This window comes from Neofelis nebulosa, chromosome 3 (genome assembly GCF_028018385.1).
Source record: "Neofelis nebulosa isolate mNeoNeb1 chromosome 3, mNeoNeb1.pri, whole genome shotgun sequence".
In the NCBI taxonomy this organism is placed as follows: domain Eukaryota; kingdom Metazoa; phylum Chordata; class Mammalia; order Carnivora; family Felidae; genus Neofelis; species Neofelis nebulosa.
In genome coordinates this window covers 28,921,711-29,166,361 of record NC_080784.1, presented here as the reverse complement: position 1 = coordinate 29,166,361, position 244,651 = coordinate 28,921,711, and the positions used below count along the sequence as shown (strand labels likewise).

The 244,651-nt window shown below is 42.5% G+C and overlaps 1 protein-coding gene, 3 long non-coding RNA genes and 1 pseudogene across 17 annotated transcripts; 3 read left to right on the top strand and 2 right to left on the bottom strand.

The window, feature by feature from the left end:
* Positions 1-8,738: 8,738 nt before the first annotated feature.
* On the bottom strand, positions 8,739-193,739 carry RBPMS (RNA binding protein, mRNA processing factor). Of its 11 annotated transcripts, XR_009258989.1 has the most exons (10): positions 192,504-192,840; positions 113,882-113,959; positions 110,866-110,904; positions 109,552-109,614; positions 81,815-81,965; positions 35,600-35,730; positions 22,688-22,757; positions 15,424-15,527; positions 12,628-12,704; positions 8,868-9,088 (listed from the first exon to the last, which is right to left on the bottom strand). XR_009258989.1 is itself a non-coding variant. In XM_058720176.1 (8 exons), the coding sequence occupies exons 1-7, from the start codon at positions 192,567-192,569 to the stop codon at positions 22,695-22,697; spliced, it is 591 nt and encodes a 196-aa protein (XP_058576159.1). In that variant the 5' UTR covers positions 192,570-192,840; the 3' UTR covers positions 8,968-9,088; positions 22,688-22,694. The 11 variants fall into 11 exon arrangements, 6 of the variants coding, with proteins under 6 accessions (XP_058576160.1, XP_058576159.1, XP_058576162.1 ...); XR_009258988.1 differs by lacking the exon at positions 12,628-12,704 and having other exon boundaries at positions 8,968-9,088; XR_009258990.1 differs by lacking the exons at positions 12,628-12,704; positions 35,600-35,730.
* On the bottom strand, positions 48,690-51,280 carry LOC131506517 (uncharacterized). Its single transcript, XR_009258998.1, has 2 exons — positions 50,048-51,280; positions 48,690-49,939 (listed from the first exon to the last, which is right to left on the bottom strand). It is a non-coding gene; the product is annotated as an uncharacterized LOC131506517 (long non-coding RNA).
* LOC131506514 (hypoxanthine-guanine phosphoribosyltransferase-like) lies at positions 135,785-136,540 on the top strand (annotated as a pseudogene).
* LOC131506516 (uncharacterized) lies at positions 163,228-168,889 on the top strand. The gene is made up of 3 exons (XR_009258997.1): positions 163,228-164,599; positions 166,475-166,548; positions 167,762-168,889. It is a non-coding gene; the product is annotated as an uncharacterized LOC131506516 (long non-coding RNA).
* On the top strand, positions 193,214-207,593 carry LOC131506515 (uncharacterized). Of its 4 annotated transcripts, none has more exons than XR_009258994.1 (4): positions 193,214-193,365; positions 193,625-194,241; positions 204,035-204,192; positions 206,571-207,593. It is a non-coding gene; the product is annotated as an uncharacterized LOC131506515 (long non-coding RNA). The 4 variants fall into 4 exon arrangements; XR_009258996.1 differs by having other exon boundaries at positions 204,035-204,196; XR_009258995.1 differs by lacking the exons at positions 204,035-204,192; positions 206,571-207,593 and adding an exon at positions 196,953-197,242.
* The last annotated feature ends 37,058 nt before the right edge of the window (positions 207,594-244,651 follow it).

Here is a 244,651-nt window from a genome sequence, read left to right as displayed (position 1 = left end):
TTTATTTTGTTAAATTTTTATTTATCTTGAAAGAGAGCACGGGAAGGGGACAGAGGGAGAGAGAGAATCCCAAGCACGCTCTGCACTAATAGCCACAACCAGCACGATGGGGCTTGATCTCACAAACTGGGAGATCATGACCTGAGCCAAAGTCAAGAGTTGGCCACTTAACCGACCGAGCCACTTAGGTGCTCCTGTTTTTTTTTTTTTTTTTTTTGATGTCTTTTGGTATCAATGTGCTTTGACTTGTTTATCATGCTCCTTTGTGTAATTACTATAGGTTTTTCCCTGTGATTGCCATAAAGTTTATATAAAATATCTTAAAATTGTAACACCTTATTTTTTTAAATTTTTTTGTAGCGTTTATTTAATTAATTTATTTTTTTAATTTTTTTTTAACGTTTATTTTTAAGACAGAGACAGAGCATGAATGGGGGAGGGTCAGAGAGAGAGAGGGAGACACAGAATCTGAAACAGGCTCCAGGCTCTGAGCAGTCAGCACAGAGCCCGACGCGGGGCTTGAACTCACAGACCGCGAGATCATGACCTGAGCTGAAGTCGGACGCTTAACCGACTGAGCCACCCAGGCGCCCCGCGTTTATTTTATTTTTGAGAGACAGCATGAGCGGGAGAGGTCAGAGAGAGAGAGAGAGAGAGGGAGACCCAGAATCTGAAGCAGGCTCCAGGCTCTGAGCTGTCAGCCCAGAGACCGACACGGGGCTTGAACTCATAGACCGCAAGATCATGACCTGAGCTGAAGTCGGACGCTTAACCGACTGAGCCACCCAGGCGCCCCTGTAACACCTTATTTTAACCTGATAACTTCAATAGATTTCTCAACCTTACCTTTTACTTTTCCTCCTGCTCACACTTTGTTACTGATATTAAAGTTTATGTATTTTTAATACTGTGTAACTAATAACAGATTGTTGTTCTTTTTCCTGTTTATTTTTTAACTTTTAAACTAGAGTTGTAAGTGAACTGTGCACTGTTATTATCATGTTACAGAATCTGACCTTGACTATATTACCATTACAAGTGAGTTTTACTCTTTCTGTGGTTTTTCAATGTTAATTAGTGTCTTTTTACTTCCAAGAACTCCCTTTAGCATTTCTTGTAAGGCAGGTCTAGTGGTGTTGACTTCCCTCAGCTTTTGTTTTTTGGGGAAAGTCTTTATTTCACCATTTCTAAAGGCCAGCTTTTCCAAGTATAGAATTCTTGGTTGACAGGTTTATTTTTCTTTTGACATTTTGAATAGGTCATCCTATTCTCCCCTGGCTTGAAATGTTTCTGATTAGAAATCCTCCGGTGGTCTTATGTGGGTTCTTTGTAAATCATTTCCTTTTCTCTTGCTTTCAAAATTCTGTCTTTGACTTTTGACAATTTTTTTTAACGTGTCTTGGTGTATCCCTATTCAGGTTCAACCTATTTGGGGTCCTCTGGGCCTCGGGGTCTGGATGTATCTCTCTCCTAGGTTTGGGAAGTCTTTTGCCATTATTGCTTTAAATACACTCTCTCTTCTCCTTCTGGAATTCCCATAATGTGAATATTGTTTCTTTTGATTGTGTCCAGTAAATCCTGTAGGTTTTCTAACTCCTTTTCATTCTTTTTTTCTTTTTGCCCCCCTGACTGGATAATTTCTAGTGTCCTTTCCCCCAGTTTGCTGATTCTTCTACATCGGTGAGTGCTTTTCAAACTTAAGTTCTTCAGTGGGGTCACTTTATTTTCAGTTCTAGGATTTTTTTAACGCTTTCTATTTCACTATTGAACTTACAGTTTTGTTCTTTGATTGTTTTTTGACGTTGTCTGTGTGTTCTTGTAATTCACTACATCTCAAAAGGAATATCTGGAATTCTTTGGCAGTTCATAGATCTCCATTTGTCTCAAGACTGTACATGTTTACTTTGGCACAGTTTGGTTTTCTGGACGTGTTTGCTGGTAATGTCATTGGGCAGGTAGGGCTTGCTGTCAGGTCTATTTCTTGATGAAGTCACTTCCCAGGCTCTGAGCTCGGGTGCTGGGGGTGTTACTGGCTGAGATCAGTCGGGTAGGACTGCTGGCTCAGTTCCCTGGCAGTGAGTCTATAGGATGGGCTCCACGGTTGCCTGGGTTCTGTGGTCAGGCTTTCTAGATGGTCAGGACTGGGTACAGTACTCAGTAGGCGGGGCTATGAATTAGCTTCTCTGCACTGGGAGGGCAGCAGGACAGGCCCCAGGGCCTGCCTGCACAGCTCAGTTTGTGTCCCCAAATCAGGCATGGCTGAACATTGAATTAGTTGGGGCCCATGGTTCTGCTCTGCAGATGGGGATCACGCTCTGTGCTCTCTGTTCAAGTGCTACTGTAAGCGGGTCTGTTGGATGGTCCATACAGCCCCCTGTGTGCTCTGGTGAGGTTCCCTGGCTGGGTGGGCCGAATGCTGTATTCAGCAATGGCTGAGGCTATGACTTAGTTTCCCTGTGCAGGCTTAGCAGGAGAACTAGCCGGTAAGACTTTTTTTAAAGTGTATTTATTTACTTAGAGTGCACGTGAGCGGGGGAGAAGCAGGGAGAGAATCCCAAGCAGGCTCCGTGCTGTCAGCCCAGAGCCCAGCATGGGCCTCGAAGTCCTGAACAGTAAGATCATGACCTGAGCAGAAATAAAGAATTAGCCGCTTAACCAACTGAGCCACCCAGGTACCCCAAGACTCTGTTGTTTTGACTCAAGCCAACCCACATGCCATGTTCTCTGGCTGAACAGGGCTACTGGCTTTGCTCTGCAAACTACTGAGGTCTGCCTGCCAGACTGAGTGCTGTGGGCTACGTGGCTTTCTAGCTATTCTGGCCAGGCTCTCTGGTCTGGCAGGGCCGAGAGCTACACTCACCATTGGCTAGGCTTATGACTCCACTCCCTCTAGGGCTGTAAAGTCTCTTCGTTTGAGGACCCAAATCAGGCAGATCTGCACCCCACTGACTTCCCTGGTCATACTGTGTCACTGACTTTTGCAGATGAACAACAAAGCCGCCGCTAGAACTCCTTGGGCGCTACAAGTGGGAATGTGGGCTGCTGAGATCCAAGTGCTGGTTGTTGCAAGCCCTTCCTCCCTGCTCTGTCATCATCAGAGTCTCCTGGTCAAGCTCCATAGATTCCCCTGAAATCTCTGTGTAGCCAGACCGGCATTGGGTCTCCTAAGAAGTGACCCATGACTGGGGAGCTTGATGGCCACCCTGGGCTGTTTTTCCCCTGGAGGAACCACAGGTCTAGGGGAGGGCAGTGCAGTCTGTGGGTAGCCGCTCCTTTATTCTTCTGGTATGGTCTGTCTTGGTCTCCGGGGTACAGGAGGGTGCTTCAGCCTTGCCTTTGTTGTGTTCCAGAATTCTCTGTGGTATTTTGTCCTCGTGTAGTTCTCGTGAGGGGAAGCAAAGTCAGGAATGACCTATGTCGCCATCTTGGTGATATGGCCTGGAAATGCATTTTGGACCTCTCAAGCACTTCAGCTTGTTTGGCAAGGAGACAGACACGAAGGCCCTCATCCCGGATTCTCAAGGTAAGATATTTTATTGCCAGGTATGTATTGCTAGTACTTTCTAGCCAAGCCTGTGCTCACCAGTATTGTAAACCAGGTTGATAACTGATTTCTGTTCTCTTGTCTAAATTCATTTCAGAACTGAGGAAATTGAGGTCTAGAGAAATGCAGTGTTTTGCTAAATTGTCACATGTGCAAATTCTGTAGCTTTACCTCATTGACTTGCATTTTGTGTGTGTGTGTCAAGCCTTGATCCGCTTTGCCTGCTGTGCAGCAGAGAATTTTCTCCATATACCCCTTCTTGTGGTACAGGGATCAGGTCACAGCCTTTGTGGGAAATTGTGACAGGGTCCCAGTTGTGTCTCACTAAGAAGAAATATTTTACATGGGCATCTGGGCGTCTAAAACCATATCCACCAGAAATTCAAGTTAGAGTTGAAGTCCCATTCTTCCCTCTGCCCATTTCTGTGGCAGCTGCTGGGCATTTAGAAGCAACTGGGAAGAGGAAAAAAAAAAAAAAAAAAAAGCAACTGGGAAGGGGTGTGGCTGGGTGAGTGAAATGGTGAAGATCATATTGATCTCCAACAGATGACAGTCACCGGAGCTCTTAGGGGATAGCTAAGACAGATGCAGCCGTGCCTGGACAAGACATAAACCTTGAACCTGTGGCTGTCACCATCACAGCCTGGAAGCATGGCCAGATGCTGGTGGGAGCTGGGACCCCTGGAGCAGGGTATCGACAAGAAGGCGGTGTGGGGCCTCCCACTGTTTCCAGTCAGTGTTCGTAGGGAGGGCGCAGCGAATGTGCAGTCCTTGACCCGTTTTGTGAGCCGTTTGAAATCACAAGCAGAGAAGACATGTTCTGGACATGGGATTATGGCATTTGGATTTATAAACTCCCCCTTTCCTACCAGCTAATGACTTTCCGAGGCAAAGGGGGTGAGGCTCCACCTCCCTTCTTCCCTGTAGCCACTGTTGTTATAGGTTTCATTTGTCAGGAAGATTTTGGGTTTCCTAAGCCTTCTTTGGATTGTTCTTAGCAAGCCGACCAGCACTGTCCCGGTGCGGCAAGGCTGGTGTGTGGACAGCGGCAATGGCTGGTCATCAATGCATTGCTGTCCTTGGGTGGGACGTTCCGTTCTTTCCGTGTGTGTTTTGGGAGCCTGTCCTGAGCTTGTCCTGCTAGGTGTTCTGTGGGCAGAGGGGGGACAGGTTCAAGGGCCTCTAAGTCACTTCTTACACTAATGGGATCCCTGCCCTGTTGCGGTGGTGTCGTGGTGGGGGAGTGCACCCTACGTGGGGCTCAAACTCGTGACCCCGAGATCAAGAGTCACCTGCTCCACCGACTCAGCCAGCCAGGTGCCCCGAGTGAGTGCACTTTGGAAACACAGAGCCAGAATAGGCCCTGGCATTGCCTGTTGACCTACATTCTGGCTATAGTGAAGAAGAAGAAAGAAGAGCATTTCACAGAAGGACTTCAATTAGAAATAAATGTGGCTGGTGCCTGGCAAGAGTGAGCGGGCTGCTGCCACAGGCTCCGCGGGGAGGGGGCTGGGCCTGCGTGCTCCCTCGGACTCGGACCATGTGGTTTCAAGCAAGACCTTGTGAGAACCCAGTGACTTTCAACCACCTGGAACTGTGCAGCACTCATACTTCAAAAGATATCCAATGCAAAGACTTAAGCAGTTTTTAAAAGTAAAAATACAGGATGCCAAGGATAGCCTGAATTTGGCAAGACCAGCTCCGGAAACACCAACAGCAGGTTTACCTTGCACTTGACTTTTGTCAGGTTTGGCTTTCTTGCTGAGCCCCTCCCTCCCAAGGCCTGTGTTCTAGTTTTAGGGGAAAGCGGTCCTTGTTCAGGTAATTGTTGTAACGTGAGCATTTCTCCAAGTTTGGATTGAGTTTAAGCATCTGCCCTGGTGCCAAGTCTGCTGTGGATTCTGTCTCCTCTCCCTGCCACTCCCCTCCCCTCTCAGAAATAAACATTAAAAAAGAAAAATCTGCCCTAATTTTCTAATTTAGTGCTACTTAGCCTGGTCAGAGCTTCAGGTGGATTTTAAGCAAGAGAGACGTGTGAGCAATGGAGGATGGAAAGCTCACTGTCATGTTTATGGGCAAAGTAAATTCTCATTTGCGGGGACGGGGCCACTTTCCTTCCTTACAGAGCGAGAGGCAGTGTGGTTTTGACTCTGGAAGTAGCGGGAAAATAGCACCTGTGCGTGGTGCTGTGGAAAAGGACAAAGGAAGAGGAGGAATTCTTGTGGCATTGCTGGTATCTTTGGGGACTTGGGGCAGTTACAGATCCTGGCCAGTTTAGGGAGGCATGACTGCCACTTCAGTACTTCTAGAAGGTTCCGCAGCAGAGCTTAATCGTGGCAGGGTTCAATTTTTCCTAATTTGGGGCCTTAAGCAGTTAGCCACCTGCATATGGTTTTTCAACATCACAGCATTTTAGTGTAGGTGTCTTGACTACAGTTTCAGGTAACACTTCACCAGTGGCCAGTATTCTTGTGCCTTCTAAGAATGTTGGAGTGTGTGATGTCAAGAGAAGGTGTGGGACTTAGAGTTGAAGGTTAAGAGGAAACCGAGTAGGAAAGCTCCTTTTACCCAAAATCTGCATGTCCCTGTTGGTATGGGACACAGGGAATCCGAACGTGTTCCTCCTGCTACATGCACCGAGCCCAGAGCCCTCAGAGATAGCTAGTGGATTCCTGTTGCCCTGATACCGGCTGTGAAGAGAGACAGAATTCAAAGATGTCAGACATGCCTGCCTCATTCTCCAGAAGGTTCCATATGCCACACAACTCAGGACCCAAAGATGCCCAGATTTGTGGGGAACTCACAGGTGACGGTGGTGATTGCCAGCTGGTCTAACATCTATGCGAGCACTGGGTCCGGTGAATATGAAGCCCAGAGATGATTACCTGGAAAATATGCCTGTCATTTTGTAAGTTTTAAGGTTCTTGTTCAAATTTCTCTGAATTTGCAGTTTTACCACAGAGGCAGAGGCCTAGTATTTAATTTCAGGTGTCAGTTTGATAGCTAGTCTTGTGCTCACAAGTGGTACAAGTGAATACTTGTTTGGGAGCACTTGTTTGGGGAACAAAACAAACAGATGGCTGGCCGAGTTCTAGGAGCCTGCAGCCTGGGACGCTATGCACACGCACCAGAGGGAACAGACGTTTTTCTTCTCCCAAGTTCCCAACTCCGAAAGAATGATGGGATTCCTGCTCACCAGGTGACAGAAAAGGCAGTTTTTCAGACTGTCACTGGTCAGTGGGTATGTATCCGGCGCTCACGTTAGATCGGGAAATACCCTCCATTCTTGTTGCTTGCACGTCACTTGCGGCCATCAGCACAGTGCTGACTGGGGCGCTGGTCCACCCATCCTAAGGCCCCTTGTGAAAAAGCGGCAGACGTGGTGGTGGCGTCCAGGGCAGGGTGGCCCGAGGCAGGCTGCAGAGGGACTCTCCTTCGGGGCGAGCCGCCCTCTGTTCCTAGGCTGCCTGGCTGATGTGGTGGTCGAGGGTGGTCCTACTGGGGCTCTGGGACATTGGGGGGCGTGCCTGGCCCCTGCTTCTGGTGGACAGTCCCTCTGCAAAAGGGAGGCAATCAGCGCCCACCGAGACTACCAAATAGTTACTGTTCGCTGTCGCCGTTACTCAGAATTGAGCACTGCGGATTTTCCCCTCCCTTTGGCGGGGGGGGGGGGGGGGGGGGGGGGCGGCGGGTGATGCAAATCACTTCATTGTCATCGCTGTCGATTCCTGGCTCATCACTTAGTATATTTAAGTTGGCAGAAAACCAACCAGACCCTTCATCGGCTTCAGATCCTCTTGAGCTAAAGCTCTGCAGGCGGAGGTGGATGCGGAGGCTGCTGGGTGCAGCAACAGGCACGGGAAGGGTGGGATCTACCGGGAGCCTTCCTGCCGGCTCGGGAGGGCGGCCGCAAGGGGCAGGGGTCTCAGGCGTCAGCGTGTCACCACATGCCCCCAGTCGTCGTCTCCGGCTGTCCCATCCCTAGACTCTTCCTTAGTCCGTTCTCCGCTTTCTCGGCACCGAGAACGAGAAAGGAATCCGCTGGGCCGCAGCGGGGCGACGCGCTTGAGCTTGCAGAAAGGAATTTGCCAAGCAATGGTGCGACAGCTGGGAGAAGCACTTCATTTTTAAAAATGACGCTGGTGAGGTACCTTTAAACAGTGTATGAAAGTATAGTGGACTGTGTTGAATTTGTCTTCCTTAGAAACAAGCGTATGTCCGTCTCCCCCAAGGGCCAGGCGGTGCTGAAGGCCTAGCAGGGCTTGAACCACCTCAACCCTGGCTCTTCTTGTCCACTGATTTTGTAATGACCTTTAAAAGCTTCTTGGTATCTTTATTTCTGATGGAAAAGAAATGACCCCACACATCCCAGAACCAACCACATAATCATTAAAACATTTAAGGCTTCATGTTGTGAGCAAGCAGGCTTGTGTGATGTTTAGCTGTATTAGCAGAGGATTTATTTTTACACATGGCTCTTTGGCCACAAGGGGGAGAGACCGAGTGGTCACAGGCTCTGCACCAGACTGGTTTTGAGGCTGCGAAGCTAGCTCCAAGGTGTTCACTGCAGACGCCCACCGGCCGCGCCCTCTCTCCGTGGGCACAGGGGCAGCTGGCGTCACAGTGAGCACACAGGCTTTGGGAGAACGTTCTAAGTGCTTCATCCGGCACGGTGCTGCCCAGACTCAGGAACGCCAGCTCAGTTCAACCAATGTTTTGCAAAATCACTTGGGAGATCAGAGCTGCCGCTGGCAGCCAGGCAGGTTGGGCAAGGCCACCTCCCTTCCCCCATGCCTGCTGGGGGAGGTGCGCGCCAGTGGGGGTCACACCCGGGGGAGCAGGATCAATGTAAGGAAACAGCAGAACCCAAACCTGGGCCCCCCGTTTGCGTGGGCTCCTCCGGAGCTGCTGGGGCTGATGGCCCGCTCAGATCAGGAGTGCGGACCAAAGCCAGGCCTCTTTGTCCAGCTGTCGGCATGCCATCATGTAGAAGCTCCTGGACGCTTCTGACCGTCCTGGGGAAGGGTCCTACTACAATGGGGGAGTTGCGCCTAGGGCTGCAGGATGCAGCTCTGTCCCTCACACCACGGTCCTAACGTCCCCTGGACTCGAGCCAGGCAAGCAGATGGCTATACATTCACAATACGATTCCGGAAATTTTGTAACGTTTAAAAACATGCCTCAAACATGCGGCTTGGAAGAAAAAAATAGATATTTTTAATAACAAGCATTCAAAAGTCAAGCACAAAAAACTGATCCAACCCAGTGTATGATCACCCGTCCTCTCATACTTAAAATGTTTAGTATAAAAATACTCACTCTCTTGGTTTTATTGACATCTTTTATGTTTCGTTTGAAAATATCTCCAAACTGTACAGAAAGGTCAGACCATGCGTTCACAAATAACACACTATTTCTTAAAATTATACAGTGTAAAAGAGTAAAACATTTTTATTATATTTTTTTCTTCGAGAAAAACAGATGTGTGATAGAGGCTGTGGCAAAGTCTTGAAGGGATCAAAACTGGGCAAGGTTTGTTCAAGCCTGAAACAGAAAGAACACGTGTGAGGGGAGACCTCACCCTCCTCCAAGCTTGTGGGACCGCGCAGGGGAGAGTACTCAGGGCGGAGACCCCCGGGACATTCGTGGGGGCGTCTCTGCAGCAGCCTGTGTGCACACATTTCCTGGCCCTCCAAAGATCCCTCACGAAAGCAGCGACGTTCTCACCTTAGATACACGGGCAACGTATTTATCTCTTACCAGAAAACTTTCAAGACCTTCTTCCCCTGCACTTGCAAGGAAATGCTCACATGTGGTTTGCTTTGTGGCAAAAAAAAAAAAAAAAGGGGGGGGGGGAGGGGACAGTCTTGGATCATCACTGAGACTTTGCTGAGTCCCATCGCAGTCCTGTGTTTGCTTCACCTAGGTGAAGACTGCAGAACCTCTAACTCTGTCCAACTCCATTTTCTCGCCATTCTACAAACACGTCAAGACTCCTAAATTTATGGTTGTGGAAAAGGTACGTAAAGGGGCACCTGGGTGGTTCAGTCAGTTAAGCATCCAGCTTCAGCTCAGGTCATGATCTCAGTTTGTGAGTTTGAGCCCTGTGTCAGGCTCCATGCTGACACTGAGGAGCCTGCGTGGAATTTTCTCTCTCAAAAATAAATACAAAGGCACACAAAGGTCTATGCAGAAGTAGCTCTGCATACACTAGAATTTTGAACAGGGAAATGCTTCTGTGTGTGTGGGGAGGAAGCTATAAAGAAAATGGCATTAGTAACCACCCATCTAACTATCTGAAGTTAAACTGATTTAAGAGGATGTGTGTATTTAGCAGTAAATCCTGAAGTGAGAAGCATTCTGTGAACAAACATCACTAACCGGACGAGCTAATACTCCTATGCAGACCAGACCCGCCCAGTGCTGGCTGCACGTGCACTGCGACCCGGCAAACCCTGGCACGGCCTGGTTTGTAGATGATGGCAGAAGCAATGGGCCGCAAGTCAGAAGATTTAGCATAATTACCACAGACCTATGGATCACAGTAAAATCCCCCCAGAGAGAAATCGGGTGCAGCTTTCGAGGGCAGGGATCTGGACACTCGGAGCCTCAACTGTAATATGCGGGTGACACTCACCAGTCTCTCGAGCCCGCTGCTACTATTCAGCTGGTGCCAGTACATCAGTTAACTGTGCTTTTCACAGGCCCAGCCAGACAGCCCTGGGGTTGGAGATGCTCCCAGGTCAAGCTCTGCAAGGCTTGACCTCCATGACCCTCCACCCTTGCCTCATCTTCTCAGCACAGCTCTCTGAAATGGCAGGAGTGCAGGAGATAGACTCCTTCTGGAAATCTCACTTTGACCGCTCTGCCTTCCCCGAGGGCCCAGCACAGGCAGGGGGATCACCGGTCACTCGGCAGATGGTCAGTGACGGAGAAAGCAGAGTGGGCCGGGACTATGCACACCCCATCTTAGGTACACGTCACAAGACCTGTGACACTTGGCAGGGGCCGCTCTTGAGAGCTACATCCCATTGCCACACTCTGACTTGAACCCGGCTGGGGCACCAGGGTTCCACACTCCAGGCGTGTGCGGCACGGAGCAGCCCCAGGCGGGTGGCAGGGGCCATGGCGCCAAGCATGATCTCTGGGGCTGGAGCAGCTGACCTTCCCAATGACCCCGTGACCTCACAGTCCCTCAAATGCCTGACCTGCTGCCCTTGAACTACACTGAAGGAGCCTCCCCACCAGACTGGGAGGAGGCAGTGCCCCCTTGCGTCCCCGGGTCTGGGCGGCCACAGAAGCGGAAACCTGCTTCGAGGAAGTGGACACGAGATGCTCTCTCCCCTGCCCTCCCGCGGCTTGTCAGGTCTGGAATGACAAGTTCCACGTCATCCCAAACTTGATCATGGGCCAGCAGTCTGAGCTGTGTGTTGATTCCAGGAAGCCGTTTCTTAGGAACAGCAGTCACCCTATGGCTGTTCCTACTTTGGAACAATTCACAGGGGACGGCGCTTGGCAGCCCCTGGATGCTGGGAACCTGAGGGGCCTGCATGTGGGGCTTGCAGAGCGCCATCTTGGGAAGGCAGCCCAGACCCCACGTGGGGATGCGGCAAAAAAAAAAAAAAAGGGGGGGGGGGACGGTCTTGAATCATTACTGAGACTTTGCTGAAACCCAAGCTGCCACACTGCCTTCAGGGAAAGAGAGGAAGGACTGAACGGACAGGCAGAGGAGCACAGGCCATGTTCCATGTGTGTGCACACCTGCCCGCGGGCTTAGGCTGGAACAGGTGCCCACGGTGTCCTCCAGCCCTAGGCAGGGGCCCAGCGGGTCTGCCTTCTCTGCTCAACAACCATCCTTGGGTAAGTGCACGTTGCTACTGCTGGCCTTTCTGGTTCCACAGCCAGTTCCCAGACAATTGTCCCCATCGCTGTCAGCTGTGCCTTGGACATTGCTGCTGTGACCTCAAAGGCACCACCTCTGAACCCAGACTCACCATAACACGGCTCCCGCCCCCGCCACTTGTGTCACTGTCCCTCCACCCGGCCCCTGGTGACACGGACGACTGCTAATTCCCGACACCACCATCACCGTCTTGGGTTTGCCTCTCCCGGTATGTGTTTCTTTTTTTTTTTTTTTTAATTTTTTTTTTTTTTTTTTTTTTTTTTTGGGACAGAGAGACAGAGCATGAACGGGGGAGGGGCAGAGAGAGAGAGAGAGACACAGAATCGGAAACAGGCTCCAGGCTCCGGGCCATCAGCCCAGAGCCCGACGCGGGGCTCGAACTCACGGACCGCGAGATCGTGACCTGGCTGAAGTCGGACGCTTAACCGACTGCGCCACCCAGGCGCCCCCCGGTATGTGTTTCTAACTTGACTCTTGCCCTCAAAGCTTGGTCAGAACCCACTTTTGACAAGAACCTGTGGGACATATGCTTACATCCCCCTTCTTCTGTCCTCACAAACTCCTCTCAGAACTCGGAGGGAGTGCCACCTCTCCGGCCTTCCCTGGGCACTTCAGCCTGCAGGCCTTTCTCCTCGGCATCCTCACGAGGAGTCCTCCCTGTCCAGGCCATTGGTTTGGCCTCCTGAAGGATAATTTTCCTAAGACTATGTCCTTGTTTCTCCACCCCAGACATCATTACCTGCGTGTAGCAAAACTTCCGACACTTGCACTCTGGGGCAGCAAAGGAGACAAGAACTATGGGTAATAAATGGCATGTGACCCTAAGACTTGATCACACCCCCCTCTGAGAAGCCTGTGCCTGGGGTGCCTGAGAAGCACCCTCAGCACCTGCATGGGGCAGCTCTGGCCCTGACGGGGGGCTGCCCCAGGAAGCATTTTGGGGGGCGGAGGGTGCTTCTGGCTTCCCCAGACAATAAGCAGCCCACCCTGACCTCCCATCACTCTGTCCCCTTCCTCCTGCACAGGAAGCAAGGTGTGTGGGGCTGGGTAATTTTGGCTGATTAGAAAGGCTTTGAGGTGAAAACCCATGGAAGGGAGGAGGGAAGAGAGAAGAGAGGGGAGGAGAGCTGATAGTTTCCCGAGCTTTTCCATAACTGTGCCGTGTAGATGTAATTCTCACATGGGAAAAGAATGCGTCCACATTGCCATAGATGTTCCCAGACTGAACAGAAGGTCAGAATGTGGCTATTTCAGTCCCTGTAAACAAGGAAGGGGTTTAGCTAAGAACGGAGTTCAAACCTTGGAATGTATTAACAAGGACATTTTAAACAGAACACAGAGACATCCGGGAACACAGCGCACCACGGAGGGGTGGGGGCTGGGTGGGGGGGGGGGGGGTCAGGCTCCGTTTGCAGGGCGGCCTCTCCCCACAGAGCCTTTCCTGAAGGGGTGGGGGCTGAACCACGCCGTGCCGCGCACGTGACAGGACACACAGGGAGGAAAATGCACGTAGACAATCTAGTCTGGGGTCAGGCACAACAGTCTCCATTGAAGAGCACGGAAAATGCTGCTCTCTGAAAGAATATTCTACAATTCGGAAACATTTCGTGTCAGTTGTCCTCAATCAAAAACGTCGGCCTGTGGCCCTCGGTGCAGGGGTTGCTGCTGGGTTTGGGGCCAAGGCACTTGCCGGCAGCTCAGGAGCGACGCCAGCCCTGGCCGTGGCTGCTCCTCCCGGACTCAACTGGAGCTCTTTCTCCTGACAGTGAGACTGTTTCCCCCATCCTTCTACATGCACTTGACCTATTTACTGGTGATTCTTCCCCAAGAGTCTCTCCAGCATGTATTCATTTCTCCCCAAAGTCAGGTAAGGAATATCCCCCCCAACCCAACTCCCAATGAACATGGGACACAGTTTTCAATTTATACCTGTTGGCCTAAAAAAATCAATTACCAATATTAATTTGTAATAAAAAGCCTAGCTACTAACATTTAAAAAGGCTCATAGTCTCGAGTCTCCAGAACAGTCTTCTGGAGTTGGAAACTCCTCCCCAACATTCTACATACACACCCCCAGCCACCTCTCCCCATGTGCACCCGTCAGCCCCAGAAACCAGCACAAAGCATGGACCAGTAAGCTGCTTCCCCGTGTGGGTTCCAGCTCCACACTTGGCCAGAGAAGGCTCAGCCTCCTCACGGTCCAGGCCCTCCGAGGGCTCATGAGGGCAGGCCAGAAGCAGTGCTAATGTCAGGCCTCCTCCAAACTCGATCTTCCACGGACAGCCCCAGAACTGGCAAGCCCCAAGGTGAACATGGCTAGTGCCGACGACACCTTGCACCCTGTCTAGCCCATGCTGGCCAGCGGCCCGCAACCCAACTCGGCTCCTTCCCGAGTCCCGGATCCACCCCCACTTGTCTGCTCTGGGTCACCCCCACCTCTTGTCTGTTCTGGGTCACCAGGCCCTTCCGCTGTCTAAATGAAGTCACCCTGTGCTCCAGCTGCCGCTTCCTGATGGGGCTGATCCGCATTTGCCCTGAATTGCTGATGTTTGGGTCAATTTATTGCATTTAAAAAAAAATCATTCTAACTTGCTTCCAAAAAATTGTATGGGTCCTTAAAGTTTGCCAGAGCAGAGGGAGAAAAGACCCCAACAAAACTTGACTTTTAAGAAAGTTTTACCAGGTGATAATATCGGTAAGAACAGCATGGGCGTTGCTATTAAAAGAACCATGGCAAAAGGAGAATCTAATGTGTTAGAAAGCTCTGGAATTAGTGGGATAAATATTAGCCACCCTACATGACATGGAAAACGTTTACCTGTTGTAAGTTTGGTCAGTGGGAGAAACCCATCAGTGGGGGGAAAAGACCCCAAGTACAGGTTGCTGGGTTCCTGTCCAGGCAGGAGGAGGTAGGATCCGAAACCTGGCACCCGAGGTGTGTCTGCCAATGGACGGGCGCTATTCTGAGCAAGAAATTACCTAAGTCCCAAAAATGTGCTAACGACCTCCTTGGCTTGATCTGCTTGGTTCTCTGTCCTTAGCAGGAATCTTGCCCTCTTTCTGACTCATCTTTTCTTGACAGGCCCCTTTTAGGGATGAAATTTGCTGCCTTATTTGGGCCGAGACATACCGCTGTTGGCCTGCCCTTGGCATGGCTGTTGTTCAAGGCCAAGTTTTCCAGAGAGACTAGAAGCCCCTCGTGTCGCACCCGGCAGGCCGGTCACCTCTGGGAACGCTACGTTATTGTTTTAAGACAACACATGCTGCTAGAAGCTGACGAATTAAGGAACAGCTGATATCAACTGAAGAGATGAACAGATCACCAAATCACCAAAATCACCCTCATCACCCAGAAGGAAAGTCCAGAGTCAGGAGGAATTCAGTAAGAATCCTACCTCAGTTGTGCCCAAGGGCAACCACTTCGTTCCAAAGAGGGTCACAAGAATGTCTGAGTCATCGGGAAAGGGTTGCACTATGTTCAGTGTAATTGGATTCATAAGTCAGAAGGAATATATACATACTACATCTAAAAAAGAGTCTCACCAAAATGGTTAATTTCCAAAAACGGTTTAAGGGCTTGAAGGGCAAAGTGTCGTTGATCTGTAAACCCCCTCAGGTGGAAAAGCTCCTTCCACAGGCTGTGGGCCAAGGCGGTGTGGACAGCCTTGCCAGGCATCGGCCCCACGAGGGAAGGGTGAGGTGCTGCGAGAGCCTGCTCTCCCGGGGTGCCCTTCCCTACGCAGGCTGGGGCTGGAGGAGCTAATGGAGAGCAAAGCCCTTACTCCAGCGCTCCCCACCAGCATGTCTCCGCCCAGAGCACCCATCAGAACCATCTGGGGGTGGGAACACCCAGACCGCTGGGCCCCGTCACCCAGGGCCTGGAACTACCTCCCACCCTGGTCCGACACCACCGTGCCCTGCCCGGGACATGCCACTTCCCCAGAGGGCCTGTTCGGCCTCTGACCGTGGAACTCACCAGCACGCTCCAGTTTCGTAGAACAGCTCGAGTACGGTCGCCACCGCCGAAGATGGCATTAACACCCACAAGACAGATCGCAGCCACCATCACACACCTGGAACCTGCGATGGGGGAAGAGATCAGTCATTCACAGGGTGCAGTGACCTCCAGCCCGGGGCCGGCCCACTCTTCGGGTTCCCTGAGGCCTGACGGCCAGCCTGTTCTGAGGGCAAAGAGCAGAGAGCCAATGCCAAAGGGACCAAAGGCCTCCGATGCGGAGCTGGGGACAGGTACCACGTGAGAACGGCCTTACGCCAGCGGCACGGAAGCTCTCGGCTCGAAGTCTCAGGACGTGGTCAGAGGGGAAGGACTCTGGCAGTTGAGTGTGGCTCCCAGGGGGAAGGGCACCTGGAGAGAAGCGTGCCATGGGGGACGTGGTCTTCACACGCTCACTCAAGGGCACGAGTGTGTCCACCATGTGGCGGGGCAGAGCAAAGCTGCACACACAGTCCCGAGACCCGGGTCCCCGGGACCGCTCAGAAGCCCCATCGGGGAGAGGGCTCAGGACCTGAAGGCCCTCCCCCAGCCCGCAAAGAAAGGAAGCGCCCCAAACCCAAACAACTCCAGGAGCTGCCTCAGACCACAACTTTGGTCAGCCCAAGGCCATAAAAGCAATTCTCCAGGAGGATCCTGTGCGGTCACATGCACGAATGAGCTCGATTTTGCTCTAAGCAAAAACACAAACTAAAACGAAACATTTGTGACTATATCCCATTCCCTAGGGTTTGAGAATTTTGAAATATGAAGGTGCTGAGATCCAGCAAATCATAAATTCTTAATATTCTTCTGCAGGCATGACTGCCTCTGAGCCAGCTGGTTTTCACGAGAATTCCAGGGCCGATGCTGGAAGCTGACTCCCGGCACAAGGACGCCAGAGGCCGTGTTCCCCGTAACAGGCCTGAATGTCGGGCCCCGGGCGGTGCTACTCCTCTCCTTCCTGCAGAGGGACCGATTCAGACACGCAGCGCTTCGTGAACAGGGGCGCACAGGGTGCTGCTGCAAACCTCAGGTTCCCCTTATGGTCTCGCTGGTTTGCCGGCACGGGATGCAGCTCCCCCACACCCCACCAGGGTTCGGATGGAGACTGGACCGGGGCTGAACTGTCCTCTGGGATCACAAGTGAGGCTGATGGAAAGCCTGCCTTCCCAGGACAGCTCTCTTCACAGAACTAAGGAAAAAAGAAAGTTTTCCCCAGAATTTCACTTTAAAAACATTAAAAGAGAAGTAAATGAAATTCCAGTTTCCTAGGAAAGGTTGGGTCACTTGAGGACAGGAAAATAAATATGCGTCTTTGCAAACAAAACCCATCAGCGCACCGCACGTCCTCCATCTGATCCGCACGTGCCAAGAACTTTCGAGGGAGGGCGCCTCCGGTGCCTCCCAGGAAGGCCAGACCAGCACTGCACTTTTCAGGAGGTCCCACCGCCAGCCACATCCCCCCAGGGTCTGGCAGCACAGGGCAGCACCACAGCAGCACCTGTTGGCGCGCCAGCTCCCCCATCCGCCATGGGCAGGGACAGTGCACGCGCCTGTCTGTTCTACAGGGACCCTGTGAGAGGGCGCCCCGAAGCATAAAACACCAGAGGCAAGTCCAAATTGTATTCATTTTCAACTTTACAGTGAACACGCAGGCCTTCTGAACTTCCCCTTCCAGCTGAGAAGGAGGGAAGGTTGGGTGGGGGGTGGGGCAAGGCCCTCGTAGGTGGCCCTGACCTTTTCTGTGAAGGCACCAGGACCCTATATCCTGGTCTTCAGACACAGCTGCCCTCTTTTGACTTCTCCCGGGGACCGTCAGGCAATTCTCCCGAAGCACATGCTCAGGGGTGTTGAAGCTCTCCCCGCCAAACTCACAGAAAATAGGTAACGGGCAAAAGCAGGGAGATCACAGCTTTGGCCACACTTCCTGACAGGGGTGCTTCGTAGATGAGCTCAGTGGGTGCTTCTGTGGCTAGCAGATGTCTGTGGTGCCGTACCTTAGGGCACTTTCGAATGCATGGCAGTGGCTGGAAGGAGTGCCCCGCACACAGTCCCGGACCTGGTACAGGATTTCAGGCCCGGCCCTGCCTTTACAACTCACGCAGGAACCTACCAGACCCCGGGCTCAGGAAATCAGAACCAGGGCACGTGGCTCCTCACTGGGAAAACGGAGACGCCGCTCAGGGAAAGCAAATCGGCACCCAGGGCTAAACTGCAAGCTGCCTGGGCACATTCTCTGCTCCAGCTAAGCCCGCTGCAGCACAGGCCTGGGTGGCTGGGCAAAGGGGAAGGCAACAAGACTGGAGAAGTTAAATTCTTCTCTAAACTTGAGTTAAGTGAGTCTGTTCTGAAAAGGGCACCCACATAGCTCTGGGGAAGCTCTGGGTCTCCGCTTGAATGCTAAGTGCCAGGCTGACCCTGGCCCCTCTGCTCTCCTGTGACATACGGCGCCTGCCAGCCCATAACATTTACCTTCCTCCCTCGCTTGGCTTGTTTTCCCCTTAGCACTTCTTACCGCCTGATGACTTATGTTTAATTGTAGTGTATCAGCCATCTTGGCCCTGTTACAGAAAGCGAGCTCCACGCAGGCAAGGATTTTGTCTGCTTTCGTTGCTCCTGTAACCTCAGCAGCCAGAATACTACCTTGCTTGCTGCAGATGTTCACTGGATAAGTTACTGCATTAATGAATTTAAGTGAGACAGGAGACGCAGTTAACAGGAGGAAGGGGAGAGGCAACTCAGGCACAAGCACCGCCCTGGTTCCTGGGCATGTGTGCTGTGGCAGAAAGCATGGCACCTGGGACTCTTCTAGGGAGAAGGCAGGGGTCCCTGCAGGAGCCACAGTGCTGAGTTCCAAGCTCTGTCGTGACCTCCAGTGCCTGGGGCTCCCTGGACAATGGCAGCATCCCCAAGACCCTTGTGCTCATGGCCAGAGACAAACTAGCCCATTCCTCCCAAAACAAAACATAAGGAATACATACACACAGCTTTACATTCCAGTCTTATCTCTTGCCATGTCCTTCGCTCCTTTGTTGGTGCTGTAACTAACTACATGTGCTTATAATTTCTGTGCTATGGTCTTGGTCCATGGCCAGGGAAATTATAGGAGTTCTTAAAGAGCACCCTCCCATATCCACCCCAGCTCCTAATTTATTATTATTATTATTATTATTATTATTATTATTATTTAACTATATTTGGATACCCAACAAGAAAAGCTGTGTAGCTTGCATTCTCTGTAAAAAGTTACTAAAAACCTCCTCATGCTGGGGGTGACTGGCTGGCTCAGTCAGAAGAGCATGCGACTCTTGATCTCAGGGTTGTGAGCTCGAGCCCCACGTTTTGTGTAGAGATTACTAAAAAAAAAAAAACAACCCAAATTTTAAAATAAACAGGGGCGCCTGGGTGGCTCAGTCGGTTGGGCGTCCGACTACAGCTCAGGTCATGATCTCACTGTTCGTGGGTTCGAGCCCTGCATCGGGCTCTGTGCCCACAGCTCAGAGCCTAGAGCCTGCTTCGGATTCTGTGTCTCCCTCTCTCTCTGTCCCTCCCCCACTCTTTCTCTCTCAAAAATAAAAAAAACTTGCCCATGCTTTCCTGTTCTCAACATATCTGGAAAATGGATCATTTTCAATGATTAGCACATAATCTGGGGTTGTCCACTTCATGGCTGGACCATTAGCAGAACTCTAGTGCTGTGCAGACATAGCTTGTAGCCAGACTAAACACCATCAAGCAAGATGATGAACAAACCAAAACACCAATTACACTTACACCTCTGATGGCCTTATTTATGCCACCAATGACAGTAAACACACGCACACCCACACGTGCCTCTGGGACCTTCCTAACAGGTTCATCCTGGAGCAGCCTGAGTGCTAACTCTCTTTAAAACGTGTATCCATGACGCCCAGCCGTTAGAACTGGAGTTCCTTAGGGGCACAGGCCTTGTTTACGTTTTTATATTTAGTACATAGCAGACACATAATATATGTTTATTTATAACATAAATAAATAAAGCTTGCTTACTTTTCTCATCTAGTCACTGATTTCCCTTTAGAAATAGGTCAAAGTGAGTAAATGAAAACTCCTTGGGGGGCCCCTACGAAACAGGCCCTGACTGTTGAGGATCTGGAAGTGCGGCATCCCAGTGCTCCACACATTGGACGTGACGGCCATCTGAGTCTGCTTACTGGTCGTCCTATCTGACACCAGACGTCACTCCTGCTCTAGTTTTCTATTCGGGTGCCATCTCTCCACAGAGGAAGGAAGTCTCCTCTGATGAACGGAGGAAGGCCACGTGGCCTAGTGGTGCCTCTGGTGGCACCTATCCCACATTTGGCCTTTTTGAAAGATTCATTTTATACTAAAACGTTTATTATTTCATCAGAACCATGGTTTTCAATTCTAATTTACATTTCCCTAAAATTACATGGCCTGGATTATTAGCGGTCTTGGAAAGGACTTGATCCAAGAGACTAGAAGGAACCTGAGTAATGGATCCACCCTGAACTGGTCTAACTTCAGGCAGGATGGGAGATTGGAGTCCTGACCCCCAAGCGTGGTGGTAATGAGTACAATTATCCATCCTCTTTGCTAATACCTCTCCTCTGCTCCCTCTAGACCCCGAGGAAGGAGTCAGGCCCATGGCCCAAGTTTAGCTCAGAACAAACCATGCATCCACAGGAGACGTCCCATCTGCACACAGACCCGACAGTTTCACCAGCCACACATCTGAAGGGGGAAACTGCTAGCTCGCCCTTCTTCGGCAGCCGCTGCTGCCTCTAGATCTCTGGTAAGATAGGTCTGTGGGGAAGGATGGTCTGGAACTTGGTGGGTGGGTATAAACAAAGTGCAGATCTTATTGGCTGGAACCATGCAACTGTTTAATGATCGTTCTTCCCTTGGCCTATATAAATGCTTAAAAAAATCCTTCCTCAGGCCAAATGCCACCACTATACTTTGCCAACTGAAACCGCCAAATTCAAGGGTATTCTCCTCTCTTACTCAACTTTCCTACACCATTCGATACTGCTCACCGAGCAGCTCCCTGCTGCCAAACTTCCGGGCTCCAGCCCTCCTCTGCAACTCTGGTCACTTCATTCTCGATGAGCTGCTCATCCTCTGCTGACCTTCTACATCTTGGTGAGCCTCGAGGTTCCGTCCTGCCCACCTCTCTTCCAGTTTCCACAACTTCTTCAACCAGCCACTTACGCTGAATGCCAGACCTGTTTCAACCCATCAACTCTTTCGTGAGCTTCAGAATCTCCAGTTACCTAACCCACGCCACCTCCAGGTGGACACCTACCAGCCTCTGAAAACTGAGAGAGGAGACAGTCGTGGGACACAGAGGTGCACACAAGCAGTGCCTTCTGGAGCCACATGACGGCGCTGTACCAGCATCGTCCTGGGAATGGAGGGAAGGTCCCTCATGATGAAATGACTGAGGCTTTTCTAAGTGAAGAAGCAAGTGCTGGGGACACGCCATTTAAAAAATTAATTATGGGTATACGGATGTGGAACATGGACTCGGGAAGTCCTGGATGTAATGGACCCTAGAATACACCTCAAAGCTTAAAAATGGTTTTTTCAGGAAGACAAAGTCTTCCCTAAACACTAAGTTTTTAGATCTCAAAAAACAGTAACACGTTTAAATTCTTTTTTAAATTTTTAAATGGACTGCTGACTTTTTTCTAAGAAACTACATTTAAAATATAATTGCCATTCACTGACATTACCATTTCATATAAAACAGATAACAGACCATAATTTCAGAATAAGGGACAAATACAAGTAGTTTTAGAAAAGGAATCTAGGGGTGGCTGGGTGGCTCAGTTGGTTAAGCATCTGACTCTTGATTTTGGCTCAGGTCATAATCTGACAGTTTCTTTCTTTCTTTCTTTCTTTTTTTTTTTTTTAAGTTTATCTTGAGACACAGAATGTGAGTGGGGGAGGGGCAAAGAGAGAGGAAGACAGAATCCCAAGCAGGCTCCATACTGTCAGAGCAGAGCCCGATGCAGGGCTCAAACCCATAAAACTGTGAGATCATGACCTGAGCTGAAACCAAGAGTTGGATACTTAATCGACTGAGGCAGCCAGGCACCCTTCATCATCTATTTCTTAGAGTTCAAGCCCCAGGTCGGGCTCTGTGCTGACCCTGCATTAGGTAGAGGTATGTACATAATTTTACAAGAACTCTTAAGCATTTCTAAATGGCTGAAGGTCTAGTTCATGAAAAGTTTCATGAAAGTTTTTCTTCTGTTTTGTGAAGATATGATATAAACTAAGAGAACCGTAGACCATACAACTGTAACATTACATAGACTTTCCTCAATTTAAGGCAGACTCCCCAAATGTACACACCATATTAGAGTTCAGAATAATGGTGCTTTGTATTTAACTGAAATTCAGTCAAGATACTGAATTAAAGAAGGCATCTGGAATTTTATACAAATGATATGTTTACAGGAAAAGAATTTATTTGGGGGCGCCTGGCTGCCTCAGTCAGTGGAGCATGCAACTCTTGACCTACGGGTTGTGAGCTTGAGCCCTATGTTGAGCATACGGTTTACTTAAAATCTTAAAAAAAAAAAAAAAAAAAAAAAAAAAAAAGAAACCCCTCATTTGGTGGTTCTCGGAAAAGGCCTAAAATAAAATGGCACGAAGATGCCATTTTAGCATAGTACTTCCTTCAGGATAAGAAACTTTAAGGAAAGCCTACTGGAAACAGCACACTGTTGGCCTTCAGTCAAAAGATTAGGTATTACAGAAAGATTAGAACTTACTCAAAGTTCTACTGTGCATGCATGCAGGGAAAGGTAATTCTGATAAATCGCTAAGACTCCCACGACACAGTACTACATGCACGGGGGGATGAGGCGCGCCTGTAACCGGACGAAGGTGGCTGTTCAATGCCAGCAGCAGGTGAACCGCTGTTTCCTAGCCAGACGTGCGGACACCTGACGGGAACACTAGCACCGGCTGCTGATTTATGAAGTGGAAGGCCAGGCCTCGGTGTCTTAAGCTAGAGTACCACCTGTCCCTCTCCCTCGATCCCAGGAGAAATCTCCCAGAGAGACGCGGCACCACAGAGGAGCTCCGCCGCGAGTTTACAGATGGCAGGCGGATGGCGGGCAGACGGCGGGCGAGCGCAGGTAGTGAAGCGGCTGTGGGCACAGGGCAGTGTCTGCTTTGTACGGAGTGCGTTTAGGCGCCTGACGGGCTGTTACTCAAGCCAAGTACTTACATAGTATTCAGCAGAACTGACGGGACTTCCAGCCCTGAGAAGTAGCCTCGGAGGGAGGGAGCCAGCGCATCTGGAAAGACATGTGGGGAGAAGGCAGTGAACCGGGGCTCCCCGTGGACATTCTCGTTCCTCACAGGGCATCCTGTCGGATGGCCACCCCTTCACTGTTCAAAGATGGTGCCCTTTTACATTTACCAGTGGGCAGGACCCCCCCCCCCCCCCCCCCCAGGGGCTGAAAAGTATCAGAACAGGGCCCTGAGAAACCTTCCACATCCCCTGATGAACACAGGGGCCGAGCTCTCAGCGAAGATCCAGCTCTGGAGCACGCTGGGTCCAGCAGCTCCCATGCTCCCACTGCTGGTCTAAAGTCTGGCCAGTGAGTCCGTTTCTGCACTCACTCAGCAAGGCCTGGGCTAGGAGGCAGGCTGCCTAATGGTTTTCTAGGCAGGATGTGGAAACATCTACCTGCTTTGACAAGGAAGGGGTGGTTCACGACCCATCCATGCCAGTTGTCTGGCCAAGACATTTTTGAGATTCTGCTCCTGGTTCTTTTAGAAAAGGGGTTCTGGCCTCTCGGTACTGTGGGGTACCTGGTACCCCATGCCCTCTGCTCACTCTGCTGAGAAGGACCTGTAGCCCTTTCTCTTCCATTAGGTTTCTAAAGTGGAAGGCCAAAAACGAAACAAATGGATCAAGTGACGCTCTGTCCACTTAGCAGAATGTTCCCGGTCTTATGCTGAGGAAAATGTGAAGAAACAAACAGAAGGGCAAGTGCACTTTTGCTTTAACAGATATCCATCTGTTGGCAACGTCCGTTTTGCACCTGAGCCTTTGGACAGAGGCAAAAAAAGCCCATTCACCATGGCTCCTCTGTCCTGGAGGAGAGAGAACAAATCACACCAAAGAGATACTCAGGAGGGCTAGGTGGCTCCCTCCCAGTGTGACAGGAGGCGAAAGATGGATCTATGACCTGGGTCTGGCCCATGTTTCTAGAGTAGAATGCAATGCTGGAAGGAACTTCGCCGTGACAAACCTACTTCAATGGTTTAATAAAACAGACTTTGCTGGAGAACCCTCTTTTCACATGGCATCTTACATCTCCAAAGCATAAACAATAAAGCAGCATTCTGGGAGAGGTGGATAAATCAATTGATATCTGGGTATTCTGAAGGACATCCCCATGTGCACAGAACCCAGTGGGGTCAGGATCTGGGTTCAGGCTCCACTAGCTCTCATAACTTGATTCTAAAGGCTGGGCTGTGCAGGAGTGGGCCCCAGACAAAGCTGACACAGGATCCCTGGCCTTCTGTCCTGGCACACATGCGCAAGTCCTTAGTGTTTCCTTCTACCCCAGGACCTCTTCACAGGGTGGCTCTCTCCTCTCTGGTTCTGAGTCAGGGCGAGGGGCCATACCGGGAGACTCCATCCCAACCTGGGGCAGCAGCATCTGGCCTCACTTATTCAGGAAATGGGAACCTAAAAGGACCACAGATGCATTTTGAGCTTCTGCCGATACCAGGAATCATTCTGGGGATCTCCTGAGGGACTGTATCAGACATTCCCAGAAATCAGGTTGCCAGCTCCAGAGGCCCCCCCCCCCCCCCCCGCTCTCACTGTGAGGGGGCAAAGCTGTGTTCCCTGGGAGGCACCAGCAGGCACTAAAGCTCATTAAGGCAGGGCCAGGGTTGTCCAACACTCAGTAACAATTAAGAGAAGGGACCGGAAACTCTTTGCACGCAGGTACGCTAAAAAAGAGGTCACTTTAGGAATTTAGGAGCACATGGAGGATAAAGGAGAGAGAAATAAAGAAGGGAAGTGCAGAAGGACGGGAAAGAAGGGGGAGGGAGGAGTATAGGGGTGCAGGGGAAAAGGCAGAAGGGAGGAAAGGAAGACAGAAAGACAAAGACAAATTTCATACCTACCCATGGCTTATGGCTTTGTGCATCTGAATCCACTTGCTCACTAAGCAAAGGGCAGAGTTGGAGCTGCCTTCCTGAGACAGGTGGCAAAGGACAGGACTGGGACACAGCCCCGGGGCAGGTGGGGGGCTGGGAACCTAAACACACAGCGGGAGGGGATGGGTCTGTGCACGCTGGAGCCGGAGGGAGCACAGTGGTGGCGACTGGTGCTGCCTGGGTGTGGGGCTGGGGCTCTGAGCCCCATGAGGCCAAGACATGTTGGTGTTTCAGAGACACAGGAAGAGGGAGGTCTGACCAGGGGGTGGGGGCGCAGTGGATGGCATGACTGTTGGTGACAGTGACTGCAAGAAGGAAGCCCTTCATCTCCCACACACCCACCCAGCTTCAGCTAACCTGTCACGCATGCTGGGCCTTCTCCACCCACACAAGCCTCCCACGTGAGCACCGTAGTCAGCCTGGCCTAGAACCCCCAAGTACTCCAGGGTGATAAGCAGGCGGACTCTGGGCTGTGGGGTCCAGGATAGACGGTACTCAGCTCAGCTCAGTCCATTGGCTGATTCTCAGGGAGGATGTGGTGGTGATGGAGTCAGCAGAGGCCCTGAAATTCATGACTCCCGTGCACCATGGCTTGGACACCACTGCCCTTGCCAACAAGGTGGGCCCTTCTCACTGCACTACTTACTCCACAGACATCCAAGCCTGCCCCTCTTTCAGGTCCGAGGTGCAGAGGCACCCATTTGCCCGCAGAGGGCAGTGTCCCCCCCCCCCCAAACCCAGGCAAGGATGAGTTTCTCCCCAACATTCCTGGGCAGCAGGGCAGGTAGGGAAGTTCAGGAGCAAACTGAGCAAATGGAGTTCCCAGCAGGCAGCTGGTCCAGGTGAAAAAGCTGTTTTGTGCTAACCACTGCTGTCCTCCAGGGCTGGGGAGGACACCCACTCGAGCTCCTTGTTCTGCTGTGGCTTTTGGCCCCAGATCACTAGTTGCCACTCCTGCCCATCGCCTAGCGGCTGCTTTCGTACATCATAAACGCTGGGGAAACTCGTGGTTCCCTGGACTCCCTCTCCATGGGCAATTCAGCAGGAATGAGTCTATGCAGTTGACCTTCCACGTAAGACAACGATCCTGTCGTGTGCGCACATGCTTGTGCACACACAGCCCACTCACAATCCTGCCTACAATCCCAGCAGCTTCTCAAGTCCCTGTAAGAACCTCTAATGACATATATGATCCAAACTAACACTGACTCTGTGCCAGAAACTGCTAAACACGCCATTAGATTATGACCTGTAAGTCAAGAAGCAACAAGACCCTGGGACGCTTCTCCACGAGAATTTAGCGATTACCACGAGTTCATTACCCAGTAAAGTTAAGGGATTACCACTAGAATTTACTATTGGGGGGGGGCACTGTTTGGGGTTCTACCATCACTCTTCTTTAGGCAGGCTTTTCTGAAACACGGTGCCCCCGTAGGATAACACTGAAGTCCCTGACACCTCAGCACGGCACCAGCTCCTGTGACTACTGAGAGGTTGGACAGGAGAGGAGAGCACCAGACACAGAAATAACTCAGAGCAAAAATAAAATGGAATGCTAGAAAAAGTAGTGAGTATCCATAAAAGTAATTTCTATCCTCTTCCACTTACAGATGAGGAAACTAAGGCCCAGACAATTAAAACATATACAGAATTACCATTTCCAATCATGTTGCCAAGGACAGGAGGACCTGGACTGGTCTCTACAGACCAGTCTTTCTGCAGTGATTTGCAAACAGCACAGTGTAATTATTTGCGCTGTACTACCTCCTTCTGGTGACTGCCTGCCATCCTCACACTTGCCTTTAGAAACAGTTGTGAGCAGTGCTTGCCAAGGTGCCTGGCTCAATTAAGGGTAGTGACCATTAGTAAATACTCCTTGGTTTAGCTGTTTCTTTCTCCGTGAAAGAAAGGGGTAAGTCTACAACCAGTGTTTCCGAGTGTGGTCCCTGGCCCGCCAGCATCACCTGGGAACTTGTCAGAAATGCAGAAACCCTAGGAGAGAAACCAAAGCACCTGCATGTACCAAGCCCTTCAGGAGATGATGACGCGCACACCCAAGTTGAGACTCACACTGTTCCTGAGTGAGGTTTCCAAAGTGTGGCTGGAAGCAGGCCGCCTAGAGATGCTCTGTGGTCAAGTAAGTTTGAGAGAAATGCAGTCTCTGCCCCTTCGGCAGATTTGAGATACACATTAAGCACATTACAGACTCTGAGAAGTTCCACAATGAAGAAACTTATTAAACTTGATTTAACCCTGGGTTTCCCAAATTTATCTGGCCACAGAATCTTTTTATTACGTAGCACCCGCAAGTGCTGAGAAGGCCCCTTCCAGTGGTGACTTTTGGTGGATCAAGGAGCTGAGGCATGCCGATATGGCATCCAAGTTTCTAGCTCTTAACACAGCTCATTACAGCGGGAAGACCACCAGCCCAGCTGGTGTTCTGGATGTCTAACCTAGTCTGTAAAACACAGCGAAGACTTTCTCGCCTTTCCTGATGGAGATGCTGTATGTGAATACAGGTTTCCCTAGCACCGTATATTCAGAGCCAGGCTCTCCTTCTGAAGGCATGGAAATTCACGTTTCTACACTGTCTGCAAGATGGACCCTGTCTACCCTGCTGGGGCTTTCCCCACACTGAACCAACTGCAGCCAGACACTCACATTCTTTAGTTCTAACCAACCCTGGCCCGCTCGCTCTAGGCCTAAGGATCCACTCTGAGCAGCATCACCAAATAAAGCAGGTCAGATCCTACAGCACACTGTGCTGAAGGCTTCCAGGCTAAGGAGAGGCAGCCAAGCCAGAAGCACGCGTGGTCCAAGAAACTACAAATCCATCAAAGAGACTGGATTGATCTGCTATACAAAAAAAAAACGATCATTTTTATGGAATTATAGGGTTCTTTAAAACTGCACTCCTGCCCCCTGCCATACCTAATAAAGTGTTCACCAAAATTGGAAAAACACTTTTCAGGAATTTCTGCTTCATGAAATGAGGCCCACTGAGGATCACTCTGAAGGAACATCCTTCCCCCATTCCACCCCACCCCACCGCCCTCCCCCCACACCAAACTGCCAGCCCATCCTCTTTCTCAGCAGACATAGAGGGCAAAAAACGCACTCACCATTCTTTACTACTTGTCTGGCATCTAATATTCTTTGCCTAGGGCCACTGGACAAGTTGCCATTATCTAGGCAAAGTGTCAACATCTACGGTGAATTGGTCCAGAGGTGAAGTCGGCCGTCTGACCTACCCTGACCTCCAGAAAGGAAGTGAGCAAATAAGCTCTGGCTGGAGAAGGTCACGATGCTCCAGCCCAGCCCAGAGCCCTGTAAGATCTCCCCATCTGAATGGGGGGACATTGCTGGGGCTTGGACCCAGGCAGCGACGAGGTCTAGACCTCCTGCCAAGACCAGTCAAGGCTGGGCTTAATTAAACGTAAGGCTTCAGAGATAATTTTCCCTCCTGAGCTTTTAGACTCTTTCCCCGTGTGTCCTAAGCACAAGCCAGGTTCTTGCTTCCAAAGAGGCATGTGAAATGTGCTCAGACATCCCAGAAGTTCACTCAAGACGCCACTCGGGTCGAGGGCACCCAAGCATGTAACATCCTGTGTCAGATTAAGTCCACAGCGGCTGCTTGTCATCCATATTTAATTCTGTCAGTCTGTTAATTTTTAACTATGTTTGCTATCGAGGGCCATTAGAGGTCCCAGGAGCCGAGCCCGGTGAAGCGAGAAGTACTTCATGGCAGAGTGGATGAGGCTTGAAGTTGGGGTGTCCCACTTTCCCATCCTGTCACGGAGTTCTGGCCTTCCCCCACTGGCAGCACAAATCCTAAATAAAACATGATCCCATTTGGAGTAGATTTTCTTTTTTCCCCCTGTCAGAATTGGTTTTCTTCAAGGAAAAGTTCACTTTCTTTTTACAAAGGCTACATTTTATATTTCCAAAGTTTCTTCGTAGCCCTGGTTTTGTTTCCAAAGCAGTTAGAATTCCCGTACTTCTGGATGGTACATGGGTGCCCTTTCCTAGGAAAGGAGGCCAAAAATCAGCACCTGCCTCCCTCAGTGCCACAGCCACAGGCTGCCATTCTTGCTCTGGTAGCGAACAAAGCCCGGGCCCTTAGGGTTCTCTTGCTAGGGTGCTCGTCTTGAGTCTCGATATCCTAACTGCTTCTAATGCTACAAAGGGAGGGCTCAGGAGCCTCTGGGCCATGGCAGATCAAGTTCTGACAAAAAGAAGGAAATAGAAGAGCTATCTTAATAATTACAACTCCATGCCAAGCATTTTACTCTTTCCCTTAAAATGACCCCATGAAGTAGGTACTTACTGATTCTTCCCACTTAAAGATGAGGAAGCTGAGGTTCAGTGAGGTTAAAATGAGCTTGCTTAAAATCCCAAAGTTAGCAGAGTGGGTGGAAATTATCATTAAAATCAGCCTGTCAGAGCCTCTGCACCATGGTACTGCGGTGGTCAGACCACATTATTTGTGAAGGGGCTCTCGCTGCTGATGAGGTTGGGGAAGAAGACGCAGGCTCTAGAAAGCTGAGCCTTAACAAAGGACAAAATGAAACATGCTTTGTAAGAAACCCGTAAAACAGTGCACCAAATGAAGGTAACCCTGCTGCCCCCTAGCCAAGAAGAGGCCCACTTTGAGCCACACTCTCAACCATAGCCATGGTGAATTCGAGGACTCTTGTTGGGATCCACAACCATGGCCAGGGCCATAGAGCACTAGGGGACTGATTCAGGTTTCTGAACAGCTGCTTGCAGTGTGGTGAGGTTTGGGTCTCAGTAGCAACAGCTCTGGCTAAAGGAACATCTACCCCATTAACTCTGGCAAACTGACTTTGGCCTGCTTCTGAAGAGGCTGGTGAGGACAGGCCAGATGTTTATGTCTCTCACTGCTTTGGTGAGGTGAGGGCTCCCGAGTTCTCCAAATACCAGACAGCAGAGGGGATGAGATGGACAGAAAAGGTAAGGAAGGAGAGGGAACCTGCTTGGTCAGGGTGGGATCCCCTGGGGGTTCAGCAACAGGCCATGGTTCAGCCAAGGCACGAGAGGTAACTAACTCTGCCACCTGGAAATGAGGCTGGGTAGAATCCTACCGGATGGACTGTGGGAAGAATGAGCCAGAGAATCCGGGAGGAATGGGCAGGATGAGCTGTGGGTCTTTCTCTTCTCCGATAGGAAAGCAAGATAAGACAACAGCTGGAAAGTTCAGGGACAACAGGTCTGAGTAAAGCCACATACAGGAACCATTTGGTCTCTCTGGGAGTTCAGCTGTTTCCCACTCTTGATCTATTTCCTGTCAGGGAGAGGTTTTCTCCCAGCAGGCGTGTCCGGACCCAGCTTCGGGGGGAGACTTCCTATGGGGACAAGTCCTCCCGGTGCTGACACAAGCTCCAGGACTCCACTGCTGGATGGAGGGCAGGTGTGGTCACTCTGGTGGCTGTCCCTCGAGGTCTCGTTTATTCTTTCCGACCTCTGGCCTTCCGTTTGGCTGAAGCCATGAGGACTCTGCAGCATCAAGTGTTGTCAAGACACGCTAGATGCCCTTCGTGCTTGAACTATCACAGCTTCATGAGTAGCCAGTCCTGGGATTCATTCTCCTTGTTGAAATTCTCCTTGTTGAAATTTCCTTGAAAGACTAACCTTTATGAAGCCCTTCCCATGTGCCAGGCACTCTTGTTCTACATGAGGGATTACTAGCCCTACTTTACTGAAGCCCAGAGAGGTTAAGGAACTTGTTCAGTCAAAGTCACGCAGCTCGTAAATGGCAGAGCCAGTGTCTGACCATGAAGCTCCATAGCCTTCACTTCCAACCCTTCCAAGGCCAGGCCCAGAAACAGTCCAGAAGCAGTGCTGGCCAAAGAAAGGGGGCTCTGTGCTCCTAAGTGGGAGACACATTCCCGGAGCTCACAGCAGGCCAGCCTGCCTGCCCTAGCCCGGCCTCTGGGGGGAGTTAAGCCAGGTGCTCCTAGACCAGAAAACTAACCAAATCAAGAAGCAGACAAGGCTAGCACACTCAGGAGACAGAGCACTCAGGGGCAGTTTCTCCTCACAGTGTGGCCTTCGTGGAGCTGTAGGTTGAAAGGGAAATGTCAGAGGATTAATAGTTTCATTGATGTCTACAAACAATTTAAAGCCTTGGGCTGATCAGCCCCCAAAAGCAATCTCTGCAGTCCTTCAAAGCTGTGGTCTCCCAGACACTCACAAGCCCTGGACTGCAGGGAGACAGTAGCTGTTGGAGAAAGCCAGGCCTCGAGGGACCAGGGTCTCAGGTGAGAAGTGCTGATGCCATCCGGGAGGCACAGAAGCAAACGCCCCGAATCTCCCGACTCTTCCCTTACCTTTGGGAGGTTGGCCAGCCGGGTACGGTGCTGCAGGCCCTCCCATGGGTTTTGCTCACCAGTCCCACTACAGGACCAACCACCGTTCCGGCACTGGCTACTGCCTTCTGAGCAGGAGGGCAGAGGCTGAAAAATAAAGTGCCCTTCCTGTGGGAGTCCCGCCACGTGCCTGGGCAGGGCACGCCGCCGCCATGCTGCTGGGGCTGTGTGCTCACCGGAGTGCACACTCACACCTGCCCGGCTTCCTAGCTCCCTCAAGACGCTCCCTCTCTCACGGGCCACGCATTTTAAATCATACCCCATGCCACACCAGATGCCCTGGTGTCATCTCCACAGGGCACAGTGACAGAGGAGGTGCCTAACAAAATTTGTCTTCATTAAAAAGTTTCAAGATTCAGTTCTCAGAAGCGGCCTGTTGCTGCGGAGTCAATGCCTGGATACGGCGTTGGGCGGGCAGCTCTGGAGTTAGTGCCCGCACACCATCCTTGGCTCCCGTCTCCGCCCGTGATCTTTCTTCTGTTTGCCTGGGTCACTTTCCCACGGTCCATTTTTACATTGATTTTGGGTCTAAAGTATTTCCAGTGTGTCGCAAGGCACCTCCCTAGGGGCGTGTCTTACCCTGGGAGGTCTGTGTTGGGATGTTAAAACCTTTTGTTTACGTGCAGGTGACGGGTTCCAGTCTAAGCCCTATAAGATCTGCCTGTTAGGGCGAATGAGGCCTCTGAAGGAGAAACAGGTAACCGGGACCTGCTCTCTCAGCCCTACTTACCTGTAGAAGTTTCTGGCCCAACAACGTGGCTCTGGTCAAGGGTAAATGGTATTGTTTCTAGAATGTAATGAGAACAGTGCACTTTATTGGCTTCCTCTCTGCCCTGTCAGCAACAAGACCCAATGATTGCTAACAAGCAAAACCGAACCCAGACTGATAAAGTGGAGATGTGTGAGTATGATGTGACAGGAACCACTATGTTCTTTTGAGAGTCTAACTTTCCTAAAAGCCATGGATGAAACCTCCCCTCCTGTTCACAGTGACTTACATAATATATTTAATACATTTCAAATACCAAGGACAGGGTGATCATGTCTAAAAATGTTAATGATCTTAGAAATCACTTGTTGGCTGCATCATCTCTACAATTAATAAGGCAGTACTGCAGCTTACAGTCCCATTGCCTTATGCAATAATGCTTCAAAACTGGGATTTGGTGTCAAATAAGCATCTTCAATTTAGACCCGGAGGCACCAGACCACAGATGGAAGCTGGAGTAGAACTAGAAGGCGCAACTCGTTTTCAATGACACTTTCTGTCCCCTGGGTCCTCCTTCCTCTGGATCAGGGCGGACAGACTGGAAAGCACATCTATTTGCTTCAAACAGGCTTCCGATAGCCAACACACCATCCCCGTTGAAGCAAGATCTCCAGGTAGAGGCGACCCACAGATGCTAAAAAGAGAATCTTCCAATGCGCAGCTCTTGATGGTTCGGGAACCCAAGAAGAGACTGGCTGCGGCAGCAAGCCCTCGACTCTGGGCCAAGTCTCCCTGGGTGCTCTGAGGCCCTCTCCCACGAAGTATGTGATCAGTGCCACGGCGGCCCAATTCTCCCACCATCTCAGAGATAACATCTTAGCTCCAAACTCGCATCATCATGAAAACAAAACGCTGCAGTCTACGTGAGATAATTTTTGCTCGGATTAAAATTTTTATTGAAATCTCTCAAATGTTACCAAGAAATAATTTTTGCAAAATGGGGAAAAGTAGCTAACAAGCAAATTCAACATGGGAGCTCCCTCTGCTGGTCTGCAGTAGGTTGGTATGTTACAAACACATTCCCAGAGACAAATCTAATTTGCTGGAGAAGTGGACAAAAGACAGGTGTGTTGGGCTTTGCCTCAGGAGAGAAACACTAGAAGAAAAAAAAAATCCAAGTCTCAAAACAGAGCACAACATTGCTAAGAAAAACAAAATAATATAAAAGCTTCTCCAAAGACATACAAGTAAGGTCTCCAAACAAAACCAGAATCATCCACTAAGGGCATTGCTCCATTTGGTCTTCCCCACTGCTCTACCTCCAGTTAATAAAAATTCTCTCAGACCCTTTGGGTGAAGGTTAAGTTCTGATTCCCTTGTCTTTGCCTCCAAGTCTCTTCTTACAGGCTTCTCATCTACTGAGAGAAGAAAGATCCAAGGAGTCACTGGAGTGAGGCCTTTCCAAAATTGCATCAAAGAGTTAAGCTTTTGGTGAGCCAGCACTGAGGCGTGGAAAGAGCAAGGCCTGGGAGTCAGGTGACCTGGCTCCAGTCATGGCAGAGCCATTCGCAACTCTGGAGAACTCTCTCCATCTTCTCCAGTCTGTTTCCTCAACTGTAAAACAGGCCAGACCTGCTCGTCGGTAAAGCCCCTACCGGTTCATTCCATGATTCTCATATTGGACAAAGAAACTTAAATAACCACATCTGTTCACGAGCCTTTAGGATACAGAACCCAAGCATCACTGGGAATGACTCCAAACAAGTTGTGGGGTTGAGCACAAGGATCTCACTGATATCAGATGAGAGTTCCACCAACTCTAGGACCGATGTGGCAGAGCCAAGTGGATTCCAGGTTGGGAAAATCTTGAGATCGAGGAAGAACTCACAGGGGAGGGTGCCACCATGGGCAACACATCCCGTTTAGTCAAATGGTCGAGTCACTGAATCTTAGCACTGTCTCTCCCTAACCTTTGTCACAACGGCATGGGCTTTCTAATCTCTTAAGACTCTTTAGTTCCTTCTCCCACAACCCCAGATATACTTTGGATTTCATCCGTTACATAAAGGGCAAGTTACCCAGATGTTAGGGCCCCCAAACTACCATTCCCAGTCCTTTCTGGCCAATGTCAATTCTTGCCTTTCCAAGGTAACGGTGAAAGGCTTTGTTGCTGATTAACCAAAGCCATCAATATTCAGATGACTCCACAAACTTGGCACCATTTCATAGTATTAACATTTGCCTCAACTGTCCACCTGTATTTAAGCACTCTAGCAAGAGGAACGAAGACTTATCCATGGATGATGGGGGCGGGCCCACAAACAGAGGGGCCTCTTTGAGTTGCTCCCAGTCATCGACAAAGTTATCCCTGAGGCCACTACGAACATTTCGAGGACTCAGCAGAAGATGTGTCCACTGGCTTAAGTTTTATCCGTTCTCGCTCCCCTGCTACCTGCCAGGAGACCAAGCACTGACACAGACAAAGGTGGAAGCAATGGCAGGAAGGGAAGAGAAGGGAAGGGGAAGCAGAGAGCACAGCTGATCTGGATGGAACCTGGGTCATCAGTCTTAGGAGTGCTGCTACCAGAAGGGACGCTCTGTGCCCGGTGCTCTCACCACCACCATCTACTTTTCCCTCACTACTGGTACTGCTTTCTACCTCCCCTTCCCACACCGAGGGTCACCACACCGGGTGGTGCCTGGGTCCTCTCTCCGCAGTCTGCTTGTACGGGCCTGGGCAGCTGGGTCGTCAGCATGTGCACAAAGCACTGGTAACCCTGCTGGAAGAGAATGGGAGCATAGGCAGCCACCAACACTCCTGACCCCGTGGCCTGTGAGGATGTCAGCTGGGGGACCGCCCGTGCGTGTTTTATACAACACGGTGAATTCTGTACAACATGAAAGAGCTGTAAGTCAGAAGGAAGAGTATTCTGGGAAGCTGTGTATTTCATCCAGCCTTGTAAATAAACACAAAACAAAAAAACCCCACCTGTCTGTCTAGGCCAAAGCTTTTCAGAAACCAGGCTTTCCTGCTTTTAGAAAGAGTTCCACGTGCGCTAAGACAAATGAAATCTATATTCTCTCTTGCTGTTGATCGTCACTCTGAACCCGAACATTCATTACTATTCCTTGCACTAGAAGCAAAACTACGAGCAACATTTTTTTTCCAGGGGAAGAGGAAGGTTGGTATGTAGATAGTAATCTTTGTGAAGAAACAAGGGAGTTTATAAAACTCAGGCTACTCTTCACTGAGAAGGAGTGGGTCAGATCAGAGACCTTCACCTTGACTTGTAATTACATTCTCAAAACTACACTGGTACCTCCTTTTATACAGGGTTTCCTAAAAGTGGAAAGAGGAACCCTTAATCTTTCCTGTAACACATGTAAGACAGCACGCGGTCTTCCTGGAAGCTCCCAACTTTCCCCTTTGGTCACTAGATCTGAGGGAACACGACAGCAGCGATCTCTCAATACACAGGTTCACACACAGACACGTAAGTCCTGCGACAAGTGGACACCTCCCTCTGCAGCCCTTCCGCGCAACCAGGCACACACGACTATGGTCTGGTGACGCCCTCTAGCTGGCTGGGCCCCGTCTCTCGTGTGTGATAGGAGGGTGAGATCATTAAGGAAGAGAGAGGTGTCATTTGGGGCAAACATCAGGCAGTGGGTGATATCATTGCTGTCAGACGATCCCCAAGTCCTGGAGTGTCAGCTTGATTGAGAGGGAATCATTAATCTCCTGCAGGTGGGTCTGTTAGCTTGGATAGGTGTTAGTTGTACGGTGTGCTCTGGGGAACCGGGTTTGAAAGGACCAGTGGTGGAGTGAGTGAAGTCGTGGCCGATGGGTATAAATTACCTGGGCATGCAGTGAAGCGGGATAGGTGAAAGCAGGAGGAGGTAGAGCAGGCGCTAGCTCCGCTGGGTACAGAGGGTACGGGGCCCACACTTCAGGGCTACTGGGGTAAAGTGCAGGCACTGTGAGCTCATCTGCAAGAAAAGAATAAGGGAAGAGTTAGTGGTTACCAAACAGCTGCTTTCAAATCAGAAACAAAACACCAAACAACCCCGAGCCCCAATCGATGTCAGGAGTCAAATTACTCTCATTCCTTTAATAACCTGCTGGTTTTGGTCCCCAAACTCTAAGCAAGGGAATGGTAAATACAAAGTGAAAAAAGGCAACAGGCATCTGCTGCCTGTCTGGCCTGCTGAGATGTCGGGCCTGGGCTCTGCCCCGGACACTCTGATGTCTTTCCAACTGGAGCTGGGGGAACACAAGAACAGTGGGGATTTCCTGCACAAAACTGCACACGTGGCCCTCCGAGGAAAAGAGGAAGAAAGACAACTGGTAGGAGATATCCCATGAAAACCCACTGCAGAGTCTCTGAGAGAATAATGGCTTACTGGCAGGACCCAAACAGACCTGAACTGTAGAACTTCTCTGCTTAGAAGTGTAATTACTACTAACTGATAAGTCATGATCACCAAGCATTACCCATTTAACACTCAGAAGCACAGAGCCAGACGTTGTGCCTACAAGACATTTAAAATGTTAAAAATTCAGAGAATAGAAGTGAAAAAGGCTGGAGTATCCTGATTAAAGTTAAGCTCCACAAAGATGCAAATTAGAACATTCATAGTCACTGCTTACACAAACTATATTTTCTAGGAAAAAAAAGTGAGTCATGTTGCCAACTGACGGGTCTCAATCTGATTCCATTCAGGTCAAGCTGCAGTTTGCCAGATTGAAGGGCAAGTGCCCGGGGCTCAGAATGTATCAGGAAGCAATCCATTAAAGTAACAGCAAACACATGAGGGAGCGTCTCAGCAAAGGCAAAAATAACATCAGTCAATAGTTATGAATCTGGACTCTGTAAAGCAGCAATCTCAGTATGTGCTTTTATCACCTGTCAAAATCTGAAATCAAGTAGGCCAAGGATGCTACCCAGGACTGCTGAAGGAGTCAGGAAAAGGTGACTTATAAAGCCATTAGAGACTCTGCCATTCAGGACTTTCCAGAAGTCTAGAGTGCACGTGACCCAAGGTCAATCAAGTCATTTCACTCCTTCCCACATGGAAGAAGTCACCTTAGGCCTGCTTATTCCAGGTCTCACTCATTCTCGCCATCTGCCAAAACTCTGGCTCTGGGCAGGGTTTTTAGTGTGGGAAGGGGGCTGGAAACAGAACTTCCCTGAATGTGATGTGGGAACTGCTGTACGGAGCAACCGGAAAGCAGCAGAGCCTGTAGGTGCATGTGAAGCTGGGGAGTTTTTCCACAGCTGGCCAGCATGGCAAGAACTTCTGAAAAGATGGAGATTCCAGAGCTTACTAGGGACTATCCATTCAGAAGGCAGCCTGTGGATCTCGACAATGTGGAGTGCTGTAACCATGGCTGGCCGGACTCCCCGAATCCCTTTCTCAACAAGGCAGTTTAAAAAAAAAAAAAAAAAAAAAAAAAAAAGGTCCTCCTCAGGACTTAGTGATGGGAATACAGACTGTTTGCATATCCAGGCTGGAAAGCCTAGCTCAAAGAGTAGACTGATATTATTTGACGGGGATAACAGTAGCATCATAAGCCTCTTTAAAATGATCAGGTCTACACCACCTATTTCCAGTTCTAGGGTATGTAGGTGTCTGAAGCTTCTGTAAGAAAATTCCTAACAGAGGGATTGGGAGAATGCTTAACAGACCTCTGTGTTTCCGGTCATGATGAGACCATATGATTTCCATTAGAGCAACTCTTGTGGGAGCCCCGCTTGTGGAAACTGTTGCCAGAACCCATGCCTCGGATTTCAAACAAACAACCATTCTCAGGAATGGCAAGCTATTATTGTTGTTGTTGTTACTGTTATTTCAGCTACCATGCTATTTTAAGACATTCTGAGCCTTTAAAAAAAGAAAAAGAAAAAAAAAGTCAAGAAAGTCTCAGGACCCAGCACACTAATGTCTTAGCCCATGCTTGCTCAGTCCTACTGTGACAGCAGGAGACTCTAAATGCCAGCGGAGAGGACTACGCAGGGCCTGCAGCCTGATGGCAGCCCTTCCTCATCCTGTTGCCTAATAGGAACTGGCCAAGTTGGGGGTGAAAGTTTTAAAAATGAAATGTCTTTTATGATATCTGATCCTAGAAATGGGGCATAAATTCAAGCACTCCCACGGAATTAAATAAAACTTTTTTGGCAAAAGCTATCTGATCCTAGAGAGAGAGATAGTGGAGATAGGGGGAGTCAGGGTTTCAATCTCAGCCTTGACAAATGGAATTTATGATTTCCAGACATTTCTACATTTTTATCCTACAGCATTACTTCCCACTGGGTCTAGACTGATGCTCGGAGACTATTCACTGACCTGCATCTGCACTAAACCTAGCCCAGAATGGGACATTTGGAAACAAAGTCCCCAACCCAAAGCTGCTGACGGTACAAGTCAGGTAGTGGAGTGAAGGCCTAAGAGAGACTGGAGCGAACTCACATTGGATAAATCCCGTCACACATCTCACCACCCTTCCCTTCTCCCCTTGTGACGCAATCTGGAGTTACCATAAATGTCAAGAGATGTGCAGCAGAGTGGGCTGGTCGGGAGGAAGATGAGCTCAAAACGTGCCAGTGGAAACGCTCTGAGCTGGAGGGCACTGGGGAGAGGAGGAGTCCTCAAAACCAAGTGCCCACCGGTTGGCCAGTGAGAGCTCAGGAAGGCAGGATCCAGCCTGCACCCCTGGCGCCAGCTCTGAGACTAGCACTTAGTGTGTAATAATGCTTGGTAGACTTAATGGGGCCTGGTGGAAAACTTTAAAAGCTGCTTAAAGATACACCACTGTTTTCTTTATTAAAGGAAAACTTAGGAAATATCCATAGGAACTAGATCTAAAATTCCCCAATCCTTCCAGTATTTGCCACACTAAAACAAAAACCATGAGCAAAAAGGAGACTTGAACCGGAACACATGTTACAGAACAGTAATTTTCAAAGTTCAAAATAAAAGCAGTTGGAACCCTTTCTTCAAACTAACTTTCCCCAGAATCCCTTTTTAAATAAAGTGTAGTGAATTTTGGTTGCCTTGATGGTGGGGTAGCTGGAGGACTTCAACCCCCATGTTTGTCTCCCAGGTACACCAGGGTTCCAGAGAACAATGAAAACTGCTGTTATAGCTGTGCTCACCCATGGACCGGTTTTTAATGCAAGTTCCTCTTGGGGCACCTGGGTGGCTTAGTCAGTTAATCATCCAACTTTGGCTCAGGGCATGATCTCGTGATTTGTGAGTTCGAGCCCCACATTGGGCTCTGTGTTGACAGCTCGGAGCCTGGAGCCTGCTTTGGATTCTGTGTCTCCCTCTCTCTCTGCCCCTTCCCTGCTCACACTCTGTCTCTTGCATTCTCTCAAAAATAAACTTTAAAAAAAAAAAGACAATGTAAGCTCCTCTTCCAAGTCTGAAGACTGAACTCATTCCTGCAGCTCCTGAAAAAAACCCACTGGAGGGAGGGAGGGCCATGAGCAGCCAGAGCAGGGGAAGAAACAAAGAACACTGGGATGACTTTGGGAATGACTGGGACAGAACCAAACAGGCTCTCCTAACACAGACTTCAGTGCCTGAAGTACTTTGGAATGCTGAGGGAGTCCTCAAGTGAGCGTTTAGGGCCTCACAAAGTGCAGAAAAATCTGACCCAGGAAGTACAGGTGAAATGAAAGGAAGAAAGGTGAATAAGCCAAGTCAAACTATTTACTCCTTCCTCTGCGCTCCCAAACTTTATCTTCATAGCTGCACTATGGCACCCACAGTGCACCCAGTCTTGTGAGTCAGTACTTCTCAAAGTATGGTGGCATCACCTGGGAGCTTGGCAGAAATGCAAATTCTTGGCTCCAGTACAGACCTACTGAATCAGAATTCTGCCCCCCCAGGTGAATCTGATGGATGCCTAAATTTGAGAACCACTGATACAAGTTGCCTTCTTGTCTTTCTTAATGGATCAAGATGCTTGAGCCAAGTGTTATGCATGTTGCTCTCAAAGAGCTTAGCACAGTACCTGCTACACAGCAGTTTGTTTAATGAATGGATGAAATACGTGGAGAGAGAAAATGCAAATGAGAGCAATGATTGTGGACTTGTTCTGTGAGAGAAACTGGAGGGTCAAAGCAGATCCAGCCTGACAGCACCTGCTTGGCCCAGAGCCACTAGTGACAGAGCAATATAGGCACGGTGGGGACAGCTGGACCAGGCTACGGTCACACCTGTGGCAAAGCAAGCCCTCACAGACACGTACATTTCACTAGGATGCTGAGGAATCTCTGAAAATCCACATACTCTCTCTTGGCAGAAGAGGGTAGTAAGCTGAATTTTGTATATTCTTTTTGGTTGCTAATGTGTGGTATTGAGAAAATTAAAACAACTGAAGAGACAGGTTTTCCATAGCACAAGCCCTTCACACACACAGATGAACCAACAAAGGTGCGGGCAGCAGCAGGGGAGCAGATGGGCTGGCTCCAGTGGGTTTCACCTTCCTGAGTCACTGCTGATCCTGTTCAACTTAATAGGATGGGAAGGCTGAAAAAAAGAGAAGATTTGCTGCCCTGAGCCCATTAGGATGACCACAGTTTGGCTTGGGAGGGGGGTGGGGGGGAGAGACTCCCCTTGACTACATAGGCTCTTGACCCCCCAGTGAGGGGAGAGATCAGGGCCAGGGCTTTGTGTCTGGGCCTAATCCGACCCTCTGCTGAGAGGGTGATGGGTCAGTCCTCTCCCATTACTCCAGATCCAGCAACATCCTTTCTCCTTTCGCACCTCTGAAGGATACAGTTGTTGAGGGCTCACAATATACATCTGAATAAGCCTTTTTTTTTAGCATAAGAATATACAACCGGAAAAGCTCAAACTGTATTCTGGCAAACAAGGACTAGAAACTTCCCCAACTCCATCTTCCAATCCCTTTGAAAAGAAAAAAAGAGCAGTGTCTGACAGAGGTTTAAACAAAAACAGCTAATGAAGATCATCTTGTCTGCCTTTTCATTTTGGATGCGGAAACAAACACGCAGAAGGGCGAAGCTTCCGGTGTGAAGTCACACTGAAACAGATAAAGATGAACTGACTCTCAAAAACAACAGAGAGCAAGAGGGACACGGATAATCTTTAATGGACTTAACCTGAATGCAGTTGAGAACACAAGGTCCAGGAACTTTAGGTCAGTATTTACTCTGCCTCTTGGATATTTTTACTTGGAAATATTCCACGGCAATCTCATACTCAACACGTCTGAAACTAAACACAGTCCCTCCCTCCCACTGCCTGTCCCCTTCGGTTCCAGATTTCAGTGAAAGATGCCAGTCAGATGCCCAAGCCATGGTGACCTGGTGGTCTTTCACCAAGGCCCCACTGAACCCGTCCCATCAGCCACTCTCATCTTAACTACCACCACCGGGTTACCGAAAAGGCCTCCTCACAGTCCTCCTGGCAGTCACGCTGCAGCCAGGACAACTTTGAAAACACAATTCTGCAATGTCACTCTCCTGATTAAAACCTTTCTGTGCTTTCTCCTTGCTCCCAGGACAGTGTCTGATCTCCAGATACCACGGCCTAGAAGACTGCATATGATCTTGCCATCATCTGCCTTAGCAGACCCGGCTCTCACCTGCCTCCTCATCACGGTCTAGGATCATTCTCATTGCTGGACCATGCCCGTTCCCCCCCCACCTCCAGGCCTCGTACACACTAGCTCCCTCTGCCAGGGCATTCTCTCCTTTCAACTGCCTTAACCTGTATTCTTTCTTCAAAGGACTCTACTAAGATGTCACTTCCTTGGGTGGCAGGGAAGGAGCACCTTGTCTGTGTTCTGCTGCATCCTCTGTCTCCCAGGCACAGCACTTACCTCTAGGACTGCATGTTCTCACTCCCTGCTCACCCAGAGCCTAGCACAGTGGATCACAAAGTATCAAGAAGTCAACCACTTGCTCTATGCTCGATAAAAACAACAGAGAAAAGAGGATAGAACTTCTACCTTGCCCTTCAGAAGAGGCAACGATCAAACTGTAGGTTAATTCAATTCTATGTGGGAGACAAATATACACAGAAGAGAGACACGAGAGGATATAAATGTGACTTCTTAAATAAGATTCTATTTCAACCCTGTTTTAATAACATGTTGTATTTGCATACATTTTCATACACAGCTAAGAGGGTGTATATCCATTATCATTCTGGATACTCATCCAAAGCTCTGGAGAAAAGGGCAGGAACTCTATTCAAGGTCTTACAGCTAACTCATAGTGTCTGAACTGGGACCAGAATCCCAGTCTCTTTGTCTTATGGTTCAGGCTCCCTTCCATACAGCATCCTGCCCACATCCCCCCACATACCACCAGTGGTGGTGGTGACAGGCCTTAGAGCAGGGGTGGTCCTCATCTCTAGTTTTTGGCATACTCCGTTTACTAGAATAAACCTAAGCAGAGTCCTTAAGGAGAGCTTGCCTGATAAATGAAGCCTTGACCAGAAAAAACCAAAGGCTAAATATAATGACAAATTCCATTTTTGATGAAAAAAAATCAAATTTGAAAGAAAAAATAGATCAAGGACTCCCATTCACACGTATCTCACAAGTAGTTGGTCCATGTCTGTTAAGTAAACCCCTCAAAAATCAGTCTTCCAAGGCTGACTCTTTTGTAGACTATCCTATCAGGACACACTCTTCTCGTGTCAGGGTTAAGAATGCAGCATATGCCAGCTTCGGTGGCCCGGCACACTAACTAGCTCTGGCAGTGGGTTGAACAGTGTCCTCCCAAAATTAGCATTTACCTGGAAACTTTTTTGAAAACAGGAATTTTGCAGGTGTAGTTATTTAAGGACCTTGAGATGAAATCATACTGGATTTGGGGAGGGTGCTAAATCCAACGACTGATGTTCCTATTAGAGGAGAGGACACAGAGAAGATGGTGATGTGAAGCCGGAGACAGAGACTGGAATTACGTGTCTACAAGGCAAGGAATGCCGAGGACTGCCAGCAGCCACCACAGTTAGGAGAGGCATGAGAGGGTCTGTCACTTAGAGCCCTCCAGGAGGAATCAGCACTGCTGACACCTTGATTGCAGACTTCTGTCCTCCTAAACTGCAAGAGAATTTGTTTTCAGCCACCCACTGGTGGTAACTTACTGTGGTAGCCCTAGGAAACAGACAGTTCCCAGAAAAGGTCACATACTTTCACTGGCTCCCTAAGAATTGCAGAAGTGTAAAGGAGGAATCAAAAGATTTGGTGAGAAGCTGAAAGGATGTCTTCAGCACCACCCAGCACAAATCACAACTGTAATTCTTCTGTTCTGCACACGGAGCTAACTGTACTAAATGCCCGAGACACCAAGAGTAATCAAGTGTGTGCTCAGGTCTCTTCTATTTCTATCTACTCTCTATCATGGCCCTTGGCAACTTCCATTGTTTCAATTGTGAGTTCTGTTTAGGATAACCCATTAATCGGCAGCTTTGATGCCCACTCCAATGTAAACATTCCAAAGTCATCTAGCTCAACTCATCCAAAGGTGAACTGTCACTCACAACCAATTTCTCTTCTCACCTCCCCACATTTTCCTTTATCCCATTTATTCAGCTTCAAGGTCTCCTTCATTTCCATGTCCAGACAACTGCTGAGTCCTAATAACAGTAAAGATGACAAAGATACCAGCAACAGCGACAACAGTAGTAACAGAGTAGTAGCTAATGCTCACCAAGCACATTTCGTGCCACACACCGTGCTCCTTGTGGAAGGTAGGAATATTCGCCCGTTTTACATGGCAAGGAAGCAGAGGTACACAGAGGTTAAAGAACCACCACGTGACTCATAGCAGGTGACAGACCCAGGATGTGAATCGTGAATCAGTCATCTTTGTCCAGAATCCAACCCTTCACTTCCCGCCTCTCTATGTTGATTGCATTTCCACTACGCTTTTTTTTTTTTTTTTTAAGTTTATTTTGAGAGAGCAAGAGAGCGTGAGCACGCGCAGAGAAGGGGCAGAGAGAAAGGGAGAGAGAATCTCAAGCAGGCTCCAATTCTGAGGCTGAGCTCTGATGCGGGGCTAGATCTCAGGAACCATGAAATCATGACTTGAGCACAGATCAAGAGTCAGCCGCTCAACTGACCGAGCCACCCTGGAGCTGCTACCATCTCGCCTCTCCCCTTCCACCCCTGCTTCTACTACCGAACTGCAGGTTCTCACCTACACTGATTTAGTAGCCTTTTGACTTTTAAACTGGCTTCCTGCTAACCTCCAGTCTCCCCACTCCACTTTTTTCTCTCGTAACACATATTCCTGCAGCAACTCTTCAAACCTGCAGGAAGGCCAACCTAGACCCACAAAATAAGGATGCCAAGGAAATTCCAAAATCAAGTTGGTCTTGATTCAGCTGGCCCAGCGTCCCTTCTCCTCCACTTAATGATTTTCTGTCATGCCTCTGAGCGGTCACTGCTCTCAACAGTCCTGTTCTTTTATTACTGCCCAGCTGTTCTACGCCAAAAAACTATCCAATATAATCCGTGGCTTTAAAAAGATGTGATGCCTGATCTGAGAGGTGGAGGGAACCCAGAGCAGAAGCAGGAAGAAAAACTGTTCCTCTGGAGACTTGCTTTAAGTCACTATTGTTATCTACTCCCGTTCACCACCGCTGGATACTTTCATTCGTCTTCCTTCTTGAGCGGTGCAACTGCAGGGATGAGGGTGCCCCAGCTCTTCCCCAGGCAATTCCCTTCCCAGACACGGGCAACTGAACTTGGAGGGTATTTTGCCAGCCTCTCTGAGACCATGGATTTCTTAACAACTGCAATCAAATCTAGAGTGTAACAGGAGCTGCACTTCCAGAAAGTGTTGGTTTTATACTAACAATACAAAAACATTTGCCCAGCTCCACTCTGCTAGAGACTTCGCTAAGCTCCACGAGGCTGGACCACTGCAGCTGTACTCGCTAGTGTACCCTTTCAGTGTCTGACACAAAGTAGCCATTCAATGAACACTTGCTGAATGAATATACTCTCCCTTTTGCATAACAACATACCCACTCCCCCTCTTTCTGTACTGTCAGTTGAAGTGAGTCTGCTCCCTCTTTTGTTGCTGAAACAAGAGCCTCTTCCATCTATGGCAGATAATTTAGATTATAAAGGGATTTCAGTATCGTACACATGAGTGGTAGTGTGGCTAGTCAATGGGGTTGTTTGCATATCAAACAGGAATAAGGATATTTATACAGCACGTACTTTGTGCAAAATAATTCACAGACTTGAACCTACTTCTTCTCCACAACATCCTTCTGAGGTAGGTACTGCTATTATTATCTCCATGTCACAAATGGAGGATGCTAAGTGATTAAGTGACAGGCCCAATGCCACGCAGCTGGGAGTGAAGCCATAATTTGAATACAGACCATGTGGCTCCAGAGCTCCTGCTCTTAACCACTGTGCTAAAATGGTATGGGGCCCCTGGGTGGCTCAGTCGGTTGAGCGCCAGACTTCGGCTCAGGTCACGATCTCACCTCACGGTTCGTGGGTTCGAGTCCCGCATCGGGCTCTGTGCTGACGGCTCGGAGCCTGGAGCCTGCTTCGGATTCTGTGTCTCCCCTCTCTCTGCCCCTTCTCGGCTCACTCTCTTTTTCTCTCTCTCAAAAATAAGTAAATGTTTAAAAAAAAAAAAAAAGAAAAAAAGAAAAAAAGAAAAAAAAAAAGATGGTGGTTTTGCCTGGCCAAACACCTTCCCCCAAAACCATAAAGCTTAAACTCTTAACCAAGTTAGAAAAGACAGGTCACTACCCTGAAAAACAAAAGAGAAAATATTACTTCAGGGTGGATGAATATCTTAAGAGGTTAATTTTGAAAACATGGTAATTCTGATCTGCTTTTCTGGGCCATGACAATTATGTAATTAATACTTAAATTTATAAGAAAAGCATACCCCTGAGGTGATTTTCACTTGTTTTTACAAAAACTAGCTTAGAGACATGTGTATATGTCTATGTGTACATGAGTACCGAGTAAAGGAGAAAGAAGCCAGGAGAAACTGCAGGTCTGGATCACAGAGAGGGTGTATGAGAACCATCAACAACCTGTGCTGTACGGAGAATCCTGGAGGGCGTAAGAAGGAAGAAAAAGAAACTTCTTCCTTCATCTAAACAACAGCTAGCCTTTTACTAAAACTTCCAGTTGCTACTCACCATTTTTGGTAAGGGAAGAAAGTTGAAAAGGGAGAAGTATTTTCTTTTTTTTTTTTTTTTTTTTTTTTTCAACGTTTTTTTTTTTTTTTTTTAAATTTATTTTTGGGACAGAGAGAGACAGAGCATGAACGGGGAAGGGGCAGAGAGAGAGGGAGACACACAGAATTGGAAACAGGCTCCAGGCTCCGAGCCATCGGCCCAGAGTCCGACGCGGGGCTCGAACTCACAGACCGCGAGATCGTGACCTGGCTGAAGTCGGACGCTTAACCGACTGCGCCACCCAGGCGCCCCAAAAAGGGAGAAGTATTTTCAAGAACATGGGGAGGGACAGGTGTTTTTTTTTTTTTTTTTTTTTAATTTTTTTAATTTTTTTTTTTCAACGTTTTTTATTTATTTTTGGGACAGAGAGAGACAGAGCATGAACGGGGGAGGGGCAGAGAGAGAGGGAGACACAGAATCGGAAACAGGCTCCAGGCTCCGAGCCATCAGCCCAGAGCCTGACGCGGGGCTCAAACTCACGGACCGCGAGATCGTGACCTGGCTGAAGTCGGACGCTTAACCGACTGCGCCACCCAGGCGCCCCAAGGTGTTTTTTTAATGAAACAGCTACTTGGACAGAGGTCCACTTAGTCTGTGAAAACAGACCACCTACAAAACTATCTTACTAAACCATAATAAGCTCCTTGAGTGCAGGGCCTGGGTCTGTGCTGCTCACCACTGTATCCCCAGTGCCTAGCACAGTACATGTTCTAGAGCAGACGTTCAGTTTTTAATTAGTGCTGTTAGGCGTAAATCTTTGAGATAATTCTTAGAAAAACTAGGTCTAGGGGCACCTGGGTGGCTACGTGTCTGTGTGTTAAGCGTCCATGTCTGCTCTCAGCACAGAGCCTGCTTCAGGTCCTCTGTCTCCCTTTCTCTCTGCCCCCCTCCAGCTTATGCTTGCTCTCTCTAAAGAAAGAAAAAAAACCAAAAAACAAAAAACCCCAAAAAGAACCTATGTCTAAGGTGATAAGCATTTTTAAGAACCTTGATAAATCTTACTCTGCTGGACTGTTTCCATATTATCTTCCCAATAAAAACAGATACATTTATACCAACTTTTAATATGACAACATTGGGAATTATCATTAAATACAAAACTAAACAAAACCCAACAATTTTATAAGCAAAACATCTCTCCATTATTTTGATGTGTATTTCTTTGACAGTTAACAAAGCCGAACTGATTCTCAGCTGGAACAGGTGCTGCCTAAAGAAGTCTTCATTAAGGCATGTCGCACTCTTGAAAACCCAGGATGGACCACATATCCTTCCGATAGCTCCCTCAATAGTACGTGTGTACCTTGATCACTGCCCTCTATCACTCACACTGAAAATGAACTTTCTGTACCTTTCTTATTCCCCAAATTGTAATCTCCTACCCCCAGCACCTAGGTTTAGCACACAAAAGATATTCAATGACGTTTCTTAAATTTAACTGATATTACCAAGTGGCTGCAACTTCTTACACTATTCAGGAGCATGTAAAATTGAGAAACGTATAATCAACCCAATGATTTCTAGTTTAGCGGCACTGACTTTTAAGAAAACATCAGTTTATATCTGTACAGGTTCCAGTCTAGATAAAAAGGCAGAAACTTGAATAACTTGTCACAGCTATCGGTCTTAAAGAGACTGAAATTGACTTAGGGAATGGAGTCAGAACTTCAAAACCTACCTTGGGGTACAAATAACACAAATCCAGACACACAGAAGCATTGTGGCCCATGGGCCGTGTGAGGGATTTCTCAATGGAATGTGTGTCTGAACTGAGCTCCTGCTCTATGAGCCAAGCAACTCTTTTGGTTCCCGCCATCTGTGTTCGCTGGCTGGCCTCAGCTATTTACCCTTGATTTATGCACAGCGAATGTCGACAATATTCACAAACCATTGGTAGAGCACAATGTACTGGGCTGCAGAGACTGCATAGATATGGGTGGGCCACACTAGCAAACCTGTCATCCCTGCTTCCACCTTCTTGGTTTCCTCATGTCAGAGCAATCTTGCTCTACAGCCTGTTCTGAAAAGAACTGTGAGTTAAATAGTGGTGGCTATGTCAAAAAATTCCAAGCATAAATTTTACAACACATGAAAATGTACCCATCTTTATGGGAACGACAACAAAAAATGGGCACTAGCTTATGCTAACATTCTGTATTCCCAAGAGGCCTTTCCAATCACCAAAAAGAGTGAGCCCATAGACTAAAAGGTGTCAGTCCTACGTGGATGATAAAGACCCACTGAGGTAAAATGCCATCATCTCTAGATATGGATAGCTGAAAAGTTCTACTGCTCCTCCTAGCTTCTCATGTGGTACTAAAATTTTGACTCCTAGAAATTCAAACTGAAATTACAAGTATAAAATCAAACAAATCAATTAACATAGAGAAGCTATGTATATCATTTATCATCTTCCTGACTGTGGTGGTAGGAGCACTCTACTATAATCACCACCAGCACGGCCACCCTAGCCATCCCACTGTCCTGGCTGTCAGTGCACTGAGAATTATGCAGCCAGAGAATCCGACATGGCCACAAGCCAGGCCCATCGAAGCCAAGAGGAGTATCGTAGCCAAACTGCATGTGTACCAAATGTAAAAAGTCCAAGGCATAAACATGTTTTCCCAAACTATTCCTGCCCCAGCCTCTAAATGGTATTTGGAGGATATAAGGAAGACACAAAATAACGAGGACACCTATTGCTCATGGCATCATAGTGATTGCTATTTGAAAGATTTTAAAAGTGACCTGAATGCCCAATCATCACCACCATTCTAAAGTAAGTCTCCCTTACTCAGTATCAGATGCCTGAGCACACAATGCTGATGGCTATGGCAGAGGCTGCTAAGTATTGCTCTGTGCCATGGTGTTTTAAACATCTCTTTCAGGGAGGCTAAAAATCCATCACTTAAATCTAAAAAGTCACATATTGCCAATTACTGTGAACTATGAAAAGCCTATAGGAACAAAGCCATCAGTAGACCTAGAACTTCCTGCCTACAGGTAACAACACTGCTAGCACACAGAAAACTCAGAAATGTGTCCTTTTCCATCTTCTCCAAAATCCTCCCTTCCTTTATTCTTGGTTTTATAATCTGGTGCGTCAGATCAAATCCTGAGTACAAAGCAAAACTTCACTTGTAGAAACATCTGTTGCTGTCTAAGAACTGCTTCTCTTCATCCCCTAGGCTTTCCGAGGTGACACGGGTTCCAGGGAGGACAATTCAACCTGACACTCTGTGATAGAAATGAACGATGTTTCCTGACAGTACTGAACCATGAGCCCATGGATGGATGAAGAAACTGGTCATTACTTAAAAAACAACAAAGAGAGACTAAGCAGGGCGCCTGGGTAGCTCAGTGGGTTGAGCATTGGACTTTGGCTCAGGTCATGATCTCACAGTTGATGAGTTCGAGACCTGTGTTGGACTCTGTGCTAACAGCTCAGAGCCTGGAGCCTGCTTTGGATTCTGTGTATGTCTCTCTCTCTGCACCCCCACCCCCGCTCATGCTCTGTCTCAAAAATATATAAACATTAAAAACAAAGACAGACTAAACTAGTTCTTAAACGCAGTTCAGGGCCAGCATGGATGAATAAAGTCCACTCTATCCAAAAATTTAGTCAGGGCTACTTTCTCTCAAATTATACCACACCTCTTTGCAAAGAGTATTTACTAATAAGTACCTACTGTGGGTCAGATGCTGGATGAATACCATCATCTTTTATTTCTCCAGCCCAAATTCGAGGCATTGATGCTGAGCCACAGAAGGACCTCATTCTCTACAAACCTGAAACGTAATTCTTACTTAATTGAATATATCCAGTGATCGCAGGGCAGGGTGGGGTGGGGAGCAGAAGTTATACTTGAGGAACACTATGTAGAGATGGAACTCCTTATTAATTTCATAGTGCAGGCTATTAGGAAGATGTGATTTGTCATGCAGAAAGTGCTGGAAGAGCTGTAAACTTCAGGGAGTCAGCAGATGGTCACTGAAAAGAAAATTTGACAAGAGAAGAACAAATGACCTTTTTGTGTCAGAATGTGTCACATGAGGTAATTCCGGAAACGTGGTGAGTAGTGACTCAGTAAAGTCTCACCTGAAAGTCAAACCAGTGTTTCTCCTCTTTAAGGAAGTCTTTTAGTTGTAAATGTTGCTGGCTGCACAACTTTGAGCAATTTACCTAATTCCTCTGATAAAAATACAGACCATCACAAAGGTTCATCATAAAAAGTCACTGAGAACCTGAGAGGCACAGAGTAAGTGCACAGTATCATACAGTGTTTGTTAGCAAATAGCAGTGGCAGTAATCAACACGAACATAGGAAAGGAGGGGAGGACACATTCTGGGGGTGTAAATAATGTTATCTATGCAATAGGTAATCTATCGTTATTACAAGAAAATTCCTTGGTTCATCAAATTGTCTGGGGCCATACCTGCAGGAGGAGGCAGCAGGGAGTGGTGCTTTGGAATGTGTGCCCTCAGCCACTTCTGTTTAACTCTGTTTTCTTCCTCATTCTTTGTGCCTCGTATTTACTGTTCAGCTCATTTTACTAGGAATGAGTTGATGACCACTGGAACCTAAAGGTTTAACTATAAGGCATTTCCTTTTTAATTTTTTAAATAACAAGTGCTCTTTTTTCAAGAGCAGAAGGCTTCTTTTAAAAAGAAGTCTCATTGTCCTTCAGCTTCTCTAAAGAAATCTCATCTGTTCAAAAGACCCACTTAACCTGGTAAGTAAAAGCAAACGCAGCCAGGCCAAGTACCTTTGCAGACCGATCTAGACTTCCCTGACCACTCAATGCCACTGGCTGCCAGACTTGCAAGTTCCAACAGCAGCTCCAGGTGTTGATCCCTCTCAGCCCCCTGAATGGCCAGATTTTCCCTTTTTCTCCCCATCTCTCTCTGCCTCATAAAAATCAGATTTAGCGACATGTTTAAGAACAACATAACAAAAAGCCTACATCTTAATTGTGCAGGAGGTTAATAGTCACACTGTTGACTTTCCAGTAAGATAAACAGTGCAAACTTGGCCAGCACTAATGTATACAACCCACCCTCTCATTCCTGAAGGCCGTACTCATTCTTGAGATGTGAATGACAGCAAGAGTTCACTGGGGAGAACGGAGCATCCTAACCTGTCAGAAGCACTGAAATACCAAAAGAAAACTGGAGGAGTTTAGGCTGAGCTTCTTTATTTCGGGGAGTAAGTAATTCTATGTCATGAGGATCTTGAGTCTGTGATAAACAAATTACCCTCAAACTCTAAAAGGCTGCCTGTCAGTGTTAAGTCTTTTTCCAGTTCTACTCTGCCATAAAACTCAGGGAGATCTGGGGCGCCTGGGTGGCTCAGTCGGTTAAGCGTCCGACTTCAGCCAGGTCACGATCTCGCGGTCCGTGAGTTCGAGCCCCGCGTCGGGCTCTGGGCTGATGGCTCGGAGCCTGGAGCCTGTTTCCGATTCTGTGTCTCCCTCTCTCTCTGCCCCTCCCCCGCTCATGCTCTGTCTCTCTCTGTCCCAAAAATAAATAAATAAATAAATAAATAAATAAATAAATAAATAAATAAAAAACGTTGGAAAAAAAAAAACAAAACAGGGAGATCTGGTGTGAGGCTCAGTAGGAAGGCTGGCTGGCTCTGGCCTGACTTCTGAGCCTTGGTGGATGATCTGCATAGGAGCTAAGGGGTTCATGGGGGTGCTTCACCTCCCCAGAGCCAGAAACCAGAACATCTTAGAGTGGAAAAGACATGCCCAAGCCATCCTGGTGCCTGCAAGATCTCTGGCAAATCTAGAAGTGGCAGCTGGTCAAGCATTAAGAGGATGGTCATACAAGGTTTTTAAAAAAGAATCAAGGAGGAGAATCTTATAGTTCAACTCTAGAGGCTGGTTAAATAACTATAAAATGGCATGAATTACAGCCACCAAAAGGGATGATGTGAGAGACCTGTATTTACAAATATGGACACATGTTAACAAAATACTCAGTGACAAAGTAAATAGGTTACTGAACATTATGTATAATACAATCCCAATAATAGGAAGACACACACACACACACACACACACACACACACACACACACACACACACACACATAAATGCTTTGCATGAGGGATGGGCATAATGCTTTGGTATGTGGCCCTAGGTTTAAGCCAATTATCAGCTTTGTGACCTGGGGTAAGTTAGCAACTTAAGGACAAGTTTCTTCATCTGGGAACTATTAAAGAGGAAGAAGGGGAAGGGAGGGGAGGGAGGGAAGTACCTGTTCTCATAGGCTGTCAAGAAAATTAAATGATATGTAAAAGATTTCAACAGCTCTTTGTGATAGAATACATTTAATAGTATCACTATGATTTATCTCTGGATGGTAGATTCTGTGGATAAATAGATGCTTGAGTTCTTTTTTGCTCATTATGCTTCCTGAGTTTCTACTACGACCACGTATTTTTACCACATAGTGTTTTGTTCTTGTTTCTTAAAGGCTTTGTAAAAATACAAAGAGACACAAGGACCATTTGGGGCGTGAAAAAAAGAGAACACTTATGGTTCCGATGTTACAAGAACACACTGGAAACGAAGTATGAAAACTGATTTCCTTCATGTGATAGTTGTTAAATGTCAGTAAAAGCACACAGAAGAAAAAATGTATAAACCCAGCACGAGCCATTAAAAAACCCCAACACGTTATACAACATGGGTCAATTCTGAAAATATAAAGAGAAAAAACCTAGACATTAAAGGACACATATATGGTTCTACTTAAATGAAATATCTAGAAGACACAAATTCACAGAGACAAAACCAATTAAAGACTACGGGGGAGCATAGCAGAGAGGGAACAGGGAGCCTAATGGTTAGTGTCTTCGAAGCAATGAAAAAGTTTTGGGAATAGATAGATAGTGGTAATGGCTGCAAAACATCACAGATATAATTAGTGCCACTGAACTGCACAACTCAAAATGGTTAAAATGTCAAGATTTATGTCACATACATTTTACAACAGACTGATGTAAGAGAGACTGATAATGTAATATAGGAAACCACACTGAACTGTGCACTTTAAATTGGTGAATTGTGGGGCGCCTCGGTGGCGCAGTTGGTTGAGCATCCGACTTGGGCTCAGGTCATGATCTCACAGTTTGTAAGTTCGAGCCCCGCATCGGGCTCTGTGCTGACAGCTCAGAGCCTAGAGCCTGCTTCGGATTCTATGTCTCCCCCTCTCTGTACCCCTCCCCCTGCTCACGCTCTGTGTCTGTCTCTCAATAATAAATAAATGTTAAAAAAAAAAAAATTAAATTGGTGAATTGTAAAAAATGTAAATTATTTTTTAAAATTATACTTTAATAAAGTTGTTAAAAACCCAAAACGACCTTAGGCTCTGGGGCCAGAGAGACCAACCTAGCTTTTGAACCCCAGATAGGCAACTTACCAACTGTGACCCTGAACATATTTTTAAAACTCTCTGAGCCTGACCCCTCATTTGTAAAATGAGGATAATAACTGTACCTTCACAACAGACTGTTTTGAGGAGTAAGGAGATAATATAAAGAGTTTAGTCAAGTGCCCTGGGAGCACCTGGGTGGCTTATAAGTGTCTGACTTTGGCTCAGGTTTTGATCTCCTGATTTGTGAGCTCGAGTCCCGCATCAGGCTCTGCACTGACTGTGCAGATCTTCTGTCCTCCCCCACTCTCTGCCCCTCCCTTGCTCACGTGCCTATTCTCCCTCTCAAAAATAAACACATACCAAAAAAACAGCCCTGAATGAATAGCTGCTAATTATCATAATTATTTTTAAACTTCTCATACCCGAAGATTCCCAAGGGTCAAACGTGCTCTACTTACTGACTCCAGGTTTTACCAGCTCTCAGAACTACCAACATGGTAACGAGAAAGAATCCATACACACATCCTGGTTCCCCATTCGGGGACCATTAGGCAAACAAACTTGCAGAAGCTCCACCGTCCTCATCGTACATGTCCCCATGCAATGCCAGCTACCCCTCTTCACAATCAAAATCTCACAGCAAATCAGAGGAGGGTCAGAAAACACACAGAGCAATACCTTACTCCAGGGCCTGAGCACCTCGGACAACCTGTCCTAAGCACTGGAACATCTTGCACAAGGACGGTCCATCACTAGACAAGGATTAAAAAAATTACAAGTATCTTTAGGGGTGCCTGGGTGGCTCAGTCAGTTGAGCATCCGACTTTGGTTCAGGTCAGGATTTCACGGCTCATGAGTTCGAGCCCTGCCTTGGGCTCTGTGCTGACAGCTTGGAGCCTGGAGCCTACTTTGGATTCTGTGTCTCCCTCTCTCTCTCTGCCCTTACCCCACTCATGCTGTCTCTCTCTCTCAAAAATAAACAAAAAAAATTCTTTTTTTTTTTTTTTCCAACATATCTTATTATCTCTCACTGTTCCCTCTCTTCCCAGAGCTAAACCTACCCTGTTCCTTTATCCTTTTCTCATAGCAACGCCTCTTTCTGATCTTTCAATCATTTTCCTCATGCTGGATCCCATCCAAGTTTTTCTTTTCTCACACAGTGCTGAGGCCCAGCATGGGATGCAGGGCTGGGAACAGTCTGGTAAGCGGGTCATAGAGCCCACAGTACATCCCGTGTGGGGCTTGGATGGTAAATTCTGAAAAGATCAGGCTGTGTGTGTAACCAGTGGCTGTAGACCAGTTGGTGGGTAATGTGACAGTAGTTTACAAACATCCCAGAGGGAAGAGAAACTGTTTGAAGAGCTGCCTCTGGGCCTTTCCTGAGAACTGATGAAAAAGACAAGCACAGAAGTTTGTTCGGAGACCTGGAGAGCTGGTGGTTGGGGTGAAGAACAAATCTCATCCAGAATGAGGCAGGGAGCCCCCAAAAAGGTGTCTCAGGGCAGCTGTGAGATCACGGCTGGGGCCAGGCTTCCATGGTGTGGAGACTCCACACTGGCTCCCAGGGCTGTTCCTTATGTTAATTCCTCTGTCCTGGATACAAGAACAGAATGAGAAGCCTGCCTGAGGGCTTACAGAAACTTATCTCAAGGTTTGTCGGAGAAGTTACTTTTCCCACACTCACTCACTCTTGAGAGGAGAATCAGGTTCAAAGGGGCAAATGGAGCTGGAAATAAATAAGAGAATAGAGATGGGGGTAGTACTGGGCAAGTTTTTTGGGAGAATGTGTCAGAAAGACAGGCTAACGTGTCCCTTTTAGGGTGGAGCCGCACAGCACTATCTGAATCATCACCCTGGCACTTTGGGTGATGCATCTGTAATCAGTCATTTAATTTTTACAGGATGAGAAAATACCTAAAAGCCACATCTCCTTCAAAACCCACGGCTAAGTTCTTTCTGATAATTCCTCTTCTTATAAATCTCTAATAGCTCCCAATTCGTTCTGAATCAAGGACAGCATAACTGATGAGGGTTTCCATTTATACCTTCCTTCCTTCTTCTCATACCTACCACACACCATCATTTCTCTGCCGCTTATCATTTCATGAACGAAGTTAATTCTTTAAGACTCATTCTTCCACTAGCCTGGAATGCAATTCGCCTAAATAGAGGGACAGCCATACAGCTCAGAACAGTTTCCCCAAGGCTGTGTGTGCTTAAGAGCCAACTTCACAGTTTCCCAGCCTTCAAAGTCATTAACACAAAATCAAGCCCAAAACTCTGATCTCTGCAGAATGTCTTCACTTTAAGGACATCTTACACTCACCAACGCACCTGGGAAGCTCAGCTGGTTGAGTGTCCGACTCTGTATTTTGGCTCAGGTCACGATTCCAGGGTTGTGGGATCGAGCCTCATGTTGTGTTCATGTATAAGAACTCACTCATTCTGGAACAGTCTCATTCTTTCTGAGAACTATCCCCCAGAAATCTAGATTCTGAAGGGCTATCATATAAAAATGGGATTAGACTTGTTCCATGAGGTCCAGGGAGTAAAAATAGGTGAGTGGAAGTTTCAGGGTATACAGATTTGGGCCAGTTAGTAGCAGAACTGGAGCAGGACTTTAGCAAGTACTTATCAAACACCATGTACCTAACATTATGCAAAGCTCAGTCTTATTATTCAAGAAGCTGAGAGACTACAGAGGGAGAAGGAGAGGTAACCGGAAATTTCTATACCGTGTGGCAAGGAAAAAAACACAGTTTTCTACAGCAGCTACCAGCCCAGAAGGGCAATTAATCCACCTCTGGAGAGTCAGACAAGCTTTCTAAAGGATGAGACAGCTAAGGTGACTTCTGAAGGACAAGCAGCTAATTTGCACAAAGACTGAATTTACAGCCAGGGAATGGGCACTAGGAGTGGGAAGGTCAGAGGCAGAGAGGACACAAGTGGCAGCATAGACTCCCGGCGGCGGAGTACTGCCACAGCACAGCTGTGAGGGGACCAGTGTCTGGAGAAGAGGCTCGCGAAGGGCCTGTACAACACGCTAGGGAAGGGAGACTCTATCCAGAGGGCAGTGGAGCTCTTCTCATCACTAAAGCCATCTGCATCCATTAAAGACATCCTTTTGTCAAAAGGTCTGTTATCATAACTGCTACTAACCTGGGATTTAAACGCATCAAATATTTTAAAATATCAGTACATTTTGCACAACTGGTAAGGAACTCTTTCACAGAAGTGTATGATGGTATTTGGGAGAGGACTCGAGAGCCAGAGGCTGGGAAGCCCTAGGCAGGGTTGTGAGGACCAGCTGGAGGGGCTGTCCCCAGTGGCAGAGGTGGGAGCTCTCCGTGGGTTGGTCCTGAACTAGCAACCAAGCTGGCCTTAGGGTCTGTGCCCCATCAAACACCTTTCTCTCTATATGCCAGGATTCACCTCCACACAGTCCCCTCAAGGAGTTTCCATTCTCCTAAACTAAAATCTTGTTAACAGATCCACTTAAGGGAGTAACACAATTCTTTCTAGAAACTGGGGGAAAAAATGCTCTTCTGGTTCCACTTAATCATTTTAAGTCACTTAATGTTTCTCAAGTAGAAAGTCTCACACTTTATCTGATGGTTTGTATTATGGCTCCAGAATTTTAGATGACTTCAGAGAGGAAGCCAGTGAACTTTGAAAGGACATCATTTACATTTGTTTGCCGTATCAGGTAGCACTTAAAATATATAAATGGGAAGATGTGGGCAAGAAAAACAAAAAGATTTCTAAAGTTTCCACAGGATTACTGTAGATCTTTTTATTTGTGTGTGTGTGGGGGGGGGGGAGGGCTAAATGGAAAAATGATTATAGGACTTACAACATTTTAAAAAGAGTCACAGAGTTTCCTGTTTGCACATCTCTTTTGGCATTTGTTAATATCAGAGTCTAGGTCTTGGGAGAGGCCAATATATTTTAGACTTTTAAAAGTTCACTTGGACTTAAACTAGAAGTGGGAGATGGCTAATAGCTAAATTTAGCTTCTATGCAAAGTTACTACATTCAAAACTTAGCTCAACCTTTGAGGGTAACTATTTGCCAGAAGTCAAATTAAACTGCTATTTTAGGAAAAGAACTTAAATGAAACAAGCTTGAGAAACATTGACTATATAATAAAATGGCTTTTGAAATACCTTTTAATGACAAGATTTATCAAACACATCTAGATTGAATTTCTTCAGAAATATAGCTACTGATAAATGAAGAGAGAAGTGTTAGGAAAAAATGTTTAGGTGAATGATGGACTAAACTTGGAATGTTCCCACAGGTTCCCAGCTTTGGTACTTTTTACAGCGTTAAATAAAAGGTCTTTAAAGGGCATGGATGAAGGTGCTACGAAAAAGTCTTTGTGGCAAAGTCTGAAATTAGGATTCTAAGGCCATTGATGTTTTTGGTCAGTGTATTTTGAAAAACACATAAGATCATGCAATGCCCTAAGTAATGATAATCAATGGTGGATCATTATAAGCATCAGGGACTCAAAATGAGAGGAGAAACTGGGAAATATCCTGGAAGTCATTTTTGCATCTTTAAGTCTCTGAACTGTTCACTTTCTTTCTTTAATCTCTCACCTTGTCTTTATTTCTTCCCTTCTACCATTTATAAGTGGAGATGAGAAACTACCTAGGGCTGCGAAAGAGAAGGAAGCTGATGTCCTGTATAAGATTGAGAAATGACTCCTATACTCAACTCTAGCTACTCTATATGACCTTAGGGGAAACTAGGACTCTCAAGTCCCAGATGCCATGTGTATAAACTAAGAGAATTGTGGTACTCCAGTACACGGCTGTTGGCTACATAAGTTGGTATAATCTTTATACGAGCTCTTTGGCAAATGTATGGGGGGGTTTTTTGTTTTTGGTTTTAAATTTCATGAAGGGGCGCCTGAGTGGCTCAGTCAGTTAAGCGTCTGACTCTTGATTTCGGTTCAAGTCATGATCTCACGGTTCCTGAGTTGGAGCCCTGCGTTAAGCCCTGCATCGGGGCCCCGCACTCTTGGCCTGGAGCCTGCTTGGGATTCTCTCTCTCCCTCACTTGTGGGCTCTCTCTCAAATAAATTAAAAAATAAATAAATTTCATGAAATACAATTAAAGGGAGTAAATAACTACACACAAAAAGGGCTGGCAATTAACCAGCAGATGTAGGTAGAGATCTTCGACGGCTGTTACCATTACATAGGGGGAGACAACTAATCACTGTGTGCCTTCTGATGGAAGTGCATATTGCCCTCGACCCCCAATCCTAACCTGAATCTGATCAAGCCTCTGTAACTACTAACTTAAAGAAAATGCAGAAAACAGGACCATGCTAAACACCACCACAGAGATGCAGTGAGCATCATTCACACTGTAAGAAATTAAAGGATAAACAGTCTGGGTTCCTCAGCAAACATACTGTAAGGGAAAAAAAAAAAAAAAAAAAAAAAGATTTTTATAAGGGACCGGCCCAATGTCAAAATGGTATAGATTTGGACCTTGATTCAATAAACTGTTAAAAACAACAAAACATCAGGCTAAGAATCTACTTTTGTATGTTTGAAATTTTCTGTAAAAGTTAAAAATAAAAAATTAGGAGATTATTAAAAATGGTTAACACTGAAAGCAAGATAACAATCAACTTGTAAATGTGAACTCTCTCTTGTCTATCCTCTTGGTTATTGGTTGTTCCTCCACTCACCAGAACGTAACAGACCAAGACACGGTTATGATACCACAATTTGTGTCTCTATTAAGTGTTAACACAATTTCTGGACTTTATAAGAGCCCAGGAACCAAGAAAAGAAAAAGGTATTTCTGGAGGAACCACATTCCAAATGACAATCCAAATGATGCTATGCTTAAGCCTTGAGATTCATGCCCTCCTGGTGTAGCAATGTGCCATTATGAAGCACTTAATATATTTCAAAGCACATTATCTCATTTTATTCCCACTATAGCTCAGTGAGGTCAAGCAGAACACAAATTCATCATTATTTTAAAGAGAAACCACCAGCTGTGAGGGATGCTCACATTATTAATTTTGAGGGGGAGGGGAAAAAAGAAAACACAGAGCTACCTACCATCTTCTCCTTCAACCAAATGACAAAGAAAAAATTATCCACTGAAAATTAACTACAGTAGTCAAGGAAGCACTGCTCTTCTTACATAGACAACCAATAAAGAAAATTAGAAATAGACAAATGAGGGGCACCTAGCTGGCTCAATCGGTAGAGCATGAGACTCGATCTCAGGGTTGTAAGTTCGCTCCCCACTGTGGGTACAGAGGATACTTAAAAATAAAATCTTAAAAAAAAAAAAAAAAAAAGAGGAATAGACGAATGGAAAAACACCTCTCTCAAATTAAATGACCATTCAGTATCTGACAAGAAACTAATTTTATTAATAAACCATTAAAACGCCATGCCATTTTGCCTATCAGACAGAATGAATTCATTTATTTATGATAATATCCCCAGCTGAGGGGGGGACAGGAAAATAGGCATTGTCATATAAAGTGCCTACTAAGTTTCCATCTCTGTGCTAGGCACCATACTTACTGATGCAAGCAGTCCACTCTTCACAAACATAAGATGAAAAACTCAAGTAAGCTCAGCCTCAGACTCAAGTGTGTAGCCTTTGTGGGGAAAAAGTCAGTGAACCCAAATAGATCATAATGGAATCATAGATCCATACTGTCTTGATTCTAGAAAGCCACCCCATTTTCAGTGGTATTAAAGAGACTGCAAAGAAACAACTAAAGGGCTTATACAAACAAAGAAAAAATGTCAAACCCTCCCATATCACTGTGTATCTTCCCATCTATACATTTCATCCCAGGGACCAAGGTCAGGTGTTAAAACAAGCATAGGAGACATGTTCCAGGACTATTCCCATCAATGACACACAGCTACAAAACTAACATTTCACACTAATCTAAATATTTAACTTTCTGTCCCCTGAGCTTATTTTTAAGGCGTCTAGTCAAAAACACTGGTCAGTCTGTTTTATGTTTATATGCATAATTCAAAAACACTTCTTATGAAATAAATTTCATTTCTTTTTGATGAACATTCTATTATATGTCCCACCTTTCCATTTTTAGTTTAATTTAATGGGGGGAAATTATTGGGCATGTAGAACTTTTTTTCATTACTCTTCTGTCCACATATTTTTTAAAATTAAGAAGGAAATTCCCAATCCTATCTAACTACTAGTAATCTCAGTGTTCTACTGCAGTTCTTAATTAAGGAATCTGAATTTAAAACAATACAAAACAACATCAATCTATTTTCTAAAAATCTTAACCTCAACAAAGTTGTAATAGTGGCCATTTCTGTAGACAGAAAAGTTGCTTTGATCCAATAGCCAAAGAAACTCATTATAATCCAAGAATGATAGGTCCTACTCAAGCACTTGGAAAACACACAAAGGTGCAATGCGTCAGTCCTGAATCACCAGCCAGAAAGACTCTATCATTCATAATGATGATGGAGATTACAAAGCCCCGCCTGAGGCGGAATTTCCTTCCTTCAAAAAGATGCTATGATTCCTTGCCCCCATGCAGAAGTAATGAATGCAATCCACTGAAACACCCTGAAAATACAGAAACCCAGGTTCATTAAGATACTCAAAAACAGGGAAAGTGAAAGAAAAAGAAAAGTCATACACCCCCCCCCCCAACAGATAAATGGGCACCAATCCCTTATGTTCAAAACTGGCAATAAAAGGAAAGAATTAAGCATTTATTTTGCTCCTCAACTTTTTTTCTGATGAACAAACTAACTTTATTTCAGGGAAAATGAACATAATTAGGAAAATCACTCTTTTCAACCCCTAATCAAGTAACGCAGTAAAGATCAATGGATAAAGCCATGAAAATGAAGTTGACAGTCACTTTTACAATGAAGGCATCATCCGATTACTACTTGAACACAGGCCCATTTTGACATCACCACAGAATGACCCAAACACTGGTTACTTCATAATGTAGTACCACATGAATGAAAGCACACAGAACCACCTAGGACTCCTTAACCAAACCTTTCAAATCTAATCAAGACTTTCAATTTGCAGTAAATAAAGGGGACACAGACACCTAAAGGAAGCAAACAGAAAAACCCAGGACTTTTTTTCTCAATATGGCTGATACTTTTTTCAACAAAACAATGGCATAAGAAAGGGGGAGGTGGGGGAAGGGAACTACTCTAGATGAAAAGACCTTTAAGAGACATAACTAAATGCAACATATGAATATACTTTGAACAATTCAACTAGAAAGACTGAGGAGGAGGAGAAAGAGAGAAGGGATATAAAAAGCAAGTTGTGGTGTAATCTTGATAAAGCTTAAATATGAATGTAGATGGGTTTCTGGGGTTGATTCTCTCTACATTTTGGTATGTTGAAAACAAGAGAAATAAACAGAAATACATCTACAAGACCCCAATCTCCTCTGTATTGTGGCCCAAAAAACAAGCTTCTTCTGTAAAGTAGCCAAGGAGACACGAGAAGGGTCCTAAGCTGTAGGTGATTCAAGTCACCAGGGAATGTTTTCATCAGTCCTGTTATGCAAACACGCACACCCCTGTACTTAAGTCACAGGGTAATGAGACTTTTTAATAAAGGTTTTCCTTTCCAAGTAAATTCAGCCTCCTAGGTGAGGAACAATAGGCATGCAGAACCACCACAGAATCTTTCTCTGCCCATGAGGAAAGGAAAAAACCAAACCAAAAGAGCATTCCACTTACTCTCTGCAGGCTTTTCTCCATCTGTCAAATAGAGACAATACTGCCTTACAGTTTTTATGAAGGATTAGCACTAATATGTGTATGTGCCTGTAACTGGCCCCTGGCAGTGGCTCAAGTAAATGACAGCTTATAAAAAAATCACTTGTAGCCAGTTACCTACAATCTCAAGATCCTGAAATTTGCAACCACGTGGGCACAGAAGATGACACTGCCCAGCCCAACACATTTATTTCAGCTTTGTGAGACTATGACCAGAGGACCCATCCAGTAAACCTGTGCCTGGAATTCTAACCTACAGAATCGGTGAGACAATAGATGTCATTTTAACCCTCACCCCCAATCCAGCCTCCTTTATCAGCTTGCTTAGTCCATAAATGCTTATCAGAGATGACTAAAGCACTGTGCTGGTGCGACGTGCTCTGTGAAGGAATAAAATACCTGAAAGGGTCCCGTGCTATTCTTCTGGTATCTACGGATGCCCTGGATTCGGCACCACCTTCCAATCCAGCGTGGTCACCCTCTATTTCCTTCTGTGCATCTCTCCAGCCTCACTAGACCACAAGCTCTTCTTTGATCCTTTCCTTCCTACACTTTCACACAAGCCACCCCCTCAAGTCTGTAGATCACTTCTGCATATTCTCTGCTTACTGAAATGTTTCTCACCTTCAGATACTAGGTCTAGAGACCTCCAGGAGATCTTTTCCCATTCTCCCTAATTACCAGCATTATCATCTGCACACGGCATTATCTACGATTTCACTTTAGCACTTGCTCTGCCTTCTACTGCAGCCATCTACAGGCTGGTTTCCCCTACGCAAGCGTAAAACACCTCAAGAACAGAGCTGTACCTCACTCAGCTTTTTATCTCTCACCTCCCCTCAAATGTTTGCTAAACTCAAGTGAGAAAACTTAACTGGGAACTCAGCATAATTTCCTGCACAGAGCTGTTAATGTTTGACCAGGTTGATCTCCTTGACCTCGAGACAGATATTTAATTAATTAATTAACTAACGTTCCTTCACCCTCAGCCACTAATTAGATTATTCTGTTCAAACCAAGATGGTGCTTCTGGCTCCAACTCCACCGTTTCTCAGGACAGCTAAAACCCTAGCAGCTAGTGAAGAGGAGGATGATGAAGAACCCGTATTTGCACCAGCTACACGCATTACACCAGGAGCTTGAGATTTTCAGTTCACTTAACTCTCCAAGCAACCATCACTTTTGCTAGGCTTTTCCCCAAGGAAAAGAGCCTTGATTACATGATATTCTATTGTTACAAATCACCTATATATTTACGATATGTAAAATGAGGCCTAGAGCAGAGAATGAAAACAGGCATCAGAGCAGCATGTAATAATATATAATCCCACTCAAATATAAAGGTGTGTATCTTTGTATGGCTATTCATCACAAACATTAAAACGGTTATCTCTGGATGGGAGTGGGGATAATTTTCTGCATTCAGTTATAAAATACAGATATTACATGACAAAGATGTTATACTATTAGAAAACCAGTGACTTTCAAGATGCCTCAAACCTCTGTATTTAAAAGTATAGCTCATTTGTAAAATTGTATGTTAAAAAATACAAAGTAAATACAACAGAATTTAATAGCATGTGTCTTTAGGTTTAGGAACTTAAAAACATTAATCCCCCCCCTTTAATCTTTTCCAAGGTTCTTCGGTGAACCTGTATTACATCAGGTAATGGGGGTGTGGTGGGGGTGATTAAATAGTTTGGAAAGGTACTCAGTCCAGATCCATTCCCCCCAAGGAAGTTCTCCCAGAATGAATGGGAAACATATTATCCAGCTCTTAAAACCACCACATATGCAGCTATTCTTGGGAGGGTCTCTAGAGAGTAAGTGGCATAAATAGAAGCCCCTAGTCAAATGGGAGGCTGGCATGTGAGCCTGCAGACCTCCAGGCACTGGAGGGGCACTGTTTTCCTCCAGTCTAGCTCTGCAGGGCTTATGCTGCTGCAAACTTTTTTTTTTTTTTTTAAATCAATCAACATTTAGCACTTGCTGGTTGTTTTTTTTTTTCTTTAAAGTTCACTTATTTTGAAAGAGAGAAGGGGAGGGTAAGAGAGGGACAAAGAGAGGGGTTGAACAGGGGAGGGAGAGAGAGGGAGAGAGAGTCACAGAGAGAATGAATTCTAAGCAGCCTCCACACACTGTCAGTGCAGAGCCTGATGTGGGGCTCAATCTCATGAAACTCAAGACGCGAGATCATGACCTGTGTTGAAATCAAGGGTTGGAAACTTAACCAACTGAGTCACCCGGGTCCCCAGCTGCTACAAACTTAATCACCTGCCCCAAATCTGTAATAGCTATCTGGTAAATGTAGGTTTCCATGCCCCCAAACTATGGTTCTATCATATTAAAAATTAAAACTTAAATTTTAAAAACATTTATCAACTCATTTAAAAAACCAAGCCCATTACATATTAAGATAATATGTTTTACGAAAAACAACTACATATACCAAAACAAGTAAGGATAAAACTTCAATATCTGGTGCAACAGAAGACAACTTATTATCTGCTTATTATTATTATCTGCTTTTAATTCAATCTATTGCAATCTATTGCAATGTACTGATTGCAGTATATGAAAAAGAAAACATAGCCTCACCGGTGAAATCAGTGATTATTAATGAAATTCTTTTAATGAATAAAACAAGTTGACATTTGGAAGATCAGTATAATTCAGTGACCCAGTATTTTCCAAAAGATCAATGTGTCATCATAAAATCATGCATGAAATGGAATTTAACAACATAAAAAGCTCATGGATAAAGTCTGATTCCACAATGCAACAAATCTTTTGGTGTAATATAAACAAGGAATATCCACAATTACCTGCAAAAGATACTGAAATACTTCTTCCTTCACAAGCTACCTATCTCTGGGAGGCCATATTTTTAAATGGATTAAAATTTTTTTAATTTCAAATTTCTTTAAAAAATAATTTTTTTTAATGTTTTATTTTTGAGAGAGACAGAGACAGAGTATGAGAGGGGGAGGGGCAGAGAGAAAGGGAGACACAATCCAGAGCAGGCTCCAGGCTCTGAGCAAGCTGTCAGCACAGAGCATGATGCAGGGCTTGAACTCAGAAAACGCGAGATCATGACCTGAGCCAAAGTCAGGCGCTTAACTGACTGAGCCACTCAGGCGCCCCTAAAAAAATTTTTTTGAGAGAGTAACCAGGCAGCAAGCAAGCACAAGTAGGGGAGAGGGTCAAAGGGAGGGAGTGGAAGGTAGGGGTGTGTGTGGGGGATCCCAAGCAGGCTCCACACTCAGTGCAGAACCGGAGGAAGAGCCTGGAATCATGACCTGAACTGAAATCAAGAGTCAGATGCTCAACCCACTGAGCCAGGCACCCGTTTTAATTTTTAATATGGTAATATGTACCTTCCCCATTTTGTCAAAAATATTGTCAAGTGACGTGTAATCAAGAATGGAGATGGAATAAAAATATTTTTTACTTCTTCATCAAGGACATTCTTAGATGAAACTGGTTTCTTTTTTTAAACAAAGCATGGGACAGTACAGAATACAATGATGACTAGTGCAGTTTGGTGCCACTGTCTTGACATGTACTAAGGTGCCAGTAATTACGCCCACTGCTACACAGGGAGAAAAACAAACCACTCTCATGAAAATAGTTTAGACTTCGGGGACTCCTTGAAAGGGTCTTGGAGACCAACCTGGGGTTGGCAGAAAAATACTTTGAGAACTGCTGTACAAGAAAAGGCACCTCTTTCTTTAAGGATTTACAAGTGTGTGAAAAGGAAGAAGGGAAGAAAGAAACAGGGAGACTGAATCAAACTTTAACTGAGAAATGCTCTCTTTTTAATGAGTGAGGAGAGTACATGGCCTTAAAAGAATTAAGTCTATGTTAGCTGTTCCTTCTGGAATGTCCCACTAAATTAACTCCTTTATTCTTTCATTTCTCTGCAGATATAATGAATAATTTAAGTTTACAAAACATGAAAGTTGGGGCAGTTATTTGCATTATAAAAGAATCCTGTGATTTCCAAGGAGATTTGACTTCCTGAGTTCTTAAGGCCTTTGTTTATAGCTAATCAATGATTAAACAAGAAACAAATTCAAAGCATAATGTTAACAGCCATTGCTAATCAAAGATAGGCTACTCATTAAATTGTATCATAAGTAAATTGGATCAGATTTGCTGATCTACACAGTGCTGCAATAACTCACCTCCCACATAAAACAAGATATATATGGAAACCACTTATCACATCCATTACCTAATATTACTTTAATATTGTTAAACTTAGTTATTAAAATTTACACACATTAAGCAAAAACTAGGAATGTGTGCAGGTTTGAGATGACAGAGGCAGAGACGGGCTGTAAACACTGGTGTGGTGTTGTGAATTTGGTTTTTTTTAACGCAAACAGTATTTCTGATTTGTCAAAGTGGGACATACGTGGAAATAAGCATTAATTAGGATATCTTGGTTTCTAAGAGTATTTTGCTGTCCTCACTGACTGCAGTTTTGTTTCATGTTTTTATTTTTCAGAATGTCCAGGGGCCTAAGCACCTGGTGCCCTCACACATATCCTGAGTGCCAAATCCATGTCCTGCCTGATTCTTGACAATGGGCCTTTCTCTGTGATGTGAGAATCGGGCCCACAAATACCTGGCATTACTGGGGGTGAGAGGCTCAGCGGGTCAATCATTATAAAGTCTCAATACCCAGAATGGAAATCATTGGCATGTTTCTGTGAACATCACTTCTGGTAGCTTCAAACTGGTCCACAACAAGGACAGAATTCCTAGACACTCCCACTGTGGAGTTGCTTTGTAGGGAACGGGGGGCACATGATCCAAGTAAGCACAATCCTGCAAGCTCACCTTCCATACTTTGATGTCCTGGTCTCCTTTCCACCAGGAAGCCAGCTGCCTCCTGTCTCCTCCTGGTGTCCATCTCCTGGCCCCTCTCCTATATCACTGCCCAAAGACTCCCCATTACTGCTGTTGTCCACAACTTCCGCATCACATCCGGGCTCCCCCTCCCATCAAAACCCTTATCAGCAAGGACAGAGGTAAGAAAAACGGGTGAAAGAATAATCTGTGGTCTCACCACCACCAATTTCTTTTCCCAAAACTTAGTGAAAGTGGGGTGGAGGTCTGGGGAGGAGGGAAGCTTCCTTCCTAGGAGCACCACCTCCCCAGCAGGGTATTTCCTAGTGGCATTTCAAGGCATATTAAGAAAAAAATTCAGATCGGTTCCGGAAGATGGCGGCGTAGGAGGACGCTGGGCTCACCGCGCGTCCTGCTGATCACTTAGATTCCATCTACACCTGCCTAAAGAACCCAGAAAACCGCCAGAGGATTAGCAGAACGGAGTCTCCAGAGCCAAGCGCAGACGAGAGGCCCAAGGAAGAGGGTAGGAAGGGCGGCGAGGCGGTGCGCTCCACGGACTGGCGGGAGGGAGCCGGGGCGGAGGGGCGGCTCGCCGGCCAAGCAGAGCCCCCGAGTCTGGCTGGCAAAAGCGGAGGGGCCGGGACTGTGTTCCGACAGCAAGCGCAGCAAGCGCGACTTAGCGTCTGGGAGGTCATAAGTTAACAGCTCTGCTCAGAAAGCGGGAAGGCTGGAGGACAAAGGGAGGGAGAGCTGCTGAGCCCCCCCGGACGGCAGAGCTCAGCTTGGCAGGGAACAAAGGCGCTCCCCAGCGCCATCTCCCCCGCCCATCCCCCAGCCAAAATCCCAAAGGGAACCAGTTCCTGCCAGGGAACTTGCTTGCTCCGCGCAAACACCCAACTCTGTGCTTCTGCGGAGCCAAACCTCCGGCAGCGGATCTGACTCCCTCCCGCTGCCACAGGGCCCCTCCTGAAGTGGATCACCTAAGGAGAGGTGAGCTAAGCCTGCCCCTCCCGCCCCCGTGCACCTTGCCTACCCACCCCAGCTAATACGCCAGATCCCCAGCACCACAAGCCTGGCAGTGTGCAAGTAGCCCAGACAGGCCACGCCACCCCACAGTGAATCCCGCCCCTAGGAGAGGGGAAGAGAAGGCACACACCAGTCTGACTGTGGCCCCAGCGGTGGGCTGGGGGCAGACATCAGGTCGGACTGCGGCCCCGCCCACCAACTCCAGTTATACACCACAGCACAGGGGAAGTGCCCTGCAGGTCCTCACCACTCCAGGGACCATCCAAAATGACCAAACAGAAGAATTCCCCTCAGAAGAATCTCCAGGAAATAACAACAGCTAATGAACTGATCAAAAAGGATTTAAATAATATAACAGAAAGTGAATTTAGAATAATAGTCATAAAATTAATCGCTGGGCTTGAAAACAGTATACAGGACAGCAGAGAATCTCTTGCCACACAGATCAAGGGACTAAGGAACAGTCACGAGGAGCTGAAAAACGCTTTAAACGAAATGCAAAACAAAATGGAAACCACGACGGCTCGGATTGAAGAGGCAGAGGAGAGAATAGGTGAACTAGAAGATAAAGTTATGGAGAAAGAGGAAGCTGAAAGAAAGAGAGAGAAAAAAATCCAGGAGTATGAGGGGAAAATTAGAGAACTAAGTGATACACTAAAAAGAAATAATATACGCATAATTGGTATCCCAGAGGAGGAAGAGAGAGGGAAAGGTGCTGAAGGGGTACTTGAAGAAATTATAGCTGAGAACTTCCCTGAACTGGGGAAGGAAAAAGGCATTGAAATCCAAGAGGCACAGAGAACTCCCTTCAGACGTAACTTGAATCGATCTTCTGCACGACATATCATAGTGAAACTGGCAAAATACAAGGATAAAGAGAAAATTCTGAAAGCAGCAAGGGATAAACGTGCCCTCACATATAAAGGGAGACCTATAAGACTCGTGACTGATCTCTCCTTTGAAACTTGGCAGGCCAGAAAGGCTTGGCACGATATCTTCAGTGTGCTAAACAGAAAAAATATGCAGCCGAGAATCCTTTATCCAGCAAGTCTGTCATTTAGAATAGAAGGAGAGATAAAGGTCTTCCCAAAGAAACAAAAACTGAAGGAATTTGTCACCACAAAACCAGCCCTACAAGAGATCCTAAGGGGGATCCTGTGAGACAAAGTACCAGAGACATCACTACAAGCATAAAACATACAGACATCACAATGACTCTAAACCCATATCTTTCTATAATAACACTGAATGTAAATGGATTAAATGCACCAACCAAAAGACATAGGGTATCAGAATGGACAAAAAAACAAGACCCATCTATTTGCGGTCTACAAGAGACTCATTTTAGATCTGAGGACACCTTTAGATTGAGAGTGAGGGGATGGAGAACTATTTATCATGCTACTGGAAGCCAAAAGAAAGCTGGAGTAGCCATACTTGTATCAGACAAACTAGACTTTAAATTAAAGGCTGTAACAAGAGATGAAGAAGGGCATTATATAATAATTACAGGGTCTATCCATCAGGAAGAGCTAACAATTATAAATGTCTATGCGCCAAATACTGGAGCCCCCCGATATATAAAACAATTACTCATAAACATAAGCAACCTTATTGATAAGAATGTGGTCATTGCAGGGGACTTTAACACCCCACTTACAGAAATGGATAGATCATCTAGACACACAGTCAATAAAGAAACAAGGGCCCTGAATGATACATTGGACCAGATGGACTTGACAGATATATTTAGAACTCTGCATCCCAGAGCAACAGAATATACTTTCTTCTCGAGTGCACATGGAACATTCTCCAAGATAGATCATATACTGGGTCACAAAACAGCCCTTCATAAGTTTACAAGAATTGAAATTATACCATGCATACTTTCAGACCACAATGCTATGAAGCTTGAAATCAACCACAGGAAAAAGTCTGGAAAACCTCCAAAAGCATGGAGGTTAAAGAACACCCTACTAACGAATGAGTGGGTCAACCAGGCAATTAGAGAAGAAATTAAAAAATATATGGATACAAACGAAAATGAAAATACAACAATCCAAACGCTTTGGGATGCAGCGAAGGCAGTCCTGAGAGGAAAATACATTGCAATCCAGGCCTATCTCAAGAAACAAGAAAAATCCCAAATACAAAATCTAACAGCACACCTAAAGGAAATAGAAGCAGAATAGCAAAGGCAGCCTAAACCCAGCAGAAGAAGAGAAATCATAAAGATCAGAGCAGAAATAAACAATATAGAATCTAAAAAAACTGTAGAGCAGATCAATGAAACCAAGAGTTGGTTTTTTGAAAAAATAAACAAAATTGACAAACCTCTAGCCAGGCTTCTCAAAAAGAAAAGGGAGATGACCCAAATAGATAAAATCATGAATGAAAATGGAATTATTACAACCAATCCCTCAGAGATACAAACAATTATCAGGGAATACTATGAAAAATTATATGCCAACAAATTGGACAACCTGGAAGAAATGGACAAATTCCTAAACACCCACACTCTTCCAAAACTCAATCAGGAGGAAATAGAAAGCTTGAACAGACCCATAACCAGCGAAGAAATTGAATCGGTTATCAAAAATCTCCCAACAAATAAGAGTCCAGGACCAGATGGCTTCCCAGGGGAGTTCTACCAGACGTTTAAAGCAGAGATAATACCTATCCTTCTCAAGCTATTCCAAGAAATAGAAAGGGAAGGAAAACTTCCAGACTCATTCTATGAAGCCAGTATTACTTTGATTCCTAAACCAGACAGAGACCCAGTAAAAAAAGAGAACTACAGGCCAATATCTCTGATGAATATGGATGCAAAAATTCTCAATAAGATACTAGCAAATCGAATTCAACAGCATATAAAAAGAATTATTCACCATGATCAAGTGGGATTCATTCCTGGGATGCAGGGCTGGTTCAACGTTCGCAAATCGATCAACGTGATACATCACATTAACAAAAAAAAAAAAGAGAAGAACCATATGATCCTGTCAATCGATGCAGAAAAGGCCTTTGACAAAATCCAGCACCCTTTCTTAATAAAAACCCTTGAGAAAGTTGGGATAGAAGGAACATACTTAAAGATCATAAAAGCCATTTATGAAAAGCCCACAGCTAACATCATCCTCAACGGGGAAAAACTGAAAGCTTTTTCCCTGAGATCAAGAACACGACAGGGATGCCCACTCTCACCACTGTTGTTTAATATAGTGCTGGAAGTTCTAGCATCAGCAATCAGACAACAAAAGGAAATCAAAGGCATCAAAATTGGCAAAGATGAAGTCAAGCTTTCGCTTTTTGCAGATGACATGATATTATACATGGAAAATCCGATAGACTCCACCAAAAGTCTGCTAGAACTGATACATGAATTCAGCAAAGTTGCAGGATACAAAATCAATGTACAGAAATCAGTTGCATTCTTATACACTAACAATGAAGCAACAGAAAGACAAATAAAGAAACTGATCCCATTCACAATTGCACCAAGAAGCATAAAATACCTAGGAATAAATCTAACCAAAGATGTAAAAGATCTGTATGCTGAAAACTATAGAAAGCTTATGCAGGTAATTGAAGAAGACATAAAGAAATGGAAAGACATTCCCTGCTCATGGATTGGAAGAATAAATATTGTCAAAATGTCAATACTACCCAAAGCTATCTACACATTCAATGCAATCCCAATCAAAATTGCACCAGCATTCTTCTCGAAACTAGAGCAAGCCATCCTAAAATTCATATGGAACCACAAAAGGCCCCGAATAGCCAAAGTAATTTTGAAGAAGAAGACCAAAGCAGGAGGCATCACAATCCCAGACTTTAGCCTCTACTACAAAGCTGTCATCATCAAGACAGCATGGTATTGGCATAAAAACAGACACACAGACCAATGGAATAGAATAGAAACCCCAGAACTAGACGCACAAACGTATGGCCAACTCATCTTTGACAAAGCAGGAAAGAACATCCAATGGAAAAAAGACAGTCTCTTTAACAAATGGTGCTGGGAGAACTGGACAGCAACATGCAGAAGGTTGAAACTAGACCGCTTTCTCACACCATTCACAAAAATAAACTCAAAATGGATAAAGGACCTGAATGTGAGACAGGAAACCATCAAAACCTTAGAGGAGAAAGCAGGAAAAGACCTCTCTGACCTCAGCCGTAGCAATCTCTTACTCGACACATCCCCAAAGGCAAGGGAATTAAAAGCAAAAGTGAATTACTGGGACCTTATGAAGATAAAAAGCTTCTGCACAGCAAAGGAAACAACCAACAAAACTAAAAGGCAACCAACGGAATGGGAAAAGATATTTGCAAATGACACATCGGACAAAGGGCTAGTATCCAAAATCTATGAAGAGCTCATCAAACTCCACACCCGAAAAACAAATAACCAAGTGAATAAATGGGCAGAAAACATGAATAGACACTTCTCTAAAGAAGACATCCGGATGGCCAACAGGCACATGAAAAGACGTTCAACGTTGCTCCTTATCAGGGAAATACAAATCAAAACCACACTCAGATACCACCTCACGCCAGTCAGAGTGGCCAAAATGAAGAAATCAGGAGACTATAGATGCTGGAGAGGATGTGGAGAAACGGGAACCCTCTTGCACTGTTGGTGGGAATGCAAATTGGTGCAGCCGCTCTGGAAAGCAGTGTGGAGGTTCCTCAGAAAATTAAAAATAGACCTACCCTATGACCCAGCAATAGCACGGCTAGGAATTTATCCAAGGGATACAGGAGTACTGATGCATAGGGGCACTTGTACCCCAATGTTGATAGCAGCACTCTCAACAATAGCCAAATTATGGAAAGAGCCTAAATGTCCATCAACTGATGAATGGATAAAGAAATTGTGGTTTATATACACAATGGAATACTACGTGGCAATGAGAAAAAATGAAATATGGCCCTTTGTAGCAACGTGGATGGAACTGGAGAGTGTGATGCTAAGTGAAATAAGCCATACAGAGAAAGACAGATACCATATGGTTTCACTCTTATGTGGATCCTGAGAAACGTAACAGAAACCCATGGGGGAGGGGAAGGAAAAAAAAAAAAAGAGGTTAGAGTGGGAGAGAGCCAAAGCATAAGAGACTGTTAAAAACTGAGAACAAACTGAGGGTTGATGGGGGGTGGGAGGGAGGGCAGGGTGGGTGATGGATATTGAGGAGGGCACCTTTTGGGATGAGCACTGGGTGTTGTATGGAAACCAATTTGACAGTAAATTTCATATATTAAAATAAATAAATAAATAAGAAAGAAAGAAAGAAAGAAAGAAAGAAAGAAAGAAAGAAAGAAAGAAAGAAAGAAAGAAAGAAAAAAATTCAGGCAAGGGCCCTCCTCACCACCACTGAATTTCTTCCTCTATGTTAAGACATTTTATGGTGTCCTTCCATTCCTGTCTCCCCAGTGCAGCTTCCAACAGCTTAAGGAAGGAGAGTGTCTTCCTTAAAACATGAGGCTGCCATGCTCAACAATGTCCATTCTCTCCCCACCAATTATTTAGAAAAAATTTCTCGCCGGGGGGGCGCCTGGGTAGCTCAGTTGGTTAAGCCGGCAACTTCAGCTCAGGTCATGATCTTGCAGTCTGTGGGTTCGAGCCCCGCGTTGGGCTCTTCGCTAGCAGCTCAGAGCCTGGAGCCTGCTTCTGATTCTATGTCTCCCTCTCTCTCTGCCCCTCCCCTGCTTGCTCTCTGTCCCTCTCTCTCTCAAATGATAAACATTTTTTAAATGAAAGAAAAAATTTCTCGCCAGGCACTGAAGACCTTCACCACCACCTCCACACCTTCAACATGAAAAGCCCTTAAAAATAATGCTTTGGGTACACAGTCCTGGATGGAAAACTGGTCACGAGTAAGTAAGAAGTGAGGACGCTGGGATTATATGCTATAACCAAACAAAACCAGAAAACCTGACACACCATTTTTTATACATATATGCATAAAATGTACGTAGAAACGTATACAACGTAACGTTAACAGTGGTTATTCCTGGATGGTAGGGAAACGTATTTTTAACCTTTTAAATTTCATTTATGGTTTCTTTCTCTAACAATAAAATGAATCAGGCATGGCCATTTTACAAAATGAAACTTAACTATTATTTTATAAAGAGAAGAATTAAGAAAAAAAATATATTGGGGCTTATTTCTCAAATGCAGAAGAGCCCAGATTGTGATCATGTGGTTAACATACCTATCTCCAACTCAAATCTTTTATCTCCCTAAATAACAGACCCAATATCCAGTTAAACAACTCCTCCTATTTCTGTGTTATTTTTATTTTCAAACAATTGCAGGACTAGGTCTCTCAAACCCTTCCTTTATGTCAGGAGCAGGCAAGGTTTTCAATCTCCTTGAAAAGTAATATTGAAGGGGTGCCTGGGTGGCTCAATTGGTCAAGCGTCTGATTCTCAATTCTGACCCAGGTTATGATTTCACAGTTCATGAGTCTGAGCCCCACATCAGGCTCCATGCCGATGGTGCAGAGCCTGCTTATGATTCTCTCTGCCCCTTCAGCACTCACTGTCTCTCAAAATAAACTCAAAAAAGAAAAAGTAATAGTGAAAAATTTTCTGCAGATTGCTCATCAATCAGCCTTTTGGGACTTTACAAACAGGGATCACCTAGAGATCACGGAGTCTGCTTAACTAAATTGGTGAGTATTTATGCTGTTTTCATACTATCATGATTCCAAGAGGAGTGTACAGATGAAGTCTAAGGATCTGAAACTATCAATGTAAAACAGAGCTGTAGTATTGCCTCTTGCCATTCATGCTCATTTCCATTTCCATCTGAATGATGGGAAACACTTAAGTAAACTGCCTGCATATCCTCCAGTATAAATCAAAGAAGTCAAATACCCTCCTCTTTGCTGATGATGCCATTATTCATTGAATTAAAATACTTAAACTGTTGAAAGGAGTCACTCTTATTTTCTGAAATAACTCAGAATGAAGTACACCAAAACTAAATAAAAACCCTATGGTTCAATTTGGTCAACTATATAAGAAAACATTTTACAGTTAATGCATCCTGATCATCAAAATCTGATGCTTTATAGAATTATACGGAAGCCTGACTTTCACTGAGCAGTGACCTGCCCTGCAATCTCCTTAGATGCAGGCATCTGGGGTCTCTAATAAGATCATATTTACGAGCACCTGGGTGGCTTAGTTGAGCATCTGACTCTTGATTTTGCTTCAGGTCATGATCCCAGGGTCTTGGGATCAGACCCTGTGTTGGACTCTGAGCTGAGTGTGGAGCCTGCTTAAGATTCATATTCTCTTTCTCTCTTCCCGCCCCCCACCTCCCTCTCTCTAAATTTAAGAGATTAAAAAAAAAAAATCATCTTTAAAGGCTTAAATGAGTTTAAAGCACCCCTAAGGAATACCTTAAAAACAACTCAAGCCAAAGCTCCTGGTGGGCTGTAAGTTAGGAGTGTGACACAGTGAGGCCTAAAATGAGCTGTGAGACTCCGGGCCAGTTACTCGGCTTTCTTAGGTGGAAAAGAGGTATTTTGGCCACACTGTTCCGAAGGATTAGAATAGTAGGTCAGTAAATGGCTGCTTGCTTTCTTCCCTATCCGTTTAATAAGAGGCTGCAGATCATTCCGTCAACAACCTGAATTCCAGCAGCAGGCTGTGCTCACTTGGGACACCAGGCCTTCCACCAGGGTCTCCCACCACTCCTCCTGCTCTAATTCTAGCGAGGGATCTGTGTCACTATCAACTAGTACCCTACAGCAACGGCAACACAGAGGCTGTGGCAAAGGATTATGAGAGCCCAGATGTCATTTTTGGCCCTACAGGCCATTTAATCTCCCTGGGCATCAGAATTTTACCTTAAAGGTAAAAGGGGAAGTTGAAGGATGCTGAAATTCAAAAACTGGATAGAGATACTATACACCAAAATGTTAATGGTGGTTATCTCCGGTGGACCTGGATGACTTTTATTTTCTTCTTTATATTTTCCTGGACTGCTGGAATTTCTTTTCCTCTGAGAAGCAGAGGAAACCGAAACTTTCCTCTTATCAGAGTAAACTGGAACTATTTGTTTTTATGAAATATAAAACACAAAAATCTAAGGAAGTTTTTTTTTTTTTTTAATTAATTTATTTTGAGAGATGCAGAGACAGAGCAAGTAGGGGAGGGGCACAGACAGGGAGAGAATCCCAAGCAGGCTCCTCAGTGTCAGGGTGGAGTCCAATGCAGTGCTTGAACCCATAAAACAGTGAGATCACGATCTGACCCCGAAACCAAGAGTCAGATGCTTAACAGACTGAGACACCCAATGCCCCTACGGAAGTTGCTTTTCATAGCAAAACAGTCTTGCCCTTATCCCTACAGAACACCTGCAACTTTGTCTTTGCCTTCCCTCCCTCTAAACGGCTTGATTAGGTCTTCCTTAGGCATAGTCACTGGCTTTCTAAATGACCCCACTTGTGGAGAGCAGTGTGGGATACACAGCACCTTGTACTTGGAGGCACCTGCATATTTTCAGAGCAGAGCTGGGAAGTGGACAACACTTTCAAGCAGCACATGCTGTGTATGCTGCCTTGGAAAATGCAGGTACCCTGGCTCTGTTCCATGGGCACATGGAGCTTCAGATCAAGCCCTGGATGGCCCCATCCCACAGAGGCAAAAATTAACAGATTTTAGGCTTGTGGAGTGTTGTCCCCAGAAGCAGAAGGGCATTTGCTAGGCATTTTAGAAGTTTTCTGAACTTTCCTAGGATCTTTTCAGACATGAAACAGAAAATTCACTTCCACACAGCCAGGGTCAGTATTGGATAAATGGGAAATTCCAGTGGTATGGCAGAAATCAAGGAAGTGGTCTGATTATTCACCGAGGGATTATGTGCTTACCAGGTATTTAACAAGAGTATCGGTTCAATAGAGCATTTTTCTTTTTTTTTGGCGGGGAGGGGGGTGTGGAGGAGAGGGAAACAGAGGAGTGAGCGGTAGAATTTAACTTTACAATTCCTTGCTCTGCTGGGGATTCTCAAATCTGTGCATCAGAATCACCCAAAGGGTTTTTAAAAATGCACAGCATAAGTCCTAGACCAGACCCATAGAATCAGAATCCCTGGGGTTGGACTATGGGAATCTGAATTATTGCAAAGTTCTAGAGCCTTTTGATACTTACTCCCTAAAATTAAAGTTGAATGGGTAAAATCTGAGCAAATGCTCTGTACGTATTGGCTGCCTCCACCTTTAAAGCCACTATGATAATACGGTATGCCACAAGCAGTGCAAACAGACCAAGAGCATGGAGTCAACTATATTCCCTATGTATTGTGACAAAACTTATCAAAATAGAATTTAAATATGTGCATTTTATTGTTTCCCTGTCATGCCTCAATAACACCATAATTTTTTAAGGTTCCAAATGAAAAAGCACAAAATAAAAAATCTGTAGCATCTTGATTTTACATGTATTCCTAGGTGCTAGATGCAGAGTATACAAATGCAGAAAAACTACAGTCTCAACTATGAGGAACAGAAGGCACAACATATATGTTCTTACACGCACATATTAAACAGTCACGGAGTAGTCACTCTTGTGAATGGGGCCCTCTTATGTTAATTAATCCTCACAACCCTATGGGTAGGTATAACTATTACTGCCATTTTAGAGATGACACAACAGAGAGAGGTTAAGTAACTAGACCAAAGGTACAAAACTAAAAAGTAACAGGTCAGAATTTAAATCCAGGCTCTATCACTTGATGTGCTAGCCTGTTCGAGCTGCCGTAACACAATACCACAGACTGGGTGGTATGGATTTTCTCACAGTTCTAGAGACGACGAATTCTAAGACTAAGGTGGGGACACATTTGGCTTCTCCTGAGGCCTCTGTAACTTGGCTTGCAGATGGCCTCTTTCTTACTATGTCCTCACCGGCCTTTTCCTCTGTGTGAACACATCCCCAGCGTCTCTTTTTCTTCAAGGAACCTAGTCATATTGAATTAGGGCCCACCCTAATGGCCCCATTTAATCAGGTCTTTAAAGACTTTATCTCCAAGTACACTTGCATCTAGAGCCACTGAGGGTTGGAGTTTCAACATAGGAATTTTGGCAGAACGCAATTCAACCCATAATGCCTGATGACGGTGTAACCTCAAAATTACTGGATCTCCCTAAGGCCTGTTTCTTCAAGTGTCCAATAGTGCTAATGAGAATCCAAGGAGATAATTCATGTGAAATGCTTAGCAGTGTCTGGCACATCATTTTACAGATGAGAACAACACTCAAGAGACGGTGATTTGCCCTGTTTTCGGCTCTAAAGTGGAGTTCTTACCCTATAGAACCCTACTTTCCTGTACAAGCAAATGCATAATCCAGCAGAATTTTATATAATTTATAAAATTTTTGTATCTCTTACTTCTTGCTTTCTCACGGTACTTTTCTTACTTTATTATAAACAAGGGAAGAAGTTAAAACTTCATTAGGGAATTATTTCGTTAGTAAAGTATACTACACTTTCCTGGAACCGTATAGGACTTTCATTCATCGTCTCTCCTAATTTACAAAGACAGTTAGCTATAGTCACAGTGATGATGCCTCAGAAGATCAATATTTATTTTTAACTATTAAGAAAGAAAAGCAACTCAATGCTTTTTTTTAAAAAAATTAAGATTGTACTTTATGTTTGCCTGGTACTCTACATATTATATCCATTTAATCTTCAACACAATCTTAGGATCTTGTTTTATTGAGCTCTCCTAACAAGCACGTGAGGAAGGTATTATTCCCATTTTATAGCCGAGGGAACAGGAGGAGCACAGCAAGGTTCAATGTTTTTCTTTAAGGTCACAGAGCTTCACAACGACAGGCAGAACCAGAACTCTTACTGACATCTTTGAGTCTAAGACCAAGGTTCTCCATTTCAGGCCACTATCTGCCTTGGCAAGTACAGTAGCTAGTTTTCTCATTTCCCATTCTCTACACAAACAGAGCAGATGCTCAGCAAATAAGGCAGTCTGATTTGGGGCAATCTAGACTAAGCTGTAAAAAATCTTTGACGTCCTTTATATGGGCCAAGTTCCCTGACAACTTTGACCACCACCAATCCCTTGGACTAATAGCTCTTTTAAGGAACCAACCAGTCTCCTTCTTCCCCAATATTCAGCACACTGAGTGCTCATTAAAGTTCAACAGGTATCTGAGAAATGAGAATTCAAGTAAACTGTTGTGTAATTGAATCTTGCACGTTCTTCCTTTAGTGATGACAAAGGGCACTTTTCAGCCACAACTATATAAAAACATCAACAAAAAGAAACATTAAAAAACCTCTCTGTTGGGGCACCTGGATGACTCGGTTAAGCGTCTGACTCTTGATTTCAGCTCAGGTCATGATCTCATGCTTCATGAGCTTGAGCCCCAGGTTGAGCTCCACGCTGACAGTGCAAAACCTTCTTGGGATTCTCTCTTGCGCTCGCCCTCCCTCCCACCCCCCCTCGAAAAATAAGTAAACAAACAAAAAACCTCTCTCACAGTCTATAACAGAGAAGCCGACAGGGTTTTTCTAGGCCCGCAATTCAAAGATTCCACTGCAGTCTACTCCTAACAGTGGTTGAACTGACCACCACACCTTGAACACCAATTACAGGCACAGTGCAATTGGAATCACCAGTGAAGAACCACACCATGGTGTTTTTAGTCTACAGCATGCTCTCAGGGAAAACAATTTGGCATATGTGACAGGGAAGTTCACGATTCCCAGAGGGAATTGCAATGGATGATAAGGTCAGTCTGAGTCAGAGTGGAATTGCTGTTCATCAAGCCCCCTATGCTGTAAAAGGAAGCTATATTAAGAGGTATCATGACAACTTTTATTTTCTCAAGAATATACTGGTGTGTGGATTTTTTTTTTTTTTTTTTTTTAGCTTCAAGTTTGTTTTGCCATGGCAGCCCAGGCAAGTTTTGCCTGTGCCATGGAAACTATCTGACCACTTCTGAGCTGTTCTGGATACAGGGAAGGGAGGTGGGCAGAGCTGGCCAGAGTGGTGTCCTGAACTCCACTTCAAGCTCTCTTTCAACTTCAGAGACTTGTGGATGTCCACTTTTTCACCTCTGTTGCTTCTGTGTACCCTGTCGTGAACTATCACCTCCCTTGGCTACCAATTTCACAGAGCTTTTATAAGCAGATTAAAAAAAAAACTGAGGTCCCAGAACAAAAGCATTCAATGAAGAATTGAAAGGGTAAGTATTGCCAGCATTACATTTGCTGTCTGAAATCATCTTTTCAAAGCAGTCTTAGATCTGAGGCAGCAAATTTACTAGAAAACTAAAGAGGTACTCCAGGTTTTCTCTTCTAAATCAAGGTATCTCACAAATACTTTTCCCTGACATCTAAGGAGAGAAGAAATCTCAGAGGGAAATGAAGAGGCATACAAATAGAAAACTCTATAAATGGCCAAACTAAAATACTAATCTATCCACTTATAACTGCAATTAACATTTACTAAATACATGCAATATACAAAAGGTACTGAACTAAATGCTGTAAGGACACAGAATCATTTAAGAAATGTCTGCTCATCTTCCTGTAGTGCATCTGTGCCATAAGATGAAACTTGTTTAGAAAAGGTTTCAGGTTTCCCTAGGACATGGAAGAACAAAACTTTTTCTCTATTATGACTTCTGGCCTCACAGAAAAATTTTAGAACACACTAGGGGGAGAAAACTCTTACCTGTTAGTTTCCACTGACAAGCGGCAGCACTCAAGAGTTACATGGCTACAGAATGACTATAACTTCCATAATAACCTAATTAAATCTGACACACACATGACATGGGGGGGGGGGGGGGGGAGAAAGAAACTCACGTGCCCTTCAATTTCAGTAAGAAAATTTGAAACGTACCGACAAGGAAAGCAGGAGGAAGATCAAGATCATGTGGTTTGGAAAGAAGATCAAGAACGATAGGGCAAAAATATTCCAAATAACAGCAAGTCACTTGGGATTGCTTGAATGCCCTGCCATATTAAATCACATATGGCTACAAAATGAAAGGAAAAGTTAAGGCCTATCTCACGCCTCACTTATGCTACTGATTGAGTTTGAGAAAGAAAATTAAGACAATCTTTTCAAGTTACTCAATCAAAGGCAAAACTGTAGGCTGGCCATTTAAGGGAATAAGCTCATTAGGTGGGGTGAAACACTTGTTTAGCAATTAGTGTCCTTACCCAATTAATTTACAACAGGAAGCCCTAAATTTCCTTAAATTTATCAGTATTGGTTTGCCAGAACTAACTGTTCCAATATATAAATTCTTTGTGTTTACTTTTCCCTCTGGATTTATGGGCTCAACTGTTCTCAAAAACAGAACTTTTTAATATCTGCTTCTTTCACTTTTAATATTCTACTTTCCCAAGCCACAGAAGTGATGTTCGTCAACAAATGAAGTAAAATGCCGAGAACCAACTCTCATATCCAGGGATGGGGGAATAAAGAAGGGTTTATACCCTCAGGCAAACAGAAACACCCTTACAATAAGGTCGAGATGACATTAAGGAAATATACAGCACATCAAATGAAATTTTGTAGTAGTTACAGTTCTCATCCAGCTGAACCACCTTTTAGGGCAGCCAATCATGAACAAGATTCCTGTATTTGGAATTAAGACAGCAAGAATAGACAGCCTCTCCACAGAATTAGAAAATGACACTCAGCCAGCTCTATGTCCTGTGGTGTAATTTCACATGCAGCACACCAACAATTCTTGGTTATTCTTTTTTCTTTTTTTTTTTAATGAAAAGTAGATTGACTTACATGGCTCTCTGGCAATGAACTGAGGTACAGTGTTGGGCAGAGGAGTACTGGGGTTTGGAGTCCCTACTAGTTTGTTCTTGGCCATCTTCGTGTTTGCCTTAGCAAACTCTAGTCGTAGTGTTTGCGGAATTTCAGGATCGAAGCGGATGCCCTTTGGAAATAAAGAACAAATGGAAGATATTTTCATTTCCTTAGAGTCAAACCGGAATGGTGACAAAATAAACACACCAGTAAACCCTGGCCTATCAGGAAAAAAAGGTCAGCAAGAACTCATTCTCACTACTTACACATAATATGTGAAAATCTGTAATACAACATGTCTAGAAAGTCAGGGGAGATTTTGTTTACTTAATTCAAAAATTTAGTTACATGTTTTTTCAACTATTTCTTCTTGAACAAAAACCTTCAGGATCAAGTTTTTGGTTTTTTTTCTTCTCCTTAAAGTTTGTTTATTTTTGAGAGAGAGAGAGACAGACAGACAGACAGACAGACAGACAACGAACACAAGCGGGGGAGAACCAGAGAGAGGGAGACAGAGGATCCAAAGCAGGGTCTGCACTGCCAGCACAGAGCTCAACGCGAGGCTCGAACTCACGAACTATGAGATCATGACCTGAGCTGAAGTCAGATGCTTAACTGACTGAGCCACCCAGGTGCCCCAGGTTCGAGTTCTAAATATGGACCAGCAAATTCCTAGTAGAGTTAAAAACCTCAATTAATGGCTACCAATAAGAATAATTAACGTAAAGCTCTGTACAATACTGGAAATCATGGAGACCCAGGCCCTGACAAGTGTTCTGATACTGATGTAAAACAGTATTATCCTTCAATGCCTTAGTTTAATCACCTATAAATAAAGAAAATTCCCCTCCCTTTCTAACTAGAGGGCTTTCATAATGGTGATACATGTAGTACTGAGTTATTAAAACAGAAACTGAGATTAAAGATTTCAATGTAACTAGTATCATTTAATTCCAATTAGCTAATAAATTTATATAAAGCCTTACTGTCTTGAGGTGGTAACATCCCAGTTTTGATTATAGCTGGCTTACTAGCTACATGGCTAGAGACAACAGATTATATGGGCCAAAGAGAGGGTAGTAATTTCAATTACCCTTGACCCTATTATTACAGTTAACCTAAAACAAAACATTCAATAAATCATAAACATTATAAAACACAAGATTTACGGCAAGATAAATCTCTTTTGAAACCCTCCTACTATTCAAGAATGCCTCTGTTACTAATCATAACAAATAATCTCCTATTTTCCAGTGCTATGCACTCTGGATCCCAACAACAGTAACAAAAAGATATCCCAGTATAATATATAAATGTGCATCCAAAACAGGCTCAGGTCCCACATCTGTCTGCATGGTATGCCCTGGAAAGGGGGTGGATTTCTGAAAATGAGTATCCTAAGAACACAGGTTTTCCGTTTAGTGTACATGTGAGCTTGTGGGTCCCAAAGGCCCCTTTCTACATAATTAGCTTGACAAAAGAGCAATTTCCACAAGAAATTAGTAAGAATCTTTGACTCTGTAGACCAGGATGAACAACTCTGAGCTTTACAGGTTCAGCTCCAAAGATGAGACGAAGAGCCTGTGACTGGACAGTTAACTGCAGTAAGAGAAATAAGGGGGGAGGAAGAAAGAGAGCTCCTCAGGGAGATACAACAAAAGCCACAGAGCCCTGACCTACAGACATCCTGGAGTGGGTGGAATTTCTTTGTGAGCCTGATTTGTCCATTCTCTGAGAAGAAACCAACTAAAGGTAGCAACAGGGGTGGGCGGGAAGAGAAGGAATCCACTCTGTACAGCCCTAACCAACAACAAAAAGCAAAAAGGGGGGGTGCCAGTTGTAAGAAAGGTAAAAAGAAATTCTTTCCCTAACAGTTCTGTTTTTATTTCATTTTAACTTAGGAAACCTCAGTATTATCTTGCCAAACACATAAATGAGGAAAAAGAGTAAGGCCACATTCTGAAGCAGAGTTTGCTTTCATCCGCTTCCACATAAGAGCATTTCACTCTATCAAAGCTAGTATCACAACAGAATAAATATTTCCAAATATGGACCCAAAGAGCTGTGGTCTTTGCTGAGACAAGTGCAGTCCCTGGCTAACGGTATGCTGTGCCTATTTACACAACACCCCATCAGCTACACATAGTAGCAATCTGCCAATCTGCCATCAATTTCAGGGTGTCCTCCCTGGCACTCCACTCCACCAACCTTCCCGTGAAGAAGGATTTTTTTTTTTTTTTTTAAGCCAACTTTTATTGTACTTGCTGCTTCCCGAAGAAGGAACTTTCCTAAACCTGAGCACTGTGGTCCAGGCCATTGTAGCACGAGAAGAGCATCCTGGGACCTCTCAGCGGTCCTGTGGAACTTCTAGCCTCAGATAATGAGGCTGCACATCTGAATTCCATGCCTCAGCTCTTCCACTGGTGCTCCAGAGTCAACAGAGGCTCTGCACAACATGCTTGCCTTTTACACCGCTTGGACTGATGGCTCGTGTCCTAAAACATGCTGAATTAAGCCTCCCCAACTCCCTCTTCATACCCCTCCTCTCTGCGAGCTAAAATAACACCACCATCATGTTCCAAATCAAAGTTCCAACTCCTTATTTAAAAAAAAAAAAAAAAAAAAAAAAAAAAAAAAAAAAAAAAAGGCAAGCTCAGAAGTTAAAATGACCTAATTTGTTTGGCAGCTTATTCAGAGGCCGGAGGCTTAGAATACAAGCTACATTCCTCTAACATCTTTAGCAGCAATACCATATTTGGTAATCAATATCCTGCTCGGCTCAGTTTCTATCCAGAGGGATCAGCCAAGCCAAAAACATTTTAAATGTTAAAGGGTGATGGGGGGTTGTGGGGGTGGGCAGGGGTAGGGAGAGCATGGAAATGGAAGGAAACAGGGGAGAAAGATAAAAAAAGAAGAAGATAGATAAGGAGACCTGAAAAAATAAAAACACCTTGTGCTTTTAATTAAAGCCTAATAAGATTATTCTCTGGCCAGAGTGATTTCACATTAAATGCTGTAGGTGAAGATTACTGCCAAGTCAAGAGGGGACTCGGTGCCTTTCAAAATCAACTTTTTCCTTTCTTGCCTATAATCTGCCAAAACTCTTCTCATAACGAGAAATCTTCTTCTTACACCTGTAAATGGTATCTTATTTACATGGTCACCAGAAGAGAGAGTTTCTGGATATCAATATGATATCAATTTGAGAATAAAGCTACTCAGAAGCCACCCAATCTGATGGACTACACGGACAGCCAAAAATCTCTTCAAGGACAGTGACCAAACCAACACAGGTTCACCATGAACTACAAAGGTTGAAATCCCTACCTAGGAGGTACAAAGACAGTGCTGACAAATAACATATCCTTAATAGTCTCGTATTCTTAAGAGTCTACCAGGGCAGTTTCAAATCCTATACTTTGGTGTCCCAGACCGAATGTTGAGGTCCTGCCAGGATTCATATATTGAGGCCCTAACCCCCAATGTGATGGTATTGGGAAATAGGGTCTTGGGAGGTAATTAAGTTTAGAGAAGATCTTAAGAGTGGGCACCTAAGATGGGGTCAGTAGTATACCCTTAGAAGAGGAGGAAGATACACCAGAGATCTGTCTCCAAAAGCACACACCAAATAAAGGCCACACAAGTACACACACAGTGAGGACTATAACCAAGGAAGAGGATTCTCACCAGATACAGAATCTGCTGGTTAACATGATCTTGGATATTCTAGCCTCCAGAACTGAGAGAATTAAATGTCTGTTGTTTAAACCATCCCAGTCTATGGTATTTTGTTATGGCAGCCCCAGCTAGTCTTGCTAACATGCTAACAGTTTTCTTTCCTGTGCCATAGTTTCTAAAATATTTCACAGTATTGTTTCTGAACATTCTGTGGCCTCATATAGATAAATTTCCCATCAGCCAATCTCCAATTCCACCTTTTCCATCATCACAGGTGATTCAACCCACAGGAACAGTCTTCTTCAACTGGTGTAAGGCCTGGTATTTGATCACTAGAAGTCCTAAGAATTCAATCTCAAAAGCTACAGAGAGCAATTAGCAACTCCTAAAGAAAATTCAGATTCTGCATTTACACACTGTAATGCTTTAAATTCAAACTCAGTTATTGCATTCAGGACTATGTTGAAGGAATTATTTTAAAATACCCTTTTCCTCTTTCTCTTAAATGTAAATAAAACTTAACTATTTGTAAACAAAAGTTAAAAGGTTTTTCTGAATTGTGGGCTTAAAGCTCCCAATGCAAATTTGTGTTTCCTATTTAAATTGGATTAAGATTATAAGCAAATCAGAGAGCTTAAAAATGCCATTTATTGCTCAAAAACTCTATCAAAGCCCATAATCCTAAAAGGATAAGGAAAAGGCTAGTATATAATACACAGAAGGAAATGGGCAAGGTGAAGTTACCAAACCCTGAAGACTCAAGCCTCTAGGGATAAAGAGAGTCACTATTAAATGAATTTCTAGGTCTTCCAGTGACTTGAAGACAAAATGGAGAAAATATTAATTGAATATGCACAAAGCCCACATCCTAAGTAGCTCCCCTATTTCTCTAGCTATTGTGATACTGGCTTCTTGTGTATACTGCCTGGTACTGGAATGATTTATTGGCTGCAAATCATGGATTTGGGACCATATAGGTACAACATCTTCCAACTCCTTAGTACTGCCACTGGTCTTGGACTAATGTTATCCCACATGAGTGAGGATAAAGGTTAGGAGTTTAGGGGCGTGTGGGTGGCTCAGTCAGGTAAGTGTCTTACTCTTGGTTTCAGCTCAGATCATGATCTCACAGTTCGTGAGTTCAAGCACTGCGGCGGGCTCTGTGCTAACAGTACAGAGCCTGCTTGGGATTCTCTCTCTCCTCTCTCTGCCCTCCACCTCTCAAATTAATAAACTTTAATTTAAAAAAGAAAAGGTAGGATGTATTCACTAAATAATGGGAAGAAAGAGGAAAAGAGCGATTCTAGAATGATTAGGCTATCCTTAGAGAGACCTTCCTTCATATATGCAATGTGTGGTCCTTGATAGAACGAAACAGATGTAAAAGACCTTTTGTGGAAAAATGGAGAAAACCAAATACAGAATGGGCATAGGTGGTATTTAGGAATTGTCAATATGTGATATTATAGTAACTTAGGAAAATGTCTCTAGCTTTTAGTACTAAAATACAAAGACTATAATGACAAAATGTAATGATCCAACATGCATTTACTTAGAAACACTTAGGAAAACAAGATGAAGGAAATGTGGCAAAATGGTAAGTTGGTAAATTCTGGTGATGGGTTAAGAGATGTTCATTACTATATTCTTTACCTTTTGGTATGCTTAAAGTTTCATGATAAAGAGTAAAAAACAAAACAAAACAAAATCTGACCAAGCACATAAACCTTGTTATGTGTGAGACAAAAGAATAAATGAAATTAAGTTTCTACCTTGAGGGAGTTCAGAGGTCACACTCTGGTGGTGGAGCTGTATAGGTAAACTAATGGTTAAACAGATAAACACAATGTCTACGGCCTTGTGAGAAACACAGCCAAGGCAGAAAGTGACTGGGGAACAGGGGAGGCAAAGGCATCATAGAGGAAGTGATGGAAGAGCAGAAATTTACCAGGTGGCAGTCCAGGAAAGGGCTCAGCAAAGTTGTGTGTGACAGGATGTAGAGAAGGGTTGAGTATGTGCATGTACATGCATGCGGGGCAGGGAGATAAATGACTGTACAAGCAGGCTAGGGTGAGACCACAGGACCTTTTGTGCCATGAGGAAGAACTCTGGAATATGAGCATAGCGGAGATGCTAAAATTTTTTAAACTGAGTAACTAATACAATGAGATTTAGTAGATCCATGATTCTCAAATGTTAGCATGACTCAGAATCATCTAGTTGACTTCCTAACAACAGAGTTCCACACCTCCAGAGTTTGATTCAATAGGTTTAGGATGGGACCTGAGAATCTGCATTTCTAACAAGTTCCCAAGCTGATGCTAATGCTGCTTGTATAGGACTATTTGAGAATCACTGTAGTGGAGGGTAACTCCAGTAGTGAAAGGGCAGCTGAAGTGAAAGCAGACACTGGAACAGACCAGACATGAAGCAGTTAGAACAGACCTGGAAAGAGAGGGTCTCTGGGATGGCTGCTTGGCTTGCTGGTCCTTCTCTGGGAGGGCACCCAGAGGCCAATGTCTGCTGAGCCCTTACATCCTTAGCAACAGCTCTGACTATTCAAGGGACAGATGCTGTCCAAAGTGACCACATGTGTTTTTTTCTTCTGAGGATTTCAACCTTACATATTAGAAACATAGAAAATGGAGGTGGGCTGGCGTTAAGTCACCATAACGGTCTCTTCCTCCAGAAAAAGTCTCCAAATTCCCGTCACTGAGTGAGGTCTTCAGAGCCCTCCTGATGCCTGACGGAGTCTTATTTGGTACAACCTTCAAATCTGTAAGCTACCAGCTATCCCAGTATCTTTACAAATAGTACTATTAAAGTAAGTCAGTTTGTCAGTTCTTGACGAAGAGTTTAAGGGACAATGAAAACACTCATTATTTAGAAAAAATACTGGTAAATAATGAGGCAAATCTGTATGTGCATGTATACACACACACACACACACACACACACACACACACACACACACACAGATGTCCAGAGCAACAGAAGGTTAAAAAAAATAAATAAATAAAATAAAAAGATTGTCAACAATGTTTAATGGATCTGGGGGTGGGGAGAGGAGATTATATATTTGTATGTGAACACTTTATCTGTGTAAGCCCATGAATGTTCATGGTGAAACCAACTAACCTGTTAATAGTGGTAACTCTGGTGGTGACAGCGGGAAGAAAACATCTGTTTTGTACTGTTTAAGTTTCTTACAAATACGTTTAAAGTTATACATCTGATAGATTAAAAAGAAGAAAGGGAGAGAGTTCACAGAAGGGATTTTCCAGGGAGTGCTACAAGAGGCAGAGCAGAACCAATACAAGACATCCTAGCACACAGCAATCAACCAGCTATATTAGTGTGTTATTTTTTTAAAAATATTTTCAAGTAACTTCAGATTTATAGAAAAGTTGCAGATGTAGTACAAAGAATTCCCATATGCTCTTTGCCTAGATTTCCTCCACATAATTTTGTTTCCTCCCTGAACTGTAGAAGAGTAAACTGAAGCACGATGCCCCTTTACCCTTTACAGTTAGATTTCCCAAAAGCAAAGATTATCTGTTTTCCTGATCCAGGATCTAGTCCAGAATCATACACAGCATTTAGCAGTCATCTCTTTAACTCTCCTGGAATATCTTCCTCTGTCCTTGTCTTCTGAGACCTTGACTTTTTTTTTTTTTTTTTTTTTAAGGAGTACAAGCTATTTTGTTGAATGTCCCTCAATTTGGGCTTATCTGATTTGTTTCTTGATTAGATTCAGGTTATGCATTTTTGGCAGGAATATCACAGAAGAGATGTGTCATTCTCAGTGCACCATATCAGGAGGTACATGATGTCATTTTTGTCCCATTACTAGTGATAACTCTGATCACTTGCCAAGTTTCTCCACTAGTAAGGTTACTTTTTTTTTTTATAAAGATCTCATAGGGAGATACTTGAGACTATATAAATATCAGGTTTCTATTAAACTTTCACCTACTAGTTTTAACATCTATTGAAAACTCTTACCTGGGGCAATCATTACTACTGCAGCTGCCAAATGGTGATTTGCTAATCTCATCATTCCTTCAATATTTATTTTCTACTCTAAGGAAAAGCTCTTATGCTCCATTTATTATTCATTCATTTATTTGTTCACTCATATCAGTACTGATTCATAGCTTATTTGATTTTATAATTTATAATTACTATTTGTTTTGGTACTCAGATTGTCCCAGATTTGTATGTACGTACACACACTCACACACACAATTTTCACATCTGTATCTATTTCTCTACATCTATTCAGATATATTAAAAAGACAAGTTTGTACTGATAGCACCAATCCCAACCTAACACCACTGGGTTAATTCTAGTCTTCCCTTTCCATATTTCTAACTCCTCCACTGCATCCTAGAGAGATTATCCACTATACATTTACTTATTTGCTCAATACAGGAAGGCACACTAAGCATTGTCAGAATTGCTATAATAGTATTAACATAAAAACAAACCTGTTATAACTAAAGTTCTATATTTACAGTTCTTTTTGACCTTTAGTCTAAAAGTATATGGCCAGTACGTATATTCAAGAATTATTTGGGTAAGTTCTCTCCATTCCCTCCCACCTTCAGTGTGATTATATTACTCATCTGAAATACAGTCAGATTCACTTATTTTGGTATTTTATTTTATCTATGTATTCATAGCAGGTTAACTGTTTTTACCACTTAAGTTAAAGTTGATTCAACAACCCATTCATCAATTTTATATATGCAGGCCAAAAAGCAGAGGACCTAGCATTTTAACATCCTCCTGCCACCTGTTATGACTTCCTGATATACTGAACCTTTAAAAGAAAGCATTTAAATAACCAAACATTTCTAATCAAATTTATTGTAGTTAATTTTTAGTTTTCAACTTCTAACTGAAATATGTTGAATGTTTTTATTTTTTTCAACATTTTTTATTTATTTTTGGGACAGAGAGAGACAGCATGAACGGGGGAGGGGCAGAGAGAGGGAGACACAGAATTGGAAACAGGCTCCAGGCTCCAAGCCATCAGCCCAGAGCCTGACGCAGGGCTCGAACTCACGGACCGCGAGATCGTGACCTGGCTGAAGTCGGACGCTTAACCGACTGCGCCACCCAGGCGCCCCTGTTGAATGTTTTTAAAAGGGGGCAAGAGAAAGGAAGGGTAAAGATAACTGGAGCTAAAATTGCTGTAATCAACACCGCTGCTTTTATAAAAGGTCGGTGAAGTTCATGGCCTGAAGCCGGGGGAGGGAACATTCTCAAGGCTGAACTGTGTTCAATGCCTGGTTTCTCCTGGTGAGTCGCAGCCTGAAAGCCTTTACAAAGTCCCAATACAGACAAATTCAAGTGTTTTAAGATTATTCCATTCAGTGAATGATATGAAAACCACTGGCAAGTAACGGGCCCCCTCTTCCACTCATTCCATGGTCAGTGGATGCTGCTCTCCTCTGGAGGACAGTCACAAGTAACCCAGTTATTTAAAAAAAAAAAAAGGTCATTTCCTATCAGAATCTCCTAGGCATTTCACATATACCCCTTTCAGACCAAGTAATCCAGTGGATTGGATCGGATCTGTATTGGATGTATTAGATCAGATAAAATGTCTTTGTGTTTTTGTTTTTTTTGGTCAAAGACAAGTAATAAAGTAGCAGCAATTTAGTAAGATTCAACTTCATATGCTCAAAAGAGATTCCTGGTTGATTCTAGTAAGTTTTTTACTGCTCCTTTCTCCACACCCAACTCCAAATGAAGACCCACTTCTGCTCTAAAGGAATGTGGGGCATCAAGAAAACCCTGCCCAGCCAGGCGTCTGTGCGGAAAAGGAGAAACAAATGCCTGTTAAGTTGCAGGTTTTAACCAATTCATTCAGACTTGCTAATACAGAAGGAGAATAATCTGTCACCAGAAACTATACATACAATAAAACCTCAGTGCCTAAAAATCCATTTTCTTTTGTAACAATCTGCTCAGTTCTTCCTTAGCCTTGAGAAACTTCTGACCTTCACAAACGAAGTCAGTGAAACCCCCATCTTGTGTCCAGGAAATAAGAAACCAGAGGAAAGGAGCTCAAATTAAGGTCAAACTTAGTAGTTACCACTCTCTGACCTCATAATCTAATCTCAGTACCTGGATCTTGTCGTCTTCTCCCCACTCCACACCTCCCTCCTTATCTTGGTTTCTGGTACCAAACCACAGATCTGAGAGCTGGAGTTCTGATGTTCCTCTTCAGGTTTACCCAAGCAGTGACCCCAATAAATCTTCAGAGCTACGTCATAACCTGCTGTAATAAACTCTGAGACTCAGAGCTCCACCAGGTGGTAGCTGATCTACCTGGTCTCCACTGCTGGCCATCCTCACTGAGCCTCAGTTATACCTCTTTATGCTTTCATTTCTCTTTTTGAAGGTAGTGATTATTATACCACAAGCCAGAGGAAATCAGTATGGTGGGACCAGGGCATGGGGTGGTGGGGATGGCGGGGGGCATGGGGAGGGGGGGATTGAGTTCCTTCGAAATTTTCAAGATCAAACAGAGAAGCTGAAGATTGCTCATGTCTGTAAACAGCAGTACATTAAACAGTATCTATGGAGAAGAAGAACCAATTTAATTCTCAGGAGTAACTAGAGACTGGCATACACCATAATAGAGATGAGGTATAAGCTTTGTAAAGCATTCATATTCTAATTTATTGAGATCACAGATGTGGTAGAGTATTAGTAACTATCCATTTTCTCAGCAATCTTTTGGCTTCTTCCAAAATTTAGTGCTCCAAAACCAGTTTCCACTGCTACAAGAACAAGCTGATAAAGAAGCTAATAAGTAGGACAAGCTGATAAATAAATGAGAGAATGATTCTTATTACCTAAACGTTGTACTCCAAAGATTTCCAGTCATCATGGTATGTGGGGGAAGATATGGCCAAGAGATGGACAAGCTGGAAGTGGCTTAATTATACTATACTACATTAGAACGATTTTTCATCCCACCACAAAATGTATTCGAGTCCTTTCTTTCTAAATAACCCAATATTGGAATCTATTTTATTTATGACTTCGGTTTCTATTTAATGTTAATTTAACTAAAAATTAAATGCTATTCTGAAACTTACTAGAATATCATATGCTATTCTTAATAGCTTTATGAAATATAATTTACAACCCTAAATTCACCCTCTTGGGTACAATTCAATGGGTTTTCATATAGTCACAGACTTGGACAACCATCATCACTACAGAGCTTAGTACATTTTCATAGCCCCCAAAAGAAACTCTGTATCCATCATCAGTCACTCATTCCTCTCTCCCCTCAACCCTCCAACCAGGAATCTACTTTCAGTATCTGAATGTGCCTACATTCAGAGTATTTCATATAAATGGAACCGCACAATACATGGTCCTTTGGGACTGGCTTCTTTCACACAGAATAACGTTTTCCAAAGTTCATCCATATTATACCACGTGAGGTATATTATACCACATGAAGGAGAACTTCATTTTTACTGTTTCATAATAATCTATCGTACGAATAAACTGTATTTTGTTTATCCTTTTATCGGTTGATGCACACTGGGTTGTTTCCACTTTTTTGGCTGCTATAAACACTTGTGTATAAGTTTTTGTGTGGATACAATTCTTTAAGAGTAGAATTGCTGAATCATGTGGTAACTCTATGTTAACATTTTTGAAGAACTGTGGAGCTGTTTTTCGAAGTGGCTATACCATTTCAACCCCATGACCAATGATGGAGTGGCCCAACTTTCTCACACCTTCCTCTACACTGGTTATTGCCTTTTTATTTTAGGCATCCTAATAGATGTGAAGTGGTATCTCACTGCATTTATCCATGCTGTTACATTTTAAAACATTTTATAAAGAGGGCTAAGAATAAAAGCCTCCTATTTTCAAAGAGCATTTGGCTACAGGAAATAATCTTAGGACCACAAATCTTTCAACATAAAAAAAAAAAAATGAAGTTGAAAGAATTAACTTTTACCTTTTAGAAGTTAAAAACAAAAGTTAGAAATACAAACTGTTTTCTAAAAATTGACAGGTCATTCCTGCCAGATAGGAGGAGGTAAATACATACTTTAAAGATATTCTGAAGTCTGAGGGGACCAAAATATATTTACAGTTTTCTGAGTATTGTCAGTTTTCTCTTCTACAAGCAGCATAAAATACTCAGATTAGAAACAGACTTGAGGCAAGGGACATGCAAAAGTTTCCCTAGGAGTCGGAAAACAATACATTCAGCTGGAGCCTTAAAATGACTTAAGATAAGCCAAAAAGAAACATTCATCTATCTAGGTAATCTGTTCTGGGGACGAAGATCAGAAAAAAAGTGTGGAGGGAAGTTCAAGAGTTGCATGTAATAAATATAAATAGAAAAGATGACTGGAAAAAAGGAAATAGGAGTGTGGGGGAAAAATGAATGTCACAATTTCAAAAATTTCTTCCAACGTATCATTTCTGAAAACTACGAATTTTTTTTTTTTTTACCATTTATAAAATGTAATTACCATTTATAAAATGTAATTACCATTTATAAAATGTAAAAAGACCACAATTGTCTGAGTAAAGATCACAGGAAGCAGGTTGCTAGAAGAGGTCTGGGTCAGGTTCTCTGATGCTTAGTGGAGAGCTATCTACAGAAAGCATGAAATTCATAGAATTTTATGACTTAATTTTTGGGACCACCTAATCTAGTAGTTTTCAATCATGGGTAATGCTCCTCACTGCCCCTGTCCCCCACCCACTCCCCAGCTCTTTAGGGAGACTTGGTAACATGTGAGAGTGTTTTGGGGCTGTTACGAGACTTAAGACCATACTGGAATTCAGTGGGAAGGAGGCAAGGATGTTAGAATTCTACTACAAGGGGGGCGCCTGGGTGGCGCAGTCGGTTAAGCGTCCGACTTCAGCCAGGTCACGATCTCGCGGTCCGTGAGTTCGAGCCCCGCGTCAGGCTCTGGGCTGATGGCTCGGAGCCTGGAGCCTGTTTCCGATTCTGTGTCTCCCTCTCTCTCTGCCCCTCCCCCGTTCATGCTCTGTCTCTCTCTGTCCCAAAAATAAATAAAAAACGTTGAAAAAAAAAAAATTAAAAAAAAAAAAAAAAAGAATTCTACTACAAGGGCAGTCTGATACAATATAAATACAGTCTCACCCAAAATGCCAGTATCTTCCCCAACACAGATGAAGAAATTAAGATCCAGAAAGGTCATATAATCCACCTAAATTCATAGCTGACTGGGAGAATCCAGAATTCAATTTTCTGATCCCCATGATTGTGTACACGTGTACATTACAGTTCTGTGAAGTTCTTTATCTTACAAAGACTGCATTATTTTCTGAAAATAATGGAGGTTGTTGTTCAGTTTCCACTGTGTTGAAATTTAGGTAGATGTGGGATCCCACAAGGAATGAACAAGTGAGGAGAAGAATCTATCACATGTGAACCATATTTCATACTTTCCCTAAATAGGGCATTGCTTGCAGAAACATCAGGACTGTTAACACAACAGCCCATGCTGCTGGGTCACTGCCTATTGAGAAACTGAGCAATTATGCCTTGTTCTTTTTCTTAATCCAACTACCTCAAAATCTTTGCTGTGGATTTACCTTAGAATACACTGACTTATTACTCACTGTCCTCCTTGCCTAAACACTCACTTGAAAAGAAGGGGTCCCTCTCCATTGGCAATATATCTGGATCATACCTGAATAAAGCGACCCCTCTCCCAGGGCTCTCTGTAGGTATATGTGGCCCTTGGGTTGAAGCTGAGCTATGCATCCAGGTACAGACAATTCCCTGCTCCATGCCTACTAGAACAGTCTTCCAAGTGAATATGAGGTTTTTAGAGGCCATTTATCCTTGTTTTTAGCGCCTTGGGAAAAAAAATTTTTTTTGTATAATTTTGTTTCTAAACCAGATGTTCCATAAAACACAATGACACTAACCTGTTTTGAAAGTCTTAGTGACAAAGGAATACGTGTCCACACCCAGTCTGGAATGTCTCTAGAGGTTTACCCTTGATTTTTAGCCTATGTAATTTCTCCCCAGATAACATGTGACAAGCTCAGTTCTCGGTGTTCTAACAGAATCAGTCAGCCTGGCCACAGGAGAGAAACCCAGTATCATCCTTCAGTAGGCATCCTGGGTCTGGAATAAAAGGATTTTAATAGTATTTCCTAGTTGACTAGGCCACTTCCTAGAATACAGGTTTTATTGTTGGCATCATTTTTATTCATTTCAATAAAGTGCAGCATGCAAACTCACACTCTCTCACTAAGCCAGACTCCTATGGCAAAATGCACAAAGTAAAGGATGGACATGCCCCAACAACAAAAGGAGGAAAACCTTGTTTCTATTCCCTCAAATCCAGGACTAGGTAAGAACTAGGAGAAGATGGTCCTGGTGGGCCCCCTTCCCTTTACTGGTGAAGGAAGCCAAGAAAAAAAAAAAAAAAAAAAAAAAAAAGGTTCCCAGAAATATCAGCTATAGTTATAGTGACGAATACAGAAGAGCACCCCAAATGAAGGTCATAACCAATTTTGGGTTATCTCCTCCCAAGTAAGAGGCTTAAATTGCTACAGTTAGGAGTATGCTTTGGAGTCGGCCTGCATTCAAATCTACCTCCATTGCTGATCTTGGTTATGTTGCTGAACCCTTCTGTACCTCAGTTTCCTCAGCTATCACAACTGGAAATGAAAACTGTCCTCATCTCATAGAGTTGCTTTTAAGAAAATAGCTGTGTTGGCGCGCCTGGGTGGGTCCGTCAGTTAAGCATCTGACTTTGGTTCAGGTCATGATCTCAGGTTTGTGAATTCAAGCCCTGCATTGGGCTCTGTGTTGACAGCCTGGAGCCTGCTTCAGATTCTGTCTCTGCTCGCTCTTTCTCAAAAATAAACATTTAAAAGAGAAAAAAAGAAAAAAGTTGTGTCAATGGTTAAGGTTTAGCATATGATAAACACTCCCGTGGCCCAGTGCTCACCAGCTACGGAGCTACCACTATGGATTGATAAGGATTTCTTCTCCTTTGTTATTTCTGGAAAGGTGCTTCCCCCACTCTTAAAAGAGGAGATTCATACACAACTGTGGGATTCTCATGACTGGACAAAACAGGATTATCTGAGCTCTTGTCCAAGCTAGTACTATGTAATTTTGAATTATTCTTTTATTCCACCTGGTTTCATTTCCCCCAACCACCCTTCCCCCCCTCCCGCCCCCAGCAGGGAGCTGATGCCTGTCCTCTTCCTCTTGCCCATTTCTGTTAGTTCACATAATGCGAGTACCTTTTGGGGGACTGACTGCTAACTGCAGAGACTGGATCTACTTTCTGAGAGAAGCAGGTAGAAGTACTTCAGAAGTATCTGGGACTCCATCTGGACCATCCACCCCAGCTAAATTTATTTCTTTTCCACTAATGCACACTTTTTGTTAGCCAGCCACCCCCTGTGTACATAACCATGCCCTAGGAGAATCTGCTTTGTATAGGATGACTGTAAAGTCATGACAGGGTCTTTGAAGAAGCTATAAACTCCATCTTAAATATTTCAACAGAATCAGAGTCAAACAGAGTTTATTTTCCAAAGGGTTGAGAGGGCATGATTGTTTGAACTTTTGCCACTATGTTCTCAAACTGTCCTAAAAAGGATGATCGAAAGACCTGGGCCCTGACAATGTTAGGAAGGGGAGGTCTCCACTTCAAGCACAGTTACCCACTAAAGCAGTATTTTACAGTGATGCTTTGAAATAGATAATGTTATGTGGAAAGAAACATAGGCCAGAGTGCAGAAGGTATCCTTTCCTTCAGGAATCCTGACATTAATATTTTCACTCTGAGGACTTTGAAGGTAAACAGAGGTCAACTGCTCTGGTAGAGAAAAAGGCACTTTTTAGAACCCTCCACACACAAACACCAGATGTGGCTGGTGCTGCTAGCCGTCCCCGTCACCGTATAGTCCTAATACCACCGCCCCAAGTTCTCATGATCGGGATGACTACACCGGTAAACCATCCCCTCTCCTCCCTTTGCAGGGGGAAAGGCAGCCGCTACAGGACCATCTTTTACTCTCACTACCTGCTGAACGAAGCCATTTGTTGAATGACACCACCAGTGAAAGCTTGAAAGGAAGCAGATCCTAGGTAGTATCTTCATCTAGTTAAGGGTTTGACCCTGACAGTATCTTGAAAGAATATCAAAACAAACTTGTGATGGTCCACATCTGCTTCACGTTGGCCTGTTACAATCCAGTCTGATGTTTGTTGCTCCACTCCTCAGATTTTTAATGGTTAGCTTCACTCATTTGGGAAATAAAGACGTTCTGCCTCAACCAAGTCCGTCCCACAAGCACTTCCCACAAGTACTTGTCCAGAGCCTTATGGCTATCATAGCAAAAACTTCTGAGTCATAAAACATAATGTGCGTCAGTGTACAGGATTTCTAGGTAATATGGTTTCTGTAAAGTCCAGATCATAGGCTTCAATCAGTGAGTTTGGCATGGAGGAAAAAACCTCAACAATAAAGCCAATAAAAGAAATCACAACCCTATTCTTAGCCATAGTTTGTATTACTAAACCAGGTCAGTTTAGGAAAAGGCAATCATACTAATTACAAACTAATCTTCTAATCATTGAAAAGAAGGAGACCACCCTGCTTCTCTAACACATATTAGGCACATGCCAGGCAAAATGAGACAATAGATGTGTGTGGGTTTGTATCAAAATACCTTATGAACTCTTAGATGATTAACACTGTGCAATATAATGAACCTTAGAGTTCTAAAAACCAAGTATTCTTTGTCTATATACAAAAGCATATGAAGAGTAAGTCCTACTTGTAAGGTAGGCAGACTAAGAAAATACATTTAACACATTCTTCTTTTAGGTTGACCTGAAGTGCTTGTTGGATCATTTGAAGAGCCAGCTTAACATTCTGTATCTTCTTTAAGGATCATTCTGCAAAGTTTACTTTGAACCTTTATTAGTGGCTGATGCAGAAGAAACAAAAGAGATGGAGGGAGGAGAGGAGAAACAAGTGCCGATATATAAACAAACTCTACAACTGAAAGGACCATTGCCTCAACTTTCCAAAACCATTTTGGAAAGACTTCCATTTAAAGATCAGACACAACAGCCCACAGCAGGCCTCCAAGTATATTTTTATAGCCTTGTTCCTACTTTCCAGTTTTTCATCAATGAACACTCCTCCCGTCAACAAGATCCAGGGGCATCTCCTACATGATGTATGCATAACCTATGCACAACCAAGTTTAGGTCATCTTAAAACTAAATACCAATAGGAAGTAGAAAACGTGTACATAGGTGTTACTGATTTTTAAGCTGCATAACAGGATAACGGCAATTCTTTAGGAAGGTTGTATTACATTTAAAAATAAGTATTTTTGGAAATCAACTTTACTGGGGGCAAAAATGAGTGCCATCTATACTAATAAATTATTTGGTTCTCAAAGTCACATATTAATACCACTACAGAGGCACCTGGGTGGCTCAGTTGGGGAAGCGTCCAACTTCGGCTCAGGTCATGATCTCACAGTCCGTGAGTTTGAGTCCCACGTCGGGCCTGGAGCCTGCTTCAGATTCGGTGTCTCCCTCTCTCTCTGCCCCTCCCCACTCCGTCTCTCTCAAAAATAAACATTAAAAAAAAGTTAAAAAAAAAAAACAAACCACTACAGATAAATCAATTCATGGGTGGGAAAAAAATCTGTTTTCTGATGAATACAGTAAAAATATAGAAATAAGAAAAGAGAGAAGCATTTGCTCCTTAAACTGGTTTTTGAAAAAACTATCTAGCACAGACCTTCCTTGCAAGCTCTCTTTCCAACCAAGAGTTTGGGGCTTAGGCACAAGTTAGTAAGAAAGAATGTAAACAAGTCCAAACTTCAGAAGTTCATTGCAAAGTACTTCCTGCGCTGCACTGAGAACAGAACTAAAATAGGTCAAAACTGATCTCACCTCTGAGCAACTTAAATCAGTGCTCTGCCACTGTTCTAACGCACTACCTCAGGCCATTTACTGGTGATCTAACAAGGCTGAGGCTAAACCTCTCTGCAAAAAGGCTTGTCTGACAATTAACTAAGGAATCTCACTGGCTGCTAAATAAAGAATTTATATGGAATGGATGTGGGGTCTTTGGTTTTAAACAGATTCAACTGGAACCTGAAATGGACAAAAGAAGGGGGGGGGGGGGGCGTTGGTTGGGCTTGCAATATTTTGAAGGCTTGAGAATATTAAGGACCATATTGCAACTCTGTTTCCCAAAAAAGCTCCAAGAAAGGACTGATAATCAATTTACTGTTAATTATAATACAAATAAGTCTTCAGAACTACTCTGAATCTAGTGGAATTTGGGATTCTACAGACATTATTTTAAAATCAGACTGTAGCAAAGGGGGCTTAAGGAATAAAAACCAGTCCTTTGTGAAGATCATCATCCACATTAATTACCAGAATTCTTACTATTATTGAGTGCGAGTGGCTTTAAAATTATCTATCGCATTTACTTTGATCCTTATGCCCTTTGAGATAAGTACTATCAACAGAATATTAATGGGAGGAAAACTGCGGTCCAGAGGAGGGTCTTGAATCAGTAAGTGGCAGAATCTGGATTTGAACCAGGTCAGCTTGACTGACACTTTTATTACACTGCCTTTGACTAGAAAGTCTCTCAGACATGATAACTGGTTACCAAGAAGCAACTTTCTGTTCTCCTCTCTCAGTCTCAATTTAGAGATTTAGGCACCTTTTCACAGGTACCAACACAGTAACACTTAATGTTCTACAGAAATACACAGAACTACCCTACCAAATACACAGTAGGTTTTTAGTATTTTGGTGAACACCCCTACAGATAAACTAAGATGACATGGTAAAGTGCTGGAAAAGTCAACATCTTCCTACTAGTTAGGTAGGACCTTTCTAAACCTAAAAAGGTTTCCTCCATTAGGGTTTTCATTTATTTAGCATTCTAAGATGTGTAAACAGCCTGATTCTTTCATAACCTTGTTGTTTGCTTTTTTTCATTGAGGTGTAGCCAGGACCTGTAACCCTCAACAGTTTCTTCTGCCTTCTGTTCAATGTTCATTTGCACAATTACATTGGCCTTCTATATGAATATTAAAATTCTATGAAAAATTATACTGTAATATTGTGTGAATTCTGATTTTTATTCATGCTTTTGAAAGTACAGTAACACTTTATATTATACTCTGCCTGTTTTTGCTCCTTTATTATAAACTACCCTGCTTGAGAACATGAATTCCTTTCCATTTAAACTTATTTTCATTTCCCATAATATGTTTCCAAATTTATTCTTTAAGTCCTGTGTATTTATTCATCCATTTACTTTTGAGCGATGGTTTACGTAAGGCAAATAAAGGACAAAATGGATTAAAAATGATTCAAAATACAAGAGAACCAATGGTTACTAGTTTACACTAGAAATTTTCTACACAACTGCATTCTCTAGGGGAATTATTTAGATCTTTTAATTTTAAATTTTAAAACATTAATCTTTAAAATTAACTTGCCCCACAATGGCTAGAAAACAAAAACTTAGATCCTTCTATTCAATGTCCAGGTAACTCTAGGTACCACTTAATTTTTCAATAATTCTCTATTGAAATTTACTACATTTTTAGAAATTTTAGTCCTAAAAGTATCTTTCATGGTTTATTTTTGTATAAATATTAGCATTTTGAGACAGTATTATTTTTAAGATTGTAGATTAGTCCGTATAATCATGTTCATTAGAACTATTTCTTATTTCTCCTAATCCCATATTTACAATGCAGGTTATATAGCTATCTATCTTCATATTCCAGAAGCATTTACTCTATTTCTCCTCCCCTTTATTTTTATGTACATAAAAGTCCTTGACTATTATGGTTCTGTAATTTTAAAGTTTTTAATGTTCCTATATAATAATTATTAAATACCCATTAAAATGGCATGAAAAGGTTACACTAATTATAAAGAAAGAAAATAACTCATAATGTATGTACTTGTGAGGAAATAAGAATATAGCCATTGACAAATGTCTTGTCAAAACACTCTATTCCACTTTAAGGTGGGGGGCGGGGGGGTTAGCCCCATCCCTACTCCCCAAGTCTTTAAAATGTTCTGAAGCATTCCAGTTATACAGTAAGACAAAAGCTTTGTGGGCCAAAAGTTAAAATCTGTGCAGAATTTCAGAAACAGTAAGCCAGTGTGGAAGCTCTGTAACCCCTAGTCATTAGGATGGTATGATCATTCACTAAAAAATAAAAAGTGATTTTACAATAAAGAGTGATTTCAGGGGCCAAAATGTGCCGCACTGCAGAAAAATCAGCAATGTGAATGGCCTAGAGAGCTTTCACTCTAAAACTGGCCCAGCTTCTTAGCAAGAGTCCTAGCAAATAACTCATTCTTTGCACTTCGTGTTCCATAAACACTAACTTTATTTTCTACTTACATTTACAAAAGAGGCAAATAGATTCTCAACATTTCTGAATCACCTAAAGAACCATGGAGATAGGTCAAATACGAAATAGCTATTTAAAAGGGAGTTTAAGTTTAAACAAGTTAGGTCCTCAGAAAAGGCTGCAATGCAAAGTCTGAGGGCTGTTTCACATAGCCATGTGATAGCTGATGAACTTGAGATTTCCACACATACTTATCACTGGAATATAAATCAGTTTATATGTGAGAATCAGTGGCTCTTCCTGCTTATTTCCTTTGGGGGTGATGTTAACATTTCTTAGCATTTTTTAAAAAACATTTTTTAAAGAGCAGGGGAGGGGGCAGAGAGAAAGGGAGACACAGAATCTGAAGCAGGCTCCATGCTCCGAGCTGTCAGCCCGGAGCCCGGAGGTGGGGCTTGAACCCACGAACCGTGAGATCATGACCTGAGCCAAAGTCGACTGCTTAACTGACTGAGCCACCCAGGTGGCCCTACATTTCTTAGGATTTCTTTTAGTAGCATTGTATTGTCCAGTTTCTTATGTGAATGCTTAATAGATTTAAATAACCTACTTTTCTTCAGGCAAAGACTCTAATTAGAAATTTAACAAATTCCTTGCATTCATCTTCATTAGTTGTTTTTCAGAACAATTTTTAAATTATGTGCTGTACCATCCTAAGGTTTTATAGCAACCCAAAAATGCAGGACCACCGTTGAGAAAAGCACAGAAAAATAATCTGACAGATTCTAGAACTTATTAAACCATCATTTACTATTTTTACTTTTTTACATTGTATTTGGGTTATGAGTCACTTTTGGTGATGTAACTTTTGTGGAGAACCTATCTCAAATTTTTTTGATGGGGCTAGCTGGATTGAGTGTTTGTCAAGTCCCAAAGTGCACGGGGTTGAGAAAAAAGACAAGAGTCCAATAACCCTGCATCACAGCAACTCTATACTGACCGGCACAGACATAGTCCCAAACCCAGTGACGTCAAATGGCTGCCTTAGAACTTTGCAAGTCAAGAGTAAGCAGTTATAAACAGATTTAACAGATAAACATTAGATCGGACTCATGATCTCATCTGGCAGCCTTGCATATTTCCCATCCAAAAGTCCCAGCTGGGATCACACTAATTGGGCCTCTTCAACCATATTGAGCAATAGGCAAAGAGAAATTTAGGGAGAAAATTTTAAAACTGATAAGAAACATATTGACATAGTGCTTGGTGAGGGGGAGCTGAAATACACCATCTGGATGCTTGTGTTTGTGAAAACTTTTGTTTAGTGGAAATAATTCACCTAACTCACAAGCTGTACAAATATTAAGATCAAAAGTCCTAACTTGCACAACCTATCAGGAAAACCTGTGATACAGGAAACAGAGACTGTTGTCCAGACTTCTGTCAAACCAAAGCCAAAATATCTTTGTGCGACCAGTGCCTACCTTGACTGCCCTGGTGTCCCTCAGTACTCAGAGTCTGTACCAGCACTTTATGGCCACATCTTTTCACTAAGAAAGTATACTCCTAGTAGAGGTTCACATTTAGAACATCTACAAGTGTTTTGGCTTGATTTCCTTTTAACACTTTTGGAAGTGAATAATATCCCTGTGTATGAGGAGGAGTCTGGTATAGAACTAACGGATTCATTAATGCCATACTGTTTGGTAATTCGATAGTTGGAGAGCTAAAGCTATTCAACAAAATTGAAATTGTGTACAAGGTTGGAATCACTGTGATATAAATAACCATAGTGTTTACTTCAATGCCGGGAATTTATGTGAATGGAAAAGCAAAAGTTTCCCTGGATTAGATGGGCTGTTTTCTCAACATGTGACAATATCAAGTACCTTTTCAACATGCTTTCTTAGAAATTAAAGATTTTCCTAAAAATTCTTTTTACCATACCCGCTACTGAACTGATAAATTTCCTCAATCATTAAGAATTTAATACTACATACCCTCAATTTCTCTTCATTTTCTCTTTATTAAGGCTTCTTTGCACTGTAAGTCTGCATGACTGCACGTTTCCTCTTCAAAACCAAACTGCTTTTTAATTTCTATTCCAAAGTCTTTTTAGACCTTGAGAAAATACCATTTCTTTTTGTCTTGCATACCGTACATAAAAGAGCACAAATCCTAAGTCTTAACTTATTAAGGTTGAATCATGTAACGGTTGGGGTTTTTTCCTACCCTTCTTTTATCAACAGGTAAGCTAAGCTATTTAATGGTAACACAGTTCTATTGATTAGAATTGACATCACAGAAATGTTACTAATCCCTGTTAAAAGAAACATTTTCTGTCAGGTAGGATTCCAAAAGAACCCAAATCTATGGAAATCAGTCAAAAAGCATTTATCAAGAACCCAATCACCACTTCATACCTACTAGGATGATCCTAATTTAAAAAACAAGTATTGGGGCGCCTGGGTGGCGCAGTCGGTTGAGCGTCCGACTTCGGCCAGGTCGCGATCTCGCGGTCCGTGAGTTCGAGCCCCGCGTCAGGCTCTGGGCTGATGGCTCGGAGCCTGGAGCCTGTTTCCGATTCTGTGTCTCCCTCTCTCTCTGCCCCTCCCCCGTTCATGCTCTGTCTCTCTCTGTCCCAAAAATAAATTAAAAACGTTGAAAAAAAAAAATTTTAAAAAAACAAACAAGTATTGGGGAGGATATGGAGAAATTGGAATCCCATATACATAACTGGGGGGAGTTTCAAATGGTGCAGCTACTATGGAAAGGTTTGGAAGTTCCTCAAAAAGTGGAAGATAAAATTACCATATGAGTCAGCAATTTTACTCCTAGGTGTATAGCTAATGTAACTGAAAAGAGAGACTCAAACAGATACTTGTACACCAATGTTCACTGAAGCGTTCATTATTCACAAGAGCAAAAGGGTGAAAATAACCTAAGCAAACATTGACAGATGAATGGATAAATAAAAGATGGTAGACCCATATAACAATATATCAGCCAAAAAAGGAACGATGCTCTGACATAGGCTACAACATGGATGAATTTTGAAAACATTACACTAAGTGAAAGAAGCCAAACACAAAAAGGACGAATATCCAGAATAGGCTAGAGACCGAAAATAAACTAGAGGTTAACCAGTGGCTAGAAGGAAAAATTGGGAAGTGCTGATTAACAGTTACACAGTTTGGGATGATAAAAAAGTTTTGCAAACAGACATCGGTGATAGCTGCACAACACGGTGAATGTAATTATACGCCACTGAATTGTGCACTTAAAAAATCACTAAGATGGCAAAATTTTAAGTATAATTTTAAGAATGACATCAAAACTCATTGAATTGCACAATTTTTAAGCGTGTTTTTAATAGTTAATTATTTTTGAGGAAGAGCGCAAACAGGGGAAGGGCAGAGAGACAGAGGGAGACACAGGATCCGAAACGGGCTCTGAGCTGACAGCAGAGAGCCCAATGCAGGGCTTCAACTCAGGAACTGCGAGATGATAGCCTGAGCCTAAGTCAGATGCTTGACCCACTGAGCCACCCAGGTGCCTCGCTGAACTGTACACTTCAAATGGATTGTATGCTATGTGAGTTATATCTCAATAAACTTAAGAAGAATCCAATAGACTTGGGGGGTACAATGATAATTAGAGATATTTTACATCAACTAGTATAATTGAGAGAAAGCCAATTATCGTGTTTATCTAGGCAATGTTTAGTTGTGAAGGCAAATTGTACTGATGGTACAGTTTGATTGCATCAGACTTCTCTAATTCTGATATAATAGTTTACAATAGAGTCTATAATAAAACCTAGCCCAGTAACAACTATATAAAAGTAGGGGAAGAGGTATTTCAAACAAAATGGCACATATACTCCAGAGGTTCACACACAACCTGTCAAGGTACGGCTGACCCTTGAACAACATGGGTTTGAACTCTGTGGGCCTACTTACATGGAAAAAAAAAATCTTTTTTTTAATAAATACAGTACTGTAAATGTATTTTCCTAACATTTCTTTTCTCTAGTTTACTTTATTGTAAAAATACAATACACAATACATATAATACAATATACAATACATATAACATACAATATGTGTTAATTGACTATATTATCAATAAAGCTTCTGATCAACAGTAGAATATTAAGTTTTGAGGGAGTCAAAAGTTATTGATGTGTTTTTGTTTTTTACTGAAGGGGTGGTCAGCCCCTGATCCCTGTGATGTTCAAGGGTCAACTGTACTTTAGATGAGTGATTCCCAAACACCAGAGTAAGACAATGCCTGTTATGGAAACTGACACAAGCAAGGACCACAACAAGCCTGTCGATCTGAAGTGTTAACTACAAATCACTCTTACTTATTAAAACAAGATTTCAGCGAGGCAACAGTGGCAATATTGGGGTCTTCACAGTTGGTAGGAAGCCAGGATGGCTTATTCTCACCTCTGCTCAGGGCCTTACCCTTACACCTGCTCTATTTCCTAAGTTTCTTTTTAAAACTTGCACAAATTTTTACTAAACCAGGGTAACTCTCAATATTACTCACCATATTTGATTTACATTCCAAAATTATAAACAAATCCTAAAGATTACTAGACACTTTGGTTTATCAGCAACCCCTTCCATCAGCATGAAAAACAGTAAACTGCCAGTATGGAAATTACAAATGTGTATAAAGGGTGAAGGATAGGTCAGATATTTTGCTGTCAGGTTAAAGAATGGATGGGGTTTCTAATCATGTGGATTAATGGAACCATAGATAACCTGAAGGGAAGTCTGGGTTTGGGTTATTTTTAGCTTAAGTTGGGAGTTTTTGCTGTAAAAACAAAATACACTGTATTTACTTTAGAAGATTTGAATAACCTCCTGATAAAAGTTCAATGTTACCACTTAATTCACTGTGAACATGTTTTTCTGTAAAATTATCAAAATGACTTAATCCAAAAATGGAAGAAAGCACATTTAAAAATCAGTCATTTGGGAAAAGACTGATTATTAATACTAATAACCAGACAGTAACCATGACTGAGAAAGACAACAAGAGAAGCATGGAGAAGTGGTTCATAACACTGTGAACTATTCTATATAGAGAGACTTCCTGGACTGAGGCTTTAGTTTTTCAATTGTAGAATAAGACAAAACATTACAACGTGGAACTTTTCCCCAAAGGAATGTGAGGAAAAGCTTGTGAGAGAAGCCTGGACAAATGACATGAGAGGAGAAAATTTTCTAACAGCTAGGAGTACCGTATGTTTTAAATTCACCTATTAGAAAAGATGACCCTGAAAACAGAATATGTGGGATCACAGAGAGAATGTGTCAGCTTCACGATTAAGTACATTGTCCTGAACGGGCCCATTTTCTCTGTAGAGAAAAGAAATCCTGCTCCATTGTCACATAACACCAAACTTTATCACGACCGTTTGTCCCAGACAATATGCATTAAATAGTCTGTCACCGCCACCAGGAAAAACACAGCAACAGTCCATAGACGAAGCAAGCATCAAGATGTTGTACAAAGGAGACAGGATCAAGATGCAAAAGGCTTACTTCTAGTTGCGGTTTTAACATGCTTCCTGACTGAGCCATCCATCCTTTCCAGGTCTCCATTCCCAGAGCTGTAACTACAGGATGGTTTCTAAGGTACAAAGACCTCTCATGCTTTATATATAAAAATTAAAATGTCAAGAAAGAAATCAACCAAGAGCTCAATAAATGCCCTGCACTCATAAGTCAGCCTCTGAGCAGAAGCAAGCTCAGGTTCAATAATCCATAGATAAATATTAAGAGTTACCCTTAGGTCCATAGAATAGAACAGAAGTTGAACTGTTTCACTTGGAGTGCTTCCCAAGTTACCGTCAGATAACTCTGTCAGATGAGAGAAGTCCACTTTATATAAAAGCCTAGTGTTCTTCAGACAGTAAAGCCATGGAAAACCCATTCTGTAAACAAGCTTCAACTGCTGTTAACTTCCTTTATAGGAACAACAACAAAGAACATGGTGGCAAGAATGAAAGAACACCGCCATCTAAACAGAATCAGTTTTGATATGCTTAAAATTTGTTTATATTGAGAAAATTCTGGCTGTATCTATGTAATGGTAAAATCAAAACAATTTTTACATTTTAGTGTGTACCACTGGTATGCAATAAATAATTGGTTTACATTTTGTTCTGTGGAAGACAAACAGGGTGTGGAAGCAGTTTTTCTCACCAGAAGGTTACTTTATCCAAATCCAGGAAAATCCTGAGCTCCTCAGAGCTCCTGGATTCCAAAGATGTTCCAGAACAACAAGCAAACCATTTCATCTGAGAGTGTGTACATTTTTTCCAAAGGTTAAAAACCTTTCAAGATCATGTCACAATGACACCATTATGATGACTAAACAGACCCCCTGGAGGCCCTCTGCCTTGGCCCTCGGAGTCTCCAGGACACCAGGTCTCTCCTCCAGCCTTCCTCGGTATGGTCCGCCTTAGCACCCAGGTGCTCAAAGGAGCAGCTGGGAAGGGCACCTGCAGGTTCCAAAGCAACACAAAGGTCTATACCATCACACTCAGACCGCAACAGTCCAGGGGCCACTTGCCTTTTAAGAAGTACCCTAAATCCTTTTGGCCACTTTCGTCAATCTTATTCACAGCCAGTTAGGCCGACTGCCTGAAGCAGGGTGGATCCAGAATTCTCACTACAACTCTTAACCTCAGGATCAGCCCTCAGCATCTGGAACTCAAATGCTGCTTCCTTTCACCTTTTCTCAGCTTGGTTCCTCTTAAGTCGTTTTGTTTCCCGGCATACTAAAGGGGGAAAATATTTGCTAAAATAAAGCTGGCAAGTCTCAAAACATATGTAGACAAGAAGCCTACAAACCAAACACAGGTATCTCTATTCAGTTACAGCTGACAGCCATTTATTATAGCACAATGTCTTTGGGGAAAACCAGGATAATAAAGACTATAACCTTAAAATGATAAGAAAAAAAAAAAAAAAAGCCACATACCTAAAATGTAAGTCTCATGAGATGAGGAAAGCCAAGATTTTGATCTACTCTTGGGTTAGCCTTAGCCTTTGAGAATATGACAATGGCCAAACTAAACTGCACATGACCATGGGGACTGATTGGGCCAAATTAAAATAAGGCATTGTCAGGTATTTTGAACATTACAGTAAAAGCTGGAGAAGAGCAGGGCATTGTTTAATAGTTTGCACATGTGACCACAATTCAAGGAAAAATCTTTTTTTTTTTTTTTTTTAAATTTTTTGATGTTTACTTTTGAGAGAGGAGAGAGAGACAGAGCGTGAGCAAGGGAGGGGCAGAGAAGGAGACACAGAATCCAAAGCAGTCTCCAGGCTCCGAACTGTCAGCACAGAGCCTGACGTGGGGCTCAAACCCATGAACTGTGAGATCATGACCTGAGCCGAAGTCCAATGCTCAACCGACTAAGCCACCCAGGCACCCCAGGAAAAATCTCTTTAGATAGCTAATTGATGAATCCCTATCAGATTGAGCAGTCATATTCCATCCATGTGATTTCCTGTCCAAAGAGGTTGTATTACCTCCCCCCACCTCACAAGGAAACACCAATGATTACATCATCACTACTTACATTCAAAGCATTCTTTGCAGCTTCTGCTTCTGAGCGACTGTCAAAACTGACAAAACCTACGGGCTGAGGAAAGAAAAAAATATGAAGAAAAAACAAATCAGGGGATATATATTTTTCTGGGTCAAAGGTGATGTCAAACTGAAGAGCTAAGATAAAGAAATGACCACAGGCAATGGGTAGAAGAAATAAGAAAGCCAGTTCAAAAGAATCATGACGCAGTGGCTTAGCCAAATTTCTAACATGAATCAAAAGGGATTGTGAGAGTGGTTCTTCAAGGGCACAGCTGGGGATTTAGAGAATCATAAAAAAAAAAAAAAAAAAATCTAGAAGGGGTTGGAAGGTGAGCAGCAGTGAACAAGAGAATAGAGGAAAACTTGGGTCAAGAGGCTCTACTTTCCTAAATCAAATTCACTGTACCTCAGTTTCTTCATCTTTTAAAATGGAAAGAGAACCGAATCACCTTTTGGTACACTGTAAGTGCAAGGAATACAATGACACAATGATAAAAGCCCTGTACTCTCACTGCATGATCAAATTTACAAAATGCATTTCCATGGCAAATCCCAAGGGATACCTTAAAAAAGTTTAACTAGCTGGGTAAACCAAATAGTTCCAACTGAATAGAGAGGAGTGATAATCCCTTTGGACTTCTAGTCCAAAAAGATGCTTGCAACACAGCTTATTTATAATGAATCAGAGAATATCTTATTGAGAGATGAAAAGTGACTCTGAGAGGTGAGCATGCTAAGTAAGGTATTCAGCATTTTAGGGGCGGGGGAAAGCATATAGTTAAAAATCTTCAAGAAGCTTCTAGAAGCTATCAGGGTCATGGATTGCCACCCTCCATTCTGCACCTTTTGTGCTCCACTCTAGACTTGGGGACTATGCCTGATTTTAGCAGTTTAAAACACAAAGACAGCATGAGTCCTCATCAACAGATATTTATACACTGCGAAATTTTGTCTGTTATATGTTTTGTTTTGTTTTTTTTAAAGGAAGAATTGGGAATAAAAGTGGGTTTGGATAATTTGTTTTGAATATACAGACCAATCCCAATATAACCATGCTGGAGGCATTACGTTTGCTTTCCTCAGGGACAGCCTCAGACATCCTAGCTGGAGACAATGGAATATGAATCATTTTCCTGTGCTAATTCCTAACCAATCTCACCCTTAATTTTAAGTCAACAACAAAACTCAAATCCTAATGAGAATTAAAAAAAGAGAATGCTCAGCCCCAGTAACATTCCTGAAGAAAGTCAATTCAAATTTATTATAGAATTGGATCATTTATATGCAAGTTTGAAATTCTTACCTGCTTAGATGTGAGCTTTATAAGAGAACCCTCGTAGCCCTGAAAATTAAGAAGAACCAAATTTAGACCAAAAAAGATAATAAGAAAAAAAACCAATTTAAAAAAAAAAAATTTTTTTTGAGTGAGCGAGCAAGGGAGGGGCAGTCAGAGAAGGAGAAAGAATCCTTCTAAGTAGGCTCCATGCTGTTGGCACAGAGCCCAAAGCAGGGCTCAAACTCCCAAACCACGAATGAGATCATGACCTGAGCAGAAATCAAGAGTTGGAGGCTTAAGTGACTGACCCACACAGGCACCCCCCAAAAAACAATTTTAATAGCATCTTGCTCAAGTAAAAATGAGTCCTTTGACTCCTGACCATCTAACTCTTCTTACAAATGCTTCTTAAGGTAACTGAGAAAGCAAATTTTACACACGCATGCACACACACATCTACCTATGCTTCCACACTTAAGGCCTAAAACAAATCAGATCCTGAAATTTATGCATGTATCTATGTTTCTTATCCTTTTTTTTTTTTTCAATGAAATTATATAATAGTAGGAAGATGGGTTCCTGTCAACAGGTCTTTTTCATTTTACAGAACTAAGAGAGTGAAGGGAGTAAATTCAGTAAGATAGGAAGTATGTGATGACTTGGTCATGTGTTTGCTATAAAATAACATGAAAACATTACAAATGTACTAGGTAGAACTACTTATGCAAAATTTCAAAACTGCCAGGAAAAGTTTAGCAGGTAGTGATGCTAAATTCTGTTGAGTTATTTTGCTTACTTATTGAAGCAGCCAGTTTTCATGCTGGTATTCCGACTGGAACATGCAAAAACTCCCTGTTGGCTTTTTACTGCAGCTCATCCTCAAGGAGGATAGAAACCCTCCCTTTTTCACTCCTTCGCTTCGCCCCTCCTGGCTCCTCAGGATAAGGATAACAAAGTGTGTTTATTTCTGAAAATAATCAATGGCTGGTGGCTTGTACTGATGGATGACACAAGGGGGAAAAAAACACCACTTGACATGATTGACCACCACACATATCAGTGCCAAGACAGATTTGCAGACTAGGGTCAGCCTCCAGGGACTTTAATTAAAAGAGGGTTGTTGGGAATGTACCAGGGTCCTGACTCTAGCGTTGGGGTTTCTGGGCAGGAGGCTGGGATTGATTCTTCCTCGTATCTTCCCAACAGAGAACTATGTTACCAATTAGCTACTGTAAACATTTTACCTCAAAGGCCTTGAGCTCTTCTGGCCAGAGAGGTCATGATTCACAGTCTTGCCTCTTCCTTTTTCAAGGTGCACTGTCTCTGAAAAACTTGGAGGCTTAAACACTCTGGAGGCCTCAGAGGCAAAGGACAAATGGATATTTCACTCAAGTACAACACCACGGGTAGCGATATATTGTGCTCCCAAGTCACAAACAGAAAAGCAGTATCACAGACTAGTTCAGAACATGGATGGCAGAGGCAAATTGCTTGGGTTTGAATCTTAGCCCTGCCATTTGTTATGTGTGAACTGGAGTAAAATTTATTCAGTTATACAAGTTTCACTTTCCTCATTTGAAAAACTGAGGCCAACCCACCTGAATTGAGTGTGGTGAGATTTCAATGGGGGTAATTCATGTAAGAAGCTTGCTGGCTAAATCTCTCTATAACACACAAAAACCTAACAGTATTCTGTCCTTTTAGATGATCAAATCAATTAAAAGGGACAGACAGTAGAAATGTCAACCCTGCAGAAGATGTTCAGGAAATCCTATGAAGTTGACACTCTCCTCACACCATCATCTTTTCTCCCCCACTTCCTCTCAGCTAAGCATGATTAACCCTTCTGTTTCCCTCTGTGCTGTCATCATTGTTACAGTAAGGGGGTAAGGGGATGGCTATCAGAATCGAGGCAGGTCTATTAATACATGGTGCCTTCCTAGCACATAAGCTAGATTCTTACCTTTGCTGGTTTTTAACTGGCTGCCCCTTCAACCTTCTTTCTTCCTTTCCTACCCAGATGTTTTCAGCTGTTACATCCTACTCTCTCCTTCTCCCTGAGAAGCTGAATTCTGTCCCTCAATCTGTCTTGCCTCTGTGGCTGGGGTCATGCTTCAACAGGATGGATGTTTCATCATTAATCAAGATGGCCCACCACCTAATCCTAAATGTGCTCCTGGACAGGCACTGCTGCTAACATGTCCTCACTGACCAGCTCAGACACAAGCCCTGAATTTATCATGACTTCTACATGCTCTCCTTGAGGGCCTAGGCCTCCAGCCCACAACGTACCCGGCCCCATCTTTCTCTTATCCTCCACACAGGTTAGCCTTCAAGGTTTCTCCTTGGTGGTCCAATTACCTGTTACGTTCTCAATTCTATCAACGTTAAATAACTATCTCTAAAGTGATTTTATCGTGATAGTCCCAATGGACAGGCAACTGTGTTAAGCATTTCGTGATGTCCCAGCATACCAAGTAATTCTTTAAAATTCTGTTTTACTTTGTATGAGATTTAGGACATTCTTCTCACAGAAAAAGTAATGGTGGTTATGTTCTTTGTCTAAAAATACTTAGTTTAAAAGTACACTTAACTTATATATCTAAAGAATAATATTAACAACAGTATTCCAACTAATAAACCTTGTAGGAATAGGGCTTGACTTATATTACTGCACTGGCAATATAAGTAACAGTAATTGATGGTATTTTCGGTAGTCTGCACTCAGAAGAATACTCCCAATTGGCAGATGGTAAACAGGGAGGACACGAAGCCTGCTCTACATGCCAAAGAGTCTGATGCATGTCCACATTAGTAAAAGAGACTTTTCTAGATTAGCTGTTGGGGAGGACAAAGGCAATTTCAGCCATTCCTAAGACCATACACTGGAACTGAGTGATTAAATCTTCTTTACTGACCAACCCCGTAAGAAGGTCACTTTACAAGATGCTTTCTCAAACGTATCATTTCTTCCTGCAGAAACCCCCATGAAGCTTATACACATACTTTTTGTCGTTTATAATTTCTCAAAGAGAAAAGGTACCTTAAATGGTCTGAAAAGCAGATAGAGCTCCCGAGGTTTGATATCCAGAGGGAGACCACTGACAAATAGGGTCCGGACCTGGAAAATAAACAGAAGTGATCAAGACAGTGAACAATCCAGAGAACAGCTATCACTTGTAATCTCAAAAATACATTCCTTCATATACTTCACGAGTCCTACCCAGTTTGTATTTTTTCCATAACCCAACTAACATTCTCACATTAAGATGCCAATAAGCAACTCCTGAATATTTCTATGGAATTACTCAGAGTGAATTACCTCTGGCTGATTTAAGTTTACAAACTTATTTCTCCTTTCCCAATTAGCCACTACCTGGTTCTAACACTATGAAGGGAAGAGAAGGTCTACAGAGTTAAAATATGAGCTTAAGAAAAACAGAAGTCATGAGAACAGCAAATCTACCACTTGTCTGCTCTATATCAAATGACTGCAAAACACGGTTCCAAAATAAAAATCGGAACAACTTTTGGTTTTTCATGTTTGTCCTTGCCTCTCCCTCGTCGGCATTAACAATTAATTTTAATAAATGTAAAAAGTTTGTTGAATAACCCTAACACATCTAAATAGTAGCCAAAATGCATAACTCTCCATCTGCTCAGTTCCAAAACAGCAGGGAAGACTTCACTGACCTATACCCCATGAGGCCTAAGGTACAAATTATGTGATTAATTTCTACCAAAATACAGAACACTGACGACACACTTTCATTTGGGAGGATCAGAAAGAATATGTTAGCATTTGACTGGGAACTTAAAGAATAGGTAGAATATTATCACACAAAGTGTAAGAGGAAACGGGCAAGACTCAGAGGCAGAGAAAATACTAATAACCAAGGCAATGAAGAGGGTGATGGCACAGTATATTCTGGAAGAAGGGTAAGCCAAAACTGAACAGGTATCTGAAGAACAAACCACAGGGGGCATCAAAAGTCAATGCCTCAGGAATCTGGTGTTCCCTGAATTGGCAAGGAGAAATCACTGAATTATCATCACGAGGTTTTCTACTTATTTTAGTGTTTTGTGTGCCTTCAGTCAAGTTTTCTACACCTTCCCACACACAATGAGATATAATGAACATGTAACATTGTGGAAGTTTAAGACGTACAACGTAATGGTTCAATATACTTATATACTGGTAATCACCACCATAGCGTTAGCTACTGTGTCACATAAGCAACCATTTCTTTTTTTGTGGTGAAAACATTTAAGATCTACTCTGACTTTCCAGTATAAGGAATACAGTATTGTTAGCTATAATCACAGTGCTGAGCATTAGATACCCATAACTTCTACAATTTCTAGCTGGAAATTTGTAATCTCTGGCCAACATCTTGTGTCTCCCCCCATCTTGATCCCCTGGTAACCACCATTCTACTCTATTTCTAGAAAATTTGACTCCACCCCCACATATTCTATTCTTCTCTACTCAGGCTGATACAATTTGATGAAGTTCGGCATTAGAAATCATGTTGCTACCTTAAGAAAAATTCAATGCCGTATTGTTAACCATCTATAAATCTAGATTTTTCCTCAGTGCAAAACTGGGAGATTTTCTAGAACCCTAACACTTTCTATTGGTTCTGGTTGTGAAGGAGCAAAAAGCAGGCAAGACCCTTTATTGACCCAGCAGACAGTAAAATATCATGCCATTTGCATGCAGGTGTGTAATCAACACTATGATGATGTCAACAGCCTCAGAATCATGAGGGCCTTATTTTTATTCATTCATATTTTAGATAACTATCGTGCTATAATTGATATACAGTTGACCCACGAACACAGGTTTGAACTGGTCTACTTACAGGCACATTTTTCCCCCCAATACAGTTTAGTACTGTAAATGTATTTTCTCTTCCCTGTGATTTTCTTAATAACTTTTCTCAGCTTATTTTATTGTAAGAATACAGCATACAAAATACATAACATACAAACTATGTGTTTATGTTATTGGTAAAACTCCTAGTCAATAGTAGGCTATTAATAAGGGAGATAGAGGTTACATGTGGATTTTGACTGTGCAGACGATTGGTGCTCCTAATCCCCACAGGGATCAAAGGCCAACTACATAATAAACTGTACATTTTATTTACAATTTGATAAACATTAAAAAAAAAAACTTAATTGAGAGAGTGTGCGTGCACATTCATGACCAGGGAAGGGGCACAGGGGGAGAGAGAATCCCAAGCAGGCTCCATGCTGTCAGTGCAAAGCCCAAAGCAGGGCTCAATCCCACCAGCCCTGAGATCATGACCTGAGCCAAGATCAAGAGTCAGATACTTGACCAACTGAGCCACCCAGGCACCCCTACAATTTGATAAGTTTCCACATATTATAACCTATGAAACCAGAACAACAATCAAGATAATTAACATATCCATCACCTAAGTTTCCTGCTACCCTGTCCTACCATCCACATGCCCAGGCAATCACTGATCTGTGCCTTCTGTCACTAGGATTATGGATGGTGCAATGGTTTATACAAATGGAGCCATAAAGTATGTATTCTTTTTGGCTGGCTTTTTTACTTCAGCATAACTATTCTGAGATTCATCCACTGTTAATAGTCTATTCCTTTTCATTATTGAGTAGTATTCGGTTGTATGGATACACCACAGTTCATTTATCCATTCAACTGATGGGAAATTTGGGTTATTTCTAGTTTTTGCTTTTACAAATAAAATGGCTTTGGAGATGAACATGCATGATTTGTACAAGTCTTTGTATGGATATATGTTTTCTTTCTTCTTGGTTAATTACCTAGGAGTGGAAGAGCTGAATGATATGGTAGGTATAAGGCTTAATTTTTAAACAACTGCCCTTCAATTCCTTCTTTTATGGCCCATAACATGATAAATGCTGTGTACTTAAAAACAAATGTGTATTCCATTGCTCTTGGATAGTACTGTTTTACAAATGCTGATTAGATTCAATTTACCTTTTGCCTTCTCCCGTCTCCCTCAACTTTGCCAGAGATAAAGACTCCTTTTTCCAGGAACTTTGTTTTACCAAAGCTAAGGCCAAATTACTGACAACTGCCAAAGACACAGATGATGAGGGAATCCTGTATTCAGTATGCCCTCCCTGCCATCAACAATGTTCTTCCCACAGTCCAAGTAAGTAAACACCATCTGTCCCTGGCTGCTCTAGCCAGGACACTCTGGAAGAGAGGGAATCCCAGCTCCCATTCACTCAAATTTTGCTGAGTACCCATTATGTCTGACATTATGCCAGGTACTGACTGGATTACAGATTTCCAAGGAAATAATGTAATAAGCAGATTCTATGGTTTAAACACTGGAGTACCATTTGTCCATTAGCTATGTGACATATTAATTAAAATTTAGGGAGTTAACTTAGAAAATAAACTACCATTTATAGTATTGTTCTAAAGAAAAATACTTTACAAACTTACAAGTCAAACAATTTACCAGCAAAATAGAAACCTGGGGGTTATCAAAATATTACTTGATATAAATCAAGGTTCAGGGGCACGTAGGTGGCCCAGTCGGGTATGTGTCTGACTTTGGCTCAGGTCATGATCTCAACGGTTCCTGAGTTCGAGCCCTGCGACAGGCTCTGTGCTGACAGCTTGGAGCCTGGAGCCTGGAGCCTGCTTCAGATTCTGTCTCTGTCTCTCTCTCTCTCTCTCTGCAACTCCCCCGCTCACATCCTGTCTCTCAAAAAATAAAAACGTTAAAAAAATTTTTTTAAATAACGGTTCATTTACATCAAAATGCAGTATTATGCAATAAAAATTATGTCTAAGAAAAAGAATGTTCAAGGAAAAAGTACAAATAGTTTGATTTTATTCTGTAAAACAGCCCACACACATATGTATTGAGAGGTATAACATGCGTTTGCAGGACATATACACAAAAATGGGTATATTTATATGGTTTAGCCCTGAGTGGTGGAAGAAGTGATTTTAATGTTTATTAGCTTATTTATACTTTTTTTTAATGATATGCATGTACTAGATAACTTTATTTTGTGGAGAATTGCCTAGATTTTTTTTATTGTTTTCTTTAGGAAACTATAAACAATGTCAGTATTTACATCAATAAGAATTTTTAAGTTTACAGAGGAAACTTTTAATGTAAACATTTCATAATTAGAAGTGATGCTGATTTTAGTATCTCAAAGTGTTATACATGAAAAAAAATTGAACTCCCATTAGCCCTAAGCTTGCCATGCACTCACAGATGACAAGAGGCTCAAAGCAGTAATTCTGTTCAAACTGGAGGCAACTAAAATGTCTAGTATTTTACTTACACATGGACACAAGTTACATTTCCTATAATCTAGTGAATCTGTTTCAAGAAGCTGCCAAGATATCTCTTCTCTCACTGAAGAGAGATTCTCTCCTCTGACAAAACACATTGGCTAGGAGAAATAATTTTCAAATAGTTACATTATATATTTATGAGTACAACTAAAGCTCACAAATACAGCGCTTGGAATCTACATGCTTTGAATCCTTTTTAGATCTCCTCAAACTAGGACATTTAAGTTAAAAAAAAAAATCATGGATAATGAATGGAAAAAACTCTTCCTGAATATCTAACTCATGCTTTTTTCCTTGTGACTGGGCTCTAGATCGTGGATATAAAAAAAAAAAGGGGGGGGGGGGGAGGTGCCTGGGTGGCTCAGTTGGTTAAGCATCCGACTTCGGCTCAGGTGCGATCTCGCAGTTTGTGAGCTCAAGCCCCGCGTCGGACTCTGTGCTGACAGCTCAGAGCCTGGAGCCTGCTTTGGATTCTGTCTCCCTCTTTCTCTGCCCCTTCCGCACTCGCGCTCTGTCTCTCTCCCCCTCGGAAAGAAAATAAACATTAAAAAAAAGTTTTGTTGTTGTTTTTTTTTTTTTTTTTAAGAAAAGTTTAGTTCCCCCCCATTCTTCTCACCCCCACACTTTTTTTTTTTAATCTTAACCATTATATAGCAAAACATTTGTCTTTACCATGTCTGTGGAAATCACAAAGGTAAAAAGCATGCTTCTTGCTTGCAGGGAGCTTAGGACCAGTGAAGGAGACAGAACATGCAAATAAATATGATAACAGAAAGCTTAATTCATTCACAAAGTAACCAAAAGTGAAAGAAAAGTTTGAGACACATAAATGATCAAACAGTCAGGAAAAAAAGGTCCCCCAAAATAACAAATGAATGATACCAAATGAACTCTGTGGCAGGTCAATCACTGTCCAAGGCAGCCCTTAACATACCAGAAGTGTCTGTGGATACAGATGTGCCTGGCGCTAGCCTCTAGCATCACAGATGTTTACTTTATCAGACACATGGGGAAACACATTTCTTAGTCAAGGACACAACATGCCTCATAGAAGTGCAAGACATGAAGCTGCTGACAGCTCTATCCCAAAGGGACTCTGATGGATTCTGTGGATGTACCTCCGATTTCATCTTTGCCACAAAAGAACTGAAAGAAATGCCAGGGGAAATCTCCTGTGCTGGACAGTAAGAGCAAGGAGACTTCTTTGCTCACTTATCTGGCATTCCCTCTAGAGGCCCTAGTTACATTTTGGATAAAACTAACCATGTGTTCTTCAGTGGCAGTGCCAGTTCCCACCAGAAAGACAAGCCACGTTTCAGTGACGGACTTCAATAAACTCTAATTCAGTAAGTAAAGTCATTGTGTCAGGTTTGTGTTTTCCTGGACAAAAAGGTCAACGTAGGCCTTGAAATGGAAAGATCCTATGTTTAACAAAGAACACACATTATCCTGCAGGTAATCTAGACACTAAAATATAAACCAACAAATGCTTCATTTCAGTACACAGCAGGAATCACACTTTACAGCCAGCGGCCCTATCTGGTAAACACCATAGCGGCCAAAGACTCTAGGCCTACGGGTATTTTCTGTGTATGTTTTTTAGGTGTTTATAAGATGTTAGGGATCACTTCTAGCTGCTCTGAGCTGACCTCTTGAGGTACATCTCAAATTCACAGGATTGGGAAAAGCTAGTTCTCATTTTCTAAATGATTCATGATTAACTACGGAAGTCACTAATTTGCATCATTCTAATGAGTGAAGCCCATAGGGTACTTCTATCTATGATAATCTATCCCCTGCAAGCTCTCTATCCACCTACCCAAATTCTTAAACCTATAAATGCAAACTCCAAAAGAAGCTTTCAAAGTGCTATAGGTTTAAGTCTTTCTTTTGGGGTACCCATTCTTATCTGTAAGTATACTTGTGTGTTTCAAAGGTCTTTCAAATTGTTTTAGAGTATTTGGTACTCTTATTTGGTAGTAAGCATAATCCTAGGCACAGAGTGTATAGTCCATAAATCTCTCTTGGATTACTTTAGAAATCTACAAAAGAATACTGTATATTCACAGGAGACAATAAATGCTCGCATGTTGACACCTCTTGGCTGACAACATGGTAAACAAGAGGAGGTAACCAAATTTCCCAGGCACAACCTAGATCAGTACGGTTACAACATCAAATGACAAATACTCATATGACAAAAAGGCAGAAAAGGTTAACATTATTAGAGACAAGTTTAAAAGAAAAGGAAAGGAGATAAAAAGAATCACAAGCAAGGGAGAAAAACGAAAAAGACTGAAAACGTAGACCAAAAGACAAACAGATCACAAAAATTCAGGACTGTACACGCAATAACATAGAGAGATCAATATATGGTTACTAGTAAAATCACTCCCATTTCAACTTAATAATGATTTAAATATACTTTTGTATAAATAAATCCCAAATCCACTATGAATTAACAATCCACAAGGTTTTTTGAAAAAATATTCAAAATTACTAGCTCGCACATTTAAAATGATGAGTAGATAACCAGGTCTACTGACAAAGGCTCCTGACTATTAAGTGAAAAGGCAAACACCAGAATTTGTCTATAATCCCAGTTTAATTCTTTCAAGTGTTGTTATGAGTTAGTAGATGCTTAAGAAAAAAGAAAGGTACTGAAATAATGTTTACTAAATTACTGTTCTGTCAATAGCAGGGAAGGTGGAATTATTACAGAGAACTTTAATTTTACATATTTATACACATAGGCATTTAAATATTCAGAAGCATAAACCATTTCTTAAAAAGAGAATACACACAGGGGCGCCTGGGTGGCGCAGTCGGTTAAGCGTCCGACTTCAGCCAGGTCGCGATCTCGCGGTCCGTGAGTTCGAGCCCCGCGTCGGGCTCTGGGCTGATGGCTCGGAGCCTGGAGCCTGTTTCCGATTCTGTGTCTCCCTCTCTCTCTGCCCCTCCCCCATTCATGCTCTGTCTCTCTCTGTCCCAAAAATAAATTTAAAAACGTTGAAAAAAAAAAATTAAAAAAAAAAAAAAAAGAGAGAATACACACAGCCCACAGAGATCTCCTTCATTTGGAAATAGGAACCTTGGGTCCAACCTATCCTTCTGTCCTTAGCTGGTCTCATTTTTCTGCCTGTGGCTCCATAGGGACAAACCTGATCCAGCAGAAGTATATATATTCATTTAATTTGCTTCACATTCCAATTCTGACAAAAGTCAGTGTTTCTTTGTACCTTCACCAAAAATAAAATCTAACTAAAAACAGGCATCAATGACTCTAAATTAAGGGCCTAGGAGCAGGACCATCCTCGCTTCAGTCAAAAGGGTCTCTTGGTTTGTCAACACCTTACTTCCCACTAAAACAACAACACAGGGATCATGCACTCTCCAACTCCCAAGGAAGTGCCAGCTTTCTTCTGGGAGATCATGTAATATAAACTTGGTTTCAGGGACAGAAAAGTTAAAGAGCTCCACATATCTGTGCAGCATAAACCCCATAGCACTGGGTTGTTTTAACACACAAGGCAGGGGAGGAGGTTCAGAGCCCGGTTTTTAAATTTTACATACAGATTATTTTACTCTCTTTAAATAAAGTATTGATGGATTTAATTATTTGCTTCTTCTGTAAGCATCACCTGAAACAAAAAACTCCCAACAGTGAATCCTGCTGAGGATGGCTTTGTCATCTCATTTCCAAAGGCTGCTTTGTTGGCCCGCTATGATTTCGCATTCATGTATTGCCACTATGAAAATGGATTACCACAATCATTAAAATGGTCTGCCAGGAATTTTATTCTGGTTGCAGCTCAAGAGAAACTGACTGGCCTTTGGTCAAGCTCCAGTTTCTTATTGGCATGGATTTCAAGATGGGATAAGTGGTCAAGTTCCACTCTCCTGGCCCCCTACTGGACTTAAAGACACATTCCATTACTAGCCCTGGGAAGGTTACGCTGTGGTTCAGGAGGCCAGGGTGCTACAGACACCAAGGAGCGATTAACCATGGGATAGAAGGGTTATTACCATGTTGTTGTTATAAACTCCCAGGTTTTAGTTTTAGATTGATCATCTAAAACGTAATTATCCATATTGCAAGTCTTCCTAGCTCTGAGGGATCCACTAGTGTTTGCCCTGAGTGACATTCAGTTGTAGAAGATCAGTATCCATAGAATAACCAAATTTAGAGGGTACCTTTGCCAAAGTGATCAGAAAGTTTCCAGTAAGATCAGGGAAAGAAGGAAGAAGACTCGTGGGAGCACATACAGAAGTAGAACCACCATGGTTCCATAAACTCGTATGTGCAGGGCTCAGAATATGCAAAGGAAACAGAGACAGCAAGTTAGCACTGGGTACACCACACCACTGTGTTCACTGAGGAGATATCCTGGCCTAATCCAATGTCAATTTATAGTCAATCAGATGGTCTCATCATCTCCCAGGTTTATACAACTGCTTAAGACCAAAGTCCAACCTAGGCCATACCTCACGTCTGCTATATATCTAAAAGGATAAGAGATAAATCAAGAATTTCTAGGGTTTGAAACTACCCAAGAATAGGCAGATGTGTCTGTACATGTGGGCCCTTAACCTCATTATTAAGAAACTTCCTTAGGCCTGTCAGATACAAAGAGAGGTGGGTACCAGAAACAAGTCAGGAATTTAGAGTTTCCCAGGAAACTACATACATAAATGTGCGCATATAAGAACTCAACTTCATTAGGAAGCTCATGGTTGCTGTCCAACATAGTATATGGTTGTCAGGTTCCTAGAGTTCAATAAGAAGTTCCTTACAAAATCAGGATGCTTTACCCTCTTACCTCTAGTCCTCTCCTTATCGATTCTGGCTTCCCTTAGTCCCTTTTAAGTCAACTTTCTGATGGCTAACTCTGTTTCAACCTTGGATAGCCCACAAAATCCTACTCTTCATTCAATTATACTGCCTGCATTGCTAAAACATGAAGATTTTCAAACATATTCATTAATGCTGTGTATTGTAAACTGAAGTTTGCATTTTAATCCCCTAATGTGCACTTGCCCTTAGGATTTTAATCCTATAGAGTACGATGAAGTTGAATGTCCGAAAGATTACCTGGGCTATCCACATACAGCCTTTTCCATGCACTGACAAAATGAAGTACAAGCAGAAGAAGAGCTTACCAAAATCTCAAGCCCTTTCTTTCTCCTTCTGCATAGTTCAGATGACTGAACAGATCTGCTTCACAAAATAAGAAAAAAAGTCATTCCACCTCTCCCAGCTATACAGAAAAAGCTATCCCAAGCAGTTTTTTGTAGTCACAAAGTACCCGAAAAAAAATTCAGAATCAGGGGCTATGGTCCCAACACTGCCCAGGGCTGTAAAAGATTTGTTTTTTTACCTTAAGTGGATAAAGTTCATCTGAGGAACTTGATCCCACTGTGAACTTCAGTTTGCAGCGCACTCTTAATAACCATCCATAATGCACCACAGTTCTAACAAACTAGAAAGCTGTGGGAAAAAGTTGGTTTCCCCATGTGTAGTTGTGAGAAATGACTCCATATATACTTCAAATTCTTCGATGCCAAGTCAGTTCACCTTCAAACTGAATGTTCTTCCCCATATGATAGTGGTGAGCATCCTAGTACTTAACAGTAGGTGCCAAGTATTTGTATAAGGAACTAAATGAGTAAATGTGAAACTGAGTCACAGTACTAGGAATGAGGCATAAGAGAGAGCCACATAATTTATGAACATCCAGATATGGAGGAATATGAGGAAATAAAATTGTGATTTTTATACACATTCAACAGGATAAGTACTCAAAGAGGATATGTACTAAAACAATAAATACTAAGCACTTATGTGGAACCACACTGCTGGGATTCAAATCCCAGTTCTGCAACTCACTAGCTATGAACCTTCATCTGTCCATTCAGAAATTTCCTCATCTGGGAACGAGAGACAACAATGGTACCTACTTGTGGCAGTTTTTAAATATGTCCACAGCATTTTTTGTACTCTTCCATTCAAGAGGTGAAGCTGGATTCTCCTCCCCTTCAGTGTGGGCTTCACTTAGTGACTCACCTCTAATGAACAGAATACAGCAGAAGTGATAGCATGTAGTTAGCATGTAGCATGTAGTCTGTTAACTTCAAACACTGGGTCAAACAAGGCATTGTGGCTTCTTCAACAGAAGCAGGCCCTCTTGGATGATTTGCTCTGGGGGAAGCCAGCTGCCATGTCATACTGATACTCAAGAGACAACATGGAGAAAAATTTAGAGTTTGAATTCGCCTAGACAGGAAACTAGATACATAAATGTGTGCATGTGATAGGAACGGAGAGGCCTCTGGTCAAAAGCCATGTGATGTGGCCATCTTGGAAGACCTTCCAGCCCCAGTCAATGCTTCTTATGACTGCAGCCCCCAGCTAACAATGTCCTGACTGTATCCTCAAGAGAACTTGAGCTAGATCCACCTACCATAGCTTCTCCTAAATTCCTGACCCTTAGAAACTGTGAAATAACAAATGTTCAAACCATTAAATTCTGGGGTAATTTCTTAACAAACTTGCTGGAAGGATTAAATAAATTAATAGGAAGTGAAATGCCTCCAAGTTCAGTACCAGGTTCTCAGTAAGGACTCAGAAAATTTTATCTGTATTAAAGTAGCTTACACCACTCAAAAGAAGATGCATTTTTATGCTCCAAAGGCAAATCAATCCTAAGAGAGGCTGCAACTGATAATATTATCATGCAACTGTTACACACAGGCCTAAAATGGGCGAAAGGTAAAAAGTTTGCACAGTAAAAGGAAGTAACATGCTTAAGTATTTTCCACAATATGAACCTCAAAAGTGTGACTTAGAGTCCCTTTTATTACCAATCTCTCTACCTCTTTAGAAGGCCAGGAGCAAATTCCGCTCTGGCCAGCACCCTACCCCCCCAGCTGGTCATGCATCCTCAACTCCTACTTCTTCATGTGACAAGCATTAAACAAAGAAGGAAGGAGAAATCTCTTTTTGTTCTATTAAAGATTTTAAAAAGTATCAAGGTTAATGGTTTAAGTATTCCTATCAAGGAGAAAACAAATTTTGAAGTGATATTAGGCAAATTATCAATCTCTAAAATCTTTAATTTGGACATAACAACATCTGCCCTCTTCCTACCTACTTTTACGGGAAACTGAAAGTATGAATTAAGTGGCATCATTCAAGGTACATGAAAAGTATAGTTTACTCAATTTGAGAACATTTCTGATTTGTTTAATCACTACTTTTTATTGTATACAATATTTTAGCTACATTATACATTCGATTAGTATCCAAAATTCATTAAATCATCCACTTGCTTAACATTCATCGTGGATTGAATCCTCACATCGGATACAAAAATAAAGAGAATACCAACGTTGGAAAGGATGTGAAGAAACCCTATGTCTTAGATACACTGCTGGCAGGAATATAAAAAGGTACAATCACAGTCTAGAAAACAGTTTGGCAGTTTCTTATTAAAAAAATGCAATTACCGGTGTGTGCCTGGGTGGCCCAGTCAGTTAGCGTCTCTTATTTCAGCTAGGTCATGATCTCACAGTTTTTGAGTTCAAGCCCCAAGCTGGGCTCTATGCTGTCAGCAGAGAGCCTCCTTGGGATTTTCTCTCTCTCTCTCTCTCTCTCTCTCTCTCTCTCTCTCTCTCTCTCTCTCTCTCTCTCTCTCTCTCTCTCTCTCTCTCTCTCTCTCTCTCTCTCTCTTTCTCTCTCTCTCTGCTCCTCCCCTGCAAGTGCACTTGCACCCTCTCTCTCAGAAATAAACTTACCAAAAAAAAAAAAAAAAAAAAAAAAAGCAATTACTATACAACCTAGCAATTGCACTCTTGAGTCTTTTTATCCGAGAGAAATGAAGATTTATGTTCACACAAAAACCCGTACACAAATATTCGGAAACCTTTGATTCATAATTACCAAACAAATAAGCCAGATCTCCTTTAAAGGGTGAATGGTTAAACAAACGGGTATACCTCTGTCATGGAATATCACTCAGCAATAAAAAGCAATAAACTATTAATACAAAAAAACATAGATAAATCTCAAGGGAATTATGCTGAGTAAAAAGTGAAACAATTCCTAAAGGTTACATACTGCCTGATTCTTTTTATAGGACATTCTTGAAATGATGAAATTACAGAGATGAAAAGCAAATGAGTTTGCAAGAGTTAAGGACAAAGGAGGACTAAGAGGTGGAGGGGGATACGCGGTTTTATGAAGGCAATGACAAGGATTCCCTGTGGTAATGGGGCTAATCTATATAATCTTAAATATGGTGGTGGTGGATACACACACCTGCACATGTGATAAAATTACACAGGACACCACACACACAAAACCGGGGAAATCTTAAGAAAATGAGTGGATTCCATCAATGTGAATTTCCTGATTGTGATATTGTGCTACAAGATGTTTTACAAGATGTATCATTAGGGAAAAGGCACACAGGATCTCTCTGTATTACTTCTTATAGTATATGAACTTTCAATCATCTAAAAGTTTACACTATACACTTAAAAAAACTAACACAAACGGGGCACCTGGGTGGCTTAGTCTGTTGAGTGTCCGACTTTGGTTCAGGTCATGACCTCACAGTTCAGGAGTTTGAACCCCATATCTGGCTCACTGCTCTCAGTGCTGAGCCTGCTTCGGATCCTCTGTCCCTCTCTCTCTGCCCCGTCCCCGCTTGCACTCGCTCTCAAAAATAAACATTAAAGGGGCGCCTGGGTGGCTCAGTCGGTTAAGCGTCCGACTTCTGCTCAGGTCATGATCTCACAGTCTGTGAGTTCGAGCCCCGCATCAGGCTCTGTGCTGACAGCTCAGAGCCTGGAGCCTGTTTCGGATTCTGTGTCTCCCTCTCTCTCTGACCCTCCCCCGTTCATGTTCTATCTCTCTCTGTCTCAAAAATAAATAAATAAATGTTAAAAAAAATTAAAAAAAAGCCTGACAAACCTGACAAATAATTACATAAACATTATTTGGGGCGCCTGGGTGGCGCAGTCGGTTGAGCGTCCGACTTCAGCCAGGTCACGATCTCGCGGTCCGTGAGTTTGAGCCCCGCGTCGGGCTCTGGGCCGATGGCTCGGAGCCTGGAGCCTGTTTCCGACTCTGTGTCTCCCTCTCTCTCTGCCCCTCCCCCATTCATGCTCTGTCTCTCTCTGTCCCAAAAAAAAAAAAAAAAAAAAAAAAAAAAAACAAAAAAAAAAACCATTAATCAAGACATTTATATCAGCTGGTAAAACTAGGATGTGAAACTATATAAATTCCTTTGCATTTCCAAGCTCTATCAGAAGACTGGTCTTTTCTTCATTGATTTTTTAAGTGGCAAGATATTTTATATATGTAATAAATGTATATATTTATAATATATATAAAAAAATGCAACTCTTAAAGGAAGTGTGTTGTACTCAAATTACAATTTTCTTGATGTATTCAATCACTACCTTTTATTGTAGTACATGATATCTTAGCTATGTTCTACTTTGATTATATCTCATTCAAGATAGATCTCACATGATACAGGAAATTAAAATATTTTGAATTGATATATTTGCTATTTTAACTATCATCAGGGAAAAGATTAAGAGGGTCAAGCCCAGAAAGTTCAGAGAACACAGACATATATGCAGGCTACATCCCATATGAACAGGGCTTTGGTAAGCTCTCTTAATAACCACCTACTTTTCTAAACCTGTTTGTGTGTGAAAATTTATTCAGCCAATACTTGTTTGCATTTAAAACACCACATGACTGAAAGACGAATATTTGGAATACAACCTACTTTAAGTTGGCTACTTCCTGTAATTCATAAATTAGTTACTTTCTTCAAACACTGCAAAGCGCAGTGCTTATAATGTGTTCTTCCAGTAAGAGTAAGCTTTCACTTTTAAATTTAGATTATCATAGCTTTTCCAATCACAGGAATTTCCAAATCCAGAATACCTTCAATGTATTTAGGCCACAAATAATAATTCCACAGCCTACTACAGGAACTACCTTTCCAGTGAGACGCTATTTGTTCAATTTGATAACCGCCTCTGTCTGTAAACCATTTATGTGGTCATTTGAATCAAGTCAGTATTAAGTTAATATATTACTTATGCGTATGTATAATTATGTAAATAGATGCAGGCGTCTGAAAACTCGGCAGGATTTTTAAGTAGAACTGTATGTGTTGGTCAGGCACAATGGAAGACCTAACAAATGTCAGAAACAAAGAAATGATGAGTGAGGTTTGAGGAGCTGAGAAATAACCTATATTAACAAAAGTAATACATGCTTTACAGATGGATCTAAACTATTTAAAAATGTTAGATATGTAATCTGAACTCCCACAGCACAAACTTTTCAATTACTGTAATGGAAGGAAAATACCACTAAATTGAACCTAGTGGTTTAATTCCCATCTCTGCTTCAAAACTAGCTGTTGAGGGCTTGGACACTGACCTCTCTGAGCCTCCCTTTCCTTATTGAGAAAGTGCGGGTGTAGAACAGTCCGTCTCCAGGTTCCATTCCGAGTCCACAGGTCCAGTGAAAGGATGGGTTTTTGGTAAAGGCATTACCAGAATCAAAGGACATCAGTCAAGAAGACCTAGTTCTTGCCACTGAAATATACACATTTCACTAGATATTTATGTATATTTAAATTGTATTTTTTATTTATGATTCATGTAATAAAACATAGTGACATCGTAAACCACACCATTTCAAGAATTCAGCAGAGCTGTCAGCACAAAGCAAGATAAATGGGCTAAAGAGCTACTGATGTGCAGTCAGTTATCACAAACACTGACCTAATGGTCATGATTAAATCTATGTACGCTAACAGAGCACAGTATTTTAAGCACACAAACTCCAGAGCTAGATTGCCTGGATTTGAATCCCAGCTCCAATGTCTATTATCTGAATAATCTTAGACAACTTACAAACCAAACAGAGCCTCAGTTTCCTCATCTATAAAATGGGAGATATAAAACTTACCTCATAAGGTTGCTAAGAGGTTTAAATAAGTGACTATTTATTTGTAAAGCATTTAGAAAAGTACCTGACACATTATATAAATCTTTGTTAAATAAGTAAACCGAGTCCTTCCACTGCTATCTAGTTAACACTTCTTGCTGATGGGGTAGAATAAACACTAAAGAATGAAATTATTCAAATCCAAAAACTTAGAGGACTTCATTTAGCCAGCTGAAGAGACTCTGAAAAGTTACCCATAATAAACAGTATTCTAAAAGTAGCTATTAAATAAAAACCATGGGGCAGCTGGGTGACTCAGTCAGTTAAGAACCCAACTTCAGTTCAGGTCATGATCTATCTCATAGCTCATGAGTTCGAGCCCCCCCATCAGGCTCTGTGCTGACAGCTTGGAGTCTGGAGCCTGTTTCAGATTCATATTCATTCATATTCTCTCTCTCTCTCTCTCTCTCTCTCTCTCTGCCCCTCCCCTGGTTGCATTCTATCTCTCTCAAAAATAAACATTAAATAAATAAGTAAATAAATAACATGACCACTGCGCAAACTGCGTATCATCGAAGACAAAGATTTCATTATTAATAGTGGGTTTCCAGAGTGAAATGCTGTTATTCACACTACCTCTACCACTTTCACTCCCTTTCAGGAACCTGGAATTCCTTTCCAAGTTTAACATGGTATGCACCTGTGACATAGAGTACTTGTAAAGAGCACAAACCAGTGCATTTTACAGAAACCAGCTCATTATTTTCCATTTTGTGAATTTCAAACAGCTAAGGCAGTTTCCAAAACTGTTCCTTTCCAACTGAGGAAAAATTCTCAAGATTGTCAGAGAACCTGGGGCATGTGAAGGATTGTTCAGAGTGGACATGACTCAACCTGTCGGTGATCTCCCTAGAACCTGGTTGTGCCAGCCCAGCTCTAGCCAGAATACAGACTCAGATATGCACATCTAAAACAGTTATCACAGTTCCAGAGAGTCTGTGCTCGAATATGACCAAATAAAGATACAACCAACATCTCAGATATGCTGCTGTTTTGCCAAAACTTCTCAATTGTTCTTCCAAATGGCTATTCTCCTAAGCTATTTATCAAAGTGTAATTTATTTGGCACCTCATGGAAGAATTTCCCTATGTTCTGAATACAACAGAATATAAAACCTCACCAGAAATCTAAGACAATGTATGTATATACCAAACTACAATATACCCATGACTTAAAAAAAAAAATCTTTTTAGTATGCTTAATGCCACATATGATACCTTTTTTTTTTTTTTTTTTTTTTTGCTACCTGAAATTGTATCACAGGTACTATGAGCCCAGGCAAGAGGACTATGGAACCCTAACCTCATACCCTCCTCCCTCTGACACCATCCAGCTGTAAGCGGTGCTTGGACAACTGGCCCACAACCTTTAGATGACCCTCTAAGGCTAGCACAAGCATCATTTATTTTCTTCCACATGTCTTAATCTGCGGTGGAAAGTACACCGTTCATCAAAAATTTTAGGTTTTATCTGCAGTCACCTTATGGCTCAAAAATTTCTAAAAAACAGAATAAATGTATATACATACACACACACACACAAGATTTTAGAAAAGACTATAACAGAACTATTGTTTTTCTGACTTCACAATCAGCACTACTAACAAAATCGGTTTCCTCACCACATAAACATTCCATAAATATGATTCCCTTCTCTTCTGCCACTTTTCTTCCTTCCCTGAGCACTTTCTTGCTCTAATGGGTGAATCTTAACACCACACCTTGCTTAATTCTAGGCTAACAGCCTTTTCTTTCATACTTATTCTTCACTTGTGTAGAAAGGTTACTTCTGGACTTAGAAGCCCAAATCAAGTCTTCTCTTTTGCCAAGGAAGGAGGTTTCTTGCAAGTGCTCCAATTCTCTCCTTCCTTCTTTGAACTCCTGTTGCACTGCTGTACCACAGTCATGTGTCTCATTCTGTTCCCAAACTGCTTCACGGGCTTTAGTTAAGTCCTTCCCAATTAAACCATAAATTCCTTGAGAGCAGATACCGTATCTTATTCACCTATCACTATAATCTTGAATTAGGGATCTAAATCTCCTTAGATTAGGGATCTAAGTTTCCTCCTGCATCTGACATTTAAGAATGATACACTCATCCTGGAGAAAGTCATAATTGGGTAGTATTTAAATTATTGCATAGAAAGGTCAGGTTTTAATTCTAAGAGGAAAAGGCTCCCTTTTTATCTATCCATTAAAAACAATTAAGGGGCACCTGGGTGGCTCAGTTGGTTAAGTGTGGGACTTTGGCTCAGGTAATGATCTGGGGTAATGAGTTCGAGCCCCACATCAGGCTCTGTGCTGACAGCTCAGAGCCTGGAGCCTGTTTCAGATTCTGTGTCTCCCTCTCTCTCTGACCCTCCCCCGTTCATGCTCTGTCTCTCTCTGTCTCAAAAATAAAGAGACGTTAAAAAAAAAATTAAAAACAAAAACAAAATTAAGAACTTAAAACCAGGGGCACCTGGGTGGCTCAGTTGGTTAAGCATCCAACTTCAGCTCAGGTCACGATCTCACAGTCTGTGAGTTGGAGCCCCGCGTCGGGCTCTGTGCTGACAGCTCAGAGTCTGGAGCCTGCTTCAGATTCTGTCTCCCTCTCTCTCTATCCCTCCCCTGGCTCATGCTCTCTCTGTCTCAAAAATAAATAAAAACATTAAAAAAAAAAAAAAAAAAAAGAGGGGCGCCTGGGTGGCTCAGTCAGTTGAGCGTCCGAATTAATCTCAGGTCATGATCTTGCGGTCTGTGAGTTTGAGCCCCGCATCAGGCTCTGTGCTGAGAGCTCAGAGCCTAGAGCCTGCTTTGGATTCTGTGTCTCCCTCTCTCTCTCTCTCTCTCTCTCTCTCTGCTCCTCCCCTGCTCATGCTCTTTCTGTCAAAAATAAATAAACATTAAAAAAATTAAAAAAAAAATTTTAAACCATAAAATTATTTATAAAATATAAGAATTTGAGATCCCAAACTAGGTAACATTACTTAATTTAATCATGGTTTTACACAAATAACAGATTCAGTGGTTTCTAAGACTGTTTCTTAAGTATTACCTTTTTGTCTTAATGTTCAAGATAAAAGGAGGCCTCTAATCCTAAATTAGAGGTCAATTTTGTTTCTTTCTAAAAACCAGGTTTCTGGGGCCCCTGGGTGGATCAGTCAGTTAAGCATCTGATTCTTGGTTTCAGCTCAGGTCATGATCTCACAGTTTCGTGAGTTCGATCTCTGCATCGAGCTCCATGCTGCTTGGGATTCTTGATCTCTCCCTTTCTCTCTGCCCCTCCCCCCCACTCACGCTGTCTCTGTCACTCTCAAAACAAACAAAAAAAAATTAAAAACCAGGTTTCTTCTGCGAAGTTCAGAAAAGATGGCTCATGAAGTGTTTAACTACAAGGAAAAGGGAGCACCATTTCTCTAAATAGTAATTATTTAGAAGTTTCACCTCTGAGGTTAAAGCACATTCAAGTTTTAAACGTGAGGTTCTTCGATAAGAGATGGCAAATGCCAAGTTTAACCCCACCCCTTTCCCTTCACAGATGCTTGCCAAGCACACACTCCTCAAACACTCCTAGATGCTTGTTACTTCACCACCTTAGTTAGATCTCTCTCTCCTCTCTCCACAGGTAGAATGGACATACTACTGACCATCTTTAAGGCATTTTCAAAGGAATATAGAAAGCATGAAAGAACTAATCAAGTACTGTTAAATCCCTGACAGACACTATTATACAGTACTTACTTATCTCCATTTCCGATTTTCAGTAATACTAAACTCACAATCCTGAACTGCTTCTCTCATGCTCTCAGGGCACTATATGTTCAAGAAAACCAAAAGGGAGGCTATTAAGAGCTCCAAAAAATATAATCAGAAAGCTAATCTTCCGGAGAATAGGTCACATAATTCAGTGTTTTACATATGCCTGATCGCAAGAAAGCCCAGACTGTTGGTCAGAAAATAGATCTTACCTCCTGAAATTCTGATTCAGGCTTAGGAGCCTGAATTTTTAACAAGCAACAGATGATTTTCCTGATCAGACATATTTGGGAAACATAACACATCACCAAATCCACAGGAAGGTTTTCTAGTTTTAAAAGAACATACAAACGACATTCAATTATACTTACTCCCAACTGAGATGAGGTTGTGGCCCCTGAAAGCTTCTCACTGCCAAATGCCATAGGGCCTGTTGCGAAGGCATTGCTTGATCTTGGAGCAGAGGTCTTTGAGCCAGACCCAGAGTGAATTTCACACAGGCAGAGAAGAATCAGACCCTTTTGTCTGAGAAACAGATTTGCAATTATATTTTATGAGGTACTCCTGCATTTATTTAAGAGGAAATCACTCAAGCTGTGCTTAAACTAGTGACACAATGAAGTTTTACTATGGTCCTTTATTGAAAATATTGAGAGTAATTCTCCTGAGACACTCCCTAAATTTCTGAGATGTTAAGTTTGCGGGTGTTTTAAGTAGCCTGAGAAGCAGATCAACGAGCCAATAGGCAAGGAGTGATTAATGAGAACTTACTACTTGTAAGAAGTGGTAAATCAGTATTCAAATTTGTCACATAGAAATTTGTTAAAATGTAGACCGATTCAGCAGATCTAGAGTGGGGCCTGAGATTCTACATTTCTAGCTAGCTGCCAGGTCCACAGACCACGCTAGAAAATTTCTACGGGAAGGATCACCCAAATTTATGTGTGCCTAAGGATGACAGGGACAACACGATTACTTAAAATGAAGATCCTTGGTCTTCATTCCTGGATATTCTGATTAAGAAAGAACAAGACCTTGGAGGCTGCAATCTTAGCAAGAGCTTTAGAGTATACTGCTATAGGCAGTGCATAGAACCCACACTGAGAAATACTACTAGAAAAGTCACAAAGATTAGTAAAGTTTGGTATCTCTTACAGGATAGGGGAAAAAAGAGATCTGTGCCAAACAGCCATGCTTCAAAGACAGTATGAGATACTTGTTAAGAACAGTACTCATAATTTTCCCTAAAAGTTGTAAGACACTGACATTTTGGAGAGGAAGAGATTTTAAAGTTTTAATTAACGAACAATAACTATTAAGTATGAAAAGGACAATTTCTATATAAAAAGCTAAGTATCCCTCATATGATACAAACAAATGCCAGGAGCCAACGTCATGCAGTCTGATATAACAAATGATGGTTTGATGCTAAAAGCTATTTGTCCTGATGTATGTCCCACAGTAAATACTATAAACATCCTGTTGACTGGCAGAAATAGGAGGCACAAAAACCATTTGGCATCTTTACCCAGCATCATCACAGAAGTCAAAGATGACAGAATTACAGGAACTATACAGAAGGAAATGAAAAAACGTACCATTTCTATGCACTAACAGAAAATTCTTGTGAGTAGAGGTGGGGAGAGCTAATAAATTTAGATGCCAACAGTCCTGTTCATCTAGTATCTGGACAAAATGCCAGTGATGAATATGTACTCTAACCTAGCAACTCCCTATCTCTTCTCTGCATGATCGCTAGTATTTTGTTTACTATGGTTTGGATGCCTGTCAATGGTAATGCCCAGTTACAATCATGTCCGCACATCAAACATGAATTAGTCATTCTGTCCTGCTTTCCCATTGGCTGGACTTGACGGACCTTAGTTTCTTGGCCACCTCTGAATAGAGGTAACAGGCCTCTGTGGAACACCCATACTTTTCATAGCTAAGCACTGATGACTGTACAATACATTCTAATCATCACCTTCCTCTTAAGTTCAACCTATAGTGAGTTAGCAGAAATGTAACCTTGTTGAGGCAACTGACAAAAGGGGAAGGTAGAGCACTACAATGTACACCTAAAATTAATGTAACACTTTGGAGCACCTGGGTGGCTCAGTCGGTTGTGTCTGACCTCGGCTCAGATCTCACGGTTTTTGAGTTCAAGCCCCGCATCAGGCTCTGTGCTGACAACTCAGAGCCTGAAGCCTGCTTCAGATTCTGTGTCTCCTCTCTCTACCCCTCCCATGCTCATGCTCTGCTCTCTCAATAATGAATAAACATTAAAATAAATAAGTAAATAAATAAAATTAATGTAACACTGTATGTTAACTATACTGGAATTAAAATTAAAAAGAAAAGAGTAAGGTAGAGTGATATGAAGGAAAAAGCACTGAGAAGGAATTATAAGTTCTATATGCTAGTACTAATAACCTTTGACCACTGCTTCATTCCTGAAAGCTGCTGAGCAGAGATGTAACATCTGAGAAAGTTAGAAATACTAGAACTAAAACAATGATGAAAAAGAAACACGGAACAACTCTATAGTGGTTCCAGATTAATGACCATTCCCAAATCAACACTGCACCCAGCAAACCATTCTGCAGTCCCCAGAAGACAGGAGAGATTTGTAGTATTAACTAACAATTTGACTTTTAAAAACAAAAGGGTGTGGGGCACCTGGGTGGCTTAGCTGGTTAACTGTCCAACTCTTTGTTTAGACTCAGGTCATGATCTCAGGTTTCACGAGTTTGAGCCCCGCATCAGTCTCCTTGCTGATAGTGTAAAGCCTTCAGAGCTCTCTCTTTGCCCCTCCCCCATGCACGAGTTCTCTCTCAAAAGATGAACTTTTTGCTCCTCCTCTGGCTGCCCTCAGCACGTGTGCCCATCGGCTCTGTTATGGCGACCCACAGCCCCAGCGTTGTGATTAGTGATGATGAACCAGGTTATGACCTAGATTTATTTTGTGTACCTCATCATTACGCTGAGGGTTTGGGAAAGGTGTTTATTTCTCATGGACTAGTTATGGACAGGACTGAGCGTCTTGTCCGAGACATGTTGAAGGAGATGGGTGGCCATCACATCGTAGCCCTCTGTGTGCTCAAGGGGTGCTATAAATTCTTTGCTAACCTGCTGGATTATATCAAAGCACGGAACAGAAATAATGATGGATCCATTCCTATGACTGTAGATTTCATCAGACTGAAGAGCTACTATAATGACCGGTCAACAGGGGACATAAAAGTAATTGGTGGAGATGATCTCTCAACGTTAACTGGAAAGAATGTCTTGATTGTTGAGGATATAATTGATACTGGCAAAACAATGCAAACCTTCCTTGCTCTCCATGGTCAAGCAGCATAATCCAAAGATGGTCAAGGTTGCAAGCTTGCTGGTGAAGAGGACATCTCGAAAAGTGTTGGTTATAAACCAGACATTGTTGGATTTGAAATCCCAGGCAAGTTTGTCGTAGGATATGCCCTTGACTACAATGAATACTTCAGGGACTTGAATCACATTTGTGTCATTAGTGAAACTGGAAAAGCAAAATACAAAGCCTAAGATGAGATTTCAAGTTGAGTTTGGAAGCACCTGGAGTCCCCTTGGAATCACCAGTCCCATGTTCTAGTTCTGTGGCCAGCTGCCCAGTAGAGCTTTTTGCATGTATCTCCTAAGGATTTTACCTGTTTTGTATTTTAGAAATGTCAGTTGCTGCATTCTGAAGTCTTTATTTGCACTATGAGCATACAGACTATCAGTTCCCTTTGAGTGGACTGTTTGACTTGTGAATGAAAAATCTCTTAAACCACACCACTATTGAATGAAAATAATGAAATTGTATCTGTAAGAAACATTTAAAGAGAAGATATATTAGTTTTTTAATTGGTATTTTAACTTTTATACATTCAGGAAAGAACAGAAGTGACTGAATATTGGCAATTATACTACTGTGTATTTAGAAGAGGAAGAAACAGTCAGTTTTCCTATCAGTGACAGCATCTAAGGTATTGTTGTGTTGGATAAGCCATACGTCCTAGAATTATTTTACTGTTTCAATAGTATCAACTGTATTTTCTCACTTGTTCAGATGATTTCTGGTGAATCTTTGTCAACAGTTCTTTTATTTTTATTTTATTTATTTATTTTTTAACGTTTATTTATTTTTGAGACAGAGAGAGACAGAGTATGAACGGGGGAGGGGCAGAGAGAGAGGGAGACACAGAATCGGAAGCAGGCTCCAGGCTCTGAGCCATCAGCCCAGAGCCCGACGCGGGGCTCGAACTCACGGACCGCGAGATGGTGACCTGAGCTGAAGTCGGCCGCTTAACCGACTGAGCCACCCAGGCGCCCCTGTCAACAGTTCTTTTAAATACAAATCAGCAAATTCCAGAAAACTTTACCACATTTTGAATTGTTCAGTGTAAAAATCCTTACAATAAAGGCCGTCTCTTTAAAAAATAAATAAATAAATGAACTTTTAAAAATTAAAATAATAGGGGCACCTGGGTGGCTCAATTGGTTAACTGACTCTTGATTTCAACTCAGGTCATGACTGAGCCCTGGGTCAGGCTCTATGCTGATGGCGCAGAGCTTGCTTGGGATTCATATTCATTCTCTCTCTCTCTCTCTCTCTCTCTCTCTCCCCGCCCCCCTCAAAATAAAAATAAATATTAAACAACTTAAAAACAAGTGGGTTAAATACCTCCAGAAATAAAATTAGACCCCAAAAGCCACAGAAATCCCCAGTCTCTCACTTGTTCTTCATTCTCATCATATACATCCATCACCAACAGACTGTTTCTTGTTGGGACACTCTTGTAAAATGGCAGTTTTCCCTGAGAAAAGACACTAGTCTCATTCACACCTCTAGAGAGCCTGAAATAATGGGAACTATTTCCAAAGAGCAAACTGTTTGGGGGGAGGGGGAGATAATAATCTACATCTATCAGAATCTTAACTTAGTTCCTGCACAAGGCATTCTTGCTTTGCTTGACAGACAACCTTCACACAACCTATACCCAAAACACCCACTAAATAACGAAAGACATTTCCGTCTTGCCTAATCAATAAAACCCCAGGAGTACAGACCCTGTGTCAGTGGCAGGATACCTGATCTACATCATTTTATAAGTGAAGTTTATCAGACAGAAGGTTAGGAAAGTATGAAAAAGAAATCTCCTGAGGCTTAAGGCACTGGGACGGCAGGTGTAAATCTAAAGACTTCAGGAGCCCAAGCCAGTGAAACGTGTTGTGGCCTGCCTACTTCTGTTACAGAACAGGTTATGAAAAAAACCTGCTATGTTATAGGCGCCCAGGGCCTGTTCAAGACCCCAACATTTCTTTTGGCATGCAAGTGATTATTCTACCTCCAGGGCTTTTTAAACACTCTACTTTTAAATATTAAAATTCTGGCTAGTTACCATACTTATTGATGTTTTCTACTCATTTTAATATATGCAGTAGGGTTTTTGCTAAAGAAATACACCTGCCTTTCATCAGGGAGTATCATAAAAGGCTAAGGAAAAATAACTTCACTCCAAAGTTTTTCTATTTTTAAATGAAATGTTTTCCCTCAGTTTAAGAAAACATTTTTACTGCTTTCAGGCAATGAGAAACCAAATCAAACCATAAGTGACAGACCAATTAATAGCTACACTTACCCATGTTGTTACGGAAGGCCATGCCAGCCAGCATTTATAACTTCTGTTATTTTTTCATAGTACTGCAGTTCTGGAAATATTATGCAGAATTTTATGTGATGACTTCTATAATCCAAGTACCACAAATCCCAAGGCAGGAACTGGGACTGAAGATCTCAGCTGGGTGGAAAGAAACTACCAAAAGCTACCATTCACTGGCCACCTGGGACTTCCCAGCCAACATCACAGGTATGGGCATGGGGTTCTGCTCACTCTCTAGCTCCTACCTGCAGTGGCCACCCACAGTGTCTGTCCTACCTTCCTCCTCAAAGTCTAGTTCTGGGTGTTAGGGAATAAAAGCAAACAGAGTTTGTAACCATCCAGAGTTGCCACCAGACTAAGATAAGGATACCTGGAAGAGAATATTAATCCCAAAGTTGTCCATCTATAAATTCATTTCATGCTGAACTGTTTAATTATTATTTCTTAGGAACTACCCTACAAGGGATTGAATATTCTACCTCCAGGGCTTTTAAAGCAGTGTATTTTTAAACAAATATTAAAACACTGACTAGTCCTCATACTTCCTGATTGTAAAGTGACTAGATAGAACAATCTAAATTTTGTAATTTTAACCCATTCTCCTACCCGTTGTTTTAAGAGGAAAGTTATTTGGGAGAAGGAAACCATGCCTTAATTTATTTTGATGTGGCAACCTGCTTTCCATCTGCGTCTCTTGTAATACCTCCATTTGTTTAAAAGCAAGATAAACTGTTCTTTAACAAGGTTTGGAGCCCTGCTTCTAAACAGGACATCCTAGCTGACTTAGAGTGTAACTAAATGTAAATTGTAATTTTTCATGATTTTCTGTTGAAACCAAATTCTGCCCATAAAACCGTATACTCTGGTCCTGAAGGAGTTCTTTCTAAAACAATGGAAAAGTACTAAAGAGACTATCAGAGAAGCATAAACTCCCTAGAATCTGGCCTCCTCGTCACATCTGAATAATTCTGCTCCTCCCTGAGGCCCAGTTTCTCCCTATGTGGGGTGGAGGCAACAATGCTCGCTTCTGTCTCCTGAGAGGAAGTGGTGTGTGAAGAGGACAGACTTGATGGCCTACTAAGAGCCACAGGGAGAAAGGGGACATTATTCAAGTTGCTTCAAGCTATCAGAACATATTCTTAGCCCCACAGGAAGGACCAAGTCAGAAAATATCACGTTAGAGGTTTCCTATTTTAACTAAAAACTCAAGTTTAAAAATGCTACAAAGTTTGTCTTTCGCATTTTCCTTTCTCTTTATTTCTTTTCTTTGACTCTTGATCAGGCTGAAAAAATTTAAGGAATGGATGCCAGAATGGTAAACTATTCAAAAGCCTGATAATGTGGAATTAGCACTGCTCTAGAAACCATTTTTCCCTGGCAAAAGTCACTTGTCATTCTTCTCCAGCATTACTAGCTGAATGAATATAAATACAATGTGCCATATCCCCAATTTCTGAGGAGATTTTTAAAAAATGTTTGTGTGTGTGTACGTGCGTGTGTGTGCAAGAGAGAGAGAGAGAAACACGCATGCACAAGTGGAGGAGGGGCAGAGAGAGAGGGAGACAGAGGGTCCAAAGCAGGCTCCCCCTCTGTCAGTGGAGAGCCGGATGCAAAGCTCCACCAATGAGAATGAAACTCACCAATGCTTAACTAAGCCACCAGGTGCCCCCCCACACCCCCCAGTTTCTAAGCCTAACTTCAACTCCAGAGAACACGCAGGAGGGATGATAGACAAGATAAACAATGGATAGAAAACCTATTCCTATGAGTATGGTCTCACAAAATTTCGATTAGACATGGGGAAGAAATGAAGAGTATATAGAGTTGTATACAATAGTTGCCAAACATTACAAGCATTTTATTACATGCATTTAATCTGAACTTCAACCAGATAAACTAGGTCTTCTCTCTGTCCCAGTTTTATACAGAGGAAACTGAGGCTCAGAAAGCTTAAGTAACTTGTAACAAACTATAAAGTGACAGAGCCAAGACTCGAACCTTAAACTTTCAAAATCTGACTCCTGAAGTCGAGGCCTGTACACCATTACACCTATTTCTACCCACTGTTCTCTATACTTTTCCAAATTCTTACCAATTTCTACCAGCCACCCCCTCTTCTTCAGCACTGCTGCTTCCATTTCAAATTCTATACTTGATAAGGTGCCTTGATGCCTTGACTTGAACTTGAGAGGCAACGTAGTAAAGAGGTGGAAGGAATAGAAAGGGAGCTGATTTTAAGACTAGTACTGAAAAGAGTAAGAGAGTTGATCCTCATGGCAATGGTAGGAAGAGCACAGGGGCCAAACCCTGGAAAGACGTCACTTTGCAACCATCTTGTGGTGTTCCACCAAGAACGTTAGGCTGTACGTTATGCCGTGCAAAGCAGGACCTTCATACATGCTTAATACTACAGCATTAACACAGTATGAGGAAAAACGGGCACAGGTTAACTACCTTCTGTTTCACTGACCTACACCACATTAGTTAAATCCTAGTGTTCTAATTAACAGAAAAGAATTACACGAAAGTTATCTATAGCCAGAAAATAGATCCTTTTTTTAAAATGTTTCATTCTGAATTCAGCAGTGGACACTGTCATCGTAAACCATTTCAGTTGTTTCCTTATCTTGGCAGAACCCACTTACTTCTAACAGCATGTGTATGTGTTCTCACACAAAATCCAGGAACACCAGAAGACTATGGCTTTCGGGCAAAAGGACAAAATGAACTAACAGGCTTTTGAAATCTCCTGTTTATATCAGGGAGCGGTCTATAATTCATCATCTGGCAAAAAAATGTAATCACAAATGAAGTATGTGACACTTATATTAACAGCAATGTTTAAAATTTCCCTCAAATAAATGCTATATAACATTCTTTTTTAAATGAAGTAGACCTATATTGCAGATATAGAGTTGTCCACGATACACTGCTAAGTTAAAAACACCATACAGGTAAAATTTTGTATACTGACACAATGAAGTTCTAAAAGTATCTCAATGAAAGTCAGATGCAGGACTTTTATTTTTTAACCTTTAGTTTTTGTTTTTTTTTTTTTCCACCATGTATTTCTTAAGAATTAGGAAATCTCTCCATGTGTGACCAACTGGAAGGAAATTCTTCTGGGCTATCCAAGAGTTGCACTTTATGGATCCCAATGGTTGTAGAGTGGGTGAATCTTTTCTTATTTTGGTAAATATTGGTGACGATGACTATCCACAGTTAACTAAACACTGCATATAATATACACTTTAGTAAGAACTGCCTGTTTTCTCCAATATCTATTCTTCCTATTTCAGATTTTAGCTGGGCACACAATTTCTCCAACTCCCTTACTAGGATTATATTGCCAAGGTCTGACCAATGATGTGATGTGCTGCCTGCAAGTTCTAAGTTGTGCCTACGTAACGGGAGCATTTCTTCCCTCTTTGCTGTTGTCGAGACAATATGATGGTGGGAACTGGAGCAGCTATCTTAGACCATATGATGAAAGCTACCTGTTAAAGATGGCAGAACAACAATAGAGTCCCTGTCGAATACAGACCCACATACCTACCATGAACCACTATCCTAGACTTTCAGGTGAGAGAAAAAGGTCTATTATGTTTAAGCCACATTTTGTTTTTTGTTGCTGCAGTCAATATCCTACTGCATGCATGTGCATATACATACCCCAGGAAGTTATTCTCAGGCTACAACTAAATATCATCCCTTTTTTAAACGTAAGTTTATTAAGCTGAGGACTGAAAAATTAACCTAACTCTGCTAAATCTTTAAATAAAAAACAGAAAAAGCTGGGGAAACTGGGGAGCCTGGGTGGCTCAGTCAGTTGAGCATCTGACTTCGGCTCGGGTCATGATCTAGCAGTCCATGAGTTCAAGCCCTGAGTCGCATCGGGCTCTGTGCTGACAGCTCAGAGCCTGCCATGCTTCATTCACATTCTGTGTCTCCCTCTCTCTCTGACCCTCCCCTGCTTGCATGTTCTCTATCTCTCAAAAATAAACATAAGAAAAAAAAGAAAACAGAAGAATCTAAAATATCTTATTTTTTTAGTTAACCTCCTTGGTTTCTGAGTAGCTAGTTTGAAACAAAAATGCCTCCCCTTTATCAATTGCTGGCCTTGTTTCTTACTTGTGAAAGGAGTAAAAGATTGAAAATATTGGGAGACTGCTAAAAATAAAATGTACTAACTGACCTAATCTACCTCATGAATTAACCACAATGAAAGTTAAAGTAAATTAGAAGTTACTAAACACAATATAAAATCACCTTTAAAATTAATATACCACATTACTGTAATATGAAACAGTAACACATTAGTTTATATTAAAAAAAACAACAACAACAAGGTTTACTTCAAGCAGGTGTTCTTTGGCAATTGTGAACTATCCAAATTATGTTTAGTGTGTCATATTGGTATGTTTCAACTGATTTCACTGCCGCTCTAACAAAATCCTCACACAAATACATTTATAGAGAAACTGAAGAGGCATGGGCAGCTCAGTCAGTTAAGCAGCCAACTTCAGCACAGGTCATGATCTCACAGTTTGTGGGTTCAAGCCCCACATCATGCTCTGTGCTCACAGCCTAGAGCCTGGATACTGCTTCAGATTCTATCTCCCTCTCTCTCTGCCCCTCCCTGGCTCATGATCTGTTTTCTGTCTCTCAGAAGTAAATAAAAATGTTAAAGGAAGGAAGGAAGGAAGGAAGGAAGGAAGGAAGGAAGGAAGGAAGGAAGGAAGGAAGGAAGGAAGGAAGGAAGGGAGAGGAGGGACTGGGTGGCTCAGTCCGTTAAGCGTCCAACTTTGGCTCAGGTCATGATCTCACAGCTCATGAGTTTTGAGCCCCGCGTCAGGCTCTGTGCAGACAGCTCAGAGCCTGGAGCCTGCTTTGGATTCTGTGTCTCCCTCTCTTTCTGCTTGCGCGCTCTCTCTCTCTCAAAAATAAACATTAAAAAAAATTTTTTTTAAAAAACAACAAAATCATAAATGTTAGGGAGAAAGAAAAACCTAAAAACCTCAATTATCTGCTTTCCTAGAGAAAATAATTCTTTTTAGGAACATATGGATTACTGATTTACAGGTAAAGACAGAATTTATAGTTCAGACAACAAACAGGTCAACAAACTAATCTAGAAGAAGTTATTCTCTTGAAATATCTAAATACCTATGTCTTTACTTTTGTCAAGGACTATTCCTTTCAGACATAAATATAACATTTCCCTTGAAATGTTAAATTTGTCCTTTTATAGAGTATACAGTTTCTGCTTCCAGTATCTGGTTATCTTGTTATTCTTTCAAACATTTCCACATTCTCCTTCTGGTCAAGCTTCAACCAGATAACACATGTATTAGGTAGACAAAGAAGATGAAAATCCAAAGGTCAAATTATTTCCTACTATAAGAGCTTTAATAGATTCTCAAAAGGTTTTAATAGGATAAGATGTACCAGATTTTCAGGCCAATCATAACACAGCCATGAGTTCACACAAAATATCTAACCCCACAGACATAAACTCAGGAGGCTCCTCCCTTTGGACAAGAAAGCTAAAATCTTAGCAGTGCTTAAGTTCCTTTAAACTTAAGGTTTTCTACACCACTAGATGTCCCAGAAATGATCCATCAGCAGCAAAGCAGATCAAAAGATTAAGATCCACAGGGTGGCTTTCTCTGTGTGCATAATTTAAGGTGAAACTAAGAGGCAAGTCAAGGCAAAAGCCACAAGTGACAACAACAACAACAAAACATTTCAGAAGTTATTTAAAATCTTTAGGGGCGCCTGGGTGGCGCAGTCGGTTAAGCGTCCGACTTCAGCCAGGTCACGATCTCGCGGTCTGTGAGTTCGAGCCCCGCGTCAGGCTCTGGGCTGATGGCTCGGAGCCTGGAGCCTGTTTCCGATTCTGTGTCTCCCTCTCTCTCTGCCCCTCCCCCGTTCATGCTCTGTCTCTCTCTGTCCCAAAAATAAATAAAAAACGTTGAAAAAAAAATAAAAAAATAAAAATAAAATCTTTGAAGATGTACTTAAAGATCTTCCATGAGGAAGTAGGAAAGGCAAAGTGGAGTTAAGAGGAACAGAGAACTTTGATATTCCACCTCATCCTCTTTCTTGTTCTTCTACAACTGGAAGAGTAGACTTGAAACCCAAATGCAATAGTAATATGTGAAAAATACATATGGTTACGCGTGGCTGCCTACCTTGTCCACTTTAAACTACAAAGATTTAACGTCTATTTAACATTCTTATAAATAATGGCAAACCAAAAGTTATAAAGTATAGGAAGAAATCAGTTTTGCACCTAACATTTACATGGTGTTTACAAATGCTTTGTACATGTGAATCCACAAACCCTAATCCACAATTCCAAAATCTAAAAGCTCTCAAAGTCTAATTCGAGTTGAAAAGAGAGAGGTTGTATGTGCAAACTCAATGGGTGGCAAAGCAGAACCTGAAGTGTTTACTTATGGTCTTAATTTATCCCACTCAGTGTAACTATTTGCTTTACTACAGACATAATGTGCTTAATTATTAAAGTGCTACCTTAACCTCACTGTGCTTATTATCTTTGAGTTACGTACTGTGTCATCTTTCAAAATCTGAAAGATTCTGAGGCACCTGGGTGGCTCAGTTGGTTAAACGTCCAACTTCAGCTCAGGTCATGATCTCACAGTTCATGAGTTCAAGCCCCACGTCAGGCTCTGTGCTGACAGCTCAGAGCCTGCTTCCAATTCTGTGTCTCCCTTTTTCTCTGCTCCTCCGCTGCTCACTCTGTCTCTCTCTCAAAAATAAATAAAAAAAAAAATGTTTTTTAATGTTTAATTTGAAAGATTCTGAAGCACATCTGGTCCTGAGGATTTCAGGTAAGGAAGTGTAGACCTGTATGAATTCAATTACCCCTACCACAAACCTGTGAGATAGAAGCTATTTTTCAAATGAGGAAACAGAGGGTTAAAGAACCCACCCAAGGTAAAAAAGATGATCAAGTATTACAGCAACTCCAACAGTTCAAAGCCTGCATTCTTAACCATTACCTATGCAGACTTTTCCTTCTACATTACATAGATGAGATTTTTGGTTTTCCAGCCATAATTAACAAAATTAATGCAGAAATCCTTTTATTTTTTTCAATCTTTTAAAAAACCATCGTTATGCTTCAGAAAAAAAGTAATATATTTTAAGGTAAAAAACAACTGTGGACACACTCTAATATTTTTAAAACCACCAACATCCTCCAGCACATTCCTCCAGATGCAGGTCGTGAGTCAACAAAACATTAAGTGTCACAACTGTCCTCCCTACTGAGGAGCTGCTGCTAGCATTATGAACAAAGGTGTCCAAGAACAATACCATGGTTAAAAAAAAAAAAAAAAGGTTATAGTGTACAAAAAATTAATGATTAAGAGTCATCTCACCAGCAAGGTGAGCTAATCGCCAAATCGTTCTATAGCCTTTCCCAAAAGTCCCGGTTCAGTCACTCCCATCACTCAAAATGCCATCCTCTCACCTTTCCCTCCTCCGGTTTCACGAATCTTAAATACAACCCTTGCAAGTATTTGGGTTCTCTGCGCCCCACAACCTTCTCCCAACATGGCACAGGCTGAGGCGAAGCTACCGGAAGTGGGGCTGCGCGCCAGATCCAGATCGGGCTTCCACCTCTGCGGTTGGCTCCTCCCAGAAGGCAGTGTCGGTGGGAGGAAGACAAAAAAGAGATGAAGACCTGAGACTCAGCCTCACTGTTAACAAGACAGGAAGTGTTCGAGGAAGACGCAAGGTTGAGGGCGGAGGATGTGGGAAATGCAATTAAAATGGACAAGGGGGCGCCTGGGTGGCTCAGTCGGTTGAGCGTCCAACTTCGGCTCAGGTCATGATCTCACAAGTGTTCGAGGAAGACGCAAGGTTGAGGGCGGAGGATGTGGGAAATGCAATTAAAATGGACAAGGGGGCGCCTGGGTGGCTCAGTCGGTTGAGCGTCCAACTTCGGCTCAGGTCATGATCTCACAGCTCGTGGGTTCGAGCCCCGCGTCGGGCTCTGTGCTGACAGCTGGGAGCCTGGAGCCTGCTTCCGTCTCTGTGTCTCCCTCTCTCTCTGCCCCTAACCCACTCACATTCTGTCGCTCTCAAAAATAAACAAACATTAAAAAAAATTTTTTAAATAAATAAATAAAATAAAATGGACAAGGATGTGGGGTGCCTGGGTGGCTCAGTATGTTAAACTTCCCAATCTTGGTTTTGGCTCAGGTCATGATCTCATGATTGAGGAGATGGAGTTCCCAGTTAGGCTCTGCGTTGACAGAATGGGATTCTCTCTCCCCTCTTTCTCTGCCCCACCCATTCTCTTTCTCAAAATAAACAAAGTTAAAAACAAAACAAAACAAAAAAAAAGCACCAGGCTGTGACTCGCCAAGAATGTTTACAGAAACAAGATAAAGCGCCACCAAATCGGCATTCTGCAGCTGCCAGTCAGAGGAGAGGGGGTGAGGGAGGAAAACCTTCCAGTGACATGATAGTGTTACAAAATGAAGGGCAATGGTGAAAAGCCACTAAAGATCTGGAGAGGCAGAGAATAAGAAAAATGTAAAGAATCTAAAATGTTTTGTATATTTTGGCTTATTTATGCCTATATCACCAGCGGGAACATTTGGCATATTAAAGGTCCAAGAAAGTATCCTCTAAAATTGTTAGTCCCTGCATGTTCTTTGGTCAGAACTTACCAGTGATCTTCTATACAAGTTTACTTGATTCTCTAATGATCTGTAGTCAGCATGAGGCAGATTATAAAGTTCTTTCTGATACAATATTAAGACGATACAGAAAATAAAAAACTAACACTGATGACAGATCTATCAAACATAAAATACTGGATTTTTTTTTTTCTCTTTTTGAAGGGTTCATCTCTCAGATTTAACAGCAAGGAATCACTTTGCTACTAAAGACTTTGAAACAAAGAAAGGATGGAAATTAGGCATTATGATGGAAGAAGTGAAATACTAGAGAGCTGAGTAGATCCACCACCTTATCCATCTTCCTGGACTGTACAGTATCTGGAACATTTCCATAAATGGGCAAGAAACACCCTGGTGCATCGACTATATAGGTATACCTGTTGTTTGTAAACTTGTAGGACATGAATGCATTCCCCACAATCCATTCTACTGAACATTATTTTTTTTGTATCAGCATAATAGTTGTGCCAAGTTTGAGATGTGCAACTTTAGCTACCATAATGTTGCACTGCTTTCTTCTACATGGGTTAAAAAGTCCCATACTGGCTGTAATGAACATCAAGAAACAAACCTATTAAAAGTGAAAGAAAACAGGGACGTCTGGTGGCTCAGTCGGTTGAGTGGCCAGAGTCTTGATTTCCGCTCAGGTCATGATCTTACATTTCGTGGGTTCAAGTCCCATGTTGGGCTCCACGCTGTTAGTTAACAGTGCAGAGGTACTTGGGATTCTCTCTCTCCCTTTCTCTGTCCTTTCCCTGCTCATGCTCCCGCTCTCTCTCAAAATAAATAAATAAAAACTCTAGCTTTTTTTTTTTTTTTTTTTTTTTTTTTTTTTAGGGGCACCTGGGTGGCTCAGTCAGTTGAGCGTCCAACTTTGGCTCAGGTCATGATCTTATGATCATGAGTTCGAGCCCCACATTGGGCTCTGTGCTGACAGCTGAGAGCCTGGAGCCTGCTTCAAATTCTGTGTCTCCCTCTCTCTCTGCCCCTCCCCCTGCTCATGCTCTCTCTCAAAAATAAACATTAAAAAAAAAACACTCTAGCTTTTTAGACAGCACACAAATCTCATATTTGTACACCCCGGGACACTGAAAACTTTGATGGTTATGGTTAGTGTTAAACACTGACAATTACTATATAATAATAATAAAACCATAAAACAAGTGTTGCTGAAGATGTAGAGAAACTGAACCCCTTCTGCACTGTTGTAGGAAGTAAAATGGTGCCCCCTCTATGGAAAACAGTACAGCAATTCTTCAAAAAATTGAACATAGAATTACCCCATGATCCAGAAATCTCACTTCTGGGTATACATCCAAAAGAACTGAAAGCAGGATCTCAAAGAGATGTTTCATGTTTACAGCAGCATAATTCACAATAGCCAGGGATGGAAGCGACCCAAAAATGCCCATCAACAAATGAATGGACAAAGAAAATGCGGTATATACATAAAATGAAGTATTATTCAGCCTTAAAAAGGAAGGAAATTCTAACATATGCTACAACATGGATGAACCTGAGGACAGTATGTTAAGTTAGATAAAGCCAGTCACAAAAAGACCTACTGTATGACTCCACTTATGTAAGATATCTAAAGTAGACAAATTGATAGAAACAAAGTAGAGTGGTGGTTGCCGGGGGGGGGGGGGGGGAATGGGGAAATGGGGAGTTGTTTAATAGGTAAATAGTTTCGGTTTTACAAGAAAAAGTTCTGGAGATGTTGTACAACATGAATACGCTGACTCTAACTGAACTGTACATTTAGAAAATTGTTAAGACGGCAAATTATATCTTTTTTAAACCACAATTAAAATTTTTAAGTTATTTTTTAAAAAAAGAATCTGGCAATTAGCAAGACAGAAGTGAATGGGAGATTAACTGTAAGGAAGAACTTTTTACTCCTTTTAGAAAAACAGATCTTCAATGGCGCCTGAGAGACTCGGTAGGCTGATTGCCCAAATTTGGCTTAGGTCATGATCTTGCGTCGTTGGGTTCGAGCCCCACATTGGGCTCTGTGCTGACAGCTCAGAGCCTGGAGCCTGCTCAGGATTCTGTGTGTGTGTGTGTGTGTGTGTGTGTGTGTGTGTGTGTGTGTGTGTCTCTCTCTCGCTCTCTGCCCCTCCCCCACTCATGTTCCCGCTCTCTTGCTCTCTTGCTCTCTCTCTCTCAAAACATAAAAACTGTTAAAAGAAAAAAAAATTAAAAACAGATCTTCAGAATGTCAAAAGATTTTCCCACCACATTCCTTTTTTTTTTTTTTTTTTGTGACAATCACTAGAAGGTCAACCTACTCAAGGCTCTCTTTGTAAATAAAATCAGTGCCTCCACATCATTATACTACCCTGAGAAAGGACTCTCAAAGGAAAAGATTTTGCTTTATGATCAAAATTACTTCATTTCTTGGAATTTGCCAATTCACGATTCCTCCAACTCGGCTTTAAGATCCAACAGGAAACATGGAAAAAAAGAACACATCCTTTCCTTTTGGCTTTGTGATTAAAGAGATTTGCTTTTAGATGATGCACACAAAATTTATCCTCCAAACATTATTTCCTTGAAGATGGTGACTGATTACAGTTCACGTTAGCTTCATCTAAAATAAGGAAGGCCAAAATAACCACAAGTACTATAGCATCAGACTATTTTTGATATTTCTAAGTAAATTCAGATATTTCTCCACAGGAAAAAAATTTTTTTTAATAAGACCACATCTTCCTATCTCTAGCTCTGGATAGAACACAACTTACCTAAATTGTAGCATATCCACGCTAATACCACCACTAATGCAAAGGGAAACAGAAACATAAAAAGATAAAACAATATAGTATCTGTACTTGAAATGCTTTCCCTTTACCCCCCCACCCCACGTGTTAGGATAAAGAACTAGGTAATACCAATTGCAGAGGTAAATGGGAATTCTCCCTTTCCTCTGTAAAAAAAAAAAAAAGGTGAAATCAAGTTATACTTTTGCTTCAACCCATATTTCCTCAACCCAAGTCACTTACTTAAAAGTTTCAGGTAAAATGGTGTTCATGTTTCAAAAATGGCATTTACCCGAAGGTCATTCACGTAAAACGGCAGCTCTTGTTTTTCTTAACCCTTGAAATAATGACTATCATCAACTTCTGATTCTATGGACTATCAGTCTACTCCACAACACAGGGAGGACAGAAGGGACAAATCTACTTATATTTTGCACCTAATGAAGGTTATAATAACCATCCTAAAACTTGGAAAGAAAAGTTGTAAGACAAGCAGTTGGCTTAGAGATTTTACAGACTAGGGTGCCTGGGTGGCTCAGTCAGTTAAGCATCCAACTTCGGCTCAGGTCATGATCTCACAGTTTGTGAGTTCAGGTTCCATGTCGGGCTCTGTGCCGACAGCTCCAAGCCTGGAGCCTGCTTTGGATTCTGTGTCTCCCTCTCTCTCTCTGCCCCTCCCCCCCCCTCAAAAATAAGCATTAAAAAATTAAAAAAGAAAATTTACAGACTATTTAGAGAACCCTGTTAATTAACTATTATTTTACCAAAAGCCATCGGGCTATTTATCAACAAGGGAAGAGGAAGATGAGAATGAAAAATATCCAAATTGTGCTCTAAGACAAACTTGAGCAGATAAGTCATTTCCTAAGTGAAAACAATGTAATTTCTGTTTGTTTTAAAGAGCATTCAAAGTTTAATGCAAAATTCTTCTGAAGTAAACTTGTTTATCTAACTGGAGAAGATCAATTTTAATGTTTGACCTATAATCCTGGCAACTCTAGGTCAAACTGCTATACATATAACCAAGATTGTAAACATTTAAAGGTTCATTACTTATTCAATTACGTTCAGGAAACATTTATTAAGTGCCCAAGAGCAAGGATCTCTGGTAGTATAAAATCCAATCCGGGGCGCCTGGGTGGCACAGTCGGTTAAGCGTCTGACTTCAGCCAGGTCACAATCTCGCGGTCCATGAGTTCGAGCCCCGCGTCAGGCTCTGGGCTGATGGCTCGGAGCCTGGAGCCTGTTTCCGATTCTGTGTCTCCCTCTCTCTCTGCCCCTCCCCCGTTCATGCTCTGTCTCTCTCTGTCCCAAAAATAAATAAAAAACGTTGAAAAAAAATAAAAAAATAAAAAAATAAAATCCAATCCTATCAATTCAACACAATGAATCCATCGCTTTCTTTTTCGGAACAAAAACACAAGCAAACCATAACTGCATGAAAGGAATGCAAGGGCACTCTAGGCAAAGCTGTGGCAAACCACACATACACCAGCCTTGGAGAAGCAAGGAGACAGGTAACTTGCTTAACAACAACAACAAAAAAAACTAAAGTCTTAAGTAACAGTTATGTTAAAGAAACAGGATACTTGCCAACCTGTTCTGCAGCTCTTATCAAGCTGTGCTCAAGACCACAAAATCCTATCTGAAGACTGGCAGGGACAAACAAGCTGGAGACCCAGACATGAGCAATCAGGCCTGTTAAGAAACTGGAAACTACAGCATATATAAATGGTTGAAGAAAGTAAAGATGTGTAGCTTGAAGGGGAAAAAGGCTCAGAAAAATCTGACAGCACATTTAAAATATTTTTAGAGCTGCCTTGTATAAGGAGTAGGTATATTATTCCAAAAACATTTTTGTGCCTTGTATCAATATATTGTTGATTCAAATAAGCTTGCCAAAGGTTCTTTTTCTCTCAATGACTTACCTATGAAACCTCGAGATCATTCTTGAGGTAGTCTTCCCTAACTCATCATCACCCTACCCCCCACGTACATACAACCCTGTACATACATCCCCATTTGGCTGCTGTCTCCCCTAGCAACCAGTTATCTATGCAGATCACCGACACAGTACTCTTGCTTCATAAGGATTATTTTTTTAAATGTTTATTTTGAGAGAGAGAGAGAGAGAGAGAGAGAGAGTGCGAGCGAGGGAGAGGCAGAGAGGGAGACAGAGAATCCAAAGCAGGCTCCGCACTATTGGCACAGAGCGCAATGTGGGGCTCAAACCCACAAACCATGAGATCAAGACAGAGCTGAAATCAAGAACATCTAACCAACTGAACCACCCAGGCACCCCAAGGATTATTGATTATGAACGGGATTCTAAATTATAGCAAAGGCATAGAACTTATAAAATCATGTATCATAAAATACTAGTAGTACTGGATTATAAAGGTCTATGATATTTATCAAAGAGAATTAACCAAATCAGAGAGCAACACACCTTAAAAGGCCTCCAGAGAACATGTATTCTGAATTAGCACCTTCACAAGGAGTTAGCAACCACCTGGACCACATGGACATGTGTCTTTGGAAATTTGGCCCTTAGAAACATGTTTTAGGACATTTTTCATTTTGTATCATTCAGCCTTGCTTACACTATAAATTCCTTGAGGATGGAGAGGTCTTCCTTTCCCAGTCCCATGAGAGCTCTTAGTTGCTGGTTAAATGGAATTTCATAAACAGCTTGCCAATGCAAAAAAAAAAAACAAAAACAAAAAACAAAAAACAAAAACAAAAAAAACAAACCTATACTTGGAAAACGAAATTGTGTTTGTGAGGAAGGAGTTATTTTTGCAAATATGGTAGAATCAAACACCAACTTCTTTTTCTGTTTTTAGTGGGCACAAAAGACCACTCATGGTTACCCCCACTCTCATAATAATCCTTGATACAACTAACTTCCTAAGCGTTGTAAAAATTAAAAGATCCCACTTCTATTACTAGGCCTAATACCAATCACAGAATTTCACAGTTACTTTAACTTGGAGACCGTCTAATGTAGCTCCCTGATTTTACTGCTTAGAAAGGTAAAGGGACTTATTGATTTAGGTCTCTAAAAAGGTAAAAAAAAAAAAAAAGAAAAAATTGCTTAAACTACAAACAAATAAGCTCGATCACCTCATAGAAGTCCCTACATTGGTCCAGGACCACCTGAGATGCCTGAATGCTCATTTTATTCTTGAAGTCATTCATACTTGGAAGGTATCATTTAGAGAATACATAAATAGGACAAGAGTCATGTATATAATGACAAAAATCAGAACATGGGAGAGTTTAGGCCAACTCAATACTTATAATGAGCCAATTATAAAAACAACTACCGGGGCACCTGGCTGGCTCAAGCCAGTAGAGCGTCTGACTCTTGATCTCAGGGTCATGAGCTCAAGCTCCATGTTGGGCATGGAGCCTACTTAAAAACAACAACAAAACAAAAAACTACCATTTCATGAATTCCTGAGTACTAGACGGTTGATCTCATCCTATGCATATACTAGCTCACGTAATCATCCCCATGATTCTGCCACTGCAAATATAATTATCCCTGGTTTACAGATGAGACAAATGAGGCTCCTTTTACCCAAAGAAAAAGCCTCAAAACAGAGTGTGGGTTTAAACCCAGGCCTGTCTGACTTAAAGCCTGTGCAACACTATGTTGCGCTACCTTAAATACTATCTTGTGGTTCCTGAAAACTGTTTGTTCCCTAGGATCACATCTCCAAATGTTTGGAAAGGCATACACAAGATGGAAGGTGGTATTGTTCAGTGCAACAGGCGAGGGTCTAGAAGCCTGGCCCACCAGAGTCCTGACCCATCATTCAGTGGTTCTGAATAACCAGGACACGCAGAATAGACAGGTTTTAAGAAAAGCTTAACAGGGGCGCCTGGGTGGCTCAGTTGGTTAAGCAGCCGACTTCGGCTTGGGTCATGATCTTGCAGTCCGTGAGTTCGAGCCCCACGTCGGGCTCTGTGCTGACAGCTCGGAGCCTGGAGCCTGTTTCGGATTCTGTGGATTCTGTGTCTCCCTCTCTCTGACCCTCCCCTGTTCATGCTCTGTCTCTCCCTGTCTCAAAAATAAATAAGACGTTTAAAAAAAAAAAAAAAAAAAAAAAGCTTAACAGGGCAAACTTTAAGAAATGAAATTATCAGTTATTCCTAAGTCATTGCCCTTAAAATTCATAGAACCTGATAAACTATTCCCAACTACATAGGACAACCCTAGAAAGAAAAACCTCACCCTCCCCCCCAAAAATATTTTAAAATCCAAACACAGAGAACTCTAGATTTTGCCTCCCTTGTAGGTGTTTATTTTGTTTCACAATTAAGTGGCCATTGGAAGAGTAAGTTTTTTCAAAGTTCTGGAAAGTCATCTTAAATTAGGCCCCGGAAAGAAATGGAATCTCTTTTAGTCATGACTCTTGTTTTCTTTAAAAGTTCATGTTTGGGTCAGCCAAGTTTTAAACGGTAAAATTATATTGCTGTGTTGTTAGTCAAGTTTGGGAGTGGGGCTGGGGTGAAGCCGCTAGCTATTTGGATCACTGTAGGGCAGCTTATCTGGTTTCTATACTGAAAGAAGGGTCTGTCTATTCTTAGGCAAAAGACATCATCATTTTAGAGGAGCAGAAGCTTGCACTGGATTTCTATCGAATGATCCACATGAGAAGACTCAAGAGAAGTCTAGCTCTCTAAATAAAAGCTGTTTTCAGAGTGTGTGTGATTTTTCTTGGGTCAATGGAATGTCGAAGCTAAAGGGTTTTTCTTTTGTTGTTTTCCTGTGTTGCAATTTAGCCAAATAGAAAACAATTGTGTAATGATTTTTTCCATTTATTTATTCCTTGCCTTATCCTAACAAGAATAAAGCAGTGAATAACAAATAATGAATTTAAACTATTGCTAAGTTACAAATGAGCCAGAAGCTGTACTTGCTTTTATTACAATAGCTATTACCCTGATTTTAAGCTAGTCATACAAACCTGCACACCACACTCTCACACACTATTAATGAAACCATCCGACTTTAACATTACCATCTTCTTTAACTACCTTCATGGACATAGTTGTCGCAGTCACAGGAACTAAGGAAGTTCCTCAGACTTCACAGTTCCAGACTTCACAGTCTGGGCAGGAATTAAGTAGGCCTTGCTATCAACATTTCCAGTGGACATTGAAAGAAGTTGTGAGCACCGCTCTGGTCAGTACCAGATCAGAAGAGATCCAGGTAAGGCTCTCTTGAGTAAAACAAAACAAAACAAAACAAAACAAAACAAAACACAACACAACACAACACAACACAACACAACACAACACAACACACACACACAGCAAGGAGATGCAGGCTACTTTGCTGTTTTCCATCTAACCAAAGACTCTGAGCAGTTAACTCAGAGTTACTTCTAGTTGGAGTGTCAGTTTGAAGAACTATAGGATGTTCTGTCAAATTCCATTAACAAATCAGATTGGTACCCCCCTCCCCACCCCCCGACACATGTGCACACACACACAAAAAAGTAGTCTTTGGGAAGTTAAACCAAAAAATGTTTAAGCTCTCATTTGATACAATAGAACTGTATGATCGGTAATAACTATACTGATTAACACCATTACTAAAAGAGCTACAAGTTAATGGAAGCAGACCTTGGTTCCTTTTAAAACCAATTTTATGTATTTATAGACTACAGGTAAATCATACCCACAAATCATCACTTGCCCATGCACTGCAATTATCTGCTTCACTTTCCATTGCTCTCATTTAAGAAAAAAGCCTTGTTTTACTTGTCTTTAAATTCCAGCCATTTACACAACGCTAAGCACATGGCAAGTGCTTAATTTATCTTTTTGGACTAAAAGAACACATAGGGATTTTTAAAATTCATAGCACTTTTGGGGCACCTGGGTGGCTCAGTCAGTTAATGGTCGACTCTTGATTTTGGCTCAGGTCGTGATCTCACGGTTTGTGGGATCAAGCTTCACATCAGGCTCTGTGCTGATGGCATGAAGCTACTTGAGATTCTCTCTCTCCGCGTCTCTGCCCCTACCCCACTCCCGTGAGCTCTCAAAATAAACTTTAATTTATTTTTTTAATGTTTATTTATTTTTGAGACAGAGACAGAGCATGAACAGGGGAGGGCCAGAGAGAGGGAGACACAGAATCTGAGGCAGACTCCAGGCTCTGAGCTGTCAGCAGAGCCTGATGAGGGGCTTGAACTCAGATGCTGAGATCATGACCTGAGCTGAAGCCGGATGCCCAACCGACTGAGCCACCCAGGCGCCCCATCAAAATAAACTTTTAAAATTCATAGCACTTTCATCCATATCTAAGTCAAGACAATAAAGATGAGACGAAGGCTACAAATCTGGCTTATTCAATATGATGTTAATCCACATATTGTTAAACACATGTAAAAGAATCACTGAGACGATTACCCCACTCTATCCAGTTAGTAACGGAGCTACTCCAACTCAAACAGGAGTCTCTCCACATGGCCTTTTTAAAATGCTGTCACTATTGCATTTCTGTGGACATATTTTGTAATGTACTTTAGGGGAATGGATCAAAAATTATTAAATAACTCATTAAAAGATTGGCTTTCTTTATAAGATCTGAAAAATGTGTCCCAAAAGTACATCCCAGGGATACACATAACGAAGCCTCTTCTTTGCTTTCACCTCTCAAGCACAGTACGCTGTTTCCACGTGACAGCAGAGAATCATGACATCGACTTGTTTCTTCCCTTCAGAGATACTACAGGCACAGAGCAAGAAGTAGGATTCTGTCCTATGCTGCCAACAGTGGCAATGGGACATATATGATTTCACATTTTTTAAAATTTGCCAAGTTTATGCATAGGTTCTATAACCATACAGTTAAACCTCAAGTGCAGTTTTAGAAATCAAAGTTATTAGGGCTAGGGCACTTATTATAAATTACTATTAGTTTCTTCTAAAGCACTCTCCCTCTTTTGCTTTAAAAATATTTTAAAAAGCACAAATTGACCTACATCTTGAAGGAGACCACAGCAAATGTATATACCATTTCTTAAAACTATAGAAACCTGGAGAGAATAGTACAATTTATTGGGCTGCTGAGCTTAGAAACTATGTAGACACCAAGAAGCCAAAACATGAAAGGAAATGGCTGCAAGAAGTTGATAAAAGGGATCTTGCTGGGTGACTTGAGGACACAATTGCTTAAGAATGTATTGAGACTGGGGCGCCTGGGTGGCTCAGTCGACTTCAGCTCAGGTCACGATCTCCCGGTTTGTGAGTTCAAGCCCCGCGTCAGGCTCTGTACTGACAGCTCAGAGCCTGGAGCCTGCTTCAGATTCTGTGTCTCCTTCTGTCTCTGCCCCTCCCCCACTTGTGCTCTGTCTCTATCAAAAATAAATAAAATTTTAAAAAAATGTATTGAGACCTACTATAACTGGTTAAACTTTGATTATAAAATAAGATTACAGACTGTTCTTCTATTTCACTACAAAAATTGGGGAACATGTATATCAATCATTGGATGGTATGGTTAAGGTTTCCAACACTGTCATTAACTTAATGGTTTTGCTTTTTTTAAAGAGGAAAACAACCTTTCCAGGAGGCCTGGATTTCACGGCTTTTAATTTAGGCAAAATTCAGTTTTGAAAGTACAAAGGAGATGCTGCCTAGGGAATCCAAGAAGGCTCTCTAGAAGCAAGCTTGTGCTTGAAGACAGCCAGGCACTCCTGCACAGAAAGTGGCCGCCTAGGCACTCCAACGTGCTCCCCGCCCCCAGCCACACATGTGAATCCACGTGAGGACCAATGGCATAGTTCCACATCCATGACATAATGTCATATGGCAAATCACTCCATCTTTTGAGACCTCAGTTCCCTCATTTGTAACAGAAGAGGCTGGACTAGTCCCAGTTATAAAGTAGGACTATTACAGTCATGAATTTAGGAGGACGCCTCTATCCTGCCTACAAATCAAACACCCTAAGGAAAGAACTCCTTCAGTGATGTTTTTCTCAGCACCTATGACTTGTCTTAAAAGCAAAAGCAAATGTATGCACTCTATTTCCAGTAAAACAAAACAAAAAACAAAAAAATAAGTTATATTCCCCTAGTACCTACTTCTAAGAGGCTGAAAGCCCTCAGATAAAGGGCAGTTAACACTGATACAAAGCAAAGAATCACAGACTGTAGGGAGGTGCACAACAGCACGCCTCTTTGGGGTGCCTTACAAATGTTAGATTCATTTATCTCATCTACGCTGGGATTTAAACCTGGAGAATACAGAATCTACTAAGCTTCTAGATCTCTAGTGTGATCTCCAATTATGTGGATTTTTAAGAGCTTTCCCATACGCTCAATACTACTTAACACTAAGATTAAACGTCACAGTGATTAGCACTTGAATATTTTGCCATGGGTCAGGCACTACCTACATTGACTCCACCCTCCTCTACCCTTCCCTGTCTCACAAGCCTACAGCTAAGGAAACAAGAGGCACAAAAAGACTAACTTCATCCCAAAGTCCCAAAGCCAGAGTCTGAATCCTGGCATTCTATCCCCATGACCCACCTGTTTAAATGCTGGATGGCAAACATATCTAGCACCTGACAATGCTGGATGATCAAAGACGATTAAGACAAGCACTCGGTTTACAGATGGCAGAGGCTGCCAAACATATAAAAAATAATTACAACATGATATGTGTGCTGTAACCCAGGCCTTTAAAAACTGCTGTGGCAACAGAGGAGAGAGAGACTGCCAGGGGAGTTCAGAAAGGCTTTCATTGAGCTGGGTATTGAAAGATGAGCAGACATTCCTGGGGTACAGGAAGAATGGAAAGGCATTCTGGGTAGAACAGCATGTGCCAAGGTACATAAAGGTGAGAGAGCTCCAGTGTGCCAGGAGGGGAGGGAAGGCAGGGCAGGAATGGGGAGCTTTTACAGACTAGCGAACTGGACCCCTTTCAGCATTTGTTCCTATCTGGCTATGGCAGCTAGAAAGCAGGGTCCCCTTAACAGCTCTCTCCTACAGTGACTATACCTGGTAGGGTCTGAGGGAATGTTTTTCTTCTCTTCCAAGACTCACTTCCCCCAGAGTCAATAAGACTCTAAAGTACAAATAGTCCTGGGATGCAAGCAATAATATAATAAACCAACCAGTTAGCTGAATTTTAGAGCCAGGCTATCTAGGCAGTAGAGGGCACACAGAAGAAAGGGCAGTAAATTGGCCCCCATGATGAATTGCCATAAACTCGACAGCCTAGGTGCGTGGTCCTTAAGGGGTCAGGAACAGCAGAGTGTGTGTGTGTGTGTGTGTGTGTGTGTGTCTGTTTTCTGAGGAGAATACCAGTACGTTTCACCAGATTTTCAAAGTGATCCATGGCCCGAAAAAACAATCAGCGCTCTCCATACAACTTCTTTTTTAAAATTTTTTTTTTCAACGTTTTTTTATTTATTTTTGGGACAGAGAGAGACAGAGCATGAACGGGGGAGGAGCAGAGAGAGAGGGACACACAGAATCAGAAACAGGCTCCAGGCTCCGAGCCATCAGCCCAGAGCCTGACGCGGGGCTCAAACTCATGGACCGCGAGATCGTGACCTGGCTGAAGTCGGACGCTTAACCGACTGCGCCACCCAGGCGCCCCTCTCCATACAACTTCTAACACCTATGGCAACCCCCTAAGACACGACACACCGCAAAGCCCTCCCTCCTTCTTGGGCCTTACTTAAAACTCTGACAAACACTGTTAACTTCAGACTCTGTTCAAAAGGCCTTTAAGATCTGAGGTTGTTATTGCTTGCCTAACGTGATTCAGGTCATAGCCTACCACCTGTTCAGAGCCCCAAATGTTCATGATTTACCGATAAGACAGAAACCCTCCAATTTCTAATTTTCCTAAGGAAAACCTTCTCTCTAAAATGGTGAAAACAGGGGCGCCTGGGTGGCGCAGTCGGTTAAGCGTCCGACTTCAGCCAGGTCACGATCTCGCGGTCCGTGAGTTCGAGCCCCGCGTCGGGCTCTGGGCTGATGGCTTGGACCCTGGAGCCTGTTTCTGATTCTGTGTCTCCCTCTCTCTCTGCCCCTCCCCCGTTCATGCTCTGTCTCTCTCTGTCCCAAAAATAAATAAAAACATTGAAAAAAAAATTAAAAAAAAAATAAATAAAAATAAAATAAAATAAAATGGTGAAAACAGTGACGAAATTCAAGAAGCTGGATCCCCAGGCCAGGTACTTAATTAACTTCTCAACTAATATTTAAAAGAAAACTTAAAAATAAACCACACTTCAGTGAAACACACTTTAATTTTCTACCACAAGATTAAAAGGATGACTGGCCCCTGAGGAATAATCATCACCCTGGAGTCTGAACACATGAAACCTTGTTCACAGGTTGGCGATTTGGGCCCTGGTGGAACATAAACAGTCAACCCAGCATCTGTCATCATCATCACATGACAACACACATCACCAACCTTTCCACATACATATCTTCTGTTGTTAGACTTCACTCGATTGCTGTTCAGCCCATGCTGCCATCTCTAAAGCAGTGCACAGGTCAAGGCAATATAGGCAACAGGTCATGAAAAGGCAACAGGTCATGAAAGAGACAGAAGCCTTCAGGTACCTAGCATGCTAGGTGGCAAGGAGCAGATGGTGGGTAAGAATATCAGTGCTGGGAGTGGGGGAGGTGGTGCTGAGCGGCTCAGTTTAGCATCTGACTCTTGATTTCAGCTCAGGTCGTGATCTCGTGGGTTCGAGCCCAGTGTAGGGTTCCCTACCCACAGCTCACAGTGTGGAGTCTGCTTGGAATTCTCTCTCAAAATAAATAAATAAACTTAAAAAAAAAAAAAAATACCAGTGCTGAGGGGCACCTGGGTGCTTCAGTCAGTTCAGAGACTGACCTTGGTTTCTGCTCAGGTCATGATCTCATGGTTCATGAGTGCAAGCCCCACATAGGGGCTCTATGCTAACAACGAGGAGTCTGCTTGGGATTCTGTCTTGGCATTCTCTCTCTCTCCCCCTTCTCTGCCTCTCCCCTGCTTGCTCTCTTTCAAAATAAATATATAAAACTTAAAAAAAAAAAAAAAGTCAGTGCTGGAGTCAACAGTAGCCCAGGTTCAAATGCCAGCCTTATGATGAAGCTGTGTGAGTTCAGGCAAGTTACTTACCCTCTCTTCTATTTCTTCAAGTATAAAATGAAGATCATAGCTGCGCCTTATTATAGGATTGTTATGAGAACTTAGACGTTAATGTTTAGAACAGTGTCTGGAACCTAGCTAGTATTTGAGAAGTATGCTAAATCATACCATAATTCCTTGGTTAAGGAAACTAGCTATTCCAACAAAACTGAGAAAGAAGGCAAGTCCAGTAACAGGCAAATATCCAGAGTTAATTTAATGTTCAATGTGAAATAAAACATCGAAAATAATCACCACACTGCAAACACTTTAACCGACAATGGAATGAAAAATATTTTAAAAATCGGGAAAGCAAAATTAAACTCAAGAGACATTCAGTGATGTCCTACCACACGTTAATCACCATGCTGGATATTAGGGATAAACAAGTTAAAGTCATTGTACATACACATCTTAATTACACAGGAACAGAGAATACTGACAGAGTAAGACTCATGCTTACATGCACGGAAATATTTTTTTAAATTTATTTAATTTTATTTTAATGTTTATTTATTAATTTTTTTTTTCAACATTTTCCATTCATTTTTGGGACAGAGAGAGACAGAGCATGAACGGGGGAGGGGCAGAGAGAGAGGGAGACACAGAATCAGAAACAGGCTCCAGGCTCCGAGCCATCAGCCCAGAGCCTGACGCGGGGCTCGAACTCACGGACCGCGAGATCGTGACCTGGCTGAAGTCGGACGCTTAACCGACTGTGCCACCCAGGCGCCCCTAATGTTTATTTTTGAGGGGGAAAGACAGCAAACGGGGGAGGGGGAGGAGGAGGAGGAGGAGGAGGAGGAGGAGGAGGAGGAGGAGAGAGAGAGAGAGAGAGAGAGAATCCGAAGCAGGCTCCAGGCCACCCAGGCACCCCTACACTGAAATATTATTGAGGAATGCAGACTGAACTTTTGAAGGAGGATAGAAATTTCTAAAGTAATAATGGAGTAAAACATTACTATTTAATAATGGGCTGATGCTATTGTTGTGTTTTCTCTGGGAAAATAATGCAAGAGGCGCAGAAATTTTGGAAGCTGAACAGTGCCAAGGAGAGCCAATGATGTAATTGTTATTACAGCATAAATTGCTCTTAAAGTCTAGTATGAAGTAAAAATAAGAGCTTCCTTTCTAGATCAGATTCACTGTGCCATGTGTTTTGTATACATTACCTTGTGATTCCATGAAGCTTTATCATCCTCATTCTCTTACAAAGAGACGAAGAAACGAAGGTTTAGAGAGGTTAAAAGTCACTAGCAAGCATAACAGACTATGAACCTAGTTATGAGTCCAACATAACCATGCACCTTCAGTAACTAGTTTATAATTAGGTGTCCAATGTCACAAAATCTCAGCCTACTGATTTTTAATAACCTGTCCTCAACCACTTTTCAAGGAGAACCCCTTTCCAGATAGCTCTGCATGTGCTGAACACATTAAATTCTAGTGAGACACGCTTTCTCCCTAATTTTTGCTACAATCTGTATCCAACCCTACTTGTAGATCTCGTTATTCCCAATTTACACAGGAAGAACTAACCTCAGAAACATTCAGTAGCTTGCCCAAGATAATCGCATTCAAAACCTACAATGGTGCACTCCCAAGCTCAAAGCAATGGAAAGCTCCTCTCAATTTTCTGAATGCAGATCCAACAGAAGCTCTTCACCATCATGCTGTTCTTCTCAACTGACCCGTGTCACTCTGTCCCTGAAAATCTAAACTAAGATATTCTCTTTCCAGGATGTCCCCTCCACCCAACCCTTGGCCAATTTACTCCACAGATTCTGTGGTCCTGACAGACACCAGTGGGCCAGAGCTAGAAGTAGAAGAGGAAAGAAATGAGGAAAGGCTGTAGGGAAGAAATGGGTTCATCCCACAGCGGGTTTCCCCTCAGTTCCTGGAAGCCTCACCCATGCCAAAAACTCCCAGGTTTCCCCTTGCAGACCCGTGCTCACCAGGTTCCCTCACAGGTAGCTAGGCAACCAAAGGCAACATACACAAAGAGCACAGAGCTGCCAAGTGCTACCCGGCAGGGTCTTCAGACGAAAGCAGAACCGGGGGCCTATAAATATCCGCAAGGTGACAGAACACACAAACAGATAAGGGACAAATACTACAGATGTTTTAGAGTCTGGATCTCCAGCCACAGTAAGAATAAAGACAGGCCTGGTAAGGCACTGGTGGACAAATAACTGGATGGCTGGGAAACCAGATAGCAAAGCCCAGGGCGACTCAGTACTGGGGATAGAGAGACCACAAGTGAGGCTGAACAACTCTTTATTACCACCACACGAGGGTCTAAGGCATGCACTTTGTAACATGCATTGCAACTGATCACAGGCCTTTGAGGCAGGTCCTGGTTCTCAAGGCCACTTTGGATACATGAAATGAACAGATAAATTATCTCTACAAAATGAACTGTGAATTCCACAGGGGCTCACGGCAATAAATAGGAGTCCCTGCTGTAAAGAGTTTCCTCTGGCACAAACAATAGACATAAACAAATATTCATTGAAGATGCAACTTTGTTTCAGCCAAACACATCTATTCAATACCATGTCGAACTTGTGATCTTTCCATTTCTTTTTAAAGAAGGAGCTGTTTTCATTTTTCCTATGGCTGCTTGGGTGTGAGTTTAGTTTACAACTGAGAAGTGAAGACAATGAGCCCAAGTGGAAGGATTTCCAAAATCTACTCTCGGATAGGTCTAAATGTTCAGAAACCTACACTGGTGTTTCTCTTGCACGGCAAGTTCCCCCCAGAAGGAGGTGCCATGGGGTCCCATGCTTCAACAAAGCCTAGATTTGTGTGTAAAACAACAGATTAAATCCTACACAACGCAGCCCAAACACTACTGCTTCTAAGAATTTTCCTTCAATTTCCAACCCAGGGATAACTTGTATTTTTATCTGGTATAGCAACTAGCCTTTTCTAACTCCATGTTTATTAATACCTTCCACTTCGCCCATGCGCTGTTTAGAGGGTACTGCACGTAGTAGGTACCCAGAAAACTTCTCAGAAGTCATCTATGTGATGTGCTTTCACATTTAAGAATACTAAATACTGTATTTGGATAGGACATCCGTACTTCAAGGAATCTTTAATGGTTAACACATATGCACACACAAAAACACTTTGGAGGATTCATGAAAACGTCACTTGGAAGAGAAAGCCAAATAATGCCTCCATTTTCTTTAAGAAACTTACTTTAAAAATGATTGCTGCAGAGGGGCCTGTCCAGAACTAAAGTTAAATTAGCCTGGTAGCTGCTGTCTGGTGATAACTTTCTTCATGCCAGGAAGTTGGTGAGTATGTGATTAAACATGTTTCCGCCCCTAGCTCCACCCTAGATGCTATCAGTTTGCTAACAGAAGGTTCTGCAGCTGACCAGCTCCTCAAACCACTCCAAAAAAAAAAAAAGAAAAGAAAAACAAAACTGTGCCAATTCTTTTTACACAAGTTAATTATAAACTCTAAATCCCCTCCCATGTGTGTACTTTCTACTCCTCTTCACAACACGCACCAATGTAAAGGATGGGGAAAAATGGCCATTTTCAGGCCTCCAAACAAATATTTTAAACTTATGAGATCGCTAAAAATACTAACTACCCTGTCAATTGATGCCAAGTTTTGTTTTTTTGTTTTTTTGTTTTTTTTTTTTAGACAGCATGCATGCAAGCAGGAGAGAGAATCTTAAGCACACTCCACGCTCAGTGCGGAACCTGATGTGGGGGGCTCAATCCCATGACCCTGGGATCAGGACCTGAGCCCAAATCAAGAGGTGGACGCTCAACCAACCGAGCCACCCAGGCGCCCCTGACTGAATATGAAACTCGCAAAGACCTGGCAGACTTGCATGAGCATTTTCCTTTTCTAAACCTCTATTCAAGCTTTGTTAAAGTCCTTAAGTTGATTCCTTGAGTGCTTAATTTTCCCAAAGTACAATTTTTTATTCATTTTTTTTTTTTAATGTTTATTGACAGAGAGAGAAAGAGAGACAAACAGAGAGACTGTGAGCTGGGGAGGGGCAGAGAGAGAGGGAGACACAGAATCTGAAGCAGGCTGGAGGCTCTGAGCTGTCAGCACAGGGCCCGACGCGGGGCTTGAACTCATGGACCGCGACATCATGACCTGAGCCGAAGTCAGACACTTAATGGACTGAGCCACCCAGGCATCCCCTCCCCCCCAAAGTACACTAACTTTTTCGTTGACATAACAAAAAAAAATCCCCCAATGGAGTTTTGCTAAAAGTTGGACCCATGATCAGTTCAAAAACTGAGAAATACTTCTATACTTCATGAAAAAGTTCCCTATCTAGCTCTATGACCTTAAATCTGCCATTACATACCTTTCTGGTCTTCGATTTCAATTAGTGATTGATCTCTTTCAACTATGATACCATACTTCTTTAGTATTGTATGATTTTAGAACATTTTTAACACTTTGAATTGGGCTTTGCTATTTGGTGAGGAAAGTCCCCCTTCACTGTTCTTTTTCAAGATTTTCTTGGCTTTATATACATTTAGAAGTCCAGTAGAACTTTAGAAATAGTTTGTCAATTTCTTTTTTTTTTTTGTCAATTTCTTTTAAAAATACTTTGAAAGTTTTATTGGAACTGTATTTAATTGGTAAACTTGGAAGAAATGGACAACTTTAGAATACCATCCAGGAATATAGTCTTTATTTTCATTTATTCAAGTCTTTTATGTCCTTCAGAGTACAGTATTCTTCAGGTAGGTCCTGCAAATTTGTTTTTACTGCCCCTCCCTCCAAAACGGCCTTTTTCATTGTTTTCTAACTGATTATGCTGGTACACACTGCTTTCCTGGGATTTTGTGTTTATCTTGTCCAGCCACGTTACTAAAGTTTGTTATTAGTTCTATTTTTTCTTTTCGTCCAATTGATAAGCTTGGATTTTTAAGGACATAGTCACGCTGACAGTAACACTGACAGCTAGAGCCTATCTTTGAAAGACCTGAAAAAAAAAAAAACTAGGAAAAATATTTCCAAAATACCTGTATTAGACAATGTTTACAATCAAGACTGCCTAGAAATCAATGAAGACAACCCTAATAGAAAAATATCGATAACTAAATTGTTTAAAAAACTGAAAACTGGTCAATGTATTAAAATGGTAACTTCATTAATAAAAATACAAATTAAAATAAAATTTTTTTCAGCCAATGATTGAAAAAAAAGATAACATCTATGCTGGAAAGCATATGGAAAAATGAATGCGCCACATTATAAATTGGTAAGTCTTTTTAAGGCAATTCAGCATTATCAAAAAATTAAGGGCGGGGCACCTGGGTGGCTCTCAGTTGGCTGAGCGTACAACTTCGACTCAGGTCATGATCTCATAGTTTATGGGTTCAAGCCCCGCATCGGGCTCTATGCTGACAGCTCAGAGCCTGGAGCCTGCTTTGGATTCTGTGTCTCCTTCTCTCTTTGCCCCTACCCTGCATGTGCTCTGTCTCTGTCTCTCAAAAATAAATAAATGTAAAAAAAAAAAAAAAAAAAAAAAATTTAAAAAAAAAATTAAGTGCACATAACTCATCCAAAAATTTCATTTCTAGGAATCTTTACATTATACTCAAGTTCTAGAGTTAAAGAGTAAATTATACAATGCCTTATAGTTTAAAAAAAAAAAAAACCTTAAGAATCCCATAAACTGTCCAATTATATGTAGTTCATTTATTCAAATCCGCATAATATACACAAATATAAATTATATTTACTGATGTAGCATATGTCCTAAAGAACACATGGACAAAATTTCATTTTTGTTTAGGTTTATTTACTGAAAGAGAATGAGCGGGGGGGGGGGGGGGGGGGGGGGTGGAGAATTCCAAGCAGGCTCTGCCCTAGCAGTGCAGAGCCCAATGTAGGGCTCAATCTCATGAACCACAAGAGCATGACCTGAGCCAAAAACAAGAGTTGGACGCTTAAGCAACTAAGCCACCCAGGCTCCCCAAATTTTCCTTTTTTAATTGTAAGAATATGTATGGTTAAATTCTAACAATGCATAAAATACAATTCTACTTTATTAGAAATACCTCACACCTGTATCTGTATATGAAGATGCTTCCTACAAATATCATTAGTAACAACAAAAACACTAGAAAAGGCTCGATGTCAGTCAGCAGGAAATATATTATGGTACATCCAGTGAAATACCATACAGCTATTAAAAAGAACGAGCTACTGCTATACACTGATATGGAAGATCTAAGATTTACTGTCAAGTTAAAGTAGAGGGAGCAAATCATGTATTGCATGTTAGAAAACATTTTTATCTGCAGCATCTAAATGAAGAGAAAGATGCATATTAAAATATGAACTCTGATTACACTTGTGCAACAGAATGAGGATGGGAGACTGAGAACATGAAGTTATTTTCTGCATGTACTTCTGTAGTTTTATATCTTAAATAACAAGTACTTATTACTTTGTAATTTTTTTCACAGAAAAATGAGGAGCCATGGTATTTATGGTTCTCTGCAACTTTCTAAGTTTATGAGAAACAGGTGTTCTGAGGAGTCTCCATGTTGATTTCAGCTACTGATAATCAGTTATCTGGTACTGAGTAGTGAAGATTCTCACGGACAGTGAGAAAAAGAACAGAGATGGCATCCAACAATTCCAAACATTCTGGTAAAAGCTTAAATACCCAGTCAACGTGATCATTTTCGTTCTGTGTCTCTATGAAAGTAAAATATCTCAACATTTTAACAGACTTTTCAGTGATCACGAACGCAAGATTTTATTGTATTCTTAGATAAGGTCAAAAGATCTATGTGTTCCTATGAAGCACAAGCTTCCCCCACCAAAAGAAAAACAATAAATGGAAAACATCAAGAGGGCAGAAGGAGAGTAAAAGAGTGGATCTCTAAGACTGGAGAGCAAAGAATGTTCTATTTCCTAGGGATTAACATTTACACAAACACTGACTACACTAATGGAGGGCTTTATCCACACTTTATCATTTTGTTTAGTTTATCTGGATGATGATGCGAAACAAACCCAAAATGAAGGAGGGACATGGCTACTATCTACGCAACTCTTCCAACTCATAAGTCACCGGTATATCCAGACACCAGACTAAGTTCTGGTTCACAGGGATTTCCCAACTCTGAAAATCCCACGTTGCAATAGAACAGGCCTTGAAATCTTACAAAAGGGGTTCATTGTGTTGAATTAAAACGTACCCCTACACACACAGTAATTTTAAGCAGAAAACGAACACAAAACCAAACTGACAAACCCCAGAAGCACTTATTTTAGATGAAGAAATCAGATGTTCTCCCCTCTGTACAATGTGCTTCACGCACAGTTCCAGCAAGGAGCCATCCCTCAAATTCTGGCGGAAAAGCAACCTGAAACACGAAATACCGCAGGCCGTCCACGTGCCGAACACCCAGCAAGGCACAGTGTGTACGCGCACTGCTATCTAACACATCAAGCAGTTGACCTCATGGTCCTAGCCCGGGTTTTCTCAAAGACAAAGTCATCGCAGCCTCCCAACCAAGCCCACTCCGAGACTTGTCTTGATCCCTCTCCATCCCCCTGAAGCCTGTTCCCAGAACCTAGTGTCTGACCTGGTAAGTGATAAAAATGCTTACCGAATAAGTGAACAAGATGGCATGTTATTAGGGCAGTGTGACAAAAACCCAGTCTGCGGGACAAAGTATTGCAGAGGAGACTACCTGGCAAGGGGGTGCCAAAGGTTTTAAGCAGAATGACAGGGCACATTTCCATTGTTTTGAAAGGTTACCCTGACTGTCCCGAAGAGCTAGGACCATAGGGAGGCACAGCTGGTAGGTACAGCAGTGCAGAGAGCCTTGCTGGTAGCCTGAATGGAATGGTAAGGGAGAAAGGTGGAGAGAAGTCAACCGATTTGAGATTGGGGGAGGCACAATTGTCATGTTTGGTGATAGACTGGTTAGGAAGGGAAATGGAAGAGGTGGGAAACTGGCTCAAGAGTGGCAGATGTGGAACACAGGAGGTTTGAGGAGGAGGACAACGACATCGCAGGTCCTGGACATGCTGAGTTTATCAAAATGCACAGGAGACAGCCAACTGGAGGTGGTACAGACACCTGGCTATTTGACTCTGAAGCTCAGGACAGAACCCTGGAACAAAGGACATCCTCCAAGGGCGTGCAGGGTAATAAGAAATAAGACACAGGACAGAGGTTCTGAGGAATGCTATCATTTATGGACCAAATCAATGAAAAAAGATGAAAAGGAGAAAGTAGAAGCAGGGGCACAGAGGCAGAGAAAGTCCATAGAATCATGGAAACCAAGGAAAGAATGTTAAGAACAGAAAAAAAAAAAAAAAAATCCAAAAGTCAAACCTGTCAGTAGTGGGATAACAAGCAATTTGTTTCTTATATTTTACTCTATTTTCCTAGGATGCTTAATAATATTTATTGCTGAGAGAGAGCATGAATGGGGGACGGGCAGAGAGAGAGGGAGACACAGGATCCGAAGCAGACTCCAGGCTCTGAACTGTCAGCACAGAGCCCGATGCAGAGCTCGAACTCACAAATTATGAGATCATGACCTGAGCTGAAGTCGGCACTCAACCAACTGAGCCACCCACGCACTCCTGAAAGAAAAAAAAAATTTTTAAACAAAAACTGCAAAATGTCTGCTATAATATCTCCATAAATTAAAAAGCTAGAGGCGTCTGGGTGGCTCAGTTGGTTAAGCCTCTGACTATATAGCTCAGGTCATGATATCGTGGTTTTTGAGTTCGAGCCCTATGTCGGGCTCTGTGCAGACAGCTCAGAGCCTGGAGCCTGCTTCAGATTCTGTCTCTCTCTCTCTCTCTCTCTCTCTGCCCCTCCCTTGCTCGTGCTCTGTCTCTCACTCAAAAAATAAACATTAAAAATAAATAAATTAATTAATTAAAAAGCTATAGTTGGGGCCACTGGGTGGCTCAGCTGGTTAAGCATCTGACTCTTGATTTAGGCTCAGGTCACAAGCTCACTGTTCCTGTGATCGAGACCCACCCTGGCCTCTAGGTTGTCAGTGCAAGCCTGCTTAGGATTCTACCTCTCTCTCCCTGCTCACATACTCTGTCCCCCTCTCTCTCGCTCTCAAAATAAATAAACTTTAAAAAAAAAAAAAAAAGAGCTATAGTTTACAATCCACAGGACATGTGTTTTGAGTTCCTTTTCTGGGTCTGGTGATCTATCTGTTCCGGCTTCATGACCAGTGACACACATTGCCCAGCCTCCTGGCCAAGGTCTGGAATCCCAGCAGAGCAGAGCTGGCTGGCCTACACACCCATGGTCCAGTGACCTTGGGTTCATTAGCATATTGTTCTCATCAAATGAGCTAACCAGTCACAGACCCTGCCTACTTTGTCCCACTTCCCACAACTACTAATGCCGAACCAAAATTCCCCAACTCTGCACCATTTCCTATAAACAAGAGATTGCCTATAAACATTCACTCAGATACAGGAGGTCCAAGGCTCACAAAAAATGTTTGTTTATTGCCTCTAAAAAGGACTTATGTTTACTTACACGGTACCTGCCCCAGCAAGCAGAAGTGTATCATTAATGAGAACGAGGGTAGTCCACTGAGCCATCATAGATAGTAACCAATGACCTGTTGTTCTGACAACACTAAAAAAAAGGGGTATGACCAAGATATTTCTAAAAGCTCACCAAGGATATAAGAAATAATAGTCTAACCTTCTACCCATCTTTCTTGACCAACAACACCATTTTGGCATATTTTACATTTTTTTAAGATTTTATTTTTGGGAGAGCGCGAGCATGTGAGTTGAAGAGAAGGGTGGGGGAGAGAGGGAGAGGAAAAGAGAGACAGGGAGAGAGAGAGAGAGAGAGAGAATATGAATGAATCCCAAAGCGGACTCCACAGTGTGGAGCTGATGTGGGACTCGATCCAACGACCCCGGGATCATGACCTGAGATGAAACCAAGAGCTGGACATTCAACTAACTGAGCCAACTGGACGTTTTTGTTTTTGTTGTTGTTGTTGTTTTTAATGAAGTAAACTCTACCCTCAACACAGGACTCAGACTCCCCACCCAGAGATCAAGAGTCATGTGTGTACTCTGCCAACAAAGTCAGCCAGGCACCCCTGTCATTTCTTTTTTAAGAGGGTAAAAAGAATGAATTTACTTCGAAATAATTCTTGGGATAAGAAGCTTACCTTTCCAGAAAACTTAAGAACTTTGGATTATTTTGTTCAAGTGGATTTTACTATACTTGGTTTTCAGAAAGAAAGAATCACAGAGATGGGGTGCTAAAAATAGATGTAACAAAGTGGAAGGAAAGTACTTGTGAGAGCCTGACTAGCAATTAGCAAAAAGTGGTATCGCCAGTATTAAAATAGGAAATCTGAACCCATTCCGGGAACAAGGTCCTGGACTGCCACAGTCATGTAGCCTCACAGGCTGGCCCAACTCCCCAACAGAAGTCCCTGGGCCCAGTGGACAGCCTTATAAGGCAACCATGCTCAGGGAGAAGATAAGAACAACACTGAGCACTTAACATTTCCACAGGCCTCCACAAATATTAACTCGTTAGTTCTCACAGTATCCTGGGAGAGCCCAGTTACTATCATTTCCAAGAGATGGGAGAAGATAGATACCTGACTGACTACAGTTAATTATGCCCAAATGGGTAAAGGAGCCAGCAGCTCTCCTTAGGTGCTGAGTTCAGGGCCAGGCACGCCTCAAGTTGTGTCAGGAATGGAGTAAATGCTTTCCTAGTAATGAACAGGAAGGAAGAGGAAGATTTTTCAACTTTGACAGTGAGGAACAGTCTCCACCCTCTCTCCTCTACCTCCCACAGGGTCTCCATAAGATTCCAATCCATAGAGTAATTAAGACTCCTGGGACTCCTGGGGCACTTGGGTGGCTCAGTCTGTTAAGCATCTGATTGTTGGTTTCAGCTCAGGTCATGATCTCAAGGTTCTGGAGTTTGAGCCCTACATGGGGCTATGAGCTGACAGTGCAGAACCTGCTTGGGCTTTTCTGCCCCCCCCCCCCAAAATAAATGAATAAAATTTTTAAAATACAGTAATTAAGACTCCTACTTGAACAGCCTAGGAGAAGATACAAGCAAGGACTAAAGACATGGCATGTCAGAGGATAGGAGACTTGCTTTCCCCAAGCTGGTTTCCATCCTCCAAAGGGGACACTTGACATCCATCTCTTTACTTTCACAAATAAATTTGGCAACTGTGATTATAGTGCCTGTAAGAAATAAGACCACTATCTATACAGGTTGGAGGGGATTAAGTGGCCTTCATAATTCTATTAAGAAAATTGCAATGTAATTGTTATCAAATAGGTTTCCTGACAATCTACACCATATTACATCTTGTGATCAGGTGCTGGAAATATACAAGAGTAGAATTTTATATATGTGTGTGTATACATTTTTAAAATCACCTAGAATGTAATCTCTGCTAGAATCTCAAGGCTCCACAATAGCAAGACCCTTAGTTTTGTCCATTGATTATCCCCCACTGCCTACTGTGTGTCCAGCACAAAGCCGGTGCTCAATATGTATTTGCTGAATAGTCTTAAAAAAAAAAAAAAATGAGCTCAACATCCAAACATACATAGATACGCAGGAAAGGACATAAGTACATATACTAGGTAGCACATTCAGTAGCTAAGTCAGAGACTGACATAATCGTCCTATGGAAGGGAAAACCACAGGGTAAGCCTGGAAGGAAAAAAAAGTAAGTGCACGGAGAGGACAGAAGAGTGCATTCTAGCCACCAGAGGATCAGGAACTTGGAGGTAGAACACCTTTGTAAGAACACAGCACCCAAGGGGCGCCTGGGTGGCGCAGTCGGTTAAGCGTCCGACTTCAGCCAGGTCACGATCTCACGGTCCATGAGTTTGAGCCCCGCGTCAGGCTCTGGGCTGATGGCTCAGAGCCTGGAGCCTGTTTCCGATTCTGTGTCTCCCTCTCTCTCTGCCCCTCCCCCGTTCATGCTCTGTCTCTCTCTGTCCCAAAAATAAATAAAAAACGTTGAAAAAAAAATTAAAAATTAAAAAAAAAAAGAACACAGCACCCAAAAGGTGGCAACAACTTAAAAGTTCATCAACTGAACGAATGAATGAATGAATGAACAAAATGTGAATGAATGAACTAAATACAACAAAATGTGGTATAGATCCATGCAATGGAAATGCTATTCAGCCATAAAAAGGAACAAAATACTCGAGGCACCTGGCTTGCTCAGCCAGTAAAGCAGGTAACTCCTAATCTCTGTGACATGAGTTTAAGCCCATAGGGCACAGAGAGGTCTTTAAAAAAAAAAAAAAAAGGAACAAAGTGCCAATTCATGCTACAACATGGACGAACCCAAAAATATCATGCTAGGTGAAATAAATGAGACACAAAAGGCCACCCACTGTATTATTCTACCTGTATAAAATGTCCATAAATAGGCAAATCCATGGAGACAAAAAGCAGATTTGCAGCTGCCAGGGGCTGGGAGGCAGGGTTAATGAACACAGGTTTGGGTGTTTGGGGGTTTTTTTTTTTTCCCTTTAGTGAGGGGAACAAAAATGTCCTAAGATTAGAGTCATGATGGTTATACAACTCTGAACACACCAAAAATTACTGAATTAAGGGTGCATTTTAAGCTGTGAACTGTACCTCAACAAAGTTATTAAAAGAAAGAACACTAGACTAGCTGCTGGGCTGGAGGCTGAGGAGACTGTGCACACGGACAGAGAGCAGACAAGTTTGGAAATGCAGAGAAGGGCCTGAGCATGGGGAGCTTTGAATGTCAGCGAAAGAAATCTGGATCTTATCCGCTAAGGACAACAACAACAAAAAAGAGTGGGGCCAGTGCTCTCCAGTCTTCAGAGCACTTTCATATACATTAGACCCTTTTGATCAAGGAATCTGCAAATGTTTTCAGATGCTGGCTGATTTACGGGAGTAACACATTTGGAAGAATCATCTGCCATGAGTGTCGAATGGACTAGGGATGTGAGAAAGGCAATGGAGGCTAGGGGTGTAATTCGGAGTCCAGACCAGGGGATGGAAAAGATGGAAAAGAGCAGACTACGGCGTGAAGTCCACGGCAGCCCAGATTTTCGGGAACTAGAGATGCTATGTATAACTTGGTGACTCACCTCCTGGAAAAGAAGTTGCCACATTACTGATCACTGAGGATTTGGGCAAGTCCCGTATCTCAAATTCCTCTGTGAAAGCAGAATTCTAAGAGGCACTAGGTTCAAGAGACTCCTTGATCTCTTTGGAATATACTTCTCTGAGGAATATTCCTTCCAGACTGGCAATGAAGTTCAGCACAAGAGGACTGATTTTTGAACTAACTGCTATCGGTTCAAATTCAGGCTTTGGTATTTATTAGTGACCTAGACCAAGTTATTCACCTCTCTCTGAGCCTCAGGTCCTCACTTGTACATCAGAAATAATGGTGGTTGGTATCCACATGATAGAGTTAAGAACTAAATACAAGAAGGGATGTAAGCAAGGTCTAGAACAAAGTAAACAAGATCCCCTGGTTACCCAATTTTCTCACATCGGCTATATTTTTTAATTTTTTTTTTTTTAACATTTATTTATTTTTGAGAGATAGAAACAGAGCATGAGCGGGGAAGGGGTGGAAAGAGAGGGAGACACAGAATCGGAAGCAGGCTCCAGGATCTAAGCTGTCAGCACAGAGCCCGCTGTGGGGCTCAAACCCATGAGCTGTGAGACCATGACCTGAGCTGAAGTCAGACACTTAACCGAGCCACCCAGGAGCCCAGAGCTATGCTTTACAGCACTTATCAATTTGTGAATCTATCCTGACTTGTGCTTTTATTTGCACAATACACACTTCCCCACTACACAGAAAAGTTCCAGGAAGGTCAAGGACAACGTCTGTCTGCTGCCCACTGTATCACCAGGGTTCAATACTGCAGGAGGTCAGTATCTTTGGAATGACTCACCTAGGAATTCTACATTTGGTTTCTAAAGCCAAGAGACACTGTGACGGATAAACAGCCATGCTATCCTATCCAGAATAGCAGCAGGAAGACGCAAACAAGTATGGTCACGGAGTAAATAGCTGCATCAAGGAAATGAAAGGGAGAATAGTCAAAGAGGAAAATGCTTTATTTTTCCAGATGCTAATCTGAACAGTCTATTGTAAGCCTAGTGGGGGAAAGAAAAAAAAAAAAAAAAAAAGACTTACGATATTGGCATTGGGTTCTGCAGGTTGTAGATCTATCATCTATGGAACAGGCCCGGCTGGGGAAGCCAAGGACAACTGACAAATACAAGTTCTTTATAATATCCTGATCTTTATCATTTTCTTATTTAATCATCAAAAATTAACAGCCAATAAGGTTTCTCCTTGCCATATAAATACACCCACGTTCGTTCCCACCTCCATATACATATATGATAGTAATTCCTACCCCAGTGCCCATTTCTACCCATTTCAATCCTGCCAGGTCAACAAGGCTCAGCTCCTTCTTCCACAAAGCTTGTTTTACTCTAATCCACACTGATCTCTTAGAATTTCTAAGCCCGGTCTGTATTACGCAACTTGTCAATTTATATAGGAACTCGTATTATTTTCCCATTGTTTTCTGTGTTGACTAGGTCTTTCCAAGTAGGAAAGGAAGTCGGCAGGAAAACTGCTTTTCGGTAACCACCTCTACATCCCCACCGAACGGCCAACACAATGCTGGGTTCAAGGCCTGTCTTCAGCCAGGACTAATGACTGTACCCCAGGGGAGATGAACCTCTTCACTGAACAATGTTCCCTTCACCGACTCCTTCACCAGCTGTCAACTGAAATCAAGGCCGCCAGGAAAAGAAGGCACGTTTTTATTTGCAAAAGATTTTCCAGCTCCTTTGAGAAAGGCATTACATGCATATAAATTCAGTGTTTCATGACCTCCATGGGAATTTACCCTGAAAGACTGTTAGATTCAATGCTAAATGAGATGCAAATTCCATTCATATGTAAGAGTCAGGATGAGTCAAGATTGAGGTTTCCATTACATCTGCTCATTTCCTAGAGTCACACTCTAAGAACATGTGTGTAGGCTTTGTGGAGGGTGTGTGCTCTGTAGGAATGTTCTGTTAACAATTAAAGAGGCCTTGTGGGCTGATGTTGCCCTGCCTGTACAGGGAGACCCTAGCTCTACTCTTCAGATAGTGTGGGGTTCTGGCTACACTGTGGGCACCCAAAGTGAAAACCACCCCCGTGGGGAACATGAGGTGCCCTGGTGGCCACTTGGACCGAGGAATACTCGGAGTAACTTCGACACTGGAGCTTCAGACTCTCAAGTTAGAGAGGAGGAAAACATTCAAGATAGTAGGTGCGCTGCACATTCCAACCACACCTAATAAAAGGCACGGTTTTAACTTTATAAAAAAGATCCTTCCACGGATGTCCTCAGTTAGCTGTCCTCCAAAACTTCTGTCAAACTGACCGGTGTGTCCAAGAGTATCTCTATCCTCAAGAGCACCCCCACAATGTGACCAGAAAAGCAGAGATAGGTCAAATCTACCAGTTCTGAGGCACAGGGTTTCCACGGCATAACATCTCTGAAAACGAGATGCATTTTACAATTCAGTTTTTAACTGGCAGTGTTAGTGGTTCAACTGAAAAATGTTGGGAGTGATTCAGTGAAATTCTATGTACATGCACACAGAACAACGCCTGTAGTATTGGTCTCATCTCTAGCCATGAAGTTTATAGCCAGCAATACAGATCAACGACCTAATACACAAAGATCACAAAGTCAACACTTTTCAATGTGTTCAACTGAACTCAAGGAGGACAGCTCCAGAAATGAAGCCTTTTAGTGCGTACAGCTGTACGAGAAACAATTGAGAGAGGTCTCAAAATGGGGTGGGGTTTTTTTTTTTTAAATTTTTTTTTTCAACGTTTTTTATTTATTTTTGGGACAGAGAGAGACAGAGCATGAACGGGGGAGGGGCAGAGAGAGAGAGAGGGAGACACAGAATCGGAAACAGGCTCCAGGCTCCGAGCCATCAGCCCAGAGCCCGACGCGGGGCTCGAACCCACAGACCGCGAGATCGTGACCTGGCTGAAGTCGGACGCTTAACCGACTGCGCCACCCAGGCGCCCCTGGGGTGGGGTTTTTTGTTGCTGTTAAAATCAATATGTAATATCTAAGTACAGATCAGACTGGAATATTAATTACCAATCACACAACACAAACATGGAAAAACTCCACTGTAGAGAAGCAACCTTTGAAACATTTAAAAACTTCAGGGGCAGGGGATGCAGGAAAAAGGGGCCTGCTGATAGTCTTGGTGGGAGTATAAATTAGTACAAGCTTTCTGAGATTTGGCAATAAACATCAAGTGTCTTAAAAAGAATGCATGCCCTTTGACCCAGAAATTCCAGTTCTAAGAGTTTAAGCTTAGGAAATCACGAAGGGTGCACCCACAGACTTAGCTAGGAGGCTGTACAGCACTGTTTATATCACAAAGCTGGAAACAAGCTCCAGGCTCAATAAGGAGTAGGTAAAATATATTAAGGCACATCCTTATGGCATAGTATGAAAAATTAAAAATGAGGCAGCAGGGAAAAAAAAAAAAAAAACCGAGGCATAAGAAATGTACCCACTGGCACGCAAAGATGTTCATGACATAATGCGAAGTTTCAAAAAAAATTGAATGTAAACACTTTCATAGTATGATCTCATCTTTGTTAAAATAGAGGGGAGTGTGCTTGTATAGTGAAAAAAGGACATAAGAAAGATACATACTAAAATATTAACGCTAGTTGTGGAGAAAGGAATTAGTTTGTTGTTGTTTCTTTACCTGCGTTTGCTGAGGGTGGGGGAAGGAGAGGAAGGGATAATGTGGGTGAGATTTATTCTCCGGTAAGAAAAAAATGAAAAGAAACTTGGGACACAATGTGATCCAATTAGGTGAACAAATTGGCTTAGGAATCTTAGAAAGAAGCTCAATCCTAAAAACCAAATAAATTAAAAATCCAATGGATTCATTACCATTATTTTATTTTAATCTCTAAAATAGAAGCAATACATTACTACCCTTCCTCTGAGGAATGTTGGGGGAACCGACCAGGCGAATTAAGTGCATAACAGGATTTAAAATATGCAAAAATATCCCAGGAGGAAATCTCTGTCGTACACTGAAGCTATGCTGTGGCCCAGTGCTGCAGAAGTGAGTACTACAAATCTCCAACACAGCGACAAAAAATTACATTAATATCCTAGTGCTCCCAACAAAGACAAACCACCTCAGGACTTTACAAGGAACAATACACTTACTCTTTATCCCATCCCTATAGGAAACATTTCCTCTGAAAATTAATCCATTAGCAATGGGTAGGAAGGGGACGTATTTACAGCAGTCTTTCCAAGGGAACAGGATTGCAATTTCAGTTTGGAAAATCTAATGCATATTAGTTTTATGGAGAGACTTCAGAGAGCACTGGAATGAGTGGAAGGTCACATTAATGGATTTTTTTTTTAAGTTTATTTATTTGAGAGAGAGAAAGAGAGGAAAGAGCAAGCAGGACAGAGAGAGAATCCCAAGCAGGCTCTACATGGTCAGCGCAGGGCCCAACGGGGGCTCGAACCCAAAAACTATGAGATCAGGACCTGAGCCGAAGTCAGTAACTCAACAGATTGAGCCACTCAGGCACCCCCACACTAATGGATTTCTATGCCTGGGTCTCCTGTACAGAGGACTATCCAAGCTTTGCCTGGGCTACCTTTATTAAGGAATAAGGAAAAACAACACTTTTATTGTTGACTTCGGGATAAGCTCACACCAATAGATTTCTCTGCATAACCATGACCCATGATATACAACAAAAGATATAAAAAAGCAATTTTCATGTTGATTAAAGGCCTGTAGAGCTTTTGGAATGGAGAGAAAAGGGACAGTTGCTAGTTAAAACTTCCCAAATATGTATTTGCCCAAATCAGAAACTCACAATATTCCAAAGCCCATAAGCATTTCTGAGTCTGCTCCCTCCCCACTGACTTTTGTTTTTGTTTTTAAGATACAGAGTCAGCAGGCTGGGTGCACTATGACCAAATGGCAACAGATGCTGGTCTTGCAGAGGGCAAGACACTTCCCTTTGATCATCCAAGAACACGGAGAGAATGCACAAACATCCCTGGATCAGGCCATTTTCACTTTGCATCAAGGTCTACCAAGTAGTTGCAGGAATGAGAAGAGTTACAGAAAAAGCTGTTCCTTCACCCAGTAAAATCAGATACACTCCACTCCTGAGGAATCCATCTAAACTAAGAACTAACCTATGTAAAGTATGCCAGCTTGGGAATGTTTAGTATCAGTCACCATGCTTGGAAGGCTGATGCAGAAACAGTTCTCAAGGCAAAGAATTCCAGTGCCCTGTGTTGCATAGTTATAAGCAGCTTAAATGGAGAGGGGTAGATGATCACTGGTAGTTTTATCTTTTCTTTGTAGAAATACAAGTGATGGTATCATAGATAACTGGAAAATAGCAGATACTTTAAAAATGAAAAACATATGCCAAATGTAGATTGTACTTAAGCCTCCAAAAGAATCTAAGTCAGTGCAGATCTCCACATCTGTAAATGAGTAACACTACAACAGTAACCTTTCTCAAAAGTTTACGTATTAAGAAAATGAGAAAACCTACCAACACCTCAGCCTGGAATTCTCCATGAGAATAATTCTTCCCTGTAAGCCCTGGAATTTACAACAATCAGGTCTGTTTTAAACGATACTACACCCCTTAATTCATAATTAAGATACAGTGTTCCAACACATTTACTACATGAACAAAGCCCTTTCACACAGGGATCAGAGGAGCAGCTTGAACCTTCTCTCTGCTGTTCCACTAAGTTATCTGGTGCTGTGAACCATGTCTCTACCCTTAGCACACCAGTACCCACCAAATACATCAGCAGGCCCTTCTAAAAATATAGCTAAAAATATAAAGCCCCAAAATAGTGATGTAACAAACAATGTTCTTTGAAAAGATGTGTCTGTCGTTTTCAAGTGTTCTGAAAACTAAACCACAAAACCATTTTCAACAAAGTGTGTGTTTCTAATTATTAGTGGGAAGATTTATATTCCTGGAAAAAAAACAATGGTACGCCTGGAAAAGAAGTTCACTGCAACAAGTCAGCAAGAATTTGTAAAAGCAAAATAATTTTGATAAGACATAACTACTTCGTTAGCAATAGAAATCCAGGATCCTGCTGTACAAATCGTGATCTAATGAGCGGTCACTTTAAAGCTAGGTGAGGGAGCATTCCAAAACAGGGGCAAGGCCCCACATTTCTTCACATGGGCCCCGCTATCTAATGCGGCAATGATTACAAATCCCCTATTAGTCAAGAGGCAGAAGTCACTAGCTATTACTGGGTCATCCCTTCAGACTTAGAAAAATGAGAACAGTTAACACAGTAATTCAAATCTTTATTTATAAACCCGCTTTTACTTACGGAGACCTAGATCATACAAATTGTTTCTCCCCCTTTCCTCATTCTCTTTCTGCATTTTGCTGGTGGTGGTTTTTCAAGAGTCCAGATTAAAGGTGAATGTCACACTGCGTGTAATTCTGCCTAACCTGATCCCTTCTTGCCTCTTGGAGGTATGAAGCCACACTATCCCAAAGAGCCACCCCAGGCCCTACTCTTAAACCGCTCTGGCACTCAGAGCAGGTACCGCCTGGCACCTGGGACACTTGGGAGGGCAAGCAGGCAAGGGATCTTCTGCTTCCGCCCCTCCCCCATGAGGATGGCTAAAGCAGAGATTCATTTCCTAGCTCAGGTTTTCTGCATAACCCCTCCTCAAAACACAAAGACTCAGGATGGGCCTTAAAAAGTCCTTTTGTTTAGAGAGGGTCATTTCCTGCCGTTAGCTCACACCCAGAAACTCCCACCCATTTCTCAAGGGGAAGCATTGACTTTCTCAGTAAAAAACAACAACAAAGCAAAACAAAATTTCAGGCTTAAAACCACCTCCCCCCTCCCCAACCCCGATGGAACTGGGCTAGCAAGCCCCCAACAACAGCATTCTATACCAGGATTCAGAAGCGGAAGGGGAACGAAGCAGAAACACTGGAGTGGAGTTACGATTCTTCTCAGGCATGGCAGGCGTTATCTGTCCTATCCCCACAATTTGTCTGAGGAAAGGAGTTTAAATGTCTACGCAAGCAGCTTAAAGACTTGTCCTAGGTCCCTCAGCAAATAAAAAAAATTTTTTAATTAAAAAAAAAAAAAGTAAAGTATTCGATTTGGTCAAGAACTAGTAAGAGTATTTATATACCATTGTCTCTAAGACCAATAGACCATAGATGATGGTTAAATTTAATAAAGTTTTTCAAGGTCAAGCATTAGGACACAAATGCCATAAATGGGGATAAATCCAACGGCCTGCATTTTCATCAGTGCATCAGTATGCTCAATTAACAGGCGGTCTGATGACCAAAGTAATGATGGCTTACATTTTTTTCTTCCTAAAATGTCATCTGTTCTGCTTTACGGTGAATAAAAAACAGTTTTGAGTCCATAAGGCTGCCAAGTAGTAGAAATTGTGTTTCCAAGTTGCCTCCTCCATACAGGTTCACAAAGCCCAGATTAGGCTGTCCCTCATGGCAACCCATACAGGTGCTTAAAGGCTGGATTCGTCCAGCTAAAGCCTGTGTTATCCTGAGCTATGCCCTTTGTAGGCAAAAGGAGGAAAGCATATTGAGCTTGGGGCTAGACTAAATCAAAGGACCGAGTGCTAAGTCTATCTCCAGATCAATTCCACCTGGGTTATTAACAGTAACCCTTAACAATCCCACAGACAACTGCGGAACGGGAATCCAATTCATCCTGCCCTACTTTTACTTATCACCCCATGTGAGGCCCACATCTCACTCCTGGGTCTATGGAATTAGGTGCTAGGTTTCCATTCTAACTGGACAAAGGCAAGGATTCCTTTATGTGTGCAAAACTGCTACGTAGTACCCCCCACCAAGGACCTAATCACTTACCATCTAAAATTTCTGGCTTAGAAACTAATATAAGACTGTTAACTAGCTGGAATTAAAATAAAAACTTTATAAATTTCTGGCTTAAAAGCAGGTGCTGACTTTCTGATATAATTAAGTGGGGATAGGCATCCAGAAATGATCCTGAAGGTAGTAATAATTAAAATGTAATTCAAAACTGCTGGAAAACATTTAGGACTACGTGATACATTGCACAGGCCTCAAGTTTGACTGGTTCATTCGTATTCCAGTCATTTAACAAATTTATTGGGCAGTTCCAGGCATTGTCATAGACATTAAGAGTTACAGCCTTAACAAGACAGAGCTCCCTGCTGCCTAGGAGTAACATTCCAGGGGTAGAAGACAAGTACATAAGGTAGTAACAGTGAATAAAAACTAGCTGGAAAATAAAAGAGGGATAGGATAGTGATTGGGAATGTGGGTACTTTAAACTTAGAGATCAAAAGACTTCTCTGGGTAACATCTGAACTGAGATCTCCATGAATGACAAGGATGCTGCTGCCTCATAAATATCTGAATGTAGGGATTTTTCAGGCAGACAGGATAGCACGCACAAAGGCCCTGAGGCAGGAACAAGTTTGGCAAGTAGGAGATACCTAAATAAGGCCCAAGCAGCTGAAGCATAATGAATGAGTCTGTGATTCCTGGTAGATGAGGTCAGAAACCAGCAGGGCCCAGATCACATGAACCTCGTGCACCACTGGAAAAATTTTAAGCTCTTACCCACTGGCAGTAAAACTTCAGACAAATTACTTAATCTCTCAAGAGCCTCAGTTTCTTATTCCTAAACCATGGGATGATAACACCTCATTTGGTTTGTTCAAGTACAGCATTTAAAAACAGTAGACACGACTCCGTAAATGCTTAATGTGCAAAAAATCCATTCAGGCTTTTACAAGTTTGATTATCTTTGGATATGCACCTGATCAACTCGCCAATTTTCTTACACCTATTAAGACGGAAAAGGAAATTTTTGCAACAAAAATGATCTCCATGTTCGTTAGCTCTAACAGTTCCTTTGCTCATCACTGGGAAAGGGCTAGGAGGCTCTGGAAGAGAAAGAATGGGGCTTAGAGTGGAGGGGGGAAAGGCGGAATCAGACCAGTGACTTGGCCTGGTAAGCGGCCTACCGGACTCCAGCACTTCAGGTATTCCCTTCTGCTGATAAGCAAGGCCCTGAGGAGAAGTTAATTACCAACGTTTTCAGTCTCCAGTCACCCAGCATCCCTGAGCAGGCACAGGACGGAAGTGTGCACGCGTGCGCGTCAAAGAGTGAGAGAGACAGAGACCCCTTATCCAGCCCCCAAACACATCCTGTTGGCTTAGAGGGATACAGTGTTTAAAAACAGATGCCTCTTTGGAAACTCACACATTTTTAAGTCCTGTAAATCACACATGCTGGGTAAAGTAATTACACTTCTGTAGCACTTCCCCTCTGCGCACAATGGAAATTCTGGTACTTCTGTAATAAGGTAGCACTTTCTGTGCTGTGCCTTCTCCCAGGAGGCCTCCACTGCCCATCCTATAGGTGGGCAGAAAAGAAATTCTCACAAAACAGAATCCTGTGGATTCAAGCAAAGCCATTTTTTTTTTTTTTTTTTAATCTCTAGGCTTTCTCTTAGGATAATGTTGGCCACCTACCTGCAGACCTAAGGAGTCAAGAAGAGCAGGGGAACATCATTTAAAAATCGACTTAGGAGAAACAAAGGAGTTGAGGGTACAAACTGGTCTCTTACTTGCATGGATGGGTGAGATGTACCTCAATTTTCAGACTCCCAGATTTCTCATACCTTTGCAAAATCGCAGGGGCCCACAGGACTGAGGTAGGCTGCTTCAGCATTCCTTCTGCATTTTAAATTTGTGTAACAATACTGTATTACACCCTGGAATTTGGAACTATCTTCCTGGTGTGACTGGCATTTATTACGGCTATTTCCTTGTTTCCTCCAGCATTCTACATTAACGTGCATCATAATGGGTGCAGCAGGGTTAAAACCTATGCGAAATACAAACGCAGGTGGTTGTTTTTCTTAAAATTCCCAGACCACCTTTCTTTCTTCAAGGGTGGACACTTTCTTCAAGTGAGCAGCAAGGGCAGCAGACTTTTAGGAAAGCACTAAATGAATCAGTAGAAAATATGACCCAGAGAAGAGGGGAGTTCAAGGATCTGCCAAAAGGCGCATCTTACTCCCTACCCAAATAAATTCCCCCCTCCGCCAAAAAAAAAAAAAAAAAAAAAAAAAAAAAAAAAACTTGAGGAAATTTTTTCTTACAAAAACACAAGCATCTTTATCAGTCCCAAACCCATCTACAAATCTTAGGGTAGCTTGATTTTCCCCTCTAGTCAAGGCACAGGGTTGGAAAAAGAAAAGTTGGAGGAGTCAAAGTCCCGGAATTAATGCAAACTGTAGAGGATAACAATTTCCAGAGACAGTTGATGAAAGCCAAAACAACAACAAAAAAGTGTATGGGAAATACTGTATATGCCTAGGTTTTTCTAAGCTCCCTTCCCACATTCAGGTTTTCGAATGGATAAGCACACTGAACACTACTATGTTATAACCTAGGCAGATACAGAATGCACTTTTATGTCCCTAAAAGTGCTTTAAAATATTTTGCTTCACTTTTTCCTGCAAATTTCCAGCTCCCCTCCCTCCAAATTTTTTTGTTTTGTTTTTATATACCTTTGAGCGTTAAGTCAACTTTCTCTGTTGTTGCCCACCCTTACGAGGTTCCCCAGGAACCAGAGTCCCCCACCTCTCCAATTTTCCAGGCGCTCATTCTCGTCACCCACCCTTTCAATTACCGGCCACGTACTCGAACTGTTCTGAAAATTGTCGACAACAGACCTCTCCTCTGCATCTCAAACCCATGTTCACCTCCTCGTGGCCTTTTCTTCCTTCTCCCCACCTGTCAACCCCTCAATCTGCTGTTTCGACAAATACAACCACCATTTAGCTGGGGGTCCAAGGTGGTCCAAAAGAGAAACTCAAGAGGCTTCCCGAATGAAACTCCCAGGCTTCCCTCCGCTGACAGTTAACTGAGGCCTCTGAACACCTCGGGCTGAATCACCACTGTCAGCCACCCACTCGAGACTAGGACTCTTGCAGTACCAGCCTCTTCCCAACCCTGTTGCGGCTGCTTTGCCACGGTGAAGTCCCAGAATGCCAGGTCCCTGCTACGCCGCAGGGCAACTCCAATCACAGAGTGGATTCGATGTCCTGGCCTGGAAGGCCAGCTCCTCCATCTTCTCTCCCACCAAAGCCTCCCCTGCCCTCCAGCTTCATCCTTAACTTCCATTCCTCTCCCTGCCATGCCTTGTTTGCTCCCCCCAAAAGTTCTTTTAAGCCTCTGTGTCTTCATACAGGCCAATCTCCGCCCCCCCCCCCCAGTCTCAATCCCTTCCTCATGTGGCAAATTCTTGAGAATCTGAGCTTCAAATGTCACCTCTCTGACACAACCCCTCCACCCTCTTTTCCTTGCAGTGTTGACTGTGTTCCCAACTCTCACTCCATGTGAACCCCATGCTTCGTTCTACCTGTTGACACAGGGTCACCATTTCCACCACACCCTGGAGCAGCAGAAACCAGCTCTCCTAGCCCCTGGCACCCTCAGAACCTGCACTTAGAGTCCCCTCCCCATAAAAAGACCTTCACCACCATCATACCACCTCCCCCAGCTCACCAGGAGGGTAAAATAATGTAGTGTGTGTATAAAGTGGCCAGTACCTGGTAAATAATGCAGAAGTCAGCAATTATGATTTCCTGCGTGAATACATTAAAAAGATTTCTGAGAATTTCAAAAAATCAAATATTCCAGTATTTTTGTATCAGCAAAAAAAAAAAAAAAAAAAAGGACAAACCAGGCAACTTCACTGTGATTAGCTCAAACCTGCAACCTTCCGCCAGGATGCAGTCTTGCCCTATCCCAATGCACTGACAGGGTTTCAAATATTCTCCCAGTACTCTGAAGACAGGGATGTAAGTGCAAGGAGTCGTTACCCAAGTTATCCCCACATATCTGATCAACTCATCCCCATCAAGGGATGACATCCTCCTCTCAACAGCATCAATTTAAATACCTGCTCCTAGCTGGCCTCAAGCCCACTGAGCCATGCAGCCACTTTTGCTCTAGCTATTATTAAGGTTCATTCCCCTCATTCCTTCTTAAGTTTTTTCTTTGACCAAAGCAAGCACTGTTCAAGAGGAACATTTGCATTCCCTTTCCCCTTCCCCCAGGCAGACACTAAGGTGCCAAATGAAACTGAACACAAACATTCCAAAGTGGCTGTCACACAGAGCAGGCTTGTTTGGGAACACAGGGAGCTCCGTGCTCTTGCACCTAACCAAAGCTTCCAGAAGTCTGCGTCCAAAAGGTCAACTTGAGTTTCACCGCACAAACCAAATGCTAATGGTGAAAACCCAAACGCACCCCAGAATGAGCAGGCCCGCGGAGGCTGTCACATGTACCAGGCATGCTCACCTGTGCACTCCAGTGGAGGCTGTGGACGGCAGGTGGAGAGAGGTAATTTGCCAGCTGCTCCATCCACAGCTTCCCTAAATCCCCAGTAGGCAACGGACCTCAGTATTAAAGGTGTGGCTGCTTATTAACAGCTCACCTATACACAGTTATCATCACCAACCCTACCAATTGAGGATATTTCACGTTTGTAAACTATGTGTTTATAAAGAATCATATATGCATATACGTGTCAGTATGGTGTGTGGTATTTACTGGTACTGGGGTACGATCTTTTGGTAGGTGCTGAGTGCTGGGAATACTGTGATAAGATGGCATCGATCTTTTTTAAAAAATTACATGAAAACAGGTAATGATCCAGGAGTTAAATGAAGAGAACAAAGTAACTCCTACTGGAATTCTGAGAAAACCATTTCTTTGGAATGGAACATTCAGGTGACGGTAGCCTGCACAATGTAGGCTGAAACTTGGCTCCTGCCTTGAAAGCAGCTCAGGCTAGATCAAGAGGGAAAAGATGGCTGAAGCAAATAGTTTATGGAGCACAGGGGTACATTAGGGCAATCCTGAATGTCAAGTTTGGACTCTGCTATATAGAGAACAGATCAGTGCCGAAGGACCCATCAGAGGACTGAGCAGTACAGAAGGACAGATTAAGACAGCATGTTAGAACAAGGAGAGCAGCTAAACATCACTAAAATGAGCCAGGATAAAAGGAATGAGGGAGATAAATACTACAAAGAAAGGCTACAAGGAAAAGAAGATTCTGGGTTCCTGCAGCAAGGCTTGCGAGCAAAACAAAACGGTTTTGTGACACCTACAGATATGGCAAAAAAATTTAACGAAATAGTCAACGAAAAAGACATTTGTTTTTTGTTGTTTTGTTGCAATTTCATTACATGTTCATTTTAGAAAATCTAGAAAGCACAGAAAAGCACTGGCAAGTAAATAAAAATTATCTGCGATCCACCAGATAATTTTTATTGTATTCTGTTTTTTAGCTATTCAGGGTTTTTGGGGGGGGGGTTATTTAAGAATTGGCATCACATAGGGCGCCCTGGGTAGCTCAGTTGGTTAAGCATCGGGATCTCAGGGTTTCGAGTTCAAGCCTAGCATTGGGCTCCGCGTTGGGCATGAAGCCTACTTAAAACAAAAAAAAAATTAAAATGTAGTCAGAAGCTGGAAGAAAAAGTCAGTTTCTCCCATACTGCCTTCAGAGGGAGTGTGGCAATGCGGACAAACTAATTCCACATTTCTGGCCACTAGAACTGTCAGAATGCACTTGTTGCTTTGAGCCACCAAATAAATAAATAAATAAATAAATAAATAAATAAATAAATCTGCATATACATATATATTCTTTAAAAACATTGCTTTTCATGGCTACCTAATATTCTCTTTCAGAAATTATACCGTGACTTAATTAGCAATCTCCTTGGATAAGACATAGAAGAATCTTTAAGAATGTTCCCTACCAGAAGTAACAAATTGATGAACACATTTTGACATGGAACACCAAAGTCCTCCAGAAAGCTGCATGGGTTTGTATCACTGCTGCAAATCCGCACGTGCCCACTTACTGTACCATCACCAACACTGAACACTGTCCTCGAAGCACAAATTACCCTGAGCCTATGAAAATCATCTCTCTACCCTATCAAATCTCTACCCTATCAAATGATCCATCCAACAAACAAATGCCATGGAAACAAAGACTGCACAAGAGCACGAGGGTGTAGGAGGGAAATTTTAAGACCATTTCTGGAAAAATAGTAATTCAGAAGTGCATGCCATATTTGCGATGTTCACGGAACACTTTACTAGGAAATCTTCACGTTTTCATTTAAAACACTATCACCAAACTCTATTCCAGGGCTGCATTAGATCTGATTTGAAGTAACAGACTCCAAACGTGGATAAACTGTATAAAACCATTTGGCACTTTGTCCAAGTCATAATGTAGATTAATCTTAACACCCGATTGAAAATCTGAGGTTGCCACACACTGATATGATACCCTTTCTGTGTGCCAATTAGAGGAACAAGTTTTCCTTCATGACCCCAATATTTGGGCAAGATTACTAAGCACTTTCTTTTTAAGGTATTTTTTTAAGTAATTTCTATACTCAACGTGGGGCTTGAACTCACGACCCTGTGATCAAGGGTTCCAAGCTCTTCTGACAGAGCCAGTCAGGAGCTCCACTAAGCACTTTAAAAGGAAAGAGGTAAAGATTTGTATTCGCTTGTAAAGAACCAACTTTACAGGATTCCTGCCCAACATCTGCCAAACATCTTTTCAGTCATTTATCCAACAACGCCAAGTTTTTGCTTTTCTAGTTTTAAGTACAAGTTCAGATCAATTTAAGGAAAAATTGCTCTTTGACACTAGGGCCGCAACATAATAAAACACCTTTTAGAAAGGATTTGTGATCAGTCTGAAAAATACCACATGACTTGGATAAAAGTAAAAATAAAACCAAATTACAGATTTATCTGATTTCAAAAACAAAAACAAAACCTATTTTGAAAGTTAAGTGATCAAAAATTTCTATTTACTACCAGAAAAAGTCTTGATACATAAAAACTCAAGACAAATAATTGAGTCTATTATATACACATTAACTTTAATAAAGTCTAGTCCAGTATAAACTGCCAAAGGTGTTTAAAGACAATTATTACCTAGTCCAAAATTACATGCAAATTCTAGGAATTATTTTACTAACTGAAAAATGATATAAGAAATTACCTAACACCCTATACATAAGCCTTACGAATCTCAGATCCCAGTGATTTTGACAACTGGCTTTTCTTTAATGGGACATCTTGCAGAGAAATACACATGTATAGCACACTATAATCCAGAAAGCCAGATGTATTATCTCTGTCACAGCTAGCCAAAGCTGAAAAAGAATTTTTCCTCAAAGCTTTAAATACTATCCAAAGCAGAAGTCTATGTCCTGTCCAAGTTCTCAAACTTCCAACCCCAAAAAGCTGCAAAAATTCTCCTAAATCCTGGACCGTTCAGTCTACACAGTCGGAACCAAATAAGTGTTTCGGCGTCACTTATTTCAGAGTAAGCTTCAAAAGCTCTCAAACAGGGCTAACGTGTACTGGGAGAGAAGAGGAACGCATTTAAAAAAATAGAAAAAAAAACCCTTGGATTCTCTAAAGTGGTAGAGAAAGCCTAAATTACCCTTATGTTCTAGGAAATAAACTATTTTCTCTTAATGATGATTGGACTTGGCTTTTCCAAGCCATCTCAATGGCCACCAGAAACAACAAAACACATTTTTCCCCTCTCTTGTCATTATGTGTATATACATTTTATATGTGTGTGTTCTGTTTATGAGACTCCTTAGCCAAGGCTTTTAAATGTGTTGGAGAACAAATTGCTGATCGCTGGGTGGGCAGGGAAAGGGTCCAGTGCGGTGGTTTTGTATAATGCTGAGCACATTAATGGGACTCACCAAATACCATATTTATTTTACTTGTGGTTTTCAGGGTTAGAAAGAAAGAAAGAAAGAAAAAAGAGGTTAGAGTTTATCAAAAACAAAACAAACTCAAAACAGGGAATTAGGGCAAAATTACCTGGATCATTCAAGGCCTATTTACTTTCTTTTCCTGAATTTTTAACATTATAAACCTTCTCTCTTCATGGCGTATCTGTCTTTACACTCCACCTCTTCTACGAGTTGGGCTCTGAAATCTTCCTAACTGTCCACTTAGTTTTAAAACAACTGTCCTGCGAAAACTTACACGTCATCAAGCCACATGCCATTCCCACCTGAAAAGGGACATTGTCAGGGCAACAGAACAGGTAAGAGGCAGTAACTGCACTAAGTTCACCTGTGGTTCTGTACTTGCACACCTCACACATTAAGGCTCCCCAGGAACAGGGCCGACACCTCAGTCCTGGTGGCAGTGAGGCCGAGATGGGTTAAGTAAAAGAAATTTGACATTTCTCTCAATTTTATCAAGTACGTTATGGTTTTGGAACATATAAACCTCTTTTTTTGCTACCCACCAGAAGCCAAAAAGCCTTTGGTTTGCCTGGTTAACCTTTCCATTTGGCAAGTGTTCTCAATGGGGTGAACAGAGAAAGATGGTTCCACACAATACATCCGTACCCTTAGAAATAAACAGATTGCCCATCTAAGTGAAATAGAGAAAGGTTTCTGAAGTAATTGGTGTGTTAGGTGAATTAGATACAGCAACTCCTTAGAAGCACACTGGTCATTTTTTAAATTTTATTTCAGTGGTAGGGAAAATAAATGGCAAAGGAGCCCGAAAGATTCAAGAAAAAACTGGAACTCAAGTCTCCATCTCTTTGAAAACGAAGGAGGAAGGTCAGTAGTTGTAAAGAACTAGCATGTAAATAACACTTGCCAAAATAATAGGTTAAAATAAAATGCAATTATCCTCAGGTGTGAAGGCAATTTTCAGCTTACTACAATTCAGGTGGGTTGCCCCCATACAACTGTGCTAAGAGTGAAATCTTGTGTTTCGCATTGATTTGCATGGTCTTCATTTAAAACGTTCCCTTTTCACAAGTGGACAATGAAGGCTTACCCTTACTAAATTAAATCCTCCCCAACATTCGGTTTCACTATCAGAATCTTAGTTGGCACGCAACACATTATCTCCATAATAATCTCAACCTCCTAATCAGTTTACCATTCTGTAGACTTCATATACTGGGACACAACACTTGTAAGAATGCTTTACAGTTCATGTCTACATGCATACTTTCTTGCATCTACACACACACACAAGTTCTTTTTAGAACGTTTAAGAACTCAGCTATGTGGGATCTTCAAAAGTAGGCGAAAAAAATATTGTTTCTTGGACTCCAGATAAATGGCTTTGTTCCTGCAGGTACGTTAATCGGATACCACAGATACCTAACTACAAAATTCTGAAACCCATAGTTACCGAATTTTGTTTCTACCAAAGGAACGCTCCGCAGCCGCAAGTTTTAATGTTGTTACGGACGCATCACATAAAATTTACGCTCAGAAGTCAAAGTCCTATTAAAACAGCCTCGATGATCGTTTGGTGAATTGTAAAGTTTTAAACTCTTTTATTCTGCTCCCGCAACCGCATCGCCCCTAAATTTACAAAACCTAATCATCCAGATTCGGGGTCTTTGACTCACCAGAGAAGAATGCAGCTGATGAGTTATCTATTAATTCGAAATGCCTCGGCTGGAAAGATATTTCACCAAGAACTTTTAACACTGAGGCGGGGGGGGGGCGGAGGAGAAGGTAGGGAACAGAAGGTGTCTCTTGACGAGAACTCGCCCCGAGTTCCTTCCTTACACCACACAAACACACCCCACAACTTCCAGCCCGGGTCGCAGAATTAAGACCTGACCCTCCGGGTCCCAGTAAACGGAGGTTACCCAGGAGCCAGCTCTCGATTCCGCTTTTAAAATCCTACGCAAACAAAGCTGAGCATTATACTTACTAAAGTCTCCGAAAAGTCCTTAAAGTTACGCAATTATTGGAACCCACAAAAACTCGCTCTCCGAAGAGAGCCCCTCTCGGGGCCACAATCTGGGGCTGTGCCTCGGGACAAGGGCAATTCCCAAACCCTCGGCTGCGGCGCCCCGGGGCCGGCCGGCCGCACTCTGGAGAAAGCCCGCGCGTCTGGCGCCCCAGGTCGTACCCCCCGCCGCACCGAGCCCCCTCAGTACCTCTTCCTCCTGAAGGTTGGCCTCGTTCGGGGTGTTCTCCTTCTCGGCTTTGCCGCCGTTGTTCATCTTCCCGGTCCTTCCTCGCCGGGCAGGGCTAGGGCGCGGGGCTGGGCGAGGGCGCGCTCGCCCACTTTTCCCTTCCCCGGGCGCCGGGGCTCCCTCGGGCGGGCGCCGCGGGCTGCGGGGGCTGGAGCCGGGGCACCGGCGGCTCGGACTCCCGCGGCGAGGCGAGACTGCGGCGGCGGGCGACCCAGGAAGTGCGAGGGAGAGACGGGGCAGGGCGAGGCGCGGGCCGACTGGGAAGGGGACGGAGACAATCGGGACCCGGGAGGGAGACCTGGAGAGGGAGGGCGGGCGCAAGGGAAGGAAGGAAGGAAGAAAGGATGGGGCGAGGGCGCGCGTCCCAGGAGGGAGCCCAGAGAGTCGGGGAGGTGGCCGAGTAGGGGCTGGGGGCGGCCGCTGCCCGAGCCTAGCGGGGGCCGGAGGGAGGGGGCGAGGGGTGCCCAGACCGAAGGAGGAGGAGGAGGTGCGGGGCGCGGGCCACGGCTGGGACGCTGGGACCCGGAGAGCCGCTGAGTGCGCGCTCCAGGCAGGCTCTGGGAAGTACGGGATCCAAGCAGCTCCCTTTCTCTCTCTTTCCTCCCTCCCCTCTCTCCTCCCTCTCCTCCTCCTCCTCCCCCCTCCTCCCTCCCTAGACGAGGGCTGCCGGGTTTAGCCCAGAGGGACGGGACGCGGGACTGAGAAGCCCCCAGCGGGAGGAGGGGCTGCGCCGGGGGCGGCTGCCCCGCGGCCGGATGGCGCGCGCCGGGGAGGGGCCGCGGGCGGCAGGCGGAAGCGGCCGACCCCAGCCCCCAACTCCGCGGTAGGTCGGAGGGCGAGGGCCGAGGCGGGGGAGGGAAGGAGGCCGGGTCCTCCAGCTCCCTCGCGCCCCCGTGGGCCCCGGTGGCCGGACCGGGCCGGAGTTGGCGAACTCGCGTGGCGGTGCGCGCCAGCTTGGAGAGGGGCTTCGGGGAGCCAGGCCGGGCCAGCGCGACGCCCGTGAAGTGTGATGGGCTACTGCCGTGGGCTTGCTTCCCGCGGGGATTCGCACCCCTATCCCTAAGCCTGCCCCTCCTTTTCAGTACCGGCTTACACCCATTTCCTGCCTTCCTAGTTGGCAGCTTGAGATGACAGGATGCGAGGGAACGAGCGACGTCCTGGGGCCCCCCGCTCCGGGCCAGCGTTTTCAGGACACAGCTTCAAACCCCCCGCCAACGCCGGGTCCTCCCAAACCTTCCAGCCTCCCCGCACCGGCCGTCGCTCTCCGCGAGGCTTTACGGGCCCCTGCTCAGGCTCCTCTCACCGCCTTTATCAGGCCGTTCTGGAATTATTTGTTTACCTGGCTGCCTCCCTTACTCTTCTGGAGAGCCTCCCTGCTAGACCACACCGTGCCCTGTTTATCTTTATAGTCCCACGGCCATTTAAATACGCTACCTGGTATATAGGAAGCAATCAGTAAATATTTGTTGGCTAAGTGAATGTTCCTCACAGCCCGCCGAACTGGAGGCCAACACAGATGATCTTCAGAGAGGGTCAAAGCAGCTTGAAGAAGGAAGAGGGCTCAGCATTCTGGGAGGTCAGCACAGCACGCCTGTTTATGCACCAACCTCGGAAGGACTGTGGGTTTCTGTTTCCTCACCTGTGAAATGGGAATAGTTCCAGTTACCTCCCAGAGGGTTGCAATCAGAGGACATGACAGGTTGGTACAGCTACAGCACCCAGCATCCATTCCTGCCCAGTTTAAGTCGACAGTACATGGAACCTAACGTTATTAAGGAAATTTCCACTTTTCCGGGGTCATAGAGAGCTTCTCCATTCCTGTATCATAAACACAAATTTTAAACTGCTTATATCAGTAGGTTCTCCCTCACTTCCCATGCCCAGGAATTCTCTCACACAGCATGCTGTTCCTTTCCAGCACAGCACCAATCACAATTTCTAATTATTGGCTTGCTTCACTGTTTATCTCTCTCTGCCCCTCACCCCCGCCCCCCAACATTCTTCACCCTATACTGGTTTAAGTGCTGGTAGGAGTGGGGTGGGGCTGGGGGTGAAGATAAGACTCCTGCTTTTAGGGAGTTTAAACTGGTGTCCTAGAGACAAGATACCCAAAACAACTCCAGGGATTCTGGTTGAAATTGTAGAAAGCAAAGAAAAGACTTGTGTTCAGAGCATGGTGACAAAAAAAAAAAAAAAAAAAAAAGAGAGAGAGTGGTAATAATTCGATTTACCTATTGGATTTTCCTTGGGTTGGGGGGTAGGGGGAGTCGGAAGATTTTGATAGATTTAATTGCTGTCCTGATGTCATGTCTCTCTATGGGAGAAAATGTGTATGTTGGATGAAAATAAACCAAGAATCTCGAAATTGCAATGGGAGTTCGGAAGAGGCAAGGGCCACAATTAATCTGGAAACTTGGACAGCCCAGTCCATTCCCAATCCGTCCCTCAGTTACATAAGGAACCACGAGGGGGCAATGTCTTCCTGATCAATGGCTGAGTGGTGGTCTTGGCCCCTGTGCCTCCGATACTGCCGGCACTTTGCCCTCCTTGGCCAGTGCCTGTTACTGAATACACTCCACAGAAAGATATTGTCTTGCTGGAGCCTGGCAAAGGCCCAAGAAAAATGACAATTGATCTAGTCATTGATGGTTCCAGTCAGACTCCACTTATGAGTAGGTGGAAGATGTTGTAGGATTCCAGGATGCTGGGAGAACCTCCCCTACCCCCACCCAGGGAAATGTGGCTTAATTCCAAATGTAGAACCTGATTCCTTTGTCTTTAAGCCAAGCCAGCACTTTGTCCATTGTTAACAGTTAAAAACCTCTGGGATAAAAAATGAGGGGCGCCTGGGTGGCTCAGTCGGTTAAGCGTCCGACTTCGGCTCAGGTCACGATCTCGCGGTCCACGGGTTCGTGCCCCGCGTCGGGCTCTGGGCTGATGGCTCAGAGCCTGGAGCCGGCTTCCGATTCTGTGTCTCCCTCTCTCTCTCTGCCCCTCCCCCGTTCATGCTGTGTCTCTCTCTGTCTGAAAAATAAATAAACGTTAAAAAAAAAAAAAATGAAAATACGGGCAATGAGAGAATCTTGATTTGTTCATTGTTGTGTTCCCAACATCTAGATAGTGCCTCATGCATAGTAGGCATTCAGTAATTATTTTTGAATGAATGAACACATTAAATCTTATCAGATATTGATTCTCAGGCATGAATGACATCATCAGATCCTTCCAAGACCCTGCAGAAGGTTCTGAATTAGTGGAGGCGTCTCAGCCTGGAGAGCCCCCACGAGGGCACTAGCAGAGTCATGGTAGTGATCTTTAGTCGTTATTTTGCAGGGGGAGACCCTAGGTAGAGAACATTTGTGGAGACAACTGATGAGATCTCAAAAATAAAAAATCCCACCACTCAGCCGGTCCACCTAACACATCAGGCAATTAACAATACAGAAGGGAGGCCTAGAACATATCCCAATGGTAAGCATGACATTCAAGGTGTTTTCAGAGAAGTATATGGGGATGGGGGTTATATGCCATGAAAAGAAGGACTCCTGTTTTCTGTCCTTCCCATGAAGAATGGTGTAGACTTACCTGCAAAAACAGTAGGGTCATACAGTACCAACAAAACCCAATGAAAATCTGTAAATAGACTTTGGCTGTTTATGAAACTTAGGGGAAAGGGATCATTCAGGATATAAGTGATCTTTCTGACCTGTTTACTACCTCAAAGAAAGAAAGTTTCAAAACTGAGATCTCAGCAGCACTAGCTTCCAGTCGCCCTACAAGCTACCTATGAGACAACAAAGGGATTTTGTATCCTAGGAAAGTAGGGCTAATGACCACGAAACATCTGCTTTCTCTCCTGCCCGCTACTTTACCGCTTTGCTTCTAACCTGCAAGGTTACAGACTAGATTGAAAGGGAAATATTGTACGCACCTGTAGTTTTATTACTTATCTCTGTTTCTCTGGCAGTGTTCATTCTGAGGCTTGCTTTAAGAAATCCAAACCTATAATTACATCTTAAATGTCTCTGGGAATTGCAGACATTGAAGATCTATTTTGAGGTAGTTTGCATGGCATGGGTTTTGTGCCTGTGTTGGCAGCAGAAAGCTACAGTATCTACCACGTGAATTGTGATTATCTGTTAACACTTCTGCCTCCTCTGCTAGACCCAAAAAGTTCTCGAGGCCAGAGGCTATGTTTTAGAGTTTTGTCATCCTTGACATCTCTCGCCCTACCCCCCCCAACACCTCCAGGCCATCATCATCTTCCCCAATTTTATTTATTAGTTTATAATTGTAGCTTTAAAAAACACACAACCGTATTTGCCATTCTTCAGCGCACAGTCCAGTAGTGTGGAGTATATATATTCACATTGTTGGGCAACATCCTCTTGATTTTTACCTCCTAAATAGTTGTGAGATTCAATCACTTCCCTCCGATCTTTTGTGGAAGCCCTTGCAGCCACGTGGAGAGGCTCGCGTGGAAGAGAAGTAGGTCCCAGACTCACAGCTCCAGCTGAACGCTCTCCGCGGACAGCTGGTACCAATTGCCAGCCTTTTGAGTGAGTTCTCTTAGAAGTGGATACTCCAGCCCTGGTTGAGCTGCCCCAGCTGATGCCACACGGAAGAGAGATGAGCTGTCTCCAGAGTCATGTCCAAACTGCAAAACTGTTAGCCAAAAAGTAAATGCCGTTGTTTTAAAACACTGAGTTTGAAGGTGGCTTGTTATACAGCAATAGATAACTGAGACATAAGTGCATATCTAGAGGTAACGTCCTGGTGTGTAGAAACTTAGAACATGTGGCAGTGGCTTTGGGACCAGGTGGAGGATGGAAGCTGGAAGAACTTTGAGGAATCTACTAGTGAAGAGCATTACTATGGGGCAGTGAGTATTGTCATAACAGGCTAGAGAGAGGGGGACCCGATTTATCTATTGGAAAAACAATTAGCTGAACAAGATTGCTGGTACATGTAAGATAGAAAAGATACCTAATGAACAAGTGGATCTGGTTAAGGAGATATTTGGATAGATGTTGTAAAGGTTGAAGAATTTTGGGGGGCACCTGGGTGTCTCAGTTGGTTAAGTGTCCGACTTTGGCCCAGGTCATGATCTCAGGTTTGTTGAGTTTGGGCCCCGTGTCGGGTTCTGTGCTGACAGCTCAGAGCCTGGAGCCTGCTTCAGATTCTGTCTCCCTCTCTCTCTGCCCCTCCCCCACTTGCTCTCTGTCTCTCTTTCTCTCAAAAATAAATATTAAAAAACTAGAAAAAAAAAAGTTGAAGAATTTCTTTCAGATACTTATACTACAAGTGAGATGAGCCAAAAAAAAAAAAAAAGAAAGAAACTGTTCAATTTTTATCCCAATTTAGAGGAAACATAAAGAAGCCAGGACTTCCTGGGTTTGAAATAAAACTGTCGTTCCTAGTTTCTCCAGAGGACAAAACTCTCAAAATAAGAAATGGCCTCGGAGCAAAGGTCAAATCCAGGGTGCGATCATGAAAATATGACCTTTGGGTGGCTCAGATCATGGTCTCTTGGTTCTTGAGTACAAGCCCCATGTCAGGCTGTGTGCTGACAGCTCGGAGCCTGGAGCCTGCTTCAGATTCTGGGTCTCCCTCTCTCCCTGTCCCTCCCCTGCTCACACTCTGTCTCACTCTCTCAAAAATAAATAAACATTTAAAAAAAAAGCCGGGGCGGGGGGGTGGGGGGGGCGGGGATATGGCCTTAGGTGAAGTTCAAGACAAGGGTACAGCTCAAAGATCCTGTGGTAGGCAGCCTCCACCATGGCCCCCAATGTTCCCTACCTCCTGGTCTTCAAGCCCTTGTGCAATCCCCTCCCCTTGAGTGTGAGCTTGCTTTTAATGAACAGAGCCTGGTAAAAGTGATGGATATCACTTCTAAGATCAGATTACAGAGAGACCATGGCTCCCTTTTTACACACCCTCTTTGCTCTCTCAGTTGCTACCTTTGATGGAAGCCAGCTACTGTGATGCCAGTGGCCCTAGAGAGAGGCCCATGTGACAAGGAGCAGTGGAGGCTTCCATCCAAGTACCAGTAAGGAAATGGCACTTTCAATCCAACAATGCACAAGGAACTGAATCCTGCCGCCAACAACCATGTGACAAGCTTGGAAATGGATCTTCCATAACTGCAGCCTTAAATGACACCTGTTATGGACTGAATGTTTGTACCCCTCCCAAATTCATATAATGAAGCTCTAACCCCCAATGTGATGGTATTAGAGCCTTTGGGAGGTAATTAAGTTTAGATGAGGTCATGAGAATGGAGCCCGCATGATGGGATTAGTGCCCTTATGAGACATCAGAGCTTCTGTTGTCTGCTCTGTGAGGATACAGCGAGAAGGTGGCCATCCCCAAACCGGGAAGAAGCCCTTCACCAAGAACTAGACTGGCTGGCACCGTGATCTTGGACTTGTGAACTTCCAGAACTATGATATTTTGTTATGGTACCCTGAGTTGACTGAAACAAGACCACAGCCCCAGCTGACACCTTGGTTGCAGGTTTTGAGAGACCTGAGGCAAAAGACCCCAGCTTAAGCAGAGCCTTGGTGTTCTAATCAACAGAAACTGTGAGGTAATAACAGATTGCTGTTTTAAGCCATTAAGTTTGGGTACCTTGTTATGCAGCAATAGATAAATTGATAACTCAAAGATTTAAGGTGGTACCAATAGATCCTTTCAACTAGATAGCAGGGCTTCTAAAAATCTGGATGGTGTTGCCCACACCAATCTCACACTGGCCCAGTGCAGAGAAGGGCCTCCGTTGGAAAGAAATAGGAGTATGGCTTTTGCCTAAGGGACATGATTATGACTTGAAGTATACGAAACCTATGGCTTTTATTTTTTTTTTTTTAATTTTTATTTTTTTTTAATTTTTTTTTTTCAACGTTTTTTATTTATTTTTGGGACAGAGAGAGACATAGCATGAACGGGGGAGGGGCAGAGAGAGAGGGAGACACAGAACCGGAAACAGGCTCCAGGCTCCGAGCCATCAGCCCAGAGCCTGACGCGGGGCTCGAACTCACGGACCGCGAGATCGTGACCTGGCTGAAGTCGGACGCTTAACCGACTGCGCCACCCAGGCGCCCCGAAACCTATGGCTTTTAAAGGATCTCTCCTAGCTTGCACTGAAAAAGAGACTGTTCATAATGAAAAGAGGCCTCTGGAGCTACAACTTTACAGGCAGGAAGCAGGCTGAGGACGCTACTCATCTGCCATGATGGGTTGTTTTCAAAAGGGAGGATGACTCAAGATGGAGCATAAAGCCCCTGAGAATCATTTCCAGAGAGCAGGAGTGAGCCGAGTGAAGGAACTGGTGTCATTTGAACAGATGAATTTCAGAATTGATATGGGTCACTTTCCATGTCCCTCTCCTTTTCTTCCCTTTTTTGTATTTATTTATTTGGGGGAGAGTGCAAGTGGGGGAGGGGCAGAGAGAGGGAGACAGAGGCTCTGAAGCAAAGTGGGCTCTTCGCTGACAGGCTGACAGCAGCAAGCCCAATGTGAGGTTCGAACTCTTGAACCGTGAGGTCATGACCTGAGCCCAAGTTGGACGCTCAACTGACTGAGCCACCCAGGTGCCCCTCTCCCCCCGCCCTTTTTTGTTGTTGTTTTAATTTTTTTTTAATGTTTATTTATTTTTGAGAGAGAGTGAGTGAGCAGGGGAAGGGCAGAGAGAGAGAGAGACATAGAGTCCAAAGCAGACTCCGGGCTCCAAGCTGTCAGCACAGAGCCTGATGCGGGGCTCCAACTCATGAACTGTGAGATCATGACCTGAGCCGAATGGGATGCTTAACAAACTGAGCCGCCCAGGCTCCCTGCCTCTCCCCTTTTTGAATGAGAGTGTCTATTACAGGTTTTCTGTCCCTATCTTACCATTAGATGTTGAGTGTGTGAGAGACAGATACTTTGTTTAGTTCACTGGTCTTCAGATCAAGAGAATTCATGCCTGAGGAGCCATAGTCAAGGAAGGACGTCTGCAGGAGCCACACCTACATTTAGACCCCATTTAAAAGGGGATATCCTAGACCAGCAGTTGGCAAACTTTTTCTGTACAGGACCAGAGAGTAAATATTTGAGGCTTTGCAGGTCAAATTTGTGTGATGGTTCCTATTCTTGATTTTGTTTTTTATACCCCTTTAAAAATATAAAAACCATTCTTATGTACAAAAATAGTCCACAGGTCAGGTTTGGCCCTTATTCGCCCCCATCCGAGACTATGAACAAATGTATAATGGGATGGATATTTTCATGTTTTAGAGGGAAAGATAAGTGTATTTTTTATATGAGAGGGACATGTATTGTTGTGGCAATATGGTGAGTGAGTGGTGGTAACTAGTCTTCAAACATAGCCCCCCAAAATGTCACCATTTTGTACATGCATTGCCACTCTTGCCATCAAGAGTTGTAACTTCTGTGCCCTCCCCTTGAATCTGAGCTGGGCCTGTTTCTGCTTTGACGAAGAGAGTTTGGAGGAGAAACATTCTGGGAATTCTGAGCCCAGACAGGATTCTGTCTGGCAGCTCCTGCTTCCTCCATCTTGGAACCCAGCTTTCATGTAATGAGAAATCCCAAGCAGCCACCTGAAGAGGCCCACATGGAAGAAATCCAAGCCCTAGCCGTCTCCCCAAACCCCGCTACCCACAGCTTCATCGGAGCTCCCTGTGACAGCCCATGCCAGCCACCAGCCTTGTGAGTGAGCCATCTTGGAGGTAGATCGTCCACACTGAGCCACTCCAGCCGATATCACATGAAACAGAGACAAGCTGTTGTGTCAGAATCCTGACCAGACTGTAAACACATTTGTGAGCAAATTAACGATTATCACTTTAAACCACTAGGTTTGGGGGGGGGGGGGGGGTACTTAGGGAGCAATATATAATGAAACCACTAGAGGAGGAAACAATGAAGGCAAGGCTCTGGAAACCAGAACGCAGGGGGCGTTCTCAAGGATCAGCAAGGAGAGTAACCCTTGACACGAGTTCTGTCTATAAAACAAGAATCACAAAGGCCATTTCTAGCATATACTTGTGCTTCTGGAAGACAGTAAAGTGGGAAAATATAGATGGTCCCTTCAGAACTTTAACAAAAATTGCTGACTACAATGATGATAAATAGAAAACAACAAAACCAGATTGAGGTGTGGTTGTGGGTCAGTTGGCAAGGCCAACTTATAATTAAGTGACTTTTCCTATTTCCAACTTTATAGCACATGGAACTTGAATTGTGCTTCAGGAAAATAATAAATTAGCAATGCCTCTGGCCTTTTGGAGAATCACTTATAAACAATCAAAGGTCAAATGCTAAATTAACAATTGTTACAATTAACAATTGTCTACAATACTCTAACTTGTCTGGAATGTGGAGAGACTACGAGTGTTAGGAGGAAAGACTGAGGATTCAGTTCATTTAGTCATTATTAAGAATTGCCCTTTAGAAAGAAATCTTTAATGGCTAGTAAAGTAGATTTTTTTCCCACCGGACAAGCAGTGAAAAAAAAAAAAAAAGATGGAAATGAAAGCCATTTCCAAAAGGGAAGGTACATAATTTGACAAATGATTGAGTGTAGAGGTTAAGGGAAAATAAGACATTTGAACTAACAGGCAGGTTTCAAGGCTTCAAGGATTTGGTGATGCCAATTCCTAAATGGAAAAAAAAAGAAAGAAAGAAAGAAGAAAGAAAGAAAGAAAGAAAGAAAGAAAGAAAGAAAGAAAGAAAGAAAGAGAGGTGTTCAGGGATCCCTGGTTTTATGGATAAGGAGCTCAGCATCAGGCATATGAGGCTTGCTAGTGTCAGAATTGCACTGATTATTGGAAAATGAGTCTGTAGCCCGGAAGAAATAGGAGATAATGTATACAATTGGGTGCCATCTGAATTGAAATCATACGTGAGCTTCAACAATAAGAGAGTAGAATCTTAGGAAATATCTAAGCTTAGACAGGACAAGGAGAAAGACAAGCCAAGAAAGAGGCCAAGCAGTCAGATGTGAGAGAACAAGACCACTAATAAAAATAATAGCAGCCGACAGCATCGACCAGGGGACCGTGCTCCAAACTTTACAGGGATTGTCACATTTTATGGTTTCAAGATGGCAGGCTAAACATACACATTTCTATCCACTCTGTTCTAAATCCTCTGATAAAAACATGAAAAGGATGTGCTGTTGTCATCATTATTTTAAGGCATAAACAAACAAGGATAAAGAGAATGAAAGAAAACACCAGCAATACAGTTTGGGCAACTGCAAAGCATGTAAACAAATACGGAGAAACCCAATCCTAAATCTGATGGGAGAGCACTGAGAAGCAACCTTACACCGAGGAATCCCCCAAAGACCCAGGGCTTGACACCAGCTGGCACCTCGCAAGTGAGAGTGAAAATGGGGTTCTCACCTGGAGGCTTGATGGAAGAAAGTAGTTTGCACCCAGATTTTTTCCCACATTTTGTTATTCAGTTAACATCTTAAACTTCTCCCCTCTTTTTAGGCTGTCCAACAGGAAAAAGAAAAACAAGCATTTCTTCATTTTTATTAGAAGCTTATTTCTCTTCATATGAGAAGAGTCTTATCAAATCAGCTTTAGTGTAAAATAAATATATACATTTTTAAGAGGCAAAAAATAGGACTAGTTAGGGAAGATAAGCATCACTGGGTGAAAATTTGCAAAACTAGATCTTTTCTGTGTGTGTGTGTGTGTCTGTGTGTGTGTGTGTGTAAATTTAGGGTCCCGGTAATCCTAAACATTGCTATAATTTTCACTCTAAGTGACCCACTTTATAATGTGTGCCTTTTTGGAGTATGATTAACTGTTGTGAATGTAAAGTGAACATTCGCTGACTGAAAAGTTCCAAAACTAGTGGCTGGATATGTTCATCTTGGTCCAAGATGTTCTCTGAACAGTGTGTTTCAACTGATTTATTAATCAGTTTAATTGTTTTAAATTTGGTATTTAATTTTTAACATGTATTTTAAGTGGCATCATTATTTACTAATACTTGATACTTGCTTTTTTCAGTTATACACGTATTATGAACATTTATCCAAATCAAGACATCTAGGTTTTTCCTGTCTCATCTTTTTTAAAGCTTTATAGAATTCTACTGTGTGTGCACAAGTTCTGTATGGATGTACATTTAAGTTGCTTACAGTTTTTAATGTTAAACAATACTATGGTGAACATCCATATACAAACATCTTTGTACATTGATTATTTTCTTGGAATGCATTCTAAATAAATTACTAGGTTAGATGGTAGGCAAGTTTAAGTATTGATATTTTATGGTTAGAAAATTTATGCAATTTACACTTGCTCTTACAGTATCTCAGAGTACCCATTTCACTGCAACATTCCCAACATGGGAAAAACCTTTGTTCATTTTGTCAATCTGTTGGTGAAAAACATTACTCTGTTTTTATACCTTTATGTAGGTATGTATGTATGTGTGTTTTTTAAATTTTTTTAAATATTTATTTATTTGAGAGGGGCAGAGAAAGAAGGAGACACAGAATCCGAAGTGGGCTCCAGGCTGTGAGCTGTGAGCACCAGGGCTCAATGAGGGGCTTGAACCCACGGACCACAAGATCATTACCTGAACTGAAGTAGGACATCTAACCAACTGAGCCACCCAGGCACCCCACGTATGTATGTATTTTTAAGTAAGTTCTACGCCCAACATAGGGCTTGAACTCACAACCCCAAGGTCAAGAATCGCATATTCTACCAACTGAGCCAGCGAGGTGCCCTGAAAAATATTATTCTTTTAATTTGTATTTCTCTATTGTTATAGGGGCTGGCCATCTTTTCATCTGTTTATAACCATTTGGAAATTGCCTATCATGTCTTTGTGTATTTTTCTAGTGAGATGTTTGCCTTTTTCTAATTGATCTTTGAAATTATTTTGCTTATTCACATGTTCCACAGATATGACTGCTAGGTACCATATAGATTCTTAGGATTCAGTAATGACCAAGAGAGCCACAAACCCAACCTTCATGGTCTAGACGATTTGTTAAGCAGTTACAGTAAAATGGAATGTGTGCTATAACTGTGGAAGTTCAGATTTCTAGGGACTTCGTAAATGTGGCAGATACATACTCTGGGTGGTCAGTAGAAGCTTCTAGGAGGATGTGACATTTCATCAAGTTCTTTTTTTTTTTTTTTTTAATGTTTATTTAGAGAGAGAGAGAGAGAGTCTAAGTGGGGAAGGGGCAGAAAGAGAAGGAGACGCAGAATCCGAAGTAAGCTCCAGGCTCTGAGCTGTCACCACAGAGCCCCATGCAGGGCTCGAACACAGGAACCCCGAGATCATGACCTGAGCCAAAGTCGGATGCTTAACCTACTGAGCCAACCCAGGTGCCCCTCACCAAGTTCTAATGGATGATCAGTAAGGACCAGTTAAAGTAGGAATGGTTGGAGTGGCTCCAGCTAGCCTGAAAAGGAAAGAGAGTGTCTTTGGCTAGAGAATTGAAAAAAAAATAAAGAATGCAGAAATGAGAGATGAGCCTAGAAAGGCAGAGGGGGCCAGATTATTCAAGTTTGAAATCTTTATTGGTTACAGGAAATGATTTCACCTTTATCCTAAGGCAGTAATGAAGTGTGTTCATTAGGATGTTTTCAGCTGCAGGTAGCAACAACAAAAAACTCAACTAAAAGTGACTTAAACAAGGAAAACTTTTTTTAACATTTCACATAATGAGAAGTGTGGTCCCTGGGTGGGTTCATCTTTCTGTCTGCCATTCTCTGTGTGGCACCTCTTCTTATTGTCCCATGATATCTCCTCTTATAGTGCCCAAATCGGTGCAGCAATTGCAAGGATCAGATCTTTACAAAATTATGTTCAATGGCCTGGAAAAGGTAGGCTGAGTCTGTGCAAACAGGGAAGAAAGTCTTTTCCAGAAGCTTCTAGCAGAATTCCCCATTCTCATTGGCCAGAACCCAGTCACATGTGAACTCCTAGCTGCGCTGAATTCTGGGAAAGTGCATATGTGGCATTTTCACCCTTTGAGATGGGAAATGGCTTCTATCTGCAGAGAAGGAAAGGAAAGGAAGAGTCAGAGCTATTGGGTAGGAAACGATCAGTGGTGTTCTCAGCATTTGAAGGTTTTGAGCAAACAAGTGATGGGATTACGTTTACATTCAGCTTTCTATTACTCTAGGTCCCCTTGTTTCTTTCACTTCACTGTCCACCACCTGCATCCCCTACTCTCAACCACCCCTTTTCCATCTCATCCCCCTGGTTGTTTTAGGCATAGTAAGCTCACTCTCTACATTATCTCTAAACATTCACGACACTGATTTAACTCTGACAGAATTACCTAACACAATGATATTTATAGTATCTGGCATGAATACTTCGAAAGTGCATTTGTTGATCTAAAAAATGTGCTAAAACAGGGGCACCTCGGTGGCTCAGTCAGTTAAGTGTCCGACTTCCACTCAAGTCATGATCTCACAGTTTGTGAGTTTGAGCCCCGCATGGGGCTCTGTGCCGGCAGCTCGGAGCCTGGAGCCTGCTTCGGATTCTGTGTCTCCCTCTCTCTCTGCTCCTCCCCCGCTCATGCTCTGTCTCTCTCACCTTCAAAAATAAATAAACATTAAAAGAAAATTTTTTAATGTTCTAAAACAACTAATATTTGGGGTTTCATGTATGCTCAGGTATGCCTGGTATTGCCACTTGTATCTTAACCAAAACTTACTTAATTCCCATTATTAACATAAGAAAATAATACATTCACTTAGATTGTGTGACTGGTACACAGTGGACTAATATTTGTAGAATGAATAGTTTTTAAATAAATAATGGTCTCTAATTCCCCTCTTCACCACCTTAAAAAAAAATAAGAGCAAGCATATGAGTTTGCTAGAATGTTTATTGACTTTTAAAGACTAAATAGCGTAATAGCCTCATCTGACACTTCTGTTATAGCTGCTTATGCCTATTTAAAGCATGTGGAAATCATTATAGGCAGACTTGGCTAGATCATTTCTTTTTCTTTTTTTCTTTTTTTTATTTTAGAGAGAGGGCAAGCACATGCAAGTGGAGGAGGACAGAGAGAGAGGCAGAGAATCCTAAGCAGACCCCACACTGTTAGAGCAGAGCCTGATACAAGGCTCGATCTCACCAACTGTGAGACCATGACTGGAGCCGAAATCAAGAGCTGTGCACTCAACCAACTGAGCCACCCAAGTGCCCCAATTCTGGTTTTTTTAGCCATGATGCAAGTCTGCTGAATGGTCTTTCAAGTTAGAAGCCATCTCAGTTCAGCATTCTAGAAAATGTTTTTTTGAAAAGCCTTATTTTCTCAGAAACTGTCTGGAACTTATGGGGGCTGATCTTGATTTCTGGCTGACTGGAGACCATCACACTTGCTGTCAGAGATTCTGAGCTACAACCAATAACCTGGTCTGATTCAACAAATTTTGTTTGCATCTTGAATGTCAATCTGAACTGAACAGTAGCCAGTGAAGAAAAACGGAGGAGTGTGTATGTGGAGATTACGGAAGTAGTTTTATCCCTTGGCTTCTGTCACAGAATCACTAACAAACACTTTAAGCACTTGTTGATACTTTCAATAACAGAGGTTTAGAAATGAATTACAAATGAGTTCTTCATACTGGCTACTATTGAATAAATGAGCTTTTTGAGCTATATATGATAAAATATGAACAGTGGTTTGAGATCATGGACTTACTGCTTAGTGTTGATTTGTGTTTCTTTTGAGTGAAACTGGTGTCACAGAAAATGCAGCAAATTTCAAGACAGGGCATCTATGTTGAGCCCAAGCTCTGCCCCTTGTTAAGTATCAACTTTGGGAAAGGTGTTTCATTTTGCTTAGATGTGGTTTCCTTATTTGTAAAACTGGGCTAGTGATAATGGCGTGCCTCCTGCTCAGAGCTGCTGTCAAGACCACAGGAGAGAGTGCACATATTTATTTCAACAGAAGCACAACCACAAGTTAGGACATAAGTTTTCAGTCTGTAAGCTCATTGACTGATACGCTTGCATGTGACCACATAAAATAAAAGTTGACGAAAGCCATGTTTCTACAATATGCTGTGCAATGCGAAAATAGGCACTGCTGCAGGGCGCCTGGGTGACTCAGTCAGTTAAGCTCAAGTCATGACGACTTCAGCTCAAGTCATGATGTTGCCATCCAGGAGTTCGAGCCCCGCATCAGGCTCTGTGCTGACAGCTCAGAGCCTGGAGCCTGCTTGGGGTTCTGTGTCTCCCTCCCTCACTCTGCCCCCCGCCCCCCCAACTCATGCTCGCCCATTCTCTGTCTCTCAAAAATAAATAAATGTTTAAAAAATGTTTTAAAAAAGAAAATAGAGATTGCTTCTCTGGAAAATAGCTAAGGGCATGGTGAGCTTCTTCCATCTTTATGTTAAAATATAGACTTCCGATTAAAAGGTATATCCGTGATTTGAAAAGGTTGAGTGGGATGACCCTCAAAAAAAGTTCCAGATGGTTAACTCTCATGTATGCCTGACTAGGAGCCACAGTCCACTGCCACTACCTAGCATTACGGGAGAGGAGCATACCACATACTGCTAGCCTGGGAAAAGATCAAGAGGCAAAATGCAAAATATAGCTTCTACTGAATACATATAACTTTTACACCCTCACAGAGTCAAAAAATCATTGAGTCAAACCACTGTAAGTGGGGCACCATCTGTATGATCTCACAGTCATGGGATCAAGCCCCCCCTAGGGCTCTGCCTTGACCATGGAGCCTGCTTGGGATTCTCTCTCTCCCTCTCTCTGCCCCTCCCCTGCTCACACTCTCTCTTTCTCTCTCTCAAAATAAATAAACTTAAAAAAATGGGTTAAAGATTTGAACAGATACACAAAGAAGATACATGAATGGTGATTAAGCACATGAAAAAATGCTCAACATAATTAGTCAATGGGGAAATGAAAATTAAAATCACAGTGAGATCACATCATACACCTATCAGAATGGCTAAAATTTTAAAAACTGAGAATCACCAAGTACTGATGTGGATGTGGAGCAGCTGTAACTCCTGCCTTGCTGGTTGGAAAACAATTCAACAGCTTCTTATAAACATACCATATGACTCTGCAATCCCACTCTTAAAATGTATATTCAGTCAAAAACCTAATAGCATTGTCTATAACCTTCAAAGACTGGAAACGACCCAAATGTTCTCCAATTGGTGGATGGATAAACACAGTATGATATATTCATGTATTAAATACTACTCAGCAATAATAAAAAAAATACCAATCTTCTCAACAACTTGAATGAATCTCACATGCATTTTACTAAGTGAAAGGAGCTAGACTCAAAAAAGCTATATAATGAATGATTCCATTTATATGACCTTCTGGAAGAAAGACATAAAACTGATCAGTGGCTATCAGGGGTTGGGGGTGAGAGAGGGTTGAGCACAAAAGGGATGGCAGGGAATTTCAGGAAAGGGGGAGAATGATAGACATGTGAAATGTGGTGGTATTTACACAGGGTAAATACCTTTTTTTGTTTGGTTGGTTGGTTTTTTGTTTGTTTGTTTGTTTTAAATAGGCTTCATGAGCAGTGTGGAGTTCAATGTGGTGCTTGAACTCAACGACACTGAGACCAAGACCTGAGCTGAGATCAAGAGTCAGATGCTTAACTGACTGAGCCACCCAGGAGCCCCTCCCCCCACCCCCGACTGAGGTTTCTTTAAGACAACAGAATGCACCTCAGAATTGTCCGATCAAGGAGTGAGAATATTGGAGTATTTATCCAAGAACTCTCATCCCTCTTGGATTAAAATTACTCTTGGGGGCTCTCCCTCCCTGGTACTTCCAGCTTGTCTGGCACGTGAGCTGAGGAAGCACACAAGAAAAGAGACTCAGATACTGTCAGTGATCTCAGGGATGGATTGAGGAGATATTTGGTGGGCATCCATAGCATCTGCTGCAATATTTCAGTTAACACATTTTAAAGAAAACGCTCTCTTTCCTGCTGAAGCATGACTTGAGAACTCTATAACCCTTGGTGTCTAAAGATAGTCTCATTAAGTCCATTAACACCATATAACCAGCCTGTGGTTCAGTTTCCTCCTGCATGGCTAAGTTTGTACCTTCGGGGTTCCTACTCCTTTCATTTTCCAGCCCATTCTCCATGGTTCTGTGCAGCCATACTACATGTAGCTCTTTTTGACAGAAAGGTAGAAGGCATCTGACAAGATTATACTTGGCTATGGATCAGAGCATCCTGTACCCTTAAGGAACATTACCACGTGGAGGCAAACTCAGAGGCAACCATTTCTCCAAACTCCTATTAAATTAGTTTGGTGATACTTCTACAGGGGAAAGAGTAGATAGATGTCAGTTAGACTCACTAGGTTGCAGATGATAGACACTGGTGACAGTCTAAGGTACCTGACTTAGACGGAATTTATTGCCTCTTGGAATCCAAGAAAGTTTTGATACATGAAGGTAAGGAAGCATTAAGAAACATGGAGGTCTCAGGAACAACTGGAAGCAGGGTCTTAAATGTCTCTGCTTCCCTGTGTCAACTCAGTCCTCTTGCAGATTTGCTTTCTCCACATATCAGAACATGGCTGCTGGCAGCCCCCAGTTTTATATCCTAGAGCTCCAGTATATAAAACTTTATATCTAGTCACTAGAAAAGTCTGAGCTGACTCTTTTGGTTCCAAGTCAAAAATAATGAGGAGGAGATCATGGCTTAGCTTGCATCAGGTGCCCTGGGTGGGTCAATGAGGAGCTACAAGAACCAGCCACTGCCACAGGGATCATCCCTCTGCAATAGGGGATATTGTTCAGAGTAAGAAGTGGTGCTGCTTGGCAGGCAAAAATAATGAGTAACCACAAGAAAAATGTTAGAGTCAAGAAGCAGGATACTTTTATATTGTCCAAATCAAATGAGGTCTGCATTAAAAAGGATAGGCTTGTCAATGTTACAGATCAACCCTCAAAGTTCTATGATTTATTTCTCCTTCACATAAAGTTCTGTGTGGGTAGGATGGTCCCCTCCCGTATTGCATCAACCCCATCTAGGACACATGGTTGCCACAGAAGTGGAATCAAGGGTAGAGGAAAATGCATGAATTCCTAATTGCTGTGGGCCCATTGACACGTGTCACTTCTTCATAGTCCTCTGGCCAGAACTAGTCTCGTAGCCCCACCCCACTGCAAAGGGGGCTGGGAAATGTGGAGAGCACATGGGTATTTGGTGAGCACTAACTGTCAAAAGTCATCATTACTACTCAATAATCAAATTGTTCACAAAAGACAAGAGTGGTCAGGGGACATTTGCCAGAGAAGGGAGAATTTGTTTTGTATCTTAGAGGACACTTATGACTTGGCTAATTGGAGGGAAGAGAGAAGGCAGTAGAATTCCTTGGTGCTCTTAAAGGACAATAACGAGTCCAATTTAGTAGGGTGGAAATTTGCATAAAGGCAAGGTTGAAGAACTGACTGGGGCACAATTGCAGAAGGCCTTGAATGTCCAGCTAAAACACATGGCCATTAATATGTAGGAATTGGGGTACTACTGAAAGCTTTTGAGCCAGAAGCTAACATGAACAACATGAAATTTTCAGGAAGTTTAATCTGGCAGCAACATGTAGTGTGGCTTATATTATTCTATGCACAGTCTAAATGCGAGCATTCTGTTGACCTCAAAAACATTCTTTGGAGGACTTCCATATCTGGTAAAATGGCAGGCACGACAACCTGAAAAAACATCCCATTACAAAACACCTCAGATATAAGGAGAGACAAATCCAGATGGCACTGGAGCCTCATTTCCTCTCCCATTTCTGTAGCTTAGCAAGTAGCTGCCTCAGCACGTCTATGTTAGTTCAGCAGAAGATAGCCTTGCCAATGGCTGATGTCCAGAGCTTCCTCCTTTAGAAAGAGCTAATTTCCTTGAAGCTCCTATTATCATATTCTAATTTCCCTATAAATTAATTATGCCTTAGGGCACCTAGGTGGCTCACTCCATTGAGTGTCTGACTCTTGATTTTGGCTCAGGTCACGATCCCATGGTTTGTGAGATGGAGCCCCATGTCGGGCTCTGGGCTGACAGCGCAGAGCCTGCTTGGGATTCTCTCTCTCCCTCTATTTCTCTGCCCCCCCCCATAAATAAATAAAATAAATTTTGAAAATTAAAAAAAAAATTGTGCCTTGTCTAAGCACACCTACACTTGTGATAGTGGAGGGTGGGGGGATCCATGCACTCTGCAGATTCTTTGCCTGTAAGTTCCCCAGCAAACCTCACATTACAATTACAGCACATGTTGCTAGTGGTGTATATCTATGCCCTTTACATGGCCAAATGAACATTTTAAAAAATCCATATTCAAGCTGGTAACAAAGAACATTCTCAGAAGCCAAAATTAAATGCCACAAACTGGGAAGAGATATTTGCAACCAACAAAGAATCAGTATCCAAAATATGTGAACAACTCTTAAAAATCAATAAGAAAAAGACACACAATTCAGTGGGGAAATGTACAAAAGATGAGAACAGGTAAGAAGAGAATGAGACATACGAAAATGTTATTAGTAATCAGGGAAATAGAAAATTTAAACCACAACATCATTTTATATTTTATGTTGATCGAAAATTTTAAATGTAACAATTTCCCATATAACCTGCATTTCATGGTAACCGAATAAATGATGAGGGAAAAGCTCCCTTTAGAAAAGTGTTCTAGCTAATATATGAAAAAGGAACAATAGCATCTCACAATTTTACAACCCTAATGAATTAATGAACAGTGACTGCTGCCTTTCCACACAAACAGACACAACCAAACATTGTGTGCCTTCTCATGGAAGAACGCACCACGACTTACAAAATGCTCTTGTCAGAAGCTAGATCCTGAATCTAATCAAGCCTCTGGATTTAACAAATACATTACTGGAAATAGGGAACAGAGGAACATGTGAAATGGCACCAGGAAAATGCATTCAACTAAACCTAGACCGTGGGAAGCTGGTTTGTCCATCAAACAAACCGCAAGGAAGGAAAAAGGATGGCTTCTATTTGGACCCTGATTTGAGCGGGCAATAAAACAAACAAAATAAAAACAAAAACAAAAGCATGTTACAATTGAAGAAATGTAAACATCGACAGCCATTTCATGATGTTAAGGAGTTATTGTTAAAGTTGGGGGGCGCCTGGGTGGCGCAGTCGGTTAAGCGTCCGACTTCAGCCAGGTCACGATCTCGCGGTCCGTGAGTTCGAGCCCCGCGTCAGGCGCTGGGCTGATGGCTCGGAGCCTGGAGCCTGTTTCCGATTCTGTGTCTCCCTCTCTCTCTGCCCCTCCCCCGTTCATGCTCTGTCTCTCTCTGTCCCAAAAATAAATAAAAAACGTTGAAAAAAAAAAAATTAAAGTTGGGTGTGATAGTGCTATTGTTCTTATGTTTTTATAAGGTCATACAAAGGAAACTTTTTGGGGCGGGGGACTGTAAATACTCTATATCTGGATCAGGGTGGTGGTTTCACAGCTGGAGGCATGTGTAAAATTTCACCATACACTAAACCGTCCTCTTAAGATTTGTGGACCTGACTATGTAAGTTTTACCACAATTTTTAAAAGGTAGAGTCTGGTTTTTTTTAAGGATATATTCTGCAGTTTTAAAATATGAAGTGATTTTAGCTTTAAAATACTCCAAGATGGCCCATGGAAGATTGGCCATGACTTGGTAAGTGTGGAAGCTGAAGGATGGGTGATAAGACAATTTTTGCACGTTTGAAACTTTCCGTAATATAACTTAAAAAAAGGTTTTTTTTAAGTTTTTATTTATTTTGAGACAGAGAGAGAGCAGAGGCAGAGGAGGGGCAGAGAGAAAGGGAGAGAGAGAGAGAGAGAGAGAGAGAGAGAGAATCACAAGCAGGTTCCACACTGTCAGCATGGAGCCCAATGTGGGGCTCAATCTCATGAACCACAAGATCATGACCTGAGCCAAACCCAAGAGTTGGTTGCTTAACCAACTGAGCCACCCAGGTGACCCAGCTTTTTTTTTTTTTTTTTTTTTGTCTGGTGAGATAATGTTGCCAAGGATGTGGAAAAACAGAAACCCTCATACTCCTCTGGTATGAATGTAAGTTGTAAATTGAACACCTATTTCATATTATTCAGTAAAACTGAAGATGTGTATATCTTAATACTCAGTGATTTGTCTCTGAGGTTATAAACCTAGAGAAACACTAATGCCACAATCAGATATGCGTGTACATGTGAGACAATTTCACACAACATTGCTTATTATAAACCAAAATAAAAAGGGAAGGAGACAACTCAAATATCAGTTGGCAGGAGAATGAATACATAAATGATGATATATCCACACAATGGAATTCTATATAATGAGGAATGGATGAATCTTACAAATTAATTAGCAAATCCTTTATAAGTTGCAGAAGGAAACTACAGGAATACCATTAATTAAATGTTCAAGATATGCATAATAGAATGATGTATTTTCGGGGTACCTATATATGTGGTAAAATTATAAAGAAAAGCAGGTGATGGAGCACCAGGGTGGTTCAGGTGGTTGAGCAACTGACTCTTGGTTTTGGCTGAGGGCATGATTCCAGGGTTGTGAGATTGAACCCCTCATGGGGCTCGTGCTGAGCATGGAGCCTGCTTAGCATTTTCTCTCTCTCCCTGTGCCCCTCTTCCCTGCTCCTGCTCTCTCTCTCTCAAATAAAATTTTAAAAAATTAAAAAAAAAAAAAAAGGAAAGCAGGTGAATGATAACCACAGGGTACAGGCCTATAGTGGCTTCATTGGCTCTGATAATATTCTTTTCAGGCTGGGTGATGGGTGTTTGTTTCAACACTGTTATTTACTCCACATATATATTACAAAAAAACTTGTGTAGAAATATCTTATAATCAAATTATTTTGGAAAGCCTTTTCTGTTGGTTCAGCAGTCTTTTTTTTTTCAAGTTTTATTTATTTATTTTGAGAGAGAGGGAGAGAACATGAGCAGGGGAGGGGCAGAGAGAGAGAGGGAGAAAGAAAGAGAGAATCCCAAGCAGGCTCCACTCTGTCAGTGTGTAGCCTGATGTGGGGCTTGAACTCACAAACCATGAGATCATGGCCTGAAGCCAAGATCAAGAGTAGGACATTTAACTGACTGAGCCACCCAGGCACCTGGGGTTTGTCTGTCTTAAGACCAGGCTTTTTGGCGGTGGTGAATGCGATGCAAAAAACACTGGAACATCAGGAATTTGGGAAACTTGGTGCTTTGACACAGCTGTGCCACTGAATAGTCCTGTAACCTTGCACATTTCACTTAACTTCTCTTAACTCAAGTTCCCTCATCTAGAAATTGGCTGATCAGCATTTCTCAACTCTGTTCTTCAGAACACTGCTTCTAAGATATGTTAACAGGTATTCTGTGGTAACAACAACAAGGTTTTGTAGTCAAATTAGTGTGGGGAACTCTCGGTTAAACAATAGTAAGAGGGTTCCCTATAGCAAGATTTCACAGAGCCTTGAATATACATTGTGAGTTGTAAATCTGCAAGAGAGCGATAGAGAATTTCCCAGAGTAGTTAACCACAGAATTATGTGTATCTGGGTATGTATAACAGCTCTTCAAAGGAACATAGTTTGGGAAATCCTGGAATAGTTTCCCTCTAAGATCTCCTTCAAATCTGCAATCTCAGATGACCTTTACTGCGGGATGTATGGCGAATTGTTGAAAAGACATGGGAGCTGGGATATCCACGAGGAGATTTTTGCAATGGTCTAGGCGTCAGAGCTTAATGACCTTAATAACAACGTGGTAACACGGATGGAGAGGGAGGGGCATAGTCAAGAAACGTCGCTAAGGAACCATGAGGCAAGGCTGAGCACAAGGCCACCCCTTGCCTGGTTAAACTCTATACAGCATTGCTGGTCAAGCAAAACCACAGTGGTTGATTGTTGCTGCAGTGACCAGTTAAACCACCCTGAACCTAGCGGCAACTTTGCAACACGTGGAATATTTTTATTTATTATTTATCTATTATTTATTTATGTGTGCATTTATGTCATGTTGACTTACTTATTTTGAGAGAGAAATAGAGTATGAGCAGTGGGGGAGGGGCAGAGAGAGAGGTAGAGAGAGCGAATCCCCGATGCAGGGAGATCATGACCCACACTGAAATCAAGAGTCAGACACTTAAATGAGGCACCCAGGCGCCCCTGTGTTCCAGAGTTTAAAGTGACTTCCCCTAGGTTACATAACTCAGTAGAGTAAAGAGCAGAATGGCTCGGGCCTTCTGATTCCTGGTCTAGCCTCTGCACATGACACCCTGAGATCCGAATATGTGCAGGGAGCATGAGTGCCTCACCAAGGACTCAACCCAGTTTTTACTTACATCAACTTCAAAAACCATCTTGTGCCGTACAGCAGATATAAAGTGAGGTGGGTGTTATGAAATCAAGAGTCTTGGAACCAAGCTAGGATAATAGGTGCTTTCACCCTAGATAACCACCTCATATCTGCCATTAGTAACATTTGGGGATGTGGATGCATTAAGGAAAATCCGCCACTGCCACTGCTCCTACTGAAGAATAACACTGATGTCATACGTATATATCCTATTTTGTGTTTTCCAAAATGCTTTCACATATTTTATTTCATTTTATTCTCGCAGTCCTGGGAGGAAATTATTATTTTCATTTTAAATAAGAAATGTATTTCTCCAAGGGTGAATGATAAATTAGTGACAGAGAGAAAACTTGAATCCAGATTTCTTTATTTTTATCCCAAGATTCTTTCCATTAAATTACACTTGAATTCCAATGTATTGATTAGTCTACCATATTGAATCAAAGTAATGATTAAACAAAAATCTCCAACGGGCATATGTTCTGTAAAAAGTTCCAGCTGGCTGAGATCCATAGGTTTTAGAAGCCCTGATTATCATCAATGTCAGCCAGATAAAACCATGTGGTTTGGAAATACAGAGACATTCAAGAAGGTACCGTGTAGGATACTTATCATCTAGCTGCATTTTGGGCAATCCTTGAGTTCCATTTCAGTTAGCTAGATTACCTGGAATGCTTAGTGAATTTTATCAAGCTGAAAGTCATGCAATCTTCCTATCCCAGCCCTTTCATCAATACTAGTACCAAGATAACACCAATTTTCAGAAGGAGGCGTAAAGCTTTCTTTCTGGACCAGGTAGTGAAGATTCATTTTTCCCTGTTCTTCCCCATGAAGCACAATTTTAAACCCTGGAAATAACAAAAGAGACCCCTAGAAGGTAGTAAGGAGAAAGCGAGTACGTTTGGTACTCTGGAACTGGAAGAACATATCTTATATATGCCCACCCTACAGAAGAAGGCAAGCCAGACCTGGGATTCTCTGATCTCTAGGCTGGTAACAGAGGGAATCCCAGGCAGGCTCATTCCTCCCCCACAATCGACTGAAATTCTGATATGAGGTGATTCTGACACAACTAGCAATGGGGCTCAATTTGGAGTTTTACCAAAAATAAGTGGCCAGGGAAAACATTCTTATTCCCCAATGGGTCTGAGACTTCCCTTTCCGCCAAGAGATACCAAGGCAGGTAGAACCAGCCAAAGAGGTCCAGCTATAGCAGGCAGATTTGTCCCTATGGGCCCCTTTGTCCCCATGGGCCCCAAATCCTTCTCTCCCACCCAGAGTCACCAGGTGTCATGAGGTCAATGTTTCTGTCCCCCACCTCCCACATTCACATATTGAAGCCCTAACCCCCAGTGTGGCAGTATTTGGAAATGGGACCTCTAAGGAAGTAATTAAGGGTAAGTGAAGTCATAAGGGCGGGGACCATATCCAATATGATTAGTGTCCCTACATGAAGAGACAGAGACCCCAGGGAGAACCACCCCCTTCTCTGTGCACTCAGAAGAAAGGCCATGTGAGGACATAGGGAGGAGGGAACTGCCTACAAGCCAGGAAGAGAGGTTTCACCAGATACGGAATTTGCCAGCCCCCTGATCATGGACTTCTAGCATCCTGTCTTGGCCTGTTCAGGCTATGATAACAAAATGTCACAGACTGGGTGGCTTATAAACAACAGACATTTATTTCTCACCGCTCTGGAGGCTATGAGGTCTATGATTAAGTTGTCAGCATGGCCACCTTCTGGTGAGGACCGTCTTTCTGGTTCATAGCTGGTGCCTTCTACCTGTGCTCTCACATGGTGGAAGAGGCAGGGGAACTCCTCAGGACTTCTTTTATAAGAATAAGAACTCTAATCCCATTCATGACGGCTCCACCCTCATGACCTAAGCACTTCCTAAAGGCTCTCCCTCCTAATACCATCATCTTTGGGAGTCCAAATTTCAACATATGAATTTGGGGGTCACAAACATTCAGACCATAGCACCTCCAGACAGAGAAAATAAATGTCTGTTGTTTAGGCCACCCAATTTGTAGCATTTTGTTATGGCAGCCCAAACTGACTAATATATGGAGTCAGGACAGAATGGGCAAGAAGAATCCAGCAACAGCAAGTGGTCTGGTCTAAGAAGCCTCCTTTCCCCTTATAGGCCAAAACTCTCTTTCTCTATCCAGAGAGTCTGGAGCAGCTGGGGGGAAACTGTTAGGAGGATCCTACCACACTTCTCCCTCAATGAGATGTACCCACAGGGGAAAATAATTTGCCCTTTCAGGAGTTACCAGCAGGGACCAGTGGGAGTCCCAGTGACACTAGATAAACCACTGAATAATAGTGCAAAGTCTCTGGAAATTAAACTGCTTTTGGAACCCCAGTCCAGAAAGGTAGGCCAGGACCCACGTGCTAAACATAAACAGGGTGACTGTTTGTTAAAATCAATTATTTAAATAGGATCTGAATCCCTTAAATAATACACAAAATGTCCAGAATACAATCGGGAATCACCCAACCTTGGGGTGCCTGGGTGGCTCAGTTGGTTGAGCACCTGACTTCGACTCAGGTAATGATCTCACCGTCCATGAGTTCAAGCCCCACATCAGGCTCTGTGCTGACAGCTCAGAGCCTGGAGCCTGCTTCAGATTCTGTGTCTCCCTCTTTCTCTGCCCCTCCCCTGATCACACTCTGTCTCACTCTCTCTCAAAAATAAATAAGCATTGGGGCGCCTGGGTGGCTCAGTCAGTTGAGTGTCCAACTTCAGCTCAGGTCATGATCTCACGGTTGATGAGTTCCAGCCCTGCGTTGGGCTCTGTGCTGACAGCTCAGAGCCTGGAACCTGCTTTAGATTCTCTGTCTCCCTTTCTTTGCCCCTTCCCTGCTCATGCTCTGTCTCTCTCTGTCTCAAAAATAAATATAACCATTAAAAAAAATTTTTTAAATAATAAATAAAAATTTTAAAAAATTAAAAAAAGAAAGAAAGAAAGAAAGAAAGAAAATCACCTATCCTTTGTGCTGACAGCATGGAGCCTGTTTGGGATTCCCTCTCTCCCTCTTTCTGCCCTGCCCACACAGCCCCCACTTGCTCACTTGCACATGTGCACACACATCCTCCCCCTCTCTCTCAAATAAACATTTTTTAAAGAAAAAAAAATTACCCATCATACTAAGAATCAAAAAATCAAAAACAAAAACAAGTCACAAGTTGAATGAGAAAAGACAATCAACTAATGCCAATAGCAAGTTTAATAAAATGTTGAAAACATCTGACAAAGATTTTAAAGCAGCCATCATAAACATGCTTCAAAAATCAATTATACGGTCACCTGGGTCACTCAGTGGTTTGAGCATCCAACTCTTGATCTTGGCTTAGGTCATGATCTCACAGTTCATGAGTTCAAGCCCTGCATTAGGCTCTGAGCTGACATTGTGGAACCTGCTTAGAGATCTCTCTCTCTCTTTCTCTGCCCCTACCCGATTTGTGCACTCTCTCTCTCTCTCTCTCTCTCTCAAAATAAATAAGCTTTAAAAATTTTTTAAATCAATTATAAATTTTCTTGAAATAAATGTAAAAAAATTTTTTTTCAGGAAAGAAATACAAGTTATAAATAAAAAGAACCAAATGTAAATTATAGAACTGAAAAATATAATAACAGGGGGGAAAACCTTATTGTATGGGCTTAACAGGAGAGAGGAGATGACAGAATCAGTGAACTTCAGAACAGAACAATAGAATGCATCCAATCTAAGCAACAGAAATAAAATAGCCTGAAAAAAAAAATGAACAGAGCCTCAGGGACCTGTGGGACAATAACAAAAGATCCAACATTCATATAGTTGGAGTCCTAGAATGCAAGGGAAAAGCAGGCTAAAAGAGAATTCGAAGAAAGAATGGCTGAAACTTCCCAAATTTGACCAAAGTCACAGCCTACAGATTTAAGAAGCTAAGCAAAACCCAAACAGGATAAATCCAAAGAAATCCATGCCAAGACTTGGATTTGAAAACCAAAAACGAAGAAAAAAATCTTGAAAGCAGGCAGAGGAAAACAATGCATTATCTATAGGGGAACACTGACTCAAACGGCAGCAATTTCTTATCTGAAATCATGGAGACCAGAAGGAAATGGGACAATAATTTTCAAGTGTTGAGAGAAAAGATCTGTCAACAGAATTCTATATCTGGTGAAACTCTCCTTTAGAAATAAAAGGAAATAGAAGCATTCTAAGACAGGGGAACACTAAAAGAATTTGTCGTGGTCGAAACTATCCATAAAAATTGGCTAAAGGAAGTTCTTCAAACAGAAAGGAAATAATGAAAGAAGGGATTTGGGGGCATCAGGAAGAAAGAAGGAACAAAGAAAAGAACAGAAATCTGAGTACATACAACAGACAATTCTTTCACTCATGAGTTTTAGAAATCATATTTGATAATTAGAACAAAAATTATAATACCATCCGATACTCAAGGCAATAGTATTTAAAAGAGGGGAAAGTTGGGGTGCCTGGGTGGCTCAGTTGGTTAAGTGTCTGTTGGTTTTGGCTCAAGTCATGATCTCGCAGTGTGTGAGTTTAAGCCCTGCATTCCACTCTACGATGACGGTGCAGAGCCTGTGTGGGATTCTCTATCCCCCTCTCTCACTGCCCCTCCCCCTCAAAATAAATAAACTTTAAAAATATTATAAAGAAATCAAGAGGAAATCCTAAAAAATATTCAAGTAACTTGAAGGAAGATGAGAAAAGAGAAGCAGAGTAAGAGAACAAACAGAAACAAAAACAGAGGAAACAAACAGAAAACAAACAACAAAATAGCAAACTTAAGTAGTAACATCAACAAGTACCTGAAATGCAGTGGTCTAACTACACCATTCAAAGACAGATTGTCAGAATGGATAAATCCACTCCAAATTCAAAACACAGATAGATTGGGGTGCCTGGGTGGCTGATTCGGTTAGGCCTCCAACTTTTGATTTCTGCTCAGATCATGATCTCACGGCAGCTCGTAAGTTTGAGCCCTGCCTCAGACTCCATGTTGATGGTGCAGAGCCTGCTTGGGATTCTGTCTCCCTCTCTCTCTCTCTCTGTCCCTCTCCTGCTCTCTCTCTCTCTCTCTCAAAATAAATAAATAAATAAATAAATATTTTAGGAAAATTTAAAAAACCTCACACACAGATAGGTTGGGGCGCCTGGGTGGCTCAGTTGATAAGCATCCAACTCTTGATTTCATGATTCATGAGATAGAACCTCGAGTTGGGCTCTGTGCTGAGCATGAAGCCTGCTTGGAATTCTCTCTCTCTCTCTCTCTCTCTCTCCCTCTCTCTCTACCCCTCTCCCACTGGTGCTCTCTCTTTCTCAAAATAAATTTAAAAACAGCAATAAACAAAGCACAGGAAGGTTGAAAGTGAAAGGATGGAAAAAGATGTATCATGCAAACATTAATTTAAAAAAGCAGAAGTGACTCTGTTATCTGATAAAATAAGCTTCAGACATTTGAGGTAAAAGAAAATTACCAGAGCCAGAGGGGGACCTTACATAACGATAAAATTCTTCCAAGAAAACACACAATTATCCTAAATGTGTATGGACCAAACAACAGTGCCTTAAAATACACAAAGTAAAAACTGATAGAGCTGGAAAGGGAAATAGACAAATTCACAATTATAGTTGGGGAATTCAACCTTCCCCTCTCAGGGGATACAACTATTGGCCTGATATGAAGTCAGCTAGGGTACAGATCTGAACAACACAATCATCCAGCAAGATTTAGCTAACATCTGTAGAAGACTCCTCCAACAATAGAATATACATTTTAAAAATATTTTTCGAAACATTTACTGAGATAGATTAGATTATACCCTGGTCAAAAAAACAAACTTCAATGAAGTTAAAATAATTAAAATTATACTGAGTGTATTCTTTGGCCATAATGGAATTGAAGTATAAATCGTTAACAGAAAGACAGCAGGAAAATCTCTAAACACAAGAAAATTAGACAACACATTCCTGAATATTGTATGAGTTAAAGAGGAAGACTCAAAAGAACTAATAAAAACTACACAGAGGGGTGCCTGGCTAGCTCAGTTGGTGGACTGTGGAACTCTTGATCTCAGGGTTGTGAGTTCGAGCCCCACACTGGGTATGGAGATTACTTAAAAATAAAATCTTAAAAAATAAATATTCAGAACTGAATGAAAGTGGATACATAACATATCAAAACATGTAAGATGTAGCTGATTACTGATGCAGTGCTGAGAGGGAAGTTTATAGCACTAAATGCTTATATTAGCAATGAGGAAACATCTTAAATCAACAACCTAAGTTCTTCCCTTGAGAAACTAGATAAGGAAGAGCAAAAATAAACCCAAAGCAAGCAGAAAGAAGGAAACAATAAAGAAATGAGCAGAAATTAATAAAATTGAAAATAGAGAAAAATCAATGAAACAAAAAGCTTGTGCCCTGAAATGATTGATAACTTTCTAGCAAGACTGAAAGAACACAAATAAAAAAGAAAGACACAAATCACCAATATCAGAAATGAAGTGGGAAATTAAAAAGTTAATAAGGAAATAAATACTTTACTCTCATAAACTTCGAACTTTGAAGATATGGACCAATTCTTTGAAAACCACGAACTACCAAAACTTAACCACAACAAAATAGACAATCTGAATAACCATATAACCACGAAATAAATTGAATGCATAACTACAAGGCTCCCCCACACCACCTTCCAAAAACCAAAAACTCCACATTATGGGAGTGTGTCAAAGGGACAAAAGAGCCAGCTGGAAGGGCCCCCGATAGCAATAAAATTAAGTAGTATTACTTTATAACCCAAAATGCATTTCTAAGAGTTCATATAAATGATTGAATAAACACATAAAAGAGGGAGAAGACACCAATCTCTCATGCAGAGTAATTTCAAATACTGTATATAGATATTCTGCCCTCAAGGAGGGGGAACATAACTCCCTACTATTTAACTATGAGCTGCACATAGTGACTTCTTTCTAAACAGTACAGTATGGAAAGTGTGGGGGGGGGGGTACAAGTACATTTATTGTGGAGAAACCTAACAAACAACACCTCACCCAGGAGATCAAGGTCAATATCAACAATGATAATTCCTGTTCATAGTATATCTCTGATACGATGTGATGAAAATGGCACTTTACCCCTGTGGTCTTCTTCCCCCAAACCCATAGCCTCAGTCTAGTGCTGAGAAAAACATCAGACACATTCTGGTGGAGAAAAATCCTACAAAACACCTGATCAGTATTCCTCAAAGCTGTTAATGTCATCAAGAATAAAGGAAGCCTGAGAAACTCATAGTCAAGAGGAGCCTAAGGAAATATGACAACTGAATGTAATGTGTTCTGGATGATGGAATCCTGGAACAGAAAAGGGCTAATAGATAAAAATTAAGGTAATTTGAGCAAAATGTAGAGCTTAGTTAATAATAATGTAGCAATATTTTTCAGTAGTTATAATGAATGTACCATACTAATTTAAGATGGGTATAGGATATATGGAAACTTTCTGTACCATCTTCTCAATTTATCTGTAAATCAGAACTGTTTTTAAAAGTTAAGTCTATTTTTTAAAAACTCCCCCACCTCCAAAAGAAAAATCTTCAGCCTCAGATAATTTCACTAGAGAATTCTACCAAATGCCTAAAGAATTAATACCTATTTTACACAATCTCTTCCAGGAAATAGAAGAGGACACTTACCAATTAATTTTATAAAGCTAGTATTACCCTGATAACAAAATCAAAGATAGCACAAGAAAAGAATACAATAGGCCAAAATCTCTCATAAAAGGAATTATGAATCATGACCAAGTAGGATTTACTCTAGGTATATGAAGCTGGTTCAATATTCAAACATCAGTCAATGTAATCCACCATATCAACAAGCTGAAGAACAATCATATTACCATATCAATTTGTTATAGAAATCCAGCAATGACACATGGTTAAACTCTCAGCAAGTTAGAAATAGAGGGGAAAAAGGAACGCCTGTGTGGCTCAGTCGGTTGAGCGTCCGACTTCGGCTCAGGTCATGATCTCGCGGTCTGTGAGTTTGAGCCCCGTGTCGGGCTCTGTGCCAACAGCTCAGAGCCTGGAGCCTGCTTCGGGTTCTGTATCTCCCTCTCTCTCTGCCCCTCCCCCGCTCATGCTCTGTCTCTCTCTCTCTCTGTCAAAAATAAATTAACATTAATTAAAAAAAAAATAAATAGAGGGGAAATACCCAAATTTGATAATAGCATCTACAAAAATGTTTAGAGCTAACATCATACTTAATGATGAAAGAATGAAAGTTTTCACCCTTAGACTGGGAACAAGGCAAGGAAATCTGCTCTCACTAACTCTTATCCAACATAATACTGGAAGTTCTAGTTACTGCAATAGGCAGGAAAAAGAATTAAATGTAGATGGATTAGAAAGAGGAAATAAAACTACCTCTATTTGCAAACAACATGATTCTCTATGTGGAAAATCCCAAGAAGTCCACAAAAAAATTTCCTAGGAAGCTCCTGGGTGGCTTAGTTGGTTAAGGGTCCAACTCTTGATCTTAGCTCAGGTTATGACCTCAAAGTCTGTGAGTTCATGCCCCACATCAGGCTCTGTGCTGACAGTGTAGAGCCTGCTTGGGATTCTCTCCCTCTCTCTCTGCCCCTCCCCTGCTCGTGCTCTCTCTCTCTCTCAAAATAAATAAATAAACATGAAAAAAATTTAAAAAGTCTCAATACTAAATGCACATGAGCATATAGAGAAACTGGGTCACCCATATGCTGCTGGTGACAATGTAAAATAGTACAGCTACAATGGGAAAGAGTTTTGCAGTCTCTTCCTTCCTTCCTTCCTTCCTTCCTTCCTTCCTTCCTTCCTTCCTCCCTCCCTCCCTCCCTCCCTCTCCCTCTCTCTCTCTCTCTCTCTCTTTCTTTCTTTCTTTCTTTCTTTCTTTCTTTCTTTCTTTCTTTCTTTCTTTCTTTCTTTCTTTCTTTAAGTAATTGCTACACTCAACATGGGGCCTGAACTCATGACCCCCAAATCAGGAGTCCTATGCTTCACCTACTGAGCCAGCAGGCACATTTGGTAGTTTCTTATAGAACTAAATATGCATTTACCATATGATCCAGCAATTATACCCTTGGGCATTTGTCACAGAGAAATGGAAACTTATATTCACACTAAAACTTTTACATGAGGGGCCCCTGGGTGGCTCAGTCAGTTAAGCAGCAGAATCTTGGTTTTGGCTCAGATCATGATCTCACAGCTCATGAATCCCAGCCCCCCATCGGGTCCATGCTGACAGTGTAGAGTCCGCCTGGAATTCTCTCCCTCCCTCTCTCTGCCCCTCCCCCACTCACTCTCTCTGTCTCTTTCAAAATAAATAAATAAACTTAAAAAATCATTAAAATATAAAATAAAGGGTTCCTGAGTCACTCAGTCGGTTAAGCCTCCGACTTCTGCTCAGGTCATGATCTCGTGGTTTGTGAGTTTGAGCCCTGCGTCAGGCTCTGTGCTGACAGCTCAGAGCCTGAAGCCTACTTTGGATTCTGTGTCTCCCTCTCTCTCTGCTTCTCCCTAGTTTGTGCTCTCTCTCTCTCTCTCTCTCTCTCAAAAATAAATAAACATTAAAAAAATTAATAAAATAAAACTTTTACATGAATGTTCCTAGAAGTCTTATTTGTAATAGACAAAAACTACAATCAGCCTAGATGTCCTCCTATAGGTTAATGGTTAGTAAACTTGGACTATCCATATTACAGAGTACTATTCAGCAATGAAAAGGGAATGAACTATCAATACCCATGACAACTTGGGTCAATTTTCAGGGAATTACACTAAGTGTAAAATGCATACTATATGATTCTATTTATGTAAAACATTTTCAAAGTTTATTTATTTATTTTTGAGAGAGAGAGAGAAAGGGAGAGAGAGAGAGGAAAAACACAACTGGAGGAGGGGCAGATAGAGGGAGACATAGAATCTGAGCAGGCTCTAGGTTCTGAGCTGTCAGCATAGAGTCCCATGTGCGGTTTGAACTCATGAACTGTGAGATCATGACCTGAGCCGAAGTCAGACGCTTAACTAACTGAGCCACTCAGGAGCTCCTATTTATGTAAAATTTTTTAAGTGACAAAGTTTTAAAAACAGAGGAAAGATGGATTCCAAAGTAAGGGACTTGGGGATTCGGGTGGGGCAGGAAGGAAGTAGAGATCATTTAAAGGGGCAATATGAAGATGATTCTCGTGGGGTTGGATGATAAAATTGTATAGAATTTAATAAATACACATGCACACACTTGAGTATCAGTAAGACTAGGGAAATCTGCATAAAATCAGTGGATTTTAGCCATGTCAATTAACCTGGTTGTAATATTATACTATAGTTTTGCAAAATATTATTATTAGGGGAAATTAAATAAAGTATAAGGAGTCTCTTGGTATCATTTCTTACAAATGCACATAAACATACAATTACCTCAACAAAAATTTTAATTAAAAATGTATATAGACCTAGATGCCACGGTCATTAGCAACAGGGATGATTTTGCAATTGCTTAGAAGGGTAAATAACAGGAGCTCCTGGGTGGCTCAGTCGGTTAAGCATACGACTTTGGCTCCGGTCATAATCTCACAGTTCACAAGTTCAAGCCTCACTTTGGGCTCTGTGCTGACAGCTCAGAGCCTGGAGCCTGCTTCACATTCTGTGTCTCCCTCTTTCTGTGCCCCTCCCCTGCTCACTCTCTCTCTCTCTCTCTCTCTCTCTGTCTCAAAAAAAAAAAAAAAGGGTAAATAACAGTATACAAAAGGAAGAGAAAGGAATTTGGAGAAGACAGTCAAGAAAAACAAGAGAGAAGCTGTAAGAAATGCCTGCTTGCACCTCTGAATTTTGGAAGTATGGATAATATGTTTAGTGGCTAAAAGTACTGAATTCCCTCATCATTCCCTGACTGTCTATGTTTGATTTCTGATTCTTAAAGCAGCTGGTCTACTTGTATTACAGGTATAGAGCTCTGGATGCATCTGGATCTAGTTTGATAGAATTCCCTCCATTTTAAGATGGGGTATATCTTATTCCCCTGACTTTCAGTGTATAACTCAAGCAGTTTTAAACATTTCTGGCAATGATTAATTTACTTTTGATTTGTCATGTGCAGCGCTGTAATTATAGGTTTCCCTTCCAATGTTTTGACTGTGCCTCTTGACATAAATGGTTTACCTTGAAAATGGTCCAGTGTTTCATAAATGTATCCACATAAGGAATGATCAAAAGGCAATTCCTCCTAGTTTTCATCTTCCTTGTCAGTGATCAGTCATTTGCCAAAAGTTCTTCTTTCATGTCCTTGAATCTCCTGTTTCTACCTCTGAGATCATATTAAAGACCAATGGTTGAAAGCTGATTAGAAATAGCTTTGTGGTGAGGTGCCTGGGTGGCTCGGTCGGTTAAGTGACCAACTTCTGCTCAGGTCATGATCTCAGGGTTCATGAGTTTGAGCCCTGCATTGGGGTCTCTGTTGTTAGCACAGAGCCTGCTTTGGATCCTCAGTCTTCTTCTCTCTCTTTCCCCCTCTTGTGCTCCCACACATGCTCGCTCGCTCTCTCTCTCTCTCTCAAAAAAAAAAAATAAACATTTAAAATAAGATAGTAATAAAATAAATAGCTTTGTGGCAAAGTGTTTCACCAGCTCAGCTGTATCTCATGATCTACGGTCTTTTTTATTTTTTTAATGATTTTTTAAATGTTTATTTATTTTAGAGAGAGAAAGAGAGTGAGCAGAGGAGGGGCAGAGAGAGAGGGAGACACAGAATCCCAAGCAGGCTGCAGGCTCAGAGCCTGATGCGGGGTTTGAACCCACAAACTACAAGATCATTGACCTGAGCTGAAGTCAGACGCTTAACCGACTGAACCACCCAGGTGCCCCATCTACAGCCTCTTTTAAAACATCAGATGCTAGAACCTTCCCCATGCTTAATAGTAATAATATTTAATTTAATACCATTAACAACTCTATGAAGTAAAACTTCACTGATATTATCCTAATTTTACAGATGAAGAGACAGTGCAAAAGATAAATGACTTGCCTAAGGACACAGATAGTAAGCCAGCACGCTGGAATTTGAACCCAGGCAATCTGACTCCAGAATCTATACTCTTGACCTCCACGCCTCTTGTAGTTCCTGAATCAGAGTCTCTGAGGGGTTGGTGTCTGAGTACCTCTTAGCTTATATAAAACAAACAATCTCCATAGTGTGAGGTTTGGGACCTCTAGGTTAAACACTATTTTGCTGGAAATGCTCATGAGCTGAGGGAGGGGCGTGTGCTCAGTTGGGAGTTAACAGCTTCTTGCTGACTGACCTGGTTCTCCCGAAATAGGTACCATCTGTTATGGTGAAGTATTTTACATATATCTTCCCCTTACAACTGCCCTTCCAGGTAAATATTATTATCCTTATTTTATAGATGAAGAAACTGAGGCTTGAAGTTCATAATGTGACCCAGGTTGCTCTCAGCAAGTAAGAGGCAACATTTAAACCCTGAAGCCCCGGGGGCGCCTGGGTGGCTCAGATGGTTAAACGTCCAACCTTGGCTCAGGTCATGATCTCAAAGTTCGAGTTCAAGCCCTGAAGCAGGCTCTGCGCTGACAGAGCGGAGCCTGCTTCAGATTCTCTTTCTCCCTCTCTCTCTCTGCCCCCTCCTCCACTAACTCCCTCTTTCTCAAAATAAATACATAAACTTAAAAAAAAATTAAAAAACAAACTCTGAAGCCCAAGCTCTTAACATTACTGCCTTTTCCGTGAAAGGTCTACCGGTCAATCTGGATCAGCTGGTTACAGCACCCGCTCTGAGGTATTAGCAAAGTGTTCCCAGAGGTGCTTTGCGATTTTTCAAAGCAGGACCATAAATGTGATTAGCCTTCAAGACTCCAGGGGAAAATTGCAATGGTGGAGCCTCAGGCACTGTGATAAATCTATAGGAAAGATTCATGGGGGCCAGGAGGTCCGCTCAGCACCTTCCAGATGACAGCACCTCAGTGGATGTGCAGCCGGTGGGTACCCACCCACTCATCCATCCGCAAAGCTTCCCTCTAGTGAAACGAGTTGGACCTACCTTGGTCAATCCTCACTCTTCCTTTTCCTTCTTCAGATCTACCACGAAACTCTGCCGTGTGCCATAGAGCGTGGAGAAGCTTTGAAAAAAATGTTGTGGGCGCGATTGTTAACGTTTGCCCGATTTAAATAAAACACTGTTCATCCTATTGTATATAATGATGAAACTCATTAGCTGCATAATAGCTTCATGCTCCCTGGTCTAAAATACAGAATAAGTTCAATATTAAAAATTAAAGTCAATGCATCAAAATCTAATGGCTAAGTAGGGATATTAAAAAGTAAGAGGCATTATTTGGATCCATGCAAAACTGTCATGGGATTCATGAAAATAATTGGCAAATTCTGACACAGGACAGAGCCTGAGGTAAAAAATAAAGCCTCATGCAGACCAAATCACAGATTTGTGGTGTCCATTTAGTATAAGGGCTCACCTAATTATACCTGAGTCTCAGCTTGATTGAGTCATTAGCCCCTCCCCACCTCTCGGCCAGCTCTCTCTCAAGATCACCTGACGCACTTGGACTAATTTGAGTCTGGAGTGATCCAGACTGTTAGGTTACATCATCCAGGGGCTCCCTCTGTTGACTTTGTCTTCAGCTCATTGTAAGATTTTAATCATTCTCAAGTCTTCCTGGTTGGGTTTCTGCCTACCTTAGCGAAGAAGCCTCTGTTGCTATTTGTTATTAAAACTCGTTTCCGTTTCACAGCATTGGTATGTCTTCACATAACTAAACAGTAAATGAAGTACTGAATATTCAGTCTTGGTAGATTTACATGACTAATTGTTTTTATTAGCTTAATACTACCCTCAAGGGGTAGTTTAAGGTTTTCTCCTTATTCTTCAGGGAATTATATTTGATGAGTCATGAATTCTTGGTCATTTATCAGTTCCTTTAATCACACTAGTGTTCTCTCCGGGCGTCTGCATGGCTCAGTCAGCTAGGCGTCCAGCTCTTGATATCAGCTCAGGTCTTTATCTCAGGGTCTTGAGTTCAAGCCCAGAACTGGGCTCCACGCTGGGTGTGGAGTCTACTTAAAAAGAAAAAAAAAAATCACAGTAGTGCTCTAAAGGCATAAGAAAAAGAACATACCACATTTAAAGGTGGAAAAAGCAAATCTTTTATTTTACTCCCTGGTTTATATTTTTTAAATTAAAAAACAATTTTTTTTTAATGTTTGTTTTTGAGACAGAGACAGAGTGTGAGCCTGGGGAGGGGCAGAGAGAGGGGGAGACACAGAATCTGAAGCAGGCTCCAGGCTCTGAGCTGTCAACACAGAGCCTGATACGGAGCTCAAACTCACAAACCATGAGATCATGACCTGAGTCAAAGTCAGACGTTTAACGGACTGATCCACCCAGGCGCCCCTTTTTAATTTTTTTTAATGTTTATTTATTTTTGAGAGAGAGAGAGCCAGAGTGCGAGCCAGGGAGGGCCAGAGAGAGGGGGAGACACAGAATCCAAAACAGGCTCCAGGCTCTGAGCTGTCAGCACAGAGCCCGACGCAGGGCTTGCACTCACAGACTGCGAGATCATGACCTGAGCAGAGGTCGGCTGCCTAACTGACTGAGCCACCCAGGCTCCCCTAGTACCTAGTTTAAGAGAGGAATATGGATTTGGTCCTTTTAAACTATACTTTTCCTTTAAAAAGTTTATATTCTATTTTATAATTGTAAAGTAATATAAGCTCATGTTAGAGTATTTGAAAATAGGTAAAAGAGAAAAGAACTACCACATAGAATTCTACTGGTCAAAGATAATCTCATTTGAAAATTTTGGTTTATTTATTCAAAGTGATTTTTTTCCTTCTGCACACTATTTTTAATGAACTATAATCATAATGGACATCCAGGTTTGTATCCAGCTTTAAAAAAAAATTTTTTTTAAGATTTTATTTTTAGGTAATCTCTACACCCAACATGAGGCTCAAACTCACAATCTCGAGATCAAGAGTTGCATGCTCTACCGACTGAGGCAGCCAGGTGCCCCTGTATCCAGCTTTTTTTTTTTTTTAATGTTTTATTTACTTTTGAGAGAGAGAGAGAGAGAGAGAGAGAGAGCAAGTGGTGGAAGGGCAGAGAGAGAGGGAGACACAGAATCTGAACAGGCTCCAGGCTCCGAGCTGACAGCACAGAGCCCGACACCGGGCTCGAACCCACAAACCGTGAGATCATGCCCTGAGCCGAAGTCGATGCTTAACCGATGGAGCCACCCAGGCACCCCTGAATCGAGCTTTTTAAAAAATATATATTTATTTATTTTTGAGAGAGGGAGCATGTGTGTGAGTGGGGGACGGGCAGAGAGAGGGAGACAGGATCCAAAGCAGACTCTGTGCTGACAGCAGAGAGCCCAGTGCAGGTCTCGAACTCACGAACTGTAAGATCCTGACCTGAGCCAAAGTTGAACGCTTAACCCAGAGTCACCCAGGTGCCCGCCTTGTATGCAACTTGTTAAACTCCACATTATAAAAAGTATTTCCCCGTATTCTTTAAGAAATATTTTAAGGAACTAAGATATCCTGTTGAACAAATAGGTAATAGTTTGCACAAACATTCAAAAGTTGTCAGTTTAGAAGGCAAACTGTGGAGCCATCTTGAGTTCTTCTTTCATGCCACCCATCTCATCTATCTTCCAAAGAAGGCCTGCTAATCCTTTCATTTGTCTGTATTTACTCCTTCTCTATCATTCTCACAGTAGTGCAGGACCTTGTCATAACTTCCTAACTGATTTCTACGCTCCAATTTACCTTACATACCTCCCGTTGTTTGGCTCATGCCGCCGGCTTGAACACCTTACAGTGATTTGTTTTTATTTTGCTTATAGGATAAAATCCAAAATTTTTAGCAGGCCCTCTGGACCTTCCAAATCTTAACCCAGCCTATCTTTCCCTCGGGATTATAGTGACTTCCCCACATAGATTTTCAGCTCTAGTCGGACTAGTTCATTCAGTTTTCCACACTCACACCTTAAATGTTTCCCTCATTTTGTTCCTTTCCCTGTGCCTTTCCCACACCTATAATGCTTTTCCTTCCATTTATATCAAAATCTTATTCATCCACCAAGGAATCCCCATATCTAGTCTGTTGGGAGTCTGAAAGGATTCCCTAATAAATAGCATCTCTTTGCCCACATTAAGAAATTTGAGAAATAAAACAGAGGAGATATGGAGGCCAGGATATTGAAAACCTTATAGTGGCTTTATTGATAATGAAGGGTTGGGAACCTGGATGGCTCAATCAGTTAAGCATCTGACTTCAGCTCAGGTCATGATCTCATGGTTCGTGGGTTCAAGCCCGGCGTTGGGTTCTGTGCTGACAGCCCAGAGCCTGGAGCCTGCTTTGGATTCTGTGTTTCATTCTCTCTCTGCCCCTCCCCTGGTTACCCTCTGTCCCTTTCTCTCAAAAATAAGTGTTAAAAAAATTAAAAAGAAGAAGAAGAGGTGAGGGCCAGATGGAAAGAAGAAAGCAGACCCACTCACTTGGTCTTGAGCAATGCTTAGAGCTTAGTCATTGCCGGCGGGGGGGGGGGGGGGGGGCGGGGGGGGCAGGGGGAACTGAAGAGAATATTTGCTCTCTGTAGCAGCCCCCTCCCAAGAAGGAGGGCTGAGATAAACACTTCTCATAGGTAGAAAATATCAGGATTGAGGAAAAGGCTTCCACAATCTAAGGATCTATTGCTACGAACTGATACCAGCTTTTTACCACCAAGTATCTCCCAAATGCAACCACTTCCGTTCTCCAGTGCCACCATCATCCATGGCTTGGACTAGAGCAATTGGCTATGGTTGGTCTCCCACACCCTGTCCGGAGCTCTATGAACAGTCATTCCCCACATTGAGGCCAGAATAGCATTTTTAAGATGAATCTGATGGTAAGCCTTCTTCCTAAATCCCTTCAGAGATTATCACTGCTCTTGGGATCAAGACCAAAGTCCTTGTTCACTAGACCCTGAAGGTCTGGCTCCAGTCTTTTCTTATTCTTCCTTTTTGCCTATCACTTTTGCTCTACCTCCAGGGGCATTAAAAAAAATTTTTTTTAAGTTGTCATGTTTACTCCTATTTCAAGAGCTTTTCTTGTGCTGTTCCTTTTATCAGAAATACTCACTTCTCTTTTTTTTACTTTTCTTTTTTCTCCTAGTTGACTCCTACTCATTTATAAATCCAAGCCACCACATCCCTTCCACAGAGAAGTCTTCCCTGCCTGCTCCTTTATGCCCTCATAGTTCCCTCTGCTTCCTTGATACAACTTACCATGAGTAATTATTAAATAATTGTGTGATCACTTGATTAATGTCTATTTCCCTCCTAGGCTCCCAGAGGACCCATGGACCATGTCTGTAATGCCCACTCTTGTGTTTCCCCAGCAATTAGCACAGTACCCAGACCTCAGAGACACCCAATAAATATTTATTGAATAAACAAAAGCCCAGCTCAACTTGAACTTCCTCTGTTAAGCCAGAAATTTTCTCTCCCTCCTCTGAAATCCTACGGCTCTTGAGCTCCCTACCATTCACTCCCATGGCATTTATGGCGCACTGCCCAGGAGAGTGTCTAATTGTACATGTCTTATCTTCCCAGCTAGATGGTGAGTGCCTGTGGGCCAGGGATCACAGCTTCCCTGCAATTGTAACTCTCCTAGTGGCCAGCCCAATTTCCAGCCTCTGACATGTGCATTGTAACAATTTATTCAAAGAATTAATAAAGATGTTGGCTTTTCCTTTTCTGTCTGTAGCAGAGTTGGTAGCAATGGGAGGAAGTTATAATTCCCTGATGTTTGGCAATGCAACAGAGACTGCATTTTATAGGTTGGAGCTAGGAAAAGATATTAGGATATTGTCTTTTTATTGCAAGAACATCTTCTCTGCCAATTTGCTTGGCAGAGCAAAGGATTTTCTGTAAACACAGCAACTGGTTCTAATTTTATGCAAAAAAGGAAAATATGACCCCAAAGCTGCAGATTCACATGAAGCTGAGCTGTTTTAATTTATTCATTTGAGTTATATGGTGTTAAATTTGTTTGCTCATGATCGTATGCGTTCTCATTACAACTGTAACTCTTTCAACCTTCAACTCTTCACGCATCATCATAGTGGACGATATGGGGGCAAGACCGTCAGCAACATGGAATCAACCAGCCCAAGCCAAGGGTGCGGGTGAACCCTGCAATGACCAGATGCACCGGGCAGGGCCTGCTTGCAGAGAAGTACTGAGATTCTTGAACCTTGTCAAGCATTTCCCCTGAGGCATGGTTTTCTGAGAAAGTGCTGAGTCAAGGAAGAAAGATGCAGACAGACCCAAAAAGAGACCAAGGCAGAAGGCAGTGTGCCCAAAAAGTATAGATGACCTGTGAGATGGTTGCCTGGTGGGATGAAGACAGTGGTGTGAGAAACACGGTACAGTGAGGGTGAGGCCCTTGGTATAGGAAACCAAGTCCATGAATCTGGGGATCCAGGGGACACCCACTGACAGGTTGGAGGAGGGCTGAGACAGTTCCTGAAGGTTCCAGAAGAGACCACTGACGCATCCCTGCCTCTGAGATGCTTTTACCGTTTGGTTCTTTGCAGATGGCCAAACACACAATGGACTTGAAGGACTTTAAATTACACATGGGAAAGTATAGATCTGGATGATATCTAAAGCCTTGCAATACTGGGTAAAATATGAAGACAGTATGTCCAAGCTTCCACCAGAACGGGAATGCATAAGTGGAGGGGGAGGTTAGGAAAAACCATCACGCAATATGCATTTCCTCCCTACTCGGAAACCTTCTGCCCTCCCTTACTACCTGGCTCTGTATGCCCTCTGGTGGTCTTCTACCTGGATTACACTTCCTCAGCACCTTCACAATGGGGCTGGCTTTTAAGTGGGTTTTTTTTGTTTGTTGTTTTTTGCTTTGTTTGTGTGTTTTTTGTTTTTCTCTAACCCCTCTCTACTCACCCTTAGCTCCGTGCTCTGTATCCTGGAGCCTGACGCCCCTCTCCCCAAGCCCATGCCAAACCAACTCATGTCTGGATAAGGAGTATGCAAGTTAAGAGCCTACTTGCCAATGACGTTGAACTGCACACTGTTCAGAGTGAGGAAAATACATTCTTGCTCTTTGGGAGTATATAAGCTAAAATAAGACAGGCATAGAAGAGACATAACAACTGACTACATATGGGAGGAAAAGGCACTGAAAAGATAATATAGTGTCAGAGGCACCTGGCTGGCTCTGTCGGAGGAGCATGAGACTCTTGATCTCAGGGTTGTGAGTTTGAGTCCTACTTTGGGTATAGAGATTGCTAAAAAAAAAACAAAAAAAAAACAAAAAACACAAAAACTTAAAAAAATGAAAAGATACATACTGTGGAAATCAAAGTGTTATCATCACTGATGACACTTCCTGTACACATTCTTCCTAATCCACTTGGGACCTCAAGCATCGCCCTATGAGGAAGACTCCTGATATTCTGTTCCAAACTCACTGCCTCACTCAACTTGACATTAGAAACCATGATCGTGTCCAGTCTCTGCTTGACCATCTCACTCTTCGAGATGGGAACTTTCCAAACTGAATTCCTCACTCTTTCCCCAGCCTTTCCCTTCTCGGCTGGTTATTTTGTACCTCTCCCAACCATGGACTTTATTTCAGCATTTTACAGGTCGTCAAACCTGTCCTCACACTTGAGCTCATTAATTTTCCCGGTGGCCCAGGCTTGGAGCCTTGTAGCATCAAACTCAACTCCCTTTTCTTTACCATCCCTTTTCTTAAATTTTCCACCCGTGTCCTTGGTTTGATCTACAAATAGTGTGATTGTCATTATTCTTTTTTTGTCCCCCTTGAGAAAAAAGAATGATCTCATTTATGTACATGGAGAGAGCCAAAGGGTTTTTGGAAACTGAGATATCTGCCATTGAGCTTAGGCAGTGCTGCAAATTCAAAACAGAGCTCCAGTGAAATGCAAGACTTACTAATATAATGGAACATAAATGGGTTGATTCTTGTTTATTTTTTAAAAAAAATAAGCTTACTTATTTATTTTGAGAGAGACGGTGCAAGTGGGGCAGGGGCAGACAGAGAGAGAGGGAGAGAGAGAGACTCCAAAGCAGGCTCCACACTGTCAGTGCAGAGCCCGATGCGGGCTTGAACTCATGAACTGTGAGATCATGACTTGAGCTGGAGTTGGCCATATAACTGACTGAGCCACCCAGTTGCCCCAGGCGGTTCTCATTTATTGATTTGATGCACGTATAACATCCACGTAATAAAATCCCATTTGATTTTCTTAAAAAAAAATTTTTTTTAACGTTTATTTATTTTTCAGACAGAGAGAGACACAGCATGAATGGGGGAGGGGCAGAGAGAGAGGGAAACACAGAATCTGAAGCAGGCTCCAGGCTCTGAGCCATCAGCCCAGAGCCCGACGCGGGGCTCGAACCCGCGGACCGCGAGATCGTGACCTGAGCCGAAGTCGGACGCTTAACCGACTGAGCCACCCAGGCGCCCCCCATTTGATTTTCAAAATAAAAGGTAATAGTTCAGTGGGCCCTTTTAGAAGTTAAATTTCACCGCTCATATTTACCCTCATGGCAGTAGGTATATAGCACACTAGACTAATTCCCTGCTCTATTCGGTTGGGGGATATTTTGCTGCTAGAAACCCTTCCAAACAGCACTGAGAAGTCACGTTAAATTCAATATCTACATTTTATTATGTATTTATTTTAATTTTTAAAATATTTATTTATTCTTGAGAGAGACAGAGTGCAAGTGGGGGAGGGGCAGAGAGAGAGAGAGAGAGAGAGAGAGAGAGAGAGAGAGACACACAGAATGTGAAGCAGGCTCCAGCCTCCAAGCTGTCAATACAGAGCCCGAGGTAGGGCTTGAACTCATGAGTCACGAGATCATGACCTGAGCCGAAGTCAGACGCTCAACCAACTGAGCCACCCAGGCACCCCAATATCTGCATTTTAAATCAGAGAGCTAACCAGTAGAAAAGAAGGACTAAAGGCAACAGATTTCTGGGCAGAGGAAGGAAGAACTCCAGGCAAACAGAATTTTGAGAGAAAGGCAAGCCAGTGCCTAGAAGATGGATTAGTTCATAGACAACATCCATGGAAGGAGACAACTTGAATTGAAAAATACCAGTGAAATGTAGAGAAGACAGCTGCCAATGGAAACATGAGTGTGGGCAGCGCTAAGCAGGTTTAATTCATTCAAGGAGTCTCACATAAAAGGCAGCTAAAGAAAGTGTCTCAAATATTTTCTTAACTGTTTCAAAAGTGTTTCAAATATTTTCTCAACTGTTTTGAATACTTTCTTAACTTGGAAGCCCTGCTTAGTGTAAAACATGACAAGAGAAGGGCTGAGAGACAAAATTACTGATAACAACTTCTAACAATAGAAAATTGCAATACACTTGGTTTACAAAGGTTGCACTCTTAATATGTCTTAACACCAGATTCGCATGAGTATCACATTTATAGCAATATAAACTGTATAACAGACCATATGTGTATCCAAATATTTCAGTAGCAATTCTGAGCTCATGAGACCTGCTGTACTTTGACTTTTGCTAACCTAATCTTTGATGTTTTTGGATACAATTCATTCAGGTACCCAGAATGTTTCTTATTCCACCGCAGCTCACTTCCCCCTTTCTTTTGCTCTTGAAAACTCCCTAAAAATCCATTTGGCTGGTTCTGATCACTTTAAAATGATTAAAGTGTTTCCTTTTTTGTCGAGAGGGGGAAAGCTGATGCATTTTTACACTTAAAACTGAACAATGACTTTGTTTTTAATGACTTTGGCATGTACTAAATTTGGTCGTAGATGAAGAATAAGGTCTTATATAAAGAAAGCAGATTTTGAGTATCTATATTTGTGAATGTTTTTAAAATGTCTTTCTGCACATACCTGATGCAGTCTGCTACTTTTACTTAAATATGTTACTGTCCTGGGTGCCTGGGTGGCTCGGCTCAGCGGCACCACAGTTCATGAGCTCGAGCCGTGCATTGGGCTCTGCACTGTGGAGAGCCTGTTTGGAATTCTCTCTCTCTGCCCTTCCCTGCTGTGTGCGCGCTCTCAAAATAAATAAATAAACCTTAAAAATAAATAAATAAGTAAATAAATAAATAAATACTGTCCTTTTGCCTATGGTCATTGTATACATGATGCACCGATAACTTGATTCTATAAACAATAAAATTTGAAAACAATGAGGGCGCCTGGCAGGCTCAGTTGGTAGAGCATAGGACACTTGATCCCTGGGTCTGGAGTTCAAGCCCCACATTGGGTGTGGAGATGGGTGTGGAAATTACTTAACAAAAAGAAAAGAAAAGGTACACTATGTTATCTAAGTCATTATGACGTTTTAAAAACAATTAGGTTCAAGGGGTGGCTCAGTCAGTTGAGTGACTGACTCTTGATTTTGGCTCAGGTCATGATTCCAGGTGAGGGTATGGAGTCCTGCTCACCACGAGCCTGCTTGGCATTCTCCCTCTCGCCTCCCCTGCTCCCTCTCTCTCTCAAAACAAAAAACAGTAATTATAATAATAATAATAATAATAAGGCTCCAGGAAGAACTCAATCGTACTTCCTGATATGAATTTATGAGACTAGGTTACAAATCTTCAAGATACTTTTGGCTAACGGAGAAGAAAGGAAAAGGACACTTAAATTGTAACATCTGAATTACAGAATACTTCATTATCAAGAGATAATCGGTTTTATCACTTAGTAAACATACAGTAGCTTGAACTGATGACTTATCAGTGCTGTCAAATACAAGACTTCGGTGTGATAAGAACCGATCACATAATTATGTGTTTGATACTCCCCCAACATGGCTTAAAAGTGAGTGGAGGTTGACGCATGCATACCTTTCTAAAACTGGGAGGGACTCTGAGTCTGTTTACTTTAATTACTGCCCTGACCTTGGTGAGAAACAGAATCATACAGCTACCTGGTAATAATGCCAGGTCAGGTTTCCAAATATGGGACGAGCTTCCCTCTGCAGGAGCCCAGAACTCAGGCCCAGTCCAAGCATCCTTCCCTCCCGGAAGACCAGAGCCCAGAGAGAGGCCCCCCACACACACAAGTATTGAGAGAGAACTTGAGAGACCTCGAGCACAAGAATACTCCCCTGAGGAGCCTGATGGAGGTGCCACTATCTCTGTGAATGAAAACAATTTCATTCACAGCTTTTACTTCTAGAAAATGTGTCATTTTATTGAGCAAATTCTGTCTTGTTGCCACATCAGCCATTAGCCCTTTTCCACAGCACACCACTAAAACCATATCTTCAGACTGTGCATGTGTTTTTATAATTTATTTTTATTTTTATTTTTAGAGAGAGAAAGGGAGGGAGAGAGCAGAAGAGAGGAGCAGAGAGAGAGAGAATCCCAAGCAGGCTGCACACTCAGCGCTGAGCCCGAGTCAGGCTTCAATCCCACAATCCTGGGATCATGACCTGAGTCGAAATCAAGAGTCAGATGCTTAACTGACTGAGCCATCCAGGTGTCTCTGTGCATATCTTTTAAAAATACAACCTCTTTACTCTGAACTTGTAGCTTATTACACAATTCCAAGAACTTAAAAACAATTGTTTAATCCAAGTTGATATTAGATTAATTCTCCCATAGCCTACCTTTGTATACTTAAAGAAGATAAAGTGTTTTTTTGCCCTATTATATTCTGTTTTGGATTAAAAAAAAATTTTTTTTTAAATCTTTATTTATCTTTGAGAGAGAGAGACAGCATGTGAGCAGGGGAGGAACAGAGAGTGAGGGAGACACAGAATCTGAAGCAGGCTCCAGGCTCTGAGCTGTCGGCACAGAGCCCAATGCAGGGCTCGAACTCACAAACTGTGAGATCATGACCTGAGCTGAAGTCAGACACTCAACCGACTGAGCCACCCACGGGCCCCTGTTTTGGATTTTTAATCAACCCATCTCAGCTGTTGAGACAATACTGAATCCTGGCACCTTCTAAGACCACGAGGAAACCCTCATGTACAGCAGCTCTCTCCGAGGTATTTTGCTTCTGTTGTGTAGTTTCCTTCTCATGAAGTTTTTCTCCGTTTCCTGAAAGTCAAAGAAGGAAATTGAAGCTCACAGAAGGTGCTGCAGCTGGTGAGCAGGTGATGGGATGCCTGGGTGGCATTTTCCAATATGGCAGCAGTCTCTCATAACCTGGGGTCAATAGTAAACCTGATAAACTGGTATTTCATGTTTCCATTTGGAGGCTGACAACACTATTGGAAGTGGACCAAGGACAAACACCTCGTAGGTCCCTGGGATCGCTCTGTTTTCGGCTCATGCAGGGCGAACAGCTGGACTCACGGAGTCCACGACCTCCCGTGGAGCCTGCATATCTCCTCTGAGCAAGAGGATACCTCGAGGGATTTTGCTCGATGTCTATCGCAAATCATGGTACATCGTACACGGCCTTTTCATGTTTTTTTACACTTATCTTTTAAAATCTTAAAAAAAAAAAAACTGAAGTAGGGGGTCTGGGTGGCCCAGTTGGTTAAGCATCTGACTTCGGCTTAGGTCATGATCTCATGGTTTGTGGGTTGGAGCCCCTCATTGGGTTCTGTGCTGACAGCTCAGAGCCTGGAGCCTGCTTCAGATTCTGTGTCTCCCTCTCTCTCTCTGCCCCTCCCCTGCTCATGCTCTGTCTCTCTCTCTCTCAAAAATAAATAAACATTAAAAAAATTAAAAGAAATAACTGAAATTAGTTTGGTTATACCTTTTATTTGTTCCTTTTCTTGGTGCTAGTTTACCATCTGTTTTTTATAACTTTTTTTGGGTTTTGCTGGGAATTAAAATCAAACACATTCCAGTCTACCCTTTCTGGAAAATCTTCTTCTCTTGTTGAATTTTGGCACATTTGGCCGCTACCTGTTTTAAGTTTGTGAATCATTCTTGAGAAAGGCTCAAATTACTTTCTTATAGTACCATGGGATGCATTTCATGTTGCTTTGAAGTTAAAGCGACAAGGTTTTCATGTTAGAAGTGTCTTTGCTATTCCTGGTTCTGTTAGAAAGACATCTTTCTCTTGTAATACTTTTTAATGCCCAACTTTACTAGCCCTGGGATTATCTCTCTATAAACAGAGTCAAGGGACTTTCCTCCTCACTCTTTTTTTATCAAAGATATTCAGAACTGAAATGAGCGTTAACTTTACCTCTGAGAACTGCAGTGGTTTTGCTGTCTTCCACAAGACCCTAGAATGTGAGACAAGTTTGAGTTCAAGGGCAGATTTGCAGTTCTTATTTTCAATCTAAAGTGTGTACTGGGTAGGGTGCCTGGGTGGCTCAGTCAGTTAAGCGTCCGACTTCGGCTCAGGTCATGATCTCACGGTCTGTGAGTTTCAGCCCCGAGTCGGGCTCTGTGCTGACAGCTCAGAGCCTGGAGCCTGTTTCAGATTCTGTGTCTCCCTCTCTCTGCCCCTCCCCCACTCACACTCTGTCTCTGTCTCAAAATATGAATAAACATTAAAAAAAAATAAAGTGTGTACTGGGTGATTTCTCCCGAAGCTTACTTGTCATATGAGTGAACATAAAATGAAAGTGAAACTTAACAGCAAAGGGCTGGTGTTTTGAACTCCAAACTTCTGAAGATTGAGTCTGCCGGCTGCTCAGCCATGTCGGCCATTGTAGAGCCACCACCAAGGGGCCTGCCGGTCCAGATGGATTCACTTAAGGCACCAGAACCACTTATTTGCTCCCTCTCTTCCTCACGCTCTGCCCTGCATTCCTGACAGCACTTAGCTCGACCTAATGGACAGAATGTGATTCCCAGATGATACCACATCATAAATCCAACCTACCTACTATATATTAACATCTTCAGTGTGCATGGAACCTACAACGAGCTCATTCTGTTTCATTCTGAAACAGAGCAGGTGTTTTTGCTAGGCGTTTGAACAAGTTTAGAGCAAATCCACAGTTTTCTTTACCTCCGGGTATGGGATATGGTAACCCTGCTCAGCTAAGAGTGCTCATCATTGGCAGGACTAGTGGGTGGTTTGTCTATAGCTGTCAATCGTCTGGACTTTGAATCATCTGTAACGGTTGCCAAGAAGCCTCGATCAAGGAAAGCAGAGTGTACGTGAGGCATTGATGGGGATCTCAATTGTCCAATAATAGGAAAGCTCTTCTTAGGGCCAGATGTCCGTTCACTGAGTGTATTGAGTACCTAACACGAGCATAGCTCTGGTCCAGGCTCTGCAGAGGGCGTTTTACACATGCATGATGGGCTCCAAGGGTGTCTGAAAGATGGTTTAAGTTTGTCCTTGGGTGTAGGGGGCTTGGGGTGTCATGTTTTGTGTCTGACAATATGCTTTCCCCTCTTCTGTGCAGCCATCTCTTCTCAGTCTTCAGCTCTTGGGATAGATCTGGTTTCTCTGAGATGGCTGGTGGGCTCCTGATCTAAACCAGTCATCTACCTCCTACCAACAGCTCCCTCACACCACCTTACTTATTTTTCTGATGACATGAGCCACAATTTGTAATTAGATATTTGTTTGCTAGTGTGTGTATTTTCTGCCTCATACTTGTTTATTATCTCACAAGCTCAGAGACTCTGTCTGCTCCTTATTTTCTTTCTACTGTGTCCCCAGTGCCTAAAACACAGTGCCTAAGTGGTACATAGCAGATTCTTTATAAATATTGAATCAGGGGCATCGAGGTAGTTCAGTTGGTTCAGCATCTGACTTCGGCTCAGGTCATGATCTCACAATTTATGAATTCAAGCCCCACATCGGGCTCACTGCTGTCAGCTCTGAGCCTGCTTTAGATCCTCTGTCCCCTTCTCCTTCTGTGCCTCCTCCACTCACACATGCTCTCTCTCAAAAATAAACAGTAAAAAAATATTGAATTAATGAATCAATCATTAAGTGCTAGCTAGACTGAAATCCAATGATGAGAGTCCTTATTTCTTTTTAAGTTTATTTATTTGTTTTTGAGATACAGACAGTATGAGTGGCGAGGAGCAGACAGAGAGGGAGACAGAGAATCCCAAGCAGGTTCCATGCTGTCAGCACAGAGCCTGATGCGGGCCTTGAACTCATAAACCATGAGATCATGACATGAGCCACAACCAAGAGTCGGATGTGTAACTGACTGAGCCACCCTGGTGCCCCAGAGCCCTTATTTTCTTTAAAGCTTCCTTTTATAAAGTTTGTTATAAATTTACCTATATTTAAAAATTTTATTAGTCAACTCTTTTAATCTGGTTTGGGAAAAGTTGCTCAAACCTCAACTCCAATATCCACCAATAGACCTAAAAATGTTTCAGAGATGGTGGTATTTATCAGATATCCCATTCCCTTAAATCCTGAAGGGCTGGTTTCTATTGCAGCTTGCCCGCTATTATCAGACTTACTTCTCAGTTGTAAGAACTATGGTCTCCAGAGTGAGTGTTCACTTTGAGGGCAGTGGGCAGTGAGGGAGCAAAATAATGTAAGGAGTTTGGGAAGAAAATATTGGAACTTCTGTTTATATACTTTTTTTGAAGTTTATTTATTTTGAGACAAAGAGAGAGTGCCAGTGTGTGCGGGGAAGGGGCGGAGAGAGAGGGAGAGAGAGAATCCCAAGCAGGCTCCTCAATGTTAGCGTGGAGCGCTGTGTGGGGTTCAAACTCACGAACCGCGAGATGATGACCTGAGCTGAAGTTGGAAGCTTAACCAGATGAGCCACCCAGGCGCCCCTGTTTATATACTTTTATCAATAGATAAGAAAAAATTAAACTTTATGAATATTTAATGTATGTTTTGACAGTAGCTCATGTATAAATTTGTACATTGGGAGCCTGGGTGGCTCAGTTGGTTAAGCGACTCACTCTTGATTTCGGCTCAGGTCATGATCTCTCGGTTTGTGGGATTGAGTCCCTGGTCAGGCTGTGCTCTGACAGCATGGAGCCTGCTTGGGATTCTCTCTGTCCCACTCTCTGCCCCTCCCCCACTCACTCACCCTCACACACACACGTGCGTGCATGCTCTCTCTTTCAAAATAAATAAACTCAAAAAAAAAATTTGTACATTAACGTACATACAAAGGGGGTACATATTTACATGTTCATTTTTTTTTTTTTTTTTTTTTTTTTTTTTTTTTTTTTACTGATAGGAGTTTTTAATCTAAAAAGTATGGAAGCCACTAGACGAGAACATCATGTTTACGTGAGTTCCTTGAAGGCAGGGATCATGGCTAATACTTCTTTGCATTCTTCAGATGGCCCAGCATAGTGATTGGAAGACACCAAAAAGTGATGGATAGTTGTTTGCTGGATTTTTTTTTCCCCCTGTTTGCTTGATTAATGAGGTCAAAGGTCACAGATGCTGCTCATTTCAGGACAATTAACTTTTCACTGGAAAAAATAAAATCAGGAGGTGGTAGCTCTGGCCTGTCTGTGGTTCCCCATAGCACTTTAAACACTTAGGATCAGTCCTAGGAAAACAACTGAAAACAGACGTCCCGTTGACATGGGTCAATAGAATTATCTCAGTATATAAAGGGCGGAATATTCCATATTCACTATATGCTTTCCCCTCTGGGGTTCATGAATCAGAGAAGCTGTACCTGCCCCCTGATTGAAGCATAAAGCCACTTAAGTTGGCAAATGTGAAGCCGGAGGG

What these genes read in the sequence shown, in the direction of transcription:
- RBPMS (XM_058720179.1), bottom strand. Translation starts at nt 192,569, where the DNA reads ATGAACAACGGCGGCAAAGCCGAGAAGGAGAACACCCCGAACGAGGCC. An exon ending in TGCTTTTCAGACCATTTAAG is followed by an intron (nt 110,905 to 113,881) that starts GTACCTTTTCTC and finishes CTTAATTTTCAG; the next exon opens with GGCTACGAGGGTTCTCTTAT. An exon ending in CTGCAAAGAATGCTTTGAAT is followed by an intron (nt 81,966 to 109,551) that starts GTAAGTAGTGAT and finishes TTATTTCCAAAG; the next exon opens with GGCATCCGCTTCGATCCTGA.